Raw genomic sequence first — 210,000 nt, 5'->3', positions numbered from 1 at the left:
AGTAGTCGTAGTAGTAGTAGTAGTAGTAGTAGTAGTAGTAGTAGTAGTAGTAGTAGAAGTAGTAGTAGTAGTAGTAGTAGTAGTAGTAGTAGTAGTAGTAGTAGTAGTAGTAGTAGTAGTAGTAGCAGCAGCCAGCAGTAGCAATAGTAGCAGTAGTAGTAGTAGTAGTAGTAGTAGTAGTAGTAGTAGTAGAAGTAGTAGTAGTAGTAGTAGTAGTAGTAGTAGTAGTAGTAGTAGTAGTAGTAGTAGTAGTAGTAGTAGCAGCAGCAGCAGTAGCAATAGTAGCAGTAGTAGTAGTAGTAGTAGTAGTAGTAGTAGTAGTAGTAGTAGTAGTAGTTGTTGTTTGTAGTAGTAGTAGTAGTAGTAGTAGTAGTAGTAGTAGTAGTAGTAGTAGTAGTAGTAGTAGTAGTAGTAGTAGTAGTAGTGGTAGTAGTACAAAATGGTTTCAACAGGAACAACTGCCCATAGTTTAAAACGATTCAATAAATTGTGTTCTACTGACATTTACCGCTGAGCGAAACAGCTATGCGGGCAGAAATCATGCATATCAATTAGCCATTTATTGCGAGACAAATGGCAATTTCTAATCAGGACCAACATGTTAATTTTGTCACAGAAGTCATATTTACGATCTGGGAGGCAAGATGTCTGATATGCGACCTTCCATGGTACCCAGGCAACCAATTTCTAAAGAAATACTGACTTCCCTGTTGTCTCTTAAACAGGAAGCGAAAGCAAATGAATGCATTGGTATCGAAACTAAATCATGAAATAAACGAATGTAACGGAAAGCTTAATTAAAGTTATAAGTGATTCAATCTCCCAAGAGCATTTTGATTCTGGTCACTGCCGATGTCGGCAATAAAAACATGGCTACAGATACAGATAATGGGCGCAGTCATACGTTGTAATTACATAGAGTCGTGTGGTCTAAATCAAGCCCCGTGGTGTCCAAAGAGCGGCGGCAGATCCGGCCCAGTAAAAGCGTCTTGTTCGTAACTGTTTTCTATTCAGAGAAAACAAACATGTCATTTGCAAACAGGTTATTAATTATCATACATGTTGTAGTGATGCCATCAGCCTATTTGGTTTTGCGCTCGCACTGTGTTACTTGACCATTATTAATGTTCAATGGTATTGTGCCGTTAACCGGACAGCCTCTCTGATGTACGCTCGATTATTGTGCTTAAGAAAGACCGAATATGCTGTGATTGGTCTTAAGCGTGCGTTGGGCTACTGAATTTTGTTGTCCAGACATTCGCGCATTGAATTGGCCTAGAAAATATATGGCGAATATAAGGTCCGCTAAGCTACCTAATCTATTATCTTTTCCATCGTGTTTTATTTTGCGGGCAGATGACATGATACTATTACGTAAACGATAAATGTCTGGCTTGCGTTTACGTGCTTGTATAAAAATGTTATATCCATATTTTATGTGTTCCGTGGAAATACAATAATATTCTTTCAAAGTATGTGTCGGCTCTGCAGACAGTTCGTCTACCAACCTCCCATATGTGTTGGGTATATGATATGTGTTTGTTTGTGTTCGTGTGTCATCGTTGATAAAGTCTTCGCGCAACTGATATTACGTTAACACGTGTTAACACGTGAAAACTAAAACAACATTGAACACTAAAATGTGTATTCTAGTGAAACAATCGGATCCATGTTATGTGTCCATACATTTCATTAAAAAAAATTGTTCGTTCTTTAAACATTTAAAAATTTAAAAAGAATTATTTACCAAAATGTAAATATACATTATTTATAAAAACAATCACATGTGGCAAAACATTGGGATTTATTTATGTTTTAGTATATTCTAACGATACAAAACAAACAGGTATTGACAAGTCAGCTTTCGTTGCAATCATTTTAAACGAAATAAGCGGTTCTAGTTTAATTTAAAAGACTTAACCACATTTGAATTAATTATAGCATTATGGCGAGAATTATGGTAAATGTTACCGAGTCTCTAACATTCCATCTATTTCAACAGTATCTTGTTGTTAAACGCTTGTTGTTAATCGCATGATATTTTTATCTGCACCTACTTTTTCAAAAACAACATAACTTTTAATAATTCGTTGTTTTGCTTCTTTGCACGTCAACAAAAATTATCGTGGATATTTGGTTAAAAAATGGTTATAGAATTAAGTGTTTTATTGAATTCCTCTGACAGTTATAATATGTTCAAGTGTTCTCATTATATATTGTTCAAACGACTGATCAAATAGACAGAAATATAAGTCGTAAATACACAGGCATCATCGTCAATTTATCTTTATTTTATGTTTTATATTCGTTTATACTTTCATATTTAAAGCGGGTAATACGATTTTGTCAAATATTTATGAATTTATATAAACTGTGTAAAAAACTTATTATATATATATTTCAATATAAATTAAAATAAAAGTTAAGAAGAACATGTGTCGAAAAATGCGAAAAAAGCCAGATATTTAATTCTGAAATTGAAAACGGCTGTACAGCCGAATTCGCCAGCATGTATACCATACATGTACGATGTGCATCTAAACTTACGAGGGGTGTTCCAGAAGTTCGTGGATTTTCGCTATAACTTTCATTTGGTAACATAAATGGACAAACAAATAGCAATTTAAGAATAGTTCGTCCTTTCCAAATCTGATCTCCAAATATCATGGAAATACATAAAACAATAAATATATATCAGAAATTTAAACATGTGCACAATGCGCACACCGACGCACGTGTAACGTTTCTGTTCAACGTCAATGACGTTATGAAGTTAACAACTGTCAAATCTTTTCCACATAATCACCTCCAACGCGAATGCACTTTATGTGTCGGGAAATCCACTTGTCAAAAGTGTTTCTATACCAGTTAGCGTCAAAAGACGACACGATTCGCTTTGCTGCAACTGTAAGTTCCTGTTTACTTGCAAAGCGAATACCGCGCAACTGTGATTTAACTTCCGGGAAGACGCGGAAGTCCATAGGGGCCAAATCCGGGCTGTAAGGAGGACTTAGGCGCTGTAACGTGAAATTTGCCGTAAATTCTGTTTATCAACGACATTTAAACCAAATTTAAATTCGCGTAACGCTCATACTTATAATAAAATACACGCGTGCGCTGCATGGCGTTACTTAGGTCTCTATGGCAACGCGTTTCAAACGCGCTTTATGGAATTCATGCATTTTTAGCTTATATATAAAGTCCGTGATAATTGGTTTGTATAATATGTAAATTTCATTGACTTTTACCTGCAAACTAATAAGTTATAGCGAAAATCCACGAACTTCTGGAACACCCCTCGTAGTTTAACGGTTTATAATACAAAGACCAATGCTTCGGTTATTGTAGGAAAATATGTACGTCACTATCGGCTCGGGGCGCTAATTTGTCTTTGCTGCATTTTATGAAATTCGGCTTTAATGTATAATTTTTCTTGCCTATTTTGTGTTATTGTAACATATTTTATCAATATATTACAATTAAACACATATAAAAAATCGTATATACCCGCTTTAAGGGATAAACAGTGATAAATAGATTTTTTTTAAGTTATAGACAAAACTTTGCCTGAATATAGTTGCTGGCATCAGGAATAAATACAATTATTAAATATATACATACTGTATCAAATATAAGTACCCGTTGTAACTATAAAAGTTCATTTCTGAAAATGAGCCTCGTTCTTAGAAAACTGGGCTAAATGCATGTGCGTAAAGTGTCATCCCAGATTAGCCTGTGCAGTCCACACAGGCTAATCAGGGACGACACTTTCCGCTTTATGGTATTTTTAGTTTCAAGGAAGTCCCTCCTTTCTGAAAATAAAGTTTAGGCGCAAAGTGTCGTCCCTGATTAGACTATGCGGACTGCACAGGCTAATCTGGGACGACACTTTACGCACATGCATTAAGCCCAGTTTTCTCAGGACGCGACTCATATAAAAGCTCATTTCTGAATATACTTTTTACTAGACATGTGTTCGTAGGCCACGGATGCCTCCACATTACATCCCGAAAATTCACCTGCTAAAATTGGACAAAAAAACCTGCTGCAAAAGTTCACATTATGATTTATATGTGTGTATGTTTGTATTTAGTTTTATCTGTCTAGCAGCAATTCTTTTGGTGTCACGCTCGACATAATAATAATAATAATAATAATAATAATAATAATAATAATAATAATAATAATAATAATAATAATAATAATAATAATAATAATAATAATCTCTTTTTTTTCCGAAGGTAACTCATTAAGACAACACATTGATACAAAGTCATGCAAACAGTTTAACAATGGCAATCTTATTTTCAATGAGGCTTTTAAACAACTATGGTATGTATAATGCATTTCTACATTATAATGCAAACATGTAGACTTTGACGGACATAAGAGTACTGTAACAGTGTAATAGAAGTGTCATAAAAAGCAAGTATATTATATGACTTCTCTTATATTATTAATTTCTCTTCCAATATTGAAATGGTCTCAAGGAACAAATATTTATTAACAGAAAGTATTTAAGAATACAAATGTATTGTTGATTACATTTTCCCATATGCACACACTCTAACGCACACACGCACACACACACGCGCGCACACACACACCTATACACACACACTTATACAATTATCATATCTTAATTAACACGACCAATAACAATAACAAAAAGTTAACAAAAACAGCCGCGTACATTTTTGTGCAAAGTTGAGTTTAAAAACGTGGAATACATAATTCTTGAAATAGTTTACGATTGATAGAAGTGGCTGATATACACAAATATTTTAATTACAGAAAACAATATTCATGACCAGTGTTGTTCACAATAGGATATGAAATTACACAACTGTTATATAAATAGCCTGCACCTCCTTGCTATATAAATAGTTTGAAAAAGCAATATGTATATTTTGGAGGAGTATTTGACTTTTGAATAAGAGGAAAACATAAAAATGTTACTACGCGTGAGACTCATTTTGCGCCTCAAAGAGGAACAAGGGCTGTTTGTAAAACATGCATGCCCCCCATATGGGCTCTCCGTTGTAGTGACAGCCATTGTGTGAATATGTTTTTTGCCACTGTGACCTTGACCTTTGACCTAGTGACCTGAAAATAAATAGGAGTCATCTGCCAGTCATGATCAATGTATCTATGAAGTTTCATGATCCTAGGCATAAGCGTTCTTGAGTTATAATCCGGAAACCATTTTACTATTTCGGGTCACCGTGACCTTGACCTTTGGCCTATTGACTTGAAAATCAATAGGGGTCATCTGCGAGTCATGATCAATGTACCTATGCAGTTTCATGATCCTAGGCATAAGCGTTCTTGAGTTATCATCCGGAAACCATTTTACTATTTCGGGTCACCATGACCTTGACCTTTGACCTTGTGACCTCAAAATCAATAGGGATCATCTGCAAGTCATGATCAATGTACCTATGAAGTTTCATGATCGTAGCTATTAGCGTTCTTGAGTTATCATCCGGAAACCATTTTACTATTTCAGGTCACCGTGACCTTGACCTTTGATATAGTGACCTGAAAATCAATAGGGGTCAACTGCAAGTCATGATAAATCTACCTTTAAAGTTTCATGATCCTAGGCATAAGCGTTCTTGAGTTATCGTCCGGAAATCATTTTACTAGTTCGGGTCACCGTGACCTTGACCTTTGACCTAGTGACCTGAAAATCAATAGGGGTCATCTGCGAGTCATGTTCATTGTACCAATGAAGTTTCATGATCCTAGGCATAAGCGTTCTTGAGTTATCATCCGGAAACCATTTTACTATTGCGGATCACCGTGACCTTGACCTTTGACCTTGTGACCTCAAAATCAATAGGGGTCATTTGCAAGTCATGATCAATGTACCTATGAAGTTTCATGATCGTATCCATTAGCGTTCTTGAGTTATCATCCGAAAACCATTTTACTATTTCAGGTCACTGTGACCTTGACCTTTGATATAGTGACCTGAAAATCAATAGGGGTCAACTGTGAGTCATGATAAATCTACCTATCAGGTTTCATTATCCTAGGCATAAGCGTTCTTGAGTTATCATCCGGAAACCATTTTACTATTTCGGGTCACCGTGACCTTGCTCTTTGACATAGTGACCTGAAAATCAATAGGGGTCATCTGCGATTTATGATCAATCTACATATCAAGTTTCATGATCCTAGGCCTAAGCGTTCTTGAGTTATCATCCGAAAACCATTTTACTATTTCGGGTCACTGTGACCTTAACCTTTGACCTAGTGAACTGAAAATCAATAGGGGTCATCTGCGAGTCATGATCAATCTACCTATCAAGTTTCATGATCCTAGGCCTAAGCGTTCTTGAGTTATACTCCGAAACCATTTTACTATTTCGGGTCATCGTGACCTTGACCTTTACCCTAGTGACCTCAAAATCAATAGGGGTCTTCTGCGAGTCATGATCAATGTACCTATGAAGTTTTATGATCCTAGGCCCAAGCGTTCTTGAGTTATCATCCGGAAACCACCTGGTGGACGGACCGACCGACAGACCGACAGACCGACAGACCTACCGAGCGACCGACATGTGCAAAGCAATATACCCCCTCTTCATAAATAATTATACATGTGAAATATTCACATCTGTTTTCAAAAGAAAGCCATTGTATTTTAAGTGATAAATCATAATCATTTATATTTAAGTCATTATGTAATATTACTCTTAAAAACCTTCTTTGCAGTTTTGATATTCTGTTTATGTCTCTAGTATTTGCATTTTGCCATGTAACACATCCATAATCAATAATTGGTGTTACATACGCATTATAGAACATAATTTTCATCTCAGGTGTTAGAAAATATTGTAAACGCCTGATCAGTGATAATTTCGAAACAAGTTTTGAACAAGTTATATCAACATGGGCCTTCCAGTTAAAATGTTTATCAATATGGATACCTAGAAGTTTTTGGGTTGCAACATGTTTTATTTTTTAGTTATTTACAAACAAATTAAGATCTTTTGAATGTTTAAGTTTTTGGCGTGATCCTATAGTCATGCAAGTAGTTTTATCTTGGTTGACTGCCATATTATTTATCAAACACCAATTTTGTGACCTTAGTAAGTCGTCTTGAAGAGTGCAATTTATCATAGTTATATTATTCCCTTTACAGTGGATTGTTACATCATCAGCATACATGTCAGATTCTGATGTTAGTTTTAAGGGTAAAGTAAAAATAACAAAGGTCCTAAAATGGAGTCTTGTGGTACACCGGAACTTATTATGCAGATGTCTGATGTTACTCCATCTACCCGAATTAGTTGCAAACGGTTTTGTAGATATGATTAAAAAAACTTCAAAGACGAATCCGAAAAATGATATAGTTTCAACTTGTGCAGAAGAATGGTGTGGTCTACTAATTCAAATGCTTTTTTGAAATCTACAAAAACAGTTCCTATCATATATTTACAAAAACACAATGAAAGATCAAATTTCATGGTCGATGAAATGTGGTCAAAAATCAGTGACCATATTTAAAGGTCTATCCTGTGTAAAACACTGTTTTCAAAAATAGCAAAATAACCCATTTATGCCTAGCGTCTGGAAAAAAAGGCATTGGCAAACAGCGTAGACCCTGATGAGACGCCGCATAATGCGGCGTCTAATCAGGGTCTACGCTGTTTGCTTGAAGGAATTTCTGTGAGAATATTCTAAATATAGAAATAAGTATACCAAACATCTCTAATTTTGGAAATAAATTGATCCAATTTAGAAGGATGGGAGAGTCCACAAGGCACAAATTGGTAAAAAATGGTTCTAACCATTCGTTTGATTTTTGTGTCATACAATGGTTTTCTAAATTTTGGAACTGTCATACACTTCAACATAATCAGGGGTGTGATTTAAGAACCACCGCAGGGATAGGAAATGCCCTGCCTTACACAGTTTAACTAAACTCTTCATCTGTATATAGCTCCAACATAGTGTATAACTATTTCTAAAATTATATTGACATTGAAGGGAGGAAATCAGTTGAAAGGATGAAAAAATCACACCCCTGATACTACCTAAAGGTGAACTAACAATTCTTGGTATTCCAAACACAATAATAACATGATCAATGCCGTAATAACTCTCACAATTTTCCAAAGATATCAATAAAAGAAAGATAATTGATGCAAAATTAATTTATCAACGCCCTGTGGTGATTATGCACACTTCGCCGTTGGACCAGGGAACCCTCTTTTACACCAAACTACTGTCTACTCAAAGTTCAAAAGCACAGTTGGAAAGTGATGACGCTTCAGTCACCGTTTGATTCTATGTCGAGTTTTGTCTTCTTAGCTTCAGACACATCACCTGAAAGACAATCTTAAAGATGATTTAAACACAGAAATGAAAGCAATCGTAAGATAAATAAGCAAATTTGTTGAATTGATATTCCCCGCCAAACTAGAGCTTTGTCACAGACGTGAAGTTTACCCCCACATGCTGCATTGACACAGAATATATACAAAGGGCCATAACTCCGTCATTAACAAATGGTGTACAATGCCAATTTTCCTGAATCATCCTCTTATCTATATATATACTCACACCAAGTTTCAATGAAATCAGCCAGAGCGCTTTCAAGATATGGCTCCAGACACAAAAGTGCAGAAATGATTCACATACTACAGCAATTTTATATGATTCACAAAATTGTTTGCTCGTATAGGGTCTTAATGCATTTCAAAAAGTTAAGTATTGAGATGAATTACTGTGATATGGTTTACATTATACCTAAAATCGCAAAATCACTTCAATATCAACAATGTGGGGTGTTGGACAGACTCATAAACATATATGTAACAATTTATACATGTTAAGTCGCAACAGCAATAATAATGCGAATTTGTATCCATTCTTGCTTGTTTAGATTTATATCAACAATACTACTCATAAAACATTATTTACGAGCATTTTACTCAATAAAAGCGAGGATGTATACCATTATTTAAAGCGTTTACAAACTGCATTTGTTGAATAGTGAATACGTATTGGTGGTGTTGTTATTTTGGGGTACACGATATTCAGTGAAATATATCAAATTTTAGATATAGTTAAGTAATGTCTGTATGTAACTAGGCACGCAATATCAGTTTTATTTTACCGGATGTGTTTGTTTATATCTGATTTATCCGACGAAAACATAATGGTTTAAAAAGAACGCTCCAGTATCATTCATCCGTATATATATCCTGTTTTATCGACGGTGAATGTAATTGAAGTAAACACAGTCGGATTTATGGTAAAATGTTGTGACAGTTAAAATATTTTATTTAATATTCCATAAATTACGTAAATATAAATTATTCAACCTATTAGTTCCCTTTTCCACCAATTGCATTTGAGCTAAGCAATGTACAAATTGTTAGATATGATGTCGATTTTGCATTGTAAATTGGTGTGGTTTGCGTGGGTAACATTCAGTGAGGCACAACGTTTGACTCAGGTTTAACTTGTCGACATGCTAACGTGCGTCGACACAACTAAAATCACATACGAAGTGACAAGAGCAGCCTAAATAAAACGAGTTACATTTATTTTCAATTACAAATACTTACTTGTTATTTAACTAAAGCGGAATAAAAAAAACTCGTAAGGTGTTCTACGGGAAGTGACTAATACACTGACTAAAACAGATTAGTGCAACCAAAGCTATGATTGAGTAACATTCAAACAAGTTAACGTATTCAGATTTCTGCAACCACTCCGCTAAAATATCATTCACGTCGAAATCAGTAATTCATGGTATTACTAAATAAAGACAAATGGGTGTAAAAAAAACAATGTCAAGAAGTTGCATGCTTTCGCATAAAATGTGCAGCAACCATATCATGGTTCATAACCTTTATCATTCACAAAGAACAATCAAAGAATATAAACAGTGTTTAACCAGTAATTGAAACGACACAACCAATTAGTTTGTCATTTAATGTAAATTATGGGGCCTCATGCGTACGAAGCTGTAAATTTGTCAAGTTATGTGTGTGTTCAGTTTTCCGATGTTTGGTTATAATAAGCACGTTTCTCGCTTTGGTAAACGCCCCCGGGTGATTACAAGTATACATCGGCAGACGATTTGACATGAGCGGACATTTACAGAATTGCTAATAGCTGGGAAGTAACTTTCCGCAACATACGATATTTGGCCGTTTCAATGTGGTGAATCGTATGGCATGGTACAGCTCGGGTTATCTGCAGTGTACTTCCAGGCTTGATTCAGCTCGGGTTGTCTGCAGTCTACTTCCGGGCTTGATACAGCTCGGATTATCTGCAGTGTACTTCCGGGCATGATACAGTTCGGGTTATCTGCAGTGTATTTCCGGGCTTGATACAGTTCGGGTTATCTGCAGTGTACTTCTGGGCTTGATACAGCTCAAGTTGTCTGCAGTCTACTTCCGGGCTTGATACAGCTCGGGTTGTCTGCAGTCTACTTCCGGGCTTGATACAGCTCGGGTTGTCTGCAGTCTACTTCCGGGCTTGAAAAGGCTCTTAGGGTGTTATTTCGCAGCATATTACTTCCGGGCTCACTTCCGGCTCGGTTTATTGACGGCTGGACATAAGTTCGGGTCGTGACACTCAACACCACTCCACCACTACATCTACCGTTCGACTATTTTATTTTCAGTTTGTCTACTTCATCTGCCGTTTAACTATTACATTCATATTTGACTTTGAAATGGCCATTAAATTATATATTTTGTTGTTTATTATTTTCATAGAAATTTCATTTTGATTTTTTTTAATTGTAAATAAAAGTTTGTATTTTTCACGATTGTTTGTATCTTGTTCTGGATGGGTTATTGCGCTGGGTTGTCATAGCTTCTGCTATCCTGACATGTAAACAAAGAAATAATAAACGTGCGCTGCGCGATTAATCTTTGTTTATTTATTAACTGTATTTTCAACTGTAGTAAATGAGCCCTTACTTGAAGCAGTGTTCGTGACATAATTATAGACACTGTGGAAGGTATAATAAGATAAAACAGGTATAAACAATCTTATTAAATACCATGCTTTGTATCTGAGGTTTAAAAAATATAATAAATAAAAACACATTTATATCAACATGTCTACCGTACTGTGCATATATACATATCTGTTTAAGCATATTGTGTACACATTCATATATATGATTGCCATTCTACAGTTAGTTTACATGATTCACTATAGCTTGTTTGAATATATAACGCAACATTGGCATTCAGTTATCTCAATAGTAAGCGAGAATCAATACAACTCAAGACAGGCAAAGACGCAACATATAGGACAGGCTTGTTAAATTGTTTGTACTAATATTACAATTATTGTACTGATATTATGTCAATGGTTGCGTGTAGTATTTTGACGCCTTATATCATACAACACTCAGCTTTATAAAACTAAGTGAAATCAGTATTATAATTGATTTCGAAACCGCCATTTTAAAAGTGTCGGTTCACTGTTTGTGCTATATTATGGTCCCAGTGCGCGGCGTCAATATCGATGTTCTAAATGTAACTTGCTATACCAATTGCTTTCGACATAACGATATAATCTGCATGTACATTACATGTTTATTTTGGCAGGTATTAATAAACATATATTGCCTTTTTTCCATATGCGTTCGGAAACAAGTTTGCCCTTTAGAGTATACGAGTTTCTTTTGAAATATGATATTACATTTATTTACCCCAAACAACTATAAAATGATGACTCATTTATGGAAATTTAACAAACAAGAACAAACAAGATGAATGCTTTGTTTTCCGGCTCCAGAATTTAAACCCAGGACCATAGAGGAGCAAAGTCGAAAGCGCTAACACTGACATCTGCTGTGCACTTAGCTCCGGAACAGTAACCGAAATCGAATTCTGCAAAATTTGGATGTTTTGGTTTCTTTTCGCGACGTTTTGGGACCATTCCGTATCTGATGTTTACGATTCTGTCGCACTTATACAATTGACTTAAAACGTCATTTCTGTATGTTATTGACTCAAATAAATATTGCCTAAATTAAAGTACATTCATTTTATACCCTCATCCTGCATAATATGTTCGATGACTATACATCATATGCAATGAAACGTAGTTGTTCGTGAAATAACTCAATAATGTATAGCTTCATTGCGGACACATTCAACTGCATCAGCTTTTAATACTTGCCCAGTTTGTTTTTACCTTTACACTTGGTGCAACCATCCTAAACCAGAATAATCATTCATAGATTTGTTACATGTTAAAACTGATTGATGAATCCGAGAAACCGCCTGACTGGTTCCGAGCATAGCTCATAAAACAATTATGCAACCCTTACACACACGTTCATGGTTAGGGGTTGGAACCCTAATATCATTCTGGATCGGGAAGGGTTATGCTTGTGATTGCAGTGGTAACCACTGGTGACTGTAACATCGATTCTTACCACAAAATTATGGTACACATTCAGTGGTATCTTTAAATGTGTGTATACATTTAGTCGTATCTTAAATATGCTGTATATCTGTCTTATCTTACATTTGATAAATACATTCAGTCGTATCTAAAATATTTCTTACATATTCAGTTGTATCTTAAATTTGTCATACCCATTCAGTCGTAAATAAAATGTTTCGTACGATGTTTCATACAAATGTAAGATGGGTTCCCGATTTAGAAATCAAAGCTTACCTATAAACATTTTATCATTCGTGACTTATATTTTTAAACGTTTTGCTCTTTCTATTAAATGCTCGTGTCATGATATTTCGGTTTCATATCGCATGGCAAAGAATACGATGAACGAGTACTCAGAACAACATTAAGAACAACTGAACACATATTTACTAAAAAAGAGGTATATTTCTTTATTTGTAATCGTAATACTTCAAAATAATAAAACGTTGATCAAAATGATGTTTTAAGTGGTGCGTGGAACGACAAACATTGACATATAACTTAAGAGATTAAAAATTGCCGCTTTAATGACTTGAATCAGTTGTAATTCTCAGGACACACCCAGCTGAGTCTAGCGGAACAGACGCCGACCCCATTGCGGTCCACTCGGCCCGTGATGACCCTGTTAAGGGCGATGTAGATGTCCTGGTTGACACCCCCGCTGCTCGGATCAGCCTGACCATTCAGGGCGAACAGGCATTTGTGACACAGTATCCGGTTGAGGCCTTGGTCGTTGGTGATGCGCACGTGCTCGTTGCTAATGAAAAGGGTGACGCGATTGACGGAACCCAGTTGCACGGCATTTGCATAGGTGGTAAGGGGTCTAGGTGTAGGTGGGTCGGTGTTGAGGCACTTGTCGCTCGGCTGAACGTTGACATTCGGGTAGGGAGCATCAACTTCAGCATCGTTTGTTTGATGATTACCGTCTCCACCTGACAAATATTGTAAACAGTTGGTTAAACATTAAGGATTATCTTAGATAAATATTTAGATTCGTTTGCAGAGACTTCTCTAGGTTAAACGAAAATTGATATTGATAACGTTTAATGAGATACACTCTTCTTTGGCTTGAAAATGATACACATCTTAAATAGCCAGATTGTCGTAAATCAATTGCATTCGCTCTTCATAGTCTGAAGTAATTTGATAAATCATCAAAGTTAAATCAGGTATTATAATATACACGATATCCATCTAATTTATAAAGATCGGACGGAAACTTATATATGTTAATACAGTAAATGTCTTTACTTGCCAATCTTAGATAGGAATAAAGCTAATACTGAACAAATCATGCGAAGATTGCGTTCTTATTGAATTCGACCGAGGAAAATGTAAAGATTGTGAGATTCAAATTTCGAGAGTTTTGTTACATATTTGCTATATTTTACTACATACTGTGTCCGTCATTGCTGACACTGTCTCCAATGTCGAACAACCAACCCGAGCGGCTGGTTGGGCTGAGTGTAAGGTCAACTCGCAGCATGCTTTTTCCACAAAGAGGATAGTTCAAACAGCCGCTAATGCAAGGTGGCAGCTTGTCAAAGGTTACCTAAAATAGGAGCGATATGATTGTTAGTGTTCCATTTAAGTATCTAACGGAAGTATACATAAAATAGGCTTAACAGTGTTATTGGCGAAGACGCCATAATATCAACAAAACAAAATAAACAAATAAACAAATAAACAAAGAATTAGCGCAACAAACCGGAGTATTATTATCAGGCTCATGCTTACTTTCAGAAGCGCCCTTAGACTGCAAGGTACTACGGGACTGATGTTAGGTGGCGCCACAACGACCTGTCCCACCCCGCCTAAAGCGTGCGACACTCCGGTTCGCCCATTACCGAGTGACACCGTTGTTGATGCGAGGTTGCAGCAGCCTTTTGCCACTGGTAGCACTGGTGCCACTTTATCATCAACAGTCACATCAGGGTCCACAGGCTCTATAGGCAAGGCAACGTTATCAGTCGCTAATGCCTTCTCTTCCATTGCTGGGTCATCTAAAATCATAAATACATTCATTAATGGTATTAAAATATATTCGAGCTTAGAGGCTGCTTTGTATTTTTGTTGTAGACATTTTAATATTATGAGCACTTTTTACACAAAATGAAACGCATCAAGCGATATTATAACAGATAAACATACTAATGCGTTTGAATCATGAAACTATTCAATGCTCATCTAACAAAGCGACACATGGAAGTGATTTTGTTTGACTATTAAACTTATTTTAAGAAACATATTTCGTTAAATGCAAAACAGGCGAGCCAAATAATTATATTCAGTAATACTGACTGGTTTAGTCAACAAAGGTATTGATTAAGCTGATTAATCATTCATCGTTAAATAATCAAAACAATAAGATCATGACGTGACGATTGCGATGGGCAATATTCATCAACAAAAAGTGTACATATATTGTAACAAAACTTTGGTCTTTCTTTAAAATATTTATTTTTAAACTACTAGATATTTTATAAATGCATTACTCGGTACATTCAATTGATTTGAAATGTTGTATAAGCATTTCAGAATGTATTTTTTAGGATTGTAAATGCATTTTGACAAGGATTGATTACTAATGTATCATATGTATAGACTGCAATATACACTGCGCAATCAAAATATTGTCTGTGTACTTGTATCGTTATTTTTGCACAAAGTTCTCGTACGAGGTTTTATTTCATGTAAAAAAAAGTTTAGTTTTGAAATAACTTACTATGATAATTTTTAGATCATACCTAAAACCGCCAAATCCCTACAATATCAACAAGGTTTTACAAACTGCCTATAAATATACCGACATTGCTAAATCGTAGGTCAGATTTATACAGTCAAATACCATTTTATTAATTTTGTATGTTTTAACAAAAAACTTTAATTTTGCGTTTTTTAATCCAGTCTTCTTTTAATTTATATCAGCAATTGTAATCATGCATTAAAAGTGGTATGGATCATAGCATGAACTTTGTACAGTGAATACCAAAAATACATATATTTCGTAACTTCTTATTGATAAATCAGTGTCAATGGTCTCTGATTAATCAACGAATATATTTGTCAGCTGACTCCAACCACTAAACACCTGTATGTGTCGATTAAAGCACATGGTGAATGGGTTTTGCGATTATTTACGTTATAAATATGGATGCAACATAATCAGTTGAAAAACATCAGCTATTTTTAGAAAAAAAAATTGAGTTATATACCATTTTTACGTTTAAAGCCTATTCCAAACTAGTTTCACATTTATTAACATTTCGTTTGTATTCACTTTTGCCAGCGAAATTGAGTGTTGATAATGTAAGTATAAGTGGTTATTGTAATAATGACTTTCATCTTTCAGATCATCTGTACGATAATGTCATTGCCTTAAGGTAAGTATTATTGCGTCTTTAGTATATTTGATTCAAACACTTATGGTCTATGTAACCAATACCGGTTGATTGCTGGTTAAGATGGAATTTATATTTGCTACATGGCTCTCCGCATCGACGAGTTTAAATGAGCCGCGAAATGCGAAAATGGGTCCACTTATGTGACCATGAAACCTTGACTGATTTTATAGCAATATCGTTTACATATCTATTAACCCGTTCGAAATAAACGTTTAGCTTAATTGATTGCCCAAAGGTCAAAGCAATATATTCTTACCACGTATTTCTTAAGCTTTATTTATATGATAACATCGAAAGTGTGTTTAAATATATAATATGTCCCTTATCATTAGTCGTTAAATACAAGAACCTATTTTTTTCATTTTTTTTTTGTTCACCCGTTTTATGTATTTATAAAGTAGAATTAGATTTTGATTCTATGAACATTATACATATAAATGTATCTTTTAAATATTTTAATAGGTCCATTTCCTGTCAAACCGACAATATGTATTACTATGCTGTTCCTAAGGACCAATAAATACACCTGCTACATGAAAAACGTGTTGATGTACGTATACAACTCAAGTGCAAACAAGGAATTATATTACATTCCAGTTACAAAGGGAAACGTTGTTGAATGTGGGTTGAGGCGAATGTAATTATATAAATAACCTATATATTTATACCTTGATTATCTTCCTCGCCAATGCGCTCCATGACTCGTTCTAGCAGGGTCTCCAGTTGTTCTTCGCGCTTCTCTTCTACTGCCTGTCGAACGTCCTGCCTCGACAGGGCGCCCTCTGTCGCCCAGAACAGGACAAACACGGACACAACTTCGAGAATGATCTTCATCATTGCAGTTATGTGTGCAGTGATCCAAGTGTCAGAAATACAACCTGCATGACAAATTACCTTTGAAGTCAGCGATCATCTAGTGAATACGATGTGAATACGAGCTGAGTAAATAATTATCATTATAGTTAGTCATCATATTGTCAGCAATACGGCTTGCATACTGAATAAGCATTGTAGTTTTTGCTCAATCATCCAGTTAATCGTCTTATAGTAAGCGATACGTCCTTTATAAATAAATATGATGACTGTTAGTGATCATATAGTCAGTAGTACGGCTTCCATAAATAATTATAATTGTAGTTAGTGATCATCTAGTTTAGTTAAGTATAACATCTTAAAGTCAGCGATACGACTTTTATAAATAATAAGCATTGCATTAAAGGGACTGTAAACCACGAATGACGAAAACATAAAAGTTCTAAAATACCGTATTTTTTTACAATTATTAGTTTATACTGATTAAAATATCACGACTGGTATATTACATTACTTAAAAAAGTTAATATTTTCAGTATATTCGGCAATAAAATTTCGCGATGTGAAATCGCGAAAAAAGGTGACATAACGATATACACACTAAAAATAAAGCAAGTAGATTGATCAATATATATATAAAAAATATACAATTCACTACGCATGCACAATTTGCATTCCTGGTTTTACCACGTGACGATGAATCATGTATTTTTGTATTTATTTATTTTTACTGGGTATGCATACCCAATAAAAATAAATGCATTCAAAAATAAAGTAAAACAAAAACAAAAAACAAGTAATTTTATATACCAGTCGTGATATTTTAATCAACACAAACTAATAATTGTAAAAAAATACGGTATTTAAGAACTTTGCTTTAATCGTCATTCGTGGTTTACAGTCCCTTTAAGTGAGCCTCTAGTTACACATACGACTTACGTTAATAATAATAATTGCGTTAAGTAATCGTCGTCATTTAACAAGAATAATCACAAATAAATTAAAAGTACATTTTTGTATTACTTTGCATCTTGTTAACCAAACGCCTTACATGAATGGCTATCCTTGCAGAAGCTTATAGTTTAGTAACATATTAAACGTCCTGAAAAAATAACTTCAAGTTCAGCGATTGATTCTATAACAGGTTACTTTTCTAATTCAACTGATTTTACTTATGTTTCAACATTTTAGTTAAATTATATATATATATATATATTTATATATATATATATATATATATATATATATATATATATATATATATATATATATATATATATATATATATATATATATATATATATATATATATATATATATATATATATATATATCCATAATATAATATAATAATAATATGCAACAAACGTACATGCCTAGATATCGTGCACTAACAGTTTATATAGAATATCCAACTTAACCCTCAAACGCATTTACTAAAAAGCACATACCTGAAGTTTTTGTCAATCTCAAAGTATCCCCTGAAGAATACAGCTGTTATTGTTACTGTCAGGTATATATAATAGTTGATATCAGAATATGACGAACGCCAAACTTTCATCTGCATCCAATCGCCAATCGTCAGGTATAACACAAACATCATTTTATCATTTATTCTTTGTGCATGAAAGAAACTAACCAATCGGCCAGTTTATCATCAACATGATTACTTTAAAATATTTGTCAAGGTTGGTGAGTTACAATATACTTGAAGCGTCATCGGTAATAACCTTATTTATATATCCGGGTGGGCATTCAACCTTTGAGTTTCATCGCAAATATATGATGTTTTAATATATTTCGAAATCGCGATTGACGCAAATGTCTCCGTTTTCATCAAAATAAATGACGATGTACATTTTCAAATGCTTTCTACATGAATAATCCATTTTAATAACGTTTGTTTAGTCGAATAAGAAGGCTCAACATTATCTTAAGAATAAATAATGAACACATATTATTTCATTTGAGGAATGAAAAATTACCGTCAAAATTGTTGTCTTCTTGTGCTTGTTTTCTTCAACCCGGATTGCGTCTTCCTTTAGGGAACCTACTAGTGCATAGTAATTTACTATGCATGTTGACTAGTTGTACACTTTTACACAATCATACCACATAACATGTGTATTTGTTTGTTTTCCCACTTGGGTTAATGACATTAAAAATATTTTGCTTTCACACACTTAACAGCCCGAGGACACCAGTCATTGAATCATATGGCCTCACTTGAAAACAAGTTATCCTGATACAAAAAGAAGTACTAAATCGGTATCGCTTTATTGGGCACGTAACGATACGATTGAATATTTGCCCTTAGAGCCATATACAATCCATTTCGGATGTAAAATTTAATAGAATAGGTACATCGATATTTGGCGACGCTGTTATCAGATTCGAGCATTAGCCTAGAAAGCATGGTAACCACACGGACCAACCGGTACCAACACGGCAGAGATACGGATAGCCCCGGATAAACACTAACAAGCACGTCATCTACACGGACCATTCCGGACCTACACGACAACGACAAGGATAAGCACGGCAGCGACACGGACCAAACATGATTTTCCCCGGACCGAAAATAATTTATCAAAAAGAAGGTTGATTTTAAATGATTCAATCAATTCGGGTGTCCGGTTAGCGCAATGGTTGGTATACGCGCTTCTCACTAAGGCGACCCGGACTCAATTCCCGTTCACGGCAGTATGTTAGTTTGGTTGGTCGTCACCATACCGTACTAGTTTGTTTTCCTCCGTATGCTCTGGATTCTTCCATCAGCACAAGACCAAATTGATATTGATATATTTTAAAGAAAAAAAATAGATGGACATGTCAGGATGATTCGAAAATCGCCCCAAATTGTGTTAGTGGAGTAAATAAATTAGGTGGGACACACTCAAGGTACTCACATAATGCAGCCTTGGGTGCGTTATGACATTATGAACTGCGAAATGCGCACACACACATACGGTGATTCCATCATTCTGCAATCAGATCTCGAAGTAGTAACCTCTTATTTCGTGTACATAGCTGAAACGTCAGAATGTCAGCCAAAATGTCACGTACTATAAAAGTGGGCCTTCCAGTTCCCAAACGATCGTTACGAGCAACATCCGCTACCGATGAAGAGCAGCAACATAAATGAGAAACAAAGTCGATGTCCCGATCAAGATCCCCCTAATATACACAAGTCGATCTTCAAGCATCAGCACCACCCATTGAAACTGACGCTTAAACCACAACCTAGACGTCTTTAGTCTTTGCAGGGGCAAAGTGGGGCGACAAGGCCGATGGCCCAAGGAGAACCCTATCTTGTGAACGAAGAGCAAGAAGAAATACAAATCAAAGCGCTGAAGGCACTGACGTTTTTCGCTATTGCATAATCTTAGACGCAACTCAGTTTTCAAAATTATATTATAGCTTTTTATATCGCAAGTTTGAAATGAACACAACCCATTCGAATTTATAAAGAGTGTCTTAAAGCACAGGTCAAGATGTGTGTGCACTGTTAATCCTCATATTTATGTAAAAGATATAACTTAGAGAAAATGTGCGCATTACACAGGCTAATCAGTGTGCACAGGCTAATCTTATTTGACATGCATTAAGCCCTGTTTTCCCTGAAAGCAGTCAATATGTACAGATTTCAATGATATACTCTCCAATGTTATCGCACAAGCTGTTAAACACTATTTATTACATACACACTTGATAAACCGCTAAGTGATTTAAATGTAAACAGCGGATTTAAAGAGAAGACAATCCGCAAGATATGTCTGCAGTGTACCTGTATAAACAGGCAGATGAGGTGGTTATCGTTCCTGGCGTAGTTAAGCAGCATACTAAATTGCAAAACTCCCTTTACATTAGTTGTCCATAAGCGCGAACAACTAAAAACGGCAAAGAAGACATACCTCTTGAGTTCAAACGCAGCAGAGCTTAATCTGGAGCCCGGGCCTATGTTGAAGACCTGATACGAGAGCGTCAGGGCTGTCAGACAAGAAGAGAGGCTTGGCAACAAAAGGCAGGTCTGAACTTCCAAATGCAGAACTTTGTGTTCCTGGCGTTCATGTCAGCATGAAGTCGTGTAAACATTTGTATTACTCATGTGATTTTTGAAAGGGTGTGGTGTTAACTTGCCTTTATTACATGCCGGAACTAATAATGGCGGTTGCTATATCAAAAATGAGCAATGAGAGACAAACGTATGAATAGATACTGAAATGGATATCTGACTCGTGTGAAAATAAAACAAGTCTTAGTCACCAATTTCGAAAGACCAGCAAACACGTTCTGAATTTGAATAGTCCCGAACGTAGATAACAATTAAATGATTGACGTCCTGCGAAAATGGGTCGTATGCCATATGCGGCGCAATCGCAATCGCGCAGTCTTGTCAGGAGCTACGCTGTCCGACTTTAAGCTACGCAAGCTTACGTGGTCACATTGACAAACAGGGTAGCTCCAGACCAGTTGCGTGGATGCGCAGGCTGGGCTGGAACTGCTATGGCCGCATATGGCATAAGACACGTTTTCACACGACGTGGATTAAATACTTAACTCTAAAAATCTGATGATAATGCTTGTTTTGGAACTCAAAAGTCAAAAGTAGTGAACTTTCGAGAGATTGATTCCATACATTTAATAATAGTAAACTTACAACTATTGTGTGTTGCTTATTCATTAAGATCTAAACTGCAGGTGAACTTGCAAAGATTTGAAGAGAAAATAGTGATCTTATAAACAAAGTTCACGAAGGATTTTTCTAATGACAAAGGCATTTCATTAATTAAAATTTGTATAGAATATTTGCATACGTCATTTATAACAGGCTTTGTAAATGGACAGAAGAACATTTATAAGGACTTTTTTTTAATATTTAACAATCCAAGGGGGATGTTATTAAACATTCCAAGGGGGATTTATGTTTTACCGGGGTATACGTCGATTTCGAACAGGAATTTGATTATACCCCGAAGTATAAGTGAACATTTACTTAATAAAACAAATAACGAAAGGTTAAATGCTTTAATGTCTATGCCGTCAAACGTGCATCAATATGTTTAAATTAAGGTATTACAAGCTCACAAGCCATTTATTGTATAGCTGTCACCATACAAGGGGTCGTAAGCAGAACAATAATCTCGTATTTGTATATAAACGAGTTACGTCCCTTATTTAGATAAAAAGATGCATTGAGAAATATGTGTTGCCGAGACAATAAACGCTGGTTGTATTCTTTTCGCAAAGGAGTCGCAATTGCAACGTAATTATATCCCTGAATTTTGTTTAAAAAATGGAAATAAATCAGAATAAAACAGAAGTTATTTTATTTCGAAATGGTGGGCATTACACTCGTATGCATAATGGGTATTTAATGGTCACCCGGTTAGCAAGGCAAGTTAAGTCAAGTCAATTTTATTGGCAAAAACATTAGAACATAGCCAAAAACATACATAAGACATGTAATGACGGTGTAATATATGCATATTCAACAATGGTGATGAAAAGTATGATGTATATGATAGGCATGAAATAATTATTAATGGTTGTGTGAATGTTGACAAAAAAAATAAAACAGCAATAGACACTATGCATATATACATAGATAATACTACATTTTATATTTTAATATTTAGGTGACACTAGTTTTTTTAAATCTCTATACAATGGACAAATTAACACAAAATGGTATTCATTCTCAAGTAAACCAATATTACACCTTTTACATACTCGGTCACCCGGTTAACGTTGCTTCAATATACAAATATATGATTCTTTTTTAATCCAAGCTATCGTGGTCTAAAGCAAAAGCAAATTAGCAGCTCAACCCAGGAAGTCTATTTTCGCTTTTAAGTCGTACCAATACACCAGGATTTTGTGAGTGAGTCTAAATATGTAAAAAAATGACAGTTTGATAAAACCCGTACGTACAAACGGGGAAGATATTTGAGGATAATTATCCATTCTCGATAATCAAAGCACAAGTTCTAATTCAGTACTTTGAAGAACTTAAAGAGGTATGTATGTTCCAATCTGTGAACAATATATATGTTTTCACGGTTTAGTTTAATGCCAGGAATGTGTCGATTTAGTATTTACATCACTTTTTTGAGGTTCATAACTACATGTATAACAATTGTCATTATCCTTATCTTTGATGTCGTCAATTTTAATATTGTTTGTTTGCTAACCTGCTTGATGTAACTGAACTTCAGTTCTTAGGCAGATTTCTAGGCTTTGATTTTCCGTTTAAAATGTTCATTTTTACGTTCGCGTCTTTTCAAGTTCAGTTGTAGCTCTTTGTTTTGATAATTCGCTATCGGTTTTCTTCCGTCTCTAAGGGGACTGTGTACAGTTTCTCTTATCTTGGTTTAGTTGATCAACTATATTTCTTTTAGTGTTTTTTATTCTACGCCATCTTTTGTAATGACATTATTCAGCTTTAGATTTTTGTGTCAATTCTTCTATTTCAATTGTCGTATGTTTGCTTAATTATTTCATTAGTTGTCGTCATTTTACATTGGATTTATGTTCTGTGGATATTGATACATGGTACGGATGTATAATTTTACAATCGGTTACAAGTCAAAACGATTCAAAATCAGTTCGTTTATACGAAGAAAATGAAAAGTAAGTCAAAACTATCCCAAACAGTTCGGTCATAACAGATGTTTAAGGATATGCATATTTCATACTGAGTCTTTTACACTGCTTTTGCGTTCCCGCTATCATTTACCTGAGCATCACACTCATCGTCGTGATCTTTAACATCATACGTTTTAAGATTACCTATAATTCAAGCAATATTTTTGTTTGAACAAGCTCCATCTGTTTAAAAGTAAAATTTTGCTCTGAACATGTTCTTGGACAAGTAAGCAATTTTGATACATCCTTATGACTGAATCTACATTCAGTTTAGAAATCCACTTAACATCCTTCCTCTCCTCCTTCCCCTCATCGTCGTCGTCGTGCTCCTCCTTATCGCCATCATCATCATCATCATCATCATCATCATCATCATCATCATCATCATCATCATCATCATCATCATCATCATCATCACCATCATCATCACCATCATCATCATCATCATGATCATCATCACCATCATCATAATCATCATCATGATCAGCATCACGATCATCCTCATCATCATCATCATCAACAACAACAACAACAACAATAACAATTTCAATAACAATAGCAATAACAAGAACAACAACACAACCGCCTCGAGCAACAACCACAACAATCACATCAACAATAACAACCGCAAACACAACAACAACATGATTTACCATATTATTTTCACACCACCAATATTATCATCACCAAGAACTAAAAATCCCAACTGAATAAGGATATAAATTACTAATGAGAGCTTCTTTATACATGTCTTCTCAGGTAGACCGTAACAGTTAACACAAACATGTAGATCCATCAAATATTGATTCAGTTGATATTGAATGTTATTAGTTTTGTCGTTCGTTATGTTTTTCATGTATACGATTCTGTATTCTTATATGCAACTAGACGAAAAGCTGTATGTGACTCTACCGACAATAGTGTGACTTTGAACGAACATAATCTAGTAAAAAAGACAAATGCGAATGATTCTTTCAAATACTGGTTTGATAGATCGTACAGAAATGATGACATTTACCTTTATTTGTTATTGTTTCTTATGTGTTCTTATTTAATGATTCAGTAATGTATGAATCAGTTATTGGACTTTCCGTCTTTATTACAATTTTCGTATAAAGAAAACATGTTCTTTACAAAAATCCAGTCCAGGCGAAAATGTCCTTTCTTATTAGCATATGCGGACTGCACAGACTAATCTGGAACGACACTTAACGCACATGCATTAAGCAACGTTTTCCAAGAGTCAGGGTCATATTGATATGTGCATTGCTTGTTAAGAATAAATCCCGTGCAAAATCAATAGGAATCATCGAGCTGCGACCTTCTACCAAGTGTAAGTTGCCCGCATCATTCAATCAAATGTTGCGTATATTGAGCATCCTCTGCTCACGAAAAATGCAGCATATCTTTTCACGACAATTGTTTTAATTCCTGTTTTAAATTTGCAACTATTCATGCTAATTTCAGACAACATGATGTATTGCAACTAAAACTAAAATGTTTTCCACTTTTTAGATGGTGATTACTGTTTTCCTTCATTTAATACAAACATGTGAATTCCTAACCATACTATTTAATAGTTGGCACAGCCAATTGTGCATGCTCACCGTGTCATAATTACAACACTATATTGAAATATAGCTGTATTTTATATGCACACTTTAATTGCAATTAATTGACGTCTGCTTGAGATAGTGCTTAATTTCATATTTACTCTCATGTCAAGATATTACTAACTGTCACATTGATTCTCATGTCAAGATAGTGCTAACTTTCACATTGACTCTCATGTCAAGATAGTGCCAACTTTCACATTGACTCTCGTGTAAAGATATTGCTGACTGTCACATTGACTCAAATGCCAAGATAGTGTTAACTTTCAAATTTACTCTCATGCCAAGATAGTTCTAACTGTCACATTAACTTTTATGCCAAGATAGTGCTAAATTTCACTTTTACCCTCATGCAAAGATAGTCCTAACTGTCACAATGACTCCAATACCAAGATAGTGCTAACTTTCATATTGACTCTCATGCCAAGATGATGCTAACTTTCATATTGACTCAGATGCAAAGATAATGCTAAATTCCTGACTCAGATGCAAAGATAATGCTAAATTCCACATTGATTCTCATGCCAAGATAGTATTAACTTTCACATTGACTCGCATGCCAAGATAATGCTAACTTTCATATTTACTCTGATGTAAAAATAATGCTAAATTTCACATTGACGCTCATGCCAAGATAGTATTAACTTTCACATTGACCCGCATGCCTTGATAATGCTAACTTTCATATTGACTCTGATGCAAGTTTAACACCAAACCTCAATACGTTGATCGTTTATTCTCGTCATCTGGGTTCATTTATTTAATAACATAATTCGGTTCCAAAATACTAAAACTAATACATAGCCTCATTAATATATTCTGAAACCGCACACAGAAATCATTCAATGAAATTTTGGAAGAATTTGGTAAGCGCACGATTTATCCTCAGTAAATTTGTTTGCTGTCTAACGCTGCATCATCCGCCAACATCATATAAAAGAGATTTTATTTTTCTCTGGCTTGATATTGTGTTTATGTTAACCTGTGTAATTACCAGAAAGCACAGGCTTTTCTGGAGAAGCTCTCCGTAACAAAAGAACAGCGTGGTCTCATAAATTCCTGAGTGTTATAAAGTACACAAATAAGGCCTCATGTCGTTAACTTTTGGTTTCTCAACGGCTGTCTTGCACCAAAATGTTTTGTTTTTACAACAGTTTCACAGCCAGATACAATGTATTCAAAGCGGCTATCAAAGTCATATACTGACGTAATATAAGATACCGGTAGTACCTTTCAAGGTCAGATATCAGTATGGCCTTTCAATGTCAGATACCAGAAGCGTCTTTCAAGGTCAGATACAAGTAGTGCTCTTTCAATATCAGATACCAGAAACGCATTTCAAGGTCAGATACCAGTATTGCCTTTTAATGTCAGATACCAGAAGCGCCTTTCAAGGTCAGCTACCAGAAGGGCGTTTCAATGTCAGATACCAGTAGCGCATATCAATGTCAAATACCAGTAGCGCATTTCAAGTTCAGATACCAGTAGGGCCTTTAAAGGTCAGATACCAGTAGGGCTTTTCAATGCCATATACTGGAAGGGCCTTTCAATGTCAGATACCAGTAGCGCCTTTCAAGGTCAGAAATCAGTAGGGCCTTTCAATGTCAGATACCAGTAGGGCCTTTCACGGTCAAATACCAGTAGTGCTTTTCAAGATCAGACACCAGTAGGACCTTTCAAGGTCAGAAATCATTAGGACCTTTCAAGGTCAGAAGTCAGTAGGGCCTTTCAATGTCAGATACTAGTAGCGCATATCAATGTCAGATACCGGTAGCATTTTTTCAAGGTCAGATGCCAGTAGTACCTTTCAAGGTCAGATACCAGTAACTAGTGAAAAAACATATCGATACTCCATCAATACTAGTGAAGGAAAAATGCCTATATCATCGAAACTAGTCAAAAAAGGTACACATTCCCAAATTAGCTAGTGAAGGAAATATCTCATCACCCATTTCATACTCGTGATGAAAAAATGCTAATACCACATCAATACTAGTGAAGGAAATAGACCGGTACCTCATCCGCACTAGTGAAGGAAAAAAACCGATACCCCATCCATACTAGTGAAGTTACGATACCGAAACCACATACATACTAGTGATGGAAAGATCCTGATACCGCTGCTTTACTAGTTAAGGAAATACGACGACACCCAATCTCTGCTTGTCAAGGAAAAATGACAATATCCCATTCGTGCCAGTGACGAAAAGAGTCTGATACCATATCCATACTGAAGAAGGAAAGATGCCCCTTTCCCATACGTACTAGTAAAGGAACATGCCTCCATCGCATACATACTGGTAAAGGAAATATGACCCTATCCCATCCGCGCTTGTAAAGGAAATATGCCACTATCCCATACGTACTCGTAAAGGAAAGTTGCCATAGCACATTCATACTTCAGAAGTAAAGATATTGATACCTCCGCCATATTATTAAAGGAAATATGTCCCTATAACATCCGTATTTGTAAAGGGAATATGTCCCTATCTCATACTAACTTGTAAAAAAAATATTCCCCTATCCCATACGTACTAGTTAAGTAAAGACTCTCCTATTTCTTACGTACTTGTAAAGAAAATATACCTCTATTTCTAATGCGTATTGGTAAAGGAAAAATGTCCGTATTCCTCCCGCACTTGTAAAGGAAAAATGTCCCTTTCCAATTGTACTTGTAAAGAGAAGATGCCCCATAGCCCTAACGTTCTTGTAAGTGAAGATGCCCCTATCCCACCCGCACTTTCAATGAGAGATGCCCCTCTCCCATACGTAAAAATAAAGGTAAAATGCCCCATCCCGTCCGCACTGGTAAAGGAAAGATGCCCCTATCCCATATGTACTGGTAAAGGAAAATTGCCATAGCCCATTCTTACTTAAAAAAGGAAAGATGCCTATATCCCATCTGTACTATTGATGGAAATATACGTCATCCATACTCGTGAAGTGAAGAAACGCATACCTCTGCAATACTAGTAGTGAAAATATGCCCATATCAGATACGTACTTGTACAGGAAATATTCGCCTATCCGTTTCGTACTTGTAAAGGAAATATGCCACTATCCCATACGTTCTTGTGAAGGAAATATGCCCCTATCCCATACGTACTTGTAAAGGAAATATGCCCCTATCCCATACGTACTTGTAAAGGAAATATTCCCCCTATCCCACACGTACTTGTAAAGAAAATATGCCCTTATCCCATACTTACTTGTAAAGGAAATATGCCCCTATCCAATACGTACTTGTTAAGGAAATATTCGCCTATCCGATACGTACTTGTAACGGAAATATTCCCCTATCCCATACGTTCTGATAAAGGAAATACGCCCCTATCCCAAACGTACGTGTATAGGAAATATTCCCCTATCCCATACGTACTTGTAAAGGAAAAATTCCCCTTTCCCATACGTACTTCTTAAGGAAATATTCCGTCCGTCCGTCCTTCCGTTCGTCCGGTACACGCATGTGTCCGGAACCATACCTCGGAACTGATTGGGCAGATCAAATTTGAACCTTGATATGTAGATAGGATGATGATGCATGTCAAATGCCGTCGTATCTATTTGCAATTAACGGATTTAGGACCCTTTTTATTTAAAAAGAATCACACGTTGTTGTCTTGAGCAACATCTTGAAACTGCTTGGGCAGATTTCATTGAAATTTGGTATGAGTTGTTTATATGTATAAGAGGATAATGAATGTTCAATTTAGACGCAAACCATTTGTTAATAATGGATTTATAGCCCTTATTGACTTGAAAATACCCTTTTAATATATGATTTTTACTGTTTTGAGCTATGTCTCCAATAACATATTAGCGACAGCCATGCAACTTACCACAGTTGTTCTCAATTATTTTTGAGCTGAGTAACATGCAAAATTAAATTACCCTAGAGGCAAAGTAAATGTCTCAAACTGAGTTTAAATATTACGAATTTATGTATTATTTATAATTTAGCCATTACTTCAATATACATCAAGAGATCATGTAATAACTTGTGTCGCCGATCGCATTATAGATTTAAATCGCTTGTTAATAACAGGAGAAGCGCAATCCAGGTTCGACCTTTTTTTATAACGTTAATAATTTTAATCATATCAATAGCAACAATAATAATAACGTCTACTGAACGGGACTATTCGCGGCGACATTGTGCAAAATTCACAACAACTTTCTACAATTGTTCTACAAAAGGTTACGGTCACACACTAAGGTCAGATGTTACACATTTTAAATTAAATATGTCTTTTTTTTTGTTAGGAAACAACCATACATCAAGGTTCTTAATTATCTAGGGCTGATTCACCTGCAAGACCCATAACCCTAGAGGCAAGTTCAATGGCAAACTCAAAGATCACAAATGTGATGAACTATTCATAATTAAGCAATAACTTCACTATGTTTCAAGGTATTCTGGGATAACTTTCTGTAAGTGTTCTCCTTTATCTTGCAGTATGTCACAGGTACAACTCAGGTCTCTTAGGTCAAGATCAAGGTCACATACTAAGGTTAAATGATTATAAGGTTATTGATAAAATATGTTTTATTTTGTTAGAATTCGACCATACATCAAGGGATAATCACCAATCCATACATACATTTTTTGTGACGGGGAATATCAATCCAACGAATGTGCTCGTTTTAAATCCAAATACATAACACAATTACCCTTTTAATCGAGACAAATTAATTGACATTATAAAATAAATTAGAGAAGTAAGTATGACCTTTATATTATATAAAGACATTTCTATATTATTTCAGCGTACATGGACTTTACAACGAAACAAATTCTCCTATTGTTGTCATTTATTGCTTTATCAATTATTTTCCGCATTGATACTTTTATTTATCGTATCTGCACCCTGACTGATGTAGTATTCCGCGATCTCCTCGCGTGCTGTTTGGACCTTCCCCTGATCTAGCGGCTATTTGTGAAACAACCCATGCCATTTCTGCATTAGCATCCTCATTCATTTTCTTAAAACCATCCAGTTTTCTCATGCATTCGTCATAATGCGGTTGAAGTTTTGACTTGACCCTTTCCATCCATGCTACCACGATCCTGTTGTTCGCGTACGAGGCCTCCTCTCCAACTGCGGCAATCTGCGCCAGTTCGCAGACGCCGAGAACGTCTGCCGCAGAAATATAGTCGCCTGCTATAAAAGGTTTGCCGTTGAGATAGTGGTTCGCGATGTGCGTTACGCACTTAGCGATCTCCTCGCGTGCTCTATGGACCTTCTCCTGAACTAGTGGCTGCTTTGTGAAACGACCTATGCCAATGCTGCCCTGAAACTTCAACACCAATTTCATATGATATGTGTGTAAGTAAGTATTAAATTCCTCAAATTAAGTTCGATGAAAAAATGAGTAAACTAGTAAAATGTTAAAACAACTTTACCATTGGTTACTGGTTTTACAAGAAACTATTTACGCTTATGATGAAATCCATTACTTTTTTTACATGTTTTATAAAGACAGTATTTGAACTATAAATTACATGTATTACAATAAATTAAGGTCAATTGATAAATATATTTGAACCTACGATTCACCACGATTGATAATATAAGTCGAATATTAGCGTTTCGTATAAAAAAAACTCAACAATTAATTGTATAATAATTTTTTTTAAAAGCAATATGGAATGAGAATGAAATATGAACCTTAACACCAAACACTTATTAATGATTCCATATTTCGTGAAATAAATACAGTAGTGATTGAGGTATCCAGGCAAGCTAACTCAGTCGGTAGAGCGCTGGACAACAAAGCCGTGGATACCATGTAGAGACTTGTCATGAAATCCTTCCAAGAGTCATTCTTGACTTATTGATTCAAGTTTTCAGGTACTTACATCAATCTAAGCACTAATAACTGTGAACAGCTAACTCAGGACAGTTTGAACTGGTATACCGTTTTATGACTACAATGTTGTTGAAAGTGGCAAACAATCCGACTAAAACAAACACAATGAGACAGAACACATGATTTGAACTTACCACGCTATGATAGAGCTCCATGCAAGGCTTACGAACACAAAGGTGCTGCCAGTTTAGGAACTCGTCGACGCGGGCTTGGGCCCGTACGTCGGCACGTGGGTACCAGTGCTCGGGTAACTTGTACTGAATCGCGATATAACGCATGATGGTCACGCTGGAAAGGCACACACAACTTCCAATTCAATTTTCTATTTGGAATCTAATTAGCAGTTACCTTTTTTATATGCATTATATGTAAGGAGACATAACACACTATAATGTATCATACATTAAGGTAAGTGGAATATGCAACTGGATTGTTTCCATGTTTTTTTTCAATTATTTGTTTATTGTAAGCATTTCTATCCATGTGTTCATACTATACCTTTCAGCCAAAATGAAACCGCCATCGTCTATTAAAGGCACCTTATGGAAAGGGTTTTTCTTTAAGAACTCGGGGTTGTAATTTTCTCCTAAAATCATAATCATTCAAACGTGCAGAATAATTATCACATCATTTGAGCCGCGTCATGCGAAAATGGTTATTATGCCAAATGCGGCCAGCGTAGCTCCAGACCAGCCTTCAAAACGCACAATCTTGTCGGGACTTTAGCTGTCCGCTTTAACATCACGCAAGGTTTCATGGTCTCATAAGCGGTTTGGGTAGCGCAAAACAAGACTGCGGATATGGCATAAAACCAATTTTCGAATCATTTTCGCATGACGTGGCTCATTTCCGAGGAAGATAACCGCGCGAATGACCAAGAAGCCCGCTCCCTGTTACCTACAGGTCATGACCTCGTCACGTGATGTGTGGCGCGCTGCAAGTTTGTAGTGTTTAAACAATATAAAGAAACTTAATAACACATCATTTTCGCATGACGCGGCTCATTTGATATGTGTCTTTTTCTGTAAACTAAGTTCTGCATATGTATTGACAATCACGTAAATATAATAAGCAGGAAATACGCTTTCAAGATTTAAGTTGAATAATGATAAACAATGCTGATTGTTTGTACCAACAAATCTTAAAAGTTAATAACCTTAAAGAAAACATGCGAGAAAATGTGAAGCTTCACCAATATTTTTATAACTAAATCAACGTTTAACCATTCTCGCAAATTCGCACTACCAGCGCAAAAGTTCGCGTGGTTGATGATCACCAGGGCGGCGAAGTGGGGTTGTTCCGGTTGTTCCGGTTACTCCGGACCCACCTCCTCCTTTCCCCTCACGCATACTCACGCTTACAAAGCTCAAGACCACGCCAAAATTAAACTTTAATACATTTCATTTATGAAAATAATTGGAAATTGCAGCTATGGTTCGACATTCTTCCAGACTGTCATGAGTCGTGAAAGTATATTAGGTGGCAGTGATGTGGCACACTCCGGTCCCTCACTTCATGCGTAGTGCAGCCGCAGGCGGGGAAGGAACTCATACATTTTGAAACTCACACACACACATCTACTTTCGATATCGTCATCGTATAATATCGATGATGGGGGTGTGTGTATTGTAGCCTTACCTTTCATCAAATCAATGACCTTTGGCTCGAACTTAATACCCGCAGCTTTCAGAAACAGATAAACGGCTCTACACGGCTGAGAAAGGAGGTCGTAGTAAAATTCTAGCACCATCTTAGGGTTATTTCTGGAATATATAATAATGAGCAGAATACACGAGACTATTAGCAAAAGCCGTTTATTTCCGCATATATTCCATATATGTCCGTATATGCACGCTGACACGTTCTATTCAAACAATCATTTGATGCCGCTATTATCTATGCCGTACTAAAAAAAACTGTTGCTTGTCGTCATCTATACAAAACAAGAAGTGACCTGATATAACCAGAAAATATCATAGGAAATATTAACAGTTCGAACATATATATGTGCCAATCTTTTGATAAGACTTACTTATATTTTGAAACTTTGCATTCTAATAAGACACAGTAACACACATATCCCTAATTTCAGTAATCATTGTTGGTTGTTTTTATTCATCTTCCATATGAGCCGTCCATATAAGTCAATTGTTTGCGAAAAGTGATAGGGCATAATACTTGAAAGATTGTTTGAAGAAATATACCGATTAGAATCTGTTTGACCTCTAGATATGACCATTTGATTAAAAGTAAAATGAGTATAGATAACTTTATAAATATCTTTCAAATGTATTCGCTTGGTAACAACCAAACATTTTGCTTTGACTTCTAGATATGACCATTTGATTAAAAGTAAAATGATTATAGATAACTTTATAAATATCTTACAAATGTATTCGCTTGGTAACAACCAAAGATTTTGCTATGAACTTGATCGATGAGTCCGTGGCATATATTTTGAACATTTTACGACAATTCAGAAAAAAAAGAACAACCTAAATGGTTTACAAGAACCCAGCTCTAGCTTTTATTATTTCCGATATGATGCTTCAGACCTACACGGGGTATAAACTCATTGTTAAGTAACATTAAATAGAATGAACATAAACTGAAGTATTTTAAATCGTACGAACCTGTAGATTTGGTACTCGTAACTGTTATTTCGTTCAGTGTGTTATTTATCGGTCGAATACATCTTCTTTACGTACATTTTAAAATACAATAAGAACGTGCTGGAATATATCGCAACTAGACAAAAATAATATTTCATTGCTGGTGCCTTTACATGTGTATATAGTGGCATATATATGTGTGTGTGTGTGTGTGTGTGTGTGTGTGTGTGTGTGTGTGTGTGTGTGTGTGTGTGTGTGTGTGTGTGTGTGTGTGTGTGTGTGTGTGTGTGTGTGTGTGTGTGTGTGTGTGTGTGTGTGTGTGTGTGTGTGTGTGTGTGTGTGTGTGTGTGTGTGTGTGTGTGTGTGTGTGTGTGTGTGTGTGTGTGTGTGTGTGTGCGTGCGTGCGTGCGTGCGTGCGTGCGTGCGTGCGTGCGTGCGTGCGTGCGTGCGTGCGTGCGTGCGTGCGTGCGTGCGTGCGTGCGTGCGTGCGTGCGTGCGTGCGTGCGTGCGTGCGTGCGTGCGTGCGTGCGTGCGTGCGTGTGTGTGTGTGTGTGTGTGTGTGTGTGTGTTTGTGTGTGTGTGTGTGTGTGTGTGTGTAATGAAGAAATAAATTACAACAACTACACAAATCTAACTATTTTTGTGTGAGTTAGTAAAACTGTACCCGAATATCAACAGTGTTTTTTTTTTAATTTATACTGAACCTGTGCATGTTATTGGTCGATGTTTTTTGCTTTTAATACAATTAAGGAGTTTCTCTTTTTTATCAAATGGCTGGACTGTTTGTGGTTAACTCAATTATTTCACATGATAAATTCCGAAAAGATACATTAATAACATATCACTACATTTTTGTACCATTAATAGAAGTTAGTTTATCACGGATATAGTGTGTACGTTGTTCTACGTCAAACTTCGAAGGCATGTACAATAATCAGATACTTAAGATTAGTTTATGAAATGTACAGATTACACACTGCAAGTAATAGTTATTAAGAATTTGACCTCCAGTTGAGAAATATAGATTAAAATAACAATCAGTAATGATATGAATGTTGATAAAAAATGTAAAGATAGTTGATTGTTTTTCTTTAACGAAGTATCCGAAAACGAATGTTAACGTGAATATCATTGTTTCAGAACCATACTAAAGTATAAAAACACCTAACTACATCCACATGTTACAATCCTATCATTTCAATACTAAAAATTCACACACCGGGGATAATAATATACCAATCAGAATTTTGGAAACAGGATATGAGCCATATTGATACTATGTCATACGTTCTTATGCCATATGCGGCCAGCTTAGCTCCCGACCGGCCAACGAAACCGCGAAGTCTGGTCAGGAGCTATCCCGTCCGCTAATGGGACCACGAAACCTTGCGTGACCTTATAGCAGACAGCGAAGCTCCTTGTCAGACTGCGCGGATTCGCAGATTGGCCTGGAGCTACGATGTTCGCATATGACATAAGATCAATTGTCGCATGACGCGGCTCATAATATAGCAATCGGTATTTTGGAAACGGTATATAGTAGCAGTCTTTGCTTACATTTAATTGACAAAGAGTGTATGTATGTTTCTATGTTGTGCTGGTTTTAATTCACTGTCTCAATGGTTCATGATATATATTATAAAAATTAATGATGATAAAGATGGTGCAACATTCAATACGTGTCGAACTTTAAATTTAACACGTTCATATCAAGAACAAGAATATACAGTCATTGTGCGTCATTGTGCGTCCGAAACGAACACTCAATACAACTGCACACTATCAAACTGTTATGTTTACGTGAACATGTACCCACAATTTGTCAATTTCGTCAAAGTATAACATTACGCATGGTGTGTGGTAGTTTATTTTAATCAAATGGTAGTAATTGCCTCTTTAACTAATTTATACCAATCGATTTATCAATCGATAAATCAATTGTGACAATAGGACCTAGCTCTTATTTCAACGATCCGCCAAATATTTACATGTTTTTAAACAAACATATTGATTGTCAATAAAAGAATATTAACCTTACCTTTCTTAAACATCCGACTACATATATCGCAGGTACAGTGTGATTATACGAGTGGTTTATTGTAACTGGAGGTTATATAGAGAATATGTCACTGGTGACTTTTGATATCATTTGATATCAGACGAGGCGAATAAAGGGCTTAGGAAAAGACGAGGCATGCCTAGCCTTTTCACATGTCCGATCGGACGAGTCTGATATTACATGATAAAAACAAAAAAAAACGCGTTATATTATATTTGTTATTTCACATTTAATACAAATAAAAGTATACACAGGGAATAAACCAGATTACCGCTAAATTGTATAGATATATGGTAGTATAATATGCAAAGTAGATACGACCTGACTACTTCTGCTGGCGTCTGTGCATATTTACACATAATAAACAATTCGCAAATAAACAATAAACAAGAACACTATAACACGCATAATTTAACAAAATTAAACAAATGAAGTGACACGGTGCCTATAACCACGTGACTTTTTAAGATCTGTGTTGGGAGAATAAAGCGCGAGCAAGTTAACATTTTTAAGGATGTCTTTTTAAATATTTCACCATTGTAAATGGGATAAAATGGACAGCCCGCTCATTCGTGAGAGTTTTCTATAGGTATCATGATTTTGTTGAACAAATATGTACTTTTTCAGTAAAGTGCAACATGATAATCTGACTGACAAAAAAAAGCACAGATGGAAAGACCCTTGCAAGTCAATATCCTGAAAGTAAGGGCATACAAACGGCGAAACCATAAAACAGACACATATATATGTAACATTTTAACGGGATTGTTTTAAACGATCCGTGCATAAAATATTTCTAGCTTTATTTGCTATTTAGTTAAAAAAACTATATAATTTATTGCATTCAGCATTGAGGGATACAGTCTGTCTGCCTACCTGCCCGTCCGTCCGTCTATCCGTCCGTCCGTCCGTCTGTCTGCTGTCTATCTGTTTGTCTGTCTGTCTGTCTGTCTGTCAAAATCGACAAAAATATGCGACTCTTGTTTGTTTCTGTCTAACAATTACAGAATTTTGGCATTTCCTTGATTTGAAAAAAACAGCAATCAGCTTTAAATATTGCATAAATTATGATTGGTCAAGAGTGAGCAAGCTACGCATCCCGGAAAAATCACATAATTAATACCATGGACATACAGTGTATTTTGACAAATCCTAGAGTCAGCTTTCTTGATTGTGCTGAAACTAGAAAGCGACATCTTGTTCTTGTATCTTTTGCATAGTTTTATCTGACTTATACATGCAATAAAAAGTGCCGTTGACATATCGGCCGAGCCACGTTACTTTTTTCGTTCACGTCCAGACATTCAAGTGTACATACAAATAATATCAATTACGTAATTAGCAGCAGCGTCATGTACGTGAAAATTTATGACGTAATATTAGATGTACACGTAAAAGGATATATTACATAACGAAACAGTTTTTCTAACCATAATATACCAAATTCCTCACAGCAGGTCTACCATTCTGACCACTGTAACCACAGTGTCACGTGCAAAATACTTAAAAGGCCATAAATTGCAATATTGTTTTCTTACACTCGAGCATTTGCACGGATACAGTATGAAAATATTGAGAAAACTCTGTCGATGTCTATTTTCAACGATCATGCAATGTTATCCAAAACCATAGCATGTCCAAACGCAAAGCTATGTGTAGCACTTTAAACTAGACAAACGATTCAACACAATATTAATGACATGTGTATAATTAACATTTGTGCCACCTATAATCTTAAAAGTCTAATAATTATCTTAAAAATAACATCATAATAAACATAACCTCAGTGGCGTTTTATACAAGTAATATTTACGTTGAAGTTCTATGTGTTGCCATGTATGGCGTGTTTACGATTCCCGCATTCAAACGTGAATTTACAAAGTCATTTATCGACAGTAACAATCACACCAGTGTTCTAAGATGAGAACCAACGACATTAAGTGAACTCTTACTGTGAAAGTATTTTGTCAAAGCATTGAATACATTCGTTTAGTCTAGCCGCTGATTTATATTCAAACAATCCTTTAACATCAAGTCGGGTTAGTTATTAACGCCTATGAAAATAGAAACATGTTCAAATCCGTAAATCAGGTCTCGTAATACATGTGTTAATAAACATTGGATTGAAAATAACCATGAATATTTCAAAATAAATAGGAAGAAGTTTTTTTCGGTATTTTTGTATGTTTGATACTGTATTTGTATTGTTGTTTCTGTTCATTGAAGTGTGTTTAGCAGTCTGCAATAAAGCTGTGTGTTTTGACACTTGCTGAGTCCTAAAACATTTCCGTAGATGTAATGTAACCTAATTGTAACCTAATTTGTATTACAACATGGCTGACCACTCTGGGTTAATGGTCGCCATCTTTCGAACTACTTTCAAAAGTACAACAACAACAATAACAGTAGAAGACAATTTTAATTGCGAAAAGTTGAAAAATTGAGTACATGTGTCACGGTTGTTGAGTGAAATAGTGTTATTTTTAACTGTGTATGAAGCATGTGAACTGGTAGTGAAATAACCGAATTGTTGGTGGAAATGGAATTTAGAAATATATCTAATAATTGAATTCATCATCGTGTAGAATAATCATCAGCATCATTTCTGTGGAACATTGCACTATTTAAAAAACAAGTGTTTCATAGCTATGGTGCTTTTGACATAGTTCACTAACCATCAAGACTGAAATGATTTATGCACACAGGTAAAGTAAATAATTGAATTTGTGCAGAATGTTTATTTTTTACAAATTATTATTTAATTTGACCAATTTATTTTAGATTGATTGCACTGAAACTCAAAGTCTAAAGCTTAGTAAGACACTTAAGCCAGTTTTCTGAGAAGAAACAATACTTGTTCAGAGTATAGCAGGATCATGCGGCCTCTGGTTTATTTATTTGGCCTCGGCCTTTAACCTGGGTCGCTTTGATTTCAGGTGTTTAGCCCCCATATCAACAAGGCTCTCGACCCTATATGTAGTTATTCATATTGTATAAAGATTTTGAGAACCCTCACTCGGTGCCAGTGGGGATAAAACAGGGACCTTCTTATAGCTAGATGAATGCATCAAATATGCCAGCAACACTTCATAATCAATAACTTTATAATTGATGATTCTGTTCTTTTAACTACATTACTCATTTACCAAAACAATGTGAAACACATTTTTATGCCCCCAAAGGAGGGCATATAGTGATCGCACTGTCCGTCTGTCTATCCATCACACTTTGCATTTAGGTTTCGAAAAAATGCTCATAACTTCTATGTCGCTTCAGATGTAACATTCATATTTGGTATGCATGTGTATATGGACAAGGCCTTCCCATACACACAAAAATTTTGACCCCTTTGACCTTGAACTTAGGGTCGGCTTTTAGGTTTTGAAAAATGCTCATAACTTCTATTAAAGCGTTTATCGGTGGCGTATGTCATCCTACGGAGACAGCTCTTGTTTTTGCTACTGTCCTCTGCACAAACCATGATATATCTGCATATATGCCTCCAACCAAATCAGTAAAACTATTTGTCACTTAATTACAGTAAACTTATTGCATGTTAACTTTTCAACAATATATATATACATGTATATATAATTATATATAACAGATCTTGAAAAAAACTCACATCAAACTTCAAATTGTTTTAGTAAATTATAGGCTTTAATTGGTATTGTGACATTGACACCACTCATGCATGCGACTATACAATTATACAACTATGGAGCACATTATTTATAAGAAATTCCAATACATTAACATATCGTCTCTGATTTAAGGCAGATAATCTAGTGCTTTTTTGCTGCCATTTTTACTATTACACATTTTTTCATTTTATGTTATGATGCATTGATCTTGTTTTTAAATTAACCAAGCAATCATGTTAAACTTTTGAAGAAAGATGTTGTCTGATAAATATAGAAAATATAATCACTACAAAGTGAACAAAATTCAGTTGAATACTGTGACCAACAAAGATTTGCCAAAGAGAAATTCAGATCATGATTTAAATTAAATACAAGTAATATGAAAGTCTGCCTATTGGATCCCAGTTAAGACTTATTTGTCAAATCTGCACATTAATTTTCCCTTAGCCATGTAGAATTGGGGATTAAATACCATCAAGTCATGTAAAAAGGAGCAGGGTATAGCACGCTGCTATTGATTTCTTGAGCTTTCACATGAATTTTACGGGTAATTTTCATACAAAAAATGATATTATGTAGTGTAATGATAAAGCATTATGAGCACAAATTATATCTCTTACTAGTGGTGCAAAAATCATTTCAGTGTCACATTTCAAAAGAAAATTTATATAAAAAGGTATTATTAATTGTTAAAACGTTATAAAAGGTTATTTCAATACACTAAAGCATTTAATTACAAGAACAAGTGCATTTTATGTCCATTACAATACATGTAACAGTATTGGCATTGTATTTATCTGCATTTGATGTGCATTTAATACACTTAAAAATGCAGACAAGACACACTTCTAACAGAAACAAATGTATTTTTTTCTGCATTTTTTCAGCATTAATACTCTTCAAGTGTATTTTTTATCATCCCAAATACACTTTACCAGGAAAAAGGTATGTTAAAATGCATTTTTAGTTTGTTTTAAGTATATTTTCAAATGCATTAAGACACTCTTTTCTTTTGCAAAAAATGTTGAACAAAAACTTGAAAATATTTAATATACTAAAGTGTAGTAATAATTAAAGTTTTGTATGAGCATCAAAAACAGTGTCAAATTCATACCAGTGCCTATTTAGTAGCAGTAGGCCTTATATGGTCTACTTGTGGTAGAAATAATGCATTTTGTATAATACAACATACATAAATTAAAAAATATAGCTGCCCATACAGTTCAATACAATGTTCAATTAACTACACTATGCAAAGTTGAAATATGACATCAAGCTTGGAATAATCTTTTCAATAATGAATAATATGCTGTTTTAATTTATAAGTGAAATAGACACTTGCATATAAAAACTGATTTTAAATCAAAACTAAATGTTTAATTTGATTTTTAGCTCCACTGGCCAAAGGTCCTGTGTCCATCGTGCATCCATGCATAAACTTTTCCTTTAAACATCTTTTTCTAAACAACTGGTCAAATTCTGATGAAATTTCTTAGGAATGTTTCTGGGGTGAACCTCTTTCAAATTTGTTCAAATTATGCCCCTGGGGTCAAATTTGACTCTGCCCTGGGGGTCACAAAATTGAAAATTTGCTTAAATAAGGCCTATTTTGTGAAAACTTTCAAAATCTCCCGTCCATAACCATTGGGCCTAGGGCTATCAAATTTGGTATGTAGAGACATCTAATAGTCCTCTACCAAATTTGTTCAAATTATACCCCTGGGGTCAAATTTGACCCTGTCCCGGGGGTCACAAAAGTGAACATATGCTTATATAGGGTATATTTTGTGAAAACTTTACAAATCTTCTCATCCATAACCATTGGGCCTAGGGCTACCAAATTTGGTATGTAGTGGCATCTTATAGTCCTCTACCAAGTTTGTTCAAATTATGCCCCTGGGGTCAAGTTTGACCCTGCCCCGAGGGTCACACAATTGAACATATGCTTATATAAGGCCTATTTTGTGAAAACTTCAAAAAAATTCTTGTCCATAACAATCCGGCCTAGGGCTATCAAATTTGGTATATAGTGACATCTAATAGTCCTCTACCAAATTTATTCAAATTTAATCCCTAGGGTAAAATTTGACCCTGCCCCGGGGGTCACAAAATTGAACATATGCTTATATAATGCCTATTTTGTGATAACTTAAAAAAAAATCTTGTCCATAACCATTAGGCCTAGGGCTACACAATTTGGTATGTAGTGACATTGTATAGTCCTCTACTTAGTTTGTTCAAATTATGCCCCAGGGGTCAAATTTGACCCTGCCCCGGGGGCCACAAAATCAATTATATGCTTATATAAGGCCTATTTTGTGAACATTTTAAAACTCTTCTTGTCCTTAACCATAAGGCATAGGGCTACCAAATTTGGTATGTAGTGACATGTTATAGTTCTCTACCAAGTTTGTTCAAATTATGCCCCTTGGGTCAAATTTGACCCTGCCCGGGGTCACAAAACTGAACATACGCTTATATGGGGCCTATTTTGTGAAAACTTTAAAAATCTTGTTGTCCATAACCATTGGGCCTAGGGCTACCAAATTTGGTATGTAGTGACATCTAATAAACCTCTACCAAATTTGTTCAAATAATGCCTCTGGGGTCAACTTTGACCCTGCCCCGGGGGGTCACAAAATTGAATAAACGCTTTTAAAGCGCCTATTTTGTAAAATATTTAAAAATCTTCTTGTCGAAAACCATTTGGACTATGGCTAACAAATTTGGTATGCAGTAACGTCTTATAGTCCTCTACCAAGTTTGTTCAAATTATGCCCTTTGGGTCAAATTTGATCCTGACCCGCATGTCACAAAATTGAACATTATATACGCTTATATCTTGCTTATTTTGTGAAAACTTTACAAATAGTCTTGTTCTTAACTCTAGGACCTAGGGCTACCACATTTTGTATGTAGTGAGATATAGTAGTCCTCTACAAAGTTTTCTCAAATTATGCCCCTGGGGTTAAATTTGACCCAGCCCAGAAGGTCACAAAAGTGTACATGTGCTTAAATAGGGCCTATTCCCGTCTGTAGATCTGCCATAGTCATTAGCACTTTTCTATGGATTTCCATAGAAAATATTACGGAATTCTACGGAAATCGATGGAAATCCATGGAATTTGATGGAATTCCATCCACTTGCCAATTTTCCATCTGAAGCTGTTATGGAATTCCACGGAATATCAACTAAAATTCCATGCATTTCCACGGAATGTATGGAAAACACCATGGAAAGTTGGACTTAGCCATTTTTTTCAACGGAAATCGTTATGGAAAATAACTTATACATTTTCTTGGATGGAAATCAATGGAAAATAACTTAGAAAATTTTCGCTGGTTGTCTGAAATGTATTTGTAGTTTAATACATGTATGAATTTATTTGCATCATGTATTTTGTATTTAAAAGAAAATGCAATAAGGATAAATATAAATTTGTTCTAGAAATTGGAACAGTTCTGGAACTGTTCCATATTTGTGTTCTAAAACGTATGTTCTGGAATTGTTCCAAAACAGTTTTTTTAGAATAAATCCAGAACATTTGTGGAAAATGGCTTAGGACTGAAACTGTTCCAATAATTTCAAGAACCTTTTTAGAACATTTCAAGGACAAAATATGGTCAAGAAATTTCTAAAAATGTTTTAAAATGTAGTTCTAGAACACATCTAGAATGCTTTAAGAACCAGTAAGTTCTACAAAAGTTCTAATGGGGAATTAGAACACATATAGAACACCTTACACTTACAAATAGCCAAATAGACTTCATAGTAGCGACAGCAGCAGCAGCAGTAGTAGTAGTTGTTGTAGATGTAGTAGCTGTATTAGTAGTAGTAGTTGTTGTTGTTGTAGTAGGTGTTGTTGTTGTAGTAATTGATGTAGTAGCAGTAGTGTTTTTTATATCAGTAGAGGTTGTGGTGGCAGAAGTAGTAGTAGAAATAGTACCATTAACAGTTTCTGAAGCAATAGTAGTAGCAATAGAAGTAGCAGTAGTAGCAGTTGTTGCAATAGTAGCAGTTGTTGCTGCTGTTGTTGTTGCTGCTGTTGTTGTTGCTGCTGTTGTTGTTGCTGCTGCTGTTGTTGTTGCTGCTGTTGTTGCTGCTGTTGCTGCTGTTATTGTTGCTGCTGTTGTTGGTGGTGTTGTTGATGCTGTAGTAATTAAAGTAGTAGTTCTGCAGAAGTAGGAGTAGTTGTTACTTTCAAAGCAATTTCTACAAGTTAAAATTCCTTAACCCTGTCCAAGTGGTATACACACTGTTTTTTCTCAATATCAAACTCAGCCAGTCCAGGTTGTCAAATAACAATCTATCTGATAACCCCAACGTGTGCTTTGCATCAGATGTTGGGTATGTTTGCTGCAAATCTATTGGTTATAAGATATAACAGCCTTTTCTAATTGGCTGAATTCAAATACAGAAAGTTTACCTGTTAGATTGAAACATGAAACATGGTGAACAATGTACTGGTTAAACTTGTTAAAATAAAGTTAAAGAAATTTAACAAACAGAAGAGTTCATGAGTTTTTCCATTAAAAACACTTTCTTAAAATACTTATGTATTTATATCATTTGGAAAGTGACATGAAATATTGCTAAAGAGTGATGCATACAGTGTTTGAGCAGTCTGTCTAGGAATAGAACAACAACTGAAGGTTTGTGTTTTTTATTATTTCTAAATATTTCTTTAAATTTAATCTTCTTATGACATTATTGTAGACCTTTTTATGTGATATTTGAGGTTTTAGTATGGCAAATATTAGTTTAAAAGCAGCTGTCACCCATATTTTCACCAAATTTTCACTTAGTGGAGTTTGCAGGTTGAAAAAGGAAGTAATAAGACCTATGTGGAGAAATTAATAACATTGAATGTAGTATAGGAATTTTATTATGCAAGGTTATGGAACTGAGGCTAAGGAAGTTTTGTACTGTGCATGGTGAGCACTCAATGCTCATTAATGGTGTTAATGTTTATTATTTTCCCCCGCCATAGGCGGAGGGATATTGTTTTGGCGTTGTCTGTCCGTCCTTCCATCCTTCCGTCTGTCCGTCTTTCCATCCGTCCGTAGCCATATCCTGGAAGTGCTTTGGCGGATTTCATTGAAACCTGGTTCGAGTATATATACATGGATAAGAGGATGATGAACGCCAAATGGAATTGTACACCATCTGTTAAAAACGGGGTTATGGCGCTTTGTATCTTTAAAAAATGCTTGTTTGAGTGTCAAATATAATACTTATGTGTCCAGAAGCATATTGGCGGGGGATATCAATTCAACGTATTTGCTTGTAAATAAAAAATTAAACCAATGGAATTGGTTTTTAGGTATCTGAGTGTGCATTTTCATACCAATAGAATTACACATCATTCTATTTATAGCAATATTAAATTTATACTAATCATACCAACAAATTAAGTTATGCTTAGTGCTTTGCGATGTATTCACTTCGTTTTAAGTTCTCTTTCTAAAGACCATTTAACAACTTAATATTTAAAACAATTCATGAATTACGTTCCCTACACATTTTCATTATGTGCTTTAATTACCATTGACCAGTTGATGGAAGATACTGCAGAGTTTGGCAGGGAAATAATCTAACAGCAAAGCGGCTCTTTAAGCGCATTTACCAAGAGGACTTACAGGGCCACAAATTCATGGTAAATATTGTCATGCCCTGGGCTAGATAAGTTATTTTATGTTAACCACCTGAAAGTATTTTGTCTTGGAATTCAATATATTGGTCTTAATCAGTTACACTTTTCTGGATCCTGTGATAACTTTAAAAGTTCTAAGTATTTTTTCATGAAACTTGAAACATGAACAGATGACAATAAGGACATTTTGCACGTCATTTCATGTTGTTTATAATGCAAGAATTCTGGTTGCTATGGCAACAAATATATTTAACAAACTAAAAATAGTGAAGTTTAACAGGTAGGGGACCATATTGCTTTGCAATCTCTTGTTATAGTTTGAATGTAAATAACTCTTTGCTTTAGACATTTTTATGATTTTTTATTCTGTAGAGCACATGTGAGCAGTATACAATGTACCTCATACCAAAAAGGACCCGGAGGCAGTGACTGGTGTTCAATATTCTCAGAAGAAAAGGAAAATGGCAGTGGAAGACTTGTACAAACATTTTTAAAAACTAGCCTCTGTGTTAAGCCTGGCAGTCTGTGGCTAGTGACATGTTTTATTTCGGTTACTTCTTGTATAAAAAGACCAGTTATTTATTTTGTGAATTGTATTTTGTGTTTGTTTTTTGTCTTTATTTATTTGTGTTTTTTTTAATTTAGGAATTTGAAACTTGGATAATTGAATAAAGTCCGTGTTCAACAGTACTGAGCATAGTATAATAAATAACAAATTTACAACAGTTGTTAATTTGTTATGTATTATTATTAACTATGCTCAGTACTTGAATACTGGTTGTCTGCATGGGAATTTGTTTTCTAGAAAGTTGGTTTCAGACTTAAATATTTTTGAAGTTAACCTTCGGAACTTTTCTAGAATTGTACTGGAACACATCAACTAGAACTGAACTTCTGTTATCATACTGAAAGTGTTCTAGAATTAATAAGGAACAGTTGTTGAACGTTAAAACTTATGAGAAAAACTCTAGAACAATTGTGCGTGATGTGTGTGTGCATGTAATTGTGTGTGTTTATGAACATATGTTAGAAAGGAAGTATACTTGTCATAAGAGAAATGTAAAATTCTACTTCTATGTTTTATATTGTGCCTTTTATAAGTTTTTCTTTTCTCACCTGTATATGCGGGCATGTTTATGGATGTGTTTCTGAATGTGTGCATGCATGCCTGTGGTTAAGAGAGTTGGTACTTTATGAAAATGTAAAACCACTCATTTTTGAATATGTACTGTGACTGCATGTGTGTGGTTAATGATTGATGCCAGATCTTGTTCTTGTTTAACTTCTATGATGAAACTTTTAGTTACATTCACATTTGTTTTTCAAAATCGATAAAATGCCTTTGATCTATAATCTGTTTTTTTCTATTTTATTCCAGCTTTTTATTAAATTCCATATCTTTTCACGGAATTCCATATAATTCTATGGAATTCCACGGCATTCTATGGAATTCCATGGCGTTCTATGGAATTCCACGGCGTTCTATGGAATTCCACGGCGTTCTATGGAATTCCACGGCATTCTATGGAATTCCACGGCATTCTATGGAATTCCACGGCATTCTATGGATTTCCACGGCATTATATGGAATGCCACGGAATTCTATGGAATTCCACGGCATTTTATGGAATTCCATCCCATATCAAGTCCCTCTTCTGTTTTTTTTTCACTTTTCCATTGATTGCATGGAATCGGATGGAAAGTTAGTGCCAATACTCCACGGAATTCCATCTAACGATTTCCATAGAATTCCATATGATTCCACGGCAGATCTACAGACGGGTATAATTTAAGTATTTGCACATGCAGAGAAATTTGTTTCAGCCTTTTTTTCAGCAGTGGAGTGATACAGGGCCATCATGACCCTCTTGTTTAAATACTCAAAAAATGAAACCGTGTTCATGCTTGCATGAACACAGTTTATAAATGCTGTCAGAATTATAAAATATGCATTTACTATAAATACAAATGCCAGGGAAAAGTGCTTTTTGTACTAAAAAATTCGAATGAATATTACAATAATACATTCTGAATACTTTAGTATGTAATTAACAGTTTTTGTCTGAGAAAATCACTAAATTTTATATATTTATTCAAATTCACATAAATCATATTTCAAAAACACATCATTACTTCAAATCCTTTCACACAATACTGAAAAAAATGCACAGTTTCTGATTGTTATTGATTCTTTATTAATTTATACATTTTTTAATCTTAATGCATCCTCAATTGTATAATGCACATCTTAATCTGTACAAACATTTTTAAAAACTAGCCTCTGTGTTAAGCCTGGCAGTCTGTGGCTAGTGACATGTTTTATTTCGGTTACTTCTTGTATAAAAAAGACCAGTTATTTATTTTGTGAATTGTATTTTGTGTTTGTTTTTTGTCTTTATTTATTTGTGTTTTTTTTAATTTAGGAATTTGAAACTTGGATAATTGAATAAAGTCCGTGTTCAACAGTACTGAGCATAGTATAATAAATAACAAATTTACAACAGTTGTTAATTTGTTATGTATTATTATTAACTATGCTCAGTACTTGAATACTGGTTGTCTGCATGGGAATTTGTTTTCTAGAAAGTTGGTTTCAGACTTAAATATTTTTGAAGTTAACCTTCGGAACTTTTCTAGAATTGTACTGGAACACATCAACTAGAACTGAACTTCTGTTATCATACTGAAAGTGTTCTAGAATTAATAAGGAACAGTTGTTGAACGTTAAAACTTATGAGAAAAACTCTAGAACAATTGTGCGTGATGTGTGTGTGCATGTAATTGTGTGTGTTTATGAACATATGTTAGAAAGGAAGTATACTTGTCATAAGAGAAATGTAAAATTCTACTTCTATGTTTTATATTGTGCCTTTTATAAGTTTTTCTTTTCTCACCTGTATATGCGGGCATGTTTATGGATGTGTTTCTGAATGTGTGCATGCATGCCTGTGGTTAAGAGAGTTGGTACTTTATGAAAATGTAAAACCACTCATTTTTGAATATGTACTGTGACTGCATGTGTGTGGTTAATGATTGATGCCAGATCTTGTTCTTGTTTAACTTCTATGATGAAACTTTTAGTTACATTCACATTTGTTTTTCAAAATCGATAAAATGCCTTTGATCTATAATCTGTTTTTTTCTATTTTATTCCAGCTTTTTATTAAATTCCATATCTTTTCACGGAATTCCATATAATTCTATGGAATTCCACGGCATTCTATGGAATTCCATGGCGTTCTATGGAATTCCACGGCGTTCTATGGAATTCCACGGCGTTCTATGGAATTCCACGGCATTCTATGGAATTCCACGGCATTCTATGGAATTCCACGGCATTCTATGGATTTCCACGGCATTATATGGAATGCCACGGAATTCTATGGAATTCCACGGCATTTTATGGAATTCCATCCCATATCAAGTCCCTCTTCTGTTTTTTTTTCACTTTTCCATTGATTGCATGGAATCGGATGGAAAGTTAGTGCCAATACTCCACGGAATTCCATCTAACGATTTCCATAGAATTCCATATGATTCCACGGCAGATCTACAGACGGGTATAATTTAAGTATTTGCACATGCAGAGAAATTTGTTTCAGCCTTTTTTTCAGCAGTGGAGTGATACAGGGCCATCATGACCCTCTTGTTTAAATACTCAAAAAATGAAACCGTGTTCATGCTTGCATGAACACAGTTTATAAATGCTGTCAGAATTATAAAATATGCATTTACTATAAATACAAATGCCAGGGAAAAGTGCTTTTTGTACTAAAAAATTCGAATGAATATTACAATAATACATTCTGAATACTTTAGTATGTAATTAACAGTTTTTGTCTGAGAAAATCACTAAATTTTATATATTTATTCAAATTCACATAAATCATATTTCAAAAACACATCATTACTTCAAATCCTTTCACACAATACTGAAAAAAATGCACAGTTTCTGATTGTTATTGATTCTTTATTAATTTATACATTTTTTAATCTTAATGCATCCTCAATTGTATAATGCACATCTTAATCTGTTTTAACAATTATAATATAAAGATTAAGGCTGACTCAGTAAAATAATAATCCATGATTTCTGCAGTACTTGCAGACAAAATAGGAATACTGCTGTGATATTATCTATCTATCTAATGGGATATTAATTTGGCTTCAATAGAAAAAAATCAAAGCATACACATGTATAAAATGTGTATGTATATATTAGTTAAACTTAAATTGATTGACCATCGATAAAAAGATATTATAATATATGTATGTATATATATATCCTTGTAAAACTAAAAATTAAATATGTATGTTTCTATTACATCATTTAGGACTTTTATTTTCAGACAAAGTAGAGTGAAGCTTAAAACAGTATCCAATTGTAACAGTCAATTTTGGGAAAATCAACCTTATAATTATTTTCTGTGTTGGCCAATGTCATAATTGGTATAAAATGTATATTGAACTGGATGTTTTCTTTATTTTAAATGATAACATTTGCTTGGTCAGCCATAATTGTCACAATCAAGTGGTCTTTTTACACTGTAGTTTTCTCACTGACTATGGGTTTGTTCTGAGAATGAGCCACACAAAGTATCGTTGGGGAGAAGAGTTGTCAATTTTATGTTTATCAGTCTTTCATAATCCAGTATACCTGTAAAAAGGGAATTTGTAACTAATAATCACACAATATACACAATTAAAATTTTATGCATTTAGATTTATTTAGTACTGCACATTAATCATTTTCCAAAAATATGTAGCAACATTACATTATATAATGCTGCAATACTAAAGTAATTTACTAATTAAAGGTCGCTGATGTGTAATGGATGTGGTGTCCACCTAATGATCTGGAGGTCACTGGTTTGATCCCCAGTGTGGGAGCATTCTTAAGAAATCTCCAAGAGACACCCAAGTACTGGTTCTAGGCCCAGGAAACGAACTCAAGAGCATTTCACATACATGTACGTAGTTAGTACTTTAAATTTAATAGAACTTAAAATGGGTTAAAACAACTGAAACCCTTATTAATACATTTTATTTTTAATCAAGCAAATGTGCAAATTCATTAAAGGGGCCTTTTCACAGATTTTGGCATTTTTTTAACTTATTCATTAAATGCTTTATATTGATAAATGTAAACATTGGATCGTAAAAGCTCCAGTAAAAAATCAAGAAAAAAATAAAAAAAGGAAAAGAACATTGCCCGGAGCAGGTTTCGAACCAGGGACCCCTGGAGTCCTGCCAGAGTCCTGAAGTAAAAACGCTTTTACCTACTGAGCTATTCCGCCTAGTACACATTCATGACGTATTTTATACCTTATATAAGCAATCTTCGTAGTTTCACAAAATTTAACGACAAAAACAGAACTCTCCAAATTATTCAATCGTTTCGCGTTGCAACGCTTTATAATTTTTAGGTTTTAAAATCGTCAAAAGATGCATATAATGGCTATATTAGAGCATGGTTAATGTTCAGTATTACTGTTTCCTCACAAATATCATAACTAAAACGAAAACTTACGAATCTGAAACAACTTTTTTCAATTTTGTCAATTTACCAAAGCGTGAAAAGATCCCTTTAAAAATAATGAGTAAAATTTAAAAATTCTACTTTAAAGTAATCATGATAATTTAGATCATTTTCAGAATATTTAATGATGATAATGATACAATTATATATTCCCTAAATGATAAAAATAAAACATGTTATGTTAATTTAAGAAAAAAACGTTTTAATTTTATCAATATCATGGTAATTACAACTAGATACAGGCAATTAGATCAGAAACGTGCATTAATTATATTAACCCATTCATGCCTAGCGTCCTGAAAAAAGGACATTGCAAACAGCGTAGACCCAGATGAGACGCCGCATGATGCGGCGTCTCATCTGGGTCTGCGCTGTTTGCTTAAAGAAATTTCTGTAAGAAATATTCTTAATATAGAAATAAATATACCAGACACCCCTACTTTTGGAAATAAATTGATCCAATTTAGAAGGATGGGAGAGTCCACTGGGCATAAATGGGTTAATGAACAACCCAGACATTTGTAGTGATTTATGGTCACTATTTGATTAACGTTCTATACATGACCTGTCATAAAAGGTATTTTTTTGCCAGTACTACAATCGGCAATGATAGTCTGTATTGCATTCATATTCCAACGTCTATTATCGATTCGCTTCCTCAAACTGAACAAATATTTCATGTTTACATCGCGAAACGTAATGCATCCAGTTTCACTTTCGGTTTGGTTGGTTTTGTAAACACCGTAATTTCATCTTAAAAATTGGATGATAGGGGGATTAAATAATAATGGAAAAGTAAATCACTTGGATAATAGGTCAAAATGCAACACAAATGAACGTTAATAGTGCTCTTAATATCAAAGTTTCGGTAAAAAGTTTGGCGCTAGTTCAACGCGCATGTATACAGCCACATAACAATAGACTGACAACCTTTTGGGTAGTAAAGTAGTAATACAAGGCAATATGGCGACCGTTAGCCACGAGGCCTATCTTACGGAGGAATCCGAGATAGCCGATGTATCACGATTGCATGGCTGACCGGTCGCATATTCAAAGAAGAACAAAAGCTGATGCAATAGGATTTCAAACATAAACTAATAGGATTTTTGCAGATTTAACGGCAGTTGCCGATCAATGGCTACTGAATATGGAATTAGAAATTTAAATTAAAAGGAAAAAGCACAGTAAGAACTGACCATACTACAGTTGTCCATACAACCTTTCAATTGATTATCTGGACTATATGGCTTGCATTAAGGCTTCGTTGAAAGCACGCAATCCGATCATAATATTCGATCAGGTAAAATTGTGTCGTCTTTTATAATGAACAATCGTCTTAAACCCAAAATTCAATCATTAAAAACAAAAAGAAAACGCAGATTTTTTAGTGTGTATTCAATGATTGGCAAACAATGCAACGCCATATCTCTCGCCTTTGTCATCGTAATGGCGGCAGACGCTCTCGGTCTGAGATGACGTTGTCTTTCATCGAGATGGTGAGGCGGCGGACATAGCGGAGATATTCCGGGTATGCAGCTCTCTGTTCTTCAGACATGTGCTGTAATTATACAGCTATATATGAGTCGTGTTCTGAGAAAAATGGGCATAATGCATATGCGAAAATGTCGTCCCAGATTAGCCTGTGCAGTTCGCACAGGCTTATCAGGGACGAAACTTTCCACTTGTATGACATTTTTCGTTTAAATGAAGTATCTTCTTAGCAAAATTCCAATTTAGACGGAAAGTGTCGTCCTGGTTAGCCTGTGCGGACTGCACAGGCTAATCTGGAACGGCACTTTAAGCACATGCAGTATGACCAATTTACTTAGAACACAACTCATATTATATCGTTCAAGTTTATATCCATGACCTAAGTCTCACTGAATGCTATGATAATTGTGTGTGAGACGCCAATATGCGGTTCGGTTCCACTTGCTTTCATTTATCCGAAATTGCACTTGTCTTCATTATTAGTATGTCTTTTATTGTTCAATCAACATTTTATTAGATGGTATTATTCAATTACTAGTATGTGTGCGGATATAAGATGAACTCTTCAGATATGTCTAAAATGCCGTGTTTTATCAATATTTCGTATAAAAAATTAAAAATACATACAGCCTTAACATGTTAATTGGGGTCAAATTTCATTGTAGAATAGATATCGCCAATTTGATTTACTTACCTAAGCACATTTGTTTGAAATAATGTAACCAACTGCATTAAGAGACTTCGCTTATAAATCTATTTCAAACGAGGAATTTAATTTATTACATGTTTGAAAGGACACTGACTTATTTATTACATTTAAAGTTTGTGCATTATTTTGACTGGTCAAACCAAACCAAATGCATTAACATTAATTTTCGCATAATTTACCAGTCATACAAGCATATTACATCCTAATTATTTCCTCTTACAATCTCATTTTGACAAAGGAGATCAGGAAATTACATAATTTGCAACAAAGGATACGTTCGTGAAATTTGCTATACGCATTGTGACCATGTTTAAGAGTGACATATGAGTGACCTATGAGTAACCTACGAGTGACCTATGAGTGACCTTTTCCTGTCCTTTTTGGTCCGCCTCTCCGTTCGCAAACAATGAAAAAATGTACAAAAGCTACGACCACAAAGCATGGTGTACTTATTATAATTGATAACATGATTATATATAAAACAAGGCTATTGTCAAGCAATATGGTCCCCTACCGGCTCCACCATTGTGAAAAATTCCACCATTTTCAGAATGTTTTTTGGTTGCCATAGAAACCACAATTTATGACGTAGGAACAAAATAAAATGACGTGCATAATGTCCATATTGCCATCTATCCATGTTCCAAGTTTCAGAAAAAAATATTCAGAACTTTTTAAGTTATCGCAGGATCCAGAAACCACCATTTTCAGCAGTATTTCTAGTCTATTTGTTGTCATAGCAACCCGAATTTTTGACGTATGAACAAAATGAAATGACGTGCAATATGTCCATATTTCCATCTATCCATGTGCCAAGTTTCATGAAAAAATATTAAGAACTTTTAAAGTTATCGCAGGATCCAGAAAAGTGTGACGGACGGACGGACTGACGGACGGACTGACAGACGGAGCGTGAAACCGGTAGGGGACAATAAAGTAATAATTATTATGAGCAAAAACTTATTGATTTACACATGGAAATCAATGTTACTATATAATTATAAAGTTTAATCAAGATTGATGTTTACAAAGTTCTTGAACAGAAACCACTCATTAGAAAGCAGACAGCACTAATTTGGCGATTGTAATTATTCAATCGCCATAATTCAGACGTGCATCAGGCGATCTGACTAGTTATCGAACGTATGCTAAGCAGTGTAGTCATATTTAAAGATGATACTATTCAAAGTATTTTATTTAGAGAGCGGATGTAGTTTTTGTTTGCCAATATTTGATTCAATCGGTAGGTCATAATTTTAAAAGTGATTTTTGAAAACTGACTGGTTATCGTATCAGGTCAATTTATTATTTGTAAACACATTATCACAAAGTGGCATGTTGATCGGAATGATTTTATCATTGAGAGGACATCATTTTCGTGGACGCCTTCAATTTCCAGGAGGCTTCCGCCCGCCAATCACCCACCCGCCCATCATCCACCCGCCCGCCCATCCATCATCCACCCGCCCGCCCATCATCCACCCGCCCATCAAATCACCCACCCGCCCATCACCCGCCCGCCGATCAACCACCTGCCCGCCACATCACTGGCGTATAAAAATGAAAAGTTATTAAATGAAGTTTATGAACAATTGTTAATGACCGGTAATTATGTGATCATTCTTACTCTTAGTCTGCGTGGAATTCTTCGCTTGGGTTCATTTCGATTTCAAAATTTATGTCCGCCTGAAAATAGCGACACCAGTGCATTTCATTTAGTTGAAAATATATCAAAATGGCTTAAAACCACACAGGAATAACAAAAATCAGTTTGAAAAAGTAACACACATACAAGGACGCTATAGGTGTCCCTAACAATATTCCTACCAATGTGAGCAGTTCCGCAAAAAATACATACATTTGTCGAAATTTGAGTCTATAGTGCATTTTGTAAGCTATAACAAACCAACAAATGGGTATTATAAATAAGTGGTCTATTGTTCATACTCTTTGGTAGTGGCAAAGTTTTTGACACATTTTGCGAAATGATAGAAATGTATTCCGCACATAATTCTGCAACACCAACGTGAGCTCGTTCACAACTTCATTGACTTTAAGAAAGCTTTCGACAACTTGTGGCATACTGGCGTACGGCATGTTATGAGAGGATTCAACATTGACGAGGAGCTGGTGTCATTCAAGAAATCTACGGAAACGCCAGCAGCACAGTGCTTCTCAACGGACAGCAGTGGTGTTCTTCGGGACATCAGTGGGCGTCTGTCAGGGATTTCTGCTCTTTCCCGTCATGTTCCACTGATCCATGGGCAGATAATGCAGAATACTCCATGAACACCACACCTCAATCGCAGTATTCTACATGGGGGTTTCTATTTATACTTACATCAATGCAGTCGCCCCCGGCCCCGGGTTTAAAGTACGCTAGAGGCCGCACAATTCCGACTGCAGAAGGGGGCAAAATAGGAGCAACAGGCAGTGCAATGGGCACGGCAACGGGCACTGCAATGGGCACGACAACGTTGCCAGAGAAAACAATGGCAGTGCCCCGTCTATGTCGAGGCGGAACCGTCACACAAAACACTGCGTATTTGATCACAAGATCTTTAATCTCCTTCAGTGAAGGCATTTTGCAACTAGAATTGTAGCGAATTCTAACACGGCACGCGACTTGTTTTCTATAGACAAAGAAAGAAAGCAAGTGTGGGTTATTCTGCAATAAATCATGGGCGGTGCTTTATGTTTCGAAAATAGTTCCAAATAAATAAAGAAACTATTGCAGTAAAATGCACGTGGTAAACCCGCTCTAAAATAAATGTAATAAATGTTGCATGTATATAAATGTAATTAAACAACACATTGTATATTTGGCGATAAGCGGCATAACCACGCCGGCAAAGACTGTTATTTTTTAGGAAACGTAATTAAAAAAACATTTATAGCATGTCAGATTTTCAGTAGCATCAATAAACGTGACGTCATTTAGTTCATCAATGAAAGTGACGTCCTTTGCAAAATATTTATGAATGAAAACGACGTCATATGTTTGTACAATTCAATGACGTCACTAAATAGTGAACTTTGTACTTTGAAGGGCGGGGTGTTGAAAAATATAGTTCACGTCCAAAAGCTTTAACCAAATTAACCAGAATCGTGTTAGAATCGAAATAATATTTGTCTATGATGGTTTGTTGTCGAATAAGTCACACTAAGGAGTATAGATGCGTGTTATCAAATCACTCGTGCTTTGCACTCGTGATTTTATTCCTAGGCATCTAGACTCCTTACTGTGGGTTATTCGACAGCAAACCATGATAGAAAAATATTATTTCTTAAATAAAGCGACAGCGCTGTTAAGTCGTTGGATTAATACGGAAACAACGTCAATTACGTCATAACGTCGTGTATCTATGACGTACTAGTATTAAGAAAGTAAAATAAGTTTGATTTGTCGTATTTATTGTTGTTGTTATTTTTCCAACCTTAATTGTTAACACATGTTAAAATTAAGTATATGTTATGATGGATAAAAAGGCTAAATAATAACTTTCTCTAAAAGGGGCCTTTTCACAGATTTTGGCATGTTTTGAAGTTTGTCATTAAATGCTTTATATTGATAAAGCTAAACATTGGTTCTAAAAAGCTGCATTAAAAAATCAAGAATAAGATTTTAAAAAAGAAATAAATGTAACCCTCACCAGGGCTCGAACCACTGACCCCTGGAGTTCTGGAGAAAAACTCTACCAAATAGACCACTCGGCCACCCTGCAAAGTATGTTGTACAAATGTATTTTATACTTTATATAAGCAATCTTCGATGTTTTCAAAAATATAACAACAAAAATCTCCAAATTATTCAATCGTTTCGCGTTGCAACGCTTTATAATTTTCAGGTTTTTAAATAGTCAACTGATGCATATAATGGCTATATTAGAGCATGGTAAATGTTCAGTATTACTGTTTCCTCACAAATATCATAACTAAAACGAAAATGTGCGAATCCGAATCAAACTTTTTTCAATTTTGTCAATTTACCAAAACGTGAAAAGGCCCCTTTAAGAGGCGCCAATTTAACGGGGTGTTATACGGGCGAAACGTGTCACCCCAGATGATCCAAGATGATATTCATAATACATGCTTTACTTTTTTTAAATTTAAATACAATAAAGTGTATACTTCTCTCAATATGTATATATGTGTTTTTCTTACATAGGCTTTTATGTGCGCTTTTTCTAATATTTAACTCTTTCAGTGCTGGGACCGAATTTTGAAGGTCTTTGCAAACAGTTTGGATCCAGATGAGACGCCACAGAACGTCTCATCTGGATCCAAACTGTTTGCTATTCTTATAGAATTCTTTGAAATAAATCGAAATTCAGCAGACGACATTTTAGATGACGACAAATTTCCCAGCATGCAAAGGGTTAACAGTTTATTTGGTTCAGTGGTTTTGATTTTGCTCACTATGTACGAAATATCTTTGAAAAATGTTGATACTTTTTTCAAAGGCTTTCTTGTCATTTTTATAAACATCTACACACTTCGACGTGCGGTGGTCGACGAGCTGGCTTACTTGTGATTACTGCACGATTTTTGCCGTAAACATTTTATTCACATTTACATTGGTATCACGATTTTATGTATGTTCAAAATATGTGCATTTATTATTGCTCATTTTATGTTGCATAATTGTGTTAAACTAGAACATTCTAAAGGGTCAAGTTGTACTTATGAGTGCATAATTGCCAATACAAAGTACCAATACAAAGTACGAATATGTACTTTTATTAATGAGATCGACATGAGCTCCTCTGTCAGCATGGGCATTTTTATTCATGTAACGTATCTAAGGCTGTATAAATACTTATTTAATTATACAAAGAATGTATGATCGAGCATTACATTTATGTGTACATATGTATTACACAATGAAGACCATTGTACAAAATTATGTTAAAGTTCTAGGTACAAAGTTCTATACATAACATTAAATTGACATACTATTAAATTGAAATAAAAGGTAAAGGTCTTATTTATTATAGTGTCACACCTATTGAAAGGGCCAGCCAATTTGCCTTACCTTTGCGTGTATACCATGTACCTCCCAACTCCTATCACTATGCCAGGCGCCAGGCGGATAGAAGTCGGTAACCATTCATGTTTAACGCTCGCGGCTCACGAGCCGGCCATATCGGAACAAGTCCCATGACAAACATCCAGCCTTCGACAAACTCTCCCCATGGGGCTCGAACCTTCGACCTTCCGATCCCTAAGCGGACGCCTTATCCACTAGGCCACGGCGATCGGTGAAATATGTGCTATGTTTGTATGGCTGAGTACCGATTTCATGTGTCTGTCTGTCCGTCCGTCTGCCCGCCCGTACGTCCGTGCGTCTGTCTGTATGTCTGTCTGTTGCGATTACCTACCACTTTAAGCATCAACATTTGAAACATCCTATTTTCCTAAACATTTTGACTTGTACTGCATTCGACTGACTGTGACATTTTCCAGTGTTAACGGGAGACAACTGCAACAATGAGTTGCTTATACAAGGGCGTGTTATAATAAGAACTGGCTTTACCCGCATAAGACACAGCCGTACTAATCTATAAAATGGCCGAAATAGAAACGTACGTGGAAAAACTTTCCAATGGAAATGCTGATCAGACAGAGTCAAGCGTCATTGATATCGGAAGCGAAATATACAGATGGAGAGTTCTTTCACAGCAATTAGTGATGAACGATAAAACTATTGCTAAATACCTTCTTGATGTGTAAGAATATGTCGTTTTCACTCAATAAAATTCTTTTTCACCAAGTCCAAGCCAACATTTGTTTGCATTAAAATATCTACTGGTCAGTGAGTATTTGTCGGACAGCAGTATTTACCGGACGTTCTATTTATTTCGTGTATTGTAACGCTTAATCACGATCATTTTTTCACTTATTTACAGACGCTTGTTTCCTTGAAGTTGACAGCAGTTCGTTAGTCACTAGTGTTATAAATAAACATTTGCGGATGTTTACAAATGTCGTAGCAATGTTATGCGACCTCCTCGCGGGGGATATTAATAGCAGGAGCATGCTCAGAAGAAAGCCCTTACTGAAATCCGACATGTGCTTGATATTTTTGTTCGACTACTACAATACTCAATAGTGCAGGTCTCAATTATTTGTCTAACAATCACTTATTTTACCAGAATCTAATGTGTTTAACACACATGATTTAAATTATAGTTTTTTAACATTTAAACTCGATACAATTTGATGTTTACATATATCTTTCCAAATTGCTTGCAAAATAAACATGTATACTTGTAAACATTTCAAAGAAATAGAAAAAAACAACAACATTTAACACTAAAAATACACTGTTTGGATTTTCTCCTTGATAAAAGGATAGTTTTGTTTTATCAAAGATGGTTATTTATAGATCTTTGTTGCACTGGTATTGAACCATTAAATTAATTTATTTACTTCATTAACCAGGTTTTCCGAAGGAAAAAACTGGTTATTAGATTGGCGAATGCGGGCGGGCTGGCTGGCTGGCTGGCGGGCTGGCGGAATAAGCTTGTCCGGGCCATAACTATGTCGTTCATTGTCAGATTTTAAAATCATTTGGCACATTTGTTCACCATCATTGGACGGTGTGTCGCGCGAAATAATTACGTCGATATCTCCAAGGTCAAGGTCACACTTTGAGTTCAAAGGTCAAAAATGGCCATAAATGAGCTTGTCCGAGCCATAACTATGTCGTTCATCGTCAGATTTTAAAATCATTTGGCACATTTGTTCACCATCATTGGACGGTGTGTCGCGCGAAATAATTACGTCGATATCTCCAAGGTCAAGGTCACACTTTGAGATCAAAGGTCAAAAATGGCCATAAATTAGCTTGTCCTGGCCATAACTATGTCATTCATTGTGAGATTTTAAAATCATTTGGCACATTTGTTCACCATCATGGGACGGTGTGTCCCACGAAAGAATCACGTCAATATCTCCAATCTCAAGGTCGCCACGACTAAAAATAGATTTAAAAAAAAAAAAAACTTACAAAGGGGGTTAATTTTTTTTGGTCATTTCAAAAGTTCAGTTTGAGTTTTCTCCCTTTATCAGATTTTTTTTTCACAATGAAAACCTGGTTTTGTGACAATTTTGTCCCTTGTTTTAATGTTGATGTTAAGAAGTGCTCATTTAAACTCTTTTTTTTCTTTCCAAATACTCAATAAATATAAAAGTCTGGAAAATACTTCTGTACAGTTGAAAATTACCACCCTTTAACAGTGCTCCAGCTAGAATTTGAAAAGGGCAGGGTGGCTTTTTTGTCAAAAGGGCACTTTCGACGCGCAGTATTTTGTGAAAAGGGCACTTTCGACGCGCAGTATTTTGTGAAAAGGGCACGTTCGAGCGCGCGGGTGTTTCTGGAATGCTTTTATTTGCATGTTAATTTATATGTTATAAATAATTGTATTATTCCCATTATTATTAAACCATTCAAATATAATGTCTACAATGAGGATTAAACTAATTACAATGTAATAAGAGATTTATGAATTATCATATGTAAAAAAAAAAAAAAAAAAAATTTTTTTTTTTTTTTTTTTTAGTGGGGGGGGGCAGGGCGGAGGTTCGGGGGGGCAGGGCGGAGGTTCGGGAGGGCAGGGCGCGGCGCCCTTCGATTTAGGCCTAGCTGGAGCACTGCTTTAATGACCCCATATACGGCCCTCGTACATACGCATGCGCCTATTAAAAAATATTTTGTTTACATTTGCTTGTACATTTGTAGATGACTAACCCAGGATGTATCCATAAATTCTTTATAAAATATTTTGTATTATTTAGAAAGTTATTAAATATAACCTCTAAAGTTCGTCCGAGAAATACTGGCTGACCAGTATTAATTGACAAACATAAACAATTGAATCGTCTTCAAACAGTTACAACTTTTACCAGGAAATCTCAAAATGATACGACAGAGTGACAATTAAATCTTGGGCAAATAAAGAAAGATAAACTTAAAGCAATACTTTAAAAATCTTCATTTGTCCAAATACCGTACAATTCCTTTATATTTAGCAAAGCCTAATTTTGATCACTTTGTTTACATTAAGAACTGCAGGGATCTTGCGATGACATTACACGTATGCGCTCCAAATATTTTGTTTGACTAACAAAACTACGCTTGTATATAAATACAGGCATGTCTAAAATGAGTAAAAAACAAGTATAATTGCATTTCAATAATCTGACTTCAATCGAAATAAACCCAATTTAGCCCATTTCCAGTCAATTATTTCTTTACTCTTCATTAAACGTGCAAAAAAATTGCAGACTACTGCGCTGTAAACAAACACTTTTATGTATTTAATTTTCTTTTACGTTTTCACAATTCTCAGAAAATGTTGCATGGAACAATCTGTGCGTGCACATTGCGAAAATAATTGACTTGACGATATACACGTGTTCGGTCTGTATACCCTGTCTCGATTAGATGCTAATTTTATCAATTAAAAGTAACATATAAACCGACATTTTTTTAACACTTTGCAAACGTTTATATTTTTTGTTGTTGCAATTCTTGATCACTTTTACGTGTTGCTCAAAAGAAGATTGACCATCATAAAAACAGAAATTGTTTTACTTGTTTCATTAACCGCTCGATTCACGGTAATTGGAGGATAAGTGTTCTAAAATTTTTAGTAAATTGGGACCTTTGACAACATTTAACATTTGGCTACAAAGCTGAATGGCTAATAAAGAACATTGTTTCTTGAAAAAATTGCTAGTATCCTAACATCAAGTTTGAAATCCTCAAAAAAAAGCTCAAATACCTTGTATGCTTTATGCTTTTTGATAAAGTTGTGACATCACAAGTATTTTACAAATATATGACTTTGAATCATTATAAACATAACTAGAAATGGCGCGGCAGAGGCCGACGCGTATCCCCACGCCGAATGTTTGACCTAGGTGTGCCCCAGGGTTGGTAATGGGGCCATGCATAGCTGAGATTGACCGTATTGTCATAAGAGAAGTTCATCATCAATTAGAAGTGAATTGGTGTAGAAATGAAGAAGTTATAGTAAAAGGCAATTTTGGGTGGGTGTGGTCTATGTGGGCGGGGCCCCAGGGTTGGTAATGGGGCCATGCATAGTTGAGATTGACCGTATTGTCATAAGAGAAGTTCAGTATCAATTTGAAGTGATTCGGTGTAGAAATGAAGAAATTATAGTAAAAGGCAATTTTGGGTGGGTGTGGTCTATGTGGGCGGGGCGCCCCAGGGTTGGTAATGGGGCCATGCATAGTTGAGATTGACTGTATTGTCATAAGAGAAGTTCAATATCAATTTGAAGTGAATCGGTGTAGAAATGAAGAAATTATAGTAAAGGCAATTTTGGGTGGGTGTGGTCTATGTGGGCGGGGCCCCAGGGTTGGTTATGGGGCCATGCATAGTTGAGATTGACCCTAATGTCATAAGAGAATTTCAGTATCAATTTGAAGTGAATCCGTGTAGAAATGAAAAAATTATAGTAAATGGAATTTTTTGGTGGGTGTGGCCTATGTGGGCGGGCGCCCCAGGGTTGGGATTGGGGCCATGCATAGTTGAGATTGACCCTAATGTCATAACAAAAGTTCAGTATCAATTTGAAGTGAATCCGTGTAGAAATGAAAAAATTATAGTAAATGGAAATTTTTGGTGGGTGTGGCCTATGTGGGCGGGCGCCCCAGGGTTGGGAATGGGGCCATGCATGGTTGAGATTGACCGTATTGTCATAAGAGAGGTCCAGTATCAATTTGAAGTGAATCGGTGTAGAAATAAAAAAGTAAATGTAAAATAACCTAAAAAAATGAGTGATAATTTCTGACGCGGCCCCACCCCAACCGCTATAACTTTTGACCCAGGGGTCAGATCAAAATTCCAAATAGTGCAGGGTCGCACATATGCTCATAGCTACCATGTGTGTAAGTTTCAAGGTTCTAGTGCTTTTAGTGTAGGAGGAGATAGTGGCCAGGACGGACGGACAGACGGACGGACGGACGGAGATAACCACAATATCCCCACCTTTTTTTCAAAAAGCGTGGGGATAATTATTAACCTTTAATAAATAATCAATTGTGATGATGGTGTCAAAACCCAATCTTGAAAATAGGTTCTTGTTGAGCCATGCATTCTGATTGGCTAATCAAATTTCAAGATTTGCATACTATTCATAGCCTTAAAACTTACATTTCATGGTAGGTTAATTTCTTGTGTAAAAATGTCAACAGACGATTAAGTTTGAAAAGTACTCATACTCATAAAAAATGGATTTTGTGTTTCTAAGGGACACTATAATGGACAATATATAATTGAGGAAATATTTGTTGAATTACAATATGTTGACCTGTTTTGTAGCATTTTTGATCATCAAATTGATGGTGACTGTGTCCAAACATTTTCAATAACAAACTGCATCATATGCGAATGTTCTATCAAGGGATTTTATGCGATCTCCATACACACGACTCAAAAAGAACCCACGACTCAACAAGAACCTACCATATTTGTTTTAAGAAAATATATCACCATGGCAATATATGAGCATTTCCATTTTGAATTCACAACAACACAATTATTTTTCTCCTTATGATTTTTGTTTTTAACCAAATGTAATGCGGGTTACCTATGGATTTCCAATTTTTTGGTGATGTACATGTTGGTTTTAACTTTATTATTCGGCACACAGGGAATTCTCTTTGAACAAGCATCAATTTAATTATATAGATCTGCTAAATAAACATTCAATTGAGTTTAGCATAAGGTCATATATATAAACACTCTGTAATTTTAAACAACTAGAAAGCCATTAATTGAAGTTTAGTCATTACAGAATCAATTTATATAAAACTTTATTTAGTCTAGATTATTCACCAAACAAACATCTCTAGCTCGAATCCTGGACTGCTTGTGTTATGACATGAGGCTTATAATTAACGTATATGACCTACCAATCTTATAAATTTCCTAAGATTGTTTACTTTCATGTTTTCGTTAGTCTTTTTTTCTTTCTGTTTCTTGATGCTACTGCTATGATGCCATCATTTTTGTAATATTAAAGCTGGGTTCTAACTAAAATATCATATAGACTGCCATTGATTTCCTCCATTGCATGATCATAAGCCTATCTTCCTTTATTTTATCAGGCAAATTTTACATTCATATATGAGGTTATGACATTACCAAGGTTGGCTTTCGGAAATTTAAAACAGTAATTAATGGGTTTTATTTATTATTCAAATTTTATACCACATTTGATTGCTTAGAATAAGCTCTTGTCTGCAATAAAAAAGCATTTAACATTATATTTCTTACGGTCTGTATTTAGACAGTTGATTGCATGGTAATAAGATTGCAAGTTTGTTCCATATCTTTTGAAAAAAATTATATACTCTTACTACATGCATGTTATGTTTCTTTTTTATCATTGCAGTTATGAAAAGCATGTCAATAACTCCACCCCAATCGCATCAAATGAAAGAAATCAAGAAGATGTTGAGCCTCTGAATGCTACAAGTGAAACAACTGAAATATCAAGTCTAAAACAAGAAGACTATACTGCTCTTGAAACAGACTCTCTCAAAAACAATGGTAAGGAAGAGATGGATACAGAGGAAGTGCATGTTAAAGTAGAAAGACAAGAATATCACTCAGATGATGAGTTGACAAGTGACTACACAGAAGAAGTAGAAGAAATTCTTAAAGCACAAAATAGAAAAAAGAGAAAATTGAAGACGTTAAAAAAAGAGAAAGTAGTATCAAAGAAACGCAAAGTGAACATGAAAGGCCTTCAGCCTATCAAATTGAAACTAAAGCAAGAAGCGGGTAGAAAACGTAAAGCAGAGGAAAAAAAGAAAAGGATTGAAAGAGGAAAAACAACTGCAGAGAAGCCAACAGAGAAAAAGAAAACACCAAAGAAAGAAACAGAGCCAAAACCTTGGATAAAAATTAGCCTAGATCAACATGCAGAAAAATTTACTGTTGAAAAAATAAATTCCATAGAAAGACAGCATAGAAAAAGTTCAGTGTTTGAGTTTATGTACTCTTGTCTAATTTGTTATAATTTCAAGGCAGAAAATCGTGATATATTTGAAATACATGTGGAGAAACATTTAAATAATATTTTGAAATGCCCCACATGCAACTATGAAGCCTATTCTGAGTTTGACTTAACAAGACATAAGAAACTGTGTAATCCAGATGTCAGTAAAATGTTCATTTGTGACATGTGTGGAGAGATTTTCAACAAGAGAGATGCATATCGATGTCATCTGGGCAAAGTTCACGGGATCCATCATTGGAAATGCCGCTACTGTGAAGAGAGGTTTCCGACACGGTTCAACTACCAGTCGCACATGAAAAAGGAACATCCCGAGCAAATGAACTTCTGTCAGAAATGTAACCAGTATTTTCCTAACCTCTCCAAAGACGAGTATAATGACCATACTAATACATGTAAGGGAGAATTTCAGTGTCCGGAATGTGGTAAAATGTTTCTTGGGAAGATGGTTCTCGCCACGCATGTTCGGTACATTCATAAGAACATTCGCAGCCATCAGTGCCATATTTGTCCATATTCGGCCAAAAGTGCCAGCATGCTGAGGCTGCATATTCGAGCTCATGAAGGTAGACTGGAAGTGTTGATGTTAACAGATTAACCCTTTACCACTCAGATACATATTTTTGTATTGTTGTCCCTTAGACAGTTAAATAAAATTATAATCCTTTCTTACTAGATTCAAGTTTTAAAGGCTTCATTTCAAAGCCATAGATACTGATGAGCAACAAACAGCAAAAAAACCTGAACAGACTGTTACTCGCAGGCTGTTATGGTTTTATGCTGGTTGCAAAAGCCATTTTCACTTCGCATCTTATGGGGGAAAGGGTTAACAAAATAGGATATGAATTTTGTTGTTGTAGTAGTGTGTTTTCACTATTGAATTTTCGAGTTCTATTTGTTTATTTACTAATTTGTAACAGTTTGTACAAATAATGACACAAGCACATATTACAGGCTTTATGACGAGCACAGTCACAAAGTAAAAATAAACCGCTTAAACTGCTGAGCTTTCAGAGAAAAAATGTGCTTAGATTAACTGACTAAAATATGACTGAAATACTGTTTTAAATTATAAAAAAAAAATAAACAAAACCTAACAACACAATGTGGGTATTTTTCAAAAGCTTATTACTTAATTAAGTTAAGTACTCTACCTTACACAAAATTATAAACTTTAAATATCAGGAATTTATTTTTTGTTCTTTCAGCTGATGTTTCAGTTGATGATTGATAACTTTGTATAACTTCAAGATTCTCATAAAGCTCAGATCTTGTGTTAATTAATTCACTGAAACATTTATAAAAAGAAAATTTTTGATGAACTGTTTAGGGATTGCAATAGTTGTTACTTCTGAGGTACGTCTGCAATGATATTCGTTTATAATCCTAACACTACAATAATGAAAGAAAACGTTCTCGTTTTTTTGTTCAGGTATTCACCCCTATAGCTGTGACCAGTGCACATTCACCTGCGTGCAGCGATACCAGCTGAAGTCTCACATGCGGACACACACCAAAGAGAAACCCTACAAATGTACCATGTGTAGCTACGCTGCAGCCTGGAACGTGCAGCTCAAGGAACACATCAAAGCCCACAGTATGTCCACCGCGGTGGCATGTAGGGAGTGTGGAGTCGTCTTGAAAAACACGCACACGCTCTCCATCCACGAGAAGAAGGAACATGGTAGTGTCTGGCAGTACAACCACCCACCCAACATCCACCCACTGGCCTTGACTGCTCCCAGCGCCACGGCTCCTCATGCACAACAGCATCCTGTAGTCATGGGTCAATGAAAGCCAGTGGATTTTTGTTTATTGATTTATTTTCAAACATTATTTTACAGCAGGTTTATGTTATTAAATGTTTACATTTAGTCGGATCTGTCTAAATACAAGCAACTCAAAAAAAGGGGGAATATGAAGAAGGAACTGGAAATGTTAGAAAAATGAATAATTAATGTAAATGAATGTAAGGGTTAATGACATCTATTAGGACAAATATATTCCAAGCTCTATTCTGATAATAAGATAGGCTTTCTTATGTGCTTTAGATGTAACCAAATATTTTAGCTACTGAGACTGTTACCTTAGGTAATCTACATACCTCAGAATGTGTCTATTTCCAAAAATTGAAACTTACAACAATTATGGCCCCACAAGTTTCATTATGTGACGGTTGCCTCAAATATGATTTTCACATGAGTTTTTTTCCATTATTGAAAGTTAGCCTCCATTTCTTGTTGCTAAATAAAATACCGTGACAACAAATTTAGTCATAAAATGTGCCTATGTGTCAAATGATCACATCTGCACAAAAGACACAACAAACGTAGGGAATATTTTATCAATTGACACATCCTATTATCATGATAGTGTTTTTTTCTCGAAAAATAAAATATTTTAGCTGTGTAACTTTACTTCAGTGTGATACTTGTGTCCTATAATTAATAAGATCTTCAGAACCTTATTTCCATTTTGTTAGTCATTAACGCTTGATCCTTTACTTCTGTTCATTTTAATATATGAAAATTTGATGATATCGTCCATATCCGTTTTTAAGCCTACAAAGTGCCATGTTCATAAATTTCATTTCATGCTATGGCAGTTTCAGTCAGTAAATTAAGTTGTAATAAAATAGCATAATTTTCTAATTCAGTCATCTACAGTGAGCTTTATACTTGATATAAAATTTAAAACATAATTGGTTAATATGGTTTGTAACAAAACATGGATAAAAACAGTTCTCTAATCATGTCTCCTCAAATATGGTGGGGTATGTTGTTTGACTAGTCAGTCATTCGGTAAGCCACCTTGGTTTACCAGTTTTCATTCAATCCTCATTAAGCTTAATGAAAACATTTTTGGCCAGAATATAGCTACCATGCTTGAATAAAACCTTCAAATCAATTCATTTTGAAGTATCTACCCACTAATTAAGTGTTTGTAATATTCTGCTTGTGGGGTATTTTGTTTGACTACATGTATTCAGTCATTCGGTAAGGCCACCTTGGTTTGACTATTTTGCATTCATTCCTTATTAAGCTTAATGAAAACATATTTGGTCAGAATATAGCTGCCATGCTTGAATAAAACCTCTTCAAATCAATTTATTTTTATGTATCTACCCAGTAATTAAGTGTTTGTAGTATTCTGCTTGTTATCCCCCCTCAAAGGCCCAAAGGCGGAGTGATAAAGAATTGGCATTGTCCGTCAGTCCATGGTCCGTCCGTCTTTTAAGGGCTATATCTCGGAAACTATATAAGATATATCAACATTAATCTTCATAGGTGTATAGATATCAATCCAAAGAATGTGCTTGTTGCTTTTGTTGTCCTGTTTTTTTGTTTTGTTTTTGTTTAGTAAGTATATTTTAAATTTAAGTTTAGATTTGTTTCATTAAAAATAGCAATATTCATGTTATTCATGGATGCTATGTGAAAATGTATGGAATCTTATTTTGCATTTTAACAGCAGCTATATGCATTTACATTATATCCTTCTGATATATATTTTGTAGGGATAGTAATTATGTTGTTGTTATGTTTTAAATATCTAATGTTTCTTTTTTATGTTGCTTGTGAAAAGCTGCATTTTAATGAAGTCTTTAAACGAGCTCAATATTTTTAATATTGTGGATGCAGTCTATTTGATAACTTCATTTGTAATTTTTCCATTTGGTTTCATTCATAATATGCATAGCATGATGATAAAATTTTACATTCCATTGTTAGAAATAATAAGTGTAGTTTTTAAGACATGACACTTTTGTACACACCTGTAAAATGGTAGCCAATGATCAGTTGTTTGTATTTTTAGGCTGAAAAAAAAAGGAATCTGTTGCACCTATCAACAAAATTTCATCTGTTTTTTGTATTAAAATGCATAGCAATTTAGATTTAAGCTTTGCCTTTTGCTTCACAAAAATGTAAGTGAAACTAATGGAAGCTCCCAGATGATGATCTTTGTCAATGTATGGATTTATTATGTGGAAGCTTATTATTATTCAAGCAGTAATATCTCGCTGAAGACTCACAGCGGGACAACTGTATATGATCACCTTGGGGATGCGGAATGTCAAGTGTCATCAAATTAAAACCATAAGTGTCCGATATCTTGTGCGGAAACAAAAAGTTACATATTAAAAATCAAGGGAAAGTAACAAAAAAAGCATTGACCCTGAATAACTACTGTAGGGATGCTGCTTATAAAAATTCATCAAGTTCTAATCTAAAGTTTCTGTGATCTTGCTCCGAAACAAAGCTTCACAAAATGAACAAGGGACAAAATTGTCACAAAACCAGGTTTTCACTGTGAAAAAAAAATCTGATAAAGGGAGAAAACTCAAACTGAACTTTTGAAATGAACAAACAAAATTAACCCCCTTTGTAAGTTTGTTTTTAAAAAAAATCTATTTTTAGTCGTGGCGACCTTGACATTGGAGATATTGACGTGATTCTTTCGTGCGACACACCGTCCTATGATGGTGAACAAATGTGCCAAATGATTTTAAAATCTCACAATGAATGCCATAGTTATGGCCAGGACAAGCTCATTTATGGCCATTTTTGACCTTTGAACTCAAAGTGTGACCTTGACCTTGGAGATATCGACGTAATTATTTCGCGCGACACACCGTCCAATGATGGTGAACAAATGTGCCAAATGATTTTAAAATCTGACAATGAACGACATAGTTATGGCCCGGACAAGCTTGTTCCGCCTGCCCGCCAGCCCGCCCGCATTCGCCAATCTAATAACCAGTTTTTTCCTTCGGAAAACCTGGTTAAAAACGGAAGGATGTACATGGTGTTTGACAAACAATTGTCAGGAAAAACGCAATCTCAATCCCAGCATAAACAATACTGTCAGTCAGAAAACTTAAAAAACGCAACTCATGTACATTCCAAATCTGAACGCATTAACAAAATTATTGTCATTGAAGATAAGGAAAGATCATTTTGAGATTTTTATCACAGCCTCAAAGGTGTAATAACCACATTCAGTATCTCGCTAGTGTAATAAGTAAATAACGGTTTTATAAATTTTTGTAGATAAATTGACGTTTATGATAAGCAAAAAGGTTTTTGCCATTTAGAAAACTATACATGTACATATCTCTAGCTTAAAGATAAGAGATGGCTTAAAGCAAAACTCTTAATTTAAATAAAATCATACATTTACACATGAAAGCATTTGTATTTACTGGTGTTTACATGATTAACAATGCCAAAATATATAGTTTGTTTTTATATGCTTAGCAAATGTGCATAAAATCAGTGTAGGTTATTTACATAAATAAAGAGTTAGGCACTAATTCTGTTATTTGTTTTTTTTTCGCTTACATGTACAAAGTCTGTTCACCTATGAACATAACAACGTCAGAATTAAATCATGTACAAACAGGCATTTGCAGTTTTCAAATGTGAGAGACTTTGCAAACACAGCTGTTAAAACACATTCCCGACCTATCTGTGCACATTTAATGATATCACAATATCTTGCATGATTTGTGCAATTGAACCGTTCCAGTAGAGGCACCATCTCTGCCCGCCAGAATGAACACATGCATACAGCCATTCCTCTCTACATGGTCCTGAACAAAGTATATTCAAATTTGGGGTCAAAACTGGCCATGTCCCAGGGGTCATGTGATTCATATAGACTTACATACTAGTTACTTTCACAATCTTTAAAATTGCTAGGTTCAGGGGTTAAATTTTTGTTTGTTTTTAACATCATATTGGTCCTGTACAAAGTTGATGGCGTTTAGACTAATAAAAAGCTGTATTGAAATACTAAGAAACAATGTAATTATTCAGAAAAGAGAATAGAAGACAACACAATTATAATTATCAATAATTGTATTTATAATGCATGGTAAAAACAACATCTTTGACAACAATTGATTCAACTATACTTTGAGTCTGTAAAGATCCCGTTTTGTCTCGCATTACACTGTTCACATATACACTAACAAGAAATGTGTTTGTCGGAAACACTATGTCCCCTTCTGCGCCGCTTTGAAGCTATATATTTGACCTTGAAGGATGACCTTGACCTTTCACCACTCAAAATGTGCAGCTCCATGAGATACACATGCATGCCAAATATGAAGTTGCTATCTTCAATATTGCAAATGATATGGCAAAATGTTAAAGTTAGAGCAAACAAACCAACAGACAGATAGGGCAAAAACAATATGTCCCCCACTATAGTTTATAGGGACATAAAAATAAGATGTTTTCATGCTGAATGTATAAATATTTAGCAATGTCTAGGTTGAAAAGGGGGCATAACTTTTGAAACTGTTGATGTAGTATGATAAAAATCAAACATGAACAACTTCCAGTCCAGTGAGATTCCAGTATACCCCTTACTTCATAACGGAGTCTAAAAACCTGTTTTGAAAAGAAGGAATCAATTGAGCAATTTTTAAAATAGAACTTTATTCAAAAGTGTGTCAATTTCTTGAAAAGGCTTAGGTATAACTTTAAACATAATATTTCTTTATCCCGCTCCTCATGAAGCCAGCAGTGTCACCGGTGAGGCATGAGTCTATGGAGGTACTCAAGGATGGTGGCCTTGGACAGTTTGGAGTCGTCGTCCTGGCCCTGCTGCTCTTCCAGCAGACGGATTCCCTCCCACGTCCAGTGGTAGCTATGCTGCTTGCTGTCACTAAAAGTAGATGAGAAGCGAGGTCAGAATTAACCCATTTATGCCTAGTGGACTCTCCCATCCTTCTAAATTGGATCAATTTATTTCCAAAATTAGGGAGTTCTAATATATTAATTTCTATGTTTAGAATATTTCTTAAAGAAATTCCTTTAAGCAAACAGGGCAGACCCTGATAAGACGCCGCATCATGCGGCATCTCATCTGGGTCTATGCTGTTTGCCAAGGCCTTTTTTCTAGACGCTAGGCATAAATGGGTTAACTACAAGTGTCACATACGTACCCACATGAAATAAGAGGGTATTTTTATTTGCAAATTAATACAATAAATTATATATGTTGTGAGCTCAAGGTCTTTTATCACTCATTGAAGATTACAAGTGAAAAAATTACACATAGCTAAAATACTGCCAAAATTGACTACAGCTTAAATTCTCTCGTGTGAACAACACCGTCCGGATCTACACACACATTTTTATCTTAGCAATCTCCATTGAAACTTGTTCAACAAAAATTTACAATCCCCAAGATTCATGGATTTTGACATTTTAACAAAATTAAGGACATTTTTATTTTCTAAATAGGTCAACCCTATTTCTCACTGGGCACTAAGTCTTAATACAAGGTAATGCTCCATGGAAACCTTGACTTTCAGAACCACTTCTCACCTGACAGACGCTATACTCTCCTTTGGCATGTCAAATAGTGACTCTCCTTTATGGAGGTTGAAAAAGTACTTTTTGTTTTGAGATTTGCTCCACTGCATCGTCCATGGAGCTGTATGTACAAAAAAGATATATGTATATTTTGTCCCATAATACTAAATGTGTTTGGACAATTAACAGTAGATATACTTTCTGTCCCTTAACACCTCACACATTCTGTCTCTTAAAATTAAATTTATTTTCTGAAATAACTTTTTTTATAAAATCTCTGTTCCTTTAATATATTAAAACATTTTTTGTACTATTATCATTGGCACACTTTTGTCCTCTTACATGTGAAAATGTATGTCATTAAAAAATATAAATGAACATGTAAAGTGTACACAGAGATGAAGCAACTAGCAACAGCTGGAGAATAGCTTCCTTTCAATTTATATAAAAACATAAATCATGACCTTTAAATGAAAAACAACAACAATTTAATAACCAAAAATTATTTTTTTAAATGAACAATACAGAAAAAAGAAATGACCATCACCACATTGGAGCATCACATGCTTGTTCACCCTTATGAAGAAAAACTAAAGAATTGCCTTGGTGATAAAGCATCACAAAATTATTAACCCAATAACTTTAAATAAACATAAACACAATTATTAAAATATTTAGATTACAGCAGCCAAGAATAAATATTTATTTACTTTTATTTGATAAGTGGACAAAATTCTTTAACATAAAAAATACTTTTTTGTTTGTTTTGAATTAATGCTTTTTGGATTGTTGACATTTAAAAAGGGTTAATATGGAGAATTTCAATGCAATAATAACATCATAGTTTCAAAATAACGCCCTTGTTTCAGAGTAAAAATATACACAGTTTGCAACATTGAAGTAAATGTTTTGAAATGCTGATCTCCCTATCAACCACAGGAAATAAAACAAGAGATGTGTTCGTCAGAAACACAATGCCCCCTTTTGCACTGCTTTGAAATAAAAATTTTTTTTGACCTTTGACCTTGAAGGATGACCATGACCTTAAACATCCACCACTCAAAATGGGCAGCTTCATGAGAATGCCGCTTTGAAATTATTATTTTTTGATCTTTGACCTTGAAGGATGACCTTGACCTTGAACTTCCACCACTCAAAAAGTGCACCTTCATGAGAACGCCGCTTTCAAAAAATTTATTTATTATTTGACCTTTGACCTTGAAGGATGACCTTGACCTTGAACTTCCACCACTCACAATGTGCAGCTTCATGAGAACACCGCTTTGAAATTATTATTATATTTTTTTTGACCTTTCACCTTGAAGGATGACCTTGACCTTGAACTTCCACCACTCAAATGTGCAGCTTCACGAGATACACATGCATGCAAAATATCAAGTTGCTATCTTCAATATTGAAAACGTTATGGCCAATGATAAAGTTTTCGGACGGACAAACGCCATATATTAGACATTTGACCTTGAAGGATGACCTTGACCTTCACCTTTCACCACTCAAAATGTGCAGCTTCGTGAGATGCACATGCATGCCAAATATCAAGTTGCTATCTTCAATATTGAAAAAGTTATGGCTAATGTTAAAGTTTTCGGACGGACAGACGCCATATATTTGACATTTGACCTTGAAGGATGACCTTGACCTTCACCTTTCACCACTCAAAATGTTCAGCTTTATGAGATACACATGCGTGCCAAATATCAAGTTGCTATCTTCAATAGTGAAAAAGTTTTGGCCAATGTTAAAGTTTTTGGACGGACGGACAGATGCCATATATTAGACATTTGACCTTTAAGGTTGACCTTGAACTTCACCTTTCACCACTAAAAATGTGCAGCTCCGTGAGATGCACATGCATGCCAAATATCAAGTTTCTATCTTCAATGATGCAAAAGTTATGGCCAACGTTAAAGTTTTATCTTCGGACTGATGGACAGACTTACATACACACATACTGACATACTGACTGACGGACAGTTCAACTGCTATATGCCACCCTACGGGTGGCATAATAACAGCTCAATCTTAAGGCTAGCTATTCTTACCTTTCACAGTTTTGATTATGTAAACTCCTGAAGGACGGAAGAATTGGCTGTCAGAGGCGTGCTGGGGGCAGTAACACAGCCTTGGGGACGGACCTTGACCTTTCACCTTCCTCAATACCAATCTGCAATTAGAAACAGTATAAACGCTCTGTGAAAAAGCCTGTGCAGTTTGCATTCGCTAATCAGGATCAACACTTTCAGGCTTAACAGGATTTTGCTCTAAGAAGAGAATTCCTTTAAAGGAAAAATACCATAAAAGCGGAAAGTGTGCTCCCTGATTAGCCTGTGCAGACGCCACACGCTAATCTGGGATAACGCTTATGCACATGTTTTTAACCCAGTTTTCTCAGAGCGAGGCTTATATACCTGGGCTGGTACTCACAAAACACCTCATGGAAATCTTGACTTGAATTGTACCTAAAATAACATTTGAAATAAAGACTTTTCTATGCACAAATTCGTGATTTCTATGACCAAAATGGCAATTATTTAACTTCTAAGCAATATCTACAAGTTAAAATAGTTTACTGTAAAAAGATCTGGCCCTGAAAAACAGTTTTTAGTATTATAGAACAAGAGATGTGTTTGTCATAAACACAATTCCCCCAACTAAACCGCTTTGATTAATTAATTATTTTTTTATTATATCCCTTTAAAAAATATTACTTCCCTTGTGAAAATGATCTGTACCTGCCAAATGATAAATATAAATTATCTCCCTTTAAAGCTTGTTACTTCCTTTGGATTTGTGTTTTTTTTACCTTTGACCTTGAAGGATGACCTTGACCTTTCACCACTCAAAATGTGCAGCTCCATGAGATACACATGCATGCCAAAAATGAAGTTGCTATCTTCAATATTGCAAAAGTTATGGCCAACGTTTAAGTTTTTGTACGGACAGACAGACGGACGGACAGACAGACAGACAGACTGAGAGACAGTTCAACTGCTATATGCCACCCTACTAGGGGCATAAAAATATGTAAACTTAATGCCCTATAAAAACTGAAATACAGTTTCTCTGGAAACAAATTAGCAAATAGATTAATTTTAAAGCTAAAATATACCAAAATATTCTTGGAAGGGTTTATGTTACTATGCCAGTCATATGATTTGAGAGACCATAAATTGACATGATCTTAACCCTTTGCATGCTGGGAAATTTGTCGTCTGCTAAAATGTCGTCTGCTGAATTTCTTAAATTGGCATTTTCTTCGATTTTTTTCAAAGAATATTATCAGAATAGCAAACAGTTTGGATCCTGATGAGACGCCACGTTTTGTGGCGTCTCATCTGGATTCAAACTGTTTGCAAAGGCCTTCAAAATTCGGTTCCCGCACTGAAAGGGTTAAATGTCAATAATAGGCTAATTTAAAATGTATCTGAAAATCAGGATATGAAATCATTGTGCTTGGATATCATTAGTACATGTATGTTACAGTTAAATCCGGTAATCTTGCGCGTCCAGTAATCTTGCGCACTTCGCATTTGCGAATCTCGCAGACGACGAATGGTTTTCTTTAGTGATGAAAGATGGAATTTCACATTTTAAAGAATTAACGGATTTAAAAGTTACGTATTCCATGCAAAATTAAATTCGATCATTTCATTTAAACACCGGTTGCGTCATCCCTATACATCGTAAACACTGGCCTTCTTACGAAAAATTCAAAATGAATCACAAATTCCCTGCAGTCTTTAGCGTTTTCATACTTTAAATTATGAATTCATATATCCAACGTGTAATTTATTATTCCATTGCACAATATCCGATCAGTTTTGGTATTTTTTGCCATAAAAATATATCGCATCAGACGACATAGTCATCATTTCCCGCCATTTTGTCAAACCATTTTGGTATGATCTCCGCATGCGCAATGGCCTAGTTTTGATATTTTCTGTAAACTATGGAAGCAAGATCGTGGTATCAAACCTCTTATGCATTTTTTTCACGCATACCGGTACTTTTTTATTAATTGTACACTATTATTAGTGACTATATTATTTATTGATTTGTAGTGAACAAAAACTGCACTAGAAATCCACATTTAATTTCAATGGTTTTACAAACTGATTTTAAAAATATTTTTCTGGAATGTTTGTTTGTCAATAATTGGACACCATATGTCTACAATTTTGGAAATTTTGCCTAAACGAGGTCATTATACAAAGTGCGCAAGATTAACGGACACTCTGATAGTTTGAAAATGAGGTGAGTCATATTTGTTTTGAAATCAAATCGGACAGTTCTTCACTGAATTAATTAGATATTTTTGTGTTAATAAGCACATCAACTTATTATTTTCATAATAAATTTAGATATTTTGTTGCCAATTTATAAAAGAACATGTTTTTAAACCAATTGATCCTTAACTGCGCAAGATTACCGCACAGCATCGTACACTAAAGACTGCGAAAATATTTACGATAGTTGTAAACAAGAGGCCCAAAGTTGCTCACCTGAGATTCAAAGGAACTGACCTGTTATGTGCAGCCCAAAATGTCATTAGACCAGACATTCTAACCAACTTTCATGAATAGTGAGCACCCTGGTGGCCACGTTTTTCAACAGACCGGAACTATTTTTGTTCACATCCAAAATACATGTATCATTAAAACAAATATTCTGACCAAGTTTCATGAAGATTGGACAATAAATGTGACTTTCAAAGTGTTAAAAAGGTTTTTACAATAGCCATATAAGGAAAAATGCACCGCTCCCTGGTGGCCATGTTTTTCAACCAACTGGAACAATATAGGGATAATACACGTTTATGAGGGCATGATCATCTGCAGGCGCTCGAAAAATCAGTTCCTGCCCGAGTGCCCAGCACCAGGGCAGGAACGGATTTTGAGAGCGCCCACAGATGATCATGTTGGAGAAAATGTGTATTTTCGCTATTATTGCATAAACAAATCACACATACCAAAATAAATTAAAACAAGATGCGTTTGTGAAACACAATGTCCCCCTATATGATGTTTGACTTTGAAGGATGACCTTGACCTTGTGAAGGATGACCTTGACCTTTCACCACTCAAAATGTGCAGCTCCATGAGATACACATGCATGCAAAATATCAAGTTGCTATATTCAATATTGCAAAAGTATTCATAAAATAAGCTATTTGGGCCACATATATTTGACCTCTGACCTTGAAGGATGACCTTGACCTTTCACCACTCAAAATGTGCAGCTCCATGAGATGCACATGCATGCCAAATATCAAGTTGCTATCTTCAATATTGCAAAAGTATTTATAAAATAAGCCATTTGGGCCACATATATTTGACCTCTGACCTTGAAGGATGACCTTGACCTTTCACCACTCAAAATGTGCAGCTCCATGAGATACACATGCATGCCAAATATCAAGTTGCTATCTTCAATATTGCAAAAGTATTTTTAAAATTAGCGATTTTGGACACATATATTTGACCTCTGACCTTGAAGGATCACCTTGACCTTTCACCACTCAAAATGTGCAGCTTCATGAGATACACATGCATGCCCAATATGAAGTTGCTATCTTCAATATAGCAAAAGTTATTGCAAAATGTTAAAGTTGGTGCAAACCAACCAACCAACAGACCAACCAACAGACCAACCAACAGACAGGGCAAAAACAATATGTCCCCCACTACTATAGTGGGAGACATAATAACATTAAAAACAATATGTCTTGTTCATTCGACATCGACAAAATAATTTTATTATTTCATATGACGTCATACAGTTCAAGGTTGTGTTTAACATAATTATGCCTCACTAGGTCATCATCAGAAATGACCAGGCTTTACTGGTCCAACAGTGGATTAATGCAAATTTGAGATGAAGCCGCGCAATGTAAGAAATGAGGAATTATTTTGGAATTTACTGGTCGTGACAGATAAATATATCGTCAGAATAAGTCATTGATTTCATATGATAGATGTTTCTTTCGTACAGGTCTATCTTATTTCGTTCCAACTTAATTTTCTAAAAATATATACTGCCAACATATTGTCACTTAAGTATTTCAAGCATACTGCAGGAACGTTGAAGGTACATAAACACTTACATTTACAGCGTAGTCTTTTGAAAGTGTTGAGTAAATATCCTTAACTTCATTGACGTTGCCAATAAAATAAAGCTGTTGTCAATATTGAGAGTGCAGATGGTATAATTTGAAAAGTGGATTGAAATATTCATTGCCTTTATCCCTGCATGCATGAGGAAACTGGTGCTTATTCAGTTCCCCATTTATGCTTGGAAAGTTGTCGAAGGCTGGAGTTATTAACACAGTTCATAATAACTTCATTGAATCCACTAAGGAGAACTTGAAGAAGACTAAGGGAAGTAAGTGCACGTGGACCACGTTATGGATATGAAAAAGGCAAAACAGGGCTTGAAGGACACATGAATCGCCTTGTTCATACACGATTTCTCCCGTTCAAGCCCTCCATTTGCCAAGTTTCTGCACCCCGCGGGAGGGCATTATAGAGTTTATGCAATAATTTTTTAACTCGTCCAAGATATCATTGGGAAAAATCTTCTGACCAAGTTTCATGAAGAACAGACAATAAATGTGGTCTTTATAGCAACCGGAACCATTTTCGATCATGTCCAAGATATCATTGGGACAAATCTTCTTACCAAGTTTCATGATGATCGAAAAATAAATGTGACCTCTAGAGTGTTAACAAGGTTTTACTATAGCCATATAAGGCAAAATGCCCCGCCCCCTGGTGGCCATGTTTTTCAACCAACCAGCATCATTTTCGCACTCCTACAAGATATTATTGGGATGAATCTTCTGACAAAGTTTCATAAAGATCTGACAATAAATGTGGCCTCTAGAGTGTTAACAAGGATTAACTATAGCCATATAAGGAAAAATGCCCCGCCCCTTAGCAGCAATGTTTTTCAAGCAAACGTAACCATTTTTGCACTCATCCAAGATATCATTGAGACCAATCTTCTGACCAAATTTCATAAAGATTGGACAATAAATGTGGCCTCTAGAGTGTTAACAAGGCAATTGTTGACGCCGCACGACGGACAAAAGGCGATCACAATAGCTCACCATGAGCACCATGTGCTCAGGTGAGCTAAAAAGAAACAAAGTCAATTACTACTGAGGCATATACATTTTTTAAGTTTCAATGAAACTAAATCTACCATTACTTGAACAACTTGATATGTATGATACAGCTGAATAATTTATGAACATGTAAGATGTACCAGGATAAATATGGTTGGCAATCCTTAAACAAAAGCTAGGTAGCAATTGTAAACTTTTCCACAAAAAACAGTTGAACTTAAACAAAATATACCAATTAGTCTTGCTCAACAAAACATCAAAACAACATCAACAGTTAAAAGCTGACACCAACAGTTTTCTTTACCTTTCAAATATTTTGCTGAGATCTTCCAGACGATAAATGTCAGGTACGACAACTCTGGCTAGCTTTGATATGGTTGGCTTAGTGATGCACTTCACAAACCTTTGCACTTGCAGAATTCTGAGCAAAATACACAGAACAAAACCTGAGTTATCTGACAGATGGTATAAAAGACAGGGCAAATGTCAGTTCAATCCGCCCAAGTCTAAATATATTGCACCTGTGAAAGGTGATTAATCCATTACACTTAGCTACACATTTTCATGCATTTGTAGTGCCTTAGAAAGTTAAATTTAGTTTAAGACCTTTCTTACTAAATTCAAGTTTTAAAGGCTTCATTTCCAGCCCTTAGATACTGATGAGCAGCAAACAGCATAAAACCTGAACAGACTGCGAGTTACCAGCAGGCTGTTCTGGTTTTATGCTGGTTGCAAAAGCAATGTTTACTTTGCTTCTTATGGGGGAAAAAGTTAACATAATGTCACTTGTGTCTCAACAAAAAGTAGTTTTCAAAGGCATGACTGCACCTATTTTTCACAGTGCACACCATGGCTCAGGGGTCCTGAACAAGTTTCTATTGAAATATTGTTGATGCATTTGGAAAGCATTTTGCACATAAATATACCACACAAGAGCTGTGTTTGTGAAACACAATGCCCCCTACTGTGCCGCTTTAAAGCAATATATTTGACCTATGACCTTGAAGGATGACCTTGACCTTTCACCACTCAAAATGTGCAGCTCAATGAGATACACATGCATGCCAAATATCAAGTTTCTTCAATATTGCAAAAGTTATGACCAAGGTTAAAGTTTGGGGACAGACACACACATACAATGACAGACCAGAGAGAAAGACAGACAGGCCAAAAACAATATACCCCCGATCATCAACCGAGGGCAATAAAACAATAGGAATACATGTATTATCGTGGCCTATAGAATGATCACAAGCTTTTTCTTTATTTTGAACTAGTAACCCCATTTTTGACAAAATGTTCTCGGTAAATTTCATGAAGATTAAATAAATGAGGTCTCTAGAACTTTCACAAACTTTTTCTTTACCTTGACCTACTAGTGACCTAGTTTTGGACCCTATATGACCCAGTTTCAAACTAGACAAATATCATAGGAACAAATACTCTGACCAAATTTCATTAAGATTGGGCAATACATTTGGTCACTATAGAGCATTCACAAGTTTTTTCTTTAATTTGACCTACTATTTACCTGGTTTTGACTCCATGTAACCTAGTTTCAAACTGGACCAAGATATCATAGGGATTAATGTTCTGACCATGTTTTATGAAGCTTGGGAAAAATGTGGCCTATTTAGTGTTTTAAGCTTTTTTTATTTTCACCTTATTACTTAATTTTTATCCCACACAACCCAGTTTTCGAACTCTTGCCAGAAATCATTTGGACAAATGTTAAATGACTACATTTCATTTCCAGCTCAAGTGACCGTTTATATTGCCTTTTTAGCAATTTTTGTTTTTTCTCTTTATAAAAAAACTATGGACAAGTGTGTAAGCTATGGTATGCCCATGATTGTTTCATTTTAACTAACTAATAACTGAAAAGTTAACATTAGGATAATTATATGCTCTTTAATTTAATTATGATAGTCAGCTAAACTTACATGATTAAGCCAAAAAAAAAATTGGCTTGGTTCAGGGAACCCGACCGACCCTATTTTTTGCCTCAGACCCTAACGATTTTTTTGGTCCGTGGAAAAAAATCTGAAGGCGATGTTTTTCGCCGGATAGGTACGAGTTTTACCTATAGGGCATTGTATCGGATAATGACAGATCCATTCATTTACGCTTTATAAACATGGCGGCATCCACGTCTCTAATGTTGGCGATTGACAGCGCATATTGTGACCACAAAAAAGGCTGTCAGGTTATGAGGGTTACCCCAACCTCATCAACAGCAGCTGAGATTTTTGACGAGCTTCATGGGCCGGTGGATGCACAATGATATGGCATTAAATTTCTTGTGGGAACATCGCTGAATGGGACATCTTTCTGGGAGGTACTCGTCTCATACATTTAACGAGACGTTTTTGTAACAGTTTGACTTTAATGTTGAAGGGTTGATTTTTCTAAAATTTCGTCTCAACACAATTTGGTTCCCAAGTAATAGATTCATACCAAAATATTTGACCAATTTTTGTGTCTTGTACTATTATAAAACATGTTTTTGAAAGCCAGTTTTCTGTATCCTTACGATCTGTTGTATGTCAATAAATTTGAAATAGAAATATGTTTTTCCAAGCTCTCTAGGCTCTACCGTTTTTGAGGTCACCAAATGGTATATATTTATATACTTCAAATTGTTATGCCCCCACTCAAGGTGAGCATTTAGATTTGCCCCTGTCAGTCCCACAATGTTGTATCCAAAAGTGTTTGAGCTATAGTCATGAAACGTTATATGGATGTTGGTCTTAAAGAACAATCTTTTACATGCTCTCCCAGGACCTGAGTGCACTGTTATGAAGAACACCAAGACCTAGCTAATGCCTTACATGGGTCTCTGTGAATCCACTCACCATGTCACCATGTACACATGTTACTGACAGAATTCGCAAAAGGCAAATATGTACTACAAAAACAATCATTTGAATATGTGATAAATGTAATACCTTTATGAATATAAAAAGACATTGTATTTATGGATGAAAAATGAATACATGACGTGTTCTCTTTTGTGAATTCTGTACGCAGGTTAGCATAAGTACAGAGGGTGATTAAAAGGCAAAAGGTGCATAAAGAGCTTAGAAGGAATGATGAAACGATGAATAGTATACAACGACTAAACACCACATGTGCAATGTTAATCATTTGGTCAGTGTTTAAACAATCATGGGTGCATTAACTGACCCTTTTTCACCCTGAAATCAGTCTACTGGTAAACAAAATATTAATAATAAAAAAACAAGACTATTGCCAAGCAATATATGTCCGCTGCCGGCTCCACCATTGTTAGAAATTACACCATTGTCAGATTTTTTTTATTGGTTACCATAGCAACCAGAATTTTTGACGTAGGAACAAAATGAAATGATGTGCATAATGTCCATATTGCCATCTATCCATGTTTAAAGTTTCATGAAAAAATATTCAGAACTATTTAAGTTATCGCAAGATCCAGACAAGAGCACCGCCTTGCGGGTGCAGACCGCTCATCTATTTTCTTTTTAAAGGTGAAGGGACTCCCAATTTCAATCACAAAGGAGGGAGGGGTGGAGTGGAGAGGGGTGTATAGTGTTGGCGTGTGGTCATTTATTACATTATCTTCCAAAAATGCCCCAAAAAATGTGCAGCTTCATGATAACGCCGCTTTGAATAAAAAATTTTTTTATCTTTGACCTTGAAGGATGATCTTGACCTTGAACTTCCACCACTCAAAATGTGCAGCTTCATAAGAACGTCGCTTTGAAATTATTTTATTTTTTACCTTTGACCTTGAAGGATGAACTTGACCTTGAAGAATGACCTTGACCTTGAACTTCCACCACTCAAAATGTGCAGCTTCATGAGAATGCCGCTTTGAAATAATTAATTTTTTTGACCTTTTACCTTGAAGGATGACCTTGACCTTGAAGGATGACCTTGAACTTCCACCACTCAAAATGTGCATCTTCATGAGAACGCCGCTTTGAATTTTTTAAATATTTTTTTTTACTTTGAAGGATGACCTTGACCTTGAACTTCCACCACTCAAAATGTGCAGCTTCATGAGATACTCATGCATGCCAAATATCAAAGTTGCTATCTTCAATATTAAAAAAGTTATGGCCAATGTTAAAGTTTTTGGACGGACAGACGCCATATATTTGACATTTGACCTTGAAGGATGACCTTGACCTTGAACTTCCACCACTCAAAATGTTCAGTGTCATGAGATACACATGCATGCCAAATATCAAGTTGCTATCTTCAATATTGAAAAAGTTATGGCCAATGTTAAAGCCTTGATACTTTAGAAGTAAAGTGGATCTAAACACAAAATGTAACCATATATTCAAAGTTACTAAGTCAAAAAAGGGCCATAATTCCCTAAACATGACAACCAGAGTTATGCAACTTGTCCTTTACTGTCCCCTTAAGATAGTTTGCGAGTGTTTCAAGTATGATACTTTAGGGGTAAAGTGGACCAAAACACAAAACTTAACCAAATTTTCAAGTATAAAGGGCCCATAATTCCGTCAAAATGCCAGTCAGAGTTACATAACTTTGCCTGCACAGTCCCCTTACGATAATTAGTAAGTGTTGCAAGTATGAAAGCAATAGCTTTGATACTTTAGGAAAAAAGTGGACCTAAACACAAAACTTAACCAAATTTTAAAATTTCTAAGTATAAAAAGGGCACATAATTCTGTCAAAATGCCAGTCAGAGTTACATTACTTTGCCTGCACAGTCCCCTTATGATAGTAAGTAAGTGTTGCAAGTATGAAAGCAATAGCTTTGATACTTCAGGAATAAAATGGACCTTAACAAAAAACTTAACCAAAATTTTCAATTTTCTAAGTATAAAAAGGGCACATAATTCTGTCAAAATGCAAGCCAGAGTTATCTAACTTTACCTGCCCAGTCCCCTCATGATAGTAAGTAAGTGTACCAAGTTTGAATGCAATAGCATTGATACTTTATGAGAAAAGTGGACCTAAACCCAAAACCTAACCAGACGCCGACGTGATGACAATAGCTCATATTTTTTTCAAAAAATAGATGAGCTAAAAACCACCATTTTCAGCAGTATTTCTAGTCTATTTGTTGCCATAGCAACCAGAATTTTTGACGTAGGAACAAAATGAAATGACGTGCATAATGTCCATATTGCCATCTATCCATGTTTCAAGTTTCATGAAAAAACATTAAGAACTTTAAAAATTATCGCAGGATCCAGAAAAATGTGACAGACAGACGCACAGAGCGATAACCGTAAGTCCCCTCCGATGAAACAGGTAGGGGACAAAAAAACCTACCTACCCTCCTACATTTTTCTGGCCATGTTCCCTGAACCAAGACTATTTTTTGTTTGACCTTATCATGGGTTGACAGAGCTGCTTTTTGCCATTTGAATGGGGCCATATTTTGACAAAAATCAACAAGAAACCGTCGGAGACGGGTGATGCTCCCCAAAGTTGTTTTTTTGTCACAATATTGCACTATATATTCAGATAAAAGAAAACGTCTTGAGGGGCATAACTTTGGACAAAATAATACGATGGATGGTTTAGCAACTTAAAAATTTCAAAGGGCCAAAACTATCTAAACAAGGGCTGTTTGTAAAACATGTATGCCCCCCCATATGGGCTGTCAGTTGTAATGGCAGCCATTGTGTGAATACGTTTTTTGTCACTGTGACCTTGACCTTTGACCTAATGTAAGTTATCATCCGGAAACCATTGTACTATTTCGAGTCACTGTGACCTTGACCTTTGACCTAGTGACCTGAAAATCAATAGGGGTCATCTTCCAGTCAAGATCAAGGGGGTAGTGAGAGGGGGGTATAATGTGGGGTGTGGTAATTTATAAGACATCTAAAAAAAAAAATATTTTTTTTTTGGAGGGGGGGGGGTGGGGGTGGGGGGGTGTGGGGGTGAGAGGGGGGTATAATGTAGGGTGGGGTTATTTATTAGATGTTTAAATAAAATTGGGGGGGGTAGGGGGGTGAGTGGGTAGGGGGGTGGGGGGGGTGAGAGGGGGGTAATAATGTGGGGTGTGATTTTTTATTAGATGTTTAAAAAAAAAATTGGGGGGGGGGGGTAGGGGGGAGTGAGAGGGGGATATAATGTGGGGTGGGGTAATTTATTAGATGTTCAAAAAAAAAATTGGGGGGGGGGTGGGGGGGTGGGGGGGTGAGAGGGGGGTATAATGTGGGGTGGGGTAATTTATAAGATGTTTCAAAAAAATTGGGGGGGGGGGGTGAGGGGGTGGGTGGGTAGGGGGGAGTGAGAGGGAGGTATAATGTGGAGGTGTGGTAATTAATTAGATGTTTAAAAAATATAAAAAAATTGGGGGGAGTGGTGGGGGGGGTAGGGGGGCTGGGGGGGGGGAGGGGGGTGGGGGTGAGAGGGGGTATAATGTGGGGTGTAGTAATTTATAAGATGTTTTAAAAAAATAAATTGGGGGGGGTGGGGGTTAGGGGGGGTGGGGGGGGGGTAGGGGGGTGGGGGTGAGAGGGGGTAATAATGTGGGGTGTGATTTTTTATTAGATGTTTAAAAAATATTATTTTTTTTTGGGGGGGGGTAGGGGGGAGTGAGAGGGGGGTATAATGTGGGGTGGGGTAATTTATTAGATGCTTAAAAAATTATGGGGGGGTGGGGGGTGTAGGGGGTGTAGGGGGGTGGGGGGTGAGAGGGGGGTATAATGTGGGGTGGGGTAATTTATAAGATGTTTCAAACAAAATTGGGGGGTGAGGGGGTGGGTGGGTAGGGGGGAGTGAGAGGGGGGTATAATGTGGAGGTGTGGTAATCAATTAGATGTTTAAAAAAAAAATTGGGGGGGGAAGTGGGGGGTAGGGGGTGGGGGGGTAGGGGGGTGGGGGGTGAGAGGGGGTATAATGTGGGGTGTGGAAATTTATAAGATGTTTAAAAAAAATGGGGGGGGTGGGGGGGTAGGAGGGTGGGGGGTAGGGGAGGGGTGGGGGTAGGGGGTGAGAGGGGGGTTTAATGTGGGGTGTGGTTATTTATTAGATGTTTAAAAAAAATGGGGGGGTGATATCCTCTATTCATTAAACATGAAATTTTAACTTATTGCATTTGTTTCCCCTGTATATAAGAAAGATATAATAGTGTATTACCTCCCCTGTCCTGCTTATATTTATATAAATCAACAAAATTAAACATTTACACAATATTTAATACACAAAATATACAAAAAAAATCATATTCTGATAATATTTTTACTGATCCACTTTATTTTACTCAAAGGATGATGTTTCATTGGACTGATAATTATAAATTTAGGATTACAGACCAGTTGCTTCAGTTATATTGTTCAGAGTTCGCCCTGTTGGCGGTGTATGCATTCTTGAGTAATCATCCAAAAACCATTTTACTATTTCAAGTCACCGTGACCTTGACCTTTGACCTAGTGACCTCAAAATCAATAGGGGTCATCTGCGAGTCATGATCAATGTACCTGGTGGACGGACCGACAGACAGACCGACATGAGCAAAGCAATATACATGTACCCCCTCTTCTTCGAAGGGGGGCATAATAAATCATATAAACACAACCCACAAATAACATGCGCATCTCCTCAAGGTAGTTAAGCTTCCCATTAAGCTTCATTGAATTCCAGTCAGTAGTTGGGGGGACAAGAATTGCACTATATGTACAGTTCATAGAAAATTTCAAAGGGCCATAACTCGGTGAGAAATCATCCGACCAGAACCAGCTGATAATATGCACATCTCCTCTTGGTAGTGAAGCTTCCCATAAAGTTTAATTGAAATCCCGTCATTAATTGCTGAGAAATAGCCCGGACAAAAATTGTGCACTGATGGATGGACACACGCACGGACAGACGAAGCGACGACTATATGCTCCCCCCAAAATTTTTTTTGGGGGGGGGGGGGGCATAAGAAGAAAGAACCAACATTAGTTATAAATATACTATTAATATTCCAAAGCGCCTATTCTTCTTAAGCTTGCAGGTGGGGAGAATATATGGGGTATAAAGAAAGACTTCAATGGTACATAGCTATTTTTAAAAGTATTATAATTACTATAAGTAAAAAATAGATTCTTTTGCCATTTAGTTTTAGCCCAAAAATGGAAAAGGACAAAACAACAATAATGATAATTATAACATTATTATTCAGTGGCTATTCTTTCAAAGCCTCCAGATAGGAAGGATAGGTGGGGTATGAAGATAGACATCAATGGGACCGCGTACCGTTCATTGAAGTGCAGATTTCGCACATCCTTTCCACACAGGAACAGTGCATCCAACACATGGACTGTGTTCACTTTCATCTGCCCAGTCCCCTATGATATTAAAAAAAAGCATCCTATTTGTATAAAAACAATTTGACTTAATCCTAAGACAAGTAAACTTTTTTACATGCAAGTTAAATTTTAGACTTTACTCCTCAAAAGGTATTGTTCAAAAATTGAAATAAACAAGATGTGTTTGTGAAACACTATGTCCCCGTATATGACGTTTGACCTTGAAGGATGACCTTGACCCTTCACCACTCAAAATGTGCAGCTCCATGAGATACACGTGCATGTCAAATATAAAATTGCTAGCTTCAATAATTATTGCAGAAGTGACATTACAATTTTGACCCATATATTTGACCTTGAAGGATGACCTTCACCTTTCACCACTCAAAATGTGCAGCTCCATGAGATACACATGCATGCCAAATATCAAGTTGCTATCTTCAATATTGCAAAAGTACTCATAAAATGAGCGATTTCGGCCACATATATTTGACCTCTGACCTTGAAGGATGACCTTGACCTTTCACCACTCAAAATGTGCAGCTCCATGAGATACATATGCATGACAAATATCAAGTTGCTATCTTGAATATTGAAATATTGCAAAAGTGTACATTAAATGAGCGATTTTGACCACATATATTTGACCTTTGACCTTGAAGGATAACCTTGACCTTTCACCACTCAAAATGTGCAGCTCCATGAGATACATATGCATGCCAAATATCAAGTTGCTATCTTCAATATTGCAAAAGTTATTGCAAATGTTAAAGTTGGCGCAAACCAACCAACAGACCAACCAACAGACCAACAGACAGGGCAAAAACAATATGTCCCCCCACTACTATAGTGGGGGACATAAAAAAATAATTGACTTTCAATGTCCAAATTTGTTATTAAATATTCCATAATGATCTGATTATTTTACTAACAATGTTTATTACTAATTGGGACTGTTTTCAACTATTTTCATTTATAATTTTTTTCATGTTCAGGTTAATTCTGGCTAATTGAAATTCTATTGCCATTAGTCAAGAAAACCATCGTAAAGACTGAAAATCTACTTAAATCACTAGACTGGCAGTTACCGGTAAGTGGCCCAGACTTGTTTGACTAGGGTGGGGCTTGCCCTGGTTTGAAATTTTATTTATCAAAAATGTTCTGCAGAATGTAGAAATGTCTCTTGTTTTGGCTGATGATGGGGTTTTATGAAGAGAAAGTTGTAGTCTTTATACAGATTTGCTATTGTGTACCTATTTGCTTATTTGTCCAAAGGCAAAATAAGCCCTGTAGAGTGGCCAGATTTGTTTTTAACATTCCCTGAAATAACAAGGATGACCACAATCTTTTTAGTCAAATGTCACTAGATCACTCTGCATAAATACCTCATCCTATAAATCACTATGCAGTTACCTCCCCTAAAAAATCACTACATAGTTACCTCCCCCCTTAGTTCAGTGACAATCTCAGCATGTAGCAATGTATCTCTCGGCAACTCCACAAACAGTTTATTGTTATCCAGCTTCTGCCAACGGGAACCTGCCTTGCACTCACGCTGAAAAACCTTGGACCTCTGAAACAGACACAATCAGGAAAATTGCACTACTGTGGAAGCACTTTAATAGTATTGCCGAGGTCTAATTGTTCCATTTTCTAGTCCCACCCATTATTGCCAGAATTAATGACCAGCACAAATATTTACCTTTGTCACTTTCTTCAAAGGGTACACACGCATCATTATGTATATGTACAATAAAGGGATCGCTCTGTAATTAAAATAGTCCATTTAAGTTATAAAATGTAAAACAAATATTTTTTCTTTCAAACTGAGTATACAAATTCTAAAATTGAAATTGTATATCACAATATTGCTGCTAAAATGAGTTAAGCACAAAATAATTTTACAATTAAATTGCACGTGTTGGTCAGGTTAATCTTAATTCAGCAAAAAAGCACGTGCAAATCAAGCTGATATGTACAACTTCAAGTTATCTGTACAGAAAAGTGGAAGTTTTTAACGCAATATAAAAACATTGTAATTCAAACAAAACTTAAGATGATCTCTGTACTTTTGTATAAAAGTTGTGTAGCCCAAAACGTCAATCACTTAATGCAAGTATCATACGCTGTTTTTCACAAGTTGATACATCCATTAAAGAATTTAAACAAATTATCTGCAGTCTACATCTGATAATTCGACCCCTATTATCCAGAAGTGCAGACTTGGACCTCTCCAAATTAGGTGCACATGTTTATTGCACTTAACATGGTGGCATATTAGTAATTGAGCATTACACTTGTGTCTTGCCAGAGCGAGCATTGAATTAATAAGTGCATGCATATTCTGTTGGATCTGAAAAACAAATTTGAAGATGTGTACCCCTCTTATCTAGGGGATTCAACACTTTAAAACTTTTCATTGAGCTTTTGTATGACCGCATTGGTATAGTATCTGTATAACAATCAGGCATCCAATGCAAATGAGCATAAAACAAGGGCTGTTTGTAAAGCATGTCCCCCATATGGGCTGTCAGTTGTAGTGGCAGCCATTGTGTGAATACATTTTTGTCACTGTGACCTTGACCTTTGAGCTAGTGACCTGAAAATCAATAGGGGTCATCTGCCAGTCAAGATCAATGTACCTATGAAGTTTCATGATCCTAGGCCTAAGAATTTTCGAGTTATCATCTTGAAACTATTTTACTGTTTCGAGTCACTGTGACCTTGACCTTTGATCTAGTGACCTGAAAATCAATAGGGGTCATCTGCCAGTCATGGTCAATGTTCCTTTGAAGTTTCATGATCCTAGGCCTTAGCATTATTGAGTTATCATCCGGAAACCGTTTTACTGTTTTGAGTCATTGGGACCTTGATCTTTGACCCAGTGACCTGAAAATCAATAGAGGTCATCTGCCAGTCATGATCAATGTACCTATGAAGTTTCATGATCCTAGGCGTAAGCATTCTTGAGTTATCATCCGGAAACAATTTTACAATTTCAAGTCACTGTGACCTTGACCTTTGACCTAGTGACCTGAAAATCAATAGGGGTCATCTGCCAGTCATGATCATTGTACCTATAAAGTTTCATGATCCTAGGCCTAAGCGTTCTTGAGTTATCATCCAGAAACCATTTTACTGTTTCAAGTCACTGTGACCTTGACCTTTGACCTAGTGACCTGAAAATCAATAGGGGTCATCTGCCAGTCATGATCAATGTACCTTTGAAGTTTCATGATCCTAGGCCTAAGTGTTCTTGAGTTATCATCCGGAAACCATTTTACTATTTCAAGTCACTGTGACCTTGACCTTTGACCTAGTGACCTGAAAATCAATAGGGGTCATCTTCCAGTCATGATCAATGTACCTTTGAAGTTTCATGATCCTAGGCCTAAGCATTCTTGAGTTATCATCCGGAACCCATTTGGTGGAGGGACTGACAAGACGGACCGACCGACATGTGCAAAACAATATACCCTCTCTTCTTCAAAGAGGGGCATAATAAATCCTTTTATAAAACGTGTTACAAACATTAACATGTACTGTATACAGCCACAAGTAGGAAAAAATGCATGTTTTAAATACAACTTAACTTCCTTAAATCTGTCTGCAATAAGCTAGTAACCAAATTTTTTACAGACACTACGCACTTGTAGTTACCTACCCCAAGGCCAGACACTACAACACACTTGTAGTTACCTACCCCAAGGCCCAGTAAGAAGACTTGTTTCTCAGGGTGGTCCCCCGTCACCATACATCGATAGTCAAACACACTTGTGATGGACCGCAGATTCTCTAGGGTCAGCTGATTGGTCACATGATCTAGGAACTGGTCATCACCCTGCAACATACCAAGTGTGGCTGTCAGGTCTTCTTCATACCCTAAATAAGAGATGATTGTCAAGCATGATAGCCCCCGTTTTTAGTAGCTGTGACCTTGACCTTATTTCTTTCGATTTGAAAAACATTTGGGGTCATCCTTCATAAAGAAAAGTAATTTATATTATCATGAGAATACTCTGAAGTTGATACTTAAGATATTGTTCAGAAACAAAGTTCATGATACAAGCATATGTTACCTTGACGTCTAAAGTGATGGCCTAAATTTGATAAGGCGTCTTACTTTTCACCCAATTAACCACTACTTCACTTTGATTGTAGTTCATGTTCAAGTTATGGTGTAAACACATTTCTTTTTACAAGCCAGTGTGACCTTTACCTTTTCCATGTTGACCTCAAAATCAATATGCATCATTATTGCTTCCAAAGTGATCAGATGTCAAAGCATTCTCTAAATATAAACAAGAGATGTGTTTGTCAGAAACACAATGCCCCCTAATGCGACACTTTTTTTAAACCTTTGACCTTGAAGGATGACCTTGACCTTGACCTTTCACCACTCAAAATGCGCAGCTTCATGAGATACACATGCATGCCAAATATCAAGTTGCAATGTTCAATATTTCAAAAGTTATTGCAAAACTTTACTGAAAGGTTAAAGTTTTGGGACAGAATGACAGACAGAAAGAAAGAAAGAAAGACTGGCCAAAAACAATATACCCCCGATCTATCGATCCGGGGGCATAAAAAACTATTTCTTGATACAAGCCCATGTGAGATTTACCTAAAACCTGGTGACCAAATAAAAATAACAGTCCTCCTCTTCCTGCCATGTTATCACACTATGAGTGTGTTTGATCACAGGTTAAACAAATTTTATGTTACAAGACCATGATACTTTGACCTTTAACCTGGTGACTCCAATATCAACTAGAAATGGTGCGGCAGATGCCGACGCATATCCCCACGCCGCATGTTTGACCAAGGGGCGCCCCAGGGTTGGTAATGGGGCCATGAGATTGACCGTATTGTCATAAGAGATGTTCAGTATCAATTTGAAGTAAAAGGGTGTAGAAATGAAGAAGTTAATGTAAAATAACCTAAAAAAATGAGTGAAAATCTCTAACCCAGCCCCACATCAACCCCCATAATTACACCCAAGGGTCAGATCAAAATTCAAAATAGTGCACTGTGGCACATACAGTATGCTCATAGCTACCATATGTGTAAGTTTCAAGGTTCTAGTGCTAATAGTTTAGGAGGAGATAGTGGCCAGGACGGACAGACAGACGGCGGAGATAACCACATTATAGATTATAAAATCTAAACGCAGACCGTAAGTTCAAGGTCAAGGTCACAGTGGTAAAAAATTTCATGCGCATGGAAAGGTTTTGTCCACATACACATGCATACCAAATATGAAAGCAATATCTGAAGGGACACAGCAGGTATGAGCCTTTTTCAAATTGCAGTCGCAGATTTTGAAACCTGAAAGCTAGCCCCAAGTTCAAGGTCAAGGGGTAAAATTTTGTATGCCCATGGAAAGGTGTTGTCCAGATACACATGCATACCAAATATGAAAGCAATATTTGTAGGGACACAGTAGTTATGAGCCTTTTTCTAATTGCGGTCCCAGGTTTCAAAACCTGAAAACAGACATAAGGGTAAAAAATTGTGTTCGCATAGATAGGTGTTGTCTAGATACACATGCATACCAAATATGAAAGCAACATCTGAAGGGACACAGTAGTTATGAGCCCTTTTCGAATTGCGGTCGCAGATTTTGAAACCTGAAAACTGACCCCAAGTTCAAGGTCACGGGGGTAAAAATGTATGCGCATGGAAAGGTGTTGTCCAGATACACATGCATACCAAATATGAAAGCAATATCCAAATGGAAACAGTAGTTATGAGCCTTTTTCGAATCATGGTCGCAGATTTCAAAACCTGAAAACTGGCCCGAGTTCAAGGTCAAGGTCAAGGTCACAGGGGTAAATTATTTTATGCGCATGGAAAGGTCTTGTCCAGATACACATGCATACCAAATATGAATGCAATATCTGAAGGCACACAGTGGTAATGAGCCTTTTTCCAATCGCGTTCGCAGATTTGGAAACCTGAAAACTGACCCCAAGTTCAAGGTCACAGGGGTAAAAAATTGTGTGCGCATGGATAGGTGTTGTCTAGATACACATGCATACCAAATATGAAAGCAATATCTGAAAAGACACAGTAGTTATGAGCCTTTTTGGAATCGCGGTTGCAGGAAAATCTCTGACCCGGCCCCACCCCAACACCCATAACTTTTGACCCAGGGGTCTGATAAAAGTTCCCAATAGTGCAGGGTCGCACATATGCTAATAGCTACCATGTGTATAAGTTTCAAGGTTCTAGTGCTTATAGTTTAGGAGGAGATGATGTCCAGGACGGATGGACAGACAGAGGAGATAACCACAATATCCCCACGCTTTTGAAGTGTGGGGATAAAAAAGGTCTTCACTTTTTCCAAAGTATCCTCTTAACAAATTGTCATGATGTTATATCAAAGCAATCATAACTAGAAATGGCGCGGCAGAGGCCGACGCGTATCCCCACGCCGAATGTTTGACCTAGGTGTGCCCCAGGGTTGGTAATTGGGCCATGCATAGCTGAGATTGACCGTATTGTCATAAGAGAAGTTCATCATCAATTAGAAGTGAATTGGTGTAGAAATGAAGAAGTTATAGTAAAAGGCAATTTTGGGTGGGTGTGACATATGTGGGCAGGGCGCCCCAGGGTTGGTAATTGTGCCATGCATAGTTGAGATTGACCGTATTGTCATAAGAGAAGTTCAGTATCAATTTGAAGTGAATCGGTGTAGGAATGAAGAAATTATAGTAAAAGGCAATTTTGGGCGGGTGTGGTCTATGTGGGCGGGGTCCCAGGGTTGGTAATGGGGCCATGCATAGTTGAGATTGACCGTATTGTCATAAGAGAGGTTCAGTATCAATTTGAAGTGAATCGGTGTAGAAATGAAGAAATTATAGTAAAAGGCAATTTTGGGTGGGTGTGATCTATGTGGGCGGGGCGCCCCAGGGTTGGTAATGGGGCCATGCATAGTTGAGATTGACTGTATTGTCATAAGAGAAGTTCAATATCAATTTGAAGTGAATCGGTGTAGAAATGAAGAAATTATAGTAAAGGCAATTTTGGGTGGGTGTGGTCTATGTGGGCGGGGCCCCAGGGTTGGTTATGGGGCCATGCATAGTTGAGATTGACCCTAATGTCATAAGAGAAGTTCAGTATCAATTTGAAGTGAATCCGTGTAGAAATGAAAAAATTATAGTAAATGGAATTTTTTGGTGGGTGTGGCCTATGTGGGCGGGCGCCCCAGGGTTGGGATTGGGGCCATGCATAGTTGAGATTGACCCTAATGTCATAACAAAAGTTCAGTATCAATTTGAAGTGAATCCGTGTAGAAATGAAAAAATTATAGTAAATGGAATTTTTTGGTGGGTGTGGCCTATGTGGGCGGGGCGCCCCAGGGTTGGGAATGGGGCCATGCATGGTTGAGATTGACCGTATTGTCATAAGAGAGGTCCAGTATCAATTTGAAGTGAATCGGTGTAGAAATAAAGAAGTAAATGTAAAATAACCTAAAAAAATGAGTGATAATTTCTGAGGCGGCCCCACCCCAACCGCTATAACTTTTGACCCAGGGGTCAGATCAAAATTCCAAATAGTGCAGGGTCGCACATATGCTCATAGCTACCATGTGTGTAAGTTTCAAGGTTCTAGTGCTTTTAGTGTAGGAGGAGATAGTGGCCAGGACGGACGGACAGACAGACAGACAGACAGACGGACGGACGGACGGACGGCGGAGATAACCACAATATCCCCACCTTTTTTTCAAAAAGCGTGGGGATAAAAATATCCAGTTGAAACAACTACTGTGACAAGCTAGGCCTAAGCGTTCTTGAGTTATCATCCGGAAACCATCTGGTGGACAGACAGACAGACAGACCGACCGACATGTGCAAAACAATATACCCCCTCTTCTTCTAAGGGGGGCATAATAAGTATGTTTTCCATTCAAAACGTACAAACATTTTTATGGACTCTGTACATTCCTATTGTTGTTTTTAAATACTATTTGGAATGAAAGAAATGTTTTGTCAAGCCACAAAATATCAGACTGTCTCTATTAAGTACTCAGTAAAGATGGGAGCTCACATTGAGAAGGTCCTGACATTTATGATCTGGGAGAACCTTTGGTGGGGCTACTCTTAACTCATCGTCCACCTATAACACAGGCAATAAAACATGTCAGAAAAAACATTCATAAAAACAAACTTACAAACATAACAAAACCATGAAGATAAAATTTACAGCAGATAAGAGGTTGTGATAACAAAGTTAATATCCATTATTGTACAAATATGAAATGCTTTCGAAATTGCATGCGCTTAAAATAAAGGCAAGAGGACATGTGTCACTTCTATTATGATTGCTTATTTTTTTTAGGGTAGAGACATATATTCACAAATATATGAACCCAATTCTTTGTAACAGGTGCATTAATATAAGTAAAGATTTTGTTTAGACTTTTCGGCCAGTTTAACATTAATATTAGACTAAATGGGTTTTCAATAGGGATATAAGTATTCAAGAGTAATTATGGGCAAATTTTCGTTTGATGACAATGATTTTACTTGAAAGCTAAAATACTATGAATTTGAATTTGTAGTAAGTAATTAAAAAAAATCACAATTTTTGTTTGGTATCATTTCTGATATGATGACAAGTAGAGTCAATTAAGATTATACCTTTTCTATTGAAAATTAGTGTTTTAATATTTAAATCAACTTAACAATTATGTTAAACACAAGAATATTAAAACGTCAATGCAATCGATATAACGTCTAATTAATTGTCTCAAAATTTTCAGACACTATATTTTTGGAATAATTTTTTGAATCTCAATTTTCTGATACAAAATAAATTTATAATTTTTAAGTGTCCAAAAACTTAAAGAGTAATTATGGTATTGAAGAACTGATGGACTGACACATGCAAAGCAATTCACCAACACTTCCTCAAAGAAGGGTTGGTAAGGGGAGTTATGATTACATTTAAAAACCCTACTTTGTCAATTAATGCCAAACACATCTTAAGTCACACCACATACCTTCCATTTCTCTAACAGCTGTTTACGGATATCAGCCTGTCTGGTGTCCACAAGATTTCTGTAACAGAATGCACCAGGAACAGTCAAAATACAGATGTTTCCATATGTATCAGAATGCACCAGGAACATTTAAAATACAGATGTATCCATATGTAACAGAATGCACAAGGAACAGTCAAAATACAGATGTATCCATGTGTAAAATGAATGCACCAGGAACAGTCAAAATACAGATGTATCCATATGTAACAGAGTGTGCAAAGAACAGTCAAAATACAGATGTATCCATATGTAACAGAATGCACAAGGAACAGTCAAAATACAGATGTATCCATGTGTAAAATGAATGCACCAGGAACAGTCAAAATACAGATGTATCCATATGTAACAGAGTGTGCAAAGAACAGTCAAAATACAGATGTATCCATATGTAACAGAATGCACCAGGAACAGTCAAAATACAGATGTATCCATGTGTAACAGAATGCACAAGGAACAGTCAAAATACAAATGTATCCATATGTAACAGAATGCACCAGGAGCAGTCAAAATACAGATGTAACCATGTGTAAAAGAATGCACCAGGAACAGTCAAAATACAGATGTATCCATATGTAACAGAGTGTGCCAAGAACAGTCAAAATACAGATGTATCCATATGTAACAGAATGCACTAGGAACAGTCAAGATACAGATGTATCCATGTGTAACAGAATGCACCAGTAACAGAATGCACCAGGAACAGTCAAAATACAGATGCATCCATATGTGACAGAATGCACCAGGATCAGTCAAAATACAGATGTATTCATATGTAACAGAATGCACCAGGAACAGTCAAAATACAGATGTATTCATATGTAACAGAATGCACCAGGAACAGTCAAAATACAGATGTATCCATATGTAACAGAATGCACCAGGAACAATCAAAATACAGATGTATCCATATGTAACAGAATGCACAAGGAGCAGTCAAAATACATATGCATCCATATGTAACAGAATGCACCAGGAACAGTCAAAATACAGATGTATCCATATGTAACAGAATGCACCAGGATCAGTCAAAATACAGATGTATCCATATGTAACAGAATGCACCAGGAACAGACAAAATACAGATGTATCCATATGTAACAGAATGCACCAGGAACAGACAAAATACAGATGTATCCATATGTAACAGAATGCACCAGGAACAGTCAAAATACAGATGTATCCATATGAAGATAGATTTTATTTTATCACTCACACATCAGTTAGTTTTTTCTACCGAGCAAGACTTTTTTTCTTATTGACTTGAAAAACAACAGATGGAAACAAAAATACTATATATGAACATAATCAAAATAACTTTTGTGACCATGCAATATTATAACTAAAATGTCTAAGTTATAGTAACTTTTGTGACTTTGCTATTGTAACATTATATGCCAGCTTGATAACTTTTGTGTCTTCTTGAATCCTTACGTGTTTCGAGTGAAGGCCTGGATTTTCTTCAAGTTTAGTATCTGGATTTCTCCTAGACTGAAATACAAATCCTGTTAAAACTAAAAAAATATGTAGCAAATGTAGACAAGTACATATTGATAATAGTGCATCAGTAAGTTTTAAGCTCATGTTGATTATTTAATGTTGTACAGGGTTCGACATTAACTTTTTTTACAGCAAGACCATCGGACCAGCTCCTCAATGTACTAGCCCAAATCTGATGTCTACTAGACCATAAATGACGTAGCAAATAAACACAATTCTGTCATGTAACTGTTTAATCAGTGAACAAGGCTATTGTCAAGCAATATGGTCCCCTACTGGCTGCACCATTGTCAGAAATTCCAGCATTTTCAGAATTTTTGCCATAGCAACCAAAATTTTTGACGTAGGAACAAAATGAAATGACGTGCATAATGTCCATATTGCCATCTATTCATCTAGACCGACCATCGATCTTACTAGACAATGTCTGTCGGACATGCCTTAGTGTCGAACCCTGATGCATTGTATTCTACAAGTCATTTCTGAATCATATTCCCTGTAGTTTTTATTTTGTGCTTTCTTTAAAATGAATAATACACATTAGCAGACATAAAAGAAATAATTAATAAGAAATCCGAAATAAAAAAAAAAGAAGGAAAATCAAAGCGTGAGGCAACTGAATAAACCCATACCCATAAAAAAGCAATAAGTCAGTAAATGCTTATTATTTAAGTAACTTGCCTGACGTGGTGAAACATATCATAATATTTACAAATTTACAACAAAAGAGTTTTTTTTATAACAAAAAAGGCTTTTTTGCAGAAAGCATGTAAATATTTTTCAAGTTAAGCTTTATTAGATTTTCTTAATAGTAACTAGAAAACTTGGACACTTCAAAGTTTGATTGATGCTAAAATAGCTGGGATACCCCAACATTAAATTTTTAATTTATCTTTTTTTCAGAGCTTGCCCTTGGGATGGAAGGCAGTGATTTTAAGATATATATTTAAAGGAAAAATAAGTTATTTCAGGAATGGAAAAGGAGCCTAATTTCAGCATCAATTGGCCATTAAAGTATATTGCTATGTAACCTGTCATTGGAGTTACACATGTACTCGTAGAAAGGCCCATTGTTCTGCAGGTACTCCATGGGCACTATCTCATTCACATCCTCCATTGACGTAGAGACCAGGTACTTGTTGAGAGCAAGGTTCACCTCATGGAAGTACTGTCTCACTGGCTCACGGTCCCCACGCAGCCCTTTACAGATTATGTATCTGAAAATGTAATTTAATCTTTTACCTATCAGACATGTATTTTGACTTGTTTGTATTCACTTAAAGAATCAAATTACATTAAAGATCTTTCTTATTAGATTGAAGATTTTTGGACTTCATTTCCATACCTAGATACTGGTGAGCAACAAACAGCATATAAACCGAACATGCAGAACTTGGATATATGTTGGTTGCATATAGCCATGTTCACTTTGATCTTGAGCAGAAACGGGTTAAGCATTCATGTCCACAATCTGCATTTTTTTCTTTTAAGATCAATAAGTTTCATACAAATAAGGAATGTTCCCTCTAGATGGTAAAAAATAAAGTTTGAATGAATTCAGAAACTTTATGACATTCACCCAAAAGCAACCATCTTTTATACAGAGCAAGGGTGATTACTCTGCAACAGTTTGGGATATGAGGTTATTATTAGATATCGGCTGATATATAATGCACACAAAAAACTTGACAGTTTGGTGCAAGCCCCATGTTTTGAATTGCAAAAATGGCCATTTTCGATAAGGCAAGGAAAATTCTCAATAACACCTTTGTAACTCATCTTCTTATCAAATTAGGTACAGATTAAATGTCATGTTCAGATCTGATGTGTCTGTTATATTTTGTACGAGGACACAATATACCGTCTACTTACTAAATTACATTAACAAAGCAAAATACTCTTTGATGAGGACACATAACACATACCTACACCACAGACCTCTTTTAGATGCTAGATAACTCAAATTAACAATAAGGCAGACACCAAAATAAACATTTATTTTATTACTTCAAAAACTTCCATACTTATAAACTTCTCAAGTAAGTTTTTGCATTTAAAAAAGTGGGCTGCTTCTGCCAGCAGCCACTGATAGTGTACCCATATGTTTTACCTTTCTGAATTAGCCGGCCTGCTGGTGACTGGCTTGAATATTGACACCTGGTCAAATATTCTGTACATGAGATAAACCAGTCCAATGCTGAATGGTGTGAACAAGTCAAAAAGCTTGCACACAAAATGGCCGCCTGAAAGTACAATCATACTAGAACCTAATTGTCTTCTTATAGATTACTATGTACTAGAATGTGTGTTAAATAAACACATAAAAAATAGCTAACAAAATGTTAATAATTTAAGAGCAAATTACCATCATTACTTTTAGTTTTTGAAATATTTCAAACAATTTAAATTATTGATGTCCAAAAAAAATATTGATACACAAAAAATAACCAAAGTACAAGCATCCTCCTTAGGCAATATTTCAGAAACATCACAAGTTTACAAAAGTTTAACTGAATTCCTAATTATGTGGTGTGAGATTTTTATTTGATTTTTTATTTGCACATGAATACAAAAAATTATTTGAGAACTATAAATTACAAATAAGAATTGAGTGTAATAAAAAGAAGATGAATAAAATGATAAACTTTTAACAATGTTAAAGGTTAAAGGAGAGAACTTACTAACTCACATGTACTCAAGCTGTTTTTGGAAAATGACTCTTCATTTTTGCAAAATAAATTTGAACATGAATTCAATTCAAATGCATGAAACAGGAAACAATGATAATTATTGATTAACATGTGTTCATATTCAGTACTGGGGACACTTACCTGTCCTTATTATGGAAATGGCCACAAGAAACTGACACAGGTAGAGCTGCTTGGACAGAATCTCCTGGATGTTCTCCTGCCCTTCAACTGAGAAACCCTAAAAACAAGGGCTGTTTGTAAAACATGCATGCCCCCCATATGGGCTGTCCGTTGTAGTGGCAGCCATTGTTTAAATACAATTTTTGTCACTGTGACCTTGACCTTTGACCTAGTGACCTGAAAATCAATAGGGGTCATCTGCGGGTCACAATCAATGTAGCTATGAAGTGTCATAATCCTAGGCAAAAGCATTCTTGAGTTATCATCCGAAAATCATTTTACTAATTCGGGTCACTGTGACCTTGACCTTTGACCTTGTGACCTCAAAATCAATAGGGGTCATCTGCAAGTCATGATCAATCTACCTATGAAGTTTCATGATCCTAGGCGTATGCGTTCTTGAGTTATCATCCGAAAACCATTTTACTATTTCGGTTCCGTGACCTTGACCTTTGACCTAGTGACCTCAAAATCAATAGGGGTCATCTGCCAATCATGATCAATCTACCCATGAAGTTTCATGATCCTAGGCGTATGCTTTCTTGAGTTATCATCCGGAAACCATTTTACTATTTCGGGTCACCGTGACCTTGACCTTTGACCTAGTGACCTCAAAATCAATAGGGGTCATCTGCTAGTCATGATCAATCTACCCATGAAGTTTCATGATCCTAGGCATATGCATTTTTGAGTTATCATTCAAAAACCATTTTACTATTTCTGGTCACCGTGACCTTGACCTTTGACCTAGTGACCTCAAAATCAATAGGGGTCATCTGTGAGTCATGATCAATGTACCTATGAAGTTTCATGATCCTAGGTCCAAGCGTTTATGAGTTATCGTCTGACAACCACCTGGTGGACGGACCGACCGACAGACCGACATGAGCAAAGCAATACACCCCCTCTTCTTCGAAGGGGGGCATAATTAAATAGATAAGATCCGAGCTATGGGAAAACTGGGCAAAATGCATTTGCCGAAAGTATCCTTCCATCCTTCCTATTTGGAATGTGCAGTCTGTACATTCTAATCTGGGACAGCACTTAACGCTTTTATGGAATGGTTCATTAAATGGAAGTCTCTTCTAAACAAAAAGAATGTATTAGAAGTGTGTCTCCCCAGATTAGCCTGTTGGGACTGCACTTACATTAAGCCTGGTTTTCCCATAGCCCTACTCACACGCCTTCAATACTCAACGTTTTGTAAAGTGTCATATTTTGGGAATGTCAAATAAAATAGTTTTACTTTGAATCAAGCAATCCCGTAAGTCCTGTATTTTTTTCTATTGTATTTTTGTTTTATTGGGCTTTTAAGTTTGCATTAAATGTTAGATTTGTTTAAAAAGTATTTTTTGCATTCCTGTAAATAGATTTGAAATAAAAGTTTAATTAACAGTAAAGTGTGATGCAATGGTCTTAAAATTGTAAACTTCATGTTTGATTACCTATAAAGGTAATCAATGATTACCTATTGATTACCTTTATAGGTAATCAAACATGAGTTTTACAATTTTAAGACCATTTTGTCCAATGTAACTGTCAGACAAATAAGTTTTTTTAACTCTAGTTGTCCATAGACAGTCCATGGACAAAAACAATTTAAGGTTGTGAAAATTGTGTCAAAGTTTAAGTTTGATTTGCATTTTATTGATCTGAAGTAGGTCTGGAATATTTGGCAATATTTGGTTTTTGGTGACTATTGCATAAGTATAAGTAAGATTTTGCAATTAACTTGACCATAAATAAGCATACATTAATTTTAATATTTCTAGTTGTACATACCCCATCAGCCATCACAAAGTGAACACCCAGCCCTGAAGTGTTTTCCAGGACAAAGTCAATGAAGGCTTTCTGATTGTCAGCATTGAAGATGTCCCCATTGCCATTTGCCCCGCCAATTCCTGAAAACATACATGGCTATGTCTACTGATTGTCAGCATTGAAGATGTCCCCATTGCCATTGGCCCCACCCACTCCTGAAAACATACATGGCTATGTCTACTGATTGTCAGCATTGAAGATGCCCCCATTGCCATTGGCCCCACCCACTCCTGAAAACATACATGGCTATGTCTACTGATTGTCAGCATTGAAGATGTCCCCATTGCCATTTGCGCCGCCAACTCCTGAAAACATACATGGCTATGTCTACTGATTGTCAGCATTGAAGATGTCCCCATTGCCATTGGCCCCACCCACTCCTGAAAACATACATGGCTATGTCTACTGATTGTCAGCATTGAAGATGTCCCCATTGCCATTTGCCCCGCCAACTCCTGAAAACATACATGGCTATGTCTACTGATTGTCAGCATTGAAGATGTCCCCATTGTCATTTGCCCCGCCAACTCCTGAAAACATACATGGCTATGTCTACTGATTGTCAGCATTGAAGATGTCCCATTGCCATTTGCCCCACTCACTCCTGAAAACATACATGGCTATGTCTACTGATTGTCAGCATTGAAGATGTCCCCATTGCCATTGGCCCCACCCACTCCTGAAAACATACATGGCTATGTCTACTGATTGTCAGCATTGAAGATGTCCCCATTGCCATTGGCCCCACCCACTCCTGAAAACATACATGGCTATGTCTACTGATTGTCAGCATTGACGATGTCCCAATTGCCATTGGCCCCACCGCCTCCTGAAAACATACATGGCTATGTCTACTGATTGTCAGCATTGAAGATGTCCCCATTGCCATTGGCCCCACCCCCTCCTGAAAACATACATGGCTATGTCTACTGATTGTCAGCATTGAAGATGTCCCCATTGCCATTGGCTCCACCCCCTCCTGAAAACATACACGGCTAAGTCTACTAAAATTTTAATAAAATTGGGTCATATAATAAGAGGACATCCTCTCTTTTCCTCTATAGCTCTAAACTGAGAATAATAAGTAACTAAATATCATTTAAAACATATAAATTGTATTCAAAAGACACCCAAAATGTGTCTGTAAATACTATCAACACAATTTTTTTTTAAATAAAATTCATTTTAATTATAAATACTTACCTGTTATCTCATGCTTCTCCTTTCCAAGGGGAATTAACTCATCCGGAATTTTAACTGGGAATCCGCCACCTCAATACCGTAATACAGGCCAGGTTAAACATAGTGCGATGCAACCTAGCCAAAAATCGGTAACCAACCCTCAATATTCTTTCAATATATATACAAAAATATTAATCAAATGGCGGGGTGGGAGGTGGGACTTACCGATAACAGGTAAGTATTTAATAATTAAAATGAATTTTATTTTTAAAAAAATTGTTTAAATGTCATAAATACTGACCTGTTATCTCATGCTGATTTTGCAGCTGCGGTGAGAAGGTTCGTATATATTTTCCCAACACAGTAGAACCCATAAACAGGGTTATCAGCTAATGATAGCAAAACCCTAAACAAGGGTTATCAAGTAATCTTCGTTAAAACGGTATTAATTATGACTTCTCGGACAGAGTAATATGTCTATGTCGTAAAGAAGACACTACCGTTAGTGAAACCACAACAAGCCCAAACATATACAAATTGTACTGTTGGCAATTCAGAAAACGAAGATAAAAAGATGACAAAGGTGGTCGGATTCCTCCAGAAAACAGCTTAGAGCACGTCAAAAAGTGGGGTGTGATTAATATATGCCCACAAAACAGACAGAGCTCTTAATTCATGAGGTCAGATCCTAAAAAGGAATGAGTCCTTAGATAGGATAAGAGTAACTTTCCTTAGTCGAGATCTAACCCCGAGAAATAGAAGCCGCAGCCACATCTCCCCCCCCCTTTTTAGGGAAATGAAGAGTGTCTTTTGAGAACCTCGAATGGACTTCCGACTAACACTGCTGAGATAGAACTTCAAAGCCCTGATTGCCCATAGAAGTTTATCCTCATCTTCATGACTACCAGTTTAAGAAAAACTTGGAAACTTGAAGGTAGAAGCCATATAGAGGACTTGATATTAAGCAAGGAATCCTGGCTGACACAACAAAGTGAAAACGACATTAGATCCAACTGGAATTGTTCGTATTCAACAGAAAAAGCATGAATTTTACTTCTCCGTATGGTAAAAGCCATAATAAGAAGGAAAACCGTCTTAAAATTATATTGGAACTGTTAATAAGCCTGATGAAAAAGGTTCATAGGAAGCTCATTAAGCATCCCAACATGTAACACAAGTCAAAACAGCTTAAGAAGGTAAAGGAACGAAAAACATAATGTTGACGTTCCATAGTTTGGATCAGTTCCAAAATAGGTAAGACAGCACAGAGTTGCGATGACTTACACAAAACAAGGTATACGAAAGCATAATCTCTATTCCTTGATTAAGAAAAGAACAAATTTCTTTCATCAAGAAAAAGATTAAGGTAATAACTATGCTCTCCAATACCCAGTCAAAAATGAATGTCCATAGAACCTTTATACAGTTCTGATGGAATTATCCTTGCACAAGTAACAAGGATTGAAACTCTAACAGAAAAACGTTCTTCTGTAGAGATAACTAAAAGTAAATAATGGCCAGACATGTAGTGGCACATGTTTGGATCAGTAAAAATATGTCTCTCTGAGATATGATATTTGACCTGTGAAGAAGTTTCCTGAAAATAATTGTACAGGAGACTTAAAAGGTCGTAGAACCATAATCCCATGGTTTATTAAGTATATTGCATGAAATTATGGCAAAAACTCAGTTATTGCAAAAACTCACCAAGAAGGCAAGATATTCCAGTTTATGTCAATGGACGAATGTATAACAATCGCACACCCTGCTGGATCGATTTCTGTGAACTGCATTATTGACATTGTTCAGCATACCGGTATATACTGCGATCTAAGATCGCATAACGCTAATTACTAGCGTTTGATGATAAACAACATTCTTCAATATACTATGCATCAATTTTGTACACCATGCAAATTCACTGCCGCGCATGCGCAATTACATTATTTGAACCCAACGGAAAAATAATTCGACAAAAAGAACTGCAGGACAAAACGTCCAACAGGGCGTTGAGACGACCTGGTATGAGTAAGACGATAGAGATTTTTTTTGTTCTTGCAAAGAACGAATAAGTTCCTGATTTCCAGATACAAGGAGTGATAATATGATCACCTTCGTGTCTGTAAGTAAACCACGACCGATGTGTGATAGTTGAAACCATCACAAAGGAATCGTGAAAATGTGTTGTAAATGAAAAACAGCTAAAAAGAATTTTCGCTTTTCAAGATGTAGATGTGCAGGTGATATTCATTAGGATACCACATAATTGAGAAAATCAAGATACGTTGTTCTATGTGATCGTCCATAACATTCTCTGCTCACATCTGTATAAGATGTAAGGAAGGTTGTGGTAGAATAAACTATATTCTTGCCTAGATAATCTTCTAGTCTAGACACCACTGAATAGTGGTAAATAATGACAAAAAGATGGAAATCTGTGTCATTGAATAATCCCGAGATTAATACAATTAACTTTTAAATAAAGCTGTAACGGACGTAAGAAAAGACGTCTCAGCAGAAAGACCGGTGACCGGACCGGTAAATACTGACCGGTGACCAGAACCATTTGTCAAGGATGGGTGGGCAAAGAAATCACGGCAAGCCGAACTTTCCCACTCCAAACACACTTGAAAATTGGTAGAATAGGACAGTGTTTAACACTTATAAGTTAATGACCTATCTACAGAATATAGCCTCTTCTTGAACTAATAACAGGCGCCTTTAAAATCCTGGATAATACAGGTCGTGAAGTCATCGATTTGCGAAGTACGGAAATATGATTGACAGTGGTACCTCCGGAATCGGAGGTGTGACGGCAGAAAAAGGTGAAAACCCTATGAGTAACCTTAAGGGGGTCCACGCTTGCCGGTAGAATGCATGGAAGTCTTAAATTCTGACTTGATTAATCCATTTACTTCAAGACTCCTAACCGGGACGAATTCCGAAAGGAATACGACCAGTTATAGGAAGACGGCCTGTTATGGCCAGAAGTGTAATAGAAGAATAGCTTTAAGATGAGGTCCCTCCAGATCCTAGGATCTAAGATCTGAGTTCAATAGCTCCCAAGCCATCTACAAGACTGTAGCCGCTATGCGGTCAATCTGATAGGCAATCCTATGTATCAGAACTCTTGTTGATTCCAGTAGCTTGAAAATATGCACTGTCGTAGGAGCAATAGAAAAGCAGAAGTCGATACAAAATGTCGTCTTGCTAATCCTGCTAGCGTCATTAATGTGTCCCAACTGTTCCGTGACACTGACTGCAAAGTCTGTAGCCGACAGGTAAAGGCGGTTAAAACAATTCATCCTTCGGGTCTCGAACATAAATTAATAGAGGTCAAATAGTAATATTCGACCTCAATGCCAGTCTCCGAGCCCACTTCAGCCGATCTATCTGCATGTAGCCGGTTGAGATAGAAGTACAAATAACATTTATTGCATGATTTGGTAACCGTCGCCAGTAGAACATCAGTATTGAAAATCACAAAAAGTCATGTAGATTGTTGAATCCATAAAATATAGTATTCAATACAATCATAGCCAGGGGTATACAACTAGGTAATGTAGACGATACCCGTGATACTAAAAATTGACCGATGAAAACACAGTGGAATACCGGTAATTGGTATCTGTTGACCGAACCGGACCGGTCAATGACCGGTGAACGGACCAGTCATAATATGACCGGTGACGTTACCAGTTAAAGACCGAAAAATGGTGGAATCCATATGGTCTGATATCAATGTCAAGCACTGCTCAGAAAAGAAGATCGTTCCAAAAATCCAATCCGATGGCAATGAGACATCACTTCTTCTGACCAGTGACCAGTGATCGGTGATATGACCGATGAATGGTGACCGATGTCCGGTGATCGGGACCGGTATAATATAACTGTGTCAGAATGGAAATATCTGGTGCAGAAGAATGACCATCCACGAAGTCATCTGATAATGTTAACCGGAAAACAACGGTAGATTATCAGTATTAATAGGCATAAGTGTCCTTGTAGTCGTAGTGGAGAAAAGAACAGCTTATCCCGAAGCCTGAAAGTTAAACGAACTAGTGTTCGTATACAACTACGGCTCGGTGACTGCAACATGTGTGGATGCCATAAGAAAAACCATCACACGTGGAATGGAGACATGATATTCCTAAAGGAATAAAATGGAGAACGTCGATATGACCAGTAGGTTCATTAACGCCTACGTGAGAAGTGGCGACATCCATATAACTGCGATGCCGAAATATTGTTCGGCTACGCTGGAAATATTGTCTTCTACAATATTGTCTCCGTGAGCATTGACGTGATCGCTTACGAGCGTATCAACGCCGATAGGTATGTTCGATAACAATTGATTTTCAAAGCTAATTTGCGTACAGAAACTCAGCATTGAAATAGAATTGTAAATTGACCAATCAAAAGCACCATTACAAACTGTTCAGACCACTCAGAATGTACATTATATTCCAGTGTAGGCAAATGTTTAAACAAAGAGGAATTTATTCTTTGAATTGTATCTAGAATTGTTATTCTTCTTAAGTTGTATGACATATCTACATCGGATTTTTAACATTTAGATTTTCATAAAACCACCATACAAACACTGCAAACTTAAATGTATGCCTTTTCCCATAAAAGCCAAATTTCCTCGTCATTTTAAAGCAAAGTTTCATACTGAGCTGTGTGCTTGGGCAATGGTTTTTAACCGAAGTTCTGAGGGTAAATAACCCCCAAAAGTACTACTTCAAGCCAGAGTCTATGGAATCTTATTCAAATATTGCATTATATTGTGATTTGGCAATGCAGTGTTGTATTGAATATTTAAGAGTCTGAAAAATAAAATTTATTCTGAAAGCCATTTTTTATACACAGTTAACATTAATGCTGATTACTTGCAACTGTATCATTATTCAGTTGTATCAAATGGAATTAAGTTGAAAATTACATAATACATTATTTATTGACTGATTTCATTTAAATATTGTTGTTTTTGTATTATGATCATTAGAAACAAATATGTAAAAATATGTTTTCTTAACATATTTCTGGACTGCAAATTCACTCAATTGGTATTATCATTTTTGCAATTCTTTAAATATTAAGCGAGACGTATGCATTACAATCCCATAACAAGAATTTGTTTTCCTATCTGTATAAAAAAGCTCAATTCCAAATTAATAGTGCATAGATATAGATTCACTTAATGCACTATTTAGTTATTCATTTCAATACTATTTATTTCACAAACACTTATACTTTTTTCATTAGCTAATGAATAAAAATATTAGTATCTTCATTCATTTTACCCAATTAAAAAATTTAATTCACAAGAATCAAGGCTAGGCCACAAACAAACGGCCTTAACTTATTAACTTAAAATAATTGTGCCATTTCAAGCTACGTCTGCATGAACACTATCTTCAAGCAAAATTTCTGAATAATTCACCTATTCAAATTTTAATTATGACGAAAACCCACCGCTATTTTTCATAACAGTGACCTGGTTCGACCTTGCTCCAAATTGAATTTGAAGTCCACATGTAAACTACAAATGCACACAAATTAAGCACAATACCCTTTCAAACTGAAGTTATTGAGTTAAACTCAACTGGCCCAAAATACAAACCCAAACTTGGTATGGATGTAATTTATCTTCACACAAAGTAAAATTGCAATAACATCAACCATACTCAAGTCATAGAGCAGAAAACTACTTTAAGTAACTGTGACGTGACTCAGAGAGCCTAAACGCAGATTTCGAAACCTAAACGTGGACCCTAAGTTCAAGGTCAAGGTCACAGGGGTCAAATTTTGTGTGCGCATGGAAATGCCTTGTCCATATACACATGCAAATCAAATTTTAAGGTTAAAGCTCAAAGGCCATAGAAGTTATGAGCATTTTTCGTAACCTAAACGCAGATTTCGAAACCTTAACACGGACCCTAAGTTCAAGGTCACGGTCAAAGGGGTCAAAATTTTTGTGAGTATGGAAAGGCCTTGTCCATATTCACATGCATACAAAATATGAAGGTTATAGCTCAAGGCAAATAGAAAATTATGAGCATTTTTCCAAACCTAAACGCAAAGTGAGGCAGAAAGACGGACAGAAGGACGGACGGACAGTCCAATCACTATATGCCCTCCTTCGGGGGCATAAAAATAAAAAATATTTCAGTTTTTCATTCCCTCCGATGGTATCATCAATTCCCATAGCTCAGTCATTCAATTATATTGGAAATTATTACCAATATCTGATCAAACTTGTATTACTTTAGTTATTTTTATTTTGAAAATTCTATTACATAAATTTATAAAAAAAAATAATATAAATTTCTCTATAGTTCGAAAAATATTTAGGCAAAAATTACGCATTTAATATAAAATGCAAATTATTTAGAAAATATTCCCTTTTAATCGGTAACTTGGTTTATCCGTCAATAACAAAATCACTTCATTGAATTATTTAAAAGTTATAACAAACATTGAATGTTTTCCGATCAAATGATTCATGACACATATAACAGATTGATAGAAAGATATGAACAAATTAATGTTGCTAGAATTCCCGCCTAGAATGGTCATGTTAGTATGGAAATACTTGATATCTAAATTTATTAGCCTTTGGGTGTTGTAAAGACATGAAATATTTAATGAAATGTCTCAAAGTGTTGATTTTTTTTCATTGAGTAAAAGAAAGGCAACATAGCCCTTAAGTGGCTGAGAAGAACTTGTGGCTGAATATAAAGAAAAAGAGGCTATATGCTTGTTGAAAATAAAAGTAAACATCATTCTACATTAATTTTCTGATCAAAAGTGTTATATTGAGTGAATTGGGGAGATACAATTTCAAGAATAAACAACATAATTATCAATGTTTTTTGCGAAGGGCATGTCATCCAGTATTATTATAGTAGCAGTTTTGGTCTAAAAAAAACATTAACATTATTTACAGTTCATAACCCCTTGTTGCAAAAAAAAATCATGAAACATAGAATTTTCAGAGTAACCTATTAAAACAAACATAAAAGTTTTATTAGAACCTAGATATTATCTCTGCACTCATTTGTCATCAATTACTTATGTTTTAAAAAAGTTATTGTTTCATGCTACTGGTACCATTTTTTGACAGAAAATTAATTACATTATTTTAAAGTGCGCAACCCCTTGTTGCTAAAAAATTCACAAAAAACATAAATTTCAAAGAAATCCATTAAAACAAAAAGAAAATGCCTTCTTAAACCTTGAATATGATTCCTGCAAGCATTTAACACCAATTATTAATGTTCGAAAAAATCATTTGTTCATGCTAATCCCAGGCTAGTTCTACATGCGCATATCTAATGTTTCATTTAATGTGGTCAATTTAAAGTAAAGTTATAAGCTGAAAACCACCTGTTTGACCCCACATTTCTTAGTCAATTTTTAAAGATTAAAAAAAATAAATAAAACAAACAAAAAGGGGGAATTTTAGGTACCGGTAATTAGAGAGGAAAAACCATTTGATCTAAGGAATAGGACATAATTTTGGACCACATTAGCTCCAAAAAAATCACATAAATAACAGAAAATTGTTCTAGTAAAAAGTTAAGAAAACATCCATTAAAATCCTCTCACTCACCATAATGGGGTTCAAACATTTCCGGTGGTCCTGCAAAGAAGTCCTCCAATTTGAAGTCACATTCTCCTTTAAGGGTCATCCCAAAGCCCTTTGCCTCTGACTTGCTCCTCCACAGCACGTACTCACTAAACCCTCCTGGGCCGGCGCACACGTCAGCAAAGTACAGCAGGTCATTGTGACCCAACATCGGCTTCTAAAGTACACCACAAATAAAGACACATTTTATAATTTAAACAAGAGTGCCCACTTGTAACAAAAAATGCCTGTTTGAAAGCCTAAGAAACATTTATGTGTAATGATGTATTAATTTGTTTTAATAATGCAGAAAATAATGCAGACAACAAGATAATGGCAATGCCATGAACAAATATCTTCATTTTAATTTAGCTAATTTGGGATCATTAAAGGCCACATTTCATAAATGCTTCAGGCAATCTGTCTGAACATTAAACATAGTTGAGCAATCAACGCCATAAACATGGACACCAAGTTTGAAGACAATACCATATTTACTATTTGAGTTAGAAAGCGCACAAGGTATCTGGCAAATCTAACATAATTCAAGGGCTATAATTGTAAAGTCATCATGCCATCTGGCTGGTTATCGACCTTGGCCAAGACAAAAAGAATACCTTTATTTTACAGTATTAATCCCAAGTAAAGTATATAAAAAGACAAAATGTCATTTTCCTTAGTTGTTTTCTTTCCAGATATAATTCAAGCAATGAAAAAGAGAATTAAAAAAAATAATTCAACAGTGAACTATTGTTGTTGCTTAACATTATTAAAGTCAATTATAAACACCAATGTTACACCAATTTACCATTTATGCTATGTTGACATTGACAATGTAAAACCTTTTAAAAACATCATTCCATGACAACTTCACAATAGAGCCGTGTTCTGAGAAAACTGGGCATAATGCATGTGCGTGCCTGTGCAATCCGCACAGGCTAATCAGGGACGACACTTTCCGCTTATATGACATTTTTCGCTATAATGAAGTCTCTTCTTAGCAAAAATCCAATTTTAGCGGAAAGTGTCGTCCCTGGTTAGCCTGTGCGGACTGCACAGGCTAATCTGGGATGACACTTTACGCACATGCATTATGCCCAGTTTTCCCAGAACAGGATTCATTTCACAATACATTACTAACCCCATCAGGGTGCTTGGGCTTGGTGAACATGAAATTGAGCACAGCATCCATGTTTGCCATCTTCATGGCTGCCCTGACAACAAAAATATCAGCAAGTGTAACACATGGCTTAACTAACAACTCATATTATATGCTGGATAATAATTTAAAAGTACTATAATTATTTGGTGTTTCCACAATAGTGACAAGTATTTCAGTCATATACAAGCAAATTCATTGAATAAATATTCCCCCCCCCCCAATTTGATATATATACACCCATGAAGATTCATGTTTTTATCTTATATATTTTCTGATAAATAGCCCTTATAAAATTTGTGACAAGACAGACTGACAGACTGACAAAGGGACGGAAAATTCTATATCCCTCTTCCTTTGGCGGGGGATAAAATGGGCTCAGTTAACCTTCTCACTCTTTTTATGGCTAAGTTGGTTAACCAGTATTAAGAGCATATACTAATACCAGTAAAATACATCAGTCCTACTTGAATCAAAGGTAAGCTCGAACTTCTATATATAAAAAAATAGAGTTTTGTCACAGAAGTAACTAAAATTACTCATGCACCGCATAGCATGGCATAGCAGCCATGCTCCGGAATAATTTCAAGGGCAAATAACTCAAATAATCATGGATTACTGCCGGTAAAAATGGTGTCATCCATATTTAAAGTTCATGGTAACAACATATTATGAACCTCAATTCATTCACTTTATGTAGAAGCATTCAAATCACAAACGTAAGACATATTATGCTTCTGCGGTAAAATTGACTTAGTTCAACGGCACATGATACAGGCAAACTGGATCACTAAGCATGATGAGTGTCTTGCACATTTAAACATTATGGTGATGAAATTTCATCAATTTTTTTTAACAAATGGGAAAAGTACATATACCTAACTAATTGAGAACAAGAGGGCCAAGATGGCCCTAGTTCGCTCACCTGAGAGGAATCAGTTCATTCAATCTTTACCAAATGTCAAGCTTGACCTAGATATTGTCCAGACAAACATCCTGGTCAAGTTTCATCATTATTTCATCTGCGAGTCATGACCAATGTACCTATGAAGTTTCATGAACCTAGGCGTAAGCATTCTTGAGTTATCATCCGGAAACCATTTTTCTAAGTTGAGTCACCGTGACCATGACAGCCATTGTGTGAATACGTTTTTTGGCACTGCAACCTTGACCTTTGACCTAGTGACCTGATAATCAATAGGGGTTATCTGCGAGTCATGATCAATATACCTATGAAGTTTCATGAACCTAGGCATAAGCGTTCTTGAGTTATCATCCAGAAACCATTTTACTATTTCAGGTAACCCTGACCTTGATCTTTGACCTAGTGACCTGAAAATCAATAGGAGTCATCTGCGAGTCATCATCATTGTACCTATGAAGTTTCATGAACCATAGGCATAAGCGTTCTTGAGTTATCATTCAGAAACCATTTTAATATTTCAGGTCACCGTGACCTTGACCTTTGACCTAGTGACCAGAAAATCAATAGGGGTCATCTTCGAGTCATGATCAATGTACCTATGAAGTTTCATGATCCTAGGCATAAGCGTTCTTGAGTTATCATCTGGAAACCATTTTACTATTTCGGGTTACCATGACCTTGACCTTTGACCTAGTGACCTGAAAATCAATAGAAGTCATCTGCGAGCCATGATCAATGTACCTATGAAGTTTCATGATCCTAGGCCTAAGCGTTCTTGAGTTATCATCCGGAAACCATTTTACTATTTCGGGTCATCGTGACCTTGATCTTTGACCTAGTGACCTGAAAATCAATAGGGCTTATCTGCGAGTCATGAACAATGTATCTTTGAAGTTTCATGATCCTAGGCATAAGCATTCTTGAGTTATCATCCGGAAACCATTTTACTGCTTTGGGTCACCGTGACCTTGACCTTTGACCTAGTGACCTGAAAATCAAAAGGGGTCATCTGCGAGTCATGATCAATGTATCTATGAAGTTTCATGATCCTAGGCCTAAGTGTTCTTGAGTTATCATCCGGAAACCATTTTACTATTACAGATCATCATGACCTTGACCTTTGACCTCGTGACCTAAAAATAAAAAATAGGGGTCATCTGCGAGTCATGATCAATGTACCAATGAAGTTTCATGATCCTTGGCATAAGCGCTTTGAGGGGGGGGGGGGGGGCATAATGAGAAAACTGCCCCTCTCCCAGCAGCCATTTTATTCAACTGACCGGACCCATTTTTGAACTCAACACTCGTATCGCGAAAACAAATGTTCTGAGCAAATTTCATGAACATTGGGCCAAAAATGTGACTTCTACTGTGTTCACATGTTTTCACTACATACATATAGCGAAAAATGCCCCGCCCACTGGCGGCCAGGTTTTTTCAATTCAATCCCTTGAACATGGTTTAATTACAGTAGTTTGCTCTACAAACTTACAACATCTTGAGTTGGCAGACCAACAAACCAACCAACAGTGTCACTGATATATACCCAGTCAAAATTTGATAACAGGTTATAATACTTTCCCAACCAATCCCAACAATGTGGACGGGCAGGAAATCAAATGTGCAATTCTCAGAATTGTAGTCCAGTGCTTTACTAGCTGAGATAGCCAGTCTGTTTACCACATGCAACACATTAAAATGGCTCATTATCGTTGTATACAGTCATTATGATATTGTTACTGCATTTGAAAGACAGTGTACCTAAAAAGAGCCCTACCTGTTTAGGAAGAAAGCCCCCCTGATAGTTTCGTAGGGATTTGACCGTGTGCGAGCCTTTCTCATCTCTTCTGGCTCCAGACTATCAAATATACTCTACAAATGACCAGGAGATGCTGGTTTAAATGGAACTACTATATTTCAGGTTAAAAGCCAGCTTAAAATTGTCATATCTTTATGAAAGAAATAATGAAGAAAAGAAGGAACAAATGGGGGCTGCAAACAAAACTTTGAAATTATGAGGAATTAAGAGAAAAACGTTTGCAATAATTATGATCCTCTGTTTTTCAATTTTGATGTGGTTAAATAATAACACAGTAAAAATGAAAATGTTATCCCAACTGAACATTTTATATATTTCATTGCTAACATGCCCCGCTCAGTGAAGTAAATGACGAATATTAAATTGAGAGTCCTAAATGATAAAATGAAAAATGTTGTTTTTTTAATGAGTATCAATAGAAAAGAAGTGAAAACTATTAAACAGTTCCATGTAGCTCACCTTACTGGCTAGAACATTCTGCAATGTTCCTTCAGAACAAAAACTGTCTTCATCATCCAATGTGTGCTTTTTCTAAAAAATATACAAATAAATATATAAAGAGGAAGTCTGCACAGTCTATGACTTTCTACTTGCAAGTTGTTTTTTTCTGCTTCAAGAAATTCTCTTTTAACCATAACTCCAACTCCGATATAGGCAGAATGTCTTGTCCCAAATCAGGATGTATGACCAAAAGGACAAAAGTGTCATCCTGGATCACTTTGTACTGTCCAGTAGGTGGGAAGTGCTTTCCCCACAAGCTGATCTCCGACAACACTTATTAAGATTTGATTGCTATGACATGTCTCAAATATTTTATACCTTCAAGCATGCACCTTATATGGGTTATTTATAAAAGATCTTTCTGGCAATATTAAAAAGATTGTTGTACAGTTATGTTAAAAGAATTTACTATTTCATTACTACATGGCTTAGTTAAAAACACCACATGGTTAATATGGAAAAACTAGACATGATTCTGTTCACTCATGTACACACTTTTGTATCAAAATCAGCTTTAGGGACAATTTCAGGAAAATGCTCAAAATAATAACAATTTTTAAGACTGTACCTGGTTTAAATTAAGTATTCTTTATATTTTATTATTGATGTAAGTCATAATAAAATTTGCAATGTATAACATTGTTTTTCACATGGAAAATTGTACTTTTAATCTTAATTTAAGCATGAACTGAGTTAAAGATTTTCTCACAAAAAGCCCCTAATGGATCCCACAAAAAGCCCCTAATGGAAATGTTAACCGTATTTATGTTAAAGCGGAAAATTCAACTTCAATTTTCATTGTGAAAATCAATGTGTTATATGTCTTTGAATACTGTAATAAAGAACCATTTGTTGAAGCTTTACCATCTATGGATTACTTACAGGGCCAATCTTCATCCAGGACCTGAGCTGATCCAGACTGGGCACAGGGTCTTTACAAGATGGCAACCAGTCCACAGTCTCATCGATTGTCACCTAGCAACAGTTTTAAAATAAAATGAAGTAAGAAACCTGTATGTGAGTTTTTAATATGCATGCTAAATTTCCTAATTATCATGATACTGTTAACTTAAAGAGCAGATATACACACACATATTCGTCCCGATAACAAATATTTTGAAAAAAATAATGAAGAACTCTCTAAAGTATAAGAATAACTATGTACAAAATGCTATAACCATGAATTGGAAACAACTTTTGTTTGACACCTTATTCTAGTTAAGTGTTGAATACAAATACATTTGTACATGTAATTTGTATCTTTTCTGTATCAAGGAAGTCTCACCTAACCATAACTCCACTGTAGGTGTAATGTGTCGTAACCGGTTCAGCCATAATTGAACATAAACATACTGTACTAATTATGCTGCAATCTGCACTAGAGTTCCATAAAATTCCTTTTAAGTGAAATAAAAATACTGCTTTTAGTTTATTAAGTAAAAATCATCAGAGCTCAAATTTAAAACTGAGAGGAATTCTGAAACTAAACTGTTATAAGGCAAGGCAAGCTTCATCTTAAACTTTATCTTAAATATACAACCAAATTTAATAAAAAATCAGCTGTAACAAGAAATCATATTGGTTAATATTCAGCTTTTAAAATTGAGACTATGTAAGAAGCAATCTCATTGGTCAATACTACAGCATTTCAAGTTAAGACTATAACAAGCAAGTTCATTCATAAATATTTTAGCGCCTAAGTTTGAGCCAAAATAACTTTTAAAGTCAGTGGACACACAAGAATTTCCTTATTATTATATGATGACCTACTGGATCACTCTCCATGGACCACTCCAGAAACATGTTCGGCTCCAGTCCTTTGATGTTGAGCCCCAGACCGCGTCTGCCCCTCTGCATGGATGCCTCCACGGGATCAACACGACCTTGGGCATGCTTTCCCAAACCGGTACCCGCCTTGTAGCCCATCTTGGACTGTGGGAGGACAGAACAAGCAAAGGATTAGAAATGGGAAAAATATCAACAGAGGAATTACGGTAAGTAATAGGAACAAACAGTACATGACTAATTGGTCAGGTTTTGCAAAGGCTTCTAAAATTTAACTGAAGGTAAAGAAAAGTGAAATTTTCGGACTGAGTCACTGCCATTGTATTGATGCAAAATCAAATGTTTTTGTTTACAACAGGGTAGAATTCTTAGCAGTCAAGGGATATTAACCACTTGAAAATATCAAAATGATTTTTTCAATACATTTATGAATGGAAAAACCACATGAAACAGCAGTGGACTTGTGTCAAGTCTACAAAATTAACATTGGGAGAAAAGAATGCCTGAACAAGTAACAACTTAAAGTAAAATTCTAATAAAGTGTAAATAAATCCATGAAACATGTTTGAAGATTAGCAAAACAAAATACACTTAATCAATTTAATGACTATTCATGTGGGACAGATATTGCATACACAATGTTGTGCAGAAACCTAAGTTAACTGTACAAACAAATGCTAAACAAACCACCAACTAATTGGAAACAAATTTAAATTACAAAACAATGATTTTACCATCATTTTTTCTGCAGCAGTGCTGTAGGCTCCACCTATCGCACCAGAAGCACCATCACCTGATTCCTTGGCCCCATCTGTTTGATCTTGTGGTTCATGTTTTTTCTAGAATTGCCAGTAGACAGTCATTATGTAAGGTTCTTACATGTTACATACCTTTAACAGTATTTCAACATTATGTAAATTATAGCATCATTTAATTGTTTTCCTGATTGTTCATAATAGAGTTGCAAGACAAGTACAATGGAATACAACATGCTTTTTCTTCCACTTGAACTTCTACTTGATGTCAAACATTATTAAATTTTTTATCACATTAAAAGTACTATAGTAAATATTCCACAAAAAGAAATAAAACTTATAAAAATTACTTAATAAACCTATAGAATAAAACAATGTGCAATGTACCCTACACCTCTATTCAAACCACCTCATCAAGCAATTACATGTACCATCATTTTCACAGCCCCAGTGTCGTTCGTCCGGCCAGTATATGCAGTAGATAAATGGATCTTCTGCATTTTAGAAGGACTTTTCTCATCATCCATGTCTGCAAACTTACGTTTGTCCTGAGAGTGACATATTGAACAAGTTATTCAACGATAAATAATGCACAGGGCTTTAAAAACCGTTAGTATCACTTAAAATGAACAATAAGAGATCGCACTGGAAAGTTAAAACCTCATTTGCAATATTCTCTAGTTAATTGTATACTATGAACTGTCAGTGAATTGTGGGTTTCATGGTTTACCAAAAACTTGAAGACAGATATATACAATAGTATAAAATACCAACTTCAAACCAATCCTCAATTAGTCCTTCCAATGTGAGGCAACTGCTGGTTTATTGTATGCTTTTAAACACATGATCTCAAGTTGAAGATTAAGCTGTATGGCAATATAAGACCATTACTTACATTTTTCAAGCATAAAGCAGTAACACAAATGCTGGTGGTACCACTGATGAGTCCTTACAAACTCAGTTTTCATAACACTCACCACCCTTGCGGCAGTAGAAAACGCTGGGCGAACCATGTCCTCATCATCGGAATCGTCAGAGAGCCTGCTGGACTCGTTCTGATGAAGAGTAAAATACTTAAATTATCATCAAAGATCCAGTAACATACTCTTGAAAAGATGTACACAAAATGAATACCCAGTAATATACTAGTACTAATCAGCAAGTATTTTGTATTTGATGAGTTTCTTGGTTTAAACAGACAAAAATGCAGGCACCTACCGGGTTAATTTTCCAAGCAAGAACAGAGTGTTCATAAGTTTCCTTAACCTAGCTTAAGTACTTTCTAGTTATGGCACAGGCAGGGTACAAATTTCAGTTGTTTTATGATTTCTGTAACCACAGAAACCACGATTTTGGTCTGACAAGAAAATAATATGCATATTTACCACAATGGTCTAGATACAAGTTGTGTCAATCTTGCTTAATTACATTTTGAGCTGTCTCTTCATCCTGATTTGGGTCAGAAGTTTTGAGTTACAAGAAACCGTCGGAGATGGGTGATGCTCCCCAAAGGTTTTTTTGTCACAATATTGCACTATATATTCAGATAAAAGGAAACGTCTTGAGGGCACAGTAGTTGGGAGGTCGCAAATTTTTTTATAGAAAATTTCAAAGGGCCATAACTCTGTGAAAAATCATCCGACCAGAACCCGCTGATAATATGCAAATCTCCTCTTGGTAGTGAAGCTTCCCATAAAGTTTCATTGAATTCCGGTCATTAGTTGCTGAGAAATAGCCCGGACAAAAATTGCACTATATGTACAGTTTATGGAAAATTTCAAAGGGCCATAACTCTGTGAACAAGAAACCGTCGGAGACGGGTGATGCTCCCCAAAGGTTTTTTTGTCACAATATTGCACTATATATTCAGATAAAAGGAAACGTCTTGAGGGCACAGTAGTTGGGGGGACAATAATTTTTTATAGAAAATTTCAAAGGGCCATAACTCTGTGAAAAATCACCCGACCAGAACCCGCTGATAATATGCATATCTCCTCTTGGTAGTGAAGTTTCCCATAAAGTTTCATTTAATTCCGGTCATAAGTTGCTGAAAATTAGCCAGGACAAGAATTGCACTATATGTACAGTTAATGGAAAATTTCAAAGGGCCATAACTCTATGAAAAATCATCCGACCAGAACCCGCTGATAATATGCAAATCTCCTCTTGGTAGTGATGCTTCCCATAAAGTTTCATTTAATTCCGGTCATTAGCTCCTGAGAAATAGCCCGGACTAGAATTGCACTATATGTACAGTTAATGAAAAATTTAAAAGGGCCATAACTCTGTAAAAAATCATCTGACCAGAACCCGCTGTTAATATGCACATCTCCTCTTGGTAGTGAAGCTTCCCATAAAGTTTCATTGAATTCCGGTCATTAGTTACTGAGAAATAGCCCGGACAAGAATTGCACTTTATGTACAGTTAATGGAAAATTTTAAAGGGCCATAACTCTGTAAAAAATCATCCGACCAGAACCCGCTGATAATATGCAAATCCCCTCTTAGTAGTGAAGCTTCCCATAAAGTTTCATTGAATTTCGGTCATTAGTTACTGAGAAATAGCCCTGACAAGAATTGCACTATATGTACAGTTAATGAAAAATTTCAAAGGGCCATTACTTTGTAAAAAATCAACCGCTCAGAACCCGCTGTTAATATGCACATCTCCTCTTGGTAGTGAAGCTTCCCATTAAGTTTCATTGAATTCCGGTCATTAGTTGCTGAGAAATAGCCCGGACAAAAATTGTGCACAGACGGACGGATGGACGGACGAAGCTGCGACTATATGCTCCCCCAAAATAATTTTAGGGGAGCATAAAAATCATCCGACCAGAACCCGCTGATAATATGCACATCTCCTCTTGGTAGTGAAGCTTTCCATAAAGTTTCATTGAATTCCGGTCATTAGTTGCTGAGAAATAGCCTGGACAAAAATTGTGCATGGACGGACACATGGACAGACAGATGAAGCGGCGACTATATGCTCCCCCCAAAATAAATTTTGGGGGAGGCTAGCATAATAAAACAAGAGCACCGCCTTGCGGGTGCAGACCGCTCATCTATTTTCTTTTTAAAGGTGAAGGGACTCTCATTTTCAATCACAAAGGAGGGAGGAGTGGAGTGAAGAGGGGTGTATAGTGTGGGGTTGTGGACATTTATTACATTATCTTCCAAAAAAGCGTAAAAAAAAAAAAAAAAAAAAAATCGGGGGGGGGGGGGGGGGGGGGGGGGGGGGGGGGGGGGGGGGGGAGGGGGTTTGGGTGCGATGGTTGGACGGTATTTCAAACATAACCGTTTTTAAAAAAAATGGGGGGGGGGGGGGTATAGTGTGAGGGTGTGGTGATAATTTGTGACATGATCTTAAAAAAAAAAAAAAAAAAAAATCAAAAAAAAAATTGGGGGGGGGGGGGGTGGGGTGGGGGTATAGTGTGAGGGTGTGGTGGTCATTTGTGAGATGATCTTAAAAAAAAAAAAAAAAAAAAAAAAAAAAAAATAGAGGAGGGGGGGGGAGGGGGGGAGGGGGGGAGGGCACGGGGGATGGTTTGGGTGAAGTCTATTGTGGTATGTCAGGTAAGAGTAGTTTCATCAAAGTATCAATCAAATCTAATCATAAATAAAGAAGTTATGGCAATTTTAGCAAAATTTAATAATTTGACCTTGAGAGTCAAGGTCATTCAAAGGTCAAAGTAAAATTCAAGTTGCCAGGTACAGTAACCTCATGATAGCATGTAAGTATTTGAAGTTTGAAAGCAATAGCCTTGATACTTCGAGTGGATCGAAACACAAAATTTAACCATATATTAAAAGTTACTAAGTCAAAAAAGGGCCATAATTCCGTAACAATGACAACCAGAGTTATGCAACTTGTCCTTTTACTGTACCCTTATGATAGTTTGTGAGTGTTCCAAGTATGAAAGCAATATCTATGATACTTTAGGGGTTAAGTGGACCAAAACATAAATCTTAACCAAATTTTCAATTTTCTAAGTATAAAGGGCCCATAATTCCGTCCAAATGCCAGTCAGAGTTACATAACTTTGCCTGCACCGTCCCCTTATGATAGTTCATAAATCTTGCAAGTATGAAAGCAATAGCTTTGATACTGTAGGAATAAAGTGGACCTAAACACAAAACTTAATCAAATTTTCAATTTTCTAAGTATAAAAAGGGCACATAATTCTGTCAAAATGCCAGTCAGAGTTACATTACTTTGCCTGCACAGTCCCCTTATGATAGTTAGTAAGTGTTGCAAGTATGAAAGCAATAGCTTTGATGCTTAAGGAATAAAATGGACCTAAACACAAAACTTAACCAAAATTGTCAATTTTCTAAGTATAAAAAGGGCACATAATTCTGTCAAAATGCATGCCAGAGTTATCTTACCTTGCCTGCCCAGTCCCCTCATGATAGTAAGTAAGTGTACCAAGTTTGAATGCAATAGCATTGATACTTACTGAGAAAAGTGGAACTAAACGCAAAACTTAACCAAAATTTTCAATTTTTTAAGTATAAAAAGGGCACATAATTCTGTCAAAATGCACGCCAGAGTTATCTAACTTTGCCTGCCCAGTCCCCTCATGATAGTAAGTAAGTGTACCAAGTTTGAATGCAATAGCATTGATACTTTCTGAGAAAAGTGGACCTAAACGCAAAACTTAACCGGACGCCGACGCCAACGCCAACGCCAACGCCAACGCCGACGCCGACGCCAAGGTGATGACAATAGCTCATAATTTTTTTTCAAAAAATAGATGAGCTAAAAAACTAAAATAACAGGCGTTTTCCCCATATGACCCTCTATGCACATACCAAGTTTCCTCAACCTGCAGAACAATCAAACCACTTATTACTTTTAACTTTTTCAACTATCATCATTCTCCTGGATAGGCCCTGGTGTTCCAAAAATACTCCCTGTTTTTTTTTTAACAGACATTTACAATTACTTACATTTCTTATAAATTGTGCAATTGATGAATATGAAACTGTATTTGAAAAAAATGTTGTTTGCATCAAATTTCTTGACAAACTATTTCTTTTAAAACCTATACAGGGGGGCACGCGTATACGGGAGCTTACCGCGTTTAAGTGAGAAAGTTGTTGCAAAACTTCAAAGATGGCGTCGTTTAAGTGTTTTTCGTGAAGAAGTAGCGGATATTTTCACCCGGTAAGCCAGTTTATATTTATATTTCTTTTAAATGAATAAGCCCTTTCGGCTCTACGGTGTTTGTGCTCCCCTCGGTTTTTTGTTTCAAGCCGTAGACGTCAGAATAAAAAAGTTATTGAAGCAAAACCGTCGACAAATTTTTTGTTTAATTTCTTGACCTTCGAGATGTTGGATGTTCGAATATCATTTTCTCTCATAATAAACAGTATTTGTGCATGTGTACAGTAAAATATAACATAAATCATGAATATTTTATTATCTCGACGCGTTGTTATGTCTATTAATTCATTTAATGCCGAATTATAACGGGTTAACCCCCATTTTTGAACCTGACTGCCAAATGATTAACAGCTCTTTCCTATGTTACAAGGTTTTATGCGATATAACTTTCGTGAATGAATTCCGCATTGGTGCGAATGTCTTGGAAAACATTTTCACTTGAAGAAATCAAGATTTTTCTTTTTTCTATTAATTGTTTTATTATTAATTTGTATTATTATATGTTTTATCGCGTACTTAACGCTAACATTTAGTGTGTGTAATATAAGACATTCGACGGTTTTATAAACACAGTGTAATTCTTACCTGTTTATTTTAACACATATGGACATACTTATGTTTGAATATGCATGCAACGGAATACTATGCTTACTATTTCAAGGCGCCAGTTATATATGTTGAGGATGACAAGATTTAAAAAGACGGCGTAACGAAGTGTGTACCGCTCTAGAATGCGATAGGTACATGAAAACCCACCAATCAAACAAAAAAGATTACGTCGAAGTACCTAGCCAAACAATCACGTATACGTGCAATAAAAGTGTAATGAAAAACAGAAGAGGGTAAAGCCGGTTTGATACTAGTATAAGGTTGATGTAACCAAATACTGCCATTGTTGCGATTCAGAATACAGGAAGCAATTTGGAATACCCGACATCTGCTTAGAAGATGCATATCGGTGGATGTTTTTTATGATACTCAAATATGAATTGTTTATTTTATACAATGACATTTGACGCGTTTTACCATAACGATACTGATACATGTATGTGACTTTGATGTGACACATTTTGGATGACCTTCTTTTAAACCAGTTCTGAGTTGGTCACTATATTATAATCGCAAAAAGTGAATTTGTAGTGGATAGAAAGATTTGTGCAAATGCAATAAACGATATGATTTCAGTAGAAGTGATCAATATAATTTTTATACATGTATGTTTTTTCTCTTTTATACCTATGTGAATACATATTATTTATGACTGTTGTATTGAGGGAATAAAGTATTGGTTAACTTAGAAAGATTATTTCGTTTGTTCCTTACATTGCCTTCTAATCGTAAGTAATGTTAACCCTTCCTGTGCGGCGACCGGATTTATCCGGTCAGGCAATTCTTAACCCGGCTCATGCGGCAACCGGATAAATCCGTCAAATCATACAATTTCACATACTCCATTTAATAATACTCCTCCTAGATAATCCAATGTTGTCATGAACGCTCTTACACATAATCCATTTCCTAAGTCTTTTCTTCAATCTCTTTTAATATCCTTGTAATTTTGTTATGTATATTTCTTGCAACAAAATAAAACTTTTGTGGTGGTTTAAATGTAACGATTTTTCCGCCATTTGGAACAAAAACAACAACTGGAAGTGGATTGCTTAATCTTTACTATTTTTTAATAACATTTGTATCGAATGCTTATGAATCTGAACCAAAACATGATTTACGATTTAGCGTTATCCTGTGGCAGTGAGTTATTTTATTTCTATGGAAGTTTAAATTATGTATGACAAACACACAATCCGAAATATTTTTTTATTGTTTTGATGTTTTTAAAAATGACTAGTCGAATGTGTTTTTTTATTCAACACTAAAATAACACATCTGACTTGTTGTCATTAAAATCCAGAGTTTAAATGAAATTACGTTACATGAGATATGTATTTCATACTATACGAGAGCGAAAGAGTCATAAAGTACAATAAATAATGCACGTGTTGAATTATGTTATAAATAAAAATTGAAATATTTATTTAGGTTTAAAAAATGGAAACCTATCACAGGTCGAAAGATCATGCGGTTCATAGCCATAATCATAGCCATGGGCATCGTCAACCAGACCAACGTCACAGATTATTGGTCAAGACACAGTTTCTGGAAAGACTAACAGCCAGACATTTCCCTTCCAAGATCCCCAATGACAGAAAGTCAATGTCTCTGCAATGTGTTGTGTGCAATCCTGCAGTTGCACAGATGCTTGCCAGTCAGGGCCTTCCCAAAAAACATAGACCAGGTCATGAAACTGCATTTAAATGTAGACAGTGTGATTTGTCACTGTGTATAGTTAATGTATTGAATTGCCATGATATGTATTTGTATTGCAAATTATGCTATTAACTATTGATGAGTCTTATACAAATTATATCATTGAAGTAGTACTATGATCGTCATACTTTTAAATTGTAGTTTTTAGTAGATGTGTTGATTTGAAACATGGATATATTTTTACTGCACAAACAAGTGCTATTTAACTTTAAAAAAGCCAAATGTTAGTAATATTATTGATTATTACAAAGCTCCCAAAGTGTGTGTTGGAAGTAAAATGTTGCCATTACAAAAGTATTTTTTATTTTTCATGATTAATTATTTGGTTTTCTTTCATAATGCAATAGCAGGCAAGTATAACCAGGGCTTACCTGGCTGTCCCTTCAGACTTTATTTTATAATGATTTCAACCTTGTTGCTTGAAATTAGATTTTATATAAATATATGCATATAAATATATATATATATTTATAAAATACATGATCGTGTTCTAGGAAAACTGGGCTTAATGCATGTGTGTAAAGTATCATCCCAGAACAGCCTGTGCACAGGCTAATCAAGGACGACACTTTCCATTTTTATGGTATTTATAGTTTCAAGGAAGTCCCTCCTTACCGAAAATCAGTTCTAGGTGGAAAGTGTTGTCCCTGATTAGCCTGTGCAGAGTGGACACGCTGATCTGGGATGACACTTTAAGCACATGAATTAAGCACAGGTTTCTCAGAACGCAACTCATATATATATTTATATGCATATATTTATATAACATATATATATAATAAATAAAAAATAAACACCCACTTATTATGATTTGATAAGAGGAATTAAATTCAATTAGTAATAACAATGTGCTATAACACTATCACAGTTTTATGATATAATTTAATATTATTTAATTTTGCAAGATTATTTGTAATATTGTTAAATTAAACAGTGTTTGATGAAATGTAAGTTTATATTTTTGTAAAAAAAAACTTAAGTGTCTACTTAAATGTATCATAAAATCCACATTTTTGTGTATATTTAAAAAAGAACATGTTCCGTTTGATATGGGAATAACTAATTGTGTTTTTCATAACATTATTGATATGCTCAAATTTGAATAAAGACTTTAAAACTGCGTTTGAAGTACAGACCATGGTTTATTTCAGAAAAGAAAGTTAAGTTATAAAGTTACTGTTTGTATATTGTTCTTTGTACATTTTTGGTGTAGAATCTGTTCACTTTGACTTCTATATTATGATATTTCTTTAATATTCAAAATCCGAACTTAAAATAAGTACTAATGATATGTGGATGTATGTATATATGTCCTGTTAGAAATAAGATTGAAACTGACCATGTGAAGTGTTATAAAGATGATTTAAACACAAAAAAACTGTTTTTTTATCGTTTTTTCTATGGTAACCATGGCAACAGATCAATCAAATATGTATACGGTATGATTATTGTCAAACAAAATGTGTGACCAGTTCACATGGCAAAATGTGTATTAATTGGACAGTTAAAACCAATGTAACATGTAATGCAAGTGAAGTAGGTCAATTTAGCATTATCAGGCCTTTTTTGGTGTAGAATCTGTTCACTATGTCTTCTTTATTATGAAATGTCTTTAATATGTATTATCAATATCCGAACTTAACAAACTTACGAATGATATGTGGATGTATATATAGATGTCCTGTTAGAAATCAGATTGAAACTGACCATGTGAAGTGTTATAAAGATGATTTAAACACAAAAAACCTGTTTTTTATCGTTGTTTCTATGGTAACCATGGCAACAGATCGATCAAATGTGTATACGATTAATGTCAAATAAAATGTGTGACCACTTCACATGGCAAATTGTGTATTAATTGGACAGTCAAAACCAATATAACATGTAATGCAAGTGAAGTAGGTCAATTTACCATTATCAGGCCTTTTTTTGGTGTAGAATCTGTTCACTATGTCTTCTATTTTATGAAATGTCTTTAATATGTATTATTAATATCCGAACTTAACAAAAGTACTAATGATATGTGGATGTATATATAGATGTCCTGTCAGAAATCATATTGAAACTGACCATGTAAATTGTTATAAAGAGGATTTAAACACACAAAAACTGTTTTTTATCGTTGTTTCTATGGTAACCATGGCAACAGATCAATCAAATATGTATACGGTATGATTATTGTCAAACAAAATGTGTGACCAGTTCACATGGCAAATTGTGTATTAATTGGACAGTTAAAATCAATGTAACATGTAATGCAAGTGAAGTAGGTCAAATTAGCATAATCAGGCCTAAACAAGTCAGCGATGGGATATATAACCTCATAAAACAATTCAGCACAGGAAGGGTTAGTATGTCAAATGCATAACGAATTAAATCCGACCCAAATATTTTTTATCATGTATGTAAGTGCTCAATACAATTGAAAATTTATGCAGAGACATCGTAGGAAGAAATGACGTAACACAGATAATGGTTTATTTTCATAACAAAGTGAGAAACTAGCATCATGACATATACGGAATAAAACGTGTAAGTAAGTAGCACTCATAGCAATTATATGTCAGACGTGTCTATGTAGACTTAATAAATAAAACAAAAACACTACAAACATCAGCTGTACATGTTTTGTTATGTTCGTGTTTTTTATTTGCTGTTTTAGTCCGGCTCTGTTGAAGGATTCTTTTTTGCATATTCTACATTTAAACTCATGTGGTCCATGAATGGGGCATGATATCTCAATCCTCCCCTGATGTAAAATTCCTCATTACATATACTGCAACGAAAGATGCACTTATTTTCGCCCTTTAAGCTGCATCGTCTGAAAAGACAGTAAAAGAATGGTTAAAAAAAGTTCATAGCAGAATAAGGTCGACACGTCATTAAATACAGGAAATTAATTATAATATTACTGAAAGATAAACGTTCTAATATCTCGTACATCAGCCACCACACAACCCATCTTCTTGAAAATAGGTGAATTGATTCAATTGGTCGGCAGGTTTTTCGAATAGCATTATTATTATTCTACAGTAAGTAACGTGATTAAGAAAACACTTATATTGCACCACGTAACATGCTATAAAACTATAATATTGAAGTACACATATACATAAGCTGGGTAGGTATATCATGGCAAGCTCTTTTACATATGAAAGAGCTGTTTGTCATTTGGAAGTCAGGTCCCAAAATGTGCTTAAAAGGAAGTCAGTTCCAAATAAGGGGGTTAAACCGATAATGTTTGCCAATAAATTAATTATCAGTGATAAAACGGCGTCGGTAAAATGTAATAATCATGATTTTATTTATATTTTACTGTTCACGTGTGTCAATACTGTGTATTATAAGTGAAAATGATATCTGTACATCCAATTTCTCAAACGTCCCGTAAGTAGACAACAGATTTGTGGACGGTTTTCCTTCAATAACTTTTTTATCCCGACGTCTATGATCTTGAAACAAAATAAACGAGGGAAGCACACACACACCGGAGAGCCAAAACGGCGTATTCATTTAAAATAATTATAAATACAAAGGGGCTTACCGGGTGAAAATATCCTCCCTTCCTTTAAGAAAATCCAACAAACGACGCCATCTTTGAAGTTTTGCAACAACTTTCTCACTTAAACGCGGTAAGCTCCCGTATACGCGTGCCCCCCTGCTATACCTAGTTTGTTTTGTTGAACCCCATGATATAAAAAAGAACAAAATTTCTAACCCATGTCATGCTCACCTTTAGAGAAGCCGCATAGAGCTCATTTGGCTGATGGAAAGTGTGTGCGGAGCTGTTTGCCATCCTTCATCTGCAAATATACCAGTCAAAAAGAATGCCTAAGCAAGATAGTGGCAATAATATGTAAAATTCTACCAAATTATAAAGCATTTAAAAAATACAGCTGAACCTCACAAGTTCTATTCGGCTCATGACTGAAGAATAAGGTATTCAGGACATAAGTTCATGCAGAAATTGTACAATTTCCTTATCTGCCTTGAAAAAGAAAACTTTTCTCCAATATGGCTTACTACACATGTAACTCAGGCCTGACAAGATTCTAGATAAACTATACTGCAAAAGACTAAATTTTTTTCTGAATCTTTCCCCGTATCAAAAGTCTACCGAGGCCAAATTTTTCACTTTCTGGCTGAAGGCACTACATATACAGGTGGGAATATAGGAGATTCTGGCATATGTTGAGAATTGAAATTATCAAATTAATTCAACAATTTCTTAAATGAACCATGTTGTCAGAATCTGCACCATTTTTCAACCACAATGTGTTATCAATTGACTGAAGGTTTGTGTTCGGAACTCATGCAGTGATTTTTTAGGACTAATTAGGGACCAAAATCCACCAATTTCCCAGCTGAAAGGATATATATTTATATAGATTTTCCCCCATGATAACCTTTTCATAAACAATCTTAGAAATTGTTAACAAATACAGCTTGATCATATTCAAATTTAGTATATTTAGTTAAGAAAATAATTAGTTTGTGTTTATCTAATTTCACTTTTACAAACAAGTTCCCCATCTAAAAGGCCTTGCTACCTTTAAACCCGGATAAAAAAGAATCTCAATATTTTCAAATCAAACAAATGAGCTAATGCTCAAAATTGTATGAACATGTCATTTGACCATTAAATACTGCGGCATACTCAATGGACCACATTTGAAGTTCTGGTAGTTACTTGGTATTTAGAAAATTTACGGCCACAATTTGCCATGAATTGCAAACTACATGTATACACAAAACTTATCCATATATCCAACATATAAGTCTACTTTGGTCTATTGGGTTTAGAACTGCTTGCATACAAAATTGGTGTCCAGAATATATTTTGAACCTAGGAATACAAGACCCTTAAAATACTATAAATTTATGGCAATTTATTTTGACTAGGTAAGATGTGGTGAGCTGTTTTCAGTGACTTTTGATTAACTGTAAAATCCTCTAGGCATTCATAAGTAAACTATGCCAGATTGAGCAATTACTTAATGTCAAATAATATATGAGCAACATTTCAATTGATGGAAGCCAAAACAAACAAATTGAAAAACATGCAACTGACATGCTCTGTTTACCAAGATTTCATAATAATAATAATTATTGCAAGAGGTCCTTGATGATTATGCTTTCCAGTCCCCTTTTGTTTTGATCTTGTCAGATGCGAGATTTTGATTGTGGTTTCTAAAACTGTTTGTTAAAGTACTAACATGCTTTTTAATGAAATTGCATGCACTTAAATTCTATCATACATGGGAAGGAATGAATCCTTATTTGTTCTATATAAACCTTGATCAAAACAGCAATAAATGGTAAATTCCAAAATATTGAACTCATCAATTAACAATACTTCAAACAAGAGGGCCATGATGGCCCTGAATCGCTCACCTGACTAACCTTGCTACATCAACTTAAATTCTATCAGACCCATATACAATCCTAAGCCAGATTTCATAAATTAATACATTCTGACAAAATTTAATTACGACGTAAAAAAAATTGTGACCTCTTTCATCTTCACAAGGTTTTACTAGAATTTGCCTGGTGACCTTATTTTTGACCCCAAATGACCCATATACGATCCAAAATCAGATATTATCAAGATAAACATTCTGAACATCATTAAGATCAGATGAAAACTATGACCTCTATTGTCTACACAAGGTTTTTATATGATTTGACCTAGTGACATAGATTTTGACCCCAGATAACCCAAATACAATCCCGACCCAGGTTTCATTAAGATTAACATTCTTGCCAAATTTTATTATGTTTGAATGAAAACAGTGACCTCTACTGTCTACACAAGTTGGTTTTTAACTTTGACCTAGTGACCTAGTTTTTGACCCTTGATGACCCAAATTCGATCTCAGCCAAGATTTTAACAAGACACACATTCTGACCATATTTCATTAAGATCTGATGAAAACTGTGACCTCTATTGTCTACACAAGATTTTTATATGATTTGACCTAGTGACCTAGTTTCTGACCCCAGATGACCCAAATACAATCCCAATCCAGATTTTATCAAGATAAACATTCTGACCAAATTTCATAAATGTTGGATATAAACTGTGACCTCTATTGTCTACACAGGTTGTTTCTATTATTTGACATAGTGACCTAGTTTTTGACCCCAGATGACCAAAATACAATCCCAACCCAGATTTTATCAAGATAAACACTCTGACCAAATTCCATAAAGATTATATGAAAACTGTGACCTCTATTGTCTACACAAGTTTTTTTCTATTTTTGACCTAGCAACCTAGTTTTTGACCCAAGATGACCCAAATACAATCCCAACCCAGATTTCATCAAGATAAACATTCTGACCAAATTTCATAAAGATTGGATGAAAACTGTGATCACTATTGTCTACACAAGTTTTTTCTAAAATTCGACCTAGTGACCTAGTTTTTGACCCTACATGACCCAAATACAATCACAACCCAGATTTCATCAAGATAATCATTCTGACCACATGTCATAAAGTTTGGATGAAAACTGTGACCTCAGTTTTTTAATATAATCATATTTTTGGCATTTCTTATTACAAGAAAGGACGAGGCTGTCCAGTAACCTGGAATTGTTGGCTGCATTGCAACCCCTCCCTTCCTCTATGACACCCCACCCTTTCCCCTTCAAACTCGAAGAACCATGTCGGACTGGAGTGCACGGTGCAGGGCCTTATACCATTATAAACACCTATTTAGCCCTATCTAGGACAAAGTATTGTCGACCTTGTTGAAACTACTAATTTTGTACCTTGGAGTACATAAAGGATTATTATAAATGCTATCTTGTGTAGCAATTTCTTTATTTTTGTGAAAACTGCTATTTTATATAGCAAATTGCCTTAATTTTATTATTATTGCATTAACTCATGTTAAAATTGCTACTTTTATAGCAAATATCCTAATTTTTATATTAAATTGCTATTTTTATATAGCAAATTGCCTCGGTTTTACTGTCTAATTGTCATTTTGCATACCATACAAGGTACTTTAGTATTATTTCTAGAGCTGCAACGATTCGATCCGATTCATCGAAAATCGATTCGAAATACTTCGATTCGATTACGATACCAAACCTACCAAATTCGATTCGATTCTTTAACATATATACATGTATATACATAGATACGTAAAACACGCTGTATTCTGACTATTGATATGGGAAGGTGAAGGTTTTATGTTTACCTGTAATTACGACCCGTGCGATTGGTTGCTTATTACTTTAGTCATCCAATCAATAAGCACGTTACGGTCTACTTTCGGAAAAAGCGTCAAAATGGCTGAACAAGTTGTTGCCGACAAATCTAAATTATCAGATGCGCCTAAGAAGCTAAAATCAAAAGTGTGGCAGTATTTTGGGTTTCGGGATGGTAGCCCTACCGATAAAGCAAAGTGTAAACTGTGCTTCACGGATGTTTAGTTTAAACCTATTTATTTTAGCTCGATTGCATCGAAAGCCTAAGGCTTATATAAACGCTCTCGAGTCCGTTTCCTGGGCCTAGAACCAGTACTTGGTGTCTTTGGGGGAGATCTAAAGAACGCTCCCGCGGTGGGGATCGAACCCGTGACCTCCCGGTCGCTAGGCGGACACCATATCCATTACACCACGGCGACCTTCACGGATGTGGCGTACGCAAAGTCCGGCTCAACCACTTATCTAATGCAACATGTCAAACGCAAACATAACATTGATTTAGCAAGACTAAGCGGTCGCACAAGTGCAACTACTGAAGTCGCGAGCCAGAAAAGTAGTTCTATTTCTGTTGGAATTTTGTTTAGTTTATTAGAGAATGTGATTTGTCCTACAGGTAACAGGTGATGCTGTCATGTCACAATGGTAGACATGCCTATTGCGGTTTTGGGTAAAAGTAATATGTTATAGTACTACCATTCAACTGATTCCAGATTATAACGTTCTTATGATTATTTATTTATTTTTTATATTATTGTGTAATCAACACAATCTTCTAGTCAGAAGTTTTTATATTAAAATTCCTAATTTGCTTTTCTTTTGTATGTGTTTTATTGAAATCACATTTGAACAGAACTGTTAATTTTGAGGCATAAGAGTGGATATGTGATAAAACTAGGTTTAAAGACGAATCGAATCGAAAAAATCGGTATCGGAGTGTCTGAAATCGAAATCGAATCGAATCGAGCTGTTGGTGAATCGTTGCAGCTCTAATTATTTCCTCCAATGTTATCATCAGTATACTAATAATATTGGATAGATTAGAGCTTTTTGGGTTTATCTTAACGCATCTAGGTAATATTTGGTCTTTTTACCATTTTACATCTTACCATTATCAATTTTCCTTCAATAGTATACAAACTATTTTTCATTTACCGCGCACTCCCTCTGGTCCAGGGGAAACAACCATTGTAGACTCCATCATCACAATTACCTCCCTTAGTACAACTGAGTGACACCACCTCTGCTGGCTCCTCTTTTCCCCCCACCCACATCGGCCTACACTTCCAAAAATCTCTCCTTCTTTCAACCCTCCAGGGTGGCAACATGTATTTTAAATATATATAAATGCATATAGTCCTGTACATATTGTAAATAATGTACATCTTGTACAAATTTAGCTGTCTTTGTCTCATTTTTAACTGTAAAGTACATTGTCTTACCCTTAATTTTTATGTGGCCCTATGAAGCTGACTGTTTGGAGACACGTAAGTTATTGCCCTTAACATATAAGGGTTTATTACTAAACCCACTTTTAAATATTGTTTTAATGCCACTCTGGGGGGACCTCTCTTTTCCATAGTCCAATCCTCCTTAAGTTCCATACAGACAGGGTATTATGTTGGAGCATTACGGCTATATCCCCTGTCTGCAAGTGTTCAACATTGAGCCACATACATAAACTTGTACTCATTATTTTTTTTTTAACAACTCAATACTCAATTGCAATATTAAATATAATTGAGAGTTACACACCCTATGTGTTATCATATAATCTTTTTTCCTTCCTTCTCATATAATTGCATTTACACATGCAACTTCACTCTACATTTGAGAGCTGTTTAATCAGGCTCTGGAAATCCCTATTAATAAATGTTCTTATAGATATAAACATATCTCTCCTATGATTAGATCTTGTTGTTTGGCGTTCAGTTTAAACTTTAAACACACACATAAAAATGGTACTTGACTATGCAAGTAAACATATTGTGGCAATGTTCAACCACTTTGTGATCTGGAAAACCCTCAAATATTATTATTTTGTTACACAAACATATTACACATCTGTGTATCCCTTTTTCTATAAGTATTATATTAAAATAGTCCTATTTGAATTCAAACACTTAAAACACAGATCACAAAGTCTAAAGACTCCAACAAACCCATTGCAGTATATACTGAACAGTGGGTCTGGTAATGATGCTGCCACATACAACAGTATGTGTGTTTTCACCATCTTTACTTATTAAAATTGGGCTATTCTTTTTCTCTCTCCTCCTTAAAAAACAATACAAACAATAACATACAATAACAACATCATATTAATGGTAATAATTAATAATAAGTACAGTAACATAACAAAAACATAGTAATCTAATACTATAAAACAACTCCAATTTCTTTTGGATTAACTCATCCTTTTCTTTCATTTATATTTTTGCATATAAACTATTATTGTTTACTTTTTCTTAAAGTACAAAGTCAGCCGTGGGAAAATCTATTTATAAACGGATTGACCTACTGGCAATCCGTAATAAGAAATTTCGGCCAATCAGCGCCATTGTTTTATAAGCGCATCAACCAATTAAAACGCCGCTTTTTAACAGCGTTAGGCCTATCCACTGTAAAGCACTGCGTCTTTTTAACGCTTCATATAAAGGTTATATATTTTTAAACCAATAGATTTTTATTAAGGCACCGCACCAACACTGCAAAGTTTTATATTTATACCAATGGTACAGCCCAGTAAAATCGGGCTGTCCATTTTTTGGCCGTTTTCGGCTATTTTATACAGAGTTCTATGTTAAGCAGTGTGCTCGGGCAATGGTTCTTAACCGAAGTCCCGAGGGTAAATAACCCCATGAGTCAGTCTGACCAAATTTCATAAAGATTGGATAAAAACTGTGACCTCTATTGTCTACACAAGGTTTTTCTATTATTTGACCTAGTGACCTAGTTTTTGACCCTTGATGACCCAAATACAATCCCAACCCAGATTTCATCAAGATAAACATTCTGTCCAAATTTCATAACAAGAGTTCCGCGGTCGGAGATGACCGCATTGAAGCCGGATTTTTTATTTAAATGACAGGAAAGTACCTTTCGTGTTTTTGTCAATGCAATACTTAAATTACTGAAATATTGTTCAAAGGTCAAAATGAAATGTAAGTACTTTTCAAGGCATGAGCAAACCTTGTGTTATGTTTTGAATGCATGCATATACATGAACAACAATAACATTTAAGGTCACAAATATGAACTTGAATTGACAATTAGGAAAGTTTGATCTCAATTTTTTTATTAGCAAATTAGTAACATATTGTTTGAAATTTCCATCAATTTCATTATCAAATGTAAACCTTTACGTCAAGTTTGAGATTCTAGGTCCAAGCATACCAAAGTTATAACAATTTTAACATTTTAACATTGAAGGTCACAGTGACCTTGACCTTCAAATGAATGACATTGAAATGAGCAGTGGTGATCTTCTAGTACTGGCCAACCTTTATGTCAAGTTTGAAGACTCTAGGTACAAGCATACCAAAGTTATAACATGGAATAAGAACTTTAACATTTTTACCTACCAAAGTTATAAGAACTTTAACATTTTTACATTCAAGGTCACAGTGACCTTGACCTTAGAATGAATGACCTTGAAATGACCAGTGGTCATCTAAGTGTGCTTGCAAACCTTCATGTCAAGTTTGAAGACTCTATGTCCAAGCATACCAAAGTTATAACAATTTTAACATTTTAACATTTAAGGTCACAGTGACCTTGACCTTCAAATGAATGACATTGAAATGACCAGTGGTCATCTTCTAGTACTGGCCAATCTTTATTTCAAGTTTGAAGACTCTAGGTACAAGCATACCAAAGTTATAACATGAAATAAGAACTTTAACATTTTTACATTCAAGGTCACAGTGACCTTGACCTTCAAATGAATGACCTTGAAATGTCCAGTGGTTACTTACTAGTTCTGGCCAACCTTCATGTCAAGTTTCAAGACTCTAGGTCCAAGCATACCAAAGTTATAACAACTTTAACATTTTTACATTCAAGGTCACAGTGACCTTGACCTTCAAATGAATGACCTTGAAATGTCCAGTGGTTACTTACTAGTTCTGGCCAACCTTCATGTCAAGTTTCAAGACTCTAGGTCCAAGCATACCAAAGTTATAACAACTTTAACATTTTTATATTGAAGGTCACAGTGACCTTCACCTTCAAATGAATGACCTTGAAATGACCAGTGGTCATCTGTTAATCCTGGCCAACCTTCATGTCAAGTTTGAAGACTCTAGGTCCAAGCATACCAAAGTTATACCATGAAATAAGAACTTTAACATTTTTACATTCAAGGTCACAGTGACCTTGACCTTCAAATGAATGACCTTGAAATGACCAGTGGTTACTAACTAGTTATGGCCAACCTTCATGTCAAGTTTCAAGACTCTAGGTCCAAGCATACCAAAGTTATAACAACTTTAACATTTTTTATATTGAAGGTCACAGTGACCTTGACCTTCAAATGAATGACCTTGAAATGACCAGTGGTCATCTGTTAATCCTGGCCAACCTTCATGTCAAGTTTGAAGACTCTAGGTCCAAGCATACCAAAGTTATACCATGAAATAAGAACTTTAACATTTTCGAGCACGCCGCCACCCCGCCCGCCCCCCCCGCCCGACAACATCAATCTATAAGCCGAGATTTTTTCGAAAAAAATCCGGCTAAAAATTGGATGAAAACTGTGACCTCTATTGTCTACACAAGGTTTTTCTATTATTTGACATAGTGGCCTAGTTTTTGACCCCAGATAACCCAAATACAATTCCAACCCAGATTTCATCAAGATAAACATTCTGACCACATGTCATAAAGTTTGGATGAAAACTGTGACCTCTATTGTCTGCACAAGGTTTTTCTTTTATTTGACCTAGTGACCTAGTTTCTGACCCCAGATGACCCAAATACAATCCCAACCCAGATTTCATCAAGATAAAAGATTCTGACCAAATTTCATAAAGATTGGATGAAAACTGTGACCTCTACTGTCTACACAAACAAATTGTTGACAGACGCACGCACGGACGCCGAACATCACAGGGTCATATGCCAGCACTTTTTTTCCTTCTTTATTTAGTACCAGAAAACGACAAATTCCCAATTAGGAAAAAAACTACAACTTTTCCAATTGCTGTCAAAAAAATCCCAAACAAGAGTGCCAAACTGTCACAAGATACGCCCGTTTGAAGGTTTTGGACAACTTGATAACTTTACCATGACCCATATTTGAACTTGACCTACATATCATCTAGACACAACTTCTGACCAAATTTGGTGAAGATCAGATGAAAACTACTTCAATTAGAGAGCGGACACCATGCTTAATGCTTGAAATGCACTAAGTGACCTCGTGATCTAGTTTTTGACCCGACATGACCCATATTTGAACTTGACCTAGATATTGTCTAGACACAACTTCTGACCAAATGTGGTGAAGATCGGATGAAAACTACTTCAATTAGAGAGCCGACACCATGCTAAATGCTTGAAATGCACTAAGTGACCCCGTTACCTAGTTTTTGACCCGGCATGACCCATATTCGAACTTGACCTAGACATTGTCCAGATACAACTTCTGACCAAGTTTGGTGAAGATTGGAAAAAAACTAATTCAATTAGAGAGCGGACACCATGCTTAATGCTTGAAATGCACTAAGTGACCCTGTGACCTAGTTTTTGACCCGGCATAACCCATATTCGAACTTGGCCTAGATATCAACTAGATGCAACTGCTGACCAAGTTTGGTGAAGATCGGATGAATACAATTTGAATTAGAGTCCGGACAAAGTAAAATGCACTAATTGACCCTTTGACCTAGTTTTTGACCCAGCATGACCCATATTCGGACTTGACCTAGATATCAACTAGATGCAACTACTGACCAAGTTTGGTGAAGATCGGATGAATACAATTTGAATTAGAGTCCGGACAAAGTGGCGCCGTTGAAAATGCACTAATTGACCCTATGGCCTAGTTTTTGACCCGGCATGACCCATATTCGAACTTGGCCTAGATATCAACTAGATGCAACTGCTGACCAAGTTTGGTGAAGATCGGATGAATACAATTTGAAATAGAGTCCGGACAAAGTGGCCCCTTTGAAAATGCACTTATTGACCCTTTGACCTAGTTTTTGACCCGGCATGACCCATATTCGAACTTGGCTTAGATATCAACTAGATGCAACTGCTGACCAAGTTTGGTGAAGATTGGATGAATACAATTTGAATTAGAGTCCGGACAAAGTGGCGCCGTTGAAAATGCACTAATTGACCCTATGACCTAGTTTTTGACCCGGCATGACCCATATTCGAACTTGGCCTATATATCAACTAGATGCAACTGCTGACCAAGTTTGGTGAAGATCGGATGAATACAATTTGAAATAGAGTCCGGACAAAGTGGCCCCTTTGAAAATGCACTTATTGACCCTATGACCTAGTTTTTGACCCGGCATGACCCATATTCGAACTTGGCCTAGATATCAACTAGATGCAACTGCTGACCAAGTTTGGTGAAGATCGGATGAATACAATTTGAATTAGAGTCCGGACAAAGTGATGCCTTCCGCCCGCCGCCCGCCGCCAAGGGGTTTCACATAATACGTCCCGTATTTTATACGGGCGTATAATAAAAATTTAAAAAATATAATAAAATGCAACATTTAGTTTATTTTCCCTATGCAGCTCAATGACTTGAACCTATGTTAATATAATATTGGCAATTTAACAACACTTGGTTATCAATTTAAAAGCACGGAGCGTATATTGACAGGAGTTGAATCAAGTATTTGACCCTTACTGTAGTAAATTCAATTTTATGCAAAATTAATCATCTGATTTTATTGGTTTATATGTTATATTGTTACTTATTCATTCCTCTTTCAAAAACTATAACTTTTAGTATATTTCAGTAATTATTAAAGGATTTATAGCGACTTAAACACGAGAAATAAACATTTTATGCTTTACCCGCGCGTTTAACCTTGTCGTACCTTTGTCACGTGACCAGTAGCTATCGATTAGCATACATCGAAGCGCCAAGATTATACATTTTGATGTACCAACTAACGTCTTTTTTTCTTGTTTAACTTTGATTTTGATTTCTCGGCCGATTTTGACAAATTATATATCATAAGAAAGCCTAAGTTTCAGATATAAATATATATGAAGTTTTACTTCTAATTTGGGCAGCCCGGTGAGTTATAGCTTTAATAACTTTTGCTAATACCATACCATTTTAGAATCTATATTAACAGTAAACATGGTCGTACTTTATACAGATTTGTAGCATTTATATTTGGAGTTCGGTTTTAAAAATTACATCTTGCTAAGGAGAATAGAGTTCTGTATATGATAGAAAAAATGGTTTAAAAATGAAAGTGAGTAAGGAATGAAGACGGAAGAAAGTATTGCGCGGTCTTAACGACCCGAACTGATGTCTCGGTTTTGGTGCTTATGCTTTTACTTTTATTTGTCATTACAGGGTTCGACATTAACTTTTTTTTACAGCAAGACCATCGGACCAGCTGCTCTTAAAATGTACTAGCCCGAATCTGATGTCTACTAGACCATAAATGACATAGCAAATAAGCACTATTGTTTCATGTAACTGTTTAATCAGGATTTATCAGTAAACACCGGTAATCAGTTAACACCAGAAAGTTATTTTTATGCATAGAGTAAAACAAAAAAATAAAACTATTTTATTGCTTTTCTTCGTCAAATTCAAGCCATGGGAACTAAATCGATTTTCCATAGGATGAAATTGACCTGTTCGTTTTTCTTCATATTTACGTTTCCTGTCAGTGTTACCGTCGGATTCTTCTTTATTAGCTGATTTGTCAGACGAAAATTCGAACTTGGACAAAGCCATTATTTAAATTACATTATCTTGTGTGCTATGCAAAAATGTTTACATTGACGATACCGATTTTTCGATAGAAGTCGTAAAAACATGCTGTTAAGTTTTACGACACTGCAGAAAATCATTAATATTCATAACGTCTTGACGAATGAAACAAGCAATTTAATTCCTGCGGGAAGCTCTCATTCGTGTCTAAAAATAGTGATGAATCATGTGAATGCTCCGCGTTAATTTATATACGATAGTTTTGTTCTGATGTAAATAACGGATATGAGAGTAATTTTACACATTAAGGAAAAAGTGTTTCCCAGAAGTTAGTTATATGAATCAGTATGTTTTTTTTTATGTACTACCAGTCGGACAAGCTTATCCGCAGTTTTACTAGCCCGACCATCGATCTTACTAGACAATGTCTGTCGGACGTGCCTTAGTGTCGAACCCTGCATTACAATTGTATCTGGATTTATTAATGGAGATTAAATGACAAATATTTGATAACACATTAAAGCAAATTAACATCTTTTATTGTCTGGACTGCTATTGTTATGATAAATAATCACCATTAAAAATGCATACAAGAAAATATAGCATGTTCGTTAAATAATATAAGAATGCATTTAGCCATATAGTGCAAAAAATATTTAATAATGTAATACCTTTTACATAGACCATATCCAACCAACCAACCCTACCCTACCTAACTACCATCCATCCATCCATCTATCTAATCTATACTGTCTAACTCTCCTTGCAGGTATTATTGACAGGTGCGCAGTCAGTGCAAAGATAAAAGTGTTAAAAGTGAAAAAGATAAAAATATGTTAGATTTATCATGCATGGTGACGAGATTTAAAGTTAAAAAACTTCTTTCGAATGATGTACATTTTGTATTTAATTGTAATGCATGCTGTTATTGTATATGTATGTTAACGTCTTAACGACGATGAGCTGTATATGCTTAAGTCAAATAAATTATTCTGTTCTGTTCTGATTTAAAGTTAAAAAACTGATAAAAACATGTGTCTCGGAGTTCAAGAGGCAGAAGGGGAAAGCAGGGACCGCTTAAAACCTTCAAGATCAGGATGTAACACTGTAGTGGCAAGGAGGTTGTTCCACATCACAATAGCACTTGGGAAAATAAAAACTTAAAATAATTTGCAGTGGTATGGGTCTGAAAGAGAGGGAATGGATCGCTCAATATATGATGGTAGGGGCACGGCCACTAAACCTTGAACAATTTTGAAAAAGATTATTAATTTAGTGTGAGGACTCCATACGGAAGAAGCATATTCAACATGTGGTCTTACTATTGTCTTGTATGCCAGCTCGCGAATGTTGGAATTTCTTGTCTGTACGTTCCTGCGTAGAAAACCAAGAGATTTATTAGCGTTATTTGTAATTCTTTTTATATGGGTGTTCCAGGAATGGTCTTTTGAGATGTCCACACCTAAGTATTTTGCATTGTCAACAGTTTCTAATATTTGTCCATGGAGTCTGTAATTAAAAGAGAATTTTGATTTATTTCTGGTTATGTTTAAAACTTGGCATTTACTTGGGTTGAACTCCATGTCCCAAAGATGTTCCCAACCCATTTCATTAGTTTATCTAGATCTTCTTGTAGAGTATGGCAGTCATGCATATTGTTGATTGTTAGATAAACGGCAGTGTCACCTGCAAATAAGCGAACTTGAGAAGTAATAGATTTAGGTAAGTAATTTATAAAGAGAAGAAAAAGTAACGGACCAAGCACAGACTCTTGTGGTACCCCAGATGTCACTGGTACCTCGGATGATAATTCTCTATCTAGAGCAACACGTTGAGTACGACCTATAAGGAATGATTTGATCCATGAAAGAGTATCTTCATCCACAACATGTTCCTGTAATTTGAAAAGCAGTTTAAGATGGTTCACTTTGTCAAACGCTTTACTGAAATCAAGCAATATTAGATCAGTTTGTTGTCCAGATGTAATATTTCGTGCCAGGTCATTAATGAGTTGTAGAAGTTGTGTTTCGCAGGAACGCTTTTCTCTGAAGCCATGCTGTAAGTCATAAAGTATGTTATATTTATTGAAGTGAGCTGAAAGATTTGAGGAAACTATATGTTTTAAAGATTTACATAAAATACAGGTTAGAGAGATAGGTCTGTAATTTGCTGGGTCTTCTTTGTTTCCATTCTTGAACAGCGGTATTACATTTGCAGATGTTCATACTTTTGGGAGAATTCTGGAGTCCAATGATTTCTGAAAAAGTAGTGATATAATGGAAGAAATTTGTGAACATAATTCTGTTAGAACAAGAGGTTTGATATTGTCAGGACCTGCAGCCTTGTCTGGTTTAAGATTGGATAGCAACTTCTGCACTCCATTGACACTGACTGTGATATTTGGCATTGTTGGAAATTTTCTGAAAGATGAAGATGAAATTTCATTAAGATTTCTGAAAAAAGAGATACATGATTGAGAAAGGGTAAGGGGGGACATTTGTGTGAAAACGGATTGGAACTGTTGGTTCAAACCATTGGCCTTTTCTTGATCCACAGAAGTTGATTTTCCTGAAACATTGTCAACAAGGCTATTGTCAAGCAATATGGTCCCCTACCAGCTCCACCAATGTCAGAAATTCCACCATTTTCAGATTTTTTTTTTGTTTTTTTGGTTGCGATAGCAACCAAAATTTTCTGACGTAGGAACAAAATGAAATGACGTGCATAATGTCCATATTGTCATCTATTCATGATGCAAGTTTCATGAAAAAATATTACGAACTTTTTAAGTTATCGCAGGATCCAGAAAAGTGTGCAGGATCCACCATTTTCACGGTATTTCTAGTCTATTTGTTGCCATAGCAACCAGAATTCTTGATGTAGGAACAAAATGAAATGACGTGCATAATCTCCATATTGCCATCTGTCCATGTTTCAAGTTTCATGAAAAAATATGAAGAACTTTCAAAGTTATCGCAGGATCCAGAAAAGTGTGACAGACTGACGGACAGACGGACACACAGAGCGAAAACCATAAGTCCCCTCCGGTAAAACCGGTAGGGGACAAAAAGAGTAGATATACCTTGAGTGTCTTGATTGGAGTTTTTTAAGAGAGTATACAGTTTCTTCGAATTAAAGTTGGATCTGTTTTCTTGAGCGTCAGGGTCTTCAATGCCTAAAATGGACTCGACATATTTATTATAAGCAGTTTTGGTATTTTGTTTAATAAGGTTTTTAATATTGAGAAACATTTTCCTGGTCTCATGCGCTCCATTGTTTTTAAGTCTGAAATAAAGGTTATCTCTTTTTCTCATTAGTCGTTTTATCGATTGTGTAATCCATGGTAATGATCTTCTTGTACCTATAGCTTTTGAGGGAATAAATGGTTTAATACCAGTTGATATCTCATCTGAAAAAAATGACCAAAGTTTTTCTACAGAGGTACTTTCACCTTTTTCAAAAACCCTGTCACTCACTCATTGCATGTGGGTTTTAAAAGAATCCCAGTCTGCCTTTCTATACTGTATACAGCGGTACAAAACTACAACCCTGGGTTTCTGTTTTGTTAGTCTTATTTATAAGACGCGAAAAGAATTTAGAGATACTTTTTATATGGGCTAAATTCTTTGGAAAGTCTTATCGGGGAAAAGTCAAAAATGTGTTGGAAACCAGAAAGTTTAAATTTTCATAAATTTGCGTAAAACTGCAAAATAACATTACCAACTCATTCAGTTTTAGTTCAGAAGTCCATTTTTACCTCAAATATCGTCGATTGAAGTTGGAAAGGCATAAATTCTTCAGTTAAACTTCTGCTTAAATCGCAAAACAATCACTGACCTGTAGTCATGAAACTGATTTGAATATGAACCAATCAGAAGAAGGCATTACGGTGTAACGTGTACGCGTAATTTTATTTAACATGAGCTTTTAACACCGACTTTTACCTAACTACATGTGTAGATCTAGTATGCTAATCTTTGTCGATTTAATAAGCATATGTTCAAAACAGATATGGTGCAGTTTCTATTCACTGTTCTAAGTTTCAGCAAGTTTTTATGCATGTCTTTTTCGCACCTCTGTCTGTGTTGTTTTATTTACTTACATCCTACGTTACATAGGAGGACGGTATACTGTACGATCTGTATCAAACTTATTTGTGTACAGTATAAAAATAAAAGATGTAATTTATTTCAGAACTTTTTGTCAATTTAGAAAAAAAACAATGCTAAATTAATCCAGAAAAGTATAACATCGGTTTACTATGTAACGCTCTGCACCACAACAGACGAACGCAAACTGTATTTTACGCTGTTTATTCTCCCACTTTAAACCAGATGCTTTACATCGATTTATATCTACACAGCGAGCGAATCGAGAGATATTGAAATATTGAATAGTGGTTGGATATAAATTGATCAGGCGTGCAAAATTCAAAGTGTCATTACATAATTTCTACGGAATATTATCGAGAAATGAATTATCTACACAGGTATGTAAATATTATTGCAATCCGTTGATAATAAGTGTCTTATATCGGGGCTTGAATGTTGCACACAAAATCCTTGCGCAACAATATAGACAAAGAAGGAAAAATTCCCACCATTGTTTTGGTTTTACCCCCTTTGTACGCTCCAAATATTACCCATATAAAAAGTAGCAACCCCAGCTAATTTTTCATCAACATCTGTTTTTAAAAGCAATTGCATATTTGAAAAGAGCTCTTTAAGAGCTTTTCAGAACAGTTTTTCTTTTTAAAATATCTTAAAAAATAAAAAATTTATGGGAATTTGAATATTGCTAAAATGCGCACAAATTCTGAATTTTCTCCCTATATAAAGTGAACAAGGAAGCGCGACATTCGCGGCACCGGAAATTCAAGTTCATACATTTTTACATAGTAAAATTGCCATAACTTTTTTATTTTTAGAGATATCTTCATGAAATTTGGAACATTTGTAGATCAATGTATACTCTGTTCATTAAAGTATTATAAACACTTTTAGTTATTAATACACACATGGTAATGATCAACACATTTAGGAAGCATATACATAATTTTATTAGAGACATAATTTTATTAGAGACATTATCTTTTTTTCGAAAGGCATCAGGCTAAAATATCTACAATTAACACATTTATTCACTCAAAAGCAATATTGGAATTACCAGTGCCCCAGATAATTATTTTGGAAATAGGGTTTTCACCCACTGATTTTGAAAAATAGGGTGATTTCATTCTTGGAATAGGGTGAAATGAGTTATAAGATGCATACAGTAAAACCATTGCTGCTTTACTTCTGTTGAAGCTGCACACAATTGTATTGATTCAATAAAACTGTAAACTAATATAATTAACTTTAATAAACTGATGTTTCATAACATCTTTAATCCTTGAAACTGTCAATAATATAAACTTTAAACTTAAAAACATCGATAACACGAATGATTCGGCACTTATTGGCTCTTGCTTTCTTGGTTCGAAAAAGTTAGCGATCGACTGATATTTTGGCGCAACAATTGCTGACGTCTTTCTCTTAGACATTTTTATTACGCATTGTATTAGAAACTGAAAGTACAGACACTTTACAAATACATGCACAATGAACGACGGATTAAGTCAGATTGAAAACGCATGTATGTCGTCGTAAATAATTTGGTCAGCCGCTGTTTTTAACTATGAAATCTAGTCCGCAGAGCGTTTGAATAGCTTTGACTGTTTTATTGCTCCGTCATCCAGGCGCTTGCTGAAAAAAAGCGTCGCCGCGTAACGAAAATAATCACAAAAAATACCAAAAATGAGCAAAGTATTTTCGATCAAAGCTATTGTATCGTACGCATCAAATAAGACGAATGTGCGTAAAAGTCAAATTGGTTGCGTTTTCAATACGCATGATATTGTATTTCTTTGCGTTTTTAAACATTTTAATAGGGTTAATGACGCAGATACGCAGCTTATCTGGGGCACTGAATTACTTAAAATGGAAACCGGTTTTTAAGAGCAAATTTAACTAATTTAGTCTTAACTCTCTAATCAAATTTTCACAGGTGTTTGGGGGGGGGGGGCGGAATGTCTTTTCATCGTTTTGGGACGGGGACATGCACACATTCTATAACTTTCTAATCCTTGAAATAAATCTATGAATATTTCTTATATATGTTATATATGTTGTCTTTTGTTGGTGCCTCTTTCACATTCCATAACCATTCAAAATTCAAACAGTCGGGCACAAATCCAGCAGAAATTAGGAATTGTTTCTGAACCGTCTGAATGTCTTCTCGTAGAGGCCATTTGTACTGGCCAAGTTTTCTGGTGGTAGTCATGAATTTAACCACAAAGTTTTCTTTATCGTTAACTTCAAATCCATACCAGGATACCAAGCATCCTGGTATGCAATTGCCACATATGCATTACAATTTAAAATTCTGCATTTAGATTCATCAAGTCTTTCACATTTTTTCACCGGTCACTTTTCTTTAAATTGACAAGTTTTTTTTTCTGGTCACATGTTCTTGAAACTTTGGTTTTGACATATTTTTCTGTTGATGCTTTGAATGAAGGGTTAAGATGACACAGTAAATTGAACAACACAGTTGAAATTTCTCCATTTTTTCTATAAAAGTATTTATTTCAAGAATGAGTCCATTCTTCTGCCTGTTTATAGGCTACAAGGTTTCTGCCTTCTTCTAAAGAGAGGTTGTTATACCATTTTCATGACAGAATGGTCCTGGGTAGTCTGCCATTGACTTCGTAGATCTACTGAAAAAAAGGAAAGAAAAGTCAGACCTACATCATCAGTACATGTATAAATCATGTTAATATGCAACTTTTACAGTGCAAAAATATTCTCACAGGCCAGTGGGGATATGCACATTTGGACAATTTCTACAACGTCGGGGCAAATTTATCGATTTAATCATGTCAACGATTGTTTAGATACTTAAGAAAACTTATTTTCATACATATAATTTACGGATAAAAACACCTTTGAGGGCATTTCATAACAATAACACGAGGTTGGTTTTCCTACGATTCGATCACACGAGCAAGTGCCCGTCCTTACATCGAAATTACATATTTGCACTGAAAATAAATAATTAATCGAGTCAAAATCAAGATTTCTAGAACTCACCTTTGTATTTAGAATAAAGTTGAACCACATGAAGATGTTTTCTATTGGTAACATGCTCAAAATCGTCGATAGAAAAACGTGTTTACGATGCGTAATCAGTTAATCAAAATGGCGGTCAAAGGTGAAAAGCGAGGTCGCCGCGTGACCGGAGTAAATTTGAATAAATTACTACGTTCGGCTTAAAATGCGGGAGGGTTCCTATTGTTTTACGACAAAAGATTTTTATATCAAATTAAACTTCAGAACATTCCCTACAATATGATATATGATGCATAGTTCGGAAATCAGTACTTTTTGTAAAAAATCGGCGACACTTTAGGGGACTATTTCTTCGGTTCGGATGAACTTAAAAATTTGCATCAAAGTCATGAATGGAGGTCGTGAACTTTTCTAAATGGATTCGTCCATCTCATTAATATTCATAAAGTTTAAGTCACCCGCGAATAGGAACAAAGAGTACATGTGCCACGCGCCGAGTGCATGAAAGTTGATAATCACGCGCAACAGCGAAAAACCTTAATATTTATTGCTTATTAACAGATAAAACTGGGTTATAGTGGGTAAAATACAAAAGTAAAACATGCATTTTGTAGAGAATTTTATTAGCTTTAAAATGAGACCAATTATAAAAATATTCATCTACAAATGTAATTTTAATCCCCAAAATGCCACAGGCGGTGTAGACTTTTCACAGTTTTCCAGATAAAATGTGGGATTATCGGAGATTAGCTGGGGTTGCTATAAAAAGTAGCTTAATATTTGAGAGTGTCAACAATTTGGACTACTGTTTTGTTATTTTAGGTTTTAGATCTGAAAAAATAATTTTCAAAACACTAAAAAAGGTTATTTTTGTATGTTTAAGGTCAGATGAACTTTGTGTGCGTTTAAATACAACAGGAAAAGTGGCTATAAGTTTAACTTAGTTTCTTAAAATGAAAATTTGAAAGTGAAAGTAGATTTACCCGTCAGTGCAGGCAGACATAGGAGAATCGTGTTGCTGTAAATATTAATTTTCCATGGTATATGATATTCTAGAAACAAACACACCAATATAACTTACGAGCAACTGAAAAATATTATGAGCAGGAGACATTCAAGTAGTGGTTTTGAAGACATCTCAAGGATTCCATTTTGAGAAGATAACTCGTTCCATTATTGTGAATGAGCGAAAACAAAATAAAACAGCGACAAGAATAAATGTCTGGTTTAGGTTTAAGAATCCACTAAACACTTCTTCCAAACAAGAAACATCTGAAATATAACATACAATGAATATGTGCTAAATACGTGTTAATAGCTTTGATCATTGTTCAATATCCGTATACTTTAAAAGCCGGTGTGTAGAAATACCGATATTCCCGTAATTACCGAGATCCCCCGAAACTCCAAGAAATCACCCGAAATCCCCAATAATATTCATTATTTATAAAAAATACTGCGGATATTAATATAGATTATTGCAAAAAACAATGAATTCACAGATGAAACATTGTTTTTATCCCAGTTTGGTAGTGAAAAACTTAAATATAAATATTATTATTGGGACTCCGAGTTTGAATTCATAGTGCATATTTGCAAAAGCACGATCAGGTGCCGAAATCCCTGCTGTAAAGACCTTCAAGTGTCAAAAAATCATATGGGTGACTTTTTGATATTAGAGAGAAGAGGAACGGACAAAAACTTAACAACAATATCCCACTTCTTTTGAAAAATATTGACTTGTAGCGGGGATTTCGGTAATTCTACATTCGCCCACAGAGTACCGAAATCCCCCATATTTACATATGAGAGTGTCAAAAATATCATTTGTATGCTTAATTTTTGGCTTTGCTTGAATGTTAACGTGCAAAAAATAATATTAATGTTAATTATTAAGCACACTTGACAGCATAAGTTGCCTCTTAGCGGGGATTTCGGTAATTCTACATTCGCCCACCGAGTACCGAAATCCCTCATTTTTGCGCCTTATAGGGTCAATATGTCATCGGTAAGATTGTTTCTTGGCATCGCATAACTGTTAATGTGCAAATAATGATATTTATAATAATTTTTAAGCACCCTTGACACCATACGCTGCCTCTTAGCGGGGATTTCGGTAATTCTACACCAGAGCATAGACGCGCGCCGGTACCGAAATCCCAACTGTACCAACCTGCAAGAGTCCAAAAAATCATTATAGTGCTTACTTATTGTAGAAATCAGTCAGACAGACTAAAAACTATCAACAATATCCCATTTGGTGACTTCTGTTGAAAAAATATCACTTAGGCCAGGGATTTCGGTAATTCTACATTCGCCCGCCGAGTACCGAAATCCTCCCATATTTGCGCCTTAAAAGATCAATTTGTTATCGGTATGATTGTTTTTTGGCATCGCATAACTGTTAATGCGCAAAATGATATTAACATTAATTTTTAAGCACTCTTAACATCATACGCTGCCTCTTAGCGGGGATTTCGGTAATTCTAACCCAGAGCATAGACGCGCGCCGGTACCGAAACCCCACTGTACAAACCTGCAAGAGTAACACAAATCATTATAGTGCTTACTTATTGTAGAAATCAGTCAGACAGACAAAACATATCAACAATATCCCCTTTGGTGACTTCTGTTGAAAAATTATCACTTAGGCCAGGGATTTCGGTAATTCTACATTCGCCCACCGTCAACCGAAATCCTCCATATTTACGCCTTGTAGGGTCAATATGTTATCGGTATGATTGTTTCTTGGCATCGCATAACTGTTAATGTGCAAAAATGATATTAATATTAATTTTTAAGCACTCTTGACACCATACGCTGCCTCTTAGCGGGGATTTCGGTAATTCTACACAAGAGCATAGACGCGCGCCGGTACCGAAATCCCCGCTGTACAAAGCTGCAAGAGTAAAAAAATCATTATAGTGCTTACTTATTTTAGAAATCAGTCAGACAGACAAAAAATATCAACAATATCCCCTTTGGTGACTTCTGTTGAAAAATTATCACTTAGGCCAGGGATTTCGGTAATTCTACATTCGCCCACCGAGTACCGAAATCCTCCATATTTACGCCTTACAGGGTCAATATGTCATCGGTATGATTGTTTCTTGGCATCGCATAACTGTTAATGTACAAATAATGATATTAATATTAATTTTTAAGCACTCTTGACACCATACGCTGCCTCTTAGCGGAGATTTCGGTAATTCTAAAATGTAGAATTACCTTGATTTCCTAGATCCCGTTTCTGACTCATACTTTAATGGATTCGATGCAGCAATTTACTTATTGTTCAAAAATTGGAAACATTCAACTGTTATTACTTTGTACATAAGCATGATAAATAATGATCGTTTATCGGAGTAACGGTGATTTCGATAAACGAGCGAGCGCATTTTAAACAGGTTGAATTACCGAAATCCCCGTTCTAACACGTCGTTGCTTGGATCGGGTATTGCACACGGTACACGTGTGTATTAGCACCCTACTGTAGTCCCGGCGGGGTGCTCGTTATCAACTGCATCAATACACCGTTAAGCAACAAGTTTAATGATATTAGTATTAATTACTAAGCATACGTTGCCTCTTAACGGAGATTTCGGTAATTCTACACAAGAACATAGACACTAGCCGGTACCGAAATCCCCGCTGTACAAGCATTCAAGTGGCAAAAAGAAAGCATTATAGTGCTTTCTTATAGCAGATAATAATAATGATATTAATGTTAATTATTAAGCAAGCATATGTTGCCTCTTAGCGGGGATTTCGGTAAATCCACACAAGAACTTAAACCGCTGTACAAACCGTCAAGTGTCTAGAAACTTATTTTATTTTGTAGAAATCAGTCATACAGCCTATCTCCCCTGCACAGCACTGAATCACCGCAAAGCACTCAAGTTCTCTCTATATATACACACCCGATCCTGTTTTATTAGCTACTACTAGTAGAAACTTATTAGACTTTTTAGACTACTACTACTAATAATAAAAGATGCCTTTCCTACCGCGGTAAAATTTATTAGCTACTGCCAACACTAATAAAAGATCGCGGTTGGCCTGAATTATTTCGACCAATCAATCAAAAGCACTCTTTACGGCAACAAAGATGGAGGCATTCAGTTCTGTTGCAGTACCGACGGTAAGCTACGTTCTAAATTTCTATATCATCACGATCAAGTTTTGGCGTATCTGCATGTTTATTTAGCGACTGAAGACAATAACGATTGCTTTCACTGAAATATTGTTTCAAGGAATCTGATTGTGCTATAGACGTCTATTTTGGATTTAAGGCGTTATTATTTTCGACTGACCTAATTTGGGTCCTACTAAATACCACTAAGGACCACTAAGGACCGCTAAGTACCACTAAGGACCACTAAGGACCACTAAGGGCCACTAAGGACCGCTAAGGACCACTAAAGAACCGCTAAGGACCACTAAGGAGGTCCAGATTACCACTAATGACGTTTTTATCAATTCTTGAATGCAAAAAGATGCTATACAATACAACAACTATTTAGCTCATCACTTGGGAGTAAAATAACCCAGATTTTATGAACTAAACTGAAAAAAACTGGAAATTTTTATCACTTTTAAAAATAAAATTCAATGCATCATAATTATAATATATTTATATTTATTAACACATACAAAATAGAAACAATACAATAGCAAAAGGATATAAAAAGATTACTATAATAGTAAACCAAGAGTGATTCTGAATATGTATTAGATCACACAAAAATGAATGATAAACAGGCAGAATCTGAAATATTTATTTAATTAATAATGAACTTATGGTATTATGAAATAATGCATTGTTCTTTTTTATTTAAGTATAATGTTGTTTTAAATTTTACTTATTATGGATTTTTTTGGATGTAAAAAATTAGCTTTGTCTTAATCAATGAATCCGTTGCAAATTGATTTCAATTTGACACATTTGCGTTAAAGTCAAAATGGTTACGTTTCAATACACATTATATTGTATTTCTTCGCAATTTTAAACACTTAATTAGGGTGAAAGACGCAGATACGAAGCTTATCTTGGGCACTGTTTGACAGTGTGTTACTTTGAGACATTATTTTACTGTTTACATATCATATGCAAAATCAAAAGTAAAATACATATTTTGTCACCTGTTAATATAATTATAGATATGATGTAGACGCTATTGATAATAAATATATAACAAAAAATTAACAAGAAATTATAAATGAAATATCTTGTTGTACTTTGTTTACCTTCTTTTTATTTGTAACGCATTTAACTAAATAAAATGCTACTATTGGCAAAGACACGTTATTATAACACACGTTCAGCCCATTTAACCATATAACAAAACAAAAGCTTAATCAAAACGTTAAGCTAATAAACGGCGTCCAATACACAAAGTTAGACAACACTTAGACCCTTTTTATTTCACTGGTTGAAGATGGAACTGATAAACCCAACAAAGTTTAATCACCATCAAGTCAATGCTACCGTAGTGTTTGTATGTATATTCATATTCGTATGCAATACACTAAGCAATACGCGTGTCACTAATCAGTGTCATAAACGTGTTATACAAACAATGGGCCTGAAGTGTATTGATGCATTCTTGTTTATAATACCTGTAGCAGCAGTGGCAACAATAGCAGTTATCAATATAGTATACTGTATATATGCAATCAGATGATAATGTGTCTTATATTTTTTTTCTGTCTCTTAAATGTATCTTATAAGTATGTGAGTACGTGCTTATTTATTTTTTTAAGAAATGTGTCTTATTTATATTTTTTCCATGTCTTAAATGTGTCTTTTTTATATATAAGACTACATGCTATACTGCCATTGTGATGCGAAAATGTATCTTATTTCTTAATATCCACCTTCACACTTTATAAGCACCATCTTTAATAAGGCTATCTCTATTAAAATAAACGGATTACTGTGAACTTAATAAAAATATGCAACGTTGATGTTGTTCCATTCTAGCTACCGTAGATAATATTTATTAACTGTACTGATATCCACATCAGCTAATGATTTTATCTGTAATATTTGGCATTGAACGTGTATTTAAAATGAAAAATCAAACCACCATTTTTCTGTGACACGTTGTTACTTTTAAATGTACACAACAATTAAGCAAAAAATGAAATCAGTAGCCAGGTGCCTGTGCATTGAGCTGATAAGATAGTGATCACCACAGCAGGTTGCTAATACACAGTGTAGACCTGTTTTATACTGTAATTTAATTCGCATCTCTCGCCTAACTCAACGGCACGCGCACTTATGATAAGAAACAATAGGAGACAACAGGCATCAGGTTGATAAGAAGAACTGATGTATTTATTGAACGTGAATAACATCACCAACCAAAAGATGTTTTGAAATTGTAAATTTGCCCTGAATACTTTAATAACATCATTCATCTCTGGCGGCTAAGTGCATTAATCTGCGCTCGATCGCTGTTGGGTATTTAACTGTTTAGTAATATCTTAATACCATCATTGCTTAAACTGATAACAGAGATACAAAATCGTTTTTCGAGAAGTGTACGTGCTTGAATTTATGTTACTTGTTGATTAATAACTCTTTGGGACACCCTATTTTTACATTTTAATTTTGGACACATTGCAAGTACTCGATAACCCGTGAAATCCTTCTCTTTATCCTCCCTTTGATTTTTTATTTGAATATTTCCGTGAAAATGTTATAATTATACACTTACCTAATTACTTTAATTATACAACAAATAAACATCCTTTAACAGTTTGAAAATTAAGGTTAATCTCTAAACATGAGTAAAGAAGGAAACAATTTGATTTTTTTTCACGGTTTCATAATTAAGGCCTTATCACGTTTCTTCAAATTATCACATTTCAAATTTACAATAGGAAATACAAATATTTTATACTTTATAACACAACAGTTTTTCAGATTAAAACAATTTTTATCAACTAATTTTATTTTTCAATTATCAATATTTGAAATGACTGACCAAGAGAAGCACAAATATATATCCTAATTACCCCCGTATCACTACATATTACATAAATGTCTTCTTAGTGGTCATTTGGACCTCCTTTGTGGTTCCTTAGCGGTCCTTAGTGGTCCTTAGCGGTCCTTAGTGGTCCTTAGCGGTCCTTAGTGGTCCTTAGTGGTATTTAGTATGACCGCCTACTTTCGCTAGGTCGATCTACACAATACTTTTTACTCAAACCAAACTGAAATGAAAACTGCTGGTGTACCCTAGTATGGTTAGCAACGATTGTACTTTAAGACCGGGATTTCTTTACCAGAGTATCGTATCGATATATTCATTTGTCAATGTTTCTCTTGTTTCATGTTTCGTCCTCTAGCCTTTCGTCCTTTGTTTTTTAAGAAAAGCATTTTAACAAATTTCATCAAACTTCTAATTTGCCAAATCTTTAGATATTTTTCCATACCCCACCCACTATTTTAATGTTTCGTTTTTACCTACTCTACTGTAAACACAATAAAATCAAAATAAAGCATAAACACAAACAAATTAATCAAAGAAACTAGGCTATTAACAAATCACAAAAAATCCTACCAAATAAGTTATGCTTGGGCGAGTAGTTATATATGTGGGGCGAATCCTTATATAATAAGGGGCGAGTTTATATGGAGCGAGTCGTTCCCTATCTGGCTACATTACTAGTTCTTTTTGAATGCTCTGAGCTTGTATGGGTGCATACGGAGTGTCAATAGCTGTGAGTAACTATTTCACAACTGTGTTTATATTGTTTCTAAAATTTCACATTTTCAATTAAATGACCCACAGCCTTTTCACAAAATGACCAGGCTAGGGCATCTTCACAAATTTTGGTGAAAAACCCATGCAGTCCCATAATACACTGCTTTTTATATCCCCCACCAACAAGGATATGTGAATCGCAGCCATCCGTCCGTTCCAATTGTGTCCGGAGCATAACTTCATCATTTATAAAGCCAGTTTTATTAAACTTGCTACAAATGTTCCCCATCATTAGATTATGTGTCACCCTTAATTACCAGGTCCCTGGCCACATCCAAGGTCAAGGTTACACTTATAGGTCAAATGTCTATGCGGTCAAATGTTTCCATCCAGTTCATGTCCATAGCATAACTTCATTTATTAATATTAAGCCAATTTCATTAAACTTGCTGCGAATGTTCCCCATTGTTAGATGGTGTATCGCGCTAAACAACCAGACACTACCTCCAAGGTGAAGGTCACACTTAGGTAAAGCGTCTTTATATGGTACAATGTTTCCATCCAGTTCGTGTCCAGAACATAATGTTGTCATTTATTAGGTGAATTTCATTTAACTTGGCACAAACATTCGGCACCATTATTCAATGTGTCATGCTTAAAGGGTTTCCTGCCTCCAAGGTAAAGGTCACACTTATATGTCAAATGTCCATAATGTTCTACACTTATTTATGTCAAGAGCATAATTTTGTTATTTTTAGCTTTTGTCAGTCGTGCGTCGTCCATCATCAACATTTTGCCTTGTGAACACTCTAGAGGCCACATTTATTGTCTGATCTTCATGAAATTTGGTCAGAACATTTGTCCCATTGATACCTCGACTGAGTTTTAAACTGGGTCTTGCTGGGTCAAAAACTAGGTCACTAGGTCAAAAAAAAAGAAAAACCTTGTGAACACTGTAGAAGTCACATTTGATGCCCAATCTTCATGTAACTTTGTCAAAATGTTTGTCTAAATGATATGTTGGTTGAGTTCAAAAATGGTTCCGGCCCATTAAAAAAAAAACATGGCTGCCAGGGGGCAGGGCAGTATTTCTAATATGGCTATAGAGAAACCTTATGAACACTCTAGAAGTCACAATTTTTGCCCAATCATCATGAAACTTGATCAAAACATTGGTTGCATTGATATCTCGGACGAGTTCGAAAATGGTCCAGATCGGTGAAAAAACATGGCCGCCAGGGGGCGGGGCAGTTTTCCTTATATGGCAATGGTAAAACCTTGTTAACACTCTAGAGGCCACATTTATTGTCCAATCTTCATGAAATTTGGTCAGAAGATTGGTCTGTATAATATCTTGGATGAGTTTGAAAATGGTTGACTTACGTTTGCCTGAAAAACATGGCAGGCTGCCAAGGGGCGGGGCATTTTTCCTTATATGGCCATATATGGCTATAGTAAAACCTTGTAAACAGTATAGAAGCCACATTTATTGTCCATTCTTAATGAAATTTGGTCAGAAGATTGGTCGCAATGATATCTTGAATGTGTTTAAAAATTGTTAAGTTGGCTTGAAAAACATGGTTGCCAAGGGGCGGGGCATTTTTCCTAATATGGCTATAGTAAAATCTTGTTAACACTCTAGAGGCCACATTTATTGTCCGATCTTCATGAAACTTGGTCAGAAGATTCATCCCAATAATAGCTTGGACGAGTTCAAAAATGATGCAGATTGGTTGAAAAACATGGCCGCAAGGGGGCGGGGCATTTGTCCTTATATGGCTATAGTAAAACCTTGTTAACATTCTAGAGGCCACATTTATTTTCCGATCTTCATGAAACTTGTTCAGAAGATTTGTCCTAATGATATCTTGGATGAGTTCGAAAATGGTTTCGGTTGCTTAAAAAATATGGCCACCAGGGGGCGGGGCATTTTTCCTAATATGGCTATATATCATGCTGTAGAAAAACCTTGTTAACACTCTAGAGGCCACATTTATTGTCCGATCATCATGAAACTTGGTCAAATGATTTGTCCCAATGATATCTTGGATGAGTTTGAAAATGGTTCCGGTTGGTGGAAAAACATGGCCGCCAAGGGGGCGTGGCATTTTTCCTTATATAGCTATAGTTAAACATTGTTAACACTCTAGAAGCCATATTTATTGTACGATCATCATAAAAATTTGTCAGAAGTTTTGTCCCAATGATATTCTGGACAAGTTCAAAAATGGTTCCAGTTGCTTGAAAAACATGGTCACCAGTGGGTGGGGCATTTTTCCTTATATGGACTTATGAATCTTCATGAAATTTTGTCCGTATATTTGTTTAAATGATATCTTGGATGTGTATGAAAATGGTTCTGGTCTGTTGAAAAACGAGGCAGCCAGGGTGTTCACTAGTCATGAAAGTTGGTAAGAACATTTTGTTCTAATGACATCTTGGGCTGCACAGAACAGGTCAGTTCCTTTGAATCTCAGGTGAGCGACTTTGGGCCTTTCAGGCCCTCTTGTTTAAGCAAATTTAATTAAACTTGGTACAAATTTTTCCCATCATTAGAAGATGTGTCGCGATATAAAGCCAGGTCCCTACCTCCAAGGTCAAGGTCACAAAGGGCGAATGTCTATACATTGTACAATTTTTAGCTCACCTGAGCACAATGAGCTTTTGTGATCGCTTTTTGTCCGTTGTGCGTTGTGCGGCGTCAACATCTGCCTTGTTAAATCTTTAGAGGCCACATTTATTGTCCAATCTTCATGAAATTTGGTCAGAAGATTGGCCCAATGATATCTTCGATGAGTTTGAAAATGGTAATGTTTGCTTGAAAAACATGGCTGCCAAGGGGCGGGGCATTTTTCCTTATATGGCTATATATGGCTAAAGTAAAATCTTGTTAACTTTCTAGAGGCCACATTTATTGTCCAATCTTCATGAAACTTGGTCAGAAGATTCATCCCAATAATATCTTGGACGAGTTCGAAAATGATGCCGGTTGGTTGAAAAACATGGCCGCAAAGGGGCGGAGCATTTTTCCTTAAATGGCAATAGTAAAGCCTTGTTAAAACTCTAGAGGCCACATTTATTGTCCAATCTTCATGAAATTTAATCAGAAGATTGGTTTCAATGATATCTTGGATGAGTTTGAAAATGGCAACGTTTGCTTGAAAAACATGGATGCCAAGGGGCGGGGCATTTTTCCTTATGGCTATATATGGCTATAGTAAAATCTTGTTAACTCTCTAGAGGCCACATTTATTTTCCGATCTTCATGAAACTTGGTCAGGAGATTTGTCCCAATAATATCTTGTTATCTCAGGTGAGCGACTTTGGGCCTTTCAGGCCCTCTTGTTTGTTTAAGTTATCACCCGTCTTGTCGCGTTTTTTATAGCTTTTCCGACTGTGTCGGCAACTGAACATACAGCATCGTTTAAGATCTTTTCTATAATGTCTTTCTTAACATTCAACTTCAGCTAACTTTGCAAACAATATGTTAAAAGCGTGTTTTTGCACGCTTTGCAGTTTTTAGGACTCTCTCTGGGCGCTGCCATTGTTTTTTGACAGATAGACTGTGCACGCCGCTTTTATTGGAAAAAATAGCTTTGCAAAACAAACCCGATAACCATTCAATATAAGCACCGAAAAGATCTTTATTACGCAAAAAGAACTCAATAAAAATTGATACGAACCGATGTAAAAATAATATTCGTAACTTGAACTTGTAATTCTTAATGGTACGCCAAGATTTTAAAATAAATACGTAACGGACTTGAAAATAATTCGTAATTACGAAAATACGACCCTTATCTGGAGTTCTGAAATATGAGTTTTAGATCCGATTCCAACACTTTTTATAATGACTTGCACTGAATTGTAATGACCTGTATTGGGTTGTTTTGTCCTGAATCAAATTATTCGATGCCAAGGCCCTGTTGGCGGAGAATATGTCTGCAACTGTGAAGTTCTTGTTTTATTTTCAAAACAACCTGTGGCTCTCAAAAGGAAAATTTTTAGCTGATAATCAACAGAAAAGATATTAATAAGGTATAGATCAATATGAATTTCATTTATATGGTGAACCATCATATATTCGCATCCAAAAGCTGATTGAATAAAGCGTTTGTGATTATAAAAAAGTGGGTATTTGGAATGAATTTAATGAAAACATCTAAATGCTAGGGGAGAAATCCGTTTCAGGAAACTTGTATTTTGCTAGGGGAAACAGCCTGTGTTCGGCTGTAAAAAATTGGGGGAAAATTCACTGATATAAAATTAAGAAACTCCCAAAACATTATCAGGAGAGAACACCTTATTATCAACAAAAAATCCCTTATTTAAGGCAAATGACCATTTGCCTAACAGAAAAATAAAAAACAGAACATTAAAACATAAAACACAAAATGTGACTAAATCTGGCAGTGATTTTTTTGCTTTTATTATACCCCCAAAAACAAAGTTTAGGGGGTATATAGGAGTGAGCTTGTCGGTTGGTCGGTCTGTCTGTCTTTCGATCCATCCGTTATTAGTGTCCGCTCTCCAATTCAAGTTGTTTTCATCCGATGTTCACCAAACTTGGTCAGATGTTGTATCAAGATGATGTCTAGGTCAAGTTTGAATATGGGTCATGCCGGGTCAAAAACAAGGTCACGGGGTCACTTAGTGTGTTTTAAACATTTAGCATGGAGTCCGCTCTCTAATTCAAGTAGTTTCCATCCGAGCTTCACCAAACTTGGTCAGAAGTTGTATCTAGATGATCTTATGGCCATGTTCGAACATGGGCCATGCCAGATAAAAAAACTAGGTCATGGGAATATCAGTGGTAATTTTGAGCAAATAAATCACTGTCTGGGAACACGGTCTGACCTTGGAAAGGTCAATATAAAGCACTGGGAGGTTAAACAGATTTGAGAGATCCCAACCTTGGTCCAGCAATATACATGTAGTGAATGTACTAATTAGATATAAGAAAATGCACAAAAAAAGACAACATTGAAAACTCAATGTTTTTAGAAGCTTGGGTCACCGCCTTGGAAATGTCAAAGGGTCATGTACGCACTGCCGGTTTAAACCAGTTTTAACCGGTTTACAGGGATACCTAACCTCAGACTTGGTCCACAATTGACCATCGTACAAACATGTGTAAATAAACATTGACTTCATAGCATTCCTGTTCAAACAAGCAAATTCGTTGAATTGATATCCACCGCCAATATGCTTAAGGACACAAAAGTGTTTTATTTGACACTACAAAAGCATTTTTTTAAGATACAAAGGACCATAACTCTGTTATTAACAGATGTTGTACATTGCCATTTAGCGTGTATCATCCTCTTATCCATATATATACTCATACCAAGTTTCAAGGAAATCTGCCAAAGCACTTCCAAGATATGGCTCCAGACACAAAAGTGACGGACAGATGGAAAGACGGACGGACCAAAAGATGGAAGGATGGACGGACGGACAAGGCCAAAACAATATCCCTCCGCCTATAGCGGGGGAAAATTAAACAGAAATACGAGAGAATAATAATTTTATTGATTTAATTACACAATGGTTTCATGTGAAGCACCAGAACTGCAACTATTTAAGAAATGATGATTTGAAGTAAATACGAGTATGTACATAATTTAAGGCCAAGCTCAAGGCAGAATAATCGTCCAATTGTAAGGTTGTCCAACGAGAGCTGTGTTTGGTTCATTCACTTCTCTGTTATTGACACTGTTTGAGTACTCTATCGGCTACAGGTAGTTAGGGTGTAGGTCACGATTCAGCTTTTTTTTAGCTCACCTGAGCACAATGTGCTCATGGTGAGCTTTTGTGATCGCCTTTTGTCTGTAGTGCGTCGTCCATTGTGCGGCGTCAGCATTTGCCTTGTTAACACTCTAGAGGCCACATTTATTGTCCAATCTTCATGACATTTGGTCAGAAAATTGGTCTCAATAATATCTTGGATGAGTTCGAAAATGGTTACAATTGCTTGAAAAACAGGGCCGCCAAGGGGCGGGGCATTTTTCCTTATATGGCTATAGTAAAATCTTGTTTACACTCTAGAGGCCACATTTTATATAGTCAGAAGTCTGAACTTGGTCAGAAGATTCATCCCGATAATATCTTAGAAGAATAACAAAAAATAAGGCTGGTTGGTTGAAAAACATGGCTGCCAGGGGGCGGGGCATTTTTCCTTATATGGCTATAGTAAAACCTTGATAACACTCTAGAGGCCACATTTATTTTCTGATCTTCATGAAACTTGGTCAGAAGATTTGTCCCAATTATATCTTGTTATTTCAGGTGAGCAACTTTGGGCCTTTCAGGCACTCTTGTTTAAAAACATTGCATGTTCTGTGCATTTCCAAAAAGGAAAACCATTTTGTCATTTAATAAGACCCAGTTCATTCACTGCACAATTTATAAAGTTATGACTTCTTAAAGGGGGCAACATAAAAACAGCACCCTCCTATTTTGCTCTTGATCTTTTTTTACCTCAGATGTGGAAGGACCTCATAAACTTATTTTGAAAGTTTGCGTTTCCTTAAACTTACTCTATTTTTCACCATTTAAAAATTCAAGAACACATAATAAACTTAAAACAATGTTTGCCCACATGTTGGTCTGGCCCCGCAACAGTCCATATTCTTTCTCTCATACTGCTACCAATGTTCTGCCAAGAGTGCATTTTATGTATAATCATTTGATAGTTAACTATCTTAATACAAAATTTAAAACTCGTAATTATCTTTATGCAGGTAGGACTGCCTAAGGATGGATCAAACAATATTGGAGGTGCAATTTGCGGCATACCGAGGGACACTCAATTACCCCCATGGCAGGGCAGGACCCCCCCCCCCCTGGCCCCCAGTGAATGCCGACTTGTTCTCTTCTGCAATGAAGACTTGTAAGTATTCCACATTGTGAAAACTGGTTCATGGGTTTGTTTCTGGGGTTGAAATTATTGTTTGTGAAATTGTGAAGTAGCCTGCAATCAGCCGCTGTTTTATTAGGTGAAAATGCCCTGTATCTATGAACACTTTCAACACTCCTAAATCAACTGACCATATTTGGATCTTTAAAATTACCTACTTTTGCACTTTAATTAAGAATTATCAAATTCTTGGTATACCAAAATGGTGCATTTCATATGACACCAATACTGCTTGCTACAAAGCTTTCACAGTTGCATGGATTTTATCTTTAAACCTTTTCAAAGACCCACATCACTCAAATTCAGTTGATCTTGACATTGACCTATTTTTTGCACTAAGACTTCAAATGGGCAAATGAATTGATACTGATCCGGCTTCCACCAGGGGTGTCACCATTTATATTTATATTTTAATTTAGGGTCACTGTCACAAAACCCGAAATTTAATGTTAAAACCCTTTCATGCCTTAGAAATGTTTGTCATGCTTTAATAACCTTTTTGCGCTTTGGTCATTTTAAAAAACTTTCAAAAAAAATTTGTTTTAAATTAGTGCATGTTCAATGTCACAAGGCATTCAATTTTGCAATAGGTCAGCCCCTGTTTCAACATGGAATGTTGAGTTTCTCTGTGGACACTGATTTATCAGGAGCATGCTACTTAGATACTAAAGGCTTCAACTAGACTATTTAACTCTGAGAAAAGTGGAGCTTGCCATCTGCAGATGGCAATTGTATTATCCTACTAATGTAACCATTAGGAGAATTTTATAGAACCATAGTTTTTCATCTTTGCGTATGTTTTCTGCCATGTCTTAGAAGCTTTTCTTATTTCTTCTCAACGAAAATGCATACAGTCGGAAAGAAGAAAACTTTAAAACTTTTATACATATGAGTAGTGTTCTGAGAAAACTGGGCATAATGCATGTGCGTAAAGTGTCGACCCAGATTAGCCTGTGCAGTCCGTACAGGCTTATCAGGGACGACACTTTCCACTTATATTGGATTTTTGCTAAAAAGAGACTTCATTTAAACGAAAAATGTCATAAAATCAGAAAGTTTTGTCCCTGATTAGCCTGTGCGGATTGCACGGGCTAATCTGGGACAACACATTACGCACATGCATTACGCCCAGTTTTCTCAGAACAAGACACATATATACACATACTTCAAGAACAATCCCTGGGGGCTATACTGAGACTATATATCATGTCTTGATATGTATAAATATGATTAACAATGAAGACAGAGAAATATAATAAAGTTTGATGTTTTACATTTCAAATACCGGTAAAAAAACAACTGTATGATTATGTTTTGAAGATTATTTAATTGTACTATATCTATACAAGGAAATTGTTGCTACATGTAGTTGGACACGTAGATTGTTATAACTACTACTTTACCTTAAGTATTGCTGCTCATGCGAGTCAACGTTCCTGCATTACAGGTTTAGGGACGTCTTGGCATCTAAGTGCAGAATTTGAAGCAAATGTGACATCAACCCTCTAGACCGATGAGAGAAACAACACTGAACTTAAATTTCGGATATAACCCTGAACAATTGTCATCAATCACATGACATGCTGCTCACCACTAGAGGAAGACCCCTATTGAATTTGGCTTTGATTCCTCTAAGGTAAAGGTCACATACATACTTCCTTTATGTGACAGCCTTGTTGAAGGGATATCTTAAGTTCTGTCTGTGACTCTTCCTCATATTTGGATTAGTTGTTGCTTACCACTAGAGGAAGACAGCTATTGATTTTGGCGTTAATATCTTGAAGGTCCATGTCACTAGGCCATATTATTAATTTTCTTTATTAGCAACCTTGTTCAAGTGATTTTTTCAGTTCTTTATGCCAAGACGAAGACTTCTATCCATTTTGGTGTTGATACTCCAAAGGTCAAGGTCACATCTTTACCCGGTATATGGTTTTGTTGTATGAAAATAGTGTCTGAGAGATATACTTAAGTACCTCTTGACACTTTCAACCTAAGTTGCCTGTAACTAACAGAACACAAGGTCAAGCTCACATTCTAACCTTTCTATTTCATGAAGTAATTTATCATCTGTCCTGGGAACACATAATATGATAATTGTATTTTCATGTTTTTTTGCCAAGAAATTACTATTCAGGATCTTTTATTGTATGGTAGCATATGAACGTACTATTGTACTGTAAATATGCATTTAGGATGGCATGCATGTTTCACAAACATTTTTTATCTGTGATATGAGGCTACTTTGTGATTAAATTGCAATTGCTGCACAAACAGGACAAATAATGATGTCCCCCCTCCTTTTATATGTAGGAATACATTTTAAAAATACCATAAATTTCCTAATTTTACGTGTAATGGCTATACATTTTATAAAAAGCAATCCTTTATTGATGGACTCTTTCAAAAAATAAAAAAAATAATTCACAACATGGTCCTGGTAGAATTTCTTTTCTGAAAATAGTGCCATTTAAAGACATTAACTAAAGTGCACTTGCTCATACAGGTTTTCTCGTGCACATTTTATTCAAGAAGGTTTTACTAGAACTTTAATGTTCCACTGCACGCAAGAATTGTCATTATGAAATGACCCCTTTCCTATATATACATATCAGGGTTCATTTTACGAATGAATACTAAGTATTGTTAAATTATAATATTTATACATTAATTAATTTACAGTAACTGACCAGACACTAGAAGGTCCAGGTGCTGATAAACTACACAAGATCAAGTCCTGGTGTACTACACCCTACAGGTATTGGCTTGTGATAAAAGGAGTGGCATGGTTGTACTTTTATATAGGAGAAATATTGTGTATGACATGCATTAAGAAAAGAGATGAATTTTTATGCCTAAAGGCTGGCACATAATTTTTAGCTCGGCTGTTTTTGGAGAAAACCCGAGGTATTGTCATAGCAAGCTCTTCGTCCGCCGTCCGCGTCGTGCTGAAACCATTTTGCTCTAACATCAAAGTGCTTCCACCTACAACTTTGAAACTTCATATGTAGATGCATCTTGATGAGTTCTACACGCCACACCCATTTTTGGGTCACTAGGTCAAAGGTCAAGGTCACTGTGACGACAAAAAAAAATATTCTGACAAACTTTCATTTATTCAAAATTGCACCCACAGCCGAGCGTTGGCACCCGTTATGTGGTGCTCTTGTTTTAATCGTATGTTGGTCAGTACGTCTGTCCACAATTGTGTGTCTCGTTTATATCTTTACAACTTATGGATGGATTTTTAAATAACCTGGCACAAATGTGTAGCATAGTAAGAGGAAGTGTCACGTGCAAGACCCTGGTCCCTGTCTCAAAGTTCAAGGTCACACTTAGCTTTTTAAGGTCATATTTTAAGATTCTACATTGATTGGCCTGTTTGGTCGATATCTTTGTCATTAATGGATTTTAAAATGACATGGCACATATGTAAAGCACAGTATGAGGAAGTGACGCTTGAAAGACCTAGGTCCCTAGCTAAAATGTCAAAGTCACACTTAGACTTTCAAGCTTACCGGTATATTTCATGATTGTGCATTTATAGATGTGTCCAGTCCATATGTTTGTCATTAGTTGATGGATTTTTAAAATACCTTGGCACAAATATGTAGCACAGTAAGAGGGAATGTCGGGCTTAAGACCATCCTTATCTCAAAAATCAAGGTCACAATTAACCTTTTAAGGTATTATTTTAAGTGCATTGATAGGCGTGTCCTGTCCATATTTTTGTCATTAGTGGATGGATTTTAAAATAACAGTGGCACAAACGTATAGCACAATATGACGAAGTGTCATGCGCAAGACCCAGTTCCCCAGGTCAAAGGTCAAGGTCACACTTATACTTTCAAGATCATATTTCATCATCGGCATTTAAAGGCGTGCTGGGTCAACATCTTTGTTATCAATGAATTGCTTTTAAAATAACTTGGTACAAATGTGTAGCACAGAAGACGAAGTGACACGCGCGGCTCAGGTCTCTTTATGGATTTTGCATTAAGAGGTGCAGCTGGTCTGTCGTGTGTTTGACCAAGGTCCCTATCCCAAATGTCAAAAACCCAGCGGGGGCATGTGTCATCCTCTGGAGTCAGTTCTTGTTTTGTCACAGAATACTAGTATTTTAAAAGAAAGTTCTTACGGACATAGAGATTACCATGTATTTAAGCTGGTATATGACTATCTATAATCTTATGGATATTGATGCAAATTGTCATTGATGACATGGACTAGGTCATGGTCACGAAGAAGTGGGTGAACCTTGTTGCCTCTAAAGACATGGTTAAAGTAAAGTTGTGTTTGGACCACAACTTTGTCAAGCATTATGTGATTGTAAAATAAATTGGCGCAATTGACCACTATATCGAGATGAGGATGTCGCATGAAGCAACCATTTTGTTTATTATTTTTTTAACAATTGTGTGTTTTAGTTTTATTTGGTTAATTGTACAAATATGAATAAGCATGACACGTTTTTATTGTATAATATATGTTATTAATTACCGGAGTCCCTTTAAAATTAATGTTTAATATGATTCTGTACACTTTCAAGTTTTGTTGGGATCAACTTTAGATTTATGGCCTCTTAATTGATGGTAATTGAGGAATTTTGTATGTACGGAGCCATCGCATAGAATTTTATTAATTCAATTGAATTTAATATCATCACACTGGTTGAGATTAAATGAATTTTTTCAGTTCATTGATTGTTTGTTTAAATAAGTTCCATGTGCTATAATTTACTTGACTTTAAATGTCTCTTTCAGTGTTTCTGGCGGCTGGTGGAGCGATTAAAGAAAAGCCATGCTAATGTTGCAATGATATGTATGCTAAACAAAATAAATAAATTAAAAAAAAATGTTTTAATTATTGTTGTTAAATATAATTTATCAAACTTCCTTAGATGCAAAAGCCAGTGTATCGGTTTGATTTCATGGCCACGGTATAATTTAAGTATATTAGCTTTAGAAATTTGGGCATTAAAATGGAAGTAAATATGACATTTACATCATTTGACAGTTTACTAACAATAAAAAACGCGTTATTTATTAAATTGAATTACAGGAATATTGCTAATTCTAATTGCATTGAATAATGAAACAATAGTGATGTTCCAACAACGCCAAACAGAGGGCTATGAACGACTTTATCAACATGATATCTCGTCTGAAGGATTTCGCTCCATGTTAATTATTAAAATGGTAATGGTGACTCATTTAAGGTTTTAAATTATATCACATTTATGAGCCCATTTTTGACAGGATGAGGGTATCACGTGATAGTCAAGATGGTGACGTCCATGCCGAGACAGTTATTTTTTGCCTTTTTATACCCTTATTACTTCTGTTTATTGTTTAAATGACGCTCACTTTCCAGACATATCAGTAAAATAGTGATTAGCGTTTATTTCGTATTTAAATTCGCTTTATATCTCGACTTTACTCCCCGCAAATTTTACTAGCGCAGCCCTAATTATGTCATCCCGCTAAGAAATTTCGCACCGAGTAAAGTCGAGATGTAGAGCGAATATTACTATGAAATATAAGCGATTAACTGTCTTCCTAATATGGCTGGAAAAGTGAGCGGAATAAAAAAATAAAACAAGTAATAAAGGGTGTTAAAAGACGAAAAATACCTGCCTCGTCATGGACGTCGCCATCTTGTTTGTCACGTGATTACCCCCTCTGGGGTACTACACCAGGCCTTTTTCTCTGAACTATAATAATGGGTAACACGACTATATGTGTGCCTTACTATAACGCTGTACTTCTGAACAGAGGGAGAATATTGGCATTTCTTTGTGTCTTGACAATGTGATCCTTAAATCGTTAAAAAAATCAGTGATTGATAACAAATGTAAGCATTTAGTAGTATAAATTGTATACTTGTATAAAGAGTTATTGATGAAGTACTTTGACATGCTTGAATCTTGACATTGTGAAATGTGTTTTGTTAATATCCGCCCGGATTCTGTCCAATTAGTGACCTTTTAATTAAAGCCAAACATGACCATTAAGGCGACATATTTTAAGCCTTTCGGTGCTTTGATTACAAATCATGAAGCTGCTTCATTATTTCCACATTACAGTTAACATACACAACTACTTCACCCATTTGAAAGACAATTTCGTTCATTGTAACTTATATCTTGCGCAAGTTTAACATAAGACGGTATTTATATAACTCTTCATTATCTGGAACTGTATTTTCAAGCAATATCCGAATTTATTTTACCCGAATTTAGTATGTAAATATCAATATTATTAGCACCAAAAATAGGAAATATTATAACAAATTAATACAAAAAAACACTATTTTTATGTTTGATAAGAGAGTGGTCTACAATATAAACCCAATACAAGTCATCGGTTTGCACAAAAAGCGTAAGAAATCAAAATTTCATATATAAAGGTTATATTACACTGATTTATCACGCTATTGTAGAATAAGCGTGAACACAAAACTGCATTTTCTAAAACATTACAACAGATGCACGAGTGCTAAAGCCTATATTTAATATTTAATAATAGAAGGTTTCTTTATGCAGTTAAACATAGAAGATAATGCCTTATCTGTGTGTTCACGTGTGTTGTTTAAATTGAATAAATCAAGAGTTGTCGCGTATTACTCGTTACAAGGCCGTGCACGTCTGACCTTTTGAAATTTATTGTCAAAGTAAATTGTCAAAAACCATTGTGAAATATTTTTATGGGCATTTATATAGAGCACTCGGGTATCCCCGCAACATGACTTTCCCAAACAGACCTATTATGATACGCAATTACGAACACGAACATCGGTATCCTCGCTACATGGCTTTCCAATACAAAATTAGAATGGTACTCTTATAACGGATCTGAACATCTGGTAGTAGGGTATCCCCGATTCATGACTTCTCGTGCAGAACTAGAGTGATACACAATAGCGGACATGGACATCTGTTAAAAGGGTATCTCCGCTACTTGACTTCACGTGCATAAGGCCGGGTTTACATGTCTCCGCGTTCCGTGTCCGTGTCCGCGAAAAAAACGAACTGGTTGAAATCTGTTGGACTCAGTACACGGACGGCAGTCAACATGAAAGGTCGACTTTCAAGCATAGATATTAGTGAAAAAATAATAAACTTAGTAAATATACAACAAACGTATGAAAGAATTCAAAGACAAAGACATTGCATTAAAACATCTGGAAAAGCATAGCCAACGAAATGTAAATTGATGGCGTTTCAGGTAAGTGAGAATAGTAATTTGCGAATATATATCGTCTGCATATTGTACACTCTATAATCGCTTTTCAACAGACACAGTTTATATTCCAAACAAGATATAACGCTAAAATAAGTCGCTATTTATGTTCTTTTTTTGCATATATATATAAGTTTCACATATAAGTTTTGAAGTCTGTCTAATACGAATAAATCAGTAATGTTTATCAATATAATTATAAGGTTTTTAGAATCTGAATTAATAAATTTGTTCGACGGTTTCTTATGATGGCACGTACATCTATCCAGTACCAATGTCTGCAATCCGTCTACTAACATGCTGTACTGCAGTCATCACAAAAAATGTGTGCTCTTCTAATAACGACATCTTAATCCAAGTACCACCTCGTTTGGAATCGGGGTTTTACACGGAAAGGCTAAAATAATAAGCGGATGCATGGACTAGATACTCCGTGTCCGTATACGGAACGCGGACACGAAACGCGAACGCCGAGCACGGACACGGAAACATGGAAACCCGGCCTGACTAGAATGATACGCAATAACGGACATAAACATCTGGTAGTAGGGTATCCGCGCTACATGACTTTCCCGTGCAGAACTAGAGTGATACGCAATAATGGACATGAACATCTTCTAGTAGGGTATCATCGCTACATGACTTTCTCGTGCAGAACTAGAGTGAAACGCAATAACGGACATGAATATCTGTTAGAAGGGTATCGCCGCTAAATGACTACACGTGCAGAACTAGAGTGATACGCAATAACGGACATGAACATCTGGTAGCACGGTATTCCCCTTACATGACTTTCTCGTGCAGAACTAGAGTGATACGCAATATATACGTCATATATATTTGTTTTGTTGTTTACGCTCAGTTGAATTAAGGATCAAACCTGCACAGTCGTGTTTTGCATATCAACTCACTCAAAGTACACCATTATACCTTCGTGAAATATTCCATGTATATATTGCATGCTCAGCACAAAATTCCCTTTCGAGTACCGTTACTAAGTTATAAGTGTATAAGGTGTCCTATATATTGGTTGCACTCTATCCCTAACCTGTGATATAACTCAGGGACTGTTTGTATAGGTCCGTGCATAACTATATCAAAAAGAACACAACTTTTATTTAAATGATTTTCATTTCATTCAGGTTTATTTTTCATACATTGATTCACAATATAAAATTATTGCAAGCAATTAATAACATGACTCAACATACATACAATTTAAACTATGCAAAAACATTGTCCATAAGTGTTAAGCTAAGTTTTACATACCTTACTAATTACCTTTCAGTACTCAACAACATCTACAGTATCACAAAAACAAGCTGAAGCAAAGCGACACCATACACACAAAAAAATTAACAGGGTAAATCGGTGTAACAACAATTGATTGGTGTATGTACTAACACCATTTCAGCAACAGAAAAGCAAAGGGGTGGAACCATCAACCTCTTAATTGCTCTTAAATTGTATTGTCCAAGATATGTTGAAGTCTATACTAAACAAGATATGTTTGTGAAACACTAGGTCCCACCCATATATTTGACCTTTGACCTTGAAGGATGACCTTGACCTATCACCACTCAAAATGTGCAGCTCCATGAGATACGCATGCATGCCAAATATCAAGTTGCTATCTTCAATATTGCAAAAGTTATGGCCAATGTTAAAGTTTGACGCAAACAAACCAACAAACAGACAGGGCAAATATAATATGTCCCCAAGTATAGACTGGGACGTAAAAAGGACATAGCTTTTGAGACATATATATCAATTGCTTTTAAAATTGTTATATATATGCATGTATTTGTGATAATAGTAATCTGAACATGATTGTCAGTTTATATATATATTTATGATAATAGCAACCTGAACATGATTGTTAGTTTAATTATTTCTGTATACGACCACCTATACGCAAAGAAATTATAAATAATCTATAAGGAATAGTTTTCTCTGTAAATTCTAGAATGGTTTATCCTTTGGATTAATGTATGTTTTAATATTGGTATGAGTATTAGTACAAGTTAGAATTAACCAATTATCGATCCTCTTTACACAACAAAATTATAGATGATCTATTCTGATCATTGTTCTCGTAAAATAGCAACTGTTTCATCATTTCAAATGACCTTATGAGAATACTTGAGGCAAAAGTATATAAGCATGAACAATTCAATTTGTTTTGTAGCATGGGGCATTTAAAAACAAAAAGAAACAAGCATACCAACACAATCATGATTTACATATGATACAGTATACAGCTGGAAAACAGATATCATAAATTGTCATTGAAATGTGAGTTTATAACGAGCAAATTCGTTGAATTGATATCCCCCAGCCAATATGCTTCTGGACACAAGTGTTATATTTGACAATCAAAAAAGCATTTTTTTCCAAGATAAAAAGGGCAATAACTCCTTTATTAACAGATGGTGTACAATGCCATTTGACATGCATCATCCTCTTATCCATATATATATATAATATATATATATATATACTCATACCAAGTTTCAATGATATTGGCCAAAGCACTTCCAAAATATGGCTCCGGACACACAAAAAAGCATTTTTTCAAGATACAAAGGGCCATAACTCCGTTATTAACAGATTGTGTACAATGCCATTTGGCGTGCATCATCCTCTTATCCATATTTATACACATACCAAGTTTCAATGAAATCCGCCAAAGTACTTCCAAGATATGGCTCCGGACGGACGGACGGAAAATGCCAAAACAATATCCCTCTGCCAATGGCGGGGGATAACAACTTCAGTATATATGGAACAAGAGATTGCCAAGCAATATGGTCCCCTACCGGTAAAACTCCACCAGTCAGTAATTTTTTTTTTACATTTGTTGCCATAGCAACCACAATTTTTGACATAGGAACAAAATTAATTGACGTGCATAATCTCCATATAAGCCATCTGTCCACGTTTCAAGTTTCATAAAAAAATATGAAGAACTTTGAAGTTATCGCAGGATCCAGAAAAGTGTGACGGACTGAAAGACAGACTGACACACGCAGACAGACTGACACACGGAGCGCAAACAATAAGTCCCCCCCCCCCGGTTTCACCGGTAGTGGACAATAAATATTGAGTTAACAAGATGAAAAAGATCGAACAATAAATGTGGCCGATAAGTGTGCTTACAAAGCATAAGTTTTTAAATTCCGCTCACTTTCCAGCCATATTAGCAAGAAAGATACTGGCGTTTATTTCATAGTTATATTCGCTCTATATATATCTCGACTTTACTCGCTGCGAAATTTCCTAGCGGGATGACCTAATTTGGGCTCCACTAACAAAATTTGCGGGGAGAAAAGTCGATATATAAAGCGAATTTAAATACGAAATAAATGCCAATCACCTTTTTACTGATATGGCTGGAAAGTGATTCAAGTAATTCACTACTGAAGGCATTCCAGTCATATCTCCCAGATCTCCCAGAGTAAACCCTGACTTTGCTTTCTGATTTTGCTCAACTGAGCACAATGTGAGCTTTTGTGTTATACAACCAACGACGGACAAAAGGCAATCACAAAAGCTCACATTGTGCTCAGTTGAGCTACCAGTTGAGCTACAAACAAGAGCATTTAAAAAGCCATAGCACAGTTGTTTGTCTTATCTTAGAACACTTATTGCGAACAATTCAATTGAGACAATTAAGACAATATTGCTTTTGAGTCAATGATGTCTTTTGAACATTTAATTGTCACCATCAGAGTCATTGTCACTATCACTGTCTGTAAAATCCTCATCACTGAGTATTACATCAGTTGGTTCAGAGGGTTCTAACTCGTATTCTTGTAAGTTTCCATAATTTATTTCAGAAATACGAGCCTCTTGAACGCTGGTTAGACCAACCTTTTGTGCAAAATCAGAAAGCAAAGTCGGTGTTAAGTCTGGGAGATATGACTGGAATGCCTTCAGTAATGAATTAAATTTCATTTCCACATAAAGCCCTTCTTTGATGATGACTGGCATGTCTCCTTTAACATTATCCAGGACCTTGTTTAAAAGACCTGAATGTTCATTGGAAAAGAAATGTAATGTTGACTTCATTTCTGAAATCAAAAGTTCCTTTTCTTCTGCAGCTCTCTGTGTCATGCAAAACAGGCGAACAGCTTGCTGTTTTACAGACACAGGCACACTGGTCCTCCAAGCACCTACATCTGATGACTTCAAAATGTCCCACAGCTTGCTGTCGCACGACTTTACATCTTCAAATGACAAATGTGTCGGCATTTTAACGACTTCCCCGCCAACCGCATTGTACAACGACAGCTGTTCTCTCATCTTTTTGTTGCTTGCCCAATCTTATGGCTACAGCTTGTCCTCCTAAAAGCAACATTATTTTTTAAGTTTTAGTTAACTTTCAAATGACTCCTAAAAGAAAGGTAATGAATGATGTGACAATTTAATTAGGAAATACTTTTGCTGTTTTTAGTAGCAGAGACCTAGATCTCAAGCTAAGTCTGCATATAAACTACCAGCACATTTAACTGTGCAAAATACCCACATGAACACTCAAATTATTTAGAGGAACATTCTATGTAATGTAACAGCTAACATTGCTTAACTGGTCCCAAATGTAATCCCAAACTTAATGTGCAATACAAGTTTCATCACGATTGGCTCATGCAAACAAAAGTGATTGTCTGGAACCCACCTGCTTGTTTCCCTTCTTGCCCAAATGGCTCATATCTCAATAAATAACCAGGTTTCCAACTTTGTTGATTAGACAAAAATAATGAAGTATATTCAGTAATGAAAAACACACTGAAAGGTCTTAGGAAGATATTTGTATTACATTAAGGTGACAATAACTTGTATCATATAGAAATGGATTTTTATACTTACTTGCATACTTTTTCATTAAATCTAACAAAAACAGCCTCTCTGCAGTGGTCTGTTGAAGGGTCTCCAGTATCTGAAGTCTTAGTTTCTCTTGTGCAGTCTTGAGTGTCCGCAGGTAATCAACATTTGTTGAGTCCCATTTTACACCAGCCTTCTTCCCTTTCTTTTTCAGTTTTGTCTCTAGCCTGCATTGGATAAAATTACATCCTATTGATGTATATGTTCTTGTATGTAAGATTGGCATTTAAAGGTGAAATGACTTTTTAAAGTAATTATTTTATACACGCATTAGGCAAAGAATCTATAACATGCATTAATCTTTGACCATTTAAAAACTACTTGTCTGGGGGTAATTTACATATCGTTATTTTTATAAGTGGATAGAGTTTAATTTGCCTTACTTAGAGGACAGAAAATAGAACAGAATGTTTAGATAAATAAATAAGTATCAAATGGAAAAAGGTCAATTAAAAAAGGCCATGCATAATATATACATGCAATATACCTTTTCTTATCTTTGTTTACATCCGTCGAAAACACACCCCTAAAATTAAGATTTCATAAAATTGTTAGTGATATAATTATATATTTAACATACATAGAGCATATGATTTTTAACCACTGGCCACTACAGGAACATTATGTAAATGTACTATGTATCTAACAAGAGCTGTCAGAGGACAGCGCGCTCGACTATTCAAGTGCTTGACAGTATAACGTAAGACAACATGGGGAAATTGTTCAAATTATTCAATAAGGTCAAGTTAATAGTTCAGGTATATATATTCAGGTGGGGGTAGGGGAGGGGGTTGAGAGGGGGTATAATGTGGGGTGTGGTCATTTATAAGACGATCTTTCAAAAAAAAAAAATGAAGAAAAAAAATATTTTTTTGGGGGGGTGGGGGGTGGGGGGCAGGGATTCAGGGTTGGTGCGTGGGGGATGGTTTGGACGGAATCCATTGTGGTATTCATACAAGTGTTGTTTTGTAAAAGTATTCATAAAATCTGATCATAAATAAAGAAGTTATGGCAATTTAACTAATTTATTCTTTTGACATTGAGAGTCAAGGTCATTCAAAGGTCAAGGTCAAATAGAACTTGCCAGGTACAGAACCCTCATGATAGTAAGAAAATATTTGAAGTTTGAAAGCAATAGCTTTGATACTTTAGAAGTCAAGTGGATCTAAACACACAATTTAACAAAATATTCAATTACTAAGACAAAAAAGGGCCATTATTCTTACAAAATGCTTGCTACAGTTGTCTGCTCTTGTTTATAGATTGGGGTCATGTTGGTAAAGAAGTTTGCAAAATATGAAAGCAAACTATAACATTTGCACGCTCACGCTTACGCCGACGCCCAGGTGAGGAGGATAGCTCCACTATATATATTTCATATATAATAGTCGAGCTAACAAACAAAACAAAATCTCCCCAAAAAACATTCTGAGAAAAAAAGGGTTAAGTGTTATGATTGAAAACTCATTATTCTTGCACATCACAACTTCATTTATTTTTTATTTATCCACAAAGAGACTGGATGCTAACTAATAACATTACTTAGAATCTGTATAAAATAACGTAGTAACAAATGCATTATTCCTATTAAAAGTACCTGTATTTTGTTAGCTCCTCCAGGACTAGACAATACTCTTCAGCAGGTGACAAGGAGTGATTTTCTGTATTAAAATGTGTAGTGCAAATCATTAAAACCATGTTAAGCAAATTATGTGGCTTGTAAACACTTATTGAATTTCTGTTAAAACAATTGAATGCTGCGAGAAAATGAAAAATTCACTAAGCTACTTATGAATCAAATAATTATCATATAACATACCAGTTGATTTGCTGCGGATACACACAACCCGCTCATAATCTATCCATTCCTGTAGACATTCAGTTGTTACTCCTAATCAACAGAACAATTTAATAAATATTTGTGAACTTACACAGAGAAAAACAATAATTATTTTAAATTCATCTACATTATTTAAATGGTTCATTTTGTTATCGGGACATTTATAGTTTTGTTTCTTTTGATTTAACATAAAGTCTTTCAATTCTATATTGTTATGCACAAACATTTTGTTTTTTTTAATATTGGGACAATATTTTCTGAGATGGCAATTAGTCGAATTCTGTCAAGCCAGCAATTAAAGGTGTTCATCTCACAACTGGTATTGACATGTGCATCATTTAATTAAACACTGGAAACTGCAAAACAAATATGGGATGGTAATTTTATATAATGACACAAACACTTGTAGAAAATCTGCATTTGTCCATGTTTTCTTACCTGCAAAAGGTTCCAAAATTTCTTGAAGAGCCTCCTTGCTTTTTTTTCTATATCCTCCGCTCTAGCAAGCTTATCAGGGAGGGAGAATCCTGAATAAGAAAATACCCAGAAGTTTAAATTGTCACAGAAAACTAGCATCCATTTTCAAAAAAGAAAACACCTTTCATGAGAAATTGACAGTCAACACTTCTAACGACTTCGTTGAGGGAACAGTAAACTGCTATCTATCCTTTCTTTAAAAGATTAATTCAAATCAGTGGTAAATACTAGCACATGGAGTTTTGTCTCCATCAGTAAGTAAAAGTTAGCGTTTTTCTTTTCATTATGTCCTCTTTGTTTCACATCATGTTACAAGACTGACAATATAACCCTTTATCTTAGGAATTGTATTATTTACAAAGTCAGATAGCAAGCCTCTGTTGGTTATGCGAGAAATCAATAAAACCAATGTATTGAATAAGTTTCACAATGATTAGGCAAAATTGTGACTTCTATAGTGTTCGATCACAAGGTTTCTCTCTAGTAACATAAGGAAAACTGCCCCCCTCCCTGGCAGCCATGTTTTTTTACTGATTGGGATCATTTGCGAACTCGTCTGAGATATATATATATATGACCCTTTACCACTTAGATACGTATTTTCACGCATTTGTAGTTCCTTATAAAATAATATTTCATTGAAGACCTTTCTTACTAGATTAAAGATTTTAAGACTTCATATCTAAACCATAGATACTGATGAGCAGCAAACAGCATAAAACATGAACAGGCTGCGAGTTACTCTCAGGCTTTTATGGTTTTATGCTGTTTGCACATTGCCTTTTTCACTTTGCTTCTAAGCGGGAAAGGGATAACCAATCTTTTCAACAAGTTTCATGATGATTGGGCAAAAAATGTGACTTATAGTTTTCACAAGCTTTTTTAAATAGATAAATATAAGAAAACTGCCCCCCCCACCTCCCGGCAGTCATGTTATTCAACTGACTGGAACCATTTTCAAACTCAACTCTCATATCAAGGAAACATATGTTCTGACCAAATTTCATGAAAATTGGGCCAAAAATGTGACTTCTAGAGTGTTCACATGTTTTCACTATATACATATAGAGAAAAATGTCCTGCCCACTGGCAGCCATGTTTTTTCACCGATCTGGACCATTATCTAACTCGTCCGAGATATCAATAAAACCAATGTTTTGACCAACTTTCATGATGATTGGGCAAAAATTGTGACTTCTAGAGTGTTTACAAGGTTTCTCTATAGCCAAATAAGGAAAACTGCTCCGCCCACTGGCGGTCATGTTTTTCAACGGACTGGAACCACTTTTGAACTCAACCATCATATCATTAAGACAAACAAAGTTACATGAAGATTGGGCATGAAATGTTACTTCTACTGTGTTTACAAGTTTTTTCTTTTTTGACCTAGTGACCTAGTTTTTGACCCGGCACAACCCAGTTTCAAACTCGACCGAGATTTCATTGGGACAAAGCTTTTGACCAAGTTTAATGAAGATCGGACAATAAATGTGGCCTCTAGAGTGTTTATGAACAAATGTGAACGGACGGAGGGACGGACAGACGTCGGACAAAGAACGGTCACAAAAGCTCACCTGAGCAATCAGGTGAGCTAAAAAGCAAAGTATCAATTCATTGATTAATATTTATTTTAAATTACTTTACATGTAATTGTAAAATGGTTGGATAATTTTCTGTTACAATCACTATTTTTAACATTACCTCATAACAAGCTGGACATTTGGATCCATCATCGTGGATGTTTTCCATTTGGTAGATAAAATGTCGAAATTCATCGGCTGTTCCTCCTACAAGCACTTTGTACAAATCTTTGACCTAAAAATATAACCGTGATTTATCCCATTTATTCAAAATTTATTAAACATGATAAAATATAGAGACAAAACCAACAGTTAAAGCAAGCTGTAAGAACTTAAAATAAACGTTTAAAGGTAAACTAAAGCATACACATAAGGCGATTACACATTGCAATTAAAAATAAGGCTTGTCATAGGATCTGACATATGCCCCCAATGTGGAATATTGTCGGTGCAGTGTGAACTTTTTTGTGAAACTTTTCCAGATGTTAAACTTTGTTCTGTGTTAGCGACTTCAGTATGGTGTTTCCACTTACATATTTATATTCAATCATCCATCCATTCAGCATAATTCCATGCTGTCTGCTCTTAATCAAATTGAATTTGATAATTTTCATATCAAATAATAATGTATGTTAATCTATAAAATTGTTAATAGCCACTATAACACATAGGGTCTTTCTGTAATTATTTGTGTACAATGGTGAGACATACTTTTAAAAAGTAGAGCATAAAAATGGAAGGGGGATGGTACATATTTAACAGAGAGGGGCACAAAAATGGGAGGCTCCACCTCCTGCTTTTCTGATACTAGTATAGCAAATCATTCACATGAATCAGTAAATCAAATATTTATACATAAATTATTTTGTAAACAAGCTTTATTTTATGTATTAACTACATATAAAAATATTATACTTTTGTGTTACTTCAAAAGCAATTCAAACAAAAATCATGTACAAACATACAGGGTGATGAATATTTGTCTTCATGTGCTTTGATGTCCACGCGTCTAATGCGGAGCAGAAACTTTTAAATGACACCGAGCTTTCAAGAAGAAGACCACATAACCAGCGCATGAAGTCAAAGTGAAATGCCACGTTTGGAAATTTGGTTGAAGATGGCCACAAGTTGAACCTAATCAAGCGTACGGCTTCAACTTCACACTTGCAAAATTGCAGGGTCTTCAAATGCTGTCGACCTTAAAAAAGATTACAAGGTTTTTAAAAAATACTTATGGTTGTTAACTATAAAAAGTGTTTTAGTAATTGCAAATTGGCAAAACCATGATTTATTGGGATCATATAACTCACTTTAACTTGCAACTTAGTTGTAACCATGCTGGGCATTTCCAGTTGTAATAATTAGTTACTTGGCTTTTAATGACCCAGTTTGATACAGGGTGCATATATTAATATTGGCGAGAATGTAGCTAGATTCCAATATAAGTTGACTACTGTTTAACACAAAGTAACAGGACAGCAAAACAACCTGCAACGAATCTTTCGTACCAAGTTACATTATAGGATAAGAACAATGCAATGATCAGTGTGAGACATGACAAGATCAGAACAATTATCAGCATGAGACATGATAAGATAAGAACAATGATAAGCGTGAGACATGATAAGATAATAACAATGATCTGCATGAGACATGATAAGATAATTACAATTATCAGCATGAACCAGGATAAGATAAGAACCATGATCAGTTTGAGACAAGATCAGAACAATTAGCAGCATGAGATACATGTATAAAATATGAACAATTATCAGCATTAGACATGATAAGAACAATGATCAGTGTGAGACAATATCTGAACAATTATCAGCATGAGACATGATAAGATAATAACAATATCACCAAGAGACATGATAAGATAAAAGCAATTATCAGCATGAGACAAGATAAGAACAATTGTCAGCATGAGAAATTATAAGATAAAAACAATGATAAGGGTGAGACATGATAGGATTACAAAATTACCTTTATCATCCACGACCACGAGTTTTTTCAGGTAAGTAGTGCTACAGGAATGGTCATTCAATTTCCAAGCCTCATCATCATCAATGAAAGAAAGGTAAGCCATGTTCTGTAAAAAAAGGCATTTAAGACAAATGCTCAATAAGCATTTTAAAACACCTGGCAGTTTTAAAGTTCAAGATAACAACAGCTTTTGAGTTTGATGGCAGTTGGAACTGGTTGGTTTTGAAACCATGTATTGAAAAAGACCACATTTGTAATACACGTATTTGTATGAAGCTCATGTAATGATAATTTTCTAAAATGGTACTTTGAATATCTCTTAACACATTCAAAGATTTTTTAAATACATGAAGTCATACCACTTAAAGAAAAAAAAGTACACTGTCTTAGATGATTTATGTTCAAATTCAATGATATGATAAATGCTTTCTCTTGTATTTGTTAACATTGTACCTTCCAAATGCAGATGAGGATGTTTATGCCTCAACCGCAAGCATGTGAGGCACGTAGTCTCCCATGAACAGCAATCACAACACCTGTACAGTTCATCTGTGGAGAGACAACAATCAGCACATTGTCGCTTATTGGGTGTCTGCATTTGTACATAAGCAGACATAATTTCTGGAGATATACTTTTCCATTCTTCAAGACGTTTGGCCTTTTCAGTATCGTATCTTATATTTTCATCTGCAACGCATACATATCTTTCTTTAATATTTTGAGGAGTTTCGAGTTGACAGTAAATATTATTGATTATAGACAAATAAGTAGACCTCAATTATTGTATTCTCAGATATTCCAAGTTTTTTTACATGATTTTGTGAGGACCCTGGCCCACTAACTTTTTTTTTTGAGTTGCGAACTTTTCAAATTTTTTTTTCAATGAGTCGCAAAATTCTGAAACATAATTGTAGTGTGTGTTTTTTTTTATACATTTCCACACACCCGTGGTATGGGGTACTTTCCCACTTTAATTAATATCATGAGTATGTATCGTACGATTCCCTTATTTTGAGCATGACCTAATTTATATCACTTTGTTTACATTAAGATTGCGGCTCTCATGATGACGTCACATGCATGCGTTCCGAGTATTTTGTTTTACTAACATTACTACGCTTGAAAATATAAACTACAGACACAACTAAAATAAGGGAAAAAAAAGTTTAATTACATTTACAAATCTTACTTCAACTGTAATATTCTAATTGTAAGCCGATTCCGTTCATGTTTTTGCTACTCATCAATAAACTTGCACAGAAATTGCAGACCACTGCGCTTGTGTAAACACATAATTTCATGTATTTGTTTTATTTTAAAGAAAATTCTTTTACTTTTTCACAATTCCCAGAAAATGTTGCATGGAAAAATCTTTGCAGGTACATCACAAAAATAGGTGACATCCCTTATCCACATGTTCAGTGGGTATACACTGTCTCGATTTGATATTTTTATCAAATTTTTTAATAGTAACACATATGCCTAAATTTTATTTGAACAAATTGCGAACGTTTTTGTTTTTTCCAATTCTTGAGCACTTTTTGTGTGTATATGTTGCTTAACAGAAGATCTACCGATAAAACAGAAACTTGTTAAATGGTAAATAGAAGTTATAAAAAAGTTAAATTAATCTTTCAGTTTCTCTAAATTTGTTCAGTGAATCGAACTTTCTTAGTTTAATTGACATCATGTCTATTGCAATCGAGTACTATAGCTTTTTTAATGTAACCTTTTGACTCAAGGTAGACAACGCGTGTAGTGTATAGTATTTGCGGATGTGCATGGAACTATCGACTTTGCGTAGTTTAACACGCTGTAAATAAACAATTTTTACATGGATTTAATGGGAATGAAATAAATTGTTTGAGGTACATCGTTTATTGCGGCAATGTTTGAATTATTTCAGAAATTATTTTATTTGTTTCCTTAACCGCTTGACTGAAGGTAATTGGAGGATATATTTATACTAGCTGTGTGATCTTATAAGGTAATGTCAGAAGTTGTGCGACAATGCTGGGAATTAAAAACAAGAGCAATGCATAACGGGTGCCACACTCGGCTACGGGTGCAGTTTTGAATAAATGAAGGCTTGTCAGATTATTATTTTTTTTAAAAAGGTTACAGTGACCTTGACCTTTGACCTAGTGACCCCCAAAATGGGTGTGGCACGTAGATCTCATCAAGGTGCATCTACATATGAAGTTTCAAAGTTGTAGGTGGAATCACTTTGATTTTAGAGCAAATGTTAAGGTTTTAGCACGACGCGGACGGCGGACGTCAGATGGCGGACGACGAGCTGGCTATGACAATAACTCTGGTTTTCTCCGAAAAACGCTGAGCTAAAAAATGATCCAAATATCAGTCTGGAATAATAATTAACTTCAGATTTTTAAACTTTCCTTAATACTGTATCATTAGTTTTGGAAACATTACTTTGTGAATAGATATATATGATCACGCACACCCATAAACCAAGGACAGCTGACATGTGACTAGAGCCGGACGGAGGCTGGAATTAATCTCAATCAATGCACCAATTAGGTTGTTGTTTACTTACCAAATGTAACCGAAGTATCTACGTCTGATACTGAACTGCTATTTGTAGTACAGTTAGCAATTAAGTTTGTTTCTGGTTTCTCATTCTCAATCTGAACTTCTGCAAGTTCTTGTGATTGCGTTCCAAGCTTTTGCCTACTGCCCCACTTCTCGGTGACATGTAGGCCTACTGTTCGCCGGCTTTTCCCCTTGTACACAGTTTTAATAGAAGCTTCCGGATCATTGGCATGATGTTTAGTTAATTTAGGCTGATCACTTTATTATCCCATAATTATTTGTATTCTATAATTAAAATAACACAGACACGTTTCTTCCGCGAACGCCGGTACGTCAGCATTATCAGACGATTGACTGTATAAGCGCCTTTCAGAAAGGTATAATTTGCGGCCAGATAAGACTTGACGTAAAGCTGAAGCGCAATCGAACCACTCCAATAGCTTTTAAATGCTTATCACTGCGCAGGCAAATTTAATTAAAAATAATATCATTTGTAAAAAAGAACAGCGATATCTCGAAAATATTTATTCATAATACTACATAACCGGAAACTATATATTTTATATAGTTATTTTAAAAGTAGCACTAAACTGAATTCTCGTCATAGGTATCAAATTGTGCTTAAATCGTGTAATCTGCTATAATTTATTGAAACCCAACATCCAGAGTTCATATTTGTTCGAGCATTTTAAAGGCAGGAAATACAATCAGCTATGCAATAACGGCATAATTCCTCACACGTGGCACACCATTGTCCGCCAAATGAACAAGCACCGTTTAGCGACAGCATCTTTTATTAGTGTTGGCAGTAGTACTAAAATTTTACCGCGGTAGGAAAGGCATCTTTTATTATTAGTAGTAGTAGTCTAAAAAGTCTAATAAGTTTCTACTAGTAGTAGCTAATAAAACAGGATCGGGTGATACAACTCGTGTGAAATCGATTTATAGATATTTATTCTAAATGCCGACTTTAGGGTATTGGAAAATTCGAGGGGTGAGTTTACATTCATTTTAATTAAATGTCATTTATTTCAGAACAACACTTGGTGTATTTGCCTTAAGTTGGATTTATTCATTATCAATATGCTGCCTTGCTCATATGCAATTGAGTCGCGTTCTGAGAAAACTGGGCATAACGGATGCGCTTAAAGTGTCGTCCCAGATTAGCCTGTGCAGTCCGCACAGGCTTATCAGGGACGACACTTTCCACCTTAACAGGAGTTTCGTGTAGAAGAGACTTCCTTTAAACGAAAAATACAATAAAAGCGGAAAGTGTCGTCCCTGATTAGCCTGTGCGGACTGCACATGCTAATCTGGGACGACACTTTACGCACATAAATTATGTCCAGATTTCTCAGAACGCTACTCAATTGCATAACGCACAGGAAGTATTAGGCCGATGCTCGGCCACCACACGTTTGACGCACTTTTGTTGATTTTCAAAATAATGCACATTGTACATAAGATACGTTCGACTTGCTTGCATTGTGCAATGTTCATAGATATCTACATTTATACGGTTGTCGCACGTTGGTCAATAAGTTTTTAAGAGTACAGCTAGTCTTAAATAATGACAAAAGCAAGAAAAAAGTTGCATACAATTTGCCAAAAATGGAATAATTCTTCTTTTCTTATATTACCGATTGTCATGTAGTTTTCACATATTGTTTTATTTCCTTTCCGCATTCAGCTTGCGGCTCCTATTCGTCTGCTGCTGACGTATGCGGGGGAGGAGTTTGAAGATGTCCAGTATGAGGTCACAGACGGTAGGAAATTACGTCACACCGATGGAAATATAGGAAATAAGATGCATGGAAGTTATATACCATGTTTGTTCTAACCCGGGTTATAACATTGAGGAACTACTCCCACCTGTCACTGTTTTTTGTCATGTAAGCTCAAACAATTAAAGAAATGGTTATAAGTCTTTGTTGAACTAGTTCGATGAATGGAATCCGAGACCATTTATGCCTGTTTCTTGGACATTGCATTCAAAGTTGAATAAAATAAATGGGCTTCAATGGTGTTTCTCTGATCTTTTTGTGTGTGCCTATATAACACGTAACAGGTCAAATAAAATATGTCATAATTGTTTCGCTTTCATAAACGTAAAAGTATATGACACACTTACAAAGAACGTTGTTGAATGGTTGTTCATCAACGAACTCTTAGTTAAAAATCGCCAACCGTCAAAATTACTGATAAAAGCTCAATTCTAAAAATATTTCCAGTAGCCGAGAAGACGATGTGCTGTGGGAATGTATTGGGAAGGGATAGGGATGCTTGAATGTGGTGTAAAAACTGACTTTTGTCGGGATGGAAAAGGCATTTTTTTCGACTGGAGTTTTTCCACTGATTTAAGCAGCTTTGTTGCCTACGAGTGGCAAAAACACGTGGAAAACAACAACTACAAAACTATGAAGACACATGTGTCCGTTATTGAATGTTAGAAATCGTTTCTGACACTTATGAAAAATACAACTTGGCAATTACAGGACCGGAATTCAGCCGTGCAGCGTGGAACGACGTGAAGCCCTCAATGTCCGACAGCCTGTCATTCCCGAACGTAAGTGACACGTAAACACCATCGCTGTAACATAAATGAGCCGCGCTTTGGGAAAACTAGGTTTAATGCATGAGCGAAAAGTGTCCTTCCAGATGAGGTCCACACAGGCTAATCAGGGACGACACTTTCCTCGTTTATGATATTTTTCGTTTACAGAAAGTCTCTTCTTTGCATAAATCCAGTTTAGGCGGAAAGTGTCGTCCTTGATTAGCCTGTTCGGACTGCACAGGCTAATATGGGACGATACTTTACGCACATTCATTATATCCTCTTTTCACAGAGCAAGGCTCAATTGGTCTTGAATAAAAATGAATCACACATGCGCTTAAATAAAGTGTATATACTACTTTTCAGTGCGCAAATAGTCATATGTGCACAGTTCTTCTCATGTGGTTTGATATTATACGAAGTGAATAAGGATGTACGCATCAAGTTTATAGCTTGACAACAGAAATAGCACGTTACATCTGAATTAATAAGTTAACCACAGTCGTGTTCTACGAAAGATATTACAATTCGTTAAATGTGCGACCAAATAGTGTTTTAAAGAAATGGGCATATTGTTTACATGTATAATAAGTTTTTATTAAAAAAAAAACATAAAATATATCAAGGCCATGAATACAATTAACCCATTTATGTCTAGCGTCTAGAAAAATGGCCTTGGCAAACAGCGTAGACCCAGATGAGACGCCGCATGATGCGGCGTCTGATCAGGGTCTGCGCTGTTTGCTTAAAGGAATTTCTGTAAGAAATATTCTAAATATAGACATAAACATACTAGACATCCCTTATTTTGGAAATAAATTAATCCAATTTTGAAGGATTGGAGAGTCCGCTAGGCATACATGGGCTAAGACAGAATGAACGTTGGTGCTAATCGTTTATAGTTCCACAAAATTGTCGTCGAAATGTAAATTGACATGGTATTTCTACGATGTTTAAATAAAAAGCATCATGGTGTAGAGCGAGTCTGTTCCGTTTTACAGCTGCCATATTACATAGACGGAGACGTGAAGATCACACAGAGCAACGCCATTCTTCGCACGATCGCCCGGAAACACAACTTGGGTAACCATGACAACAAATGTTCATCCCTTTCTTACGTCAGTATATATATGAGCCGTGTTCTGAGAAAACTGTAAATAATGCATGTGCGTAAAGTGTAGTCAAAGATTAGCCTGTGCAGTCCGCACAGGCTAATATGGGACGACACTTTCCGCTTGTATGGTATTTTTAGTTTCAAGGAAGTCCCTCCTTACCGAAAATCAAGTTTAGGCGGAAAATGTCGTCCCTGATAAGCCTGTGTAGACTGCACAGGCTAATCTGGGACGACACTTTACGCACAAGCATTAAACCCAGTTTTCTTAGAACAAGGCTCATATGATAGAGAGATCTATAGCGAAATCGTTGTAGCTGTCCCGTAAGCGAGTTGGTTAGAACACGCGCTTTACAGCTGGCTGTCACCATACCGGACAGGTGGGGTCTCATCCGGGTACTCTGGCTTTCCGACACAACACAAGACCACGCAAAAATGTAAAATATTTCAGTTACAACTAGAACTAGCTGAAAATTGCAGCAATAGTTCAAAGGTCCCTAACATTCGTGGTTCAAGTACGTTCATTGGGTAGGACTTGGGTACACTCCGGGTCGACACATAATACATTCTCAGGCGCGGAAGGACCTCATAGACCATGGAATACACATAACTAGCGAAATTGGTTTTCGTGGGCTTTGTTTACGTTAGCAATGCTTACGCAAAAAACTGTTATGCTGACCAACACGAGATGATATATAGTAAACATTACTAAATGAAGGTGCCTCACCACTCGTCTACAATTTAACATGTCGAAAATGTCACAACAATTCCACTTATTGACGATTTCTATATTGCAGACGGGGAGAGTGTGCAGGAGAAAGCGGAAGTGGACATGATGCTGGACCAGGCAATGGACCTCAGGAACGGCGTGGTGCGCCTTTTGCTACAACAAAGATTATGTAGGAACCGCGTGCTGAATGCAGCATAATGGTTTATTCATATCTTATATTAAATACATGTGCGTTAAACTACCCAACGTGCATATTTGACTTAGGGGTTCGGACAGGCTAAAGTTGTCTCTGAGCTCCCTTATGTTATGTTTGTACCTATCCATTTACTATTTAATCTGACACAGTTAATGTATTTGTAGATGAGGTGAAATAATTGTGATTTTTGATTGCTATAAATAAGCAGTTATTCGTGGCGGCGAACACTATACTTTGGACTGCACAGGCTAATCTGTTACGACACTTAACGCTCATGTATTCAGCCTTTTTTCCCAGAGATCGGCCCATTTAAAAAATTTTTTTTTTTTTTTTATAGAAAACTCTCTTAGAAAAAAATGTGTCTGCACTGTGAAATTGCTTACAATTATTTATATTAAATAAAAAATAAATTCCTTTCACAAAAACGATTGAAAAAAAATCGCCCCGCGTGTTTTATGATACGAACAATTAACGTCGTTGTTAAATATCGTATGTCAGCGGTCAGTTCAGATTAATACATCAAGATCTAACTTTACACCTTCACTAGATGTCCGCTATGAGAAGACTTCCTTGAATCGAAAAATACCATAAACGCGGAAAGTGTCGTCAATGATTATCCTGAGCGGATAGCACAGGCTAATCGGTTACGACTCTTTACTAACTAGCCTTAAGCCCCGTTTTCCCAAAGCGAGGCTCAATATATTCTATCCATATAGTTCGTATCTGAATATTATCGCGTTAATTATGCGTCTGTTTTAGGAAAACCTGAAGGCAGATTATTTTAAGAACGTTCAGGGAATTCTGAAAGACTTTGAAAAGCGGCTGGACGGACGAAAATGGTTCGGAGGAAACAAGGTTCGAAACCACGCAAAAAATATAGTCCATTTAAAAACAAGTCATCACTAACATTTCTTTGCAAGTATGGTTCAACATTTAACACATAAAAAGTAAAAAACAACAACTGATTCGCGCAACATATTCTGGGCAATTGAAATATGGTCTCAATAAATCTCAGCCTATCCAAGACAATACATGGTTGCACAGGCGAATCTAGGACGGCAGCTTACGCATAAAGTCCTGATTTCATAGAACGATTCTCACATGTGCCGTATATGTAGAATGATGCTTAGTATAATTTCTTTAGTCAATCTTCATTTTTTCATACATTCTCAATTAATGCAACTAGAACAGCCATTTTTAAGGATATTTAAAACCCTTGCACCAGCGATGAATAAGTGTTTCACAGATGCTATTATTACAAAATGTTCGTTTCTTATCTCTAGCGTACGGATTGATTTCAGTGCTAATGAGTTTTTAAACACCTATGTTTTTCGTATTTGGCAAATACTTATGTAAACATACATAAATGAACGATGTCAATTAAATCAAATACATATATTATATTGCTAGGTAACAGTCGCAGATTTCCCCATGTACGAACTTTTGGACCAGCACATTCGCATGCAGGCAGACAGTTTGGACTCCTACCCAAGAATCAAAGATTTCATGGCCCGCTTTTCCCAGCTGCCTAAAGTAAAGGACTATCTAGCGAAGGATAGCGTGAAAAAGCTCCCCATCAACAACAAAAGTGCCACCTTTAAGTGAACAACCAATCCGCGTTAAGCATCATAGAAGACAAACCAGTTTGTGTGATACGTGTTGAATTTTGTTGTCTTAACAACAACAACAACAACAACAACATTTATTAACCTTACTATAATTTATAAACAACATATGTAACTTTGTTGAAAGGGCGATAAACGTATAAATACAATATCTTGACAATTGAATTTTTGGGGAATGCAAATATATAAATAAAGAATTTGCACCATATGTTTATGTGTTTTTGTGTTTTAATCATCTGAAGTAGATGACGACCTTACAAAGCTGAACCAAGCTGTTTTGATGTCAATAAAACGTAAACTGAACCAAGAACGAAATGAAACAGCTTGGTCCTGGGAAGGGAAATTGTACGTGAAAACAGCAAGCGGTACAATTACCCAAGTACGATTTGACGAGTACAGCAAATGGACAGGGCTAGAATGGAACACCATACTCAAACAGTTTAACAATTCATAATATGTGTGCACTTCATCTTACATCGAACAGTATACGCATAAGCGTTTTTCACGAGGAAATAATGCTTGAAACCATGCACTGGTGATTTTTGTTAAAGGGATATGTTGAATCATAATTTGATCACATGTATAAGACATGAAACTCTCTTAAAAATAGAAAATGATAGTTAACTAATTCTTTGTATATTGCCAAACAGTAGGTTTTTTTGTGTTTTTCAGCTTATAAAAAGAAAGTTCGTTTATCAATGCATAAAAGCGTTCGTTAACTGTATTATAAATACATAATTACGGTGTAATTATATGCATTTGTGTGAAGTTTAAATACGATTTTGGATAGCTATGTACAATCTATTGAATTATTTGTATCCTGCAAAACGCTAGTTTTTTCAATCTATATCAAAAATAAGTTTTTTTTATTGATGCAAAAAATTATAAAGCGGCTAAAAGGTATTATTTGTAAAATATGTAATAAGATGTTCAAGTAAACCGGGTTTTTATATGAATGTACCTATAACAATCAGAATGATAAACTATATGCATGCCTTTTTGTAATATATAGCAAGTGGTCCGAATGCTAATCTAATCGTTTTTTTTCGCTTTTTCGCTCCATTAGATTAGCTGATAATCGGATATTTATGCTACAGGACACTTGTTTAATTTGTCAATAAGGATAGCAATCGATACAAACTTTTGATATGCTTATTGTGTCCACAATAAGGATAATCTAATGTGTTTTCGCCTTTTAAGCTTCATTAGATTAACCGATTATTGGATAATATTGTGACAAGTAAACGTTCTATAAATCAATTATAGAAACATAATTGTAGTGACGCTATATACATTTGGTATCCTTGATTAACTCTTTTTTCAAGGTAACCACTAACATGTGGAAAAACGTTATCATCTTAGATGTAGTTGCATGAAGACACAATCATATTGTTCAGCGATGCATAATTTTATTGATACAGACAGTTCAGGCGTGGATAACATTTATCAAATTGTCAAACATCAAAATTGCAAAAGAATACATTCTAGATCACCCTCGAAGTTTTAGTGTGTCTTTTTTTAGTGGTGATAATGATTTTGACCATAATGTTGTTGTTTCTCTTGGTGTTATTGTACTGTTTACGAATATGTATGTAATTAGTTTTTGTAAGACTCTCACAAGTGCAAAGGCACGCACGCACGCACGCACGCACGCACGCACGCACGCACGCACGCACGCACGCACGCACGCACGCACGCACGCACGCACGCACGCACGCACGCACGCACGCACGCACGCACGCACGCACGCACGCACGCACGCACGCACGCACGCACGCACGCACGCACGCACGCACGCACGCACGCACGCACGCACGCACGCACGCACGCACGCACGCACGCACGCACGCACGCACGCACACACACACACACACACACACACACACACACACACACACACACACACACACACACACACACACACACACACACACACACACACACACACACACACACACACACACACACACACACACACATACCGGTTTATATCACATGGAGAGGTCCTTTGTTCCGTACCAACACACCGAGGTCTACCCCTATTTGATGAAATATTTGAATGATAAATATAGACAGGCAACAGTTTTGGTAACTTAAACCCATGCATCAATTGTATTTTTCAATATTTTGCATTTTAAGATACGAGTATTCTACATACATTGTGAGGTGAATACCTCGGGATGTCCCACACAGAGCACACATGTATCAGGTTATCATTTAGAGGTACCATCAAACAATGTTTTTATTACGTATTCTTCATCACACAGATGTATACCTTAATCAAATTATGCCTAATTCAATTAACAAATTTGGTGTATCACAAAGAAGACTTTTGGAGGTGTGTCGATCGGTCCAATTTTTTTTGTTATTTTGCCTTTAAGTGTATAGCCTCAAAATTTAATCCAGGAAGGCCCCCGAAAATTGGTTCGCAGCAATTTTTCGTGGGTCAGTTGCGTTACGCTAAACCATCTTTTTGTTTATTTAGGCCTTTTTCAATTTCATTCGACAGTATTTTGTGCTTTTTAATGCGTATTCTAATGTGTGTACGGACTAACTCATGAATATTAGTTTAAAGATATTAATATCTATAAATATAATCCACAAGAAACGTCGATTTAAAACAGTTTATTCCTCCCAAAAATACTCCCAAACATTTTTATGACAAAAAGTAGTTTCAAAATGTATTTACACTTCGAACAATGTCAAGTTCAGACAATATCATCTGGAAACAAGAGTGCCAAACTGTCATAGGATACGCCCTTTTGAAGGTTTTGGACATCATCTAGACACAACTTCTGACCAAATTTGGTGAAGATCGGATCAAAACTACTTCAATTAGAGAGCAGACACCATGCTAAATGCTTGAAATGCACTAAGTGACTTCATGACCTAGTTTTTGACCCGGCATGACCCATATTTGAACTTTACCTAAATATCATGTACACAAAAAAAACTACTTCAATTAAGAGAGCGGACACCATGCTAAATCCTTGAAATGCACTTGGTTATCCCGTGACCTAGTATTTGACCCAGCATAAACCATATTCGAACTTGACCTAAATATTGTCTAGATACACTTTCTGACCAAATTTGGTGAAGATCGGATGAAAACTTCTTCAGTTAGAGAGCGGAAACCATACTTAATCCTGAAATGCACTAAGTGACCCCGCGACCTAGTTTTTGACTCGACATGACCCATATTCAAACTTAACCTAGATATTGTCTAGATACAACTTCTGACCAAGTTTGGTGAAGATCAGATGAAAACTATTTGAAATAGAGAGCAGAAACTGCTGTGGAAACCGCCCGTCCACCCACCGGCGGCGTCCACCCGCCCGCCAAGGGTGAAACTATAATACGTCCCGTTTTGAAAAACGGGCGTATAAAAAATCAAATTATAGATGTATATTATGAAAATCAAGCACTTACTTTCTTCAGACACAAATTATATAGAAGAGTCAATACCACAACATGAAAACGTTTAAGCAAAATATATTCATACATGAAACAATGCCTTAACCCTCCCACCTAGAACAAATGTCAAGTTCAGAATATCATCAGGAAAAAATCTAATTACAATTGTATATTATAAAAATCAAAGACTTAATTTCTTCTGACACAAAGTATATACATACATGCCATAATTTTTGAGGTCCAAAGCGGGACATTCCATTAAAAATTGTCGGGACATTTGACCAAAAAGCAGGACACGTAAAACGATCTATCATTCCACCTTTACTATTGTCAGTAAATAGTACTAACAAAAACTCTTGATACTTTTATTCAAGACATAAAACATCTGATATGAAGCATGAAATCTAAAACATAACAATAACAGTTTTATTAAATAAGACAATAGCAAACAACGAAATAATATTCATCTTTTTAAGAGTATAAAATCTAGAACATTACGACAACAATACTCATTATATTAAGTTCAATGGCAAACATTAACGCAGGGGAGGTTATCCAGTTGACTGAAAGTACGGGTTACAGTACACTATCTACCGAACCACTTTTACTGTTTGTTGCGATGTTTTTTTAAGCATGTATCCATGCGCAGTTTGTTACTTGTCAATTGTCGCGGCTTAATTGGAGTAGGGTCAAACTGTCATGCATAGCACCTCGTTGATTTTAGCTTAATTGAAGTAGGGTCAAACTGTCATGCATAGCACCTCGTTGTTTTTATTACAATTACACCCAATTACACTAGACAGGATGGGTATCACTTATTGGACTGTTTGTTGCGATTTTGGTATATTGCACATTCGGATTATCCCGCTATATTGGAACTAAACATTGAATGTAAAAGACTCATTAATGACGTAGAGTTAATTTTACGAAACAATTGTTTTGTAAACCGTTTCAAACAAATACAAAAATAAACACATTTTCAACATTTATTTCATTATAATCGATAGCAATAAGCGACCACTATTTTAAAGACCACCATGGTGTGAATGCCTGATGAAATCAATAATTAGCCGATAAATCGCTGATAAGGTGTCATAAACAACACTGGTACACACGATAAGTAGAATCGGATTGTTAATTGGGGGCAATAAAGGGATTAGCGGTGGTAAGTGTTAGCGAAACAGAGCTTGAATAGCGAATTTTATTGGGAACCTATAGACCTTACATGGTGTTTTACGAATGTCGGGACAAATCGTCTCACGGCGGGACGGCGGGACAAAGGGTCCAAAAGCGGGACTGTCCCGCCGAGATCGGGACGTATGGCATGTATGGTATATAGAAGAGTGAATACCACAACATGAAAACATTTAAGCAAAATATCTTCATACATGACACAATGCTTTAATCATCACACATAGAACTAATGTCAAGTTCAGACAATATCATCTGAAAACAAGAGATGTGTTTGTCGTAAACACAATGCCCCTTCTGCGCCGCTTTGAAGTGATATATTTGACCATTGACATTGAAGGATGACCTTGACCTTTTACCACTCAAAATGTGCAGCTCCACGAGATACACATGCATGCCAAATATCAAGTTGCTATCTGAAGGGACATAGAAGTTATGAGCATTTTTTTAAACCTAAATGCGAAACCTAAACGCAAAGTGTGACGGAAAGACAGACAGACAGACGGACGGTCCGATCACTATATGCCCTCTATCGGGGGGCATAAAAATCAAATTAATATACATGTCACAATGCCTTAACCATAAAGAAAACATAACAACAATTGTGCAAGTATGATCTGTTAATAAAGAAAATGGTCCAATGTTTCAAAGGAATTTAGTAACTCATAAACTATTGCAGAGTAAGTAAAACATGTTTATTGAGAGTGGAGAAAAAATAGACCTTGTTGTACAGTGTTACTTGCTAACAAAAACATGGTCAATTCGGTTCGCAACTCCGAACTGAAGTAAATTCTACAATGGAAATCAATTTGACGAGCTTTGCAAAAATTAAGAATTTGGTCGTATGAATAGTTATCTTCAGCCAGAAAAAATCCAACTGTTTTACACGTGTTTATAACAAATACCACCATCTTGTTTTCATACGAGTAATGCCCCCCCCTCCCAATTTTGTATTATTTCTTTTAAGCATTGCTGCTTTGCATATAACAATATTGATTTAAGTATGGAGTATATGGCGTGTAAATTACTGTTTTTCAACCAACCGAAACCATTTTTACAAAAAATATATATATATATTTATGTAGAAAATTGTAGAGAATCTTCGTCTAAACATGCCATTTCAAATATCATAAATGAAAACGGATCTCAGATTTACTCTTCTTATAAACATATGTATAGCTCTGGCATCAGAGATATGAAATAGATTTTTTCTGAAGTAAATCTGAATGGAAATCAATATGACGAGCTATGCAAAAATTAAGAAGTTGGTCGTATGAATAGTTGTCTTTGGCCAGAAAAATCCAACTGTTTTACACGTGTTTATAACAAATACCACCATCTTGTTTTCATACGAGTAATGCCCCCTCCAAATTTTGTATTATTTCTTTTAAGCATTGCTGCTTTGCATATAACAATATTGATTTAAGTATGGAGTATATGGCGTGTAAATTATTGTTTTTCAACCAACCGAAACCATTTGTAATCTTTTCCAAGATATCATTGGGACAAATCGTCAAATAAAATTTCATGAAGATCGGACAATTAATGTGACCTCTAGAATATTAACAAGGCAAATGTTGATGCCGCAAGATGGACAACGGGCAAAAAGCGATCACAAAAGCTCACCATGAGAACATTGTGCGCAGGTGGGCTAAAAAGCTATAAAATCATTTTTGTTTTCACTTTTCAGCAGTAATCCAGTTATGAATCGTGTTTTTTAATTTTTTTCCATGACAATCCGTGTAGAATTTCATATTTTTGCATTACTCTTTCACAGTCTTCACGCTTAAGCTCCTTCCTCAACACAATATTCGTTTTGAACAGCGTCTTCAAAAGATGACTCTGGTCTTCACCGAGTTTCTGAAGCCTGTCTGAAAAAGTAATAAAATCATATTCAATTGCCTCTTCTGTTCCATGATGACCACCAACAAGCATCTCAGAAATATAATAAGTTATAAAAAAGTTCATCTCAAAACTGTTCCAGAAGATGAACCATGATTTAAAGGTGATCTTTTTATTTGAAATGCTGCTTGTAATTAATCAAATGAAAAGTTGCACAATATACTATTCAGAATGTGACTTTCTATTGAAACAAAAGATCTGAAGTGATATCACTTGAACATTTTCTCAATTCTCTTGAAGACATCTAAAAAATAATTATGCTTAATATAACCGGATACTTTGAGTAATAGTTACTTAGTAATAAATGTCCACACATTAAGATGTATCCATTTATTAAGTTTCATTTTGATATGTCTTACAGATTTTGAGTTATGAGCAAGATTGAAGTAACGATTTAAAGATAAGCTAGGAACACCTATGAAGCTTCTTGGCAAAGTTAAATTGTGTCAAAGTAGAGTGAGCTTATTTCAATTACTGTGTTAATTGTACATTAATTACGAATTTTTAAACAAAAACATTATACTGTGACTTTCAGGAATACCGTTTTGTTGTTGAAACAAAGCCTACTTACTGGGATGACCCGACATGGTTACAGTTGTGGACGGCCCAGGTTTTGCATGTGGTTGTCTTACTGGCACATCATGGTCTGTGTCAGAAGATTCAGGGTCTGAAAGAGGTTCATTTAAAAAATAATCTTCCTACACTATCTTATAACAAGAGATTGCCAAGCAATATTGTCCCCTACCGGTGAAACTCCACCATTGTCAGTGATTTTTTTATATAAATTTGTTGCCATAGCAACCAGAATTCTTGACCTAGGAACCAAATGAAATGACGTGCATACTCTCCATATTGCATTCTATCCATGTTTCAAGTTTCATGAAAAAATATGAAGAACTTTTAAAGTTATCGCAGGATCCAGTAAAGTGTGACGGACAGACAGACTGACACACGGAGCGTAAACCATAAGTCCCCTCCGGTTTCACTTGTAGGGGACAACAAGGATATCAGTAGTGCTAATGGATGCTTCCCAAATTGGCCATTATGTTGAAACAATGACCAAGTTATATCATAGGAAATTAAGATCGCCAACCCTTACCTTCACCTTTGGGTCTAACTAAAGGTCCTGAGACAAGAGCACCGCATACCGGACGCCAATGCTCGGCTGCGGGTGCAGTTAAAAAAAAAATTGAGGTCACAGTGACCTTGACATTTGATCTAGTGACCAAAAAATGGGCGTGGAGTGTGGAACTCATCAATGTGCAGCTACATATGAAGTTTCAAAGTTGTAGGTAGAAGCATTTTGATTTTTTAGCTCTACTGCCAAAGGCAGAAGAGCTTATGGGATGGCATGGTGTCTGTGTGTGTTAGACGTTGTCTTGTTTATCCGATAAAGTCCAGTTTTCATGCGATTATTTTCAAACTTACTCAGTGTCTTTATATTAATGAGGACTCAAACCTTATTGATTTTCAGGTCACTGGGTAAAAGGTCAAAGTCACAGTGACTCGAAATAGTAAAAACTTGTTTATCCAAAAAGGTCCACAGTTTTTATCGGATTCTTTTGAAACTTACTCAGTGTCTTTATATTAATAAGGACTCGAACCCTATTGATTTTCAGGTCACTGGGTCAAAGGTCAAGGTAACAGTGACTCGAAACAGTAAAAACTTGTTCATCCGATAAAGTCCACAGTTTTCATCCGATTCTTTTTAAACTTGCTCAGTGTCTTTATGTTAATGAGGACTCAAACCCTATTGATTTTCAAGTCACTGGGTCAAAGGTCAAGGTCACAGTGACTTGAAATAGTAAAATTTTGTTTATCCGATAACGTCCACAGTTTTCATCCCATTCTTTTCAAACTTGCTCAGTGTCTTTATATTAATGAGGACTCGAACCCTATTGATTTTCAGGTCACTGGGTCAAAGGTCAAGGTCACAGTGACTCGAAATAGTAAAATGGTTTCCAGATGTTAACTCAAGAATGCTTAGGCCTAGGATCATGAAACTTCATAGGTACATTGATTATGACTTGCTGATGACCCCTATTGATTTTCAGGTTGCTAGGTCAAAGGTCAAGGTCACAGTGACAGTGTTTAAAGCAGTAGAGCTCTTTTTTAGTTATTGTTGTCAAAACGTGCAGTCGAAAAGTGTAATATACAATTTACTGAACAGACATTGTGAGGTACGAGGCACACACACACGCACTAGAAACACAGTACATTAATAAAGAGGTATCCACCCAAATGCACTCTTTATGTAAGTTGGTAGTGGTGACAAATCTCCACAACAATCCAATGAGAGCTGATCATTTAATACAATACCAGCCTTACCCCTTACGCTCGCCCTTTCTTCTCTGTACTTGTAACCAGATGTGCGTGAAGATTTGTCCTTTTCTAACAGTGCATTGGAACTTAAAGGTTCAGAGCAAGCTTCTTCGTCACCACCACCTTCATTACCTGTATTAAATAAAGCATTCTCCCGTCACTTGTGACACCCATTTAATTTTGGCATTTTATGTTGTCTTTACCTCTTGCATTGCAATACATTGATATAAAGACAAGCTATTGACATAACCACTGTTTCTGGAAATATCAGAAGTGCTGTATCACTACCATCTCAGTAAGCATATACCCTACATTTTTACATGATTTACTCTTCAGTGGGAATCGAACCCACAGCAGCCAGACACCTTGGTTAACAAACACAATGCTTTAAGGTATATGCAAGGTATAAGGATTGATATCTGGAAATGTTAAAACGCTGTGAGGTACAAGGCACACACAAACACAGTAGAATGCTATTTACTCAACTGAACACATACAGACAGAGGTATCCATAGCCTATTGTAAAGATAAAAAAATATGAATCAACGATATGGAGGTACTAATGACCAAAAATGTCTTGAAGTTCTGCAAACCTAGCGCTTAAGGCCAAATTATCAAGGTCCATGAGCACACGTATTATAATAATCAGACCCACCTCAGACGCTTTAGCCTTTGGTGGTTGTTATGAATAATGTATATTATCTTTCATTTATTGCGTTTTGCTCATCGAAACAGTTTTCTTTTTTTTAAATCAAGCAGTTCACAACATTGTCATTCATAGGTCACTCCCTAACTTACATGTACCATCTCTTCAGAAGCCAACAACTGGTTGAACACACTCAGAAGGGTTCAAACCCACAGCATTTAGTTATTGTTGTCAAAACGTGCTATCGAAAGGTGTAATATAGAATTTACTGAACAGACATTGTGAGGTACAAGGCATAAACAAAAAAACACACTAGAAACCCAGTACACACATATAGAGGTATCCACCAAAATGTACACTTAAAGTAAGTTGGTAGTGGTGACAAACAAATCTCCACAACAATCCAATGAGAGCTTATCATTTAATACAATACCAGCCTTACCCCCTTACGCTCGCCCTTTCTTCTCTGTACTTGTAACCAGATGTGCGTGAAGATGTGTCCTTTTCTAACAGTGCATTGGAACTTAAAGGTTCAGAGCAAGCTTCTTCGTCACCACCACCTTCATTACCTGTATTAAATAAAGCATTCTCCCGTCACTTGTGACACCCATTTAATTTTGGTATTTTATGTTGTTTTTAGCTCTTGCATTACATTTCATTGATATACAGACAAGCTCTTGACATAACCACTGTTTCTGGGAATATCAGAAGTGCTGTATCACTACCATCTCAGTAAGCATATACCCTACATTTTAACATGATTTACTCTTTTCAGTGGGAAACGAACCCACAGCAGCCAGACACCTTGGTTAACAAACACAATGCTTTAAGGTATATGCAAGGTATAAGGATTAATATCTGGAAATGTTAAAACGCTGTGAGGTACAAGGCACACACACACACAGTAGAATGCTATTTACTCAACTGAACACATACAGAGGTATCCATAGTCTATTGTAAAGATAAAAAAATATGAATCAACGATATGGAGGAACTAATGACCAAAAATGTCTTGAAGGTCTGCAAAACCCAGCGTTAAGGCCAAATTATCAAGGTCCATAAGCACACGTATTATAATAATCAGACCCACCTCAGACGCTTTAGCCTTAGGTGGTTGTTATGAATAATGTATATTATCTTTCATTTATTGGGTTTTGCTCATCGAAACAGTTTTCTTTTTTTTAATCAAGGAGTTCACAAAATTATCATTCATAGGTCACTCCCGAAGTTACATGTACCATCTCTTCAGAAGCCAACAACTGGTTGAACACACTCAGAAGGGTTCAAACCCACAGCATTTAGTTATTGTTGTCAAAACGTGCAGTCGAAAGGTGTAATATACAATTTACTGAACATACATTGTGAGGTACAAGGCATAAACAAACAAACACACTAGAAACCCAGTACATACATATAGTTATCCACCAAAATGTCAACTTTAAGTAAGTTGGTAGTGGTGACAAACAAATCTCCACAACAATTCAATGAGAGCTGATCATTTAATACAAAACCAGCCTTACCCCTTACGCTCGCCCTTTCTTCTCTGTACTTGACACCAGATGTGCGTGAAGATGTGTCCTTTTCTAACAGTGCGTTGGAACTTACAGGTTCAGAGCAAGCTTCTTCGTCACCACCACCTTCATTACCTGTATTAAATAAAGCATTCTCCCGTCACTTGTAACAAGCATTTAATTTTGACATTTTATGTTGTCTTTACCTCATGCATTGCATTCCACTGATATACAGACACGCTATTGAATTACCGCTGTTTCTGGGAATACCAGAAGTGCTATATCACTACCATCTTAAGTAAACATATGTTCTACATTTTTACATGATTTACTGTATTCAGTGGGAATCAAACCCACAGCAGTCAGACACCTTGATTAACGAACACAATGCTCTAAGGTATATGCTAGGAATAAGGATTGATATCTGAAAATGTTAAAACGCTGTGAGGTACAAGGCACACACACACAGTATAATGCTATTTACTCAACTGAACACATACAGACATAGGTATCCATAGTCCTTTGTAAAGGAAATAAAAATATGAAACAACAACATGGTGGTTATTATGACCAACAAGAGCATCACATAGCGGGTGCCAATGCTCGGCTCGGTTTTAATTTTTGTTTTGACGTCACAGTGACCTTGACCTTTGATCTAGTGACCCAAAATGGGTGTGGCGTGTAGAACTCATTCATGTGGAGTTACATATGAAATTTCAAAGTTGAAGGTTGAGCACTTTGATTTTAGAGCAAATGTTAAGGTTTTAACTCGATGCGGACGAGCTGGCTATGACAATACCTCGGGTTTTCTTCAAAAACAGCAGAGCTAAAAATGTCTTGAAGACCAAGTCAGCTCATAAGGCCAAATTATCAAGGTTTATGAGCACACGTATAATAATAATCAGACCCATCTCCGACACGCCTTTGGTGGTTGTTATGAATAATGCATTTTATCTTTCATTAATTGGGTTTTGCACATCAAAACAGTTTTCATTTTTTTAATCAAGCAGTTCACAAAATTATCATTCATAATATATATCCTAACTAACCATCTCTTCAGAGGCCAACAACTGGTTAAACACACTCAGAAGGGTTCAAACCCACAGCATTTCGTTATTGCTGTCAAAGTGCAGTTCAAAGATGTAATATACAATTTACTGAACAGACATTGTGAGGTACAAGGCACACACACACATGCACTAGAAACACAGAACATACATAAAGAGGTATTAACCAAAATGTACACTTTATGTAAGTTGGTAGTGGTGACAAACAAATCGCCACAACAATCCAATGAGAGCTGATCATTTAATACAATAAAAGCCTTACCCCTTACATGCCCTTTCTTCTCTGTACTTGTAACCAGATGTGCGTGAAGATGTGTCCTTTTTTCTAACAGTGCGTTAGAACTTAAAGGTTCAGAGCAAGCTTCTTCGTCACCATAACCTTCATTACCTGTATTAAATAAAGCATTCTCCCGTCACTTTTGACAAGCATTCAATTTTGGCACTTTATCTTGTCTTTACCTCTTGCATTGCATTCCACTGATATACAGACAAGCTATTGACATTACCGCTGTTTCTGGGCATACCAGAAGTGCTGTATCACTACCATCTCAGTAAGCATATACCCTACATTTTTACATGATTTCTTGTATTCAGTGGGAATTGAACCCACAGCAGCCAGACACCCTGGTTAAGAAACGTAATGCTCTCAGGTATATGCAAGGTATAAGGATTGATAATTGGAAATGTTAAAACACTGTGAGGTACAAGGTACACACACACAGTAAAATGCTATTTACTCCACTGAACACATACAAACAGAGGTATCAATAGTCTATTGTAAAGGAAAACAAGGGCTGTTTGTAAAACATGCATGCCCCCCATACGGGCTGTCCGTTGTAGTGGCAGCCATTGTGTGAATACGATTTTTGTCACTGTGACCTTGACCTTTGACCTAGTGACCTGAAAATCAATAGTGGTCATCTGCGAGTCACGATCAATGTACCTATGAAGTGTCATGATCCTAGGCAAAAGCGTTCTTGAGTTATCATCCGAAAATCATTTTACTATTTCGGGTCACCGTGACCTTGACCTTCAACCTTGTGACCTCAAAATCAATAGGGGTCATCTGCGAGTCATGATCAATCTACCTATGAAGTTTCATGATCCTAGGCATATGCGTTCTTGAGTTATCATCCAAAAACCATTTTACTATTTAAGGTCACCGTGACCTTGACCTTTGACCTAGTGACCTCAAAATCAATAGGGGTCATCTGCAAGTCATGATCAATCTACCAAATAAGTTTCATGATCCTAGGCGTATGCGTTCTTGAGTTATCATCCGGAAACCATTTTACTATTTCGGGTCACCGTGACCTTGACCTTTGACCTAGTGACCTCAAAATCAATAGGGGTCATCTGCGAGTCATGATCAATCTACCCATGAAGTTTCATGATCCTAGGCGTATGCGTTCTTGACTTATCATCCGGAAACCATTTTACTATTTCGGGTCACCGTGACCTTGACCTTTGACCTAGTGACCTTAAAATCAATAGGGGTCATCTGCAAGTCATGATCAATGTACCTATGAAGTTTCATGATCCTAGCCCCAAGCGTTTTTGAGTTATCATCCGGAAACCACCTGGTGGACGGACCGATCGACAGGCCGACCGACATGTGCAAAGCAATATACCCCCTCTTCTTCGTAGGGGGGCATAAAAATGAAACAACGACAGGTTATTAATGACCAAAAATGTCTTGATGGTCTGCCAAGTCAGCTCATAAGGCCATATTATCAAGGTCTATGAGCACATGTATTATAATAACAAGACCCACCTTTGACGCTTTTGCTTTTGGTGGTTGTTATGAATAAAATATTTTATCTTTCATTAATTGGGTTTTACTCATCGAAACAGTTTTCTTTTTTTTTATCAAGCAATTCACAAAATGATAATTCATAGGTCATATCCTTACTTACAGTCTCTTCAGAGGCCAACAACTGCTTCAACACACTCAGAAGGGTTCAAACCCACAGCATTTAGTTGTGGTAAAAAAGTACATTGATGCATTCCAAAGGTTCAATGTAGCATTAACTGTAAAGACATTGTGAGGTACGAGACACACACACACTAGAAACATAGTACAGACAGAAAAAGGTAATCACCAAAATGTAATTATTTAAGTACATTGTTAAGGGATCACAAATAAATATCCACAACAACCAAAAGAGAGCTGGTCATTTATTATCATACCAGCCTTATCCTTAAGCTTGCCCTTTCTTGTCTGTTTTTGAAACAAGATGTGCTTGTAGCTGAGTCCATTTCTGCAGTTAGAACTGGAAGGTTCAATGCCAGCTTCTTCGTCATCATCATCATTATCTGTATGAAATAAAGCACTCACTGTCAACAGTGACAAAGTATTTGTAGTTTCCTTTCATTTTTTTTACCTCTTGCACTGCATTTCATTGATTAACCAACACTCTATTACGTTACCTCTGTTTCTGGGAATACAGGTAGTGCTATATTACTACCATCTTAAGTAAGCAGACACCCCTAGATTTTTACATAATTTTCTGTATTCAGTGGGACTCAAACCTACAGCAGCAAGAGACCCTGGTTAACAAACACACTGCTGTAATGTATATGCAATGTATAAGAATTGACATGTGGAAATTTTGAAAGGCTGTGAGGTACCAGGCACACACACAAACAGTAGAATGCTATGTACTCAACTGAACGCATACAGACAGAGGTATCCATAGTCTATTGTAAAAAACAAACAAATATGAATTAATGACATGGAGGAAGTAATGACCAGAAATGTCTTAAAGGTCTGAAAAGCCAGCTCATCAGGCCACATTATCATGGCCTATGATCTCATTTATTATAATAATCAGACTCACCTCTGACGCTTTGGCCTTTGATGCTGATTTTGGAACCAGGAATGCTTGAAGGAGACGTTTTCACCAATACTGGATGGCTCATTTTTAGAATCAGTTCATTCTTTATCTGCAAAAAAGAAACTTCCCTTGTTAATGTATTTTTTCTGACATAAATTAGGTTTTGCTCTTGAAAACAGTTTTTTTTAAAGCATGCAGTACATAAACATTATCATAAATAAGTAATAACTGAATTAACAACCTCCTCAGAGGCCAATACTGGTTTTAAGGCTTAAGTTGGGTTCATACCCACCGCATTCACTTATTGTGGTCCAAAAATGCAGTAATGCAATCAAAAGGTGTAATATAACATTTACTGTAAAGACATTGTGAGGTACAAGGCACACAAACACACATTAGAAGCACATTACATACGGATAGAGGTATTCACTGAAATCTTTAACTGAAAGGATTGATATCTGGAAATTTTGAAACGCTGTGAGGTACCAGCAACACACACACGCAGTAGAATGCTATTTACTCAACTGAATGCATACAGACAGAGGTATCCATAGTCTATTGTAAAGGTAACACAAATATGATTCAAAGACATGGAGGAAATAATGACCAGAAATGTCTTGAAGGTCTGCAAAGCCAGCTCATCAGGCCAAATTATCGTGATCTTTGACCTCATTAAATATTATATTCAGACCCACCTCTGTACTTTGGCTATTGGTGCTCATTTTGGAACCAGGAGAGCTTGAAGAGGAGTTGTTTTCAGCACAACTGGATGGCTCATTTCTAGAAACACTCCCATCGTCATCTGCCAGAAAAGAAACATCCCATGTAAATGAATTTTATCTTGAATCAATTGGATTTTGCACCTCCAAACTGTTTTTTACATTTTTTTTAAACAAGCAATTCATAAAAATATCATTCATTAGTCATAACTGAACTAAACAACCTTTTCAGAGGCCACCAACTGGTTGTACAGCCTAATAAGGGTTGAAACCCACAGGATTTAGTTATTGTGGTAAAAAAGTGCATTAATACAATCCAAAGTTTAATATAACATTTACGGTACAGACATTGTGAGGTTCGAGTCACATAAACACTAGAAACATAGTACATACAGATAGAGGTATTAAACAAATGTAATTCTTTAAGTAAGTTGGTAAGGGATCACAAACAAATCTGCACAACAACCAAAAGAGAGCTGGTCATTTATTATAATACCAGCCTTACCCTTTAAGCTTGTCCTTTCTTGTCTGTTCTTGAAACAAGATGTGCCTGTAGCCAAGTCCATTTCCGCACCGTCAGAACTCGATGGTTCAAAGCCAGCTTCTTCGTCATTATCATCATCATCATTATCTGTATGAAATAAAGCACTCATTGTCAACTGTGACAAAGTATTTGTATTTGCCTATCATTAAGTTTTTACCTCTTGCACTGCATTTCACTGATAAACAAAACATCTTACATGTATTTACAAAACCTCTGTTTCTGGGAATACCGGTAGTGATTATCACTACCATCTCAAGTAAGCAGACACCCCTAGATTTTTACATTATTTTCTGTATTCAGTGGGACTCAAACCCACAGCAGCCAGAGACCCTGGTTAACAAACACACTGCTGTAATGTATATGCAATGCATAAGAATTGACATATGGAAATTTTGAAACGCTGTGAGGTACCAGGCACACACACACACACACGCAGTAGAATGCTATGTACTCAACTGAACACATACAGACAGAGGTATCCATAGTCTATTGTAAAAAAAAACACAAATATAAATCAAAGACATGGAGGAAATAATGACCCGAAATGTCTTAAAGGTCTGAAAAGCCAGCTCATCAGGCCAAATTATCGTGATCTTTGATCTCATTTATTATAATAATCAGACTCACCTCTGACTCTTTGGCCTTGATGCTGATTTTGAAACCAGGAATGCTTGAAGGAGACGATTTCACCAATACTGGATGGCTCATTTTTAGAATCAGTTCAATCATTATCTGCAAAAAAAGAAACATCCCTTGTTAATGTATTTTTTCTGTAATTAATTGGGTTTTGCTCCTGCAAACGTTTTTTTTAAAGCATGCAGTTAATAAAAATTATCATAAATAAGTAATAACTGAATTAACAACGTCAGAGGCCAAGACTGGTTTTAAGGCTTAAGTTGGGTTCATACCCACCGCATTAACTTATTGTGGTCCAAAAAAGCAGTAATGCAATTCAAAGTTGTAATATAACATTTACTGTTAGACATTGTGAGGTACAAGGCACACAAACACACACTAGAAGCACATTACATACGGATAGAGGTATTGAAATCTTTAACTGAAAGGATTGATATCTGGAAATTTTGAAACGCTGTGAGGTACTAGAAACACACACACACACACACAGTAGAGTGCTATGTACTCAACTGAACACATACATACAGAGGTATCCATAGTCTATCGTAAAGGAAACAAATATATGACTTACAAACATGGAGCAAATAATGACCAGAAAGTCTTGAATGTTTGCAAAGCCAGCTCATCAGGCCAAATTGTCGTGATCTTTGACCTTATTTAATATTATAATCAGACCCACCTCTGACACTTTGGCCTTTGGTGCTCATTTTTAGGACCAGGAGAGCTTGAGGGGATGTTTCAGCATACTGGAATGATGGCTCTTTTCTAGAATAATGCCCGTTAACATCTTCCAGAAAAGAAACATCTCATGTCAATGTATTGTATATTGAATCAATGGATTTTGCACCTCCAAACAGATAAACATGTTTTTTTAAGCAGTTCACAAATTATTGTTCATAAGTCATAACTGAAGTAACTACCTTTTCAGAGACCACCAACCGGTTGTACGACATAATAAGGATAAAAACGCACAGCATTTAATCATTGTAATAAAAAAGTTCAGTAATGCAATCCAAAGGTGTAATATAACATTAACTGTTCACACATTGTGAGGTACGAGGCACACACACACTAGAAAACACACTAAATACAGATAGAGGTATTCCCCAAAATGTAATTTTTTAAGTAAGCTGATAAGGAATCACAAACAAATCTCCACAAAACCCGCAAAAGAGCTGATCATTTATTATAAAACCAGCCGTATCCCTTAAACTTGCACTTTCTAGTCTGTTCTTGAAACAAGATGTGCCTGTAGATGAGTCCTTTTCGGCATTTTTAGAACTGGAAGGTTCAAAGCCAGCTTCTTCGAACTCATCATCATCATCATCATCATTATCTGTATGAAATAAAGCACTCTCTGTCCAACTGTGACAAATTATTGTATTTGGCTTTTAATGTGCTTTAGCTCTTGCACTTCATTTCACAGATATACATACACACCATTTACATTACCTCTGTTTCTGGGAATACTGGTAGTGCTTTATCACTACCATCTTAAGTAAGGCATATACCCTACATTTACATGATTTTCTGTATTCAGTGGGACTCAAACCCAAAGCAGAAAGAACCCCTTGTTAACAAACACACTGCTGTAATGTACATGTATATGCGATGTATGTGGAATGATATTCAGAAATATTAAAACGCTGTGAGGTACCAGACACATTTACTGTTAAGAAATTGTGAGGTACAAGGCACACAAACACACACTAGAAGCACATTACATACAGATAGAGGTATTGAAATCTTTATAACTGAAGGATTGATATCTGGACATTTTGAAACGCTGTGAGGTACTAGAAACACACACACACACACAGTATAATTCTATGGACTCAACTGATCACATACAGACAGAGGTATCCATAGTCTATTGTAAGGTAACAAGTATATGAATCAACAAGAGATGTGTTGGCCAGAAACACAATGCCCCCTTCTGCGCCGCTTTGAAGCCATATATTTGAGCTTTGACCTTGAAGGATGACCTTGACCTTTCATCACTTAAAATGTGCAGCTCCATAAGAAACACATGCATGCCAAATATCAAGTTGCTATCTGAAGCGACATATATGTTATGAGCATTTTTCGAAACCTAAACGATTGGGTTCATATTGATAAAGAAGTTTGCAAAATATGAAGCAATATGTCAAGGGACATTGAAAATATTTGAGGTGGTACGCAAACTTTAACATAGATATATCAATATTTGCATATTCTAGGTGAAAAAAGGGCCATTATTCTTACAAAATGCTTGATACAGATGTCTGCTCTTGTTAAAAGGGTGTTGTCATGTTGGTAAAGAGTATGCAAAATTATTAAAGCAATATAACAAGGGACATAGAAAATATTTGGGGTGGTACGCAAACTTTAACATTTGCACACTCACGCTAACGTGACGCCGACGCCGGGGTGAGTAGGATAGTTCCACTATATATATTTCATACATAATAGTCGAGCTAAAAAGATTGTGGTTGGTGTTGATGAAAGATCAAAAGCTGTATCAATTAGATAAAAAATAATGAATGCCTTTTTCTGTGCAGTTCTTAGCTGCATCACACGCAAATCAATGACAGAGTGTTGAATCGAAATACAATGTAAATGATCAAATAAAGTCAACTGGCTAGACACGAAAGAATCTGTACATATTTGAAATATGTATACGCACATTCTTAAAAAAAACCTGGTTTAGATTTTGTTTACACATTACAAGTAATTTTATACAGCAATATTCAACACTAGTTCCTCCTTTATAGTGACAATCAAGATGTTGATGTCCGTACGGAAACAGGTATTTTTCGCTGTTGTATGCCTGTTTGTTACTTTTGTTAAATTTGTAAATTCTGTTCAATTTCCAGCCATATCAGAAAGAAGTGATTAGCGCTTATTTCCTATTAATGTTTGTGTTATACTCAACTTAACTCACTTTCCAACTTTCTTCTATGCGGAAGCAGTGATTTTAAGATTCGCGCTTGGAGTTTGTTACATTACCAGCAAAAATAGCCGTTTAAATCCATTTTATTAATTAAAAAAAACTATCAAAGTAAAATAACGGAAAACAGTCTGTATTATTTTACATATACCTATTGTCGTATTGTCCGCGGTCCGACGTCTTTACACCAGTTGTGCTATATCACTACCATCTTAAGTAAGCAAAGAACGTTTTTACATGATTTTCTGTTTTTCAGTGGGACTCAAACCCACAGCAGAGACCCTGATTAACAAACACACTAGGTTGTGCGGTGGTCGAGTGGTAACACTCTGGTCTACCATTCCAGATGTCCCCAGTTCAATTCCCGGCCGGGGCACTGGAAATTTCAGAAATGCTTCAGTGTTTCCCCACCCCACTAGAGATGTACTGGTATGAAAACCCAGGTAATTCTCACGTGTATTGGTGCTATACACTGAGCACGTAAAAGAACCAAGGGATCTATTCGCAAGAGCTTGTATCACAACCGGATCCCTTGTATCCCATACTGTCTCTTCTGCTTGCTGTCTCTTCAGCGAAAACCAAAGGACCCATTAGAATAAGTGGTTGCACTCTTCATGGGATATCCTTGACTGCAAGGTCAAAAGAAATACAACTAGGTCACCATGGTGTAATGGATATGGTGTCTGCCTATCACATCAAAAGGGAGGAGGTCACAAGTTCGATCCAAACATGGGAGTGTGTCTTTAGATTTTTCCCTCCCCAAGACCCCCAAGTACTGGTTCTAGGCCCAGGAAACGGACTCAAAAAGCGTTTTTCAATAAGCCTGTGGCTTTC

The 210,000-nt window shown here is 35.8% G+C and overlaps 7 protein-coding genes, 2 long non-coding RNA genes and 1 pseudogene across 22 annotated transcripts in view; 3 read left to right on the top strand and 7 right to left on the bottom strand.

Annotated features, from left to right (window-relative positions):
- The window catches only part of LOC127874806 (uncharacterized), a 137,539-nt gene extending 120,833 nt beyond the window's left edge, over positions 1–16,706 (bottom strand). The window contains exons 1-4 of one of the 3 annotated variants that reach the window (XM_052419440.1): positions 16,514–16,706; positions 14,179–14,444; positions 13,840–13,993; positions 12,889–13,373 (exon numbers count right to left, since the gene is read on the bottom strand). In XM_052419440.1, coding sequence (XP_052275400.1) covers positions 12,979–13,373; positions 13,840–13,993; positions 14,179–14,444; positions 16,514–16,682 — 984 coding nt within the window. In that variant the 5' untranslated portion in view covers positions 16,683–16,706 and the 3' untranslated portion in view covers positions 12,889–12,978. Of the gene's footprint in view, positions 1–12,888; positions 13,374–13,839; positions 13,994–14,178; positions 14,445–16,513 lie in introns of those variants that run through there. The other 2 variants (XM_052419441.1, XM_052419439.1) reach the window with 2 other exon arrangements.
- Positions 16,707–29,447: 12,741 nt separating this feature from the next.
- Positions 29,448–35,594, bottom strand: LOC127874805 (glutathione S-transferase theta-1-like). Of its 2 annotated transcripts, none has more exons than XM_052419437.1 (5): positions 35,441–35,594; positions 32,429–32,553; positions 31,289–31,376; positions 30,925–31,078; positions 29,448–30,217 (listed from the first exon to the last, which is right to left on the bottom strand). In XM_052419437.1, exons 2-5 carry the CDS (start codon positions 32,538–32,540, stop codon positions 29,768–29,770), a joined length of 804 nt encoding a protein of 267 aa, XP_052275397.1. In that variant the 5' UTR covers positions 32,541–32,553; positions 35,441–35,594; the 3' UTR covers positions 29,448–29,767. The 2 variants fall into 2 exon arrangements, with proteins under 2 accessions (XP_052275397.1, XP_052275398.1); XM_052419438.1 differs by lacking the exon at positions 35,441–35,594 and adding an exon at positions 32,823–32,978.
- Positions 35,595–51,736: 16,142 nt separating this feature from the next.
- LOC127872342 (uncharacterized) lies at positions 51,737–55,099 on the bottom strand. Its single transcript, XM_052415674.1, has 2 exons — positions 54,840–55,099; positions 51,737–51,856 (listed from the first exon to the last, which is right to left on the bottom strand). Exons 1-2 carry the CDS (start codon positions 55,080–55,082, stop codon positions 51,737–51,739), a joined length of 363 nt encoding a protein of 120 aa, XP_052271634.1. The 5' UTR covers positions 55,083–55,099.
- A 2,853-nt stretch (positions 55,100–57,952) lies between these two features.
- LOC127874802 (zinc finger protein 684-like) lies at positions 57,953–69,868 on the top strand. Its single transcript, XM_052419434.1, has 3 exons — positions 57,953–58,227; positions 63,928–65,120; positions 65,987–69,868. The coding sequence occupies exons 1-3, from the start codon at positions 58,067–58,069 to the stop codon at positions 66,346–66,348; spliced, it is 1,716 nt and encodes a 571-aa protein (XP_052275394.1). The 5' UTR covers positions 57,953–58,066; the 3' UTR covers positions 66,349–69,868.
- Positions 69,869–70,397: 529 nt separating this feature from the next.
- Positions 70,398–149,264, bottom strand: LOC127874801 (cap-specific mRNA (nucleoside-2'-O-)-methyltransferase 1-like). 3 transcript variants are annotated; one of them, XM_052419431.1, is made up of 25 exons: positions 149,122–149,264; positions 129,524–129,593; positions 119,273–119,350; positions 118,727–118,843; positions 118,275–118,379; positions 117,526–117,687; positions 116,638–116,730; positions 115,714–115,785; positions 115,213–115,307; positions 112,493–112,565; positions 111,337–111,529; positions 102,498–102,616; positions 100,677–100,773; positions 99,956–100,088; positions 98,877–99,062; positions 97,780–97,836; positions 96,307–96,364; positions 95,352–95,420; positions 91,003–91,140; positions 88,741–88,872; positions 87,247–87,338; positions 79,334–79,450; positions 73,946–74,067; positions 71,895–72,003; positions 70,398–71,229 (listed from the first exon to the last, which is right to left on the bottom strand). In XM_052419431.1, the coding sequence occupies exons 2-25, from the start codon at positions 129,584–129,586 to the stop codon at positions 71,091–71,093; spliced, it is 2,619 nt and encodes an 872-aa protein (XP_052275391.1). In that variant the 5' UTR covers positions 129,587–129,593; positions 149,122–149,264; the 3' UTR covers positions 70,398–71,090. The 3 variants fall into 3 exon arrangements, with proteins under 3 accessions (XP_052275391.1, XP_052275392.1, XP_052275393.1); XM_052419432.1 differs by lacking the exon at positions 149,122–149,264 and adding an exon at positions 149,024–149,045; XM_052419433.1 differs by lacking the exon at positions 149,122–149,264 and adding an exon at positions 141,603–141,621.
- Positions 149,265–152,122: 2,858 nt separating this feature from the next.
- Positions 152,123–167,534, top strand: LOC127874803 (uncharacterized). Of its 4 annotated transcripts, none has more exons than XR_008047104.1 (5): positions 152,123–152,181; positions 162,496–162,644; positions 164,119–164,307; positions 165,354–165,429; positions 167,435–167,534. It is a non-coding gene; the product is annotated as an uncharacterized LOC127874803 (long non-coding RNA). The 4 variants fall into 4 exon arrangements; XR_008047106.1 differs by lacking the exon at positions 152,123–152,181 and adding an exon at positions 155,277–155,291; XR_008047105.1 differs by lacking the exon at positions 162,496–162,644 and having other exon boundaries at positions 152,130–152,181.
- Positions 167,535–171,035: 3,501 nt separating this feature from the next.
- Positions 171,036–183,832, bottom strand: LOC127874800 (uncharacterized). Of its 4 annotated transcripts, none has more exons than XR_008047101.1 (11): positions 183,237–183,832; positions 181,133–181,366; positions 180,680–180,785; positions 179,659–179,891; positions 178,815–178,928; positions 177,075–177,163; positions 176,616–176,687; positions 176,394–176,457; positions 175,284–175,322; positions 174,782–174,963; positions 171,036–174,259 (listed from the first exon to the last, which is right to left on the bottom strand). It is a non-coding gene; the product is annotated as an uncharacterized LOC127874800 (long non-coding RNA). The 4 variants fall into 4 exon arrangements; XR_008047103.1 differs by having other exon boundaries at positions 174,782–174,958; positions 181,133–181,228; positions 183,237–183,827; XR_008047100.1 differs by having other exon boundaries at positions 181,133–181,228; positions 183,237–183,825.
- Positions 183,833–184,092: 260 nt separating this feature from the next.
- On the top strand, positions 184,093–189,656 carry LOC127873515 (glutathione S-transferase Mu 4-like; annotated as a pseudogene).
- A 4,543-nt stretch (positions 189,657–194,199) lies between these two features.
- LOC127874799 (uncharacterized) lies at positions 194,200–205,678 on the bottom strand. Of its 3 annotated transcripts, XM_052419427.1 has the most exons (9): positions 205,563–205,678; positions 205,034–205,140; positions 204,342–204,447; positions 203,692–203,817; positions 201,764–201,889; positions 200,444–200,569; positions 198,284–198,409; positions 196,527–196,622; positions 194,200–195,924 (listed from the first exon to the last, which is right to left on the bottom strand). In XM_052419427.1, exons 1-9 carry the CDS (start codon positions 205,621–205,623, stop codon positions 195,755–195,757), a joined length of 1,044 nt encoding a protein of 347 aa, XP_052275387.1. In that variant the 5' UTR covers positions 205,624–205,678; the 3' UTR covers positions 194,200–195,754. The 3 variants fall into 3 exon arrangements, with proteins under 3 accessions (XP_052275387.1, XP_052275388.1, XP_052275389.1); XM_052419428.1 differs by lacking the exon at positions 200,444–200,569; XM_052419429.1 differs by lacking the exons at positions 194,200–195,924; positions 196,527–196,622 and adding an exon at positions 199,366–199,492.
- Positions 205,679–209,683: 4,005 nt separating this feature from the next.
- LOC127872341 (cap-specific mRNA (nucleoside-2'-O-)-methyltransferase 1-like) overlaps positions 209,684–210,000 on the bottom strand; it is a 48,232-nt gene continuing 47,915 nt past the window's right edge. Inside the window, exon 22 of the mRNA XM_052415672.1 lies at positions 209,684–209,732. Within this exon, the coding sequence (XP_052271632.1) occupies positions 209,684–209,732 (49 nt within the window). The remainder of the gene's footprint in view (positions 209,733–210,000) is intronic.

This window comes from Dreissena polymorpha, chromosome 3, assembly GCF_020536995.1.
Source record: "Dreissena polymorpha isolate Duluth1 chromosome 3, UMN_Dpol_1.0, whole genome shotgun sequence".
In the NCBI taxonomy this organism is placed as follows: domain Eukaryota; kingdom Metazoa; phylum Mollusca; class Bivalvia; order Myida; family Dreissenidae; genus Dreissena; species Dreissena polymorpha.
Note: the sequence above shows the minus strand (reverse complement) of the source record. Positions and strands in the feature narration are given on the sequence as shown.

Excerpts from the sequence above, each read along its gene's own strand:
- LOC127874805 (XM_052419437.1), bottom strand. The coding sequence starts at position 32,540 with ATGGTGCTAGAATTTTACTACGACCTCCTTTCTCAGCCGTGTAGAGCC. Across the intron at positions 31,079-31,288 it reads GGTTTCATTTTGGCTGAAAG|CGTGACCATCATGCGTTATA; the intron begins GTATAGTATGAA and ends GTGCCTTTCCAG. Across the intron at positions 30,218-30,924 it reads TGGAGCTCTATCATAGCGTG|TTTCAGGGCAGCATTGGCAT; the intron begins GTAAGTTCAAAT and ends TTGGTGTTGAAG.
- LOC127874801 (XM_052419431.1), bottom strand. The coding sequence starts at position 129,586 with ATGGCAAACAGCTCCGCACACACTTTCCATCAGCCAAATGAGCTCTAT. Across the intron at positions 118,844-119,272 it reads TTTCTACTGCCGCAAGGGTG|GACAAACGTAAGTTTGCAGA; the intron begins GTGAGTGTTATG and ends TGTCACTCTCAG. Across the intron at positions 71,230-71,894 it reads GAGAGTATAGCGTCTGTCAG|TGACAGCAAGCAGCATAGCT; the intron begins GTGAGAAGTGGT and ends ATCTACTTTTAG.
- LOC127874802 (XM_052419434.1), top strand. The coding sequence starts at position 58,067 with ATGGCCGAAATAGAAACGTACGTGGAAAAACTTTCCAATGGAAATGCT. Across the intron at positions 58,228-63,927 it reads GCTAAATACCTTCTTGATGT|TTATGAAAAGCATGTCAATA; the intron begins GTAAGAATATGT and ends TTATCATTGCAG. Across the intron at positions 65,121-65,986 it reads GCATATTCGAGCTCATGAAG|GTATTCACCCCTATAGCTGT; the intron begins GTAGACTGGAAG and ends TTTTTTGTTCAG.
- LOC127872342 (XM_052415674.1), bottom strand. The coding sequence starts at position 55,082 with ATGCCTTCACTGAAGGAGATTAAAGATCTTGTGATCAAATACGCAGTG. Across the intron at positions 51,857-54,839 it reads CCGGGGGCGACTGCATTGAT|CACATGTCTGAAGAACAGAG; the intron begins GTAAGTATAAAT and ends GTATAATTACAG.
- LOC127874799 (XM_052419427.1), bottom strand. The coding sequence starts at position 205,623 with ATGGACTTGGCTACAGGCACATCTTGTTTCAAGAACAGACAAGAAAGG. Across the intron at positions 205,141-205,562 it reads AGAAAGGACAAGCTTAAAGG|ATGACGATGGGAGTGTTTCT; the intron begins GTAAGGCTGGTA and ends CTTTTCTGGCAG. Across the intron at positions 201,890-203,691 it reads CAAGCTTAAGGATAAGGCTG|GTAATGAAGGTTATGGTGAC; the intron begins GTATGATAATAA and ends TATTTAATACAG.